The sequence below is a fragment of the Hyperolius riggenbachi genome, chromosome 9, assembly GCF_040937935.1.
Source record: "Hyperolius riggenbachi isolate aHypRig1 chromosome 9, aHypRig1.pri, whole genome shotgun sequence".
In the NCBI taxonomy this organism is placed as follows: Eukaryota; Metazoa; Chordata; class Amphibia; order Anura; family Hyperoliidae; genus Hyperolius; species Hyperolius riggenbachi.
In genome coordinates this window covers 137,598,850-137,887,207 of record NC_090654.1, presented here as the reverse complement: position 1 = coordinate 137,887,207, position 288,358 = coordinate 137,598,850, and the positions used below count along the sequence as shown (strand labels likewise).

General features: G+C 44.6%; 1 protein-coding gene and 1 long non-coding RNA gene across 2 annotated transcripts; both read right to left on the bottom strand.

The window, feature by feature from the left end:
- Positions 1–44,145: 44,145 nt before the first annotated feature.
- On the bottom strand, positions 44,146–57,374 carry LOC137531753 (uncharacterized). The gene is made up of 3 exons (XR_011023730.1): positions 57,033–57,374; positions 55,369–55,399; positions 44,146–46,937 (listed from the first exon to the last, which is right to left on the bottom strand). It is a non-coding gene; the product is annotated as an uncharacterized lncRNA (long non-coding RNA).
- A 55,604-nt stretch (positions 57,375–112,978) lies between these two features.
- Positions 112,979–228,340, bottom strand: RHBG (Rh family B glycoprotein). The gene is made up of 10 exons (XM_068253570.1): positions 228,066–228,340; positions 176,787–176,973; positions 145,494–145,644; positions 141,518–141,665; positions 134,083–134,249; positions 133,540–133,677; positions 126,427–126,560; positions 126,222–126,343; positions 123,631–123,704; positions 112,979–113,601 (listed from the first exon to the last, which is right to left on the bottom strand). Exons 1-10 carry the CDS (start codon positions 228,253–228,255, stop codon positions 113,536–113,538), a joined length of 1,377 nt encoding a protein of 458 aa, XP_068109671.1. The 5' UTR covers positions 228,256–228,340; the 3' UTR covers positions 112,979–113,535.
- Positions 228,341–288,358: the final 60,018 nt, after the last annotated feature.

Genomic DNA, 288,358 nt, shown 5'->3' with positions numbered 1-288,358 from the left:
TTTTTACCAACAAATTCATGTTGCTGAGCTGGCCAATGCAATACAAACTAAATTCTGGCATAGCCTTCTTCTCCGACATCCAACCAACCCCCCCTTAAAAAGAATTAAAAAAATAAAACCAATTAACTCTCTATCTATCTCTCTATCTATCTATCTATCTATCTATCTGTCTATATATATATATATATATATATATATATATATATATATATATATATATATATATATATATATATATAAATCTGATCCTCTACCACCCAAATGCAAGGGGGAAAAAGACAAAAAAACAAACAATCCTAAGAGCTTAAACTCTAACTAACCCTTTTTTTGTAAGGAATAGGGATAAGCCACTGGATTTGGGGGAATTCTAAATTCTGATTTTCGCATTGGAACATTGCACTTTCAAGTTTAAAGTGGGCCTAAACTCTTACACAGGAGACAAGGAAAACACTGAGAAATCCACTCTGTGGCCTAGTGCACACCAGAGCGTTTCTGCTGCGGTTTGCGATCCGCCTGCGGGTGCGGATCCGCTTGGGTAATGTATTTCAATGGGCTGGTGCACACCAGAGCAGGAGGCGTTTTGCAGAAACGCATACTCCCGGGCTGCTGCAGATTTTGGATTGCAGATGCGTTTCTGCCTCAATGTTAAGTATAGGAAAACCGCAAACCGCTCTGAAAAACGGCACTTCAGAGCGGTTTGTCAGGCGTTTTTTGTTACAGTAGCTGTTCAGTAACAGCTTTACTGTAACAATACAGGAAATCTACTACACCAAAACCGCTACACAAAACCGCAAAACGCTAGCTGAAACGCTACAGAAAAAGAAGAAAAAGCGTTTCAAAATCTGCTAGCATTTTGCGGATCTGCTAGCGGTTTTTGGTGTGCACCAGGCCTGTGTGTGTTTCTGTCTAATTCTCCCGTATCAGCAAGTAATCAGCAAATGTAATTTGAGCTGTCTGCCGACTCTGCCAAGTTCTGTGCAAATATATAAACACAGGTTAACCGTTTCTGTGTCCCTAGGAAACCAGGTAGTAACCACTTTGCAGGATCCCTGTAGGAGTTCTATAAGATGTAACAAAGAAATGTTCTCAGAGCAGAGAGGAAGTTCTGAGTTTAGGTCCGCTTTAAATGGAACCTGAGATGAGAGGGATATGGAAGCTGAAATGTTTATTTCCTTTTAAAAAATGCACATTGCCTGGCTGTCCTGCTGATCATCTGCCTCTAATGCTATAAGCCATAAACCCTGACCAAGCATGTAGATCAGATGTCTATGACAAATTTGACAAGATTATCTGCATGCTTGTTTCAGGTATGTAATTTAGTCAATACTGACCAGAAAGATTGGCAGGACTGCCAGGCAACTGGTTTTGTTTAAAAGGTACTAATTTGGCAGCTTCCATAGGTCTGACACCTTGGGTTCCTTTTAAAGTTTGAATCCTGATTTGAAGGAATACTAATGCATAAATTCCATAGGTTGCGCCAAATTGGGTTCGTGGAGCACCACAACATAAGTGCAACTTGTCATACATTTTAATTATAGTTAATGCGAAATACTGTACTTGCAATTAATTAAAATGATTTCATGATTTCTTGAATGCATAAAATGGAATAGAAAGACTTCAGATTCTAGTATACTACTCCCTGTATAAATCACTTCTGAGGAAACATCAGAAGGGATAGTTTTAGGGCACTACACCATAGCAAGGTTATTGAATTTCTAGAACAGGTACAAAGACTGCCCATTAAATTAATTAAAGGGATGGAAGGTCTCACTTACCAAGATAGGTTGAACAAACTGGGCTTATTTATATTGGAGAAAAGGTGACTGAAAGGTGGTATAATTAAAATGTATAAATACATCAGAGGGCAACTCTCTTTTAAGGCCACACCTGGAATATGGAATTCAGTTCTGGGCACCACATTACAGGAAGGCAGGGGTGCAGCTAAGGTTTTGGTGGCCCCAAGCAGCCCATGACTTAAGGCCCCCCTTCCCCAATGCCCGAAGTTAGCTGCGGCAAAAAGATGGTTGTGGCTCCAACACTAAAAAAAGCAGCGCGCTAATCGCTCTGCGCCGAAACATGGGCGTGGCCAAGGTGCGATGTGGGTGATGCCAAATACTAGCAGAATACAGGTATTCCCTCGGTTAACAAATGAGATAGCGTACAGGTGGTGCCATCAATTTAGGTAGTTAGCTATAGGTGCTGCAGTATAGGTAGCCAGGTACAGGTCCTGGGAGATCTGGGGCAGCCCCAGACACCAAGAGGGAAGGAACGTGCGGCGCGCGCAGCGCAGCAAAAATGGGTGTGGTCATGTCACTGGAAAGTGGGCGTGGTCATGGGTGGGGTCAAATGTACATGAACATAGCAGTAGTGTAACTTAAATATATTAAATAGTCAGTATTTCACATAAATAAGCCCCTCACCTGGCTTCTGTCTTGTCTTTGGCTGGCTGGCCTGTGTGCTGTACTCTGGCAGTTATGCTGGGCTTGCGTGCTCCGTGTCCGCCGGTAGCATGCGCCTGTCTGGTTACCGCTGATCTGAGGTCTGAGTGCAGAGGCAGAAGGTACTGGAAGCCGGCACACTGCGGCGGGGGGGGGGGGGGGCAGGGCAGTTTCTAGACTAAATTGCACCCAGGGCGAGGGTTAGATAGGTAGGTGTCTCCAGTATAGGTTAGATAGATAGGTTGCCCCAGTATAGACTAGATATGTAGGTTCCCCCTGTATAGGTTAGATAAGCAGGTGCCTCCAGTGTATGTTAGATAGATAGGTGGCCCCACTGTAGGTTAGATAGATAGGTGGCCCCACTGTAGGTAAGATAGGTTAGGTAGGTGGCCCCAGTGTAGGTTAGATAGATAGGTGGACCCCACTGTAGGTTAGATAGATAGATGGCCCCACTGTAGGTTAGATAGATAGATGGCCCCACTGTAGGTTAGATAGATAGATGGCCCCACTGTAGGTTAGATAGATGGATAGATGGCCCCACTGTAGGTTAGATAGATGGATAGATGGCCCCACTATAGGTTAGATAGATAGGTGGCCCCAGTGTAGATTAGATAGATAGATGGCCCCACTTTAGGTTAGATAGATAGGTGGCCCCAGTGTAGGTAAGATAGGTAAGGTAGGTGGCCCCAGTGTAGGTTAGATAGATAGATGGCCCCAGACTCCAGTGTGTAGGTCGGACTCACCTTCCTCTGATCCCCGCGCCGCACAGCCACACAGCCTCCAGCTTCATCTGCCTACTTCCTCTCCCAGCGTCTCCTGTGATGACATGTGGTTACGTCATCACAGGAGGAGGAAGCGCTGTAACCAGACACCCGGGAGAGGAAGTAGCCCCCTAGCGACGCACCGCCTCAGTACCCGGCTGCTTGTGTGTCATCACTGACACGCAAGCTGAGCCGGACTGCCAGAGGGGAGACGAGCGAGCCAGCGAGGCCCCCCATAAAGTGAGGCCCCAAGCGACCGATTGGCTCGCTTGCATACTTGCGGCGCCCCTGCAGGAAGGATATTGCAGTTTTAGAGCAGGTGCAGAGATGAGCAACAAAATTGATACAAGGGATGGAAGGTCTCACTTACCAAGAAAGGTTAGATAAACTGGGATTATTTAGTCTGGAGAAAAGACGCCTTAGAGGGGATCTAATTAACATGTATAAATACATCAGAGGGCAATATAAAAGCTTGGCAGATGAGCTTTTTGTCCCTAGGCTTTCACAAAGGACTACAGGACATGATCTGTGCATAGAGGAAAAATGTTTTAGACATTTCTGTAGGAAAGGGTTCTTTACAGTAAGAGCGATTAAGATGTGGAATGCATTGCCACAGGAAGTAGTTGTGGCAAATTCTATATCTGCATTTAAAGGGGGCTTAGATGCTTTCCTTGCATTGAAAGACATCCTTGGCTATAATTACTAGGTAATTAAGTGAACAGCTGTAGGTATCCACAATGCACATTGAATATGTAAATTATCTCTTTATGCCCCTGAAACCAGGCCTACATTCAGAACCGCTGGTGTATAGCAAGCCTATAGCTTTATTTTTTACAAAGCCACACCAACCCCACATGCAGACAGCCTGTTTCGAACTTTGGTCCTCCTCGGTGCATGGCAGGGATTGATATGCCGCTACGGGATAGGGTTTGGACCAGTACAACAAAGTAACGATGCAGCTCAGGGACCAGGGTGACCCAAAACCACAAGGAAAGTAAAGGGGACTAAAAGAGACCGGAAAGCCTTACTACTAAACTAGCTTGTTAGGAATACACTGCCAAGAGTTTCCTTCCTGTGCTCCTGCCATTTATTTTTTTTAGCAACATCACTCCAATAGCATTTTGCCTCTGCTTTGAGGCCTGGTGTTTTGTCCTTTATGTATTTATATATTTATAAGTGAGGATCCACCAAATTCAATTTGTATGCACATCACTCCAAGGAAACTTTACCTCTGGTCTGAATCCCAGCCATTTTTTTTAGGAAAACCTATCAATGGGCCTGCTATCTCTGCTGCCTGCTGTCTCTACTCTGAAGTGAATACTTTCTGTTTTTTAGGAAGAGCCCCCAAGAGGCCCTCTACCTCTATTCTAAGGATGCTCTATCCTAAGAATGCTCTATTTTTCTTAAGAAGACCACTTCAAGAGCCTTTCTGCCTTTACTCTAAAGCCTGATTTTTTTAGGTTAGGAAACGCCTTCTTACAATTACTACAAATGCATCTGTTTTGCCCACTGCCATTACTGAAATAATGGGGCTTTTTTGGGTGCGGGGTACAAAGAATTTTATTTTTATATTTTGTATACAGTATTATTACTGTTGGAAGTCCCAAAAATGGTTTGGGACTCCAAAAATTCCAGCAAAACCCCATAGAGCTATAGCTTGAAGATTTTGCCCTCCAAGTCAACTTCCCCTTATTTTTAAATAGCACAATGTTCCTTAGATATTTTGCGATGAATACAGAGGCGTCAAAAGGATAAAATAAGCTAAAATGTTTGAAAATGCTTGGAAGGCAGTGGTGGACTCTGAGACAGAGGCTCCAGATGCATCCCTGACCTATTACTGTTGTATGCTCCTCCGATTATTGCCTGAAGAAGCAGGACTATACCTGGGAAATGCGTTTTGAGCACTTTGTGGAGTATATTTAATACGTTTATGTTTGTTTAAATTGACAGTTCAGTGTCGGCTTTTAGTAGGTAAGTCCACCACTGCCTTTCAAGCATTTTAGCTTATTTTATCCTTTTGGCACCACTGTATTCATTATACATCGCAGAATACTTGCATCCACCCCTGGTGGAGGGGTATAACCCCTTGTTTCCTATCTACAGAGAGCGACTTCTTAATCCTGAGTGAGGACAGGTCTAATCTCCCCTGCTTATACAGTGGTTGCCTTTGTGGTAACCCTGGTTTGTGAGTATAATCTTGTACTCTTTTATAATTCTCCAGTTACCGGTAGAGATGGCCCAAACAGTTCGCCCGCAAACTTATTCGCACGAATTTCGTGGTTCACGTTCGTGAACGAACATGAACTTAATGGTGGTTCGACCCACCCCTATACTACATCATTAGGGTCAACTTTGATCCTATACATCACAGTCAGCAGGCACTAGGTAGCCAATCAGGCTACACTCCCTCCTGGAGCCCCATCCCCTCTTATAAAAAGCAGGCAGTGCCAGCCACTTCACTCACTCATGTGGCTGCAGTAATTAGAGAAGGGAGAGGTGCTGCAGAGACATTAGGGAAATCTTAGTTAGGCTACAGTTAGGCTTGTTAGGTTGCTCTTTCTTGCTGATACTTATTTCTAAAAAGCACTCTTCATCCTCAACAGCTCTTTGAGAGCTAATGTTGTTCTTGCAATCTATTTTTTGTGTGTGTGTCCCAGACACTGCATATACCTACCTGTTGTTTAGTGCACCTACCTACGTGAGCGCATGCAGTGTCACTGTACCTGTTCACAGTACCTGTGTGTCTGTGTGTGACAGTGTGAGAGATCGCGGAAAAGCCGCCGCGAGTGCTACTGAGCAGGCGGCTGATTCCGCGTCCAGTGCGGCGGTTTGCACGCGGAAGCGTGTGTCTGGCGGCATAGCGGGACGCGGAAAAGCGTGCAGCTGGTGTGGCTGAGCCTGTTCACACAGGTTTAGAGCTACGCACGCGTGCGCCAGACGTCAGGACCTTTATGCCAGCAGGAGATGTGTCAGCTGATCAGGATGATCAGCTGATTCCTGCTGGACTCCTGATTGGCTGAGTGGTTTGGGCGGGGCGGCAGAGTCCTGCAACTATATATACTACTTGCTTGTCAGTTGCTGGTTGTCTGCCGTTGCGATCACTACGTGGAATCACTCAGACCCATAGTCAGATCCTACAGTGTGTTAGAACCAGGTGGACCTGGGAATTCACACTTAGCCAGTTTACTAGTACTGTTTATCTGTGTATTTATTCAGACTAGTTCCAGGGTGCAGAGACCAAGGACCTCGCACTCAGACTAGGCATTGTTTGATATCTGTTATGACTTATTGCTTTCCTGACTACTCCTCTGTCTTCTGATGCGGTACCTCGCATATCTGATATACCGTTGCCAGACCCTGCTTGCCTTGGATACCGAATCAGCCTTCTGTCTTTGTACTTTATCTGTCAGTGTGTTACCGACCAGGCGTGCCCGACCTCAAGAGCTATCTCTCCCCTTAAGAGATAGTCTCCAGACCAGATAGTGACATCCACCTTCGGGTGTCACTCACTCCCTGGTCCTTCCTACCTTCAGCCTGACTCCTCCCCTTGGAGAGCCTCAGGCTGCTGAAAGGTTCCTGTACCTTCCCGAGCAGTATTTCAGCACTGCTGGTGCATTGCTCAAAGTATTACTGTTACACCAAACACTTACATACCTATAGGTGTCCAGAGGTTAGCAATATATCTGTATTATCGGTGATACTGCAGGTCATCAATAATCAGGTATATATCTGCATTTTTGGTGATACTGCAGATCACCAATAATCAGATTCACTCTGCGTGCTGACACCAATCGTTACAGACAGCTGCACATTTGTAATACCTATCACTGCATATACCTACCTGTTGCTCAGTGCACCCACCTACCTACGTAAGCCACGCAGTGGGATATTTAATACCACCTGTCAATGTACCTGTTCACGGTACCTGTGAGTGTGTGTGTGACAGCTGCACATTTGTAATACTGAAATGGGGGCAAAACACCACCAGAATTCATAAGAAATTTCAGCAGAGGTTGTTCTTCCTGCCCCAACTGAAGAGATTTGGTATGCCCAGGGAGCTGCTGACCAGCTTCTATACTGCCACCATAGAATCCATCCTCTGCTCCTCAGTCATTGTCTGGTATGCTGGCGCATCGGCCAGCGACAAACACAAACTACAGAGAGTCATAATGGATGTGGAGAAGATCATCGGATCTCCTCTTCCGCCTCTTGATCTCCTCCACTCCGCTAGGATGAGGAAGAGAGCCACCATGATCTCCCGTGACCCCTCTCACCCAGGCAGCCACTACTTCAAGCTCCTACCACTGGGCAGTCACTACAGGGCTATACCATCCAAAACCACCAGGCAGAAGAACACCTTCTTCCCCCAAGCTGTTCGGCTACTGAACTCCAACCTCCCCCTGTCTGGCCCGCACACCACCGTGCTGTAGCTGTGTCGGTCAGCTGGTGCCCGCCGCTGCCTGCCTTGACTGATACCCAAATGGACTCGGGCCATTACCTGCACCTTCATTATTATTTACTGGGCTGTATTTGCTCAGCAGTGTAATGGCCGATACAAATTGACTACTGCATTTCTATTGTACGTGTTGTGCGTCTGTCTCACACTCTGTCTATGCCATGTGTACCACAAATAATTCCATTTACAGCTCTTGCTGAAATAAAAGTGATTCTGACTCTGAGCGTGCCTGCTGTCTTCCTTGGATGTGTGGTGGTAGCCGTTTCTCAGGCTCCCACTCCAGACCGGGATCGAACCCTGACTCCCCGGCCATACGCTTTCTTTAACAATGGTAGAGAAAGAACCATCGACAGTATGAGCAGCGATGGACTACTGGGTGCGCAGGCTTGACCTGTGGTCAGAGCTGTCACAATTTGCCATCCAACTTCTGGCTTGCCCTGCCTCAAGCATCCTAGAAAGGACCTTCAGCACAGCTGGAGGCATTGTCAGTGAGAAGAGAAGTCGCCTAGGTCAAAAAAAATGTTCAGTACCTCACCTTTATTAAAATGAATGAAGCATGGATCCCGGTGGGCTACTGCCTGCCCGAAGACTAAGTCAGTCCCGACTCCACACACACACACACACTGTTGTTCTATCATTGAGCTACCACAGCCCGGCGACCATACGGGCTTGAAAACCGCCATGGCCTGCACTCTCGCCATGGTGCGCACCAGTCCAGCAAGGCCGTCACTACACAAACAGCTGTTTGCGGTGCGTTACACTGTGAGTTTGGTGTGTCAGTGTGAAGCAGTACACTAATTACACTACCTGATTGACTTATACACATGCAAGATGTTTTAAAGCACTTTATGCCTGCAATTTAGCATTGCAATGTGATTTCTGCCCTTAAAACGCTGCTGTGCGTCAAATCCAAATTTTTCCCGGGACTGTTGGCGTGTATCCCACTCATCCATGCAAAAACTCAGATGTTAGATCCCTTGAAACATCTTTTACATCACTTTTCTGGCCAGAATTAATGTTTTGTCAGGCATAGACTCACCCCCACCGCCGACCGCAGTACGAACGCCGCTCTTGCGGCTGACGTCATCGGGACCCCGAACTTCCGGTCTGTTCCGGCAGCTCCAACCACCGCTCAGCGTGTCACTGGCAGCTTGTCCCAGCAGGGCAGGGCGGCGCGCTCACGCACGGAGCGTCACGCCCTTTATGCCCTAAGAAGAAGAAGGCTCTCATGAGCAGCTTGCGGGGATACGGGCCGCCCCTTCCTGACGTCATCTGGGGGGTGGGGATTGCTGGTAGGACAGACTGCATTTAAGCAGCAGTCTGTCAGTACTCTGTGTCCGCTGTAGCGATCACACCTGTGTTAGCTCTCGGATCCACAGTATACATATATATTGGTACTGCCAATATATAAGTACTGGAAGACCATACCATTGTGATTTATCTGTGCCTTTGATCTCTTGCCTGTTTTTTGACCTCGCTATTGCCTAACCCTCTTGTACTTCTGCCTATCTGATCTCCTGTTGCCAACCTTGCTATTTATCTCGTTTCGTCTCTGAGCCTTGTGATACTGTACCTCGATATCTCTGATCTTCTGCTGCCGAACCCCGGCTCGTTCCTAGACTTCGTCCTAGCTTCCTGATCCTGTACCTCGCTATATCTGATATTTTGTTGCCGAATTTTGCCTGTACCACTATCCTCCTCCAGCGGGCCCTTGCCGCTGGGTGGAAGTTGCTGCTGTCAGTGAGCCTCGCCACTGAATAGTGTATATTTACTGTTGCACCAATCACTACATACTTTTGGGTGGACAGAGGTTAGTTTGTATATCGGATTGTCAGTGAGACTGCAGCTCATTTACAATCAGGTATATATCTGTGTTCCGGTGATACTGCAGATCACCGGTAACCAGATACTCTCTGTGCTCCCCGATCGTCACAGAACGTGACAGTTCAGCGGACCATATAAAATGGATGCTCTGGTTCAGCAGGTTAACACTCTGACGACAGCTGTCACTCTTTTAGACCAGACCGTTAAAGATCAGTCCTTAGAACAATATCTTCGATGTTATGTGGCAGATAATCAAACAGAGTGGGTTCAGTACTTACCATATTCCGAATTTGCCCATAATAATCTTCGGAGTGCTTCCTCTGGGTTTTCACCCTTTCAAATTGTCAATGGAAGGTCACCAAGATTTTCACCACTTCCTGTCAGGTCCTCACCTTTCCCTGCCTTGGAGGTCTGGCAAGAGAATCTAAGATCTCTTTGGAAGGAAGTAAATACTAATTTAAAGAAGACAGTTTTGTTCCAGAAACAACAGGCCGACCGAAGGCGTTCACTCGAGTGGGAGTTTGCTCCCGGAGATCTTGTCTGGATCTCTACTCGGCATATCGCCTTACGACAGCCATCAGCAAAGCTTGGACCTAAATTTATAGGTCCATATCCTATAGCCAAAAGGATCAATAGGGTATCTTATCAAGTGACATTACCTCAGTCAATGCGTGGAGTGAGAACATTTCATGTGTCTTTGCTGAAACCCGCAGTACATGTGGACCACGGTCCCCCTCCCATACTTGTTGACGGTGAACCTGAGTATGAGGTCGAGAAAATTCTAGATTCTCGATTTGTTCGGAACTCTCTTCAGTATCTGGTTCATTGGAGAGGATATGGTCCTGAGGAGAGATCCTGGGTACCAGCACATCAATTTCATGCACAGGAACTCATACGGGAATTTCATGATACACATCCTGATAGACCTTCATTGGCGCGTTCGGAGACCACGCCTCAGGGGAGGGGTAATGTCAGGCATAGACTCACCCCCACCGCCGACCGCAGTACGAACGCCGCTCTTGCGGCTGACGTCATCGGGACCCCGAACTTCCGGTCTGTTCCGGCAGCTCCAACCACCGCTCAGCGTGTCACTGGCAGCTTGTCCCAGCAGGGCAGGGCGGCGCGCTCACGCACGGAGCGTCACGCTCTTTATGCCCTAAGAAGAAGAAGGCTCTCATGAGCAGCTTGCGGGGATACGGGCCGCCCCTTCCTGACGTCATCTGGGGGGTGGGGATTGCTGGTAGGACAGACTGCATTTAAGCAGCAGTCTGTCAGTACTCTGTGTCCGCTGTAGCGATCACACCTGTGTTAGCTCTCGGATCCACAGTATACATATATATTGGTACTGCCAATATATAAGTACTGGAAGACCATACCATTGTGATTTATCTGTGCCTTTGATCTCTTGCCTGTTTTTTGACCTCGCTATTGCCTAACCCTCTTGTACTTCTGCCTATCTGATCTCCTGTTGCCAACCTTGCTATTTATCTCGTTTCGTCTCTGAGCCTTGTGATACTGTACCTCGATATCTCTGATCTTCTGCTGCCGAACCCCGGCTCGTTCCTAGACTTCGTCCTAGCTTCCTGATCCTGTACCTCGCTATATCTGATATTTTGTTGCCGAATTTTGCCTGTACCACTATCCTCCTCCAGCGGGCCCTTGCCGCTGGGTGGAAGTTGCTGCTGTCAGTGAGCCTCGCCACTGAATAGTGTATATTTACTGTTGCACCAATCACTACATACTTTTGGGTGGACAGAGGTTAGTTTGTATATCGGATTGTCAGTGAGACTGCAGCTCATTTACAATCAGGTATATATCTGTGTTCCGGTGATACTGCAGATCACCGGTAACCAGATACTCTCTGTGCTCCCCGATCGTCACAGAACGTGACATGTTTCTAGTTTTCAAAGTTCGCCTCCCTATTGAAGTCTATTGTGGTTCACGAAAGTTCGCGCAAACAGAACTTTTGCGGAAGTTCACGTTCGAGGTTCGCAAACCGAAAATCAGAGGTTCGAGCCATCTCTAGTTACCGGTACATACTACACTATGTTGGGCTCTCGGTGTCATTTCTTTTGTATTCCTTAGATATTTGTTCATCTTCCCTTTGCTACTTGGTGCATTTCACTGCTTCAGTTGCTCTCTGGAGACTAGAAGAAACCACCACAATTTTCTCTCCATTTAGATTCAGGCCCTACCAAATCCTGAACATGTAAACCCTTGTAACGATAATTCAAGAGGAGCCCCACAATACCAGCTGTAGATTCCTTCAGGTATCACACTGCAGCTACTCCCTGGATGTATCCTTCTTATCCAAAGTAAATCTTGTCAGAAAAAAAGCAGTGCTCAAGTAATCCACCTCGGGATACTGGCAATCCAATTCTTCCACCTCCAGAGGTCCCATGCATGGTCTTTATATACCTACTTTTTGGAGTATATAAATAAACTGATTTTTGCTTAAAACAGCAATTTTTTGTGTCTGTTTTGGAGGGGTAAGTCCACCGCTACCTACTTCATTTTATCCATTTTAAAGAAATATTGTTTATACCCTGTTGACGCCTCTGTACTACTTTTGCAGTTGTTTCCACCCCTGGTGGAGGGGAATAATTCCTTTTTCCTGATCTACAGAGAGCGACTTCTTAATCCTGAGTGGGGACAGGTCTAATCTCCTCACCTGCCTTTATAGTGGTTACCTGGACGGTAACCCTTGTTTGTGAGTATAAACTACCTATACTTACCTTCCATACCCAATTTACAGTACATACTACACTATACTGGGCTCTCGGCATCTTCCCTTATATTTTTATATACCTAAGGTGCATCTCAGTGCACAATATAAGCAGAAAAGGGAATCTCTCAGTGGAAATATTCCAAAGACAAATTTATTTGAGTAAAAGCGTTTTCACAAGTACAGCAAAGTACACTCACATTCAGAGGGTCCTACTCCAGTAGAGACCTTCCAGGCTAGTACACTTCCCACTCAATGTGGTACTATTCCAAAATACTTGCGATTCATGCAGCTTTGCCCGCTCTCGTCCCAACTAGTTTCGGCCCTCCGCCGTCATCACGGGATACCAGCTCGTGAGTGTACTTGTGAAAACGCTTTTACTCAAATAAATTTGTCTTTGGAATATTTCCACTGAGAGAGTCCCTTTTCTGCTTATATCGTGCACTGAGTTGCACCTTAGGTATATAAAGACCATGCATGGGATCTCTGGAGGTGGAAGAATTGGATTGCCAGTATCCTAAGGTGAATTACTTGAGCGCTGCTTTTTTTCTGACATGTAAACCCTTGTACCTGAGACAAATTTTATCAACACTGGTTGTGAATTGATAACCAATAGATTACAGTTCCAACAGTTGTTGTACCTGCAGTTCAGGCACAGATAGCTGCAAAGGGACTGGGCAGCTTAAAGCCAAGTACACAGAATACAATTTTCTATTGACAGATCGAACCGATAATTTCCGACTGCTCCGATCAGATCCCAATCGATAACACAATCGATTTTAAGTAGTAGTCAATGGAAAATTGTTTGCTTTATCGATTGGGAACAGTTTGGACGTATACACTCAATGCAACTTCTTATCAGATTAACTGTCGATCTGATGAAAAATTGTATCATGTGCACTAGGCTTAATATGCAGCTAGTGAGAGATCATGTGGCACATTATGCACTGCAGGTCTGGAACATATCTGGAACGGTTTTAAGGCAATAGCTTGTGCTCCTTATCATTCATAAAACATAGCTAACATAAACCAATAAGCTTGTAACATCTTGTAACATCTGGAATCACCAATGGAGATTGTACACAATCAAAGGTAAATAATATAGTAATGGTTAGCTTCATCAAGCCCCATTGTGACCTTCCTTTAGTCTTTATCATGCCTTGACCTTTTCTGTAGAAGAAAACAGGGATTATTGATTAAACCTGATACATGTTCAAGTTATCTAATCAATATCTGTTAGTGGTGCCTAGGTTTTACCTGTATGGCTTTCTATTCAAATAATTGACCGATTTATCTTCCCACTGATTGCCCTGTTAGGAAGATGTGTCATTACGTGTCGTTAAGGCTACAGACAGCCTAATTGAGAGAAATTCTGGGGTTAACAAGACACAATCCAGTGTCAAGGAGAGTTTTCACAAAGGGAAAAGTAACACTAGAATTTTTTCATACGATCTCTTGAATCACTAGTGGATTATTTTTGTTATTTCAAATTTGTACAAATTTCCAGTCCTAGGTAGACCTGTTAAGATCAAAATTCTGTACTCTGTTTAATTGCTCATGAAATCATTACCTTTTTTTGTAAGTCTTATTATGATTTTGTGGTTATGGCCCTAATTCACTTTTTCTCCTGAGTTTTCTCCTAGGTGATATTTTCTCCTCTTATCAATACAATGCCCTTTGAGCCAAAAGCAAGTAAAAAATATTCAGAACATCTTTTTTTTCAATTTCAGAGTGCTGAAAAGTTTTTTATTTTATTTTTTTACTTTTAAACAAAGTTAGCTCCTAGTAGAAAAGGCAGGAGAAAGGGGAATTGAATAAGGGCCTATGTGAGCTAAATTGTTTTTCTGTAACTTCCAGTAATGAGCTATAAGACTTTATTCAAAGTATAAAGACATTTCCAACCACTTTAGGTGCAATCAACAAGATGTATAAGGATTACGATGCCACTGCATAAATAAAAGATGATAATGTCGCCAACACTTGCAAGTGTTCTATCCATCCTTACAACTGGTTGACATATTTGACATGTTTCCACCCATTCCATGACTGTGTCCTTTCACTAATCCACAGCTGTGGTCTCTCCTTCTTCTTTTATGCCTTAATGCCTGACTGTCATTTTCCAATGTTCCACACATAAAATAACCAAAGTCACAAGACAGTGGTCTAGTCTGACCATTGTCAGCAAGCTTGTGTGACATTTTCATGTTTATGGCTTCCTATAAATGAGAACTGCTCGGTAATATTGGTGAAAGTAGCAACTGGAATAGTGGGTATATCTTGAACATCTCATAGATATGTTAGATAAGCCAGTACTAGAGGTGATACATCTCTCTTCCCAGTAATGTAGGAAAGTTTTGTGATTCAAGATTGGTGTTGATTTTGAATGTTTGGATGATTACATCTGCATTTGATATACCTCTTTTGTCTATGGCCAGCTATAACTTTCTCCCTCTTATACTTCTCATACTTCCTGAGCCTGCTCTCACAACATTGTATTTTTGCATCCTTCCTCTTGACTTGGACACTTTCTCATGACAACTTTCATAGTTTGGATAGAATGCAAATTACAGCAACTGAATTTAGAAGACACTGGGCTCTTATAGATGAGCGGTACCAAAACACATGTGCCACCAAAACTTCTGCGGGTATGAATGATTTTTTTTATTTGCAGGAAAGGGAATTGAGAGGTGGAAGCTAAGGTGTCTATTTCTTAAATTCATTCGTCCCCTTCACATTCTGTGGACAAGAGCAGAATGTGAAAGCCACAAAAAAAAAAATGATGGGCCCAATGCTTTTAGCAGCAGAGTGAATGCTATAGATATTGCAAAGTAATTGAACTATTGATGAGGCTCTTCTAGCTAAGACTAATACAAGACCAAAGTTTCCTTTTAATGAAAACCTAGACTTATGAAAGCTACCATTGCTCTCCACCCAGGGGCGCCTCTAGCCATTTTGTCACTCTAGGCGACAAAACCTGTGGCATGCCTCACCCCATCCCCATGGCTCCCCACCCCCATTAAAATAATCGTAATGCGGCAGCGTTTCACCAGGAAATAACAGTAATGCGGCAATGTTTCACCAGAGAATAATTGAAATGCGGCAGCGTTTCACCAGAAATTACATTTATTGTGGAAGCGTTTCACAAGAAAATACATGTAAGGAAGAAGGCACACAGGTAGGCATAGGGAGGCACAGGGGGACAAAAGGAGTCACGAGGGTCAGAAGGACTCACAAGGGAGGACAGAAGGAGGCACACAGGGGGACAGAATGGGGCACAATGGGGGACAAAAGGAGGCACAATGGGGGGCAGAATGAGACACAAAGGACAGAAGGAGGTACACAGAGGGGCAGCGGGAGGTACAGGGGTACAGAAAAAGCCATGAGGGCCAGAAGGAGGCACAAAGAGGACAGAAGGAGGCGCAGGGCTGTTGAAGGAGGCACACAGAGGGACAAAATGAGGCACAATGGGGGACAGAAGGCGACACAATGGGGACAGATTGAGGCTTAAAGGGGGACAAAAGGAGGCACAGGAGGAAAGAAGGAGACACAGAGGGACTGAAGAAGGCACACAAGGGACAGAAGGAGGCACAATGGGGAACAGAAAAAAGCTCAAAGGGGGGCAGAAGGAAGCACAGGGAGATAGTAGAAGGCATAAAGGGGGACAGAAGAAGGCACAAAAGGGGGACAGAAGACGTCAGAGGGGGATGTAAGGAGGCACAGGGAGGCAGAAAGAGCCACAGGGAGACAGAAGAAGGCACAAAGGGGCACAGAAGGAGGCACAGGGGCACAGAGGAAGGCGCAGGAGACAGAGGTGGCACACGGGGAGTTGGGGACTGAAGAGGCACATGGAGACAGAATGAGGCACAAAGGGAGACAGGCAGAGGCACTGGAGGACAGAAGGAGGCAGAGTGGGACTGAAGGAGGAACAGGAGGCAGAGATAGCGCAGGCGGGCCGAATTTGTACTCTTTATCGCCCTAGGCCACTGTCACCAGCCACCCCCCTCAGTATGGGAAGCGAAATGACCCCTCCCTCCTTCCCTCCAGTATAGGTAGCTTGATGACCCCCCCAGTATATGTAGCCAGATGACTCCTCACCCTTTCCCTCCAGTATAGGTAGCCAGATGACTCCCTTAATCCCTCCTTTTCCCACCCCAACCTTTCAGTATAGGTAGCCAGCTCACCTTTACACCACAGCAGCCATCGGTGTCACTTCCTTTTCCTTGGTGTCTCTAATGCTGTCTAAGACTATGGCCGCCAGCCACAATATAAATGTGCACAGAGAGCATGGTGGCTGCTGCACAGGTACCATGGTCAGGCGCTCACCTGATCTCCCTGCATTGCAGCATTTGCAAGCTTGCAATTTGCAAGCTTGTGCCTCCTGTGGTGCCCTAGGTCATGGCCTAGATGGCCTTGGCCTAAATCTGGCCTTGAGCACAGGGGAACAAATAAAGGCAAAGAGGACATACGGAACCACAGGGGGACAGAATGAGGCAAACAGGGGCACAGGAGGCAGAGGTGGCATGGGGGGACTGAAGGAGGCACATGGAGACAGAAGAAGGCACAAAGGGAGACAGAAGGACAAACAGGGGGTCAGACATGGGACAAGGGACTGAAGGCGGCACAAGAAAACAGAAGGAGGCACAAAAGAGACAGAAGGAGGCACAAAGGGGGAAAGAAGGATGCACAAGGCACAGAGGTGGCAGCTTCCTGCAACTTATGCTAAGCAGATGCAGCAGAAGCAAGTAATAGAACACCCATGGGGTGGGGCTTGGTCCAGGGTGGTGCTTAATTTGGGGGCGGGCTTAATCCAGCAACATGGCGCCCCCCAGGACCAATGGCACTCCAGGCAATGCCCTGTACTGCCTATGCCTAGAGGCGCCCCTGTCTCCACCTCTTGCCTGAATTTCAAACATTAGTAGTTACTTGGCCTCTTGAAGGATCTGACTGTGGAACAATTTGTACTCCTCTCCTAGACTAAACTAAACTGTTTCTCACTTCCTGTTCTGCAATCAGATCCTTCTTACTTGTCTTGGTGTGAGTCTGTAGCTGGGCAGAGGAAAGGCAGAATATATGATGTGTGTTGGGCCTGGTTCACATTGGCACCAAAAACAGTCCATTTAGCAGAGCTAAAAGGACCGACCCTAATGGAGTTGAACGGATCCAGTGTTAGTCAATAGGATTATTCACATTGCTTTGTTAGAACGGATCCATTCAACACATTCAACACATTCTGCTGAACAATCCGCAAGTTTGGGTAGAATGCGATAATTCTAAAGCGATGGTCACCTCACATTAAACACTATCAAATGCAACAGATTAAAAACTAATGCCCAACAAAAACGGATCTGTTATTTATCCATCCAGTGTGAACCAGGCCTAACTGTTTTACCAAGACCATTGACTCTGTAATTAAGAGAAAAGAAGCATGGTAACCAGTAAACAGCAATATGAAGGGAAAAAGTATTTTTCTGAGTTTCTCAGCTTTGCTTACTTTTGGAGGCATCAGAAAGGAGTAGTGAACACTACTGCCTGGCACACCTGTTCCTGCGAAGGTCCTCCAATGCAGGGATTGTTTTTTAGCACCTTGATTAACCTGTCCTTGACATATATATTATTTTTAAATGACGCAACCATGAGCCCCTTTCACACCACAGGTACAACTCAGACCTTCAGTGCTATAGACTGCAGTTGTCTCAACAGTCTCCCCCAAAACCCTTCCAGACTGAACAGTATAACGCAGTTTGGCTGCTAAAGGTCATGTGACCATTTTCTGTGGAAGTTTTAGTACACCTGACTGTTTTAGTGACCAGACTGTTCATGGAAGTTTGAGTACAAAAGTTGTATTTCTCTTTACTGTGTGTCTCCAATTGCTTTTAATTTACACCCCTTTAAAATGATCAATCTGGTACTCTGAGTACCTCTACTACGCCGTCTTTTGGAGAACATGTATTGCAGTCTTATTGCAGAGAATAGTTGTGTATGAATTTAGTTTCCTAACTAGATTACTAATTCAGATACTTTTTGTTGTTGTCCAGACCATCATGTCTTTCTGAGCCGTGACTCCACTGAACAAAGCGCCAAATAGGCAGCCAACCCCTGTGTCTGAGAAATGGACATGAAGGACAGCAAATGATTGATGACATCTCATGGGATTGCCCTTTTAGTTTTGAAGTGTTGAGAAAATATTTAGGACTATTGAAGTATTGTGAAAATTAATTTGTATTCATGGGAGCTTTGATACTTGCCTGGACATGCCATTTTACCACCTATCACAATTATCCATCAAGAGTGTCAATATAATTTATTAACATGGATAAAAAAAATAAAAAATAAAATACTAGTTATGAAGGATTGCTTGGAAATCACTGATAAACTTTTCGAAAAATAAAGGATCTAAAATATGTGCAAGTTATACTGTATGTACAGTGGTGCTTGAAAGTTTGTGAATCCTTTGTGTTATTATTCATTTATAAAGCGCCAACATATTCCGTGGTGCTGTAGCAAAGTAAAGTAAGAAGCAAACATGGGGTATATAATAATACAGACAATTGTATACAGCAATATGCAAAATACAGCATTGGTACAAAATACAGAATTGGTACAAAATACAGAATTGATCCAAAATACAGAATTGGTAATCACAATAACAAAAGCAACATGATGAATAAAATGTATAACAAAATCCAAGATACTAAAGGGTGAGAGAGCCCTGCCATTGGGAGCATACACTCTAAAGGAATAGGGGGGAAACAGGTGTGGTAGTATACAATAAACATACCTAGAGGCAGTGTGTTTTTAGGATATTTAGTAGGAGGGCAACTTGGCTTTAGGTCAAATGGAGAATGGGCTAAGGTAGTGCTTATGCTTGTTGGAAAAAGTGAGTTTTGAGGAAGAAATTACAAATATCGAAGGTTGGAGAGTGACAGATTTGTTGTGGAAGGAAATTCCAGAGGAGGGGTGAAGCATGTGAGAAATGTTGTATACATGAATGCAAAGAGGTAATTCTAGCGGAGGACAAAAGAAGGTCATGTGCAGATCTGAGATTGCGATTGGGTTGGTATCTGGAAACTAGTGAGGAGATGTACAGGGGAGAGAGTCTGTGGAGAGCTTTGTAGGTTAGGGTTAAGAGTTTGAACTGGATCCTCTAGCTCCTAGGTTCTCAACGTGTGGTACGCGTACCCCAGGGGGTACTTCTGATGGTTACAGGGGGTACTCGGCCTTGATATACTTAACCAAGAATAACAAATGTAGAGTTTTAGAAATCCATAAATCTTAGTTAAACAACACCAAATTAGTATTTTAGCTAATTGAAAGCAATAGTAAATGCTTGGAAATTGTTTAGAACCAATTATTATTTACTACAATTAAATATATATTTGTCAAGGGGTACTTGTGATAATGTTTACTATGCCAGGGGGTACTTGGTGAGTACAGAGTTTTAAAAGGGGTACATACAAATAAAATGTTGAGAAACACTGCTCTAGCTGATTGGTAGCCAATGAAGAGCTTGACAGAGAGGGGCAGCAGAGAAAGAGCAAGAAGAAAGATGAATGAGATGAGCAGCCGAGTTCAGTACAGAGTGGAGCAGTGCCAGTCTGTTAGTTGGTAGTCCATAAAGTAGTAGGTTACATAGTCTAGACAAAATATTATACCTGAGTGAGAAAATGTCATATTTGAGTTGGAGATGACAGGAGCTGGCTAGGGAGTGAATGTGAGGAATAGAAGAGTGAGAGGAGTCCAATAATACTCCTAACTAACACTTAATATTATATCAAACAAAGAGATGAACAGAGACAGTGGAAAAATGATTAGTTCTCTTTTACTCATATTAAGTTTTAAAGGACAACTGTAGTGAGAAGAATATGGAGGCTGCCAATTGTATTTCCTTTTAACCCCTTGAGGACCACAGTCTTTCTACCCCTTAAGGACCAGAGCCTTTTTCTCCATTCAGACCACTGCAGCTTTCACGGTTTATTGCTCGGTCATACAACCTACCATCTAAATGAATTTTCCCTCCTTTTCTTGTCATTAATACAGCTTTCTTTTGGTGCTATTTGATTGCTGCTGTGATTTTTAGTTTTTATTATATTCATCAAAAAATTATATTCATTTTTCAAATAAAGTGAAATGTCTATATACATTTTTGTCCAAATTTATTCTGCTGCATGTCATTGATAAAAAAAATCCAATAAGTGTATATTTATTGCTTTGGGTAAAAGTTATAGCGTTTACAAACTATGGTGTCAAAAGTGAATTTTCCCATTTTGAAGCATCTCTGACTTTTCTGAACACCTGTCAGATTTCATGAGGAGCTAAAATTCCAGGATATTATAAATACCCCCCAAATGACCCAATTTTGGAAAGAAGACATCCCAAAGTATTCACTAAGAGGCATGGTGAGTTCATAGAAGATTTTATTTTTTGTCACAAGTTAGTGGAAAATGACACTTTGAAACAAAAATAAAACAAAACAAAAAGTTTCATTTCTGCTTACTTGTGACAAAAAAAAAATCTGCCACGGACTCACCATGCCCCTCTCTGAATACCTTGGGGTGTCTACTTTCCAAAATGGGGTCATTTGTGGGTGTGTTTACTGTCTTGGCATTTTGGGGGGTGCTAAATTTTAAGCACCCCTGTAAAGCCTAAAGGTGCTCATAGGACGTTGGACCCCTTAGCGCACCTAGGCTGCAAAAAGGGGTCACACATGTGGTATCGCCGTACTCAGGAGAAGTAGTATAATGTGTTTTGGGGTGTATTTTTACACATACCCATGCTGGGTGGGAGAAATATCTCTGTAAATGAGATTTTTTTTTAATTTTTTTTACACACAATTGTCCATTTACAGAGAGATTTCTCCCACCCAGCATGGGCATGTGTAAAAATACACCCCAAAACACGTTATACTACTTCTCTTGAGTACGGCGATACCACATGTGTAACACTTTTTTGTAGCCTAGGTGCGCTAAGGGGCCCAACGTCCTATGAGTATCTTTAGGATTTCACAGGTCATTTTCAGGCATTTGGTTTCTAGACTACTCCTCACGCTTTAGGGCCCCTAAAATGCCAGGGCAGTATAGGAACCCCACAAATCACCACATTTTAGAAAGAAGACACCCCAAGGTATTCTATTAGCAGTATGGTGAGTTCATAGAAGATTTTATTTTTTGTCCAAGTTAGCGGAAATCGATTTTTACTGTTTTTTTTCCCCCAAAGTGTCATTTTCCGCTAACTTGTGACAAAAAATAAACGCTTCTATGAACTCACCATACAACTAACAGAATACCTTGTGATGTCTTCTTTCTAAAATGTGGTCACTTGTGGGGTTCCTATACTGCCCCGGCATTTTAGGGGCCCTAAACCGTAAGGAGTAGTCTAGAAACCAAATGCCTCAAAATGACCTGTGATTAGGACGTTGGGCCCCTTAGCGCACCTAGGCTGCAAAAAAGTGTCACACATGTGGTATCGCAGTACTCAGGAGAAGTAGTATAATGTGTTTTGGGGTGTATTTTTACACATACCCATGCTGGGTGGGAGAAATATCTCTGTAAATGGACAATTGTGTGTAAAAAAAATCAAACAATTGTCATTTACAGAGATATTTCTCCCACCCAGCATGGGTATGTGTAAAAATACACTCCAAAACACATTATACTACTTCTCCTGAGTACAGCGATAACACATGTGTGACACTTTTTTGCAGCTTAGGTGCGCTAAGGGGCCCAACGTCCTATTCACAGGTCATTTTGAGGCATTTGGTTTCTAGACTACTTTTGGTTCAGGGCCCCTAAAATGCTAGGGCAGTATAGGAACCCCACAAGTGACCCCATTTTAGAAAGAAGACACCCCAAGGTATTCCGTTAGGTGTATGGTGAGCTCATAAAAGATTTTATTTTTTGTCACAAGTTAGCGGAATTTGATTTTTATTGTTTTTTTTTCACAACGTGTCATTTTCCACTAACTTGTGACAAAAAAATAAAATCTTCTATGAACTCATCATACACCTAACGGAATACCTTGGGGTGTCTTCTTTCTAAAATGGGGTCACTTGGTGGGGTTCCTATGCTGCCCTGGCATTTTAGGGGCCCAAAACCGTGAGGAGTAGTCTGGAAACCAAATGCCTCAAAATGCCTGTTCAGGGGTATAAGCATCTGCAAATTTTGATGACAGGTGGTCTATGAGGGGCCGAATTTTGTGGAACCGGTCATAAGCAGGGTGGCCTCTTAGATAACAGGTTATATTGGCACTGAAGTGCAGGAAGTGCAGGATGTTCTCAAATCGTGACCTGGACATGGCAGCAGAGAACATGGGCATGTGATGTATTGGGTGCGTAGACCAATAAGACCACAATACATTCTTTTTGACTAGACCCATGTGAAGGAGAAGGCCCCAAAAATGGTTATGTTCGGAAAATTGGAGTGGTTTCCACCGAAAAGGCTGGGCATGGTAGCTTCTTGGATTGGCGGTTGCGTATTGTGTGGCATAACAGTTGGTCTCAGCGACAATTAAGTCGTAGAGACCAGCAGTGATTAGAGAAAATAAATTTCTGTCACTGCGGAGGGGCGGGTGAGGGTTTGGCCGGGTAATCAGAAGTCCGCAGGGGGCAGATTAGGGCCTGATCTGATGGATAGGAGTGCTAGGGGATGACAGGAGGTGACTGATGGGTGTCTCAGGGGGTGATTAGAGGGGAGAATAGATGCAATCAATGCACTGGGGAGGTGATTGGAAGGGGGTCTGAGGGGGATCTGAGGGTTCGGCCAAGTGATCAGGAGCCCACACAGGGCAAATTAGGGCCTGATCTGATGGGTAGGTGTGCTAGGGGGTGACAGGTGGTGACAGGAGGTGATTGATAGGTGTCTCAAGGTGTGTTTAGAGGGGGGAATAGATGCAAGCAATGCACTGTGGAGGTGATCGGGGGGGGGGGGGGGGACTGAGGGCGATCCGAGGGTGTGGGCGGGTGATTGACAGGTGATCAGTGAGTGATTACAGGGAAGAATAGATGTATACAATATACAGGGGGGGGGGGTCTTTGGAGGATCTGAGGGTGTGGGGGGTGATTAGGAGCCCCCAGGGGGCAGTTAGGACCTAACCTAAAAAATAGCATTGACAGATAGTGACAGGGAGTGATTGATGGGTGGTTAGGGGGGTAATTGGGTGCAAACAGGGGTCTGGGGGGTGGGCAGAGGGGGGGGTCTGAGGAGTGCTGTGGGCGATCAGAGGGCAGGGGGGGGGCAGATCAGTGTGATTGGGTGCACACAGGGAGGGCTGCAGCCTGCCCTGGTGGTCCCTCGATCACTTGGACCACCAGGGCAGGAGGCAGCTTGTATAATACGCTTTGTATACAATACTAAGCATATTATACGCTTGTATTGCGGCAGATCGGGGGTTAACAACCCACCGGCGCTTCCTTACGACCGGCGGGTTGACGTGACGTGGGTGGGCGGAGCCTATTGCCAACGGATGCGCGCGCAACGAGTGCGCGATCCCCGGCAGGACAGCGCAGAACGAGCCGCCGCCATTCAGCGTATTGCGGTCGTTCTGTGGGCCACTTTGCCGCCGCCCATCGGCTGTGGGCGGTCGGCAAGTGGTTAAACAATACCAGTTGCCTGGCAGCCCTGCTGATCTCTTTGGCTGCAGTAGTGTCTGAATCACACCTGAATCCAGCATGCAGCTAATCTTGTCAGATCTGACAATAATGTCAGAAACACCTGATCAGCTGCATGCGTGTTCAGGGTCTATGGCAGGACAGCCAGGCAACTGGTATTGCTTAAAATTATATAAATATGGCAGTTTCCATATCTATCTCGCATCAGTTGTCCTTTAAGAAGCTAGAGGTCATGAAAGAGGATATAGCAGACAAGCAGCTAGGAACATGTGTTAGGAGGGAGCTAAGGTCTGGGCTGAGAAGTACAGTTCTTTAAAATGTTCTGTATTTTGTAGGAATGTGACCTAAAATATAATCTGATATTCAAATAAGTCTTGATTTCAAAACCTAGTCAAACAAATAAAAGGTATACGGTAATTATAATATTTGGCCATGTATTTATTAAGGGTGTATTCACACAATGGCCGTTATTCACTTAGGGCAGATCGGTACAATAATTTAGGTCAGCAAAAAATTGCATTCAGTATTTTACAGGTTTTTTTTTTCCAAATTCACTCGGATTTTACGCATGTGGTAGAAGTAAACATGCTTCAATTCACTAAGGGCTCATTCACGCCAGTGCGCTTCTGTCCGCTTTTTTTCAGCAACATGTATCTGTAACATGATGTGCTGAGAAAAAGTGGACAGAAGCGTACAAAGTGTGAATGAGCCCTAAGCTCTGCTCAGTAAGTCTCACCAGCTGTGGAGCAGGTCAGGCAGCAAGCTGTGAGTCTTCCTAGAAGTTGTGTGCATGAATCAGGAATTTTCTGTCCAGTGCATCCCCAGCCAGTGGTGCTCATCCGGATTCCGGATATCCGAACTACCCAGATAATCCGATTTGTTTCCACTATCCGAACTTTGAATAGCAATTCGGATATTTTTTAAAATCCGAAGAGCACTATCCGACAAACTCGGATTTCCCATCTGAAATCCGAAATCCGGGCGGACAGTTAGTTCAGATATTCAGAGCAGAAGCTAAAATCACCTTCAACGGCAAAAATCCCTTTCGAGGGCAGCCAGGCCTAAAGAGAGAGAGAGAGAGAGAGAGAGAGAGAGATATTTTGACCATTTGTAGAGACTTTGGAAGCATTTTAAGTCATTTTCAGGTCACTTCCGGTTTTCTATCCGGATATCCGAATCCGGCCGGATATTGGGTTCGGATATCCGAGTTTACTCGGCTACCAAAAAGTTTGGATTCAGATATCCGATTTGGATCCGGATATCTGGGTATCCAGATCCAGATCAATTCGGATTTTGAAAAGTGGTATCCGAGCCCCCGTGCCCCCAGCATCCCTTTAGATGTGTGTCAGCCACCAGAGGGAGCTCTTCTGAGTATCAATATACAGATATACACATCTAAAGGGATACAGAAAAGCCTTTTAAATTGTCTCCATTCTCTCTCTGCTCTGCGTTTTGAAGTCCCACCCTCCAGAGTATCAGTCCAAATGGGGTGAGAAGCAGGGCTGTATGGCTCTCTCTATTGGCTGTCTGCTATATCTGTCAATGTTGCTGCATGGAGAGTGTGAGCCACCGGATGGTCATTTTTTAACTGCACAAGTCAGTACTTTACTTCACTAGTCTGTAATTTTACTTTTCAGTGTGGTAATAGGATTAGTGAATTGGCATTTGGCAACAGGCACGTGCAGAGGGGGGTGCTCTGGGTGCCCAGGCACCCCCCCTTTTTAAAAACAGCAAAAAAGGCCCCTCTGATCGCGCAAAATAAGCCACGCCCCCTACCGCTGTAAGCCCCGCCCATCCGCGAGAAGCTCCGCCTCCGCCTGGGACACTTTCAGGTGAAGAGGCCTGGATAGGAATTCTAGTGTGGCATACTGACCTCACCCTCCACCTAGGACCCATACTGACCTCTACCTCCCCCTAGCACCCATAGTGACTTCTCCCCCACCCACAGGGACCTCTCCATCCACCTAGCACCCACAGTGACTTCTCCCTCCCCAGCACCCACAGTGACCTCTCCATCCACCTAGCACCCACAGTAACCTCTCCCTCCACCTAGCACCCACAGTGACCTCTCCCTCCTCCCAGCACCCACAGTGACCTCTCCCTCCACCTAGCACCCACAGTGACCTCTCCCTCTCCCAGCACCCACAGTGACCTCTCCCTCCACCTAGCACCCACAGTGACCTCTCCCTCCACCTAGCACCCACAGTGACCTCTCCCTCCCCCATCACCCACAGTGACCTCTGCCTCCCACAGTGACCTCCCCCTCCACCTAGCACCCACAGTGACCTCTCCCTCCACCTAGCACCCACAGTGACCTCTCCCTCCATCTAGCACCCACAGTGACCTCTCCCTCCCCCAGCACCCACAGTGACCTCTCCCTCCCCCAGCACCCACAGTGACCTCTCCTTCCACCTAGCACCCACAGTGACCTCTCCCTCCACCTAGCACCCACAGTGACCTCTCTCTCCCCCAGCACCCACAGTGACCTCTCCCTCCCCCAGCACCCACAGTGACCTCTCCCTCCACCTAGCACCCACAGTGACCTCTCCCTCCACCTAGCACCCACAGTGACCTCTCCCTCCCCCAGCACCCACAGTGACCTCTCCCTCCCACAGTGACCTCTGCCTCCACCTAGCACCCACAGTGACCTCTCCCTCCACCTAGCACCCACAGTGACCTCTCCCTCCACCTAGCACCCACAGTGACCTCTCCCTCCCCCAGCACCCACAGTGACCTCTCCCTCCACCTAGCGCCCACAGTGACCTCTCCCTTACCCAGTACCCACAGTGACCTCTCCCTCCACCTAGCACCCACAGTGACCTCTCCCTCCACCTAGCACCCACAGTGACCTCTCCCTCCCCCAGCACCCACAGTGACCTCTCCCTCCCACAGTGACCTCTCCCTCCACCTAGCACCCACAGTGACCTCTCCCTGCACCTAGCACCCACAGTGACCTCTCCCTCCACCAGCACCCACAGTGACCTCTCCCTCCACCTAGCACCCACAGTGACCTCTCCCTCCACCTAGCACCCACAGTGACCTCTCCCTCCACCTAGCACCCACAGTGACCTCTCCCTCCCCCAGCACCCACAGTAACCTCTCCCTCCCCTAGCACCCACAGTGACCTCTCCCTCCACCTAGCACCCACAGTGACCTCTCCCTCCCCCAGCACCCACAGTGACCTCTCCCTCCCACAGTGACCTCTCCCTCCACCTACCACCCACAGTGACCTCTCCCTCCACCAGCACCCACAGTGACCTCTCCCTCTACCTAGCACCCACAGTGACCTCTCCCTCCACCTAGCACCCACAGTGACCTCTCCCTCCCCCAGCACCCACAGTGACCTCTCCCTCCCCCAGCACCCACAGTGACCTCTCCCTCCCCCAGCACCCACAGTGACCTCTCCCTCCACCTAGCACCCACAGTGACCTCTCCCTCCACCTAGCACCCACAGTGACTTCTCCCTCCCCCAGCACCCACAGTGACCTCTCCCTCCCACAGTGACCTCTGCCTCCACCTAGCACCCACAGTGACCTCTCCCTCCACCTAGCACCCACAGTGACCTCTCCCTCCACCTAGCACCCACAGTGACCTCTCCCTCCCCCAGCACCCACAGTGACCTCTCCCTCCACCTAGCACCCACAGTGACCTCTCCCTTACCCAGTACCCACAGTGACCTCTCCCTCCACCTAGCACCCACAGTGACCTCTCCCTCCACCTAGCACCCACAGTGACCTCTCCCTCCCCCAGCACCCACAGTGACCTCTCCCTCCCACAGTGACCTCTCCCTCCACCTAGCACCCACAGTGACCTCTCCCTGCACCTAGCACCCACAGTGACCTCTCCCTCCACCTAGCACCCACAGTGACCTCTCCCTCCACCTAGCACCCACAGTGACCTCTCCCTCCACCTAGCACCCACAGTGACCTCTCCCTCCCCCAGCACCCACAGTAACCTCTCCCTCCCCTAGCACCCACAGTGACCTCTCCCTCCACCTAGCACCCACAGTGACCTCTCCCTCCCCCAGCACCCACAGTGACCTCTCCCTCCCACAGTGACCTCTCCCTCCACCTACCACCCACAGTGACCTCTCCCTCCACCAGCACCCACAGTGACCTCTCCCTCCACCTAGCACCCACAGTGACATCTCCTTCCCCAGCACCCACAGTGACCTCTCCCACAGTGACCTCTCCCTTCACCTACCACCCACATTCACCTCTCCTTCCCCAAATCTAGCAGTGATCCTGCCTACCCCAGCACCAACACTGACCTATCCTTCCCCCAGCACCCACAGTGATCTTTCCCTCCCCCAGAGGCTACACTCCTGTCCCCTGCAGCACTTACAGGGACCTCCCATCCCAAAAGCAGCGCCCACACTGATCTCTCCCAACACACAGCATCCACAACTACTCCCTCCTCCAATAACTACAATGACCTCTCCCAGCACCCACAGTGACCTCCCCTTCCTCCAGCACTCATACTGACCTCTTCCTTCCACAGAACCCACAGTGACCTACCCTTCCCCCAGCAGCCACACTGACCTCTACCTCCTCTAGCAGCAATTATGCCATTCATAGCAGTACCCACAGTGACCTCCCACTCCCTGCACCCACCGCAATCCCACCAATATTCAGCACCCACATTACACTCAACCAGTAACCCCCACTATAGCAAGCACCCAGTACTTGCACCAAGCACCCTGCACCCAATACTTATATCCAACCTCCATATGGCACTTAGTACTTGCATCATTCACCCTATAGCTGGCTCCCAGTACTCACACCCAAGTTGGCACAGTTCTTGCACATTATCTGAACTCACATAAACCAGTACTAGCACCAAAAGTACCTGCACTCAGAATCCACATGACATACAATGCTCACCCATAGCTAGCACCTAGTGCAGGCAATGCACCAAGTATTTGCACCAATGCACCTGCACCCAACTCCCTCATGTTTCATCTGCAGTACTTCCAGTTGCACTAAGCCTCCACTTGGTGCCCAGCACAAACACCAAACACTCACATATGACATCCAGTACTTGCACCCAGAACTCACAAGGGCTTGAGTACCTGCAATCAACACCTACATGATGCTTGACACCAACCCATACAGCCAGAATGCAGATGACACCCTGTGCCAGCACCCAGAACCCACATGGCACCCAGCATCTGCCTTTAGCACTCATATGACAACAAATACCCCACTAGCCAGCACCCATCACCCATATGTTACCATGTACTCGCTCCCAGTACCCACTTGGCACTCAGTATTTGCACCTAAGACCCACATGACACCCTATAACCCCCATAATCAACACCCACATGGCATAGTACTCACACAGCACAAAGTTCCAAAGCCATTATATGCACCTAGTACCCATCCATGGCCAGCACCCATATAGCACCCAGTACCCATCCTTGGTCCGAACCCATATGAGACTCAGTACTCTCCCATGGCACACATCCAGACCACAAATGGAACTCCCTACTCACTCATGTCCAACACTCACATGGCTCCCTGTACCAATTAGCACTCACATGGCACCCACTATTGTTTATCACCATCTGCTACTCATTCAGCACTCATTACTGCATAGCACCCACTGCAAATAAACACCCAAACACTGGACCTTGGTACCCACAGCAGCTTGACACGGACTGTACTTTGGCTCATCGGCACCCACTGCAACTTAGCACAAACTGGACCTTTGCGTCTTACCACCCACTGCATCTGTGCACCCACTGCACCTTGGCACTTACTGCAGTTTTGCATCTACTAATGCTTAGCAACCACTGCATATTGGCAACCATTGCTTCTTTGCCTGAAAAGAAGCTTGGGTGCTGATCTAGAAGGACAGAGGTCCCAGTAATGAAAGGTGAGTCCATGCCTACATCAGGCTCCACTGTGCCCACTCTAATAGTACGCACCTATGACTGCTGATTTGAGGGTGGTGGCACCAAAGAAGTTGGTTGCAAGAAGACACAAAGTCTGCCTGATACTTCTATAAAGGTGTGTGTGTGTGTATGTGTGGTGGTGGTGGTGTGTGTGTGTGTGTGGGGGGGGGGGGGGGGGTTTAAGACTGCCTAGTGCTTTCTGGAGAATGGGTATTACATACACAATTTAGCACGATTTATCGATTAGGGCCCCTTTTTCAAATTTGAGCACCCCCCCTTGAGAATCCTCTGCACGGCCCTGTTTGGCAAGATGATTGGTAAAATCAGCAGTTTTTTGCATTATCGAATGTGGTAATGCTTAGTAAATTGATGCAAAGTTTTATCACATACAGTATATAACACATTTGTGGTTATGATTCATGGAGACACAAAGGAAGTGTCTGAAGACCTCATAAAAAGATGCCCGTAGAGCTTGATAATGTACACGACGATATTTAAAGAGTTTTGGAGTCCATTAATCAACAGTCAGACAGACACACTGTGTAGAAATTAAGGAAATTCAGAGCTTCAGAGCTTTGACCAACCGTCAAATAACTCCAACTGGAAAGCATATAATAGTCCAAGAGGTTACAAAGGGACCCATGATAACTTTCAAGAAACTGAAAGCCTCTCTCACATTGGGCAAATGTTGAAGTTCAAAAGTCCACCATCAGGAGAACACTGAACAGAAGTGATGCGCATTGCAGGATAGCTAAGAGAAAGCTACTGCTCTCCCCAATATGTTTTAACATCTACAGTTTGCTGAAGGTCATGTGGGCCAAAAGGATATTAGAAGAATGTTTTATGGATAGACAAAGCCAAAACAGAACTTTTTAGCTTAAATGAGGAACATCAGGAGAAAGAGAAACACTGCATTCCAGCATAAGAACCTTATCCCATCTGTGAAACATGGTGGTTGCAGTGTGTCGGCTGGGTCTGTTTTGCTGCATCTGAACCTGAGTGGCTAGCCATGATTGATGGAACAATCAATTCTGATCTATACCAGAAAATTCTAATGGACAATATCAGGACATCTGCCCATGAACCTAATCATGGGAAATAGTGGATCATTCACAAATTGTTCTAACAAATAATAGTAAAATAGAAATTAAGTGTTAAGAGATGTAGTTATAGTGCAGAAGTGTTAAGAGATGTAGTTATAGAATAGTACAGTTGCAGTGGCTGGATAGTGTAATGGTTAAGGGCTCTGCCTCTGACACAGGGGTCCTGGGTTCAAATCTCAGCTCTGCCTGTTCAGTAAGCCAGCACCTATTCAGTAAGGAGTTTCTTGGGCAAGTCTCCTTAACACTGCTACTGCCTACTGAGTGCGCTCTAGTGGCTGCCTCGCAAGCGCTTTGAGTCCGACAGGAGAAAGGCGCTATACAAATACTGCAATTATTATAACCAAGGTCGGCATTGTGACTACTGTGGGGCCAGAAAGAGGCAGTTGTAACTATACATATTTTAAGAAGTAAATATATTTATGTACGTACAAGTGCTGTAAGCACATAGGGATGGCCACATGTTGTCAGGTTTGCTTATATCTGCAGGGAGAAAGTGAAGGAATGATGTCACTAGACCGGTGTCCTGGGGTTGCTCTTCCTGTAAAACAAAGATAGGCACACCAAGAGCCAAATATCAGAATCAGAATCAGAATCAGAATCAATTTATTTTCGCCAAGTAAGTTTGCACCTACAAGGAATTTGTCTTGGCAGTTGCTTAACAAACACAAACAAAAACAATACAAGGACAGACAGTGTGAATATTACAAGTTAAGGACATTATAAGTATAGTGGCAGTAAGCAATGTGAGAATTGTTCATGTTTAGTTCTGTGCTGATTACTTTCAGTCCTAGCAGCTCTAACGTGGTTCAGCATTAAGTATGGCTACCGCTTGAGGAAAAAAACTGTTCCTGTGTCTAGAGGTTTTGGTAGCGATTGACCGGAATCTTACTCCTGTAGTGTAGTATGTACTGGTAATATGGGATGAAGTGGGTAGAGTAAATACAAATATACTCACAAAGCAGACAACCACTGTAATAGCAGGTGGGGAGATTAGACCTGACCCCACTCAGGATTAAGAAGTCTCTCTCTGTAGGTAAGGAAAAAAGGGGATGACACCCCTCCACCAAGGGTTGACTTAGAACAATGTAACAGGCATACTGAGGCACCAGAAGAATACAAATTTAAGAAACAGAGGCACTTGGCCCAGCTACAGACCTGCACTGTACCTACTCCTACCTATTGCCTGATGAAGCGGGGTCGTACCTGCAAAACGCATTGGAATTTCCCCTGGAGTATGTAAATAAATGTGTTCTGCTAAACTTTGTTGGCATATCCTGTCCACTACTGCCTCCACAAATTTTAAACTTTTTAGACATTTTTATTCTTCTGGTGCCTCTGTATCCCTGTTACACTCTTCCATCAAAAATTTGCTAAAGGGACCCATGATATGGTGTTATTCCCTGGAAATATTTAAAACAGTGTGAAAAGGGTTAGCAGTCTCATAGTTGGCTTTATTTACGTTCCTCACTTCTTTTCCCTAGAACCAGCAAATTCATGTTAAAATCGTGGAGGTCCAGCAATCAAAAACAATTATATTACCTCCATATCACTCTTATGACAGGTGTTAAAGGACAACTGACCTTAAAGGGATATGGAAGCTGTTTATTTGCTTTTAAACAATACCAGTTGCCTGGTGTCCTGCTGATCTTATATGCATCAATAGTGTCTAAATCACACACCTGAAACGTATACTATAATAATAACGGGTCTATAATTAAAAGTATTAGAGGCAAAGGATCTTCAGGACAGCCAGGTAATGTGCATTATTAAAAAATAAATAAATATGTCAACCTCCATATTCCACAAAAGAAAAAAAAGTAATCCATGTTGACTCAAACTAATGGCCAAAATAACAGCCAAGTAGCAAATACCTCAGGTTTGAAACTTCTCTTGTGATAGGTTAGACATTTGGTAGGAAATAAGTACCCGATTAGATATCAACATCACTAATATTGAGGTAGACACATTTTTAGGTCATTTAGGTCGTGGACAGCATGGGGAAGTATTTTAAGTACCACTAAAGCCAAAATGAATTTTCCCTTTAATTCCTGTCCTTACCTCGTGAAAGACTGCACCAGTACAGTAAGTGAAGTCAAATTCCTAATTTTATTGATATCACGAGAACAGGAACTGGGGAAAAAAATCCTCCAATGGAGTACACCTGTTTGAGTAACAGCTGTGAATTGTGGGATTCCTTCCTTTTGGAAATATCTCCTCTATTTTTTTGCTGTACATTTGGGATGGAAAGTAAGTAGGGATCTTTCCATCAGGGCCAGTGGCAGCAATAACACCTTAAAGAACCAGAATCTCTCTATGGAAATACCATTAGTGAAAAGGAGTACTGTTTGGGGGCCAGAGTTCCAGCCTACAATCCATCCTACTCCAGGGTCCCGTTGTAAGCTCCTCTTCTCCCTCCCTGTGCTGGAATTGCTGATATCCTATTACTGTATTTTCCTATTAACCTCCCTGTTGGTACACAGTTTAAGTGGCTGCGTCCGCGGGAGGGATTTTTTTAGCTAGCACTAGGGTAGCTAACTATGCTGCCCAAGCCCCCCAGCACCGGTCTGACCTCCCCGATCGCCCCCGGCAACACTCACCCGTCCGCGATCCCGCGAGAGCCGCAGCTTTCCAATCAGCATTACTCGTCACTATGGCGATGATCGGACATGACGTCATGACGTAATCAATGTCATGAGCAGTTCCGATCATCCCCATAGCGAAGCCGGATGCTGATTGGGAGGCTGCGCCATCGTGGGATCTCTGGGGGGTACGTATACCAGCGATGATCAGCGGCGATCAGAGGGGACCATAGGCACTTGGGGGGCATAGTTAGCTAGCAAAGTGCTAGCTGAAGATTATACAACAGGTTTATTTTTAAAAAATCCTCCCAAGGCGATGCGATCCCCTGCGGCAGCTAGCCCGACACTGTGTCGGGCATACCGCCAGGGAGGTTAAGGGAGTGGGCATGCTTTGTAAGATTTGCTGATTACCAAAACTGTAGGTAGTCACACTTTGAGGGGCATGCTGATCACCAAATAGTAGATAGATATGCTGTGGGAACATGCTGATCAAGGAGAAAAAGAGTCAACAATGCCCACCAATGTGTGCCCCTTAAATGTTAGGGCATACAGTGAAAACAATGGTTAGAGTGGGAGGGTGGGTCATTAGGATTAAATAAACTTTACTTTCAATAAATGTTTTATTAATTAAGTGGTATTGCAAATACAACACGAGCAGTACATCAACAAATTTCAAGTACAGTTCCAAAGGCACTTCAAGTTTTTCAAGAACAAGATTAATCTTAGTGTATAACATGGCATTATAAATTCCTCCAGAAGGAGAATAATTCCACAACATTAAGGCAACAAGCCAGGTAGGCGTGAGCTTGACTTCAAAAGGTATCCCACACCAAATGGGGCCATAGTCCACTCGATCCCATCCGGCAAAATTAAGTCAAATGTATTGTAGTAACTAGAGATGTCGCGAACGGTTCGCCTGCGAACGGTTCCATACGAACTTTGGTGGTTTTTACGTTCGCCTGGACCATGCAAACTTTTGCGGAAGTTCGATTCGCCCCATAATGCACTATGAGGGTCAACTTTGACCCTCTGCATCACAGTCAGCAGGCATATTGTAGCCATTCAGGCTACACTCCCTCCTGGAGCCCCACCCCCCCCCCCCCCCCCTTATATAAGGCAGGCTCGCTGGCCATGACACTCACTCGTGTGCCTGCTGCAAATAGACAGACTAGGGAGAGCTGCTGCATATTTTTTCTCCTAGAGAAAGATTAGTTAGGCTCTTGCCTTGCTCCTGGCTGATTGTTATTGCTAAAATAGCACCCCTCAACAGCTCTTTTGAGAGCTCTAATATTTTCCTGATGTGTTTTTTTTTGTGTTGCTCACTGACACTGACATTATGTAGCCCTATCTGTTGCAGCTGGACCTTGGTAATTGTTATTACTGTGCCAGCCGGGCCCTGCCTAACTATCTATACTGGGACACCTACCTATGCCTACCTAACTACTGGGGCACCTACTTACCTATACGGGGACACCTACCTACCTACCTATACTAGGGGACCTACCTATGCTTACCTACCTATACTGGGTCTCCTACCTATGCCTAGCTAACTACTGAGGCACCTACCTACCTATACTGGGTCTCCTACCTATACCTAGGTAACTACTGAGGCACCTACCTACCTATACTGGGACTCCTACCTATGCTTACCTACCTATACTGGCTCTCCTACCTATGCCTAGCTAACTACTGGGACACCTACCTATGCCTACCTACCTATACTGGGTCTCCTACCTATGCCTAGCTAACTACTGAGGCACCTACCTATGCCTACCTACCTATACTGGAACTCCTACCTATGCCTACCTACCTACCTATACTGGGACTCCTACCTATGCCTACTAGAGATGAGCGTAATGACGTAATTACGATTTCGCGAAATTTTGCGTAATTAGTGTGATTACGATTATGGCCGTAAGTACATAATCGTAATGAAGAAGGATTTCGCAAAATTTCGCGTAAGCAAAATTTTCGCGTAATTTTCGCATTACAATGGGTATTTGTTCATGCCGTAATTTCGCATTAAACGCTACCGTAATTTCGCGTTAAACCGTAACGCTCCGTATAATATAAAAAAGCCGCCGACTTTAAGGGTTAATAGCATAGCCCCCTTAAATGCTAAGAGCCTCAAATTTGGAGAATATATTAAGGAGATCAGAAGGAATAAGAGGAATTTTTTTTTTTTAAAAAAGACCTTATAGTTTTTGAGAAAATCGATGTTAAAGTTTCAAAGGAAAAATGTATACATTTAAAAACCCGCCGACTTTAACGGTTAATAGCAAAGCCTGCTTAAAGTTTAGGAACACCAAATTCCTAAGGTATATTAAGGGGATCAGTGGGAATAAGAGGAAAAAAATTTTTTTCAAAAAGACCTTATAGTTTTTGAGAAAATCGATTTTTAAGTTTCAAGGGCAAAAATGTCTTTTAAATGCGGAAAATGTCAGTTTTTTTTGCACAGGTAACAATAGTGTACTATTTTCATAGATTCCCCCAAGTGGGAAGAGTTTTACTTACTTCGTTCTGAGTGTGGGAAATATAAAAAAAAAACGACGTGGGGTCCCCCTCCCAGACCTCTTTAACCCCTTGTCCCCCATGCAGGCTGGGATAGCCAGAATGCGGAGCACCGGCCGCGTGGGGCTCCGCACCCTGACTATACCAGCCTGCATGGTCCATGGATTGGGGGGTCTCGGAAGGGTAGGGGCAGCCAAGCTTTCCCCTCCCCCTCCGAGCCCTTGTCCAATCCAAGGACAAGGGGCTCTTCTCCACCTCCGATGGGCGGTGGAGGTGGAGGCCGCGATTTCCTGGGGGGGGGGGCGGGGTTCATGGTGGAATCTGGGAGTCCCCTTTAAAAAGGGGTCCCCCAGATGCCCACCCCCCCTCCCAGGAGAAATGAGTATAGAGGTACTTGTACCACTTACCCATTCCCTTTAAGAGTTAAAAGTAAATAAACACACAAACACTTAGAAAAAGTATTTTAATTGAACAAAAAACATAACCACGAAAAAAGTCCTTTAATATTCTTAATAAACCATTAATACTTACCTGTCCCTTTAAATAAATGATCCCTCGAAATAACCTCGGAAATGTTCTATCAGTTACAATGTAACAAAGTTATTACAATGTAACAACTTTGTTACATTGTAACTACGCCGCACCCGACGTCACTCGCCGCCGCCGCATACGCGTCTGCACTGCACGGACCCGACAGAGCTCTGAGCTATATAGCTCAGAGCTCTCTAAAGCTTCTTTGTATTTTGGCTCCAAGGAGCCCCAATGGTCCTTAGCAGACCAATGGGGTTCCTTCAAATCAGAAGGAACCCCATTGGTCTGCTAAGGACCAATGGGGCTCCTTGGAGCCCAAATACAAAGATGCTTAGAGAGCTCTGAGCTATATAGCTCAGAGCTCTGTCGGGTCCGTGCAGGACGCTAAGTCCCCGCCGGCTCCCCTGCCCTCCCCGCCTCTCCCACATGTCACCTACATGTCACCCACATGTGGGTGACATGTGGGTGACAGATGTGGGCGGGGTGGACAGCGGGGGCCAGCGGGGACTAAGCGTCCTGCACGGACGCGTATGCGGCGCCTGAGCGGCGAGTGACGTCGGGTGCGGCGTAGTTACAATGTAACAAAGTTGTTACATTGTAATAACTTTGTTACATTGTAACTGATAGAACATTTCCGAGGCTATTTCGAGGGATCATTTATTTAAAGGGACAGGTAAGCATTAATGGTTAATTAAGAATATTAAAGGACTTTTTTCGTGGTTATGTTTTTTGTTCAATTAAAATACTTTTTCTAAGTGTTTGTGTGTTTATTTACTTTTAACTCTTAAAGGAAATGGGTAAGGGGTACAAGTACCTCTATACTCATTTCTCCTGGGAGGGGGGGTGGGCATCTGGGGGACCCCTTTTTAAAGGGGACTCCCAGATTCCACCATGAACCCCCCCCCAGGAAATCGCGGCCTCCACCTCCACCGCCCAGCGGAGGTGGCGAAGAGCCCCTTGTCCTTGGATTGGACAAGGGCTCGGAGGGGGAGGGGAAAGCTTGGCTGCCCCTCCCCTTCCAAGACCCCCCAATCCATGGACCATGCGGGCTGGTATAGTCAGGGTGCGGAGCCCCACGCGGCCGGTGCTCCGCATTCTGGCTATCCCAGCCTGCATGGGGGACAAGGGGTTAAAGAGGTCTGGGAGGGGGGATCCCACGTCGTTTTTTTTTTATATTTCCCACACTCAGAACGAAGTAAGTAAAACTCTTCCCACTTGGGGGAATCTATGAAAATAATACACTATTGTTACCTGTGCAAAAAAAACTGACATTTTCTGCATTTAAAAGACATTTTCGCCCTTGAAACTTAAAAATCGATTTTCTCAAAAACTATAAGGTCTTTTTGAAAAAAAAAATTTTCCTCTTATTCCCACTGATCCCCTTAATATACTCTGGGAATTTGGTGTTCCTAAACTTTAAGCAGGCTTTGCTATTAACCGTTAAAGTCGGCAGGTTTTTAAATGTTTACATTTTTCCTTTGAAACTTTAACATCGATTTTCTCAAAAACTATAAGGTCTTTTTGAAAAAAAAAATTTTCCTCTTATTCCTCCTGATCTCCCTAATATATTCTCTTGAGGCTCTTAGCATTTAAGGGGGCTTTGCTATTAACCCTTAAAGTCGGCGGCTTTTTTATATTATACGGAGCGTTACGGTTTAACGCGAAATTACGGTAGCGTTTAATGCACAAAACGCGAAATTACGCGTTGAAAATTACGCTTACGGTATTTTCAATTACGATTTTAATGACAATTACGCTACTGTAATTTCGCATCGTAATCGCAAATTTCGCATGCGTAATTTTAGTAATGCGAAATTACGAAAATTTCAGCTCAACTCTAATGCCTACCTACATACAAGAAGATAATAAGGTCGTTGCTTCATTGTGGACAGACCAAATTTGATCAGCTTGACAGTCACTGTTGTTCTATCATTGAGCTACCACAGCCCGGCAACCATATGGGCTGGAAAACTGCCACGGCCTGCACTCTGGCCACGTTGCGCACCAGTCCAGCACGGCCGTCACTACGCAAACAGCTGTTTGCGGTGCATTACACAGTGAGTTTGGTGTGTCAGTGTGAAGCAGTACTCTAATTACACTCCCTGATTGATGCATACACATGCAAGATGTTTGAAAGCACTTTAGGCCTGCAATTTAGCATTCAATGTGATTTCTGCCCTTAAAACGCTGCTTTGCGTCAAATCCAGATTTTTCCCCGGGACTTTGGGCATGTATCCCACTCCGCCATGCCCCCCTCCAGGTGTTAGACCCCTTGAAACATCTTTTCCGTTACTTTTGTGGCCAGCATAATTTTTTCTATTTTGCAAAGTTCGCCTCCCCATTGAAGTCTATTGCGGTTCGCGAACTTTTATGCGAACCGAACCTTCCGCGGAAATCAGAGGTTCGCGACATCTCTAATAGTAACACACTCGTATGAGCTTTTGATCCTACACAGACTTCAACTGCACTTTTGAGAAAGGGTACAGTATTACGGGACCATTCCATTAACCACTATAACCAAACAAAACAGAACAGAACAGAAGCAAAAGTAAGGTAAAGAAGGTAAGAAGAAAGGAAAGGAGAAAGAGAGAGGAGAGATGAAGGAAAAGAGAGTTCCCCGGGGAGGAGATGGAGCTGTAAAAAGTGCACCTAGTGAGGGTGGAAGAAGCACATGGTAGTATTGTGTATGTAATGGTCCCCATTGTTTTTCAAAAATGTGCGATCTTATCATTTGTAATCGCATTCAATTTATCATAGAACACTGCTTGACCTAAACGCTGTCATATGAAAGACTATGTGCTTTCCATGCAGCTGCTATAACTTGTTTGGTTGCCAAAAAGATGTGAGATGCCAATTTAAATTGTCTTGTTGTAACTCTAGCAGGTCTGAGTTCCAACAGCGCCACTTCGGGGGATTTAGGGAAAGATTTACCCGCCAAAGAGTATACAATTTGATATACCCTGTGCCACAAACGTCTAGCTTTAGTGCACGTCCAGCATATATGCAGGTAAGACCCTTCTTGAGGGCAGCCAGGATTAAATAAACTTTTAATAAAAATTTTGTTTTCTCTGTGATATATTTGTATATTCTGGCATATAAGATTACTTTTGAACCCAAGAAAATCTTCTCAAAAGATGGGTGTCGTCTTATAGGGTGGGTGCTGAAACTTCCGAGCCGGACTGGAGAATCTACGATTGCCGCATATAGTGGGGGAGCTCAAAAATGTCTGCGGCCACATACCTGCCGTATGCAGCGACTGTATGAAAGCAGCAAGGGCGGTGCTGTACAAGTATGGTAGTAGAAAATCCACTCACCAGGATTTGTGGAAAGAAGTGTCCCGATGGCAAGGTGATGGAGCACCTCACTGGAAAGGTGTAAGTGAACGGTGGAGCAAGCTGCAGGGGACAACTGGGGTATAGAAAAAATACAGTGATGCTGTGCCCAGAAAAACACTCCTCTTTCACACACCTGGCCTGCCCTTGTATTCTATTACCATACCTCCTTCTCTGCTTTTCAGCCCTCACTCCTGATGACTGCAGTGAAGCGGCGCAGGCGCGCATGTGCGAGATCTGAGAGGCAGAGAAGGAGGTAATAGTATACAAGGGCGGGCCAGATGGGTGACAGAGGAGTCTTTGCACTACCTCTCTGATAGTCTTGGAGACAGGTATAGCTGACCAATCCAAGCAGGCTTTGTATACAACAACCAGCCAATTGCTGGTAAGGTACATCGCTTGTCATGATTGGCTGGTTGTTTTATACTGGATACGTCATACAGTACAGCACCAGTATCTGTACCTGTTTATACAGTATTGCACCAGTACACACAGTACAATATACAAATGGCCAACAGTCAAGAGGGGTAGTCTAATATGGTGAGTATATTCCAAAATGTATATTTTAACTGGAAATTACATAGGAAAATACTGTGTATATCTATCTATCTATCTATCTATCTATATATATTGTTATTTTATTTCTTTTTGCTTATCCACAAGTGATTCAAGTTTTATGGTATTCCAATGGCCAGCTTATATGCAGATGGACAACAAGTATAGATAGTAATTTTTATGTTTGTTGGCAAAACAATGCATTCTTATCCTTCCTTCACCTATACTGATGATCAATGCTATTCCAGGTTTGAATGCAAACTGTATGCATCTTGGAACTGAGGCAAACAAATCCAGCAGCAACAGTGTTTCTTTGATATAAAAGATGCATGCCATTTACATTCAAACCTGTAATATATGCATTTTGTTTATCCTCACTATTCACCAATAAATGAGAACTGGTGCTTAGTTCTCTGTGTCATCTGACATTCTGAGAATACATTGCTTAAAACAGACAAGTGTTCCCCAACTCTGTCCTCAAGGCCCACCAACAAATCATGTTTTGCAGGGAACTACAAACATTCACTGGTGGACTAATTAGTGCCTTAGTAGTGTGAATGCACTTCCTCTGTGGATTTCCACAAAGAATGGACTGTTAGTGGGCCTTGAGAACAGAGTTGAGAAATACTGACTTGCAATACATTGCTTCATTGTATTGTCATCAAACACACAGTAGAGTCCCATTTTACAGAGTAGCGAACAGGAAACTGGTCCACTTTACTTCTACAGCTGCCCGTTGCTATGCTACATCTTCTGTGTGGCTCCCAATGTGTCACTTGGCCATGCACAATGGATGCAGCAAAGGATCCAGCAGCTGCAGGTTGTGAAGTGCCCAGAGCTCTGGTGGTGCATTTGCTCTTTGTGCGGGTGGAAGGGGGGGGGGGGGGTAGTGTTATGTTAAGGACCCCAATTGCTTGATCTCTCAAGCAACCAGAAATTCCACATATCTGGCATCAGACAATCCATGTCTGTGTTGGAAAACCAAGACTGCACTGTATCAACACTAAATTGCAATGTGACATTATTTTTCAGTAGTAAAATGGAGTAATGGAACCTCCACCATTTGCCAAGAGGAGGAGGTACCATAGGTACATGTACAGCATCTACTGCCAGGATGAAGACAGCCTAAGTATATTGCTGTCCTCAATATGGGAGAGGTATATGGGGAAGCAATAAACCTTGGCATTTGAAGACCTTACCAGAGGTTATTTTAAGCATAGTTAGGTTTGAGTCCAGATGTTTTGCAGTGCGCTGTGCTGTGACCTGGCAGTACAGAGTAGGACTTTAAGTTTGACCCAGAGATATAATCCATGTGAAATATGTGTTTATGTGTGTATATATATATATATATATATATATATATATATACATACATATACTGTATATTAGCCATGTGCTTACATGCCTGTAGTAGGGAGCAAAAGCAAAGACCAAGAATATATGATAGAATCACAGGTGGGGTTGCACATTTTTGCTTCCTATATAGATTTTTACTTAGGGGAGGAAGGCAGGACAGGTTGAGGAACATGCCCAATTAAATTAAAAAATGGAAACCAGATTGCAAGCTCTGCAGGGGTGTGGACTAATCTGAATTGTTGTTTGTACTTTACAAATATCTATTATACATCTTGATAGCACAGAGACAAAGGATATACATAAATACATATATATAACAAACCATACCCAGTTCATAAACAACTGTATCATTTTTTAAATACCTTATTTTATAAGCTTGTTCATAATCTGTTTGACCGTTCACTTTCAGGTTAAACTGGGTCACATTGGCCTCTTTTATCTAATCCTTGGTTTACATTTCCTGTTTCTGATTAAAGGATTTTTTTTATCTCCCTCTGCTGCCAAATAAATGACTGAATTAGCAAATGAAAGATTAGAATTTTTTAAAATGTTAAAACAAAGTGGACTTGAAATTGATGAGCTATGCTGATTTCAGTCATCTTGCAAAGTAAACTCAATAGCCAGATGTTTTATATATAACGCAATTATTTCTATCTGAAAATAATTGCGATGCAGAATGCGAACATAGGTCTGCCACTCACTGGGGGATTTTTATACATAACCTAGGCAAAATCCTGTACAGAAATCATTACGCTAAAACACAGCTCAGAAACTAAATACGTACATCATCTTAACATGCCTTCTGCATATTCCGATGTCATCACAGGTTATTAAAGTGCTCTACACTAGCCCAATGTAATTAGATGCACAAAACAATGTACTTGCCCATGAAGAACAGTTGGAATCATATCAAATTAAATATGGATTTCTCTTTCATGTTCATTAATCACACATGTATACTGGCTTTCTTAATGTACTACAGCCAATATAATATACTATAAATATATATATTTTGACCTTGTATTCATATTCATAAGTCACTTCAAACTGATAACACAAATGACACAAGTCACTAGTTAGTTGAGTTAAGACTCCATGTTGATTGGCATCAGGACAACAGAGATGGACATCTGGGATGTCCATCTTTTGCAAGAAATTATCTGCAGTGCAGTAAAATCTCTTTCATCTATACACAGGTGGGTGGCTGCAATATACACATAGCGCATTCATGCAATCTGCACTAGAGACGACCCAATGGGCACAATTGTTTTTCACCCAGACATGGCATTACGTTTCCAAATGCATTTCAGTTTGGTGAGGTTCTGCCTGTATCTCATGGCTGATACATGTCATTGAAAGAGTTAAACCTCACATAACTAACATACTGTAAATTCCCACTTATTACCCAAAATCCTTTTTTTGAGTTTGAGAAAAGCTCAAATCTTATGTGTAGATTCACTACAGTCTATTCTGCATATTCAAGTATAATAAAAATGTAGCTTTTATCATTGTACTTGAACATATAAAAAGCATAAGCTAATCATATTGAACTAAATAAATTCCAGCAAAAAGGAGAAAGCCTATAAATATGGGAAAAGGTGACCATTTTTTCATTAAAAAATTAAATGTTGCAGTATTATATAATGCTGAGCATAATAACATATTTCATTAGTGAGACAACTACATCCCATTACTGACAGTGACAGAGCCAAGTAAAACATTATTCACAGTGAGTCCTCATTCCCATCCTTGCAGGGATACCACCTTAGATTATCAAAGTAATTTAATGCACTATATATCAAGTGCAGTCAGAGGTTGAAGCCTCAGCATGAACCATAGTTTTAATTACCTACTATATCACCAACTCATTGGGTGAGACTCTTTGAGGCCTATCAGTGCTTCACTCACAAATGACCATTCGACATATGTAACATTTTTATATCAATATTATATTATTTTTTCTAAATATTCAATTAATGAAAATAAATTATTTTTATTTTTTGTAAAGGGGTATCAGAAATAATTCTAATAAGGCCTCACAGAAAAGCCTTAGAATCACTTTGAGCAAAAATATTATTAAGACTTGTATAATGAGATGTACCATGGATTTATTGAAATAATAGGCACAGTATAGATTTTGAAGAAATATCATCTCATTAGGATTCCACAACATTTAGCTGTTGAGTGGGTTTGGGGTGTACTAAAAATTATTTATAGCATAATGTTTAGACTCAAGTCCTTCAATAATATTACTATAGGCAGTACACAAATGGAGCCTGAAACAAATCAATCTCGTGGTGCTGGTGTGGTAATGAACTTAGTATATATATCTATATCTATATATATATATATATATATATATATGTATATATATATATATATATATATATATATATATATATATATATATTAGAAATCAGTTACATATATCGATCTGCAATGAAAACATATCCATCAAGCTTCTCTGTCGTCTCAAAAAAATATTTATTAATAATCACATGCAGGAAATCAAGCAGACTTGACGCACATTAAAAAACATGATCAACAAAAATACATACAAAAATGCATACAAAAATACAAATACCACATATTCTTTTACCACTAGCTAATGCCATGAAGGAAGAAGTACACACTCACTTTTGCACAACTGATCATCACTTATTATTGAATTGAGCTGCAATAAATAAGTTGTTGTGTTTTTACATTGATTTAGTCTGGCTCCTCATTACATGATGATGAGTATGATGAGAATGAACTAGAGGCTGCCATTTAAAGATTGACAATCAAAGAGGTCAAAAGATTTATGAGAAAGAAAGCAAAACTATCCGAGGCAAATATTGCCGAGTTTCAAATTGTTTAACAGGCCAAAAAATCATTCTAAGCTATCATAATTTTAGAACATAATTTGTACCCTGTCCTTTCCCGTTGTTTATACCATTTTACAAAGCCAACTATAGATCTCTTATGGTATTAGATACACACAAAATATGCACTGTAAAACATATGAATCTTTGGGCAAGTTGGATGGTCAGCTGATGAATTTGAGTTGCTGGTTCCCCCCTAGACATTGAATATGCCTAGTTTGTTTAATAGACATCAGAAACAAAGAAAATACTTATAATGAATATCTTTTCCATTCTTTATGTTATGATAGCTTAGTGCATTCCAGAACAATTCCCATGGTATGTATACTGGCCAGTAGACTTCAACTACTAACTTCTTGTACCCAGAGTATATTAACTTTTTATTATACTATATCTGAGGGCATCCTCACTAAGTTGATTTCATGGTATTAACAAAAATGTATTTAATGAAATTAAATATGTGAAGATGTATTTTTATATAGTATATTGTTGACTACGACAAAGGAAAATCTAATAATACGTCATAATTATTTTACATTATTTACATGTAGATAATTGTGCCAAAAACTAAATTTAAATCCATAGATTATTTAATTGAATACATAAGCCTGTGTGAATCGTGATGGTAGGCCATCTCTTATGCCTAGGCAAACGTTTCGAGAAATGGTCTTCCAAAAAATGGCTGCTTTAGTCAAATACATTATCACATTTTTAGCACAGAGTCACGTTCTTTCTCTTCTTTTTATACCCTTGTGTTAAAAAGCTGCCAAATTGTCTTTCCTCATTAAATCCATAGATTATAATTAGCAAAGACAATGATTTTCTTGAAACTACAACATTGTAAACTCGCTATGACATTGCCTAGTACTGTGAGGCTGCTTTATTGGTATAACATTGCATTATTGCTCATTTATTGCTCTATTGTACGAAATAGTGGTCTGATAGTACCACTTAATGCACCATATCACTAAATTACATGCTTTTCGCGAAAAGCTTCAAGGCACTGATGCAGCAGAAACATTCTAGAAAGACGTACTGCAACTGTTAAACTGTTCTCCTCCAAACAAACTCATTTAATAATGGACTTTAAAATTAAAGAAATTCTGTCAACAGTTTTAATACTATGCATAAAATATATAGAAAAGTTTCTTTATAACTATTTAAGATACATATCTGGTTAGGTCCTTGGTATTTTTAAATCACCCTCTCTAAAGTACAAATTAACCCCATTAGCTGTGAGAATGAAAAGCAATGAAGAGCATTAAATATCTCTTGTATGTGTTTAGGTCCTATTTCAGTAGCCCTTTTATTTTATGGCATTTTCTAACTGCATAATCCCCTTACTTAGGGGGTGGGATTTAAAACCCAATCCCTCTCAGCAGGCAGCGACCTCTGGTCAAATGTCATTTCCACAGGCTGGAATAAAAACTTTTCTTACAAACCCATTCTAGTGGAAAACAAGTTAATTATATGGGCCAAATCAAAGAGGAGCGAAGCAAGACTATTTTAACCTCAGTTTAACTAAACCAACTGTCACAAGCATGCTATGTTACAAAAAAATACATATAAATTTGCAATTTCTAACAAAACATACTGAGGCACTGTTCAGAAGTATGCAAAGTAACATCAAGGCTGCTAAAATCAGGTTGATTTGCAGTTAAAAAAAATGTTCAGACCAGTTAATACAATTGTTATGCTTCTATTTTCAATTTGTTTGTTTTTTTACATATTTCCATAAAATATTTTTCTCTGAAGGAATAAAAAATGCAAGTGAGAAAAACAAAGGCCATATTGCAAAACAAGCTAAATCAACTCCAAACAACTCCATAAAAATGGATTTGAGTAAAAACCGAGATTGATTAATTGGCTATTTTCACCATGTATTCGTATGATGATAAGAATTTCCTGATTTCATCACGCATCCCAATCCAATCTGCAGGTGTTCACTTCCATATTTAGCAAGTCTTTCTTTGAGAGTCTTTATTTATACCTGTTCTACCTCAGCCAGGTCTGGATTTAGGCACAATGGAGTCTTGGGACAGTCCATGACAGAGTAGGCAAGGACATTCATGTTTCATACCTCGTGGAAGGTGGTTGATAAAAGTCCTACCTCCAAATTATATTCCAGGAGCAAATCTACCCACTTTTAAAGCCTCTATCATCTCCATCTTTCTTCAGAAATCTCTGTGTCTCTTGCTTCTGGTGTTTTAGGGCCTCGTTCTGCCAACCACACCACCAAACCACCATAGCTAGGCGCGTAATGGGGTTATTTTTACTTTCGGTTATCTAGCTTTATGAAGAATTGACAACACTCATACAGCTAGATAACCAAAGATAACAATTAACCCCTGTTCATCCCACCTCCGTTATCGTCCGTGAAAAGTCTTCCTGACATTTTCTTTTTCTAATTAGAAAATACACATGTTAAAGGCTTATATATCACATTTTACATAACTGTCATATATCATTTCATAGATAGCTACACTTTTAGATACAAAAAAAGAAAATATAAAATATAAACAGAAGGCACATTTTGTAGCTGAATTGCAGTTCCCACCTTAAAATGAACATTTTCTTCAAAAACTGTAACACCCTTGTTGACCAGCTTCGTAACTTGCAGTTTAACAGCAAATGGCCTCATTAGCCCAATCAAGCAGGGAGCCCATTCTTCGATTACGATACAAAGAAACCTTGCATTATATGATCTAAATCTCCAGTGTGACTTAGTAATTAAAATGTATTAGCTCTCTCTGGAGTCAGACCTGCAAAACACCCAAGACCGTCTTCCGCTTTCAGATTGCCCACACTTTACTCCAAGCACGTATCAATTGTAGCAAGATAAGGACAGTAACACACAATCATAATGAGAAGGCTGCGTTACATTATGTTAGTGCTGCCAGGCTTGGCTGATTTTTTTTTCCCCCTTTCACCATGTCTGGATGAGAAAATTCCCAAGGAATTCTAGCATAAGGTGATTCTAATCTGAAGCATATTATGTTAGTAAGGAAAAAAAAAAAGAACACGCAGATCGCTGCTGAAGAAAGCCTCCGAGAAGCCTGTGCAGAGGGTTAACACGTTTCCTGAGATCCATTTGCCCCGGTGGATTCCTTCCTCGACCCTCGGTAGCTCAGAGGTTGCGTCTGGCAATGTTGCTATGTTGAAACATCTTCTGCTCTAGGGGGTGTTAGGCAAATGCATGCCCATTCATTCTTTTGCACACCCCTCCTTTCCCTGACTGTGATTGGACAGAAGGCTGGGCATGTCAGTAGCCCTGACTTACTGCAAGCCTGTAGAAATTGCAGTTCATGAAAGGGGGTGGTGCAAATTACAGAGAAGGAGAAAAAATATATCACTGGCCTTTAGCAATATCCCTTATGAGCTGACCTGGCTAGGGCCTTCTATTGTCATCATGTACATTTTCCTTTTCTCTCCTACCTTTCCTTGCTGTCTGCCAGCCTTGTTGGATGGCAAGGCCAAAACTCCTATTGCACCTAGTTAGTGTGCAAGAATAATGCTTTACTGCCTGATTGTTTGAAGCTCTTGTTGTGCTTTCCTATTGATTAAAATACCCTAAATACATCCATGGGCTCTTGCATAGAATGATAGTTATTAGTCAGTGAGGATTCCAGTGATTTCTGTCATCCTGTTATTGTTATTAATCATCCCATTCAAAATAAGTATTTTGTTATAAAAAGAAGCTGAGATGCTCCAGACTTTTCATATCTTTAAATGACTTCAGTGAGCCCTCACCCCACTGTGCATCTTCACTGCTCCTGTTAGGTCAGGCATAGTCTCATTCCTCCTGCTGCAGTCTCTATGATCTAGCTCTTGGGAAAATTGAAACAAAGAGACTGATTTCCCCTGCTAGGTTGCACACAAAACATATGCACAGATGTCATTTTACTTAAGTGATACAAGAATCTTGTGGCTCAATCAAACCTGAAGCACCAGTTCTGGATAGGCCAACTCCTTCATTTCTAATGAAAGCTTTCTGGTGGGACTTCTTTATACATCCAAGTACAAAGAGCAACCCATTCTAGTGCTACAGATAATTCAGGTTGTCCAGCAAATTTGCATTGATCCCAAAGGATCCCTACAAGGGATACCTTTATCTTAAGTGATCCAACTAACCTGGACTGGATTAATATAAAAGAGTCCAAATTTTACACCTTCACCTGGGTCATATCAGATAATAGGGAGTGTTGTTAAAATGCATGTAAATGAATGATTGTGTCACCAGACTGAATATTGCTTCACTAAATGCAAGGCAGTCTGGGTTTATATAAAGAAAAATCTAACTGTAAGTATGCAGATACAACCATGATTATGCAACTAATGATTTAGAAATTCCCACTATGCTCCAATGTGACTTGATTGAAGATGTTCCAATGTGACTTGATTGAAAATAACTCTCCCTCTGTTCTATTATGACCCATATTAATCCAGATGACTCTTTTATCAACTAATAACAATGATATCTGCCTTATGAGGTTAGCATGTTCTCCCTTTGTTTGGAATGGATTCCTGCAGGGAATGCAGTTTCCTTTCACATCCTAAAATCACACTAGTCAATTAACTGTTTTCCCCCTAAGTTGTTATTAGGCTAAGAAAGGGACATTAGGCTATGGCTGTGGAAGGGATTAGAATGTGAGCTCCTTAGAAGGATAGTTAGTGACGTAATTATGTACTCCACAATGTTTGCAGAATGCCAGCACCAAATAAATGCAAAATGATATTACTGGATCATACAAGATATCCACACTGGATATGCTTGGTGATCTCTGGATATGACTTAGTAATTTAGGCTTTTTGACGAATACAAAGAAAGGTCAGAATTTTGTTGCATCTAGTCAAAACCTATTTACCACTTGAAAATTAGAATATAAGGTTTTGCTGTGACATTTAGTTCCAAATGACTGCATAGAAACATGCATACATAGAATTTAATTAATCTGGGGTGATTTTAAAGTATAGTTAGACCAGTGACCAAAAACAAGGAGCACGATCAGACTGCTGACCATGTGCAGAGTACTCAGAGAGTCCATAGTGACCCAGAATTAATAGGAGGGTATCAGGAGCTTGAAAAAAATCCTTCTTATGGTGCCCATACATGGTACAATTTTTTTTTTCTATTAGATAATTTTGTTCGATTATTCCTTTACATCAAATATAAAGATTTTTCCAATATGTCCGATCAAATTTTTATTGAAAAAACTGAATAATTGATTCTTTTTTTTTTTGATCGAAAAAAAGATTATTTTAAACTTTAATTCAATTAAATCGTTTTGGTCAAATAAACGTGAAAATGTAGTGTTTTTATTGTACCGTGTATGGTCAACATTATTAAAGTAGCAATGCTAAGTATACATTTTCCTTCTTAAGCACCTGAGCGGTATGGACGAGCTCAGCTCGTCCATACCGACGTAGGGGATCACATGGCCCGGGTGTTTTTTTTTTAAACAAATTGTTTTATATCATGTAGCTAGCACTTGGCTAGCTACATGTGTCCCCCGATCGTCGCCGGCACCCTCTGATCCCCGATCGCATACCTGATACATGCCTCGCCCCGGAACCTGCGATGGCGCAGCCTCACCAATATTCCAGGCGTCGCTATGGGGAGGATCGGGCCTGCGCATGATGTCAGGACGTCGATGACGTCAGACGTCTTGTCCGATCATCACCACAGTGACGACAGATGCTGTTCGGGGAAGTTAGCGGTTCTCGTGGGATCGCGGCTAGGTAAATATAGCCGGCAAGCTCGGATTTACATCACTGGAGCCTATAGGCACAAATGTCTTGGTACCCTAGACTTCCCTTCCTCCATGAACCTACAAACCACTGCCGAAATGCACCGCAAATGTGCTGGCTGGCCCAGCTGTCACTTCTCCCTTACTTCCTTTGCCAGTCATGTGTAGCTACAGGTGACCCTCTGTATTAGGTAGCCAGAGGTACCCTCAGAATTAAGTTGCATAGGGAAGGGGGGAGAAAGGCACTTGAGGAGCAGAGTGAGCTGCCTTTCTATCATCAGGCGCCTGTAGGCACGTGCCTACAGTGCCTTATGCTAAATCCGGCCCTGATAGCCGGCGGCGATCGGGGGGACCAGAGCGGTGCCGGGGGACTTGGGGCACATGTGTAGCTAGCCAAGTGCTAGCTACACTATTCAAAATCAATTTAAAACAAAAATTTCCCTCCCGCGGCTGCGTGGCTGCAACAACTGAATGCCAGGGAGGTTAAACAGAGGGCTTTTAAGTGAGTCAGAAAAATCTCCCATGATGCAACACTGACAAGTATGCAAATCATCTTTCTATGCCTTTAAAAGTCAGACACACATATAGAACCACTTTTGTACAGTGTATACATTTTAAAGAGCAATAGTAATCCAACATGTATATATCCATTATGGAGTTATTGCTCCTCACCTGTACATGGCATGTATTAATATGACTCCATGAGATAGGACTTGAACTGAGTTTTACAGTCTACCCACATAGCTCAAGGTGACCCAGAACCACCAAGAACGTAGCAGGTAATGTAAAGTGATGTAATATAAAGTGTATTTGGGAGTATTTAGCAAAAATAGACTGGCATGGCTTTAAATGCATAGGAGTAACCATTGTTTCTGCTTATGGCAGCTAATCTTGAGGACTGAACATTCTGGATGCTTTGGAGTGATATCCAGGAGATGTTCAATGAAGTCTGAGCACTCATGTCAAACATCCAATGATATGTAGGCTATTTCTTTTGAAAGACTTTCAATTCACAGGATTGGCTGTTTTAACGGAACACACCTGACCTCACTGCATATTTCTCTTAGCAAACTTCCCCCTTTGTGGATTTAAAGGTAGATGCATTGCTGAATCCCAAGTATATATATATATATATATATATATATATATATATATATATATACTCAGCTGCAGCAGAGCAGGAGGTGCAAAGTGAGCAACCCCGGAGTAAACCAATCAGCTTTCAACATTAGTCTCAGATGAAATCTGATTGGGTTAGGAAATAGTTAGGCATGTATTCATGTATTGCATTAACTAATCCCAGCAATTTTACCAGGATCCTACGTCTCATTGGCTCTGTAAAATTGCCTGATATGTGTTGAATTACCTGCCTTAATCTATGAAGTATGTCCATAATTGCATCCAGTTATGATTCAGTGTACATAACAATTTTTTTTTATCCTAACAATAACTTTAAATCTAAGGTTAAAAGAAATAGCATATCCAGCATGTGTGCATAGACAGAAGGTCTGTCGGTCTGGGTTCTGAGCCATTAATAGAAAGACATTTCTTCAGATCCTCTCTCAAAGACAAAAACATCTATCTATCTATCTATCTATCTATCTATCTATCTATCTATCTATCTATCTATCCATCCATCCATCCATTCATCTATCTATTCCTCTCTAACCCCCTATTTACCTCTGTCTGCCTGTCAGTTTCCTTCCCACGTTTGTTTGTTTGACTATGTTTCTGTCTTGTTTCCCTGTATAATTCTCTATCTCACCCTCTGTCATCATCTTCCTGTTGCCCAATTATCTATCTATCTGGACACACATACTAGCATACATTCTACAATGCACAATACATTGCTTCTCAGGTGGTATGGATGTCACATGTGATATATTCTTTGTTATTAATTATTACTAAGATTTTGACCTTGGACCAAACTGCATAATGCATGTGTTATTGTTAATGCATGTATACTGCATGTAGCACTCCAAGAGGCAGGGGACCAGTTAATTAATATGCTTATGGAATGAGCAGCCACACTTCAAAAGGGCTATCTGCATGGAATGACTAGCACTAGAACCAGTGCATTAAAATATTCACATAAATATATGTTCCCCATGTCCGTACAGAGCCTGTAGAAAATGCCATTTTGTTGTAATATGAGGCACATTTGATATTTATTTCTGATGGGGAGTACTGAAAGCTTTCATGATCCCTTGCAATGGAAATGCTTCAATATAATGGCAGCCCAGTATACATAATGGTTTCCACACCACCCTATAAAGTCAGAAATGTGCTTAAACCTGCTGGAATCAAATCAAATATAGCACTAGAATTCTGTTCTAGAAAACCAAAAGAAAACTAGGCTCTGATGGTGCACCATGTTATTAAGCTCCTAAAAGAGTAGGCCTTTTTTTCTCAAGCCTTTTTTTGCAGTCTTCCAATCCAAAGGAGGGAAGAGCCAACCAGCCAATATGGCTGCTTCTGTTTTGTGACAATTCAAATTGTATTTTGTATTCTTTTAAATGTTGAAAGGAGCAACTTGGCTAAGCAAGCAAGGTTTAAAACCTAAAGCAGAACAGTTATCTTTATTTGCATTACAACACCTCTAATAAAATCACATCTATTAGATTGCATGTGATCACTAAACAGATTTGCTAGTAAGCAACATGATATGGAACACATTGCCCTTTTTGGCTTCACATTTCTTGCACAACCTTGATCATGACTAAATTGGGCCATGTGCACTAGACTTACAGTTACTATTCTTGCTGAAATATTTTTGGTTTCTCAAGCAGGGCTAATAGAAATAGACAGTACATCATCACAGCCCGTGCAATGTTGTGAATATTGTCCCCACAAGCACTTGATGAAGCAAAACCTTCAGCTCTTTGCTCCTAAAATGATCTTTGTGAGTGGAATGCAATGTGTAGGCCTTTGCATATATTATACTTTTGTTCTTGTTATGTCACACATATTTCTCTCACAATTTCCATATTTCCTCCTTTCTCACCTCTTCTTCCCCTTTTTCTTTCTTCAGTCCCTTCATATCCTTTTATTTTTTTCATGTATACATTTTCTTCCCTCTGACTCTCTCTTTTTCACCCTCTCTCTTCTGTCTAGGTATCTCTCCCTCCTCTAATTTCTCTGACTCTCTCTCAACACATTCCCTCTCCTCTCTCTCCTTCTCTCCTTTTTGTTACTCTCCTTCTACCATCCTCTCTATTTCAAACTCCCAATCCCTCAACTGACTAAATATAGCCTTACAATTTAAGTAAATTAGTATTCTATTGCAGAAATACATTTAGTCTCAGCCACAAGATAGTTAATTCTAATTGCAGAATATGTCTTACTTTTAAGCATCAGTCTAAAACTAGAAGCAATCCTTACTTTCCTTTATCAGAACCCACACAAATGCAGTATCTATAGTTTAACAATAATGCTGTCTTTTAAAACATGACCCAAAGAGCAAGGGGTGTGCAGTTACACTCAGTAAGCAATCCCAGGCAAGCTTTAGGTAGTTTCTCTGCAATCTGTAAAGGCTGATTGCTGATTTGTCAAACTGAGATGCAAGAGGTTAGATCTTGCACTATTATGAGTGATGGAAAAGGTCATTTCTGACTGGCCCATTAAATGAACATGATAATCAAAAATTGCTAAAATGAAAAAATACATACACATGTTCTAACAGGTTAATATAAAATACTAACATTTAGGGCTAGCTCACAGTGCTCAGTTGCATTGCAGAATAATTCTGCATGTCAACTCACTGACCATGCAATTCTATGGGCTTGTTCACAGTACTGCGTTGTAACTGATCACGTTATTCTAACTCACTGCATGCAGGTTTTGTATTTAAGTCTATGTCCAGTCTCCATTGCAGTTCACACTCATTATATCAAGTGTGTAAAGCAACTGACCACTGTGAACAGTAAAAAATATATAAATATTTTTAACAGTTGAACATAATAATCATAAAATCATAATGGTACTATAGTACATCTTTCAAGGTATTTACATACTAGTCTATCACCAAACAATGCTAGAATTTTTATGGCCTCAATCCTATTGTGTCCCACTGCATAGCTACAGTCCCCCTTTTCATTATGCTGGTGAAATAACCATTTGGAGAAGTTTAAAAATATAATGATAATAACTGCAGTCTAAAAAGGCTTTCTCTTTCCCTATACAGCTCCTATATGTTGTTTTCCTACAACAGTATATGTGGGATTTTAATTCAGCTTCAGTCAATCTTTATTATAACTACAGTTTACACCTGGTTGTGATGTAAATATACAATCTTTGTTAAGCTAATATTGCATGAGAGTAGAAAAAAAATCCACAGTAAATAAGAAATAAAACATTGTAAAGAATCTATGCTTTTGGTCACATACACAATCCTGCCATAACAAAATATACATATAAGATTATGAAGAGTGTTATAAAAAAATGTGATAAGGTAGTGGTACTTTTTACATTCTACAACTTTCTGGCCTAGTATATTAATAGACTTTTAGTGTCAAAGTCAGCTTGTCTTAAACATTTTTAACAGAGATGCAGAATACATATTTTAGTAGTTTTGGGCCAAACTAAAAATAGCACTTTGCACATTTATGAGAATTTAGGTTTCTATAAATACATTGATGAAGAAAACTATATTGCTATGTGGCCCCATGTCTTTGCCAGCATATTGTATTCATGCAGCAAATCCACAAGCTTTTTGGATCAACATACATCATAATTGTATTTAAATAACACATTCTAATTGGAAACGCATTAAAAGTAGAAAAAAACGCTGCAGGCAAACATCTGAGAGAAAGTCTATCATGGCGGACCTATGGTGCAAGAAATAGTGACGTCACCTGATTACACAACATGTAACACCTAAGATGGTGGAATGTTTTTTAACAACATAACATCATTCCAAACTGGTAAAACCACATGGCCAGAGTCAATAATATATATATATTTACAACAAGTACTACATTAAATGTGTTTATTATCTATCCATTTTCAGCTATATAACTGTAATAAATACAGTAATTATATATTAACATGTTTGAATGAATGACATTAGAATAAAAAAAGTTTTCATACCTTGTATGCCTGTGTTTGCACCCATGGGACCCTAAAATAAAAATACAAAAGCTTATATGCTATATCAACCATTTTAAATCTGATGTTATAGTTTACATGACAAAAAAATCTGCCCCATTCACATATTTCTTCTCCAGTTCTACACCATTCATGCTCATCAGTGCTTATTTTGGTGCTTTACATATTAGAATACACATTAGGCTGTATTCTCCCAGCAGAAATCTCCCATATTATCTATATTTTTAAGGCCTTTGAAACCTAAACATCTTCATTTTCATTATTATAAAAAGTTACCCATTTAGAATGTAAAAAAAAAAAAAAAAAAAGATAATTGCTTTAGAGAAGTTAATGAAATAATTTAGCGGACACTATTCTATTTTTTATTGATCCCTTTTTAAAAACAATTGATAAAGGTAGCCTGAACTTCGCATAAGCTAAATTAAACATAGAAAACAAAAAACATGACTTTTGTACTAAGCACATTGAGGTTGCATATGAATAATATCTATAGTATGTTTAACAGAATTACTGTTATGCAGGCAAGGCTGAATTTAAAGAATAATTATCACACACATAGTATAGTGTATGGTGCACAGGCCTAAGCTGAATTAAAAAAAAAAATTCTATGTGCTTTCCAATGTCAATACAGCTGTATTAATCCCTTTGCTGATTTTTCTGTCTGTTGAGGTACCAAAAATGTATGCAGTTCATGACTTTAAGTAACACCTGCCATGGCAAACTAACAAACATAGTATAATGTGTAAGGAGAGTTAGAAAAATACAGCGTACGATACATAGATATGTAGATCAAAACACATCCTAATAAAATCATTGTCATAGAAAGCTTAGAATGGAATAACAGCAAATAATAGATGTATGAATACAAACATCTTTTCAAAGCATTGACATTGATTAGCTGGGCAAACTAAATTGTACCTTAGCCTTTTTACCATACTTTTTTTTTCATGCAAAAGTTCAATGTAACATAAAATGCATTGTACAAATATGTGATGTACAAGCGAATAATTTATTTTATAGCACTACCTATCCTGTTAATAGGCACATATTCTATATTTTATTGACACAGAAACAAAAATGCTTTTGCACATTAATCAGAGATCTTGTCTTTGAATTATTATGCACAATAGTCGGCCACTTCAGTCTGAAATGACATGGTGTTTGGTAGCACACGCAAGGTAAACAAGATGTCATTCCTTGTCTAGGCCTTTTATTTAAACATAATAGGGGGGCATTCTTTACTGCACAATTCTAGTTCCCTCTCCCACCCTCTGTCTCTTTAAATTAGGATGCCAAAAAAAAAGCATAGATGGTTCTAATGATGAATGCTTTTATTAGTAAACTTGGTCTGCTGCTCAATGGCTAAGAGATCTTAAAATACTAAATTATCATTGAATTCAAAAATGAAAACAAAATTCACCTATAACTGAGAAAGGGTAGTACAAATTGAATTATTGTCATTATTTAATGATTCTGACTAATAACTGCCAGCTCACTATGTGATGCTGCAATAAAATGGCATCAGCTCATTAAAAAGAAAGAAAAAAAAAACACTTTCATTACAAAGGTCTGCTATTTCACCTAATGCAATACAAACTATGACAATCAACAGCAACATACTGATATAGAAAAGTAATAATACTCACGTAGCAGTTGTAGCAATATGTCTGATGGATGCATCATGCTTGGAGATGGTGGCAAAATGAGCCTCTTCTCCTACATCCTACCCTCTTGTGGCAGTTGGTTGCATCTCTCAGTGACGTATAAAGGTTCCATCCATTCAGGGTATTTCTCTGCAGCTTTCTGAGTTTTTTCAGAATCCCTGCTTTCTTCTCCTGGTTCTGCTGCACAACCTTATGCACCAAAATGTGAGCCTTTATGTGAATAATAATAAAGCTCCTTTAGCCTTGGCATATATAGAAAATGCCCACACAGTTACATATACTTCATAAGCCTCTGTGCTCAGACCTCACAGAAATGAGTGAGAGACAGTCATGTCATGAGTCTTTTCACCTAAATACTGCTTTAGCTAGTGACTCCTCCTTGCATTCCTTAGAGCCTTAACAGAGGAAAATGTTGATTGGGGCACTACTGAACAAGGGGGAGGGTTTGGAATGGTGAAAGAAGCATGGGAAGTCTTGGAGACACTTAATATGATTCAGTCCCTCCCTCTTTCCTCACTCCTCTACATAATGATTCCCCTCAAGCAATTATTTTCTGGGGAGATTTTTTTTCCCTTTTTTAAAGGAAAATCTGCAGCAAAGTTAAAGAACACTCAGCAAATTTAATGAAAAGAAAAAAAAAAATCAACCACCAGGAACTAAGAGAATTTAGCCTTGCAGGGAGTTTAAATTTGAAATCAATCGCTGGTCAACATTAACATGTAAAAAGGACTGTGAATCTGTTGGCTTGACTGAGCACATTTTTTTCAACTTTTTGGGGGTTTACAGTTTGGCATTCAATTATCTGCAATAATTGCTGTCCATCCTTTCCCTGCTTGGAATATAACATTTGTCTACTACATAGGACTGAATCTGCATTTTTTAATGTCTGGTTTCCAGGGCTAATTTTGAACCTCTCTTTGGAAGCTGGACTAATGGTCCGTAGAAAATGCACAATGAATTCACTTTTCTGTCTTCTTGCATGGGAACTCAGTACGTCCTGAACTTGACAGGCAGTCTACTGAATGTTAATGAGATGTCTCAAGTTCATTGTCAAAAGGCCCTCGCAGACACCCTGTTCTCTCCCATAGACAGCCTTCAATTCCAACGCTTGTTTTGTTCCAATGACTAAACCCTTGTGAGAGTGTGTGTGTGTGTTTTTTAAAGCATCTGAAGTATCCAGACTTCCATACTGGCATAATTAGCCAGGAAAATTTGCATGGTGGGTCCTTCCAGTTAAATAAACAATTCTCATACTTACGCCTTCAAAATAATAGCTCCAGCCAAATGAGTCCACCATACCTTCGCAGCTCTGATTGCAGATGGATGGATGGAAAGAAAGCAGAGAAACATGGTAATATATATTGCATTTTTGTCTAAAAAAATCATCATACTGTTTAAATTTTTTTGTTAAATGTAGGATAAAGCTGCATTGATAAATAAATAAGGACCAGCACGTTTTCATAGCTTATTATAGAAGATTGGCATTTTTGAATACAATTCTTAAGAGCACTATTTTATTGTTACTTTTGTTATTATAGTACGAATGCTTTTCTCTTCTATGCACCATACCCACTTTTCTCTCTCTCTCTCTCTTTCTGTTTCACAAACACACACACACACACACACACACACACACACACACACACACACACACACCGTCACACGCACACAGGCACAAACACACACACACACACACACACACACACACACACACACACACACACACACACACACACACACACACACACACACACACACACACACATACACTGCTAATACCCTTAAATGTTAATATTAGATTACTCATCATTGTATTTCACTTTCACTAGAATATGTCTCATATCGATACGTAACAAAACATTTTAGAGTTGAAACTTATGTACCTTTTGTAAAAGTTTTGCATGTAATCTAATGCCTAAACCTACGCTATGTTTCATTTTTAAATGCAGATGAATATATATTAATATTTTCTCACCAAGTTGGATAAATTGAGCCTCTTGTGTCTCCAGCTTTTGTTCAGACAAATCTTTTCATATTGTTAGCACTCCCTGGGAGCTGATTTAAACACGCCCTCCCTAGACACACGTGATCTCCCCCCTCAACCACCTATTTAAAAAAAATTGCTCATTAGCAGAAGGCTAAGAAGAGGATAATTATAATTAAAAACAGACACCTCTTGCCTGATTTTTTATTTTTTCTAACAAAATGTATTTAAATCTGCAGTTTATAAAATTTACATTCTTAATAATGAATGTATATCTTAAAGTATTTAATGGTAATTGATAGATTAATCCTTATTTTTTTTGATGAGGCATATATATTACATTTTATACAGCAAGACAAAACATCTCTAAGCTAGCAGGGTTTTTATGCCTCTTGAGCCTTATTTTCCTGCAGTTTTGTTTTTTTTTCTCTCCCTTTTGTAGCTGAGACATGAACCTTTTGTATGAATAAAACAGCTTTAAAAACAATATTACAGGCTTACCTATTAAAGACAGATGCACCTTGCCGAGCTTCCCCCTACAATCCCAAAAGATGTCTTTATTCCTTTTGTTCTCCTTTTTTCATTTTTTGAGGGATTTTATGTCAAAAGGTTTCCTTCTCTCCTTATTCTCTAAAAGGGAAACAGTCTTCAAGTATTGAGCATCACTCTGGAGAGGGGACTGAAGCATCCTGCAAAAAAAAAGAGACTGGCATGGCGTAAGGATACATGACTACAAAGGGATACTCCACGTAGCCTATACATAAAGTATACGTATTATATTTAAAAAAGATGATATGCAGATGTTGGAGAGAAAGGCCTTACCCAAAAAATGTATATATGTATTCTTTAAATGGGGGACAGACATTTTTACTCTGTTATGCAGTTATTGTAATTAAGTCTCTGCTGCCATGCATTTCTGCCTGGTAATTATAAGCTCATTAGCATATATGCAAATTGCAAAGCCTGTGCACATTAAGAGAGCACAGGTCTGCATTTTCTCAGCTAAGCTACAGCATATTTACATTTCAACATAGGAAGTGTGTGTGTCTGTGTTTATATATATATATATATATATATATATATATATATATATATATATATATATATATATATATATATATATATATATATATATATATACATATATGTGTGTGTGCGTGTGTGTGTGTTTGTATAGATAATATAAATCATATGTGCTTATATGCATGCATTGACATATATGTTTTTTGCTTAATGCATTAATACTTGTGAGATAAATTACAATTACATGTGAAAAATAGTTTGGAATTAAATGTAACTTGGTAATAATGATTTTACTCTTGTATTTAAAACATTGCTGATGTTAAAGCCAACACAGAGGAAGCTTTTTGGGATACCAATTCAATACAGAAAGCAAACAATGGTTTCCAAAAAGAATAAAGTATACCCTGATATGACATTAAAACAATTATTTTTTATTTGCTAAACGTAACTATTTTTTAAATACTTTGCCGTATTGTGCTTTGAAAAATACAGACCCTTTGAAAACATCAGCACATATTTTAGAATAAAATAATAGCAGTCAAGTGAATACAGTTGTTGCAGGTACTCTTAATGATAGTATCGTGTGGCATAAATGATGTGTTTGAAGAATGAATACTCTGCACATCAGACTGATCCATTGTACAGCATTTCTATGTGTAACAGAAGACCAGCATTGATACAAGGCTAGAAGACAAACACAAATGGTGATATAATTCAGTACTACTATATTCTATATGTGCAATAATTAATTACTGAAATGGTGTTCAACTTGAAAATGATTTCAATCTTATCAAGGTTTAAAATGTTAATGATCTATATCATAATTTACATGCTTTGTGCCCTAATTTTATGCTAGGGATCTCAAGCTAACAATTTAACTAACCACTTTTGAAAAGTACATACACTTTTAACCCTTGTTTCTGGTTTTGGGAAAGACTCCATCATGTTTATGCAGATTTAGTGCAAGGTAACTTTACTTTGAATATCTTACTATGTTCAACTTACCAATTATTACATTTTCCGAAATTCATTTACAATAACAACATTTTTTCACAGATTTACATAATTGTTGTACATTAAACCTGAATATTGAATTCCATATTCCATAAGACTGTTTTACTGAGTATAGATAGATTAAGCTGGTTGTATCTAATTTCTAGAGAATATATGATTTATTTTGTGTTTTCATTATATAATACTCATCATTTTGAGGAATTTCTTCAGCCATGCAGTTGCAACATTATAGTTGGCAAATTTCAAACACCTAGCAGTTTTACACTGTATTTTAAGTATCTTTTTCCTTTAATGCTTATGTGTTAATATTTTGAAACTGGAACTTAGAGGAAAAACCAAACAAAATCCCTAAAATACCTACACTGCCTTCTGATATTTTTTTTCACACACTTTTTATATTTTGATCATTGATACAGTACTTTTGAGATTTATTATAAATGTGTATTACATGGAACACAGTTCTGATACAATTATATGGTGCAGTTTCAAGAATAAACTCATAATAGTACATTCTTTGATAACAATGTCAAATGTCACAATCATTGTTTTAGAAAGGAATTATTAATATTGTTCATATTTTTTTCCTCTGGCATGATAACCTATTGGATGATTTCAAAGATTGCTTAACACATGAACCTATTTTGAAAGCACCACCCATCCTGTAAGAGGAGATTTTTTTTTTATTTCTCTTTGATCTGATTGGTCTAGAACAGTTTTGGTAATCATGTCCTGTATTTTTCTACTTTACTTATCAACCCTGAAACCCACATTGACTTTCAAGAACTAATCTTGTCCTATAGAGGGGAAGAAAATATTCCCTCCTTGAATATGTTGGGTCCTTACTGCAAAAATGTTTTAGAGGAGCTGGTGTGGCATGTAAAATATGTAATTATACCTTAAAATATACAGGATGCGTGCACCATTCAAATATTATACTGCAACTATTATTACTACTACTACTGCTACTACTACTACTACTAATAATAATAATAATAATAATGTGAAAACATCCGTGATCATTTATTTTATATATGATATTGTTGTAAGCACTTAATACACAATCAAATTTTGAACATCTTTTTGTTTGATTTTAAATATAGTGGTATAACCTGCACTTTGGTGTATTTTAAAGATGTAACAAAGTAGTTCTCCCGTGCTGTATGTACATCCATTGGAAGATCTCCTCTGCCCATTGTTAGACAACTGCAACTTTTTAGCAAAAGTCAATGCAATATTTTACGCAATATTTTACCAAATATATATTTTTACCCTAAAATGATCCTTACACAGAGCATTAGTCTTAAGGCATGCGTAAATAAAAACATTCACTGGAAAAATGTCAGTAAACAAATGTAGCAATGTGTATTTTTCACACGTGAACATCTTAATTCTTAAGTATATTACATATTTGTATCCGCACAATATCCTTTGGACAGAAACAAACATTGCATTTATTTTCAAGACCTCACTATTTTTATTAATTGAGTGTGGCCTGTATTTTTATTAGAATGCAATGTTTAATTTACAAAGTCAGTCATCTATTTACATTTAGATATCTGTCTATGTATGTATCTAGATATCCTGTTAGATTTCCAAAACACTAGTAAGAAAGGATTGTTTGGGTGAAACAAATAGACAAGAAAGTACAAATACTTGGCTATTCTGCATAAGCACAGTGTCTCAAATGATTGCATGCACCCAGAACTTCAAACTACAAAGCTTAAACAGACCTCCATAACCTGACAGAGTATTTGGCAGTTATTTATTTAAATAGATGTGCAGTAAAGAACAGTGAAGTTTTGCAGTGTTCATTTTAGGCACCCAATCATGTGGAGGCAAGAAAGAGAGCTGCTCTGCACACGAGTGGATATTTGCTATGAAAACAGTGTAATGTCATTGATTTTACCTGCACATTTCTTTTAGCATAGTGTTTCATGTTTCAGTAGCAATGCCAGTTCAGCTAACATTATTATTTTCGTAGGTTTGTAGTTTTGCTTTTTACTGCATGGCAATCATATAAAAAAAATGGGGGACAAAAATGTAAGAGAAAAAAATCTTCTTATCTGACTGTATGTTTGCAGTGAATCAATTCTCTTTTCAAGCAGTACAAAAAACCTCACTTTTATGAAAAAGGCTTCCCATCTGAAAGCTTAGTCTTATAAGTTAACCAATAAATGGTATCATCCTGATTCAAAACTTCTTGCTTTTACTTATGGCTAACATGGTACAATACTCTACTGCTACTTTTATGATCTTTTAAACTAGAGATTCCATGATCATTAGTTTATTAAACATTATACTGTCTGTTTTTTTAACAAATTATTAGACAAAGACAAGACAAATTACATTTATATTGCGCTTTTCTCCTGGCGGACTCAAAGCGCCAGAGCTGCAGCCACTAGGATGCGCTCTATAGGCAGTAGCAGTGTTAGGGAGACTTGCCTAAGGTCCCCTACTGAATAGGTTCTGGATTACTGAACAGACAGAGCTGAGATTCGAACCCTGGTCTCCTGTGTCAGAGGCATAGCCCTTAACCATTACACCATCCACCACCTTATTACAAATGTGTAATTATTTTTAACACTGATTAGGATTTATTTCCTATGAAGCTTAACAAAATGGTGAGAAATTCACTACTATCAAGAATTTGCAGGGGATTTGTGTTCAAATCAAGATCTTTAATCAATATAGAGTGTTAAAATCAATACTCTGTATATTAAAAATATATCTCTACATCACACACATGGATTAGTGAACAATTTATTTTCTTTCAATCGAAACTTTTTCTTGCAAACTTATTTTTGTAAACATGTTTTCTTGCAAAAGGGACCACTTATCACATAAATCTATGTGATAAGTTCTATTTCTACAAAAATGAATAATCTAAAATCTGGGGTATTCAGATCCTGCCAATACTTAAATAATTTTTAAATAATAAACCCTTCCCATATGCCCACCCACGGCCAGCAAAATTAGTTTTAAATAGCAGTAGCTAGGTACCCAAAAAATGTGTTGAGCTGGTAGCCATGACTGGTAGTAGCCTCAAAGTTATGAGATATCTCAGAGGCCTGTGAAGGAAAAAAGCAGGCCCAGATCCCAGCACAACATTCTTTAATCATTATTTTGTGTTTGTCACTGATTATGCTATATGTTGCTTAGTGTGCTTGGAGCGTAGTGGCGATTGCTTATGGCAGTAAAATATGACTAACGCTATGAGGAGAGAATCAGTTACTTTATAGTAAGAGATAGATAAATGTGAGGGCCTGATTTTATAGTTTACATTTTTTTTTTGATTATGTAACTTGGCTTTCAGTAGTTGACTGTATGTAGGGGAGATAACAAATCTTTCATGCTTATTTATACTTTCATTATTACATGAACAGCAAAAGCACAACATCTTGTAACTGCAACTAGACAGTTCATACACAGAGTTCATACTTTTTAAAAATTGTGCGCAGTTTGCAAAGTCTTTCTGATCTTGTGGAAAACTGCAATTTGCATGAACATTTGCAATGTGCATGAAAATTTGCCTGCATTTTTGAAATTAATTAAATGCGTTTTCATGGAAATTAAGTTTATTGGTCTTCGTGGAAACAGTGCAATGCAAAATTTTGCATACAAATGTATATAAAAATTTCAAGAATGCACACAAAGTTTGTACAAAAAAAAAAATGATACAATAAACGCAAATTCAGCGTTGTGCATGTGGAAAATCATATGCATAAAGTGCTAGGAAAAGTGAAAATGATCCCAATATTAAAACACATACTCGATGTGAAGGTTTATTTACTTGCCTAATAATTAGCCAAAATATGTGCAAATAATGTTGCCAAGGGCTACATCCATAAATGCAAGTCATATCTCTTGATCTATATAGAGCAGGTGAAAAAATTATCCCCACATTTTAGGTGTTAAAATATGGCTCCCGCATCTGAAATCACTAACATACCGACAAAAGGTTTCTTGATTTGTTAAAGTACAAATGATTTCCCACAAGGGATCTTCATATGCTTTATGTGGGTGTTTTTATCTGAGTGATTTATACATATGTCCTCAAATGCCTTTACCAAATGCTTATAAAAATTTTTTTTCACAAATGTATACTCCAAAATTGTATCTGAATAGTACATTTTCTGTGAATTTTCAGTGGAGTTCAGTTTTGTAAACCTTAACTAGCAAAGTTTGTAATGTTTTGAAAACATTTCCAATATTTTTATGGTATAAAATGAAATAAAGTTTTAAAGTGAATTACTTCTCTGTCATATTCCCTTTCTTTGTGAAATGTTGTCAAAATAAACAAATAGTTGAACTCAATAGAATTCTGTCTTTTTCAACCAAACTAAATATGTAACTAAGTAATAATAATACAGCTTTGGAAAATAATTAGCCCAGTGCACTGTAGAATTTGAATTCAACATGTTTTGTTTTGTTTTAAAATACCTGTTAAAAATGCTGCCTTGGCTGAGATTTATTTTACTATTTACTTGACAAAAAAAAAATTGGATGCATTTAGATCTCTCTGTAAAATGTTGTTCTGGAAATGTATGAATTAAAAAATGGCATAACTCAATGTGCCACAAGTATCACAAGTCTAACAAAGATATGGCACTGAGGTATCAATTTCTTGAGCACACAGCCCTATGTCAGTCTAGATTAGGGTTCAGAATCTTTTGTTGTAGCGACTGTGGTTTACTTTTATGGTCGGTGGTAGGATTATGTAGTCAGAAACTGAGTTAAGAATATCATCATCTGTTCATTAAAGACATAGGATAACAAAAAGTGTACTTTTTTATGCCTTAGGCAATATTTGTGATGAAGAAATATTGCTAAGATTCATTGTTTGAAACAAATATTGAACACTGGCAAAACAAAATGTGTAATGATAAATATATTTTACTTGTCTACAATAATAAGATGAGCTGAAATGCTGATACATTATAAACATCTGCAAAATTGGAAACAAATGAAAATAAATAATTAAATATTTTTGGATGTCTTAATAGACCTTAAATAAAATATAGAGGAAGTATTGTATTTATTTGATAGCATATAGTGAGAGATTTAAATAATAATTATGCAGCATTAAGAATTAGGGGGCACTGGTAACACAAGTCTAGTTAAAGTGTTTAACACACTATAGGTAAGTATATTCATGACAAGTGTGTTCAGACGCAGTATTTTAAGGAGCTGTACCATCTACACATACATTTTACACACATTACTCTATAACGAGAGGCGATCTGATATAAGTTACAAATGAAATGCAAATGTGTTAATTTTATGTACTGTATAAGGTGAACAAATGCAATTTTAAAAGATATACGTATTGCATATTTAAATTAATTATCTTCTGTATCCCATTATTAGGTTTATTCACCACATGAAAATCACAGGACACAACAGCCCAAAACATATAACAAAATGTGATATACACCCTACAATCTATAGATTGTACGAATTTGATTTTGTTTTTTTATCAACCAATGAACTACTTGTTTATTTGATGTCTAAAGGACAGTAATACAGTTAACATTTTTTTTTAATTTTTATAAAAGCTTTAAAGGTACCCTGAGTACACAGAATATGAGGGGTGCCATTACAACTTGATTATAAGAAGGTGCTACACCCATCTGCTGATCATTTTATTACTTGGCTGATCATTTAATATTATATAATTCTCCTCAATAAGACTTTGTGGAGAAGCATGACAGATTGATAAGTCTCTGAATAGTTGTTTTAAATCATGTGACCATGCCTCCCATCAATTTCCTGATTCAGACTAAATAAAAAGAAGGCAGAGATAGGGGTGGTTAATGAGCTGTAAATAATTCTGAGCTGATTCAAAGTTTTTCTGAACAGAACCTGATCTTTCAGGGGACATTGCAGGACTGAAGTTGTACACGTGCATCACTAGCTTACCAAGGGGGTTCAGAGGCTGCTGTACACACACTGGATTATCGGCAGAGGTGGTCATTGTCTGCAGCCTTGTCGAGTGTGTACAGCTTTATCTGACAATTTGTGGGAGTTACTTATACCTGCCTATATAATTCCCTCACCTCAGGATTTATATTAAAAATCCACTTCAGCTCCAGTTTTTATTTTGGTTTTGGAAAAGCAGAAAAATGTCATATCCAGCTTCTGGTACGGGTTGCTGTATCCACCAAATTGTCATCCCTTCAGTTCATTCAAATGAAATAAAAGACAATAGTTGTAAAAAAATAATAGAGAGTATTTGTCTTCTTAGCGGCGATCCCCAATGGCGATCTCCTCCTCCTCTACGTTTGTTGTTGCTTTCTGTCCCTTGGCAATCATGTCTCCAAGCGTGTCCCTCTGATTATGCTGTGTGCGCCCCGTGGTATTGTACTATTACCTGCCCTGATGCCTACTTTTTCCCCTGTACTCCTCTCTGCCCCCACAGTCTACCTAAATGCCCCTCCAGCAGGCTCTTCCATATCACCAGAGTTAGGCACTAATGCGCAGGCGCTGGCCAGGCTGCGGCACCCTACAGCACGCGCCCATTTCCGGCAACGCAATGCGCAAGGTATCATATGCATACTGCCTGTGAGGTCCTCCCGATCCACTGCCAATCAGCTGAAATTTTCGCTCAGTGCAATCGGTTGGTCGCAAATTTTTTGCAGTATCGATTTTGTGCAGATTTGATCAAATGACAAAATTGTTCGGATATCGATGAAAGAAATTGATAAGTGTGTGGCCAGTCACCTTAAAGTGGACCTGAACTCAGAATGTGCTCTTTGCTCTAAAAGATACGCAACGGCATAATAAACTTTAAATAAAAAAAATTCTTTGTTACACTTGATACAAATCCTAAAATAAATCTACGCTGTTTCTACTTCCTGATTCATGGAAGCAGACATATTGTTAACCTCCTGTGCTTTCAAATGGCCTTATCTGCCATCACAGCCATAGGCAGTTATGTGACACAGGGGAGAGATCAGATTACAGCTTATGATTAGACATAAATGAGGGGCAATTAAACAGGCTAAACTCTTTAAATACACACAGGTGCATTCCTCTATGTATTTCTTCAATCCTGTGTAAGAGTTCAGGTCCACTTTGGACTAGATTGGATCAGATTGCTCAAAGAATATGATCTTGCAAGCTACCTGCCTGCTTGTGTTTTTAATGGTGGCTTGTGTGCACTAAACATTTTCTTATCTGTAACTTCACAGTCTCAGCTACAGCAAAAGGGACAGGTCCTTTTTGGGTTTTATTTATGTATTTAGTGCCACTGGGAAAACTTTAATTCATTTCCCATCCCTGGTATTACCATAGCTTTAACAAGAGCCTATGTGATCCTAAGAGGAGAGAATACATAGCAGCACAAGCAGAATGTATTTGATCTTTTCCCTGTGAATAATCTTGCAACCATGTCTCACTTCTTAGTGTATAAGAAGGAAAACCAAAATGCAGCATGATCACATTGTCATGACCAGCCAATCAAAGGATTACAAGCCCATTGCCTGAACATACTGATTGGTATAAGCCGACCCGAGTATAAGCCGACTCCCCAACGTTTACCTAAAAAGTATGGAAACAATTATTGACTCGAGTATAAGCCGGGGGTGTAAGGCCCCCATGTGCACAGTACTGTCGGCCCCCGCCTCATGCAGATTTTGTGTGGAGTTTAACTGATTTTGATGGTTGTGTGCAGATATTGGGCAGAATTTGATGGCCATGTGCCACCCACCGAATATCCCAACCCGAGCACCAGAGCAGAATGTAGTTAGTAAGGCCCTCTGCCCACCTCCCCTCCCCCTATTCCCATGTACAGAGTGCACTCTGCTCATATATTTCAGCCAGCAAAGGCACAGATAGTATGCAGCAACTTGGTCAGCACTGAAGCCTAGTAATTCCTTGAATTATGTGGTGCCCCCTGGCAAATGTAGATAGCTGTGTGGTAGATTTACTTACTATTGTCCCCCGGTATAAGCAGAGTGCTCTCTGCAGTGCTAACTGTGCCCTTGGCTTATCTGATTAATGGCAGTTAGATAGCCATGTGCTGCTGCTCACCCCCCTCCCCCGGCAGACCGGAGGTGTATGTAGTAGTTCCCTCTGTGACCCGCCCCACCGAGTGTCAGTGATTAACGGCCGTTAGATGGCAATGTGCCGACACCCTACCTGCCAGTAGTAGAATAGAGTAGTTCCACAGACCCTCTATGTTCCTTCTGTCCCCATCCGAGTCTTCCAAGCAAGCAAAAACAGAGCACTGTATGGTGCTTTTTCTCACTCGCCAGCACCGCAATGTTTTCTCTTTAGCTTGTAAGTCTCTCCCCTTGCAGATGTGCTTGTGTTCACAGGCACCACTAGAGGGCGTCATAACAACCAGAAACAAATTAAAAGCTAAAGAGAAATCATTGCGGTTCTCACTAGCAAGTAAAAGCACCATACAGGGCTTTGCTTTTGCTGGGGAACTCTCGGAGGGGGACCGAAGGAACACAGAGTGTCTGCGGAACTACTCAATACTACTTCTGGCGGGGTCAGCACACAGCCATCTAATGGCCGTTAATCAGGCAAGCCGCGGACACTCAGATGGGGGTGCGGAACACAGAGGAAACTACTGCATACTCCTCCGGTCTGCCGGGGAGACGGGGGCAGCATGCGGCTATCTAACAGCCATTAATCAAGCCAAGGGCGCAGTTAGCAGAAGGCACTCTGCTTGTGCCAGGGGACCCACAGCCATCACTGCCAGCATGGGGAGGTGGTGTCAGAAACTAGTGGCTTGAGTATTAGCCGAGACCCCCACTTTTGGACCTTCTCACCAAATTATTTTCCTTGGTCATCTCTAATGTTGGCTCTTCCAATCTTAATATTCCTTTGAGTAAAATTGCTGATGCTATAAGATGATGACATGGTTTTTGGCTTCAAGAGCATTATGAATGTTTCACATCAGAAGAAGCAGCAGCCAGAACACAGAGACTCCATTGTTTTCTATCACTTACATCCTGGTATACAGAAATTGTCTATTGACACTCAGGGGTGAACCAACAACCAATGGGCCCCAAGCAAAATTATCATGGGGCCCTTCTCATGCCCCCGTGGATACACCTTTCTCTCCAACCACTCCTTCCACCAACCTCGCACTCATGGGCAGTCACAACATCCCCCCATCCTTGCAGAGTAAGCATGGTGAGCGGTGTAATATTCACCTGCTGTGGCGCTGAGTCAGGTATCCTATTTGTCTTGGAAGCCAACTCCTGCTCACTTGACATGCATCTGGAGTCAGAAGATGGCAGCTCAGAGTGTGTGGATGCCGGGAAGAAGAAGAGAATCAATGCAGTGCTGGAGCAGGAAAATATTGCACCGTTGAATAAACATCCTGTCAGGGCGGCAGCACCACCTGCTGGACGTAGATTCAACCTACGTCGGTCCCAAAAAGGTTAAGGCAGACAATGTCACACATCTCTGCACCAAGAGCTGTGTTTAGAGTTTTCTTTATCCACTGCCTGAGCTTATTATATCCATACTAGTAGTCAATAAAAAGATTATATATATATATATATATATATATATATATATATATATATATATATATATATATATATAAACTGCCTCTAGGTCTCTTCAAATCACTGGCACCACTGCATGTCAGTGCGCATGCGCGCGTACCCATCCGCCGCACACATGCGCGTGCACCTGTCCACCACGCACACTCGTGCGTGCAACCATCCACCGCACACACTTGCGCGCGCACCCGTCCACCCGGCCCACTGGCCCCGTCATCCTGTCCCAATGGCTGTCCATCATGCGCATGTGCAGTAGCACAACACATGGACACGGGCAAGATGATAATGAAATATTTGGAAACAGGAGACAGAAATGGTCAGTGAGAAGCAAATAAGTGTAGCCTGTAAGTAAATCATTTTGTCTTCTGCTTACATATCAACTTATGAATTGTAACCCAGCAATGTCCTTGATTATCTCTAGTGTCCCAGCAATCAATTGTTTTTAGTTAAGATTCACCAATCTGCCGAAATCAGATCAACAATTTCATGAGCTGAAGGCCTCTCGTTCTGTATATTTGGTATACAAATCTCCACGTTAAAAGTTGGCATATTACTACTTAACGGTTGAATAAGGTGGAAACTTGTCACTCAAAATTTGCATCATACACATGGATATTCTTTGGAGTTTTCCTCTTCTGCAGGAACAAGAACTTTTTAAAGACTTGGGGCCATAGGTAATTCGAGGTGATAAGAAGCTCACAATGTGCAAGATTCTTAAACCTCATATTGCTCAAGATTCACAGGAAAATTCAATTGTTAGCTTCTCCTGAGTGATGTCCAAAAATAAAGAGCATAACTCCGGTGAATACTAGCTTTTCGTCTGAGTAATGCTCCTGTGTTCCATGTAATGCTGAGCTATGGTGAGCAAGGTTTTTGTGCTGTGGAGCTGTCCTTCAGCACCATGGCACTGATGCCTCACTCACCCCGGGAGAAGTATACTCCACCAATGTCAACCATTAGAAACTCAAAAAAATCTGATCTGTATAATTGTTCCAGGTGAATAAGTTAAAAAATATGATAGCATGAAAATAAATCTGGGTCTCAACCTAGATTTCAGCAATTTGCTATCCTGTAAAGTAGTTGAAACCCAGTTTTCTGTTCATACTTTGGGTTCTGCACTCTTTATGGATGTGGACGCTATCTGGTACCATAAGTTTCAGGTTGAAGTACTGTTGTATCTCGTAAAGGAAACCTGAGATGGAGCAGGAGAAAAAAATTATACACACCTAGAGCTTTCTCCAACCCTCTAGGCTGATCGCCCCCTCGCCATCCTTCTGCGTTACCTGCATCCTCTGCAATTGACCCCAGAAAATCCTCTGGTCGGGGGCATACATCTGCGCACATGTCCCCATCACGCGCCCATCGCCATGAGCATTCTGAAGCTGCACAACACAACTGCAGACACAGTACAGTCCTTTCACAGGCAGTGCAACGTGGAGCTTGTGCAGCCAGACTGCGCCTGCGCTGACTGGTGGACTTTCCGGGGCCAATTGCAGATGATCTAGGCAGTGGAGGAGGATGGCAAGGGAGTGAACAGCCTGGAGGGGGCAGGAGAAAGCCCAGGTATGCATATATTTTTTTCTTTACCATCTTAGGTACATTTCAAATGAACATATATGATAGATGAAAGATAGATAGATAAATAGATTTTGACTGCTTTGAAATTTATTTTGTTACTGAGCTGACATTTTCACATCTAGTTTGTCTCTTGTTTTACAGCTTGTAGAATGATCATTAGAGTTAATCAGCTGTCCTAATAAACTGCAATTATGCACCTACCAACCTCTCCTCATTCAATGTCCTTGTATGTGTACGTTTTAAAGGCTTGTTAATCTCTGTCACCAGGGGGGTAAAGAAAACTCACTTCATACTGTCCCTAGGGGACTATAGAGGGGGTGTTTCCATATTATTTTATCATGTCAGTGAAAGGAGACAACTTCTCCAGGCAGTGGACAATGGACAGCAGGCCATTCATCTTGGTGACCTTCCTCTTAGTTCTCTGACCTTTCAGCTTGTACTGAGGAACAGAGACACCTTTTAAAAGCCACACGGATTTGAATGAAAACAGGACTTCAGATAAAAGGGGACACAGGACTTACACAGCGAGGCATGAATGGCCTTTCTGTCCACCCAGCAAGTAAAGTTTGTTTTAATTCTTTTTACTGTGGCCTGTTAGGCCTCAGCAGGCTAGCAGCCATTTTTCTCGCTAGTTTGTCTCTCTTAGCACAATGCTGTGCAGAAAAAAACTCTGTCTCTAAAACGCTGTTTATTTTTTACTTCTGCACAACAATGACTGCAGATGTCCTTTGATAGGATTACTTCATTAATCCCAATGTCATGCTGAAGAGAAAATGATCTAGTATTTGCATAGTGAAATTTGCTTATGTTTTTTTTAGGATTTCAGTTTCCACCTTTCATTCATGCTGGGAATATTGTCTAGGGCTAGAAAAGAGTCTAAAACTGTCATTCTTTGGGCTATATTTGCTATGATATCAGCAGACCACAAAGAACAAATTGCAGCAGCAAAATACAGCTGTTTGTCATTCTTTTTTTCCTGCCTGGTCGTGGTCGACCCACTTGTAGGTAAATCCACTCCAGCAGTAGAAATGGGGGAGAGGTAACAAGACTGCTTTGATCAAGCATTATAATACTTTTCTTTACTGTGCTGTTCTGTATATTCTGTACTTATGCTGTAGCGTAACCTTTTTAATGCAAATGATAGTGAATTTTTATTAATTAATTGTATAATATCATGGCTCTTGTGTATCTGGCTCTTCCATATATTTCTGGACCTAAGGAAGTGAGTAAAGCACCTGTAAGCTTGACCTTATTTATTCTATTTATTGTATTTATAAAGCGCCAACACGTTACGCAGTGCTGACCTTCAAGAAGTTACTAAAAAAATAAAAAAATCACTTGCAGTACAGTACTCATCTCCAGTGCATTTTTTGACTATGTTTCATTTATTCAATTTGTCCCTGTCATCAGCTAAAGCAATTTGCCATGGCCCACGAATCATACAATTCTGTTTGAACAATATCACAAAATCTCTATAGTGGAAAAATGAGTGAATAAACTTTAAACTAATACATTAGATAGTCCCTAATATTACAAAGAAGTGGTAAAATTGTACAATTAAGATGGTTAGACCATGTCTTAAGCCCCATACACAACGCTCAACAGCGGTCTTTTGAGCAGCACAATTATCAAGCAACTTTTGTTGTGAAGCAAGTTGAACTGATAAGACTGATAAGCCATCAATCCAACAGTTGGCTTGACAGCTTATCAGTCTTATCAGTTATTTGAACAAAAGCATGCAATTTTTTTTTCTGTGACGTCATCGCGAGCGTCTCCATGGCGACGGGGGAAGCATAGCAGGAGATCCCGTTCTGAACGGAATCTCCTGCTTGCGCTGATCGCCGGAGGCGATCGGAGGGGGTGGGGGGATGCCGCTGCACAGCGGCTATCATGTAGCTAACGCTAGGCTAGCTACATGATTTAACAAAAAAATTTTTTTTAAAAAGTGCTGCGCCCCCTCCTGGGCGATGTAATTGTATCGCCCAGGGGGTTAATAACCAGGCTGTTTTGCTTGTTTTATTTTGCTGCCAGAAAGAGTTACTAGGCATAGAAGTGACTATTATCTTGTCAGTAGCTTGTTGGGAATATAGTAAACATCACTGATAAGCAAATTACAGCCATAAACGTTTTCCTGGCAGAATACAACTTCTGAGGGCAAGGAGAGATCAAATACATCAGCTATTAAACTTTTTGTAATTCTGGGACACTTAAAAGGCTGCCCCGATTAGAGACCATAAAACATTCAACCTTCTTTGTAAATGTTTAAAGTGGACCTGAACTCAGAAAGTCCTCTCTGCTCTAAAAGATACACAGCGGCATAATAAACTTTTAAAAAAAAAATATTTCTCTGTTACAGCTGATACAAATCCTAAAATAAATCTGCGCTTTTTCTACTTCCTGACTCCTGAAGCAGACTTATATACAGGGTGCATTTCTCTATGCTTTCCTTCTGTCCTGTGCAAGAGTTCAGGTCCACTTTAAATATAAAAGAAAACGCTAGGATACTTTAAAAAAAAGTCATTTTTAGGAGTAGGAGAATAAATCAGTTTATTTTCACCTCGGGTTCACTTTAAACAAACCTCCCCCAAGAGAGGTTTGTTAATTGTATGGGTTGTTGCTGGTACAGCAGGCATTTATTATATATGGGGGGGCTGCTCAGAACCCCCCTCCCCTTTATTGATGCTTCCATTTTCTATCTCCTCATGCCTCAGAACTGCAGGTTCCCGCAGTTTTATCCTATGTTATGGCAGCCAAAATGCTTGCTGGGTACACAGGATGGATGCTGGGAGATGTAGTTCCAATTGATGTGATTACATCGCTCTACATGTGATTGCATGAACTACATCTACTGGAATTCATTCAGTGTCTCTGGCATACATTGTGGCTGCCAGGAACACAGGAAGTCACCATGGGAATTGCAACCTGTGGCACAGAAGATGGACAGGGGGACTACAGTGCAGCCCCCTGTGGGTAAATAAATGCCTGCTGCCCCCAAAAGTTACACAATTAATAAACCTCCCTTAGGGTTTTTTTCTGTTTTTTTTTAAAGAATTTTCACACTTAGGAGCACCCAGGTGGTGGTGACAGTTGGCCAGTAGAAGCAATTTGTATAGGGAGGAAATGACAGGTACAATTCATAACTCAAACTTGAGTCCCACTTCATAAACATAATAAAGGCAATATCAGAAAAAGCTCACTTACACTGAAGACACACATGGAACAATGATAAAGAGGCAAACTGTGTAACAGTGTCACAGGGATGATCAGGGCCACCATCAGGGCAATATAATATCACTGCTGTATGGGGCCCAGGACAGTCTGTGGTCCCAGTTGTCAATTACTGCCTTATGCTCCTGTGGTGTGGCCCCTTTAAGCCATGGGAGCTGTGAGAGATAATGCCTTTGCTGATGTCCATACCTCTCTTCCTCTGCTGCTTGACTGGAGTCTGGAGGACATGTGGCAATGCAGGGGGGTAGCGGTGGGCTGTAATGGCCAGCAAGCTGCACTGTGGCTCTGCCCTGCTATGCTGTGTCTCTGCGTCATGCATGTGACCCCGACCCCTGCCACCCCCTCCTGAATCTACCATGGAGGTTGGAGGAGGTCAGACTGGCCCTGTTGCACGAAGAGGCCCACCCATGCACATGCAAAATACAGGAACCAGGAAGAGGGGAGGACAGAAGGAAAGGGGCCTACCTGTCTGCACCATGCTGCTTTCCCATTCACTTCCATGAACAGCCAGGGAAAGTAAGAGCTGTAACCCCTTGTTCCTGCAGTCTTATCTCCTGGTCACTTCCTCCTGCTGTTGTAAGCCCTCCCACTGTCTGTCCGTCTCCTTTTCCCACTGTTGATGCACGGCAATCCCATCCTGCTGAAGATGCTGCTTGTCAACCGGAACGGTGTTGTTGCTGGTTGCCCCCCCCTTCCCACTGTTGTGGCTGCACATCACACCTTACTACTGTTGCTGCTGCTTGTCACCCCTTCCTACTGTTGTCGCTGCTTGTCACCTGTTCCCCCTGCCGTTGCTGCTCATCACCCCATCCCACTGTTATCACTCCTTACTACTGTTGTAGCTGCTTGTCACCCCTTCCCCTGTCATGCCTGTTCATCACCCCTTACCCCTGTCATCACTGCTCGTCACCCATTCTCACTGTCATCGCTGCTCCTTACCCCTTCCCTCTGTCATCGCTGCTGGTCACCTCACTAGTGCCTGCTGGAATCTACCTATCACTATTTTTCTACCACTACAATCTAACCTTCATTACCTGCTGGCAACTATAACAATTTCCTGCTACCTATCACTACCTGCCTGCTGCTGAAAACTACCTATCACTACCTGCTGGCCACTACAATCTGTCTATCACTACCTGCCTGCTACTACAATCTGCTCATCACAATCTGATATCTGACAGCTACTACAATCTACTTATCACTACTGCCTGCTAATACAATCTAATTATCAGGTTACATTGTGATTTGTAATTTGGGGGCAGAGAGGAGTGAGGGTGCCCTAATAGATTTGCCTAGTATAGGAACCAAAAAAATTCTGATGGCGGCCTTGGAGTTGATTAACATCAAATGATTTGTACATAGGTTCACTTTAAAGGACAACTGTGGTGAGAAGAACATGGAGGCTGGCATATTTATTTACGTTTAAACAATATCAGTTGCCTGGCAGACCTGCTGATCTATTTGTCTGCAGTAGTGTTTGAACAACGCCAGAAACCAACATGCAGCTAATCTTGTCAGATCTGACAATAATGTCAGAAACACCTGATCTGCTGCATGCTTGTTCAGGGTCTGGGAGTAAAAGTATTAAAGGCAGAGGATCAGCAAGACAGCCAGGCAACTGGTATTGCTTAAATGCAAATAAATATGGCAGCCTCCATATCCCTCTTGTTACAGGTTTCCTTTAAACAGAAACTGCTTTGCGAGATTTCCCTGGGTGCAATGCCTGACAAACATCCACCTTTTTTTTCTTTCTCTGCCTGAAAGAGTTAAATATCAGGTATGTAAGTGGCTGACTCAGTCCAGGAAGTGACTACAGTGTGTCCTTCACTGATAAGAAATTCCAACAATAACACACTTTCCTAGCAGAAAATGGCTTCTGAGAACAAGAAAGAGATAAAAAGGAAGGTGTGTTAGGGTCACACTGTAGTCACTTCCTGTCTGAGTCAGGATGCGTCAGCCATTTACATACCTTAAATTTAACTCTTTCAGGCAGAGAAAGAAAAAAATGGAACACAGCATAGTTGTTTTTGTGCTATGCACTGTACATACACATGTCTATCTCATCATGTCAAATTTCACTTCGGGTATCCTGTTATTAAGCAGGTTTCAAAATAAAGCATCATTATTTGATCTGAGCATAGTTATTTGTGAGCTAGGCACGGTACATACCCATTTCTATCTCATCATGTCACATGTCACTTCAAGTATCCTTTAAACACAGTGGGCCTTATTTTTTAATGAAAATGTAATTTAAAAATATCTGCTACTAGATGGTAGGGGTTTGTAATCCTTTTCTGGTCCATAAAAGGTCTATATAAGGGTTTAGAAAAAAAGATTAAAGCTTGGCATACTCATATAGATTTCCACCCAGTTTTCCAAAACAATCAACATCTTTCAGCAAGGAAACGATTTAGAAGGTATTGATTCCTACCAAACACAGCACATCAATTTTTAATAGATTCCTGCAGAGAATGTATTGAAAATCAATTGAATCACAATGTTGCACTGTTTAATGCAGTGCAACGCTATGGGCTGTCGTTTACCGTTGCTTCTGTCACACCCCCAATTGACCTAGATTTTCTGTCTGGTCAAAGTCCAACAAGAATCGATTGATTAAACATTTAAAAGAATCAATTCCCATTTGATTAGATCAGAGTGATCGAATCTGCAGGGAATCGAATGGGAAAATCGATGTTTATATGGGGGCCTTTAGAGCTGTTTGTCCCCATGCAGTGCCTTTGTTCCCACTCTGTGCCGCTGTCTCCTCTGTGCCTCTCTGTCCCCTTCTGTACCTCTCTCTCCCCCTCTGTGCCTGTTTTGTCCCCCTCTGTGCCTCTCAATCCAACTCTGTCTCTCTGTCCCTTTTCTGTCCCTTTCTGTACCATCTGTACCTCTTTGTTCCCTCTATCCCTTTCTGTCCCCTCTGTGCCTCTGTTCCCTCTGTGCATCTCTGTCCCCTCTGTGCATCCCCCCCCCCCCTTTGTGACTTTTTGTCCCCTCAGTGCCTTTCTGTCCTCCCTGTGCCTCTGTGTCCCCTCTGTGGCTTTCTTCCCCTCTCTGCTCCTTGTAGTGCTCCCCCGGCAGCAGAAACAGTCCATCTGTCTACTTCTCCTCCTGCAGCCTCTAGTGCACATACAAGAAGAAATGCCATGCACAAGAAATTGAGGACAGCTGATCTTCGGATAAGGGAATCACACTTGGTGTATGTACAATATTAGGCTCAGTTCCCACTGCACGAATCAAAGACTGATCCTGCAAAAACTGATACATTTTCAGTTTCAAACTAATCAGTTTGTTTCGCTGGCCATTATTTTTTCAGCTGCGTGTTCTGTTCCGTTCCTACCACAACCGATATACTCGTCAGCATCCGCTTCATTCGGCTGATCTAGATTTATTGCAAATTATCGACTGATACAAATGTATTCTATTGCTTTGTATTGGATCCGTTCATATCCGTTTGGATACGTTACAATTCACATACATTTTTTGGTGCCAATGTGAATCCAACCTTAACCTTCAGGTACCTTGTTTTTTTCAGACATCAGAAATCGTTTGCAATTGTCAATCATTCTATTACATTGCCATGCGATTTTAGATGTGAGGAAATGTGCACGATTTTGGTAAGGGTATTCCCTGCCTTAATGACCTAGTCACCTTCTAAGATGTGTATCATAGGATATACAGAATATTTGTTGAAATAAATATTTGATAATGCTGAGAATCTTATTCACACCCTGTTGAAATATGAGAACATAAATATGGTAAATTCCCACAGTATTTTGAAGATGATCGATTTATAACCCAGCAACGAACTCTTGGCTGCAGTGACACTTATCTTGGCAGAACAAAGGCTCTTAATAGGCTGATATTAATCCCAGCTGTCACTCCGTATCTGCTTATCACGGTAGACTGTTAGCTCCTGCGGGCAAGGGTACCCAACTGCGTGTGCCGCTTTTGTAATTCTCTTATCTCTTCATGTCAGCTGACGGAAGAATCCTTTTATAACCGACTTTCTTTAACGGCATTCATCCTCATCAAACACATCAGGAAAGAGTTTTAAAGAATTTTCATGTCATTGTTTGTCCTCCCAAAGTAGGTGCTGAAATTTAAGAGAACTTTTTTTTCATATTATTTTCTTTTCTGCATACATGTGAATATGTTAATAGTCTTATGAGTTTGTGTTTATGCTATGTAAACCTCGTTAACATTTATAGCTGTACAAATGTATAAGCACATTGGAGGATGCCATGATTGCATGTCTCCTGGTAAATTGTCCTTAGTGCTGTTTTGTGGATAGTCAGTTCACAGTGAAAACTTTGCATTCACTTATTTTATAGTTGGAACTACATACAATGGCCCCTATGAGTGAAAAGTTACAGAGACCAGACTTTCGTCACATGGAATGTATGGGAGAGGTATGTCTGTGTCCCATGTTCCATGCCTGCTGATGCTGCCGATTAATGCTGGAAAGGGTAGCGCTGAAGGGAGAGCCTGACGTTAGGGAGGGGGGAGTGGGCTACTCTTACTGCAGCTCTGTATGGCCATAGCTCTTCCCTCATGTGCTGCGACCCTGAGCCTGGGGCACCTAACTGGCTACCTATACTGGGGGCACCCATGCCTGGCTATACTGTGGGCAACCATGCCTGGCTATACTGTGGGCACCTGTAGCTGGTTATACTGTGGGCATCTGTACCTGGTTATACTGTGGGCACCTGCACCCAGCTATACTGAGGGCATTTATACCTGACTATACTGTGGGCACCCATGCCTGGCTATACTGTGGGCACCTATACCTGGCTATACTGTGGGCACCTATACCTGGCTATACTGTGGGCACCTATACCTAGCTATACAGTAGGCACCTATACCTGGCTATACTTGGGGCGCCTATACCTGGCTATATTGAGGGCACATATACCTCTTTATACTGGGGGCACCTATACCTAGCTATACTATTGGGGGCACCTGGCAGTGAGCTTTGTGTGCCGAAACCACCTGCTTCAGTACCTATACCTGGGGAATGCCCCGTCCAAATTTTTGCAGGGGGGCCCAGTGATTTCTAGTTACGCCCCTGGTCACATAATTATATTTTCCGCATTTGGTTATAGACACTTTGTTCAATCCAAAAATGATGTGAACACTCTGGTGGTATATTTAGATCTATGCCTCAAGATGCACATTAAAGGGAACCTACACTGAACTTGAAGAATACCAGAACCGAAAAATATAGGAGAAATGGGGGGAGCTGACATGTATGGTGAGCTGTCCTGAAGTTCACCACTCCCTCCGTTCTACTTTCTGCCCCTACGATGCTGCATTGTCCTCCAGCACCCTTTTCCGCATCACCGAATTTGAGCATCACTGTGCCTGTGCTGGCCTGGCTACGAGCGTCCCACAGCACGCGACCGTGACCAGAAGTGCTCTGTGCATGATGTGACGATTACATTACATACATGCACAGAGCGCCCCCGGCCACGATCGCGTGCTGTGGAACCTGCGCAGCCCGGGCAGCACAGGCACAGTGATGCCTGACTTCGGGGACCCAGAAGGGGGTGCTGGAGGGCAATTAGCATTATGGTAGGGGCAGAAAGGATAATGGGGGAGCGATGGGCCTTAGGACGGCTCACCATACATGCCCCCCGTTTCTTCTATATTTTTCGGCGCTGGTATCCTTTTAAAAAAAGATTTTAACTTACCTGGGGCTTCTACCAGCCCCTTGCAGCCGCCCTGTGCATGCGCCATCATGGTACCATTCTTCCGGTCACCCTCAGCAGCTGAGTTCTGTTTTCAGCGATTGAGTATGCACTCAGCCAGGGCCATGCAAGCGCAGTGGCCATCCACTTGACTGAGTCCCCAAAAGCGAAACTCAGCCGCTGCGGGGGACGGCTGCAGGGGGCTTGTAGAAGCTCCAGGTAAGTTAAACTTTTTTTTTTAAGTTCAGTTCAGGTTCCCTTTAATGGTGTTTAGAATGGGCACGAAGATTCCAGTCTACCAGACCTGAAAATTAAAGGTTTTATTAACTACTACTGTATATTGCATAAATTACATGAATGGTTCCATGGCTGAAAAATATTACAATCTCAGTAGGTGGCCACAAACAATACAATAAGAAGATCTAATTTTTCCCCCCCCGCTGACTGCACACATGGCCCCCATAGCTGAGAGCTGAGCCTGAGCTGTCTTGTAATAACTTACCTGTCCCGGCGGCTGCTCCGTTTTGAACTCTGTCTTCAGCCACACTGTGTGTATCGTCCTTATCCGGCGCACGTTATGTATAAATAATATGCGACAGACATACAGGAAATGCAGCGTGGCTGAAGACAGAGTTCGGAATAGAGCAGCTGCTGGGACAGATGAGTTGTTACAAGGCAGACCAGGTTCAACTATGGAACATGCAGGGCCAGGGTCGACAGGGGCAGTCAGCAGGAGACCCCCTGGGGGGTCCAGCGGCAAGGGAGCCCCTGGAACAATCGGGGCCCTGGGGCAATTGCCCCCTTTGTCTTAATGGAAAACGCTGGCCCTGGCAGACTCCTTTGAGGGACAGTTAGTAATATTTATTTTTCAGTGTACTCTGTAAAGTGCTGTGGAAAATGTCAACCCTATATAAATGCATATTAATACATTTCTTACTCACAATGAGTGAAGTGGCCAAGTACAATTTTGCCTAAGGGCCCTTTTCCAATGCAGGCGATTGCGATGCTGAATCGCTAGGGTTGCTACATTAACATCGGAATCACAGTATTTTCCACTTCTGCAATTCGATTTTTTTACAAAGCGCAATCGCTTTCTGGAGCGATTTTGAGAGCGATTCTGCAATGCAAATGCACTGCATATGTAAAATTGCAATGGCTTAACTAAATTAATGAAAAATCGCAATCCTTGGCATTTGTGATTAGTAATTGTGATTGCTAGTGGAAAAGGGCCCTTACAAAACAAATTGCCATTTGCAGGCATTCAGCTTCACTTGAGTGAGACCTTACTCCCATAATGCATCACTTCATTCCTTTACGTCTCTAATGATCAGGCCAGGCAGGAGCTTGTGTGACATGTTAAGATTCTTGTCTTAGAGTGACATCTTGTGGCGCAGTTCTTATTTGCAGTTTAACATGCATGCACTGGAAATAACAGGCATTTCTTAAAGGGAACCTTAACTCTAAAAAAAACATGAGTTTCACTTACCTGGGGCATCTACTATCCCCCTGCAGCCATCCTGTGCCCTCGCAGTCACGTTTTCACGTCAGTTTTGTTTTCGATTGCCTGGCAATCCCACTGATCCTCTGCCTCTAATACTTTTACCCATATACCCTGAATAAGCATGCAGCAGATCAGGTGTTTCTGACATTCTTGTGCTCTGACATGCTTGTTTCTTGTGCTATTCAGATACTACTGCAGCCAAATAGATTATTAGGGCTGCCAGCCAACTGGTATTGTTTAGAAGGAAATAAATATGGCAGCCTCCATATTCTTCTCACTTCAGTTGTCCTTTAAAGGGAATGTAAAGTAAGAATATGAAGGCTGCCATCTTTATTAGTTGATAAACAATGCCAGTTGCCTGACTTCTGTATTGATGCTGCCCCAGAATGAGCTTGCAGATTAGATACCGGTACTTTGACTCTAGTCTGACTCCATTGGCATAGTGCTTGTTGCTGATCTGTGACTCAAAAACAACAAAAGCCAAAAGCTCAGCATGACAGCCAGACAACTGACATTGTTTATAAGGGAATGAAGATGGCAGTCACCGTATTTCTCCCTACTGTAGGTTCCCTTTATAGAACAGAGACAGTTTATATTAGGCATGCATGTAAAGGTGCCTATTAAAGGTACAATTGTTTTCATTATATGCAATCTTTCAATTCCCTTTTTACGAACGTAAATAATCATAAGGTAATTCTTGATTGTTGCCATTAACAGTCTATTAGAGCATTTTCTCTCTTCAGATAAACAGAGTAACCAAGCAGCTCACGGTGATCCAAACTACAATGGTAAAATCCAACTTTCAGGTCAACAGAATTTTCATTTCCAATCAACCAAAGAATCGTTTTAAATCGATTTTCCTCAAACACTGTGTTATTTTCTGTACAATTTGATTGTAAATATTGCATCAAACGATTGCATCTGATGAAAAAATTGTACCGTAAATGAGCACCTTAATGGTACCCATACACAATACAATAAAAACGTTTGATTTTCCCGTTTTTTTTTTTTTTTTTACCAAAACAAGCAAATTGAATGAAAGTTGAAAATAATCTTTTTTTTCAATCAAGAAAAACTAACGATTATGCCGTTTTTCTATAAAAATCTCATCAGACATGTTGGAAAAATATTGATATTCAATCTAATTGAACTAAGTTATCTAATAAAAAAAATGTAAAATTGTACCATGTATGGGCACCTTTAGACATATGGTCAAAACAAATCTCACCAATCTCATCATTTTTCCCCTGATGTTGATTTGCCATTGGCCTTTGGTATGATAGTTTTTGCCCAACTTAAAGGGAACCTGAAGCGAGTAAAATTATTTAAAATAAACGCATGATGTACCTGCAAATGCATATTACATAAACCTCACGGTCAGTATCTCTCAGAAGCTCACACTTTCTTCTTCCAGTGATCTCTTCCAGTTCTGACAATATTTTGTCAGAACTGAAATATACCAGTTGCTGTCAGTTATATATCAGCAGCTGTGAGTTACAACTAAATGTGCAAGGTAATGGCCATGTTTCCCTATGGCTCAAGTGGGTGATGTTACAGTTTAACAGTGTGCTGACCATGAAGCTGTTATGGGGTAATGGCCATTTTTAACCACTTGAGGACCACAGTCTTTTTCGCCCCTTAAGGACCAGAGCCTTTTTCTCCATTCAGACCACTGCAGCTTTCACGGTTTATTGCTCGCTCATACAACCTACCACCTAAATGAATTTTACCTCCTTTTCTTGTCACTAATACAGCTTTCTTTTGGTGCTATTTGATTGCTGCTGCGAGTTTTACTTTTTATTATATTCATCAAAAAAGACATGAATTTTGTCAAAAAAATGACTTTTTTAACTTTCTGTGCTGACATTTTTCAAATAAAGTAAAATTTCCTATACATTTGAGGGCGAAAGTTATTCTGCTACATGTCTTTGATTAAAAAAAACCATTCAGTGTATATTTATTGGATTTGGTAAAAGTTATAGCGTTTACAAACTATGGTGCCAAAAGTGAATTTTCCCATTTTCAAGCATCTCTGACTTTTCTGCGCACCTGTCAGGTTTCACGAGGGGCTAAAATTCCAGGATAGTACAAATACCCCCCAAATGACCCCATTTTGGAAAGAAGACATCCCAAAGTATTCAGTAAGAGGCATGGTGAGTTCATAGAAGATTTTATTTTTTGTCACAAGTTAGCGGAAAATGACACTTTGTGACAAAAAAAAAAAAAAGTTTCCATTTATTCTAACTTGCGACAAAAAAAATGAAATCTGCCACGGACTCACTATGCTCCTCTCTGAATACCTTGAAGTGTCTACTTTCCAAAATGGGGTAATTTGTGGGGTGTGTTCACTGCCCTGGCATTTTGGGGGGTGCCTAATTGTAAGCACCCCTGTAAAGCCTAAAGATGCTCATTGGACTTTGGGCCCCTTAGCGCAGTTAGGCTGCAAAAAAGTGCCACACATGTGGTATTGCCGTACTCAGGAGAAGTAGTATAATGTGTTTTGGGGTGTATTTTTTACACATACCCATGCTGGGTGGGAGAAATACCTCTGTAAATGACAATTTTTTATTTTTTTTTTACACACAATTGTCTATTTATAGAGATATTTCTCCCACTCAGCATGGGTATGTGGAAAAATACACCCCAAAACACATTATACTACTTCTCCTGAGTACGGCAATACCACATGTGTGGCACTTTTTTGCACCCTAACTGCGCTAAGGGGCCCAAAGTCCAATAAGTACCTTTAGCATTTCAAAGGTCACTTTGAGAAATTTGGTTTCAAGACTACTCCTCACGGGTTAGGGCCCCTAAAATGCCAGGACAGTATAGGAACCCCACAAATTACCCCATTTTAGAAAGAAGACACCCCAAGGTATTCCGTTAGGAGTATGGTGAGTTCATAGAAGATTTTTTTTTTTTTGTCACAAGTTAGCGGAAATTGATTTTAATTGTTTTTTTTCACAAAGTGTCATTTTCCGCTAACTTGTGACAAAAAATAAAATCTTCTATGAACTCGCCATACTCCTAACGGAATACCTTGGGGTGTCTTCTTTCTAAAATGGGGTCATTTGTGGGGTTCCTATACTGCCCTGGCATTTTAGGGGCCCTAAACCGTGAGGAGTAGTCTTGAAACCAAATGTCTGAAAATGACCTGTGAAATCCTAAAGGTACTCATTGGACTTTGGGCCCCTTAGCGCAGTTAGGGTGCAAAAAAGTGCCACACATGTGGTATCGCCGTACTCAGAAGAAGTAGTATAATGTGTTTTGGGGTGTATTTTTACACATACAGATGCTGGGTGGGAGAAATATCTCTGTAAATGACAATTATTTGATTTTTTTTAAACACAATTGTCCATTTACAGAGAGATTTCTCCCACCCAGCATGGGTATGTATAAAAATACACCCAAAAACACATTATACTACTTCTTCTGAGTACGGCGATACCACATGTGTGACACTTTTTTGCAGCCTAGGTGCGCTAAGGGGCCCAACGTCCTATTCACAGGTCATTTTGAGGCATTTGTTTTCTAGACTACTCCTCACGGTTTAGGGCCCCTAAAATGCCAGGGCAGTATAGGAACCCCACAAGTGACCCCATTTTAGAAAGAAGACACCCCAAGGTATTCTGTTAGGAGTATGGTGAGTTCATAGAAGATTTTTTTTTGTCACAAGTTGGCGGAAAATGACACTTTGTGAAAAAAAAAATACATATCAATTTCTGCTAACTTGTGACAAAAAATAAAATTTTCTATGAACTCATCATACACCTAACAGAATACCTTGGGGTGTCTTCTTTCTAAAATTGGGTCACTTGTGGGGTTCCTATACTGCCCTGGCATTTTAGGGGCCCTAAACCGTGAGGAGTAGTCTTGAACCCAAATGTCTCAAAATGACCTGTGAAATCCTAAAGGTACTCATTGGACTTTGGGCCCCTTAGCACAGTTAGGCTGCAAAAAAGTGTCACACATGTGGTATCGCCGTACTCAGAAGAAGTAGTATAATGTGTTTTGTGGTGTATTTTTACATATAACCATGCTGGGTGGGAGAAATATCTCTGTAAATGACACATTTTTGATTTTTTTTTTACACACAATTGTCCATTTACAGAGAGATTTCTCCCACCCAGCATGGGTATGTGTAAACATACACCACAAAACACATTATACTACTTCTCCTGAGTATGGCGATACCACATGTGTGACACTTTTTTGCAGCCTAGGTGCGCTAAGGGGCCCAACGTCCTATTCACAGGTCATTTTGAGGCATTTGTTTTCAAGACTACTCCTCACGGTTTAGGGCCCCTAAAATGCCAGGGCAGTATAGGAACCCCACAAATGACCCCATTTGAGAAAGAAGACACCCCAAGGTATTCCGTTAGGAGTATGGTGAGTTCATAGAAGTTTTTATTTTTTTGTCACAAGTTAGCAGAAATTGATTTTAATTGTTTTTTTTCACAAAGTGTCATTTTCCGCTAACTTGTGACAAAAAATAAAATCTTCTATGAACTCGACATACTCCTAACGGAATACCTTTGGGTGTCTTCTCTCTAGAATGGGGTCATTTGTGGGGTTCCTATACTGCCCTGGCATTTTAGGGGCCCTAAACCGTGAGGAGTAGTCTTGAAACCAAATGTCGCAAAATGACCTGTGAAATCCTAAAGGTACTCATTGGACTTTGGGCCCCTTAGCATACTTAGGGTGTAAAAAAGTGCCACACATGTGGTACCGCCGTACTCAGGAGAAGTAGTATAATGTGTTTTGGGGTGTATTTTTACACATACCCATGCTGGGTGGGAGAAATATCTCTGTAAATGACAATTGTTTGATTTTTTTTACACACAATTGTCCATTTACAGAGAGATTTCTCCCACCCAGCATGGGTATGTGTAAAAATACACCCCAAAACACATTATACTACTTCTCCTGAGTACGGCGGTACCACATGTGTGACACTTTTTTGCAGCCTAGGTGCGCTAAGGTGCCCAACGTCCTATTCACAGGTCATTTTGAGGCATTTGTTTTCTAGACTACTCCTCGCGGTTTAGGGCCCCTAAAATGCCAGGGCAGTATAGGAACCCCACAAGTGATCCCATTTTAGAAAGAAGACACCCCAAGGTATTCCGTTTGGTGTATGGCGAGTTCATAGAAGATTTTATTTTTTGTCACAAGTTAGTGAAAAATGACACTTTGTGAAAAAAAAACAATAAAAATCAATTTCCGCTAACTTTTGACAAAAAATAAAATCTTCTATGAACTCGTCATACACCTAACAGAATACCTTGGGGTGTCTTTTTTTCTAAAATGGGGTCACTTGTGGGGTTCCTATACCGCCCTAGCATTTTACGGGCCCAAAACCGTGAGTAGTCTGGAAACCAAATGTCTCAAAATGACTGTTCAGGGGTATAAGCATCTGCAAATTTTGATGACAGGTGGTCTATGAGGGGGCGAATTTTGTGGAACCGGTCATAAGCAGGGTGGCCTTTTAGATGACAGGTTGTATTGGGCCTGATTTGATGGACAGGAGTGCTAGGGGGGTGACAGGAGGTGATTGATGGGTGTCTCAGGGGGTGGTTAGAGGGGAAAATAGATGCAATCAATGCACTGGGGAGGTGATCGGAAGGGGGTCTGAGGGGGATCTGAGGGTTTGGCCGAGTGATCAGGAGCCCACACGGGGCAAATTAGGGCCTGATCTGATGGGTAGGTGTGCTAGGGGGTGACAGGAGGTGATTGATGGGTGTCTCAAGGTGTGATTAGAGGGGGGAATAGATGCAAGCAATGCACTGGCGAGGTGATCAGGACTGGGGTCTGAGGGCGTTCTGAGGGTGTGGGCGGGTGATTGAGTGCCCTAGGGGCAGATAGGGGTCTAATCTGATAGGTAGCAGTGACAGGGGGTGATTGATAGGTAATTAGTGGGTGTTTAGGGTGGAGAACAGATGTAAACACTGCACTTGGGAGGTGATCGGACGTCGGATCTGCGGGCGATCTATTGGTGTGGGTGGGTGATCAGATTGCCCGCAAGGGGCAGGTTAGGGGCTGATTGATGGGTGGCAGTGACAGGAGGTGATTGATGGGTGGCAGTGACAGGGGGTGATTGATGGGTGATTGATAGGTGATTGACAGGTGATTGACAGGTAATTAGTGGGTTATTACAGGGGAGAACAGATGTAAATATTGCACTGGCGAATTGATAAGGGGGGCTCTAAGGGCAATCTGAGCATGTAGGCGGGTGATTGGGTGCCCGCAAGAGGCAGATTAGGGTCTGATCTGATGGGTAACAGTGACAGGTGGTGATAGGGGGTGATTGATGGGTAATTAGTGGGTGTTTAGGGTAGACAATAGATGTAAACACTGCACTTGGGAGGTGATCGGACATCGGATCTGCGGGCGATCTATTGGTGTGGGTGGGTGATCAGATTGCCCACAAGGGGCAGGTTAGGGGGTGATTGATGGGTGGCAGTGACAGGGGGTGATTGATGGGTGGCAGTGACAGGGGGTGATTGATGGGTGATTGATAGGTGATTGACAGGTGATTGACAGGTAATTAGTGGGTTATTACAGGCCAGGGGAGAACAGATGTAAATATTGCACTGGCGAATTGATAAGGGGGGCTCTAAGGGCAATCTGAGCATGTAGGCGGGTGATTGGGTGCCCGCAAGAGGCAGATTAGGGTCTGATCTGATGGGTAACAGTGACAGGTGGTGATAGGGGGTGATTGATGGGTAATTAGTGGGTGTTTAGGGTAGTGAATAGATGTAAACACTGCACTTGGGAGGTGATCGGACATCGGATCTGCGGGCGATCTATTGGTGTGGGTGGGTGATCAGATTGCCCGCAAGGGGCAGGTTAGGGGCTGATTGATGGGTGGCAGTGACAGGGGGTGATTGATGGGTGGCAGTGACAGGGGGTGATTGATGGGTGATTGATAGGTGATTGACAGGTGATTGACAGGTAATTAGTGGGTTATTACAGGGGAGAACAGATGTAAATATTGCACTGGCAAATTGATAAGGGGGGGTCTAAGGGCAATCTGAGCGTGTAGGCGGGTGATTGGGTGCCCGCAAGAGGCAGATTAGGGTCTGCTCTGATGGGTAACAGTGACAGGTGGTGATAGGGGGTGATTGATGGGTAATTAGTGGGTGTTTAGGGTAGAGAATAGATGTAAACACTGCACTTGGGAGGTGATCGGACGTCGGATCTGCGGGCGATCTATTGGTGTGGGTGGGTGATCAGATTGCCCGCAAGGGGCAGGTTAGGGGCTGATTGATGGGTGGCAGTGACAGGGGGTGATTGATGGGTGGCAGTGACAGGGGGTGATTGATGGGTGATTGACAGGTGATTGACAGGTGATCAGTGGGTTATTACAGGGAAGAACAGATGTAAGTAATGCCCTGGCAAATTGATAAGGGGGGGGTCTGAGGGCAATCTGAGCGTGTGGGCGGGTGATTGGGTGCCCGCAAGGGGCAGATTAGGGTCTAATCTGATGGGTAACAGTGACAGGTGGTGATAGGCGATGATTGATGGGTGATTGATGGGTAATTAGTGGGTGTTTAGGGTAGAGAATAGATGTAAACACTGCGCTTGGGTGGTGATCTGATGTCGGATCTGCGGGCGATTTATTGGTGTGGGTGGGTGATCAGATTGCCCGCAAGGGGCAGGTTAGGGGCTGATTGATGGGTGGCAGTGACAGGGGGTGATTGATGGGTGATTGATGGGTGATTGACGGGTGATTGACAGGTGATCAGGGGGATAGATGCATACAGTACACAGGGGGGGGGGGGGGGGGGGGCTGGGGGGGGTCTGGGGAGAATCTGAGGGGTGGGGGGGTGATCAGGAGGGGGCAGGCGGGAGGGGGGGGATAAAAAAAAAATAGCGTTGACAGATAGTGGCAGGGAGTGATTGATGGGTGATTAGGGGGGTGATTGGGTGCAAACAGGGGTCTGGGGGGTGGGCAGGGGGGGTCCTGATGGGTGCTGTGGGCGATCTGGGGCGGGGGGGGAAATCAGTGTGCTTGGGTGCAGACTAGGGTGGCTGCAGCCTGCCCTGGTGGTCCCTCGGACACTGGGACCACCAGGGCAGGAGGCAGCCTGTATAATACACTTTGTAAACATTACAAAGTGTATTATACACTTTGTATGCGGCGATCGCGGATTTAACATCCCGCCGGCGCTTCCGTATGGCCGGCAGGATGTTGCGGCAAGTGAGCGGCGCCAGGCGGAGGCGGAGGATCGCGTCACGGATGACGCGATCGCTCCGCCCATGCCCCTACAAGGACCGCCGCCTTTGGGCATGAGCTGGTCCTTGTGGGGTCCACTTCCCGGCCGCCTCTGTGCGTTAGGCGGTCGGGAAGTGGTTAATACCTTATCCACACATGCAGTCATTATAACAGGGGAGAGACCAGACAGATTTTGCCCACAGACCCTCCAGGCAAGCTCTGCATCATGCTGTGTAAATTTACCAACTTGCCTGCCCTCCAGTTGCACTTTTATTAGCTAGCCCAGTGTTTCACATTGCCTTACAACAAACCTGAATACACCACACCGGCCCTAAATCACTAAATGAAAGGAGGCCTGGGGGAGATTTCCCCCCTTCCCCCCTGGCCAGTCTGCCCCTGTGCTGGAGTCACATACAGCACTCCCACCCACTGTTTATTGATTCACTACCTATTTGCAGGTTAACTCTGAGCTAGCTACACCCTACTCTGTCTGACTATACAGAGTGGTGGGGGATCAACAACGACACCCCGTGTTACTCTTGTATTAGTAGTGTGAACCAACACAGCACTTATATATTCATTGTGTCTGAGGAGTTTGATACCTAGTAACTCCTCTGTTTTAATATACTTATATGTTACAATAAAGTAAGTACCTATAGGGCTGCTCCTTTGGGACCTTCAGTGCTTATATATATATATATTATATATAAGCTTAGAAACTTCCCATCTTCCTGCATGAGTAATTAGCTGCATTGAGTAGAATCTTGTTACTCATTTTCCACATCTGGAGTAATCCACTGATTGACAGCAAACTTGTACACTGATTGACAGCAAACTTGTACACTGATTGACAGCAAACTTGTACACGGTTAATAACCATGTTTTATATGCACATGCACATGATTTACATGCTTACATCTTAGCAAACTGAAACAAGGCTTGTGAAAGCATAGTTAAATTGTTCTGTTAAGGTAAGCGTTCATTTTTCTATATATTAAAAGTTAGCTTTGAATTAAAAAAAACATCCACAAATGAAAAACAAATGAAAAAAAAATCCTGAAAGCAAAATCTATTAGAAAAGGAGGCTAGGTTGATCAATGCTAAATCCTTTTGCAAATTGAACATTGATTGCAAAAGGAAGAGCTTGATTTGTTTGCTACATTGAGTGGCAATCTATACTATGAGCACCTGAGACAACTGTTGTGTAATGTATATGGAGGCTGCCATATGTATTTCCATTTAAGCAAAACCAGTTGCCTGGCAGGCCTGCTGACCAGAAACTCTGCACACCAGAAACAAGCACACAGTTAATTGAGTCAGATCTGACAAAAAAAAAAATCAGAAACACCTGCTGCATGCAAAGAGGCAGAGGATTAGCAAGATAGGTAGGTAACCGGTATTGGTTAAAAGAAGATACACAGGGGTGTAGCACCTGGGGTTGCAGGGGTCGCAAGACCAAGCCCGTGGTCTTCAGGGGGCCCGTGCGGGTGACAAATGAGTGGCAGGTGATAAGAAATTAACCAAATCCCACTGGTCCGCAAACGCCCTGCTTCCTAGGTGACTACGGACTCAGCAATACAGAGCGGTCCGCAGCAGCTCACTACACGTCACTGGCGAGTCACATGATAGGAATCACTGGCTGGAGAGAGAAGGGTGCACAGAAGATGATGAAGGTGAGAGGATGAAGTTCTGGTGCTGGAGCCCGATGAGGTAATTGAATCTGTGGTGGAAGGGGGAACAGACACCTATTCTGGAGCTGGGGGAGGGGGGAAATGGCTGCTTAGCCAACCTATACTAGATTGAGGGGGGGGGGGAGGAGGGAGGTGGAAACGGCCACCTAGCTACGTAGACTAGCTACTAGTTATCTATGCATGTAGGGTGAGGGAGAAATGGGGGAAGGTGGAATGTAGCAAACCAGCTCGCAAGTAAAGGGGTTGGGGGGCCTAGGTCAACATTCTGCATCTGGGCCCAGAGGTCTATAGCTGCACCACTGAAAATACATATGGCAGCCTCCATAGATATCCTTCTCACTATAGGTGCGTTTTAAGGCTGTGTTTCCCTTTGCTGGACTGTATCAAATATCACAGGGTCTGTTGCAGGGTTCGCTTTTGCTTCAAAGTTGAGATGTATCATTTATTTTAATACATGGCAATGCAAACTGCTTTGTGGAAAAGTTAGTGTAGTTAAATGTTTCCGCAAGGGACTCAAAAGCAGTGAGTCCATGTGAATTGGCCCACAGGAAATTCTTGTAGTACTGTATTTAACCCATTCATTTTGTGTCTGCTGCTTGGTTCATCAACACACAGGGCTGTGGGCACAGCGTTAACCTAAATATACCATCTAATAGTGTAAAAAGTAGCATTTTTTTCCTTTATTATGTCAAATAATTATTATTTTTTTAGTATTTATATAGAGCCAACATCTTCCACAGCGCTGTACAGAGTATATTGTCTTGTCACTTAAAGAGGAACTCCAGTGAAAATAATGTACTACAAAAAGTGCTTCATTTTTACAATAATTATGTATAAATGATTTAGTCAGTGTTTGCCCATTGTAAAATCTTTTAAATACCTGATTTACATTCTGACATTTATTACATGGGGACATTTTTACTGTTGGCAGGTGATGTAGCTGCTGCATGCTTTTTTGGCAGTTGGAAACAGCTGTAAACAGCTATTTCCCACAATGCAACAAGGTTCACAGACAGGAAACTGCCAGGAGTACCACGGTCCTCAGAGTTTCTTGTGGGAGGGGTTTCACCACAATATCAGTCATACAGCGCCCCCTGATGGTCTGTTTGTGAAAAGGAATATATTTATCATGTAAAAGGGGTATCAGCTACAGATTGGGATAAAGTTCAATTCTTGGTCAGAGTTTCTCTTTAAAGGGAACCTGTACTGAGTAAAAGTATTTAAAATAAACACATGAGGTAACTTCAAATGAACATTACATAGTTACTTTGCCATCAGTTCCTCTCAGAAGCTCATCATTTTCTTCTGACAATGATCTCTTCCAGTTTTGACATCAATTTTGTCAGAACTGAAATATATCAGTTGCTGTCAGTCATTTATCAGTTTCTGTCAGTTATAGCTGAGAGGACAACTGCTGTGCCAAGAAATGTCTATGTTTCCCTATGGCTCATGTGGGCAATGTTACAGTTTATGTGTGCTGACCAGAAAGCTGTTATGGGGTAATGGCCATTTTCAAAATGGAGGACGGAGAATTCCCTTGATCATAGTGGACAAACAGGACGTGGGACAGGAGAAAGAGATTGAGGAGTAGACTACACGGTAAGTAAGTACAGCTTGTGTATGTTTATTTTGACTTTTAATTTTCAGTTCAGGTTTTCATTAACTGTCCCTCAGAGGGGCTCTGTAACGATCGGTGTAACACAGAGAGGGTCTGATTACCGGTGATCTGCAGTATCATCGAGAATACAGATATATACCCGATTATAGATGATCTGAAGTATCACCGATAATCAGATATATCTCTAACCTCTGGACACCTGAGTAATAGCTGAGTGTTTGGTGCAACAGTAATACTTTGAGGAGAGCACCCGTACAGAGGGTGCAAGGCAGTAGGAGGTACCGCCTAAAGAACAGATTCCTTCCAATGGCCTGAGGCTCCCCAAGGGGCGGAGCCAGGCTGAGAGTGGGAAGGACCAGAGTGTGAGTGACACCAGGGGTGAAGTGTCACTGACAGGTCTGTGAACTATCTCCCAACTGGGGAAATAGTTCTCGAGGTCGGACAGGCCAGGTCGGCAATAGACAGACAGATCAGGTACAAAGACAGGAGACAGAATCGAAATCCAAGGACAAGCAGAGTTCGGCAACAGAGTATTAGATATAGCGAAGTACCATTTCAGAGATCAAGAGAGTGGTCAGGAAAGCAGGAAGTCATAACAAATAATAACAATGCCTATTCTTTAGGTGTGAGCTCCGTGATCATCAACACCCGGGAACTGTAACGATCGGTGTAACACAGAGAGAATCTGATTACCGGTGATCTGCAGTATCACCGAGAATGCAGATATGTACCAGATTATTGATGATCTGCAGTATCACCGATAATCAGATATATCTCTAACCTCTGGACACCTGAGTGATAAGAGTGTTTTGGTGCAACAGTAATACTTTGAGGAGCACACCCTAAAGGCAAGTGCAAGAGCAGATAGGAATACTGCTTGGCAACTGGTTCCTTCCATAGACTGAACTGACACTAATGGAGAGATATCACTGACAGATCTGTGAACTATCTCCTAGATAGTTCTCGAGGTCGGACAAGCCAGGTCGTAAACACACGGATAGATCAAGTACAGAGACAGGAGGCAGATGCAGAATCCAGAGACTAGCCGAGTTTGGCAACAGAGAATCAGAGAGACAAGGTACAAAATCAGAGATCAGAAGAATGGTCAGGGAAGCAGAGGGTCACAACAAATAATCAACAATGTCTAAGCTAAGGTGTGAGTTCCTTGGCCGTCAACACCTAGGAAACTGATCTAGAATATAATACAGATAATAACAGAATTCCTAGACTAAGGTGTGAGATCCTTGGCCATCAACACCTTTGGAAACTGGTCTAATAACACAGATACAGACAAGGTCTGAGTGCTACCACGTAGTGATCGCAACGGCAGACAACCAGCAAATGCTGAGCCACCAGTATATATAGTTCAGCGCTCTCCAGCGCCTCCCCCAAGTGCTGGACCAATGAAAAGCGTTTCTGGCGTCAGCTGACCAGCCTGGTCAGCTGATCCCCCACTGACTGGTATAAAGCTCTTCCTCTCAGCGCGCGCGCGCGTGTCCACCTACACCTATGTGGACTACAGCTCCAAGCCACACCAGAACCCTGCTGTGAAATGCCCGCTGTGCTGCACGCGGAATCCGCCGCCATGCCGCCAGCGCATGCGGCGGTTCATCCGCGTTCAGGCACACACAATGCCGAGTGAGCACATACATCAGTAGTCACGCTGGACGCGGAATCCGCCGCCTTGCCAGAAGTGCATGCGGCGGTGCTTCCGCGTTTATTCATAGGAACTAGTCTGATATATAACAGAGTGGTAATACACTTCCCTAGTCTTGGGTGTGAGTTCCTTGATCATCAACACCCTGGAACTAGTCTGAAGTATAACAGAATGATAATACAGTTCCCTAGTCTTGGGTGTGAGTTCCTTGATCATCAACACCCTGGAACTAGTCTGAAGTATAACAGAATGATAATACAGTTCCCTAGTCTTGGGTGTGAGTTCCTTGATCATCAACACCCTGGAACTAGTCTGAAGTATAACAGAGAAATAACAACACAGATTTTAGCAAAAGGTCTGAGTGCTACCACGTAGTGATAGCAACGGCAGACACCAGAGAAATTACCAGCACCTAGTATATATACCCTAGCGCTCTTCAGCGCCTCCCCTAAGTGCTGGACCAATAGGAAGTGGTAAAATTGTCAGCTGACCGGCTTGGTCAGCTGACACCCTTCTGGCTGTCATAAAAGCTCTGCCTCTCAACGCGCACACGCGCGTCCTTCTGAACCTGTGTGGACTATCAGTCCCAGCCACACCAGATCTGTTTTGCAATGTATCCGTTGTGCAGGACGCGGAACCAGCCGCACCGCTATCCGCGCACGCGGCGGTTTCTCCGCGTTCTGCCATGCGGACAGATGTAGGCCTATGCGTGCAAACCGCCGCGTCAGACGTGGAATCCGCCGCCTTGTTAAACGCGGAATCAGCCGCCTTACCTTGAGTACTCGCGGCGGCTTTTCCGCATTTTCTCACAGGCTCACAATCTAATCCCTCTCATAGTCATATGTCTGTGCATGCATCATGTAGTGTGTGTATCGGGCCAATTTAGGGTGAAAGCAATTAACTTATCTGTATGTTTTTGAGATGTGGGAGGAAACCCACACAGTCTCCTGCTAATGAGGGCACTGGCAGCAGTGGAAAAGCTGCTGTGGTGGATACTGTATGATAGCCTCACCTGGCACCTATATTGATGTACTTTGTTGAATAATTGGGGTGAATTTAAAGATGGCAGGGGCATAACAAGGCAGCCATACAGCAGAGCAAGTGACTGCCAGGACTAGGGGGGAGGAGACCCGATGGAACGGGAGCTCTCTGTTTCACATACTCTGCAAGGAGAAAGGGAGTAGGAGCAAACCCCTATAGCTCCAGGCTCCCAGGAGGGTTGGATGCGCAGTGCAGAATGTTGTTGGATAGGTTGGAAAAATCAGTTAGAAAACTGAGTGTTTTCATCGAGAATTTTTCTTTTTTACATTTTGGGAAAAAGCGGTCATAAGTGTATGGTATATTGGTTTAATTTTTCAGATTATTTGATCAAGTGGAAAAAACAGTCTAATTTTTCTGCTTGAAAATACAAAAAAATGAATTGCATGGCCGCTTTTACCTTAATAGAATTGGTAAAACAGAAATCCTTAGGATGAGGAGGTTTCAAAAAAGCCTGCTTATTCCAGAATATACCAAATCACCTACCTAGCTCCTGTGTTAACTGTGGGGTAGCAATAGGGGTTGCAGAGGTTGCAATTTAATTGGGGCCCTTGGGCCAGAGGGGCCCCGGAGGGCCCTCCCTCAACTACAGTATTATCTCTTTATTGGTCCTATGCTGGAAATAATCACTTCTATAGTGTAACGAATGTGGAATCGTATTCGCGGTCAGCGCACCAGACGTGCGCTGACGCGGCGGATTTCCTCCACAAGCGTATATTTGAGGACACCCAGGCTAGGTGCTATGCACCCGTAGAGGGCAATTCCCTCCGGCAGATGGCGCTGTGGAGTGCAGGCGAACACAGTCGCTGCACAGCCACAGATGCCAGACGGGAATTGTACAGATCCAGGACAAGGTACGATCAGGAAGGGCTGGATAGCCCACAAGAAACAGAGCAAAGGGACAGAACCAATGTGTGTCCACCAAACTAGTCGCCACCCAGCGACGGTGAACACACAACGGCGGAAACGAAGTGGGAATGCAATCGCAAGAATGGCGATTGCCGACAGAGACACAAGACTGAGCAAAACAGGGCACGAGGGTAGCAAAGGCACAGCAAATAATACAATAAGGAGATACGGAAAATAACAAACGCTAGCTAACCGCGAACACCGCACTCATTCGCAACAGTGCACGCGGTTATGCGCGGTCTCCACGTGATAAGCACAATAGAGACAAGCACGCCTAACTAACCATTAACAGACAAACAGAGGACGCGAGCGCTTGCTTAACGGTTACCTCACCGAGCCTCCAGCAAGCGTAGCAGACAAGACAGACACACGAAAACAGGGACAAGCGAGAGATAGGATCCACAGCACTAGCGAGAAGCGAGTGCGATCCAGGTACAGAGTAGCAGAACAGAAGGATCCACAGCACTAGCAAAAAGTGGCTAGCGCGATCCCAGAAGACAGAACAGAAGGATCCTCAGCGCTAGCGTAAAGTGGCTAGCGCGATCCCAGGAGACAGAACAGAAGGATCCCCAGCGCTAGCGAAAAGTAGCTAGCGCGATCCCAGGAGACAGAACAGAAAAGATAGCTGATAGCAACCGCTGCACCAGCTATACTCCAAGAACAGAGATCAGAACCATTTCCTGTCGACCACCGTTGGGACAGGACAATGGCAACAGAACATACAAACAGATAATACAACCTGACTGGGCTAGAAGGGGAGCCTAAAGCAACCCCCAGGAATTAACTATACTAGATAGCAACGGCTGACACTCCAGCAGTGTCCATCAGGAACAGACCATGGAAGGGAAATGACCAGCAAAGCCTTCTGGGAAACATAAAGCTCTTATAGTGCCAGTCATCAAAGAAGGCAGGTAGGGGATTTGCATAAATTCCCCAGCAAGAGAACAGACCAGAACTTGCAATGGAAAGACAGGTCTCTGTTCCAGAGTCCTGCAGCATGCAAACCTAAACAATGGTCAAAAGGCTGCCTGCCTGCGCAGGCAGCTGTGCGGATTCTCACATATAGATGATTTGAATAGTAGTTATCATTAACAAACTGTTCCCCATCCCCTTCTTGCACCTCTGATACCGTGGCTGTCCCTGGCAGATTTTGGTGTGCCCTTTCAATTGTTATGTATAAAGTCCTTAAGGGGGCCCCATGTGAAACTCGTTCTGGGTCCCATAGCTCCTTAGCTACGCCACTGTGTGTTAAGATGTGCCAACTAATGTTTCAAAAGTTTATATGGCAAGTTTAAATGTCCTAGGATTGCTTTTCACAACATGACCTGTGAAAAGGTGTTGGGGAGTTTAGCTCTCCCTGATATCTTCAGATACAGTGGGATGCGAAAGTTTGGGCAACCTTGTTAATCGTCATATTTCCAGTATAAATCGTTGGTTGTTACGCTAAAAAATGTAATTTAAATATATCATATAGGAGAAACACAGTGATATTTGAGAAGTGAAATTAAGTTTATTGGATTTACAGAAAGTGTGCAATAATTGTTTAAATAAAATTAAGCAGGTGCATAAATGTGGACACTATTGTCATTTTATTGATTCCAAAACCTTTAGAACTAATTATTGGAACTCAAATTGGCTTGGTAAGCTCAGTGACCCTTGACCTACATACAGAGGTGAATCCAATTATGAGAAAGAATATTTTAGGGGGTCAATTGTAAGTTTCCTTCCTCTTTTAATTTTCTCTGAAGAGTAGCAACATGGGGGTCTCAAAACAACTCTCAAATGACCTGAAGACAGATTGTTCACCATCATGGTTTAGGGGAAGGATACAAAAAGCTGTCTCAGATATTTCAGCTGCCTGTTTCCACAGTTAGGAACATATTGAGGAAATGGAAGACCACAGGCTCAGTTCAAGTTAAGCCTCAAAGTGGCAGACCAAGAAAAATTTCAGATAAACAGAAGCGACGAATGGTGAGAACAGTCAGTCAACCCACAGACCAGCACCAAAGACCTACAACATCATATTGCTGCAGATGGAGTCACTGTGCATTGTTCAACCATTTGGCACACTTTACACAAGGAGAAGCTGTATGCGAGAGTGATGCAGAGGAAGCCTTTTCTCCACCCACAGCACAAACAGAGCTGCTTGAGGTATGCTAAAGCACATTTGGACAAGCCAGCTTCATTTTGGAATAAGGTGCTGTGGACTGATGAAACGAAAATTGAGTTATTTGGGCATAACAAGGGGCGTTATGCATGAAGGAAAAACAACACAGCATTCCAAGAAAAACACCTGCTACCTACAGTAAAATATGGTGGTGGTTCCATCACGCTGTGGGGCTGTGTGGCCAGTGCAGGGACTGGGAATCTTGTCAAAGTTGTGGGATGTATGGATTCCAGTATCAGCAGATTCTGGAGACCATTGTCCAGGAATCAGTGACATTGATTTGAAATAACGACAAAGCTGAAGCTGCACCTGGGCTGGATCTTTCAACAAGACAACGGCCCTAAACAATGCTCAAAATCCACTAAGGCATTCATGCAGAGGAACAAGTGCAACTTTCTGGAATGGCCATCTCAGTCCCCAGACCTGAATATATTTGAAAATCTGTGGTGTGAGTTAATGAGAGCTGTCCATGCTCGGAAGCCATCAAACCTGAATGAACTAGAGATGTTTTGTAAAGAGGAATGGCCCAAAATACCTTCAACCAGAATCCAGACTCTCATTGGAACCTACAGGAAGCGTTTAGAGGCTGTGATTTCTGCAAAAGGAGGATCTACTAAATATTAATTTCATTTCTTTTTTTGTGGTGCCCAAAAGTATGCACCTGCCTAATTTTGTTTAAACAATTATTGCGCACTTTCTGTAAATCCAATAAACTTCATTTCACTTCTCAAATATCACTGTGTGTGTCTCCTATATGATATATTTAACTGACATTTTTTTATCATAACAACCAACGATTTATACAGGAAAATCATGACGATTAACAAGGTTGCCAAAACCCCACTGTATTTTAGAGCAGTTCTCATGGCTATTATGTAATCGAGAATTAGAGATCATTTTAAAGTGTGGGTGGAGATGGAATTATCATTTGTTGATGGTAATCTGATTTTACCTGGAAGCACAATGCCATTAGAAAACTTGCCAAATCTAATACACACCCATTCATTAAACCTACATTTCTTGTTCTAGCTGGACAAATTAATACTAGGCAGACAAGGACAAACTCACGTAATGGCTCTCAGACAGGGATAAGCAACGGATAAAATCGGAATGAGTTTCCTTCGGATTTCATCCAGATAACTAATGCAGCTGAGCGGGTGGGTGAGTGGGGGTTAAACTTACCCAGCAGCCTTCTTCTTTCATCCATCCCACAATGCATCCAACGCTGCATTCCAAGCCACTTCACATGACTACAATCACTTCCTTCTTCAACCCGGAAGGAGGAAGTGTTTGTAGTCACGTGACCACCACTTGGAACGCAGCGTGGCAGGCGCCGTGGGACAGATGAAAGAAGACGGCTGCTGGGTAAGTTTAACCCCCACTCACCCACCCGCTCAGCTGCATTAGTTATTCGGATGAAATTCGAATGAAACTAATTTGGATTTCATCCGGATTTAATCCGTTGCTCATTTTGGGCCACGGCCGCCATAATAAGAAGGCCGGCCCGGTGCATGCAGTTCTCGCTGTTGCTTCAAGCCACCTCAGTTACTTATAGCAGCCTTCTGCTATCGGGTTTTCATGGAAACGGGGGTATGCGGACGCAGTGTCACTGGACGCCATGCGTCCGGACCTCTCAACTAGTGTTGGGCGAACACCTAGATGTTCGGGTTCGCGAACGTTCGCCGAACATCGCCGCGATGTTCGGGTGTTCACGCCGAACTCCGAACATAATGGAAGTCAATGGGGACCCGAACTTTCGTGCTTTGTAAAGCTTCCTTACATGCTACATACCCCAAATTTGCAGGGTATGTGCACCTTGGGAGTGGGTACAAGAGGGAAAAAATATTTGAAAAAGAGCTTATAGTTTTTGAGAAAATTGATTGTAAAGTTCCAAAGGAAAAACTGTCTTTTAAATGTGGAAAATGTCATGTTTCTTTGCACAGGTAACATGCTTTTTGTCGCCATGCAGTCATAAATGTAATACAGAGAAGAGGTTCCAGGAAAAGGGACCGGTAACACTAACCCAGCACCAGCAGCAGCACACGTGATGGAACAGGAGGAGGAGGCGCAGGAGGAGAAGGCCACGCTTTTTGAGACACAACAACCCAGGCCTTGCATGAGGACAAGAAGCGTGCGGATAGCATGCTTTGTACCGCCATGCAGTCATAAATGTAATAAAGATAAGTGGTTCAATAAACAGGGACCACGCGGCAACGCTAACCCAGGGCCAGCAGCAGCAGACGTGATGGAACAGGAGGAGGCGCAGGAGGAGAAGGCCACGCTTTTTGAGACACAACAACCCAGGCCTTGCATGAGGACAAGAAGCGTGCGGATAGCATGCTTTGTACCGCCATGCAGTCATAAATGTAATAAAGATAAGTGGTTCAATAAACAGGGACCACGCGGCAACGCTAACCCAGCAGCAGCAGACGTGATGGAACAGGAGCAGGCGCAGGAGGAGAAGGCCACGCTTTGTGAGACACAACAACCCAGGCCTTGCATGAGGACAAGAAGCGTGCGGATAGCATGCTTTGTACCGCCATGCAGTCATAAATGTAATAAAGATAAGTGGTTTAATAAACAGGGACCACGCGGCAACGCTAACCCAGCAGCAGCACACGTGATGGAACAGGAGGAGGAGGCGCAGGAGGAGAAGGCCACGCTTTTTGAGACACAACAACCCAGGCCTTGCATGAGGACAAGAAGCGTGCGGATAGCATGCTTTGTACCGCCATGCAGTCATAAATGTAATAAAGATAAGTGGTTCAATAAACAGGGACCACGCGGCAACGCTAACCCAGCAGCAGCAGACGTGATGGAACAGGAGGAGGCGCAGGAGGAGAAGGCCACGCTTTGTGAGACACAACAACCCAGGCCTTGCATGAGGACAAGAAGTGTGCGGATAGCATGCTTTGTACCGCCATGCAGTCATAAATGTAATAAAGATAAGTGGTTCAATAAACAGGGACCACGCGGCAACGCTAACCCAGCAGCAGCAGACGTGATGGAACAGGAGCAGGCGCAGGAGGAGAAGGCCACGCTTTTTGAGACACAACAACCCAGGCCTTGCATGAGGACAAAAAGCGTGCGGATATAGCAGCAATGCTTTTTGCCGCCATGCAGTCATAAATGTAATACAGATGAGAGGTTCAATAAACAGGGACCGGAAACGCTAAACCATCCCAGATGTTCATTGGTCATGTTACTTGGTTGGGGTCCTGGAGTGTTGCGTAGTCGTTTCCAATCCAGGATTGATTCTTTTTAATTTGAGTCAGACGGTCTGCATTTTCTGTGGAGAGGCGGATACGCCGATCTGTGACGATGCCTCCGGCAGCACTGAAACAGCGTTCTGACACAACGCTGGCTGCCGGGCAAGCCAGCACCTCTATTGCGTACATTGCCAGTTCGTGCCAGGTGTCTAGCTTCGATACCCAATAGTTGAAGGGTGCAGATGGATTGTTCGACACAGCTACGTCATCTGACATGTAGTCCTTGACCATCTTCTCCAGGCGATTGGTGTTGGAGGTGGATCTGCACGCTTGCTGTTCAGTGGGCTGCTGCTGCATGGGTGTCAGAAAATTTTCCCACTCCAAGGACACTGCCGATACCATTCCCTTTTGGGCACTAGCTGCGGCTTGCGTTGTTTGCTGCCCTCCTGGTCGTCCTGGGTTTGCAGAAGTCAGTCTGTCGGCATACAACTGGCTAGAGGAGGGGGAGGATGTCAATCTCCTCTCTAAAGTCTCCACAAGGGCCTGCTGGTATTCTTCCATTTTGACCTGTCTGACTCTTTCTTCAAGCAGTTTTGGAACATTGTGTTTGTACCGTGGATCCAGAAGGGTATAAACCCAGTAATTGGTGTTGTCCAGAATGCGCACAATGCGTGGGTCGCGTTCAATGCAGTCTAGCATGAATTGAGCCATGTGTGCCAGAGTCCTACCAGAATCCTCATCATCCTCTTGTGAGCGTTGTGATAGTTGTTGTGATGCATCATAGTCGTCACCTTCCTCCTGGTCTGCTTCTGCTGACCATTCGCGCTGAATTGTGGAAGTCCAACGTGCACCGCTCTGTCCCTCGTCAGTGGTGGCATGAAATTCCTGCTCCAACTCCAGCTGTTCCTCCTCCTCTTCTTCGTCATAGCTGCTGTGGCCAGCGTTTCCTGAGGCGGATGGCCTGATGTTGGTACCATCACGCTGATCGTTTTCTCCTTCAGATTCCCCCAGTTGCATCATGACAGCTGTTTCCTTGATTTTCAACATTGACCTCTTCAGTAAACACAGCAGTGGTATGGTAATGCTGACTGAAGAGTTGTCACTGCTCACAAGCAACGTGGATTGCTCAAAATTTTGGAGGACTTGGCAGAGGTCCAACATGTTGGCCCAATCGGATCCACAGAAGCTTGGCAGCTGTCCGGATGCGCCTCGGTACTGCGCCGTCATGTACTGGACCACTGCACTCTTCTGCTCGCAAAAGCGGGCTAGCATGTGCAGCGTAGAATTCCAGTGCGTAGGGACATCACACAGCAAGCGATGGTGGGGGAGATTGAAGTGCTCCTGCATCTTGGCGAGTGCCCCCGAAGCAGTACCGGAATTTCTACAATGTTTGGCCACTCGACGCACCTTCAACAGAAGATCGGTCAAGCCTGGGTATGTCCTCAGGAACCGCTGAACTACTAGGTTCATCACGTGAGCCAGGCAAGGGATGTGTGTCAGCTTAGCCAACCTTAAAGCGCGAATGAGATTACTCCCATTATCACACACAACCATGCCCGGTTTCAGGTCCAGCGGTGCCAGCCACAAATCCGTCTGTTCCTTTATTCCCCTCCAAATTTCCTCCCCTGTGTGCTGCTTATCCCCAAGGCAGATCAGCTTCAGCAACGCTTGCTGACGAATGCCAACAGCTGTGCTGCACTGCTTCCACGATCCTACTGCTGCTGGGTGTTATCCAGTGGGAGGGACGGCGGTGCAGCTGTTTGCGGCGTGGGCAACACCCGCGCCGTAGCAGGTGAGGAATCGCTGCCAGGCTCCACAAGGTTCACCCAGTGCGCGGTAAGGGAGATGTATCGACCCTGGCCGAACGCACTCGTCCAGGTGTCAGTGGTGAGGTGAACCTTGCAGGCAACGGCATTCTTCAAGCTTCGGGTTATTTTGCTGACCACGTGCTCATGCAACTCAGGCACTGCAGAGCGCGCAAAGTGGTAGCGGCTGGGAACCACGTAACGTGGGATGGCCACTGACATCATGCCCTTGAAGCTGTTTGTCTCCACCACTCGATATGGCAGCATTTCGCAGGCCAGAAGCTTGGCTATGCTGGCTGTTACTGCCACGGCCCGGGGGTCATTTGCTGGCAATTTCCTCTTGCGCTCAAACATCTCCGACACAGACAACTGAACCGTAGCGCTGCACACTGAAGGGCTGTTGGTTGTTGTGTTTGATGAACACTGGGAGACCTCAAGAGCACTACTCCGGAAAGTGACAGTGTCAGCGTCGTCTGATGTTTGTGAATGTTGTGAACCACGCAATGGCTGGGCTACTGCTGCTGCTGAGGCGGGTCTGGTGGTGAGTCTGGTGAACCCAAGGGAGGCAGTGTTGCTGGTACCCTGTCCTGCCGCGTTTGCCCAAAGAGTGGGATGTTTGGATAGCATGTGGCGGCTCATGCTGGTGGTGGAGAGGTTGTTAATACTTTTCCCCCTGCTCAGGCGGGTCTTGCACACCTTGCAAATCGCCATGGTAACATCCTCAGTGCAGTCTTCAAAGAAAGCCCAGACTTTGGAGCACCTGCCTTGCTGGCGATTTCTGTTTGCTCCTCTTTTACCTCTCACTTGAACTTCCACGCTTGTGGTGCCTGAAATTGCGCGCCGCCTACCTTGTGGCACAAGGCGAACTCGTGCAGCAGTGGGTTCTTCAACAGACTCATCTGTGCTGCTGCTACGACGGCGATGTTCTCGTTCACAAACAAAATCTGGGTCTCTGTCCACATTGTCCATACCCTCCTCTTCCATCTCCTCAAACTCGTCATATGTCATTGTGGGGGGCCGCCGCCGTGGAGTAGAGCTACCCAGAACAACCTCTGCGCAGCTCACTCCAACGTCGTCTTCCAGAGCTTCTCAGCCGACCTCCTGCAATTGCAACCCCTCCTGCCCAACTTGCTCTGGGATTTGGGTTTCAAAGTACTCGGACTCGCCTTGTATTTCAGTGCCCGGTGCATTTCCCACAGTTAATGGTTGTGAATCCGGGCACAACATTTCTGGCTGTTCCTCCATTGACCTTTCAAAGGTGGAAGTTTGTTGGCCTGGGAATAGCTCCTGCGAATACCCCATTGTGTCCTGAGGTAATTCATCGGACTGGTTATCTGGCAGTTGTGTGCGTGGTGTCGCTGCCGGTTGTGTCAGCTTTGTGCCCACTGGCTCCTTGTAACTGGCTGAGGACTCGGACCTCGTGCGTGATGTGCTGGTGCTGCTTAACCCACTGCTGGACGCTTGAGAGGTCATCCAAGTAATTATCTGGTCCTGTTCTTTTGGATCTGTGAGGGTTGTTGTCCTGGACAACATGGGTGGTATTGAGTGGGTTTTCTTGGGTGCTCCCCTGTGGCCTGTACGTGAACCGTCAGGGGAAACACCTCTTCCCTTGCCCCTCCCTCTTTCACCGGATTTCTTCCTCATTTCACTTATCCTTAAAGTACACGCTGACTGGCAGCAGTACAGTGGCAGTACAGAAATGCTATACAGTGGTGGGTGAGCGGTGTACCACTATTGCCAGCAGCGACACAGAGCACAATGCTATACAGTGGCGGGTGAGCGGTGTACTACTGTTCCCAGCAGACACAGAGTGGCAGTAAACAATGCTATATAGTCTGGCTGAGCGGTGTACACAGAGTGGCAGTACACACAATGCTATTTAGTCTGGCTGAGCGGTGTACACAGAGTGGCAGTACACACAATGCTATATAGTGTGGCTGAGCCGTGTACACAGAGTGGCAGTAAACAATGCTATATAGTGTGGCTGAGCCGTGTACACAGAGTGGCAGTAAACAATGCTATATAGTGTGGCTGAGCCGTGTACACAGAGTGGCAGTAAACAATGCTATATAGTCTGGCTGAGCGGTGTACACAGAGTGGCAGTACACACAATGCTATATAGTCTGGCTGAGCGGTGTACACAGAGTGGCAGTACACACAATGCTATATAGTGTGGCTGAGCCGTCTACACAGAGTGGCAGTAAACAATGCTATATAGTGTGGCTGAGCCGTGTACACAGAGTGGCAGTACACACAATGCTATTTAGTCTGGCTGAGCGGTGTACACAGAGTGGCAGTAAACAATGCTATATAGTCTGGCTGAGCGGTGTACACAGAGTGGCAGTACACACAATGCTATATAGTCTGGCTGAGCGGTGTACACAGAGTGGCAGTACACACAATGCTATATAGTGTGGCTGAGCCGTGTACACAGAGTGGCAGTAAACAATGCTATATAGTGTGGCTGAGCCGTGTACACAGAGTGGCAGTACACACAATGCTATTTAGTCTGGCTGAGCGGTGTACACAGAGTGGCAGTACACACAATGCTATATAGTCTGGCTGAGCGGTGTACACAGAGTGGCAGTACACACAATGCTATATAGTGTGGCTGAGCGGTGTACACAGAGTGGCAGTACACACAATGCTATATAGTCTGGCTGAGCAGTGTACACAGAGTGGCAGACTGGCAGTAAACAATGCTATATAGTGTGGCTGAGCCGTGTACACAGAGTGGCAGTACACATAATGCTATATAGTCTGGCTGAGCGGTGTACACAGAGTGGCAGTACACACAATGCTATATAGTCTGGCTGAGCGGTGTACACAGAGTGGCAGTACACACAATGCTATATAGTCTGGCTGAGCGGTGTACACAGAGTGGCAGTACACACAATGCTATATAGTCTGGATGAGCGGTGTACACAGAGTGGCAGTAAACAATGCTATATAGTCTGGCTGAGCGGTGTACACAGAGTGTCAGTACACACAATGCTATATAGTGTGGCTGAGCCATGGACACAGAGTGGCAGTAAACAATGCTATATAGTGTGGCTGAGCCGTGTACACAGAGTGGCAGTAAACAATGCTATATAGTCTGGCTGAGCGGTGTACACAGAGTGGCAGTACACACAATGCTATATTGTCTGGCTGAGCGGTGTACACAGAGTGGCAGTAAACAATGCTATATAGTCTGGCTGAGCGGTGTACACAGAGTGGCAGTACACACAATGCTATATAGTCTGGCTGAGCCGTGTACACAGAGTGGCAGTAAACAATGCTATATAGTCTGGCTGAGCGGTGTACACAGAGTGGCAATACACACAATGCTATATAGTCTGGCTGAGCGGTGTACACAGAGTGGCAGTAAACAATGCTATATAGTCTGGCTGAGCGAGGTACACAGTGGCAGTACACACAATGCTATATAGTCTGGCTGAGCGGTGTACACAGAGTGGCAGTAAACAATGCTATATAGTCTGGCTGAGCGAGGTACACAGTGGCAGTACACACAATGCTATATAGTCTGGCTGAGCGGTGTACACAGAGTGGCAGTAAACAATGCTATATATAGTGTCGCTGAGCGAGGTACACAATGGCAGTAAACAATGCTATATATAGTGTGGCTGAGCGAGCGGTGTACTACTGTTCCCAGCAGCGACACACAATGACTGGGGGGGACCCTGGCTAGCGTGGCTGGAGAGAGAACTACCCTGCCTGCCTACCCAAAGCTAAACCCACAGAGAAATGGCGGAGATATGACGTGGTTCGGGTATTTATTTACCCGAACCACGTGACCGTTCGGCCAATCAGAGCGCGTTCGGGTCCAAACCACGTGACCCGTTCGGCCAATCACAGCGCTAGCCGAACGTTCGGGGAACGTTCGGCCATGCGCTCTTAGTTCGGCCATGCGGCCGAACGGTTTGGCCGAGCACCATCAGGTGTTCAGCCGAACTCGAACATCACCTGAACAGGGTGATGTTCTGCAGAACCCGAACAGTGGCGAACACTGTTCGCCCAACACTACTCTCAACCCCCGTCACCATGGTAACTCTACACCTCCTTAATGCAGCTAAAACTGTGGAGATGATTATCGACTTCAGGAAGCATGCCCCTTCTCCACCACCAATCCACATTGACGGAACTGAGGTGGTGATAGTTCCCTGCGTCCGCCTCCTGGGCACCACCATCTCAAACGACCTCAGGTGGAAGGCTAACACCAGCTCCACCGTGGCAAAGGCCCAGAAAAGACTCTTCTTTCTCCGTCAGCTGAAAAAGTTTGGCATGCCCCAGCATGTCCTCACAAGATTCTACTCTGCCACCACAGAATCTATCCTCTGCTCTTCCATCCTGGTCTGGCACGCTGGTTCCTCCGCCAGCGACAGACAAAAACTCCAGAGGGTCATTAGATCAGCAGAGAGAATCATCGGGAAACCCCTCCCTCCACTTGATCTACTCTACAACTCGAGACTACACACGAGGGCGCTGAAGATAGCCATTGACCCCTCATATCCTGGCCACTGCTACTTCAGTCGCCTGCGGTCAGGGCGAAGATTCCGGGTCATCCCCTCTAGGACCACGAGGCACAGGAACTCTTTTTTCCCTTCAGCAGTCAATCTCCTGAACTCCACCCACGTCTCACCTCCACCCCATCCTTCATAGACTCACAGACGTGCTTGGAACTTATGGGCCGAGCCCTCATAGCCTGCCTCCACTATCTGTTGTATCTTGTTAAATGCTTATCATGTATGTCTCTTGTTTTAGTTCACTATTATTCATGTACTTGTAGATTTGAGCTCTGTAATGTGCCAAACCCAATTCCAGGTGTGATCCTGTCATGCTTGGCGAAATAAATGATTCTGATTCTGATTCTGAACAGGCTGCTCACAGTCTCAGTGGAGGCTGGATGCAGGGGGGCGGAGTGTGGAGCTAGGTCTTTTATGCAAATTGTAATGCACCCCCCTTGTTACATGTTGCATCCTGCCTTTCACTGGAAGTGTGGGCCAAACTGAATGACTGAGAGATCTCCTCTCTCTGTTCTAGGTGGTGCTGTTACGGCTTTCTGTACAGAGGGAAGCAGCTTCAACATCATTTAAAATCCACTGCCCTCTTGTAAGCAGCCATTGACAGCCAGGACTGCTGATGGGGAGGTCTCGGTATGGTGGAACTGATGGAATCATTACGAGGGAAGGCTCAAATCCTCAACTGCAGCTGCTCCATTGCACCCATAGTAAACTACAATGCAGCTTAAAATTGTTTAAAAATTGTTCTTAACTATGTTTTTTTTTTGTTTTTTTTGTTTTTTTACAATGTTCACTGCCAGATGCTCCCCCCTACCCCAGACAGCATCTAAATGCTACTTCCCACACCAGCCAGCATCTAGGTGCTCCCTCATATCCACCCCAGTTGGCAGATTTACTGGGGGAGCGGGGGCACAAAAACTGTCTAGTTACGCCTCTGCCCGTCCCTCTGCACCCTACTCGCTATATAAGAGGGGTAGTACACAGGAAGGAGGGCCACTACCAGGGAATAAAATTGGTAGTCGTAGGGGGACCACCATCGAGGCCATAAGCGGGAAACAGAAGACCACCAAGGGAGCCATATAGGAATGGGGAGCATGCATTTGGGCTGTAGCTGCTGTAAAAGTTGGATCTGCCGTGGGGCTTGAACTATGCATTTGGGCTGGGGCTGCCTTGAAAGGACCCCTGGGTTGTCTTTTTCCGCAAGGCTAAAAGGTCCCAGTCCTCCCCTGCTTGGTAAAAACTGTTAGTAATAAAGGCATACGTTGTTTAATAATATTGTGAATTACTTTCCTAAAAGATGTTTCATGACTTTTCTCCTGACAAAAAAAGAGAGTGTCCAGCAGACACTAGGTTATTTTTATCTTTGGGTATGCCATAACCTATACAAAGAATAAACCATCACAACCCAACTGACAAAATGTTTATTAGCAATTATATACCTCTATTGACTTCCATCAAAAATGAGTGTTCAGATATGGCTAAAAGATGGTTGTCGTGGTCTGGCCGGATAGCTGCGTTCAAAATGTTTGTCTTGCCAAAAATTCTATATTGCTTCAGAACAGTTAATATACCCCTAAAGAAATCTTACTTATTAGATCTAAAAAGATGTGTATCTCAGTTTATTTGGCAGAAGAAAAAAGTGAGAGTCCCCCACAAAGTAATGACATTGCCAATAAAATGGGGAGGTATGGGCCTCCCTTGTTTGGAATCGTATTATTACACAGCCTCATTAGATATAGTTAAACACTGGTGGGATCCACAGTCCCAGAAACCCTGGGTAGAAATGGAAAACTGTCTTTTACTCAAAGATCTCTGTATGATTCTAATGAGTATGACTTTAGGTGCAAAAGCGCCACCTTCCCAATACCCGTTGATCAGATATACACTCCTTACATGGGAACATTTTCTCAAACATTCCCATGACCCATCACAAACTCACAGCCCCATTTTCCCCCTAACAGTCCTCCACCAATTTATTCCAGATCGTAATCTACAATATTGGTATACAATTAGACAAATGTAATTTAATGACATATTTGAGGGCTCCACAATTAAAACTTTTGCGCAACTTCAAAAGGAATTCAATTTACCCCAATCCCAACTTTTTTCCTATCATAGAATTTTCCACTGGATTAAAAGTCACAACATAAGCATTCCCAAATTGCCAGCTCAAATTTTAACGTTACTAAATTTCAGAGGCCTACATAGGGGAGAAATATCGACATGGTATGAAAATCTTCAAAGAGATACCTGTTCCCCTCACAAAAGATATGCTCTTAGCTGGTCCAATGATCTCAACATTCAGATTCCAGTAGAAAAACTCATCTACGCAACCACTACGATATTAAAACTATCGAAATGTAATTCTCATTGTGAACAATCTCGCAAACTTTTATATCGATGGTACTATACCCCTAGAAGATTAGCAACATTTTCGAAGGATATATCTCCATTATGTTGGCATTGCCTTTCTGATCAAGGTACCCTACTACACATGTCTTGGGAGTTCCCAATAATTTCCCTTTTTTGGAAACAGGTGGAAACTTTAATACGGAAAACCCTTAAATATGATTTTGAAATCTCTCCACAGTTAGCTTTATTATTGGTGGGATTAGAGGAGTTACCTAAATTAATCAGACTTCAAATTGCCCATATAATTTTTGTAGCCCTTTCATTAATCTCAGCCAATTGGAAATCAGCGGACCAAATATCCATTGAACAACTAAAATATACAGTTCAACGAAATTTATTAATGGAACACAAAATTAGAGATAGAATCTCAGGGGGACCGCTAAATTTTAACCTGCCAAACTTATGGACAGGGAAATAATATAATATATATAATGTTAACAACATCTAGAGGACAAGATTACGATTCCAGGTTTTGACCAAAAGAACTAAGTAGAAAATGCTAAATACTCGGACCAATGAAGTATAGGTAGAATTAGGTTATGTTAATGTTTAATGTTAAACGTTGATTTGATTTCCCATAACTAGAGAATTTCCTTTTCATAGGATCACTGACTGAGTCAATTCAAATAAAATAAAACAGTTATTAAGAATACCTAATGCGCGCTATATATATATAAGACACAGCCCAGCGTATTGAGGCCCCAAGGGGCAACTGCTCAATTAGATCATTGTTGTTAGTTCCTAAGGTGGGAGGATATCATTTAGATGTTCTCTAGCACTTTTGGTACAGCAAGTAAAAATGAGTGCATATAGGATATACAAGATATTTAAGACTATTAAGAAACAAGGTTGATATACACATTCTTCCGAAAACTTATTAACACTTGTTGTTTTTTAAGCGACCCTCAGAATAGTCCATACTTTGTAAGTTGTAACATGACTAGATAAGCTAAGAATAAGCGTGTGTTAGCTTATGGTATGTGAATATGAGAATATGGTTTATCTATCCTGTCATGTGATATAAGTCATGTATCTTGTAATTTGAACTCTTTGATTCAATAAAAGTTTGATGAAAAAAAAAAAAAAAAGAATAAGCCATCACAGAAGTATTAACAATGTATCACACAACATAATCCAAATGAATAAAAAATGAGCAATTTAATAAATTCACATTTAAGCTTTGCATATACGCTATTAATTTCATATACAATATACCTTGAGTGATATATTAATAATAAGGCCATAGGATACCCTACAGTGAAGTACTATTTTTCCCCTCTAATAAAAACATTGTGTTTGCAGTCGTTAGTTAAATCTTACGTATACATTTACCATGCATTGTCTTTATAAAAAAAAAAAATATGACAACAAATGAAAAAGACATTTGTCCAATCTTTAAGACAAGATCTCAGGACGAGCTCAACACACCGAATGCAGGGTTAAAACATACAGTTATACAATAATGTTGGTAAAGTTACACCCCAGTCTGGGAGCAGCGCTAGGCTGGCCTGTATTGTTATTTGACATCCTCCATTCAGTGCCCAGGAAGTGGGGTGGCATTCACATTGGAAGCCAAGATCGGCAGCACCAAGCATCCAAGTTCCATCATGGTGGCATCATATAAAACAAGCTGAGTCAGCCTTTGTGGTACAGTCTCTGGATTGGTGAATACAAGTAACCTGGCATTCATGCGGATTTACGCCTGTGTTTGTTGTTCGGGATCCTCAGTGCGGACTGGCATGTGTTCACTTTCCTCAGGCACCTGGGGAAATGAATAAATACATACAAAAGACATATAATTTAATAATGTTGCTATCAAATTCTAGAAGTCCAAAAATATAACAAGCTGCTGCAACCTAGAACCATATACTGCACTCCAAACACACTCATTTTAAGTTTAAGTCCCCACTAATAAGAATTCTTAGTATTTAGTATTTAAACAGCTCTGACATCTTCCACAGTACTTCAGAGTATATACTCGTACAGACAGTGGGGTTGACTCACTAAACCACGCTATGACAAATAGCACGCCTTATCAGAAATAGCATGCCTTATCAGAGACAACACGCCTTATCAAATTTAACATGCCTTATCAGAGTAGTATAGCGAGCACTACGAAACCGCAGGGGCTCAGGGCCGGAACAAGTGCCATTGCCAATTAGCAGGCATAAGTTTGTAACGCTCGCTATGCTAATCTGATAAGGCGTGTTACATCTGATAAGGCATGATCTCTCTGATAAGGCTTGCTATTTGTCATAGCACGATTTAGTGAATCAACCACAGTACCTTACAAACAACTCGAGTTAGAGCGTTTCAGAGATACAAAGTCGTCTTCATGTACAAAATATACAATACTAGTTTTGTATTACATATTTTTGTTATTTACAGTACTGTATACAATGTTAAAAGTAGTTTAAAACACTTTAAAAGCATATTGAAAACAACGACAAAACATAGTTTATACTATATATCGAAATCCGTCCGATGTCCGAAAGTAAATCATTTCAATATGTTTAACACAGGGCACAACTTACAAACAAATTCAACTTATCTCCTGGAACAGAACCTGTTTGTAAGTAAGGAACCACCTGTATAGTCTTGTCACTAACGATCCCTCAGAGAGGCTCACAAGCTAAAATCTATCATAATCGTATCTGTCGTACTCTAGGGCCAATTTAAGGGGGAGCCAATTACCTTTTCTGTATGCTTTTGGGAGGAAACTAGAGAGCTCAAAGGAATCCTACGCAGGCAACATTCAAACTCCATGTAGATAGCACCCTGGCTGGGATTCGAACTGGGGACCCAGTGCTGCAAGGGACTAAGTGCTATACACTATGCCACCATTATGAATGAGCTAATTTTATTCAAAAATACAATAAAAATTAAATTTGCTATGTATCATGGCGTTTTCCTTTTTTTAGTGTAACGATTGTGGAACTATTTCCGTGGTCAGCGCACAGGACGCGCGCCGACACTACGGAAATCCTCCACAAGCGTGTACATTGAGAGAACCCAGCTATGGTGCTATGCACTTGTAGAGGGAGATTCCCACCGGCAGATGGAGCTGTGGAGTGCAGACGAACACAGCCTCTGCACTGCCACAGACGCCAGATGGGAATTGTACGAGTTGAAGCAATGCAGGGCAAGATCGCCCTTAAAGAGAGAGAGAACACAGAGACAGAATGTATGTGTGTCCACCAATCTAGTCGCCACCCAGCGACGGTGAACACACAACAACGGAAACGAAGTGAGAACGCAATCGCCAGAGTGGCGATTGCCAGTAGTGACACAAGACCGAACTAGACAGAGCACAAGTATAAAGAAAGAGCACAGAGACAGAATGAATGTGTGTCCACCAATCTAGTCGCCACCCAGCGATGGTGAACACACATCAGCAGAACCAAAGTATGACTGCAATCGCCAGACTGGCGATTGCCAACAGACACAAGACTCAGCAGGACAGAGCACGAGAGTAGCAAAAGGCACAGCAAACAAGACAATCAGCACATCAAGGAAAATAACAAGCGCTAGCTAAACGCAAACACCGTGCTCATTCGCAACAGCGAACGCGTTTACAACACGATCACCGCGCATTAGGCGCCCAGTGATAAGAATGTGTCACCCTAACTAACCAATGAAACACAAACACAAAATAGAGAACGCGAACGCTTGTTAAACGGATACCTCACCGAGCCTACAGCAAGCGTTCGTACCAGACAAGACAGACAGATGGGGCTACCAGTAGCAACCGCTGCTCTGGCTAGCACCCCTAAGGCAGGATACAGAAGGAACCACCGCTGCTACCGCTAGAGCGGAGGCGATCCAAACAGACAAACAGATGGAGCAGCCAGTAGCAACCGCAGCTCTGGCCTACACTCCCAGACAGACAGAACGATTTCCTTTCGACCGACGCTGGCAACAAGACAGAGAGACAGAACAAGGCAATACAGATAATACAACCTGACTGCACTAGAAGGGATGCCTAGTGCAGTGCCAAGGAATTACTCTGAGATAATCTTTAGCAAACAAGCAAGGTTGATTCTCCAGGAGAGTTTAGCAGGAACAAACCATCATGACCAGCAAAGGACTCTGTGAGAACATGGTATTTATACTGCTAGCCTTCAAAGGAGGCAGCTAGGCAATTTGCACGACAAGTGTATGCAAATTCCTCAGCAGAGCAACTCTGAAACTTGCAAAGCGAAGACAGGTCTCTTTTCCAGAGACCAGCAACATTCAGACCTAAAGAATGGACAAACAGATCCTTACATTTAGACAATGAAACTTAGTACAGTTATAGTGCTACTGCTTAGTTCTATATAAAACTACGACTACTGATGGGATGCTGCTTTTTATTGAGCAAATGTATTACAGGGATCAACACTGCCTGAAAGTCAGAAAGCATGGGAATGTGGTATCTCAAGAAGAGCATCATCTTAATTCTGCAGGCATAAAGATTGGACTATACCTATCATTTGGTAAATAACATGCTGGCTTACTTTCTGTAGGTGAAAATGCCGTTTTAAAACGTTGACTGCAACAAACACAATTGCTAACTCCCAGCTATAGCAATCTCCTGCCTTTATCTGGTCAGCAGACGCCACAAATTTGGGAAGGAGAAGGAAGCCAGAGGTTTATTCTATGTGGCCTCTTAGGACATAACTGCGGTGCGCGCATGAGTACATTAGAGCAGGGAATAGGTCTGCTGAGTGCGGGGCCTTCTTCAGACGCGGGGCATGGGGCGATTGCCCCACTTCCCCCCCCCCCAAAGGCCGGCTCTGGGTGCCGCAGATGCCTAAATTTCAGTGTGGTCGCTATTTACAAATGTACCTATGGTGGCGTCCAAGTTTCAGCTGCTAGCAGGCGCCCACATTTTCTTCCTGCTTTGGCTAATATAGTGATATAAAATTGAGCACTGCAGTAGCGTACACACGAAGTAGAAGAAATCATTTATGCCTGGTATTTTTATTTTACAGGATGACTGAAGTGAGAGGTATATGGAGGCTTCCATATTTATTTCCTTTTAAGCAATACCAGTTGCCTGACAGCCCTGCTCGTCGATTAGGCTACAGTAGTGTCTGAATCACACCAGAAACAAGCATGAAGCTAATTTTGTTAGACTAATGCCAGAAACATCTGATCTGCTGCATGCTTGTTCACAATCTATGGCTAAAAGTATTAGAGGCAGAGGATCAGCAAGACAGCCAGACAACTGTTATTGCTTAAAAGGAAATAAATACAGTATGGCATCCAGTGATTTTTCCGCGTTAATCGTGGGAAAATTAAATGCCGGCAGTAATCACTGGCGTTTTGCGTTTTAGATGTGAACGAACCCTTACGCAGGAAACCTGAATGTTGTAATTCAGGCTGGATCCTCTAGGTGGCAGCAGCGCTGTACAGAAGTACAGCAGATGATCTTTCTCAGACTATGCTGCTGACACTGAATAGGAGAGAGCTGAGCTGGGAGCCTCTTAGGGCCCTTTTCCACCTGCAATCGCTAGCGTTCATGCTGAACGCTAGCGATTGCTGAATCGCAAAACCGGCGATTCCCCCGACGTTTGCGGCCGCGATTTTGCTATGCTATGCACTGCATAGCAAAATCGCGGCAATTATCGCTCCGCCGCGCGTTCGCGTTCCCGACAAAAGCGAATCGCGGTAGTGGAAATGACCTACCGCGATTCCTATGTTAAAAAGCAAACCGTAGCGATTGTAAAATCGCTAGCGGTTTGCGGTTTTGCGATTCAGCCAGCGCAAACGTGCTGGTGGAAAAGGGCCCTTAATGCTTATTAATATTCACTGCAGTCCAAGCTGGCCTGCCTCCTTCACCTGCTTCTGAAATGCCACTGTAAGTTTTTGCTATGCTGATGGTTATTGCCAGTATTAGGGATTGTGTGTATAAGCCTTTGTTTTAGTATTTGTTCTATGTTTCACAACTAAAGCATTTTAATACTTATAAGGTCATGAATGCTCAGAAATGTTATAAAGCATGAATGCTCAGAAAGTTTATACATTTTATAATTTTTTTTTCCCAAACAAACCTTTTTATATTTTTTATAGTTGAATTCTGTAAATGGATGTGCATGTGTGTGTACGTGCGTGCGTGCCCTGTCAGAGGCCCTTGGCAATGCTCTTATGGTAATATGGAAGCTCCAGCCCTACATTTGCAGGTATGTATTAGTACGCTGCCCGGGCGGTCAGTTGGGCACAGGGCAAGCCAAATGATGGCTCATCCTGCTGTCTCATAATCACTGGGTGGCATTAATACTATTCCCTGTCTGAGGCGTAGCAACTTGGGAGAAATAATTTGGGGTCTGGCAATCACCGGAACACAAAATTACCTTCACACAGGGTCTGGACTTATAGCATTGCAGCTATAGCCTCACCGTCATCTGGCACTACGTCTCTCTGTATGTGTGTGCACAGATGACGTGCTTCGCTGTCTTGCTCCACCTGGCTAAACTTTACTGCCACCTGGCTGAAATAAAATTCTGGGCAGAACACTGGTGTAAGACTAGAGTTAGACATATCAGCAGGAAAGTTTAGCAAATTTATCAATAAAAAGTTAGTGTTAGGGCTTGTTCACACTACAAGAACTTTTCTAAGCGCTTTGTGATTTTAAAATCTCTTGCTAATGTTATCCTGTGTGTGTGTTCACACTGGAGTGATGTGATTTTGTAAAAATCCCTTAGGCTAGATTCACAGTGGGACGTTGCGTTTTGATGCCATGTTAAAGTCGCACCGCAAGCTTACAACGCAATGCGCCCAAAAAGTGGCAACGCAGCGTTACCGTTGCATACAGCAGATACAGTAAAAAATACAGGCAATAAAAAGTATGCTTCCAAGTCATTACTGAGCATGTGCAAACAGTCCAACGCAGCTAATAACATGTATAACGCACTGCATGCAGTACTTTTACTTAATGTGCAGCGTTAGACACCAACGCAATGTGTGCACTGTTAACAGGGCATTGATTTTTCATTGCAGTGAGTTATTCTGTGTTAAATGTTGTTTTAACGCGCAACTTTAACGTCCCACTGTGAACTTAGCCTCACAGAAATGCATTAGCAAAAGCTTTCAAAATCACTAGCGCTTAAAAAGTTCTTGTAGTATGAACAAGCCCTTAGGGCCCTTTTCCACTAGTGGCGATTGCGATGCTGAATTGCAAAATTGCAAAGCGCTAGTGACTTTAAAATCGTTGCAGGTTTTTAACATAGGAATCGCAGTAGGTAATTTCCACTAACGATTCGTTTTTTACTCAAGCGCGGATCCATTTTTGCCGTGATTTTGCTATGCAGTGCATTGCACAGCAAAATCGCGATCGCAATCGCGGGAAATGTTGTACTTTGCTGAATTGCAGTCGCTAGCGTTTAGCACGAACGCGATTGGTAGTGGAAAAGAGCCCTCAAGGTGGTCACGCGCTACAATAAAATTAACCAATTTTACAGCAATTTGATAAAAAGGATCAGTTGTAATGAAACATTTACAGCTTTTTCTTTTAATTATTCGAGAAATCCGATCAAATTTCCCCCTTTTTTTTTTTTGTTAAATAAAAGAGATTCAGGAGTGGTGTATTTTCCTGATCAATTTATACAGTGGGTTGCAAAAGTATTCGGCCCCCTTGAAGTTTTCCACATTTTGTCACATTATTGCCACAAACATGCATCAATTTTATTGGAATTCCACTTGAAAGACCAACACAAAGTGGTGTACACGTGCAAAGTGGAACGAAAATCATATGTGATTTCAAACATTTTTTTACAAATAAATAACTGCAAAGTGGTGTGTGCATAATTATTTGGCCCCCTTTGATCTGAGTGCAGTCAGTTGCCTATTGACATTGCCTGATGAGTGCTAGTGACTAAATAGAGTGCACCTGTGTGTAATCTAATGTCAGTACAAATACAGCTGCTCTGTGACGGCCTCAGAGCTTGTCTAAGAGAATATTGGGAGCAACAACATGGTGAAGTCCACAGAACAAACAAGACAGGTCCAACACAGGTCAGGGATCACGTTATTGAGAAATTTAAAGCAGGCTTAACCTACAAAAAGATTTCCAAAGCCTTGAACATCCCAAGGAGCACTGTTCAAGTGATCATTCAGAAATGGAAGGAGTATGGCACAACTGTAAACCTACCAAGACAAGGCCATCCACCTAAACTCACAGTCCGAACAAGGAGAGCGCTGATCAGAAATGCAGTCAAGAGGCCCATAGTGACTCTGGACGAGCTGCAGACATCTACAGCTCAGGTGTGAGACTCTGTCCATAGGACAACTATTAGTCATGCACTGTACAAAGTTGGCCTTTATGGAAGAGTGGCAAGAAGAAAGGCATTGTTAACAGAAAAGCAAAAGAAGTCCCGTTTGCAGTTTGCCACAAGCCATGTGGGGGACACAGCAATCATGTGGAAGAAGGTGCTCTGGTCAGATGAGACCAAAATGGAACTTTTTGGCCAAAATGCAAAACACTATGTGTGTCGGAAAACTAACACTGCACATCACTCTGAACACACCATCCCCACTGTCAAATATGGTGGTGGCAGCATCATGCTCCGGGGGGGCATCTCTTCAGCAGGGACAGGGAAGCTGGTCAGAGTTGGTGGGAAGATGGATGGAGCCAAATACAGGGCAAACTTGGAAGAAAACCTCTTGAAGACTGCAAAAGACTTGAGACTGGGGCGGAGGTTCACCTTCCAGCAGGACATTGACCCTAAACATAAAGCCAGGGCAACAATGGAATGGTTTAAAACAAAACATATCCATGTGTTAGAATGGCCCTGTCAAAGTCTAAATCCAATCGAGAATCTGTGGCAAGATCTGAAAACTGCTGTTCACAAACGCTGTCCATCTAATCTGACTGAGCTGGAGCTGTTTTGCAAAGAAGAATGGGCAAGGACTTCAGTCTCTAGATGTGCAAAGCTGGTAGAGACATACCCTAAAAGACTGGCAGCTGTAATTGCAGCAAAAGGTGGTTCTACAAAGTATTGACTCAGGGGGCCGAATAATTACGCACACTCCACTTTGCAGTTATTGATTTTTAAAAAAATGTTTGGAATCATGTATGATTTTCGTTCCACTTCTCACGTGTACATCACTTTGTATTGGTCTTTCACGTGGAATTCCAATAAAATTGATGCATGTTTGTGGCTGTAATGTGACAAAATGTGGAAAACTTCAAGGGGGCCGAATACTTTTGCAACCCACTGTATGAAAATTGAATGGGGTACGGTAGATTGTCAATATCTTGATTTTTTTTCATAATTTGGGGAAAATTTTGCACATTTGTCTGGTACATTGATCAGACTTTTGAAATGTTAACTTACAATCAATTTGTCAGCAAACATACAAACAGCGTTAGTCACAGCTTACTTCGTTGTAGCATTATGCAGCATAGCTTGATGTGAAAGCAAGCAGCGTGGAGCTAGCTAAAGCAGTGCAGGCTTACTTTACTTGCGTGTCAGAGAAACAAATGGTGATGGCAACAAACAGTGTAGCATTGGTACTTGTGCAGCATAGCCTGGAGGGTGCCATTGTCCACTCTCTTTACAGCTGTGCGGTCGGGTTATATGGCCTAATCAGAGGTGTGGAACAGTGGCATCGTAACGAACTGCACCCAGTTAATTACAGCTAAATGTGTGTTAGCAGTAGAAGTGAAGCATGCTTTTCATTGACCATATGCTTCACTGTACATGACCCAATCCAAGAATTATGTGCAGCACTGTCCATGATCTGTTGCATTCCTGCTGTAACAGGGAACACAACACACTGGCCACTGTGAACGTGGCCTTAGTGTGACAGGATAGGATAGAGTAATAAGGTAATTTTCACGAAAGCCCTGACCATGGATGGTGCTGAGATTCCAATCTGGGACTCACAGTAAGTGGCTCTGCTGCCACTGTATCACAGGAGGGAGCAACAGAAACCAATGCTACTGCAACTTGGAAGCGGAGCAGTACTACATAATGTTGATGTATCGCAAGTATATCACATATAGCCTGCTGACAAGTCATGCATTCAAATGTGTGTCAGATCTATTAATGAGAAGAAGTATTCTTGCAAGCATTAGGCTAGGAGCCCACTAGGAATTGCTGCAGTGCATTAAAAACACCGCAGCGCTGTGTGCAGTGCTTCCTAGGGCGTTTGTGATTGTGATTTTCAGACGCTTGTTCAGTAACCTTACAGCGCTTCCAATTTGGAATTTTTTTTAAAACTTTATTATACTTTATTATACTGGACGATTTGGGCACCGCTATAGACTCTAATGCATTTTTCGGTAATAGAGCCCCCAAAGCAGAACAACGGGCACCCGATAAATATCATTTTCAACTTAAGAACATTAAAGTTTCTGAAATATGTTATCGTTCTAGAAACTTGCAATGTTATAGCTTTTGACGTTATTTCGTTTGTATGTACAGATTTTACGTTATCAAATATGTTATGGTTTATTTGTTTGTAAGAATGTTTTTGAAGGAGGATGGTTAGGGTTAGGCACCACCAGGGGGGTTAAGGGTTAGGCACCACCAGGGGAGGGTTCTGTTTGAGGTTAGGTTAAGCTGTAGTCTTGAATTATGTAACGGTTTTTAAAGTAAATATGTTTACATTTTGATTTCCCATCTGTTTTAAAACCGTACTTATTTCCGTTTTCGGTTTCATTACACGCCCACTTGAAAACAAACTTTTTCATTAATGAGATTTCATTATCCAGCCGCGCCAATTTGTTATCCAGCCGTGCCCTTTTTTGTGCATTAATTTGACCAGTTTTCATGCAAAGTTAGAGTGTATAAGTTAGGGGACTTGATGGTTCCTGGTTTATAAATTGTGTTTCTGAGCAGAAATGATTTTAAAGTGTACCTGAGATGAAGGAAAAAAAGTTTTATACATACCTGGGGCTTCCTCCAGCCCCCTTTTGGCCTTATCGCTCCCTCATCACGTTCCTCCGCCACCTGCAGTGTCCGTAATCTGGCCTGGTAAATCGGCAAGTCGCAGTAGTAGTACGGCGCAGGCCCAGAACTCTCCCGGCTACAGGAGCATGATGGGGGTGCGCGTGGCCGGGCCGCGCATGCGCAGTATACTCCTAAATCCCGTAGTTACCGGGCCGGTGGAGGACGGCGAAGGACTAATCAGTGCAAAGGGGGCTGGAGGAAGCCCCAGGTATGTATAAAACTTTTGTATTCCTTCGTCTCAGGTACACTTTAAACCACCTGTTTGTTGGCTCCCATGTGAGGAGCACAAATGTGTCCATTTTGATGAGCAATAATTGTAATTGTGTTGGACTATACTGAAAAAGGTATGGTATGCCTATTTTTGCTTACTGCTCTCATTTTGGTATTCTAAACAGTTGCACTATTTCAGGTAGCCCCATAATTAGCATATAAGCAGCTGACATATAGCTGTTTACAAAAAATCCTTTAAAATCATTATGAATAATTGAAAAAAAGAAAAGGCGCTTAACAAAATATCTGGGGGTTTTTACTCACAGAAGTCACCACTAGGATCTGAGGCCAAACTGAAAATATCCCTATATTACTAGTTTGTTACTCTGTCAAGTCTGTGCAAGATCATGTTATTACCTTTTAAATGTTTGTATAAAGGTGCCCACTAACTATACAATTGTTTTTGTCCAATCCTCCCATTTCTCTGTAATATGCAAGACTACCTAAAATGTATATTCAATGCATATTCACTCAGTTTACCATTCTACTACATAGATTTGATAAGATTTGACCCATCAGATAGTATCTTTAGTGGACACCATTAGACTTGGGTGATTTTGATTTTTACACCTTAAGCCACTTACCTCCCAATACAGTGAATCGTCAAAACACTCGGCATCAGAGGGAGAGCCAAAAAATGGCAACCTCAGTATGAACCCTAAAAACAGAGGGAAAAAAATCTGTAATACTGAGACTACATTTAGTATATAAACATATGGGCCCATATGCAATTCCAGTTTTCTCCTATGTTTTCTCCTAGGAGATAATTTTTCATCTTCTATTTTAAACAATTTTCCAGCACTTTTCAACTGAAAAAGTACTGAGAAGTAAGTACAAAAGTATTTTCAAAATTATTCTGAGTATTTTCTTGCTTGCTGGTGGCTTAAAAGGCATTTTATTGACAAATTTAAAAATATCACCTAGGAGAAAACTCAGGGGAAAAAGTGAATTGCATATGGCCCATGATGAGATCCCACCAAAAGGTAATATGAAATGTTTTCAAGACCTGACTGCAACAGATAAAATAAAATTCCAACACAGATGTGCAATGTTTGTGCACAGCACTCACTGTACACTGAGTGATTTTCTCTGTTCCTCGGAGTTTGTCTTTAACGCCCCCTGCAGGCTCTGTGTGAGTCACAGACCGAGTTCCTCTCTGCCTATCACAAGCTGGTTAGCAGCCATGTCTTTTGTTTGTAAACACTGCCTAAAACTGGCAATTACAAGCCAGGATCGCAGCAGGGAGTGGCAGAAACAGCACAGAGTGTCACAGGAGAACATAATGAATAGAATGGTATGCTTTTTATTGTAAGAATTTTAGAGTACAGATTCTCTTTAAAGATGGGCCTGATGTGGCAAAATGCGCACAAATAATTGTGGTCCCTGCCTTAATCTTTCTCAGCAGAAGGTGGGAGTGGTCAGGTGATGGCTCTAGGTGAGGAAGCAACTCCCACTCTGCTGGCAGCTTCATTATTCAGTCATATGGCTCACATTTTGAAAGCAAATTTCTCTAGTATTACTGCATGAAATATGAAAATTGTGTGGGCATTTGGCAACCGGATAGTCTCCTGTAAACTCTACAAGCAATGATAAATCTGGGAAGGTGAACTGAGGCTTCAGTTACAGAACATTTTTTGCAACTTAAATAGCTGAGCATCATGTATATACATAAGTGATAACAATTCAGTCTCACATTTACTTGTAAGAGCCACAACAAATTTTCTATCACTCATTCTCCTGAACTTTAACCAGCACACTTTTCTGATTCTGCATAGAAACAGTGGAGTACCCACCGGGGAGGTGGCCATGGAAGCTGAGGGGGCGCAGCAGGCTTCTTCTCCAACACTCTCCCACTAGGCCGCAGCAAGATTGTACAGGGAAGCACTGGCAATACTTTCATATTTACCTCTCATGGCACCCAGCAGTCTTGCCTTCCCATCTGCCTCTCTCACCTCATGTCCACACAACATTTTCTTGCTGATACCAGTGCTGTATGACTGTGTAGATGCAAGGAAAGGGATAATTAGGCAGAGTGAGCAAGAGGACCATCAGAGATAAAAATATCTGATGCAGTGCTTCCCTGTGCATGGCGTGAGGAGGAAGAAATGGGTTTAGTTGGGGCCGAGGGGTCTCTAGTAAAATATTGGTAATATAGTTTAACTATTGGCATCACCCGGTAACCAATCAAAGCTGTGGCTCTATATGTACTTCAGCTGGACACAGGGGATAAGGATCCCCATCAAGATTTCCTGTGGTATAGGACACAATCTGTAGTTACACCCCTGCAAGGGAAAAACTAGGCACTGATATTTAGTGTCCTTTTCACAGATGCACCACTGCAAAGGAGCCCTATTTATGAAATTATGCACCTCAAGGGTTTAGAAAACATGCAACCCAAAATAAAGAGAAAAGGCATCCATAAGAAAACTTCAGATGTGCTCTAGTACTAATAATCATTACTTTTTTCGGAGCACCAAAACGATGAAGATCACCTGCTTCATCTGCAGGGGAGCCAAGAACTGAAAGGGGGCCACACCTACTACTTCACTCCCATCCTTTAGATCAATAGTTTTTGTGGCTAACTTTGTTATAGATGTGAAGATTATGATGGTCACACTTGTTTTATGACCCTTGCAAAATGAGCCGACGGGCTGTGAGGGTCACACGGGGTAGACAAAGGAACAGGTGTGAACACTGTGGGGCCCCAACAAACTTTTGCTTGTGGGCCCATGATTTGTAGTGATGCCTTTTTAATGAAAACATTTAAAAACAGGAGAGATGAATACACTTCCTTGAAACAGTAGTATGTATGCACATAGTAATCACCAATAATTAATCTAAAATCCACAGATTCAACTGTTTAGTATGAGTAAGCCATGCCTGTAACACATACAATCCCTAAGTAACCAGGGATGTAAACAAGAAATCCTGCAACAGAATTATACCCCTAGATTGGTAAGGGATTGGTGGCTCACATAGTCAGGACAGCCAGTCTCCCCGGGGCACCTTTTTTTAAATGTTTTTGTTGTTTTAATGTTCCAAATAAAGTATTGATTATTAGTACTACAGCACATCTCATGTTTTGAATACTTCTTCAGGTATTACCTACCACAAGTGTTATTCTTACTCCATTTCCATGCCCAATCCAAGGAAACCGTTCCCTTAAGCAACTCACCTACAACAATGCCCCCTACCAGGGCAAAACCCAGAGCCACCATCAGAGCAATAGACTGGTATAAGGCTTGAGACTTGGGTGTGCGATCTCCTGAGGCAATTAATGGAAATACGTCATCCATTCTGCAAGAGAGGCAGGGGAGGATTTTAGAGAAAGAAAACTTGACAGTTAAAAAAGGGTCATGTAAGAGTTCAGAAGACCTTACCCTTCTCCATATATGTCTGCTGTTGCTGCCAATGCCACAATGGAACCTATCATTGCACCCAGCATGCCTGGCATTCCATGCAGATTGTGCACCCCACATGTGTCCTGAATCTTAAACTTGGAGTCCAAGATAGGCTATGAACAGAACAGAGGAGCAAACATTCAGTGGAAGTTCTTTCAAGGCAATTGAGCCTAGAGATAACCTTGTAAAGGATAATTCACATGTTTTGTTAGTTGTTGACACTGTGATGAAGTCCTGAAGTCTGTATCCGCATTACAACAAATGACACCAAAATGAAACATACCTGGGAGCCTAACTCTTCCCTACTTAATAAAATGACATGTCACTTCTTGTGGTGTCTGTCCCTGTTGAATAAATTTACGAAACTTCCTATTAAGACAGGAAGGGAAAATCTCAAAGACTATAATAAATCTAGTAAGAAAACAGCAAGAAAAAAGTTATAACTCCCTTTCAAACTATTCAAAAGTAAATTATAATTTTAAGGATCTTTCACAAATGGGTTATCCATGTCTTTTATGTATACTAGAAACTTAGGGCCGAATCCTAATCAAGTTGATAAGCAGCTTGCAGTTGCGAGCTACTTATCACCTTGCCATTGCGCAAGGATTACCAGCAAGTCCTATTGTCGGTTACCTTCGCGCGATGGCCGATCGTTAGAGAGCATTGCTCAGATAAAAGCCTGAGCTATTCTCCCTTTTACCAGGCGACGGTGAGCTTGGTTTTATCTTGCGGTGCTGTCCTTCAGCACCAGGGCCTTGCTCCCCACACATGCGCATGCATGCCGAACACCCGTCGATATCTTCTACCGCTGCATCTGGGGGGGGTCTCCTTTTTTTACTATAATTTTTATTCAAGAGAACTTTTGTGATACATTAGGTCACATACAAAGTATCTGCAGACATAGCATAAAAACAGAGTATCACAGGGGAGAAGAAAACATTATGCACAAAGAATGGCATCAACAAGGAAAATAAGTTATGGTTTAGCATAGTACATGTCTTTAAGGGAAGGCAGAAGGGAAAACATGTGGTTTACATCACACAATAAAAGGTAAATCAGCTTGAAGATGGTTGGCCTAGAGGGAATCTTAACATCCAAGCATCCCATATTTGATCAAAAATGTGCATAGTAGACTTAAGTGTATGCGTAATCTGCTCCATCCGATAGATCCACCAGATTTTATGGAGAAGCCAAGACGAGGGGGTATGTGGCCCTTCCAATGTTTAGCGATGAGACATCTATTGGCCACACAGATTAAAGATATGAGCTTGTTTTGGTGTGGATGGAGACCTGGGAAATCCCTGATAAACAAAGCAGTGCCAGCATTTTTAGAGACCGGGAAACCCAGAGTCAGCGGGATCTGCTGAAAGCAGTCATCCCATGTTTTAAAGATAACAAGACAACTCCACCAACAGTTAACCATATCAGCATTAGTTTCGGTTCAATGAAAGCATTTAGGGGTTGGTATAGCTTTAATTTTGGCCAGCTTCTAAAGGGTAAAATACCAATTATATAGTATTTTATAGGCGTTTTCTTTTAGCACAATATTAGCTGAAGTTCTGGCCATATTATCGAAAATCGATGTCTACTTTTTGGGAGATTCCAAAGCTAGGGCAATACTCCATTTTTCTATAGGGGGGATGAGAAGTGGGAGGGCATCATACCATAATAAAGCGTATAAATGGGAAATTTAATTTTGTCTATCTGCTCCCTGTGTATATTCCCGTTCTATCTGTGTAGGTACATGCGCTACATCTAGTTTTAGAGAAGATGTAATGTAACTTCTGAGCTGTAAGTAACTGAAGAATTCAGAATTTGGGAGGTGAAAGTTGGTTTTCATATCATCCCAGGAAAGCAATTTGCCATCTCGAAAAATGGAGTTGACATTCTTGATGCCCACTCGCTTCCATCTGCCCCAGTAGGAGATGTTAGGGTTGTGATATAAAGGTTCGAAGGGAGCATGCGGATAACAAATATTAGCCTTTTTTCTCCATGAGAGCCAAGAACTTACTGCATAGTGGATAAGGGGGAGAGTGAGAGTTTATCTGGGAGGGGAGATCCACAAGGAAGCCAGAGGATATCCGAGATAGAAAGAGGATGGATAATTTGAGCTTCAAGGGAGACCTATCTAGGTGGGGAGGAAGTGATACCCCAAGCCAAATTTTGAGCTATTTGAGCCGCCTTATAGTAAGATGGGAGATTAGGCAAGCCTGTACCACCTTGTGATTTTGAGCGAGCCAGATAGTTAAATCTAATTCGAGGACATTTCCCCTTCCAGATAAACTTACAAATTTGACTCTAGAAGTTTAGACAAGATCCCCAGGAACTACTGGAATTGGTAGAGCTCTGAAAAAATAAAGGATCTTTGGGAGGACGTTCATCTTGATCGAGTTTATGTGCCAAAAAAGAGAGATATTGGGCCTGATGCAATTGTCAGACTCGCCAGTGTTAAACGCTGGTGAGTCCGATAATCAGGCGACTATAAAGTCGCCTGATCCAATTGCATTTAGCCCTAGGCAGGGTGCTAAAAGAACTCGCTTGGGCGATATTATCGCCCAGCAAGTTCCTTACACCCTATCCTATTACACTTTGCATGCCTCCGGGAAGCGATGCTTCCCAGCAGACATGAGCGTTAGCTTAGACCTACAAAAAGCAGGTCTAAACATGCTAACGCACGACATCGCCGCTGCATCTGGGGGTCTCCTTTAATAAGGAGACCCCCAGAGCTCCCCGCCGGCCGCCGCTCATCTCCGCAACCCCCCACAAAGCTAAATGCTTAAATTCCTTACCGCCGCTTTACACCCGTCGGCCGCCGCATCTCGCCGCAAGTCCCCGCTGTGTAATTACAGTGTACGAGTTACTGTAATTACACTTACTAATAACAGAGTCCCGGCAAAGCATCTTTGATTCAGCCGCCGGGGCTCCCCATTGGTTCACAGGCTGGACCATTTAGCTTTAGCTTTGTGGGGGGTTGCGGAGATGAGCGGCGGCCGGCGGGGAGCTCTGGGGGTCTCCTAATTAAAGGAGACCCCAGATGCAGCGGCGGAAGATGGCAGCGGATGTTCGGCGGATTGTGCGCATGTGTGGGGAGCGAGCCCGTGGCTGATGGACAGCACCACAGGGTAAACCTCGCTCCCCATCGCCCAGGAATAGGGAGCATCGCTTAGGCTTTCGCCTGAGTAATGCTCCCTAACGATCGGCCATCGCACGAGTGAAACCGGCAATAGGATTTGCCGGTAATCCTCTTGCGATGGCAAGGTAATAAGTAGCTCGCATCTGCAAGCTACTTATCACCTTGAATAGCATCAGGCCCATTGTAGTTCTACCATTCCAGGAGAAGAGCCCAGAGCTTCTGAAATAAGGGTGTGTAGTTGATTTTATATAGGTCACCTACATTAGAAGGGAGAGTCACACCAAGATATTTCAGGCCCTTCGGTTTCCAAATAAAACCAAAGGACTGGTGCAGAGCCAACTGTTGAGCGTCGGATAAATAAATAGGGAGTGCTTCTGATTTGGAGGGGTTAACTTTAAATCCGGACATCTGACTAAAAGCACCCATAATTTTTACCAGATTAGGCAGTGACACTTCCGGGTTAGAAAGGGAAAACATTGTGTCGTCCGCAAATAGGGAGACTTTAACCACTTAACAACTAGCCAACGCCGATAGGCAGCGGCTGGTCGCAGTGGTGTTTCCGTGGAAACCTTTCCATTTCAATTCACGGAGGGAGTCTCCGTGAACAGCCTGCGAGCCTCCGATCGTGGCTCGCAGGCGAAATGTAAACACCCGGGGAAGAAATCCCCGGTGTTTACAGCTTACGGCGCTGCTGTCACAGCAGCGCCGTAAAGGAGATCGGCAATCCCCGGCCTCTGGTTGACCGGGGATTACCGCCGTCTGATAGGCTGAAGCCTATCAGAGGTGGTACAGGACGGATCGCCGTCCTGTGCCGCCCACAGTGAGGAGGGGAGGGAGGGAAGGAGAGGGAGGGGGAATAGCGCTGTGGAGGAGGGCTTTGAGGAGCCCCCACCCACTAAACACAGATAGCCGGCGGTGATCAGACCCCCCCCCCAGCAGGACATCCCCCTAGTGGGGAAAAAAGGGGGATAGTCTGACCGCACTGCCTGTCACACGATCTGTGCTGGGGCTGAAGAGCCCACGCAGCACAGATCATAACAAACGCAGCCGGTCCTTAAGTGGTTCTTCTTTGCCCACTGTTATCCCATGAACATCAGGAAAGTCTCTTACTCTTGCAGCCAGTGGTTCCATGCACATGGCAAATAGCAGGGCTGGGGGGTCTCCTTTAATAAGAAGACCCCCAGATCTCCCCATCGAGTTGCCGCAGATAACCAACGTTCTCCATGTAGCTGCATTGTCACCACACAGCCATTTACATACTGGCGCTAAACACCTGTCCCCTCTCACAGCAAGTCCTGCCGGTGAAATTTCAGTGTTTGGGCTTTGCGCGCACAAATGTCCGCGAACGGCACTTCACATGCTAACTGTTTAGCACACCAGTGCTAAACAGTTTGCACGGCTTTGTGAATCAAGCCCTATGAGTCACTGTAATTACTGTGAATTGGAGCCCCAGCAAAGCATCTTTGAAGCTCCCACCAGGGCTTCCCATTGGTCCACTGTCTGAGCCAATAAAAATGGTCCAGACAGACCCCCAGATGCAGCGGTGGCGACATGCGTTTGTGTGCTTAGATCTGCTCTTTGCAGGTCTAAGTTAAAGGATACCCAAAGTGACATGTGACATGATGAGATAGACATGTGTATGTACATTGCCTAGCACACAAATAACTATGTTGTGTTCCTTGTTTTCTTTCTCTGCCTGAAAGAGTTAAATATCAGGTATGTAAGTGGCTGACTCAGTCCTGACTCAGACAGGAAGTGACTACAGTGTGAACATCACTGATAAGAAATTCCAATTATAAAATACTTTCCTGGCAGAAAATGGCTTCTGAGAGCAAGAAAGAGGTAAAAGGGGGAGTCAGAGGAGAAGGGGGAGCACATCGCTCTCATTTGTTGTTTTTCTTACCAGATGTATATATAATGCTTTAGCTTTCTCTTAATGCAGTAGCAACCTTTACACTAAGCCCTTTTTCTCTGACGACGACTCCAATTAGGGAGTCGAAACATGTTGGATTGGTGGGGGGTATTGTCTTATATGTAGCAAGTTAATAGCAAAACCAGTCAGAGTATAGGGTTGGAGCAATGTTATAGAAAATCCTTTTTATAGGTACAGTTGCTCCCTCAAACACTGTTAACCCTACTCTGTTATGTGTATATAATTTGAGAACAAAACAACAAAAAACAATGATAAGTGATTTTATATAAATTAATAAAAGTTATATTTTAATATAAGGATCAATCATGTGTATCACGGAGTCAGGACTGAGTCAGCCACTTACATAACTGATATTTAACTCTTTCAGGCAGAGAAAGAAAAAAAGGAACACAGTGTAACACGGCTGTCCCCCTGAGGCAGAAAAGGGGGGGATCACTAGTGTGCTGTGTTGTGCAGCCCTGCAGCTTGGTCTTAAAGCTGCAGGGGCCAATTAAACAAAAAATAGCCTGGTCTTTAGGGAGTTTAGCACTGTGGTCCTAAAGTGGTTAAAGCTCATGTCTGCCAGTAAGCATCACTCCCAGAGGCATAAAAAGGGTAATTGGATTGAGTGAAAAAAACTCGCTGGGCGATTATATATAGCAAGTTCTTTTATGCCTGGGGGGAGGGGGTGTTAAATTGATTAGGAATAGGCAATGCTCCCCTCACCTAAATTAAGAGTTCAGCAATAGGATATGGGCCTTAGTGTCCGTTGGGCACATGCGTGTCCACAACTAAGCCTTAATAACAATAACAATAATACTTTTATAGCGCTTTTCTCCCTGGGAACTCAAAGCGCTGTGACCTGCATTACACAGTCTCAAAGGCTCGGGAAAAGAGGTGGGTTTTTAGCCTTTTCTTAAAGCTGTCCAGAGAAGGAGCCTCTTGCACTGACTGTGGAAGTGAGTTCCATAGAGTAGGGGCTGCATAGGAAAAGGCCTGAGCAACAAATGTTAAGTGTATCCTGGGAATAACCAGATTCATCTTAATGGCAGAGCAGAGGGCGCGTGGAGGGGCATAAAGTTCCAATAGATCCGCTATGTATTTGGGTCCCATGTGGTGTAGAGCCTTGAATGTCAGCAGGCAGATCTTAAAATGGATTCTCCATTTTACTGGCAACCAGTGAAGAGTTTGCAGTACTGGGGTGATGTGTGAGCTGCGGGGGGCATTGGCTAGGAGTCTGGCTGCAGCTTAATGTTAATATATGTGCAGTGTCGGGCAGGGAGCTGGAAAAGCTGAGGAAAACCACTTGCTGGCCAAGCAGCAGTAATCAGATGTTGCTGCTCACAGTGAAGACTTGCTGAAGGTTTCTATTGGGAGGGATAACACAGGAATACAGCTGCTTGGCCAGCAGGTGCATTTCCTCACTTTTTCCACCTCCCAGTACTGTATATGTGAGTACTGAGATTGTAAGTTACACATTTGAGATGATAAGACCAATTGAACATTAAGAGTGAGGGCACTTAATTATGAAATATATATTTGCAATATATGAATAATGCAAGTTGTATGCACCACGGAGTAACAGCAATGGGGCAGGGGGTGGCACTAGACCACCATGGAGTAACAGGGTTGGGGACAGCACTAAACTACCAAGGAAGGTAAGCCAAATGCAGGGTAATCCATAGAGGGTAGGGGCAGAGGGATGTGGAGTGAGGGAAGGTTGTAAGTGACATGAGGATGTGTGCAAGCAATCTAAATGTTGTTTCTCTTCACTTTCAAGAGGAAGTGTGAATGTAAGTATATTGAAGGGGAACTTTAGTGTGGTGTAAGATTTCACAGACCTGTGTAAGTGCTGTGGTGTGTGTACATTAGTGGCCTCTTCAATAGGGTGGACACTCTGAAGAGTGCGAAACTCCTAAAGGATGTGAACAACAGAGTGCAGAGGATATGAGATCATAAGCAGTCATCCTCTAGACATACTCTCACATTCAATACTTCATGCTTCTTCGGTTTTAACATATGTATAGGGATGACTTTGGGGACTCACTGTTAAATACTTGTATCCAAGAGTGGAAACAATGCCAGCCAAGGACCCAGCAATCATAGCACCAAATGGAGTCAACATCATCTCTGCAGAAGTGCCAACAGCAACACCACCAGCCAATGCGGCATTCTGAATGTGTACCTGTGAAGAAAGAGAAGACACTTAAAGCCCAGCTCCCAGTACAGATCTAAATATAATTTACACCTAATAAACTATACCATGTGATAGCTTCAGAGCACACAGACAGGGTTTGATACGAGAATAATCATTGGCTTCTCATTGAAGCCATAATCCTTGCCTTTCAGGTAAGTTGATTAGCTCAGGGAACACATGTTCCCATTTACTAATCACAGATGTGTCAGTCTCGGCAGGCGCGAGCGTGCATGGTGGCGTGAGATTTGAGCAACACATCCTGTTTGCAGTTAATAGCTGCAAGCAGTACATATTAATGCATTCACATTGCAGAAAGAGGTTAAATAATGCTATCCTAAGTGTTGCTACGCTGCAATGGTCTACTGTCACTTTTTAGGAATTTGCATAGTTTACCATATCAAGCTTTCCTTCGCCATTCAGAAGTGAAGAGAATGCAAAAGTGGCCAATGTGCAGGCAGCCAGAGAGTAGTAGGTGTTCATCACTGTCCTATGCTGGTCGTCACCATGGGCAGTAACTGCAGAATTGAAACTTGGCCAGAACATCCACAGGTAGATAGTTCCTGAAATACAGATGATAAAAAATGTATATTTTTAAAATATATTAAATATATTTATCTATTTATAATGGTTAATCTTTTTATTGCAAAGATGGTAAAGATTAGAAATAAATATTTCACTTTTTTTGAGGGGGAGGGGCTCCACCAGCTGATTTGACTGATGAGCGTTGTAAGTAGATAAATATATCGCTTTCCTGATGTAGTAAACACATTTCCAATATCAGTTGGACTCGCTATGTATCAATATCCCATTGATCCCATCATGTAGGCTTATGAAATTCACAAAAGGAAAACTAGGGTCTCTTGTGCTTAAAACACTGGTTCAGCTAACATTTTTTATTTTGATTAAAGAGCATTTCTAACATTATAAAATTCCCCTTGGGGGTACTCACCTCAGGCTTCCCCCATCATCCTGTGTCTAACAGTGGTCTCGCTGTGCCCCTCAAAACAGCGGGTATGTAAATATTTACCTTCTCGACTCCAGCGCAGGTGCAGTAGCGTCTCTCGGCTCGGCAAGTCTGCTGCCCCTGCACAGTAGAGTGGACCAGACTGGGATCGGCTATTTCCGAGCCGCAACAGCGCCCCCACTGGAACAGGGAAAGGTAAATATTGCACAGTCTGACAAATTGTCAGCTGTACATTCAGTGAGCTGCAGCGAGACCGCCGTGGGACGGAGGAGGACAGGGGAAACCTCGATAGGATCCAGAGGCTCTCCCCCCCCCCCCACAGAGGTGAGTACCCCCCTTTTTTATTACAGAGTCTCTTTAAAGAGAAACTCCAACCAAGAATTGAACTTTATACCAATCAGTAGCTGATACCCCCTTTTACATGAGAAATCTATTCCTTTTCACAAACAGATCATCAGGGGGCGCTGTATGGCTGTTATTGTGGTGAAACCCCTCCCACAAAGAATTCTGAGTATGTACTCTTGGCAGTTTCCTGTCTGTGAACCCTGTTGCATTGTGTGAAATCGCTGTTCACAGCTGTTTCCAACTGCCAAAACAGCAAGCAGCAACTGCCAAAACAGCAAGCAGCAGCTACATCACTTGCCAGCAGTAAAAATGTCACCATGTGATATATGTCAGAATATAGATCAGGGATTTAAAATATTTTACAATGGGCAAACACTGACTAAATCATTTATACATAATTATTGTAAAAATGAAGCATTTTTTTATTACATTATTTTCACTGGAGTACCTCTTTAAAGTGTGAATGTTTTTTACTTTGCACAGCTGTACTTTATGAAAACAATACATTTAAAATACCTTGTGGCTGCCTCCTGTAGTTCTTAATTGCCAGCACGGAGCAGATCGCCTGATCCTACCACTGACATAAATACAATTGTGGGCAGTAATGCAACTGTAGTTCCTCCTTGCTGGGGTTTTAACCGTTCTTTCACTCTCTCCCTGGTAGGTTTATAACAGCCATGTATTTCATTCTGCCCTGTGTGCAATGAGAAGCCATTTCTCACTTCTCTAATGCTGGGGATACACGGTACGTTTCTGTACCATGTATCGACCAGCTGATCCTGCCAGCTGATAAAATTCAGCTGGCCCGATCATGCCGCTCGACCCACGCCCGCTCGATTCCCGCCGGCGGACAATGGCAGGGAATCGAGTGGTGATAAGGAAGCGCCGGCGGGGACGAGCGGCAATCGATCCGCGCGGATGAGCGAGGATGCGCCGGCAAAACGAGCCGTGTATGCACGGCATTAGACACTGGGGATGGTATGGGAAGACTTTTTTTTTTTTACAAACTAAACAGGGAGAGGGAGATAAGACTATGCTTAGATGTAGTGACATAGTTCTAAACACACAGGCCCATTTGCAACTGAGTTTTCTCCTAGGTGATATTTTTACACATTGACAATAAAATGCCTTTTGAACGAACAGAAAGCAAGAAAATACTCTTGATGGTACTCTTGATGGATGGAATAATACTTTTGATGGTACTTTTTCAATTGTAAAGTGTTGACAATTGAATAAGGGCTATAGAGTTACATTGCAAAGTGCTGGTTATTTGAATAAGGGCTACAGAGTTTAAATTCTTGAAAAAGGGAGGGAGGGGGTGTATTAGGTAATTTGTATGCACAGGAAGATATTGGTTGCTACCCCTGCCCAACTCCCCCCTGTCCAACTCCTGAGGGTGCTGATTGCACGGGAGAGAATTTGGGACATCTGTCTCTCCAACAATATTACTTGTCATCTAAACAGGAAATGGAGTTAAGGCATCCAACTACCATTTTAAATATATTTATTACAAAAATGACAAAACATTGTGCATTACTAATTAATGCAGATTTACTGTCACATGCATTAAAATAAAACATTGGAGAATAAACTAAAGAAGAAAAAAAACATTCATTTGCAATATTTCAATGTCATATTTTCCACTTATTGAACATACAGTATGTAGCCCAGCATGATGGCATAGCGGCAGTGATGCAAATATTATTTTCGCCGAAATAAATACAATTTTCGCTTCGACAAGCAAAAATTCGCCTGAATATTTTAGCGTTTATTTTTGCTTAATTTTCGCTGTAAATTGCACAGCCCCCTTACAAGCAAATTAGCAGAGTATGTTAAGGAGAACAGTGGGTATAAGGGGAAAATAATTTTTCAAAAAGACCTTATAGTGTTGGAGAAAATCAATTTTAAAGTTACGATAGGAAAAAAGTATACATTTATGTTATTTTTTTTTGTTAAATGTCTCAATATACATAGTGATTTGAATAAAAAAAATTATTATATGAAGTGCACGTGTCAGTATTATTATAGTGCCAGGAGAGCAGCGGCTCGGTCAGAGTGACCATCACCCCATAAGTCAGGTCCAGGAGAAGCAGGCAATGTACACATCCCATAAAATTACAGTGGTGGGGGGAGCAGCAGCTCGATCAAAGTGTCCATCACCTCCATAAGTCAGGAGAAGCAGGCAGTGTACATATCCCATAAATTGACAGTGTGTGTGTGTGTGTGGGGGGGGGGGGGGGGGGCTCAGCAGCTTGGTCTGTGTGACCATCACCCCCATAAGTCAGGAGAAGCTAGCAGTGTACAAATAAAAAAAAAAAAAATATTGGCTTGGACACAGCAACCATGCTTGAGGCCCCATTCACACTAGAGCGTTTTGCCGCTGCTTTTGAAAGCACTAGTGTATATAAACCCTATAGGCCCGTTCTTACTTGGGCGATTTGCGCTAATCTCAGCAAATCGCCAAAATCGCGACACACAAATGCGTCGCCTGCACCATTCTCAGGCGATTTGCCGGCGATCGTGTTTCAGTGCTATAGAAGCGCAAAATGTGATCACGGAAAAATCGCCGCAGTGTTTAGTGATTTTTCTGCTGAAAAATCACTCACGCAGGTTTTGCGCTTTCAAGTGTGAATGGGGCCTGAAGTACAGCTGTAGTGGTGGAAATGGAGGCTGCCAAATGTAATTTTTTAAAAACAAAACCAGTTGCTTGGCAGCCCTGCTGGTCTGTTTGGCTGCAGTAGTATTTGAATCAAACCAGAAACAAGCATGCAGCTAATCTTGTCAGAAATCTGACACAAATATCAGAACCATCTGATCTGCTGCATGCTTGTTCAGGGTCTATGGCTAAAAGTATTAATGGTAGAGGATCAGCAAGATAGCAAGATAGCTTAAATGGAAACAAACATGGCAGCCTCCATATACCTCTCAATACAGTTGTCCTTAAAAGGACAACTATAGCGAGATGAATATGGAGGCTGTCATATTTATTTCCTTTGAAACAATACCAGATGCCTGGCTATCTTGCTAATCCTGTGCCTCTAATACTTTTAGCCATAGACCCGGAACAAGCATGCAGCAGATCAGGTGTTTCTGACATTATTTTCAGATCTGACAAGATTAGCTGCATGCATGTTTCTGGTGTGATTCAGACACTACTGCAGCCACATTGATCTGCAGGACAGCCAAGCAACTGGTATTGCTTAACCTCCTTGGCGGTATGAAAAATACCGCCAGGAGGGAGCGCAGCAGTTTTTTAAAAAATTTTTTTTTTTTTAATCATGTAGCGAGCCGAGGGCTCGCTACATGATAGCCGCTGCTGAGCGGCATCCCCCCGCCTGCTTCGATCGCCTTCGGCGATCTCCGATCAGGAAATCCCGTTCATAGAACGGGATTTCCTGGAGGGCTTCCCCCGTCGCCATGGCGACGGGGCGGGATGACGTCACCGACGTCACTGACGTCGGGACGTCATTGGGAGTCCCGGGCCACCCCTCGGCGCTGCCTGGCACTGATTGGCCAGGCAGCGCTGGGGTCTGGGGGGGGGGCGCGTGCCGCAGCAGATAGCGGCGATCGGGCGGGGGCCGACGGCGATCAGAGTGCTGGCGCAGCTAGCAAAGTGCTAGCTGCGTCCAGCAAAAAAAAAATTATGAAAATCGGCCCAGCAGGGCCTGAGCGGCACCCTCCGGCGGCTTACCCCGTGTCCAGCACGGGGTTACCGCTAAGGAGGTTAAATGGAAATAAATATGGCAGCCTCCATATACCTCTCACTACAGTTTTCCTTTAAAAAAGACTTTTGTTTTAGAATACAACTACAATCCAGCCTGCTGTAGCTTGTATTTGTGGAGATTTTCAAACCACAAACATACAGTAGACTTCCAATAAATGAGCAGTAGCTAGCCGTTGCATAGCTAAGAAGCTGTGGGCCCCAGTGAAAGTTTTGCATTGGGGCCCCAAGCTCTCTATACATAACAATTGACACGCCACACCAAAACCAATCAAGGACAACCACAGTGTCAGAGGTGCAAGAAAGGGATGGGAAACAGTGTGTTAATGATCACTGCTATTCTAATCATCTATAGAAGTGAATATTATCAGCATAGGACCAATAAAGAGCTAAGGGCCAAGGGCCCCAATGCGGTGGCTACCTCTGCACCCCCCTATTGCTACGCCCCGTAGCTAGCTAAGCTCTCTCTACTCCTATCACATCCACTAACTCTTCCCAACAGAGGCTGGTGTGTCAGAGAGATAGTCTTCTCAGCGGGCTGTCTGTTGTCTGATTGGTTGTCTGATTGGCTGATATGGCTCCTGGGTCAATTCTGCAGCTAAGAATCATGGGAGATATAATATGGGGAGAGAAGACATTACTTCCTATCAATTTTCGAATTTTCATGCTAAGCACTGTCGAATATAGTAGTTATTTTCGAAATTTAGTATTTGGGTGAAAATATGGCACTTTCCCTTAAAATTTAGCTATTGGCCGAAAATTCGAAAATTTAAGCTAATTTTCACGAAAATTAGGCGAAAGCGAAAATGACTTTGCTGAAAATTCGCAAGCAACGCTGCAAAGCGGTACTAAGGTTCCAGCAGTGCCAAGGTCCCTATCCCAAATTTGAATCTTGACCAGGACGTTGTACCATGGCATTTTGCTGTGGTTACATGGGCATCCGCTGGGTACTCATGGTTTTCTACCATATTTTAAAACCTACAGGTTTGTCAGTCCCCAACCCATCCCCCCCCCCCCCCCCGAAAAAAAAAATATGATTACACTGTTAGGACATTAGACAATAAGTATGGCATGAATTAGTTTACAGGGACAGTTAGTGACTATACACTATACAATGGTGAGGGAAATGTCTGCACTGTATTTATACAGATGTAGTGTGTAACAATCATAATGGTTTTCAATGTAATACATTAAACAGAAAAAAAAATTATTTGTTTTACTTATACATTTTTGGAAAAAAAAATAACCACATAAATGAATGGAAATCCTATTATCTTGTAAGAGTATAATGTTGATGAAGAGGCAGTGTGTGGAATTACCAAAAAGGTGTAATAATTACTTATCCACAGAGGGGCACTGTTCAGCTGCATTCTGTAAAGCAGTAGTTCAGAAAACGTCAGTCAGCTTTTGAAGTAGAAAAGGGGAGTTTAATTTCAGAGGTTGGTTTCATGCCTGCTAAGTAGTAAAGTGCTTCTAAATGGGTAGGCAAAAACAATATCGCTCTTCATCAGACATATTTTCAAGTGACATCAGTGCTCTCCTAATGTAATCTATTATTTAAAATAATGAAATTCCTTCTTTTAAAATATAATGTATTATTGTTTACCTAAATGCCTTTAGTCATAAGGTATATTTATTGAGAGTTGCAGCAGACAAATTTTACTTTCATCGTATTTTAAAGCGTTAACACTACACAGAAAGGTTTATTTTTATAATTTTCCTTTTATGTGGAAATATTGTTTCTTTGTGCAAAAGAAGTGGGGTTTTTTTGTTTGTTTTTTTACATGAATTGCGGATCCACCAGAAGTTTGAGACCAATTTCGTGAGACTGCTCATTCTCGCTCATCCCTAGTACAAAGTGCATGATCTATGCATGCAAGAAAGAACATTTCACTACCTGTTTAGAAAGGACTTCTTCACAGTAAAGGTGGACACTAAGGATCTGATCATTAGAGTGATCAGAAAATTCTGATCAGAAGTGAAATATTATAATACATCGTTCACTACATCATCATCGAACTAATCTTTGCTTCCTATCTATCACAACAAACAAGAAAATCCAAATTTTGGTTAGACGAAAATTAAATCCGCCGACTGTTTTTATAATCATTCGTTATCGATTGTGTCCATCAACGGAGATTATTTACAACCAATCCAATCACATCCGATCAGAATTATCTGATCACTCAAATTATTTTTTACTAGAAATTGGACCGTTAGTGGCTATCTTAAGAATGGTTAAAGCTCAGCTATGGTACCCTGCAAAAACTACTCAATTTTCTAATTAAGACGTGTTCTAACAGGTCAGTAATTTACATGATGTAACTCCTATGCTCCTATGCTAACACAGAAAGGTAAAGGTCCTTTTTTTTTAGGGGGGCGGAGCTACGTGCTGAGGCCTGGCTGATGGTGACACAGGAAATGTGATTTGCTGGTCCATTATAACTAGTCTTCATTATAAGATTGAGTAGTTTATAAAGGTTAGAAAACGTGCACTTGAAAACTTGGAATACTTAACTAAGAGAAGATGGAAGAAGAAGAAGATGATGGAAAACTCTGTACTTGCATTTAAAAGTGCTTGAGTGTTTTCCTTACTGTGAAGGGCATCCACAGCTATGATTGCTAGGAGTGGGAAGATGATACCTTGATGCAGTCACAGATACTGTATTTTCCTCCCTCATTGCTGGACTGGACTTTATGGACACGTTTTTATTCCACCTAGATAACTATTTAACTATTTCCAAAAACAGTTACACGGTTACAGATGTTCAATGATGGTTTAATCAACATCTACCTACCAATCATTGCAAAGAGGTCAGAGTGGTACACAGACCCCTCTCTGTGGCGGCTTTTTTCCAGATGTGGTCTGTACAGCACACGCGACACCACAAGGCCAAAGTAAGCCCCAAAGGTATGAATGGTCATAGATCCCCCTGCATCTTTGGCCTGGGAAGAAATATGACAAACAAAATAATGTATATGTTTTAAGGGCTATCTTTGTGAAGGTGCAATTTTCAGTCTCTTCTTACTAAGTTGTGGTTGATAGTGTACCATCCAAGACCTCCATTGAGTGGACATTGATTAACCATTTCAGCCCGCGGGTATTTTTCATCTTATGGACGAGAGGAATTTTCCCCTTTCAGCGCTCCTCCCTTTCATTCCTCAATAACTTTATCACTACTTATCACAAATAAATGATCTATACCTTGTTTTTTCCGCCACTAATTAGGCTTTCTTTGGGTGGTACATTATGTTAAAAATTATTTTATTCTAAATGCATTTTGATAATACAAAAAAAATGAAAAAAAAAATATTATTTCTCAGTTTTCGGCCATTATAGTTAAAAAATGCTACCGTAATTAAAATCCACACATTTTATTTGCCCATTTGTCCCGGTTATTACAACGTTAAAATCATATCCCAAGTATAATGTATGGTGACAATATTTTATTTAGAAATAAAGGTGCATTTTTCTTAGTTTTACATCCATCACTAATTTTTAGCCCATTATTTAATAATAAGATGCTCTCTTGACATAGATATTATTATTTTTTTTTCCCTATAGTCAGTAGGTGTATTTTACTATTTGGCCACAAGATGTCCCCGCTGAGCAAAATTCTTTGTAGCGTACAATTACGCTACATAGGATACAATGTATTGTTACATTGTAAAAAGTGGAAGTGACGTAGGCTTTCATCGGAAGCCTCCAATCACAGCGGCGGCGGGGAGATTATGAATGGAAACATTGTTTCCATTCATAAATTAAACGATCGGGTGGCGGAAATGACGGTGGGAGCTCCATTTACAGAATAAACACTGTGTTTATTACAGAACAAAAACAGTGTTTATTCTCGGCGGACATGCTCGGATTGGCACAGGGGACTTTTGTCCCGCAGGATCACTTGCAGACCCCCCAAACTGCAGGGACGTGACTAGCGCGTCCCTGCGGCTCTAGCACCTGCCGCTGCGGACGTGAAGATCACGTCCACGCGGCTGAAATGGTTAAAGGGACCCTGAACAGAAGAAATAAAGGTATATCACAAGGCCCCTTAGCGTGGTCTGGGTCCCCTCTGTGGTCCTACTGGCAGCTCCGTTAATCGGGCTCAAATCGCTTGAAAGACACATGCTCAGGACACTTACAGTGACGGGCGTGTTATCGCCAGATGCGCGGACTAGCTATGCATATGTGACTTCAGCCAAAGTCTCCAGGTTAACAGAGCCATGGAGGGGGAACCCAGATGCCGAAGGACCTCGCGGGGCTACAGGTCAGCCACCTGAACAGAAGATATAAACGGAATTTGGACTTACCTGGGGCTTCTTCCAGCCGAAGAAGCCCCCCAGGTAAGTCCAAATTCCGTTTATATCTTCTGTTCAGGGGCCTTTTAAGAATAACATTTGTGCTGTATATATTTTTTAAATGTTTTTTCCTTTAAAGTTATCAGTTGCAAATTGATATATTCCACAAGAAAGGTTCTATCCAGTCATGGAAATAACTTCTACACCCTGGGGTATAATAGGTACACAACAATTACACTAATTCACTTAGTGACAAAAATTCATCAATACACTGCAATGTACAATATTTCCTTAAAACAGAAGGCAAAGCAAATGCATTTCTTCTTCATCTCAAGCACCTGGCAGAAAAAAGATGCATAATAGGGATGAGCGCAAAGATTTTGCAGAATTACGAATTTTGCAATTTCCTCATGCGATGTTATATTTCTGCAATGCACAAACGGATTTTACATCAATAATAATTACATAAATAATGTCTTTTGAGCATACTCAAGGGACATGAATGATAAAATTCCATGGAAACATTCAATGCGAAATTGTAACCTATTATGAACCTACTTTAGCAAATTTGCAATAACCATAATTAATTTTATGGTAAGTGATGAGAATATAGATTCACCATAACTTACAAATTTGCAGTTTTGGAAAGCAAACTTGGAATTCGCAAAATTCAGAATTCGTTCGGTATTCTGTATATAATTTTAGAATTTCATGGGGTTCAGAATTTGTCAATTCCTACCATCCCTAATCCATTACACATCACATCCGGATGGTGGAAAAAGCTAAGGAAATCACCCTTTATGGTCTAGTAAGCCAACTGAGAAATGGCAGTTAGTACTTAGTAGCTTTCATTTTAATATAAATTAAATAATAAATTACTTTACTTGTCCTCACATCTATATTGGGCAGATCAGTTTATTTCGGCACGCGGCTCTGAGAGCCGAAGCTGGGCGCCGTCATAGCAGCAATGCTATGATGCGCACCCCGCGTAGCAGTAATTCGGGGCTCTTGCGACTGCCAGACCCCGAATTACATCTCCCTCCGAGTTGCGACAACTCAGAGGGGGAATAGTATTTACCGCCGCCTGTGAATTTAGCGGCAGCAGAGAGAGCCGTCATTCTGCTCTCCCCGCGCCGAACTGAGCAGCGCCAAAGTAATATGTACTCATATTGGGGTATTTAGGCCTTATCAATGCAACTAATAGGCCTTAACATGGAAACATGCCATAATGCAGGGCCAGTCCAGGGGTAAATTTTGTTTTATTATTAGGTTGCAACTTTGGAATACGTGTATTTAAGATCATTTGTGCTTACCCCCGATTTGGAATGATCGTACGGCACCCAAAATGTTTTAACGCATGTTATAGCTGCAGTGCGACCAAGAGAAAAACACACTCTGTATAGGTAGGTAGCCAGATATTGGTGCCCCCTGTATAGGTTAGCTAGGTATAGTTCCCCCATTCTGCCTGATGAACATGTTTCACCTGGCATCATGGGCGGCCTGCACCTGAGCAAGAGGGATACAGAGGCTGCCCTATTTATTTACTTTTAAGCAATACAAGTTGCCTGGCTGTCCTACTGATCTTCTACCTTTAATACTTTTAGCCATTGGCCCTGAACAAGCTTGCAGCAGATCAATTGTTTCTGACATTATTGTTGGATCTGACCAGATTAGCTGCATGCTTGTTTCTGGTGTTATTCAAACACTACTGCAGCCACATAGATCATCAGGGCTGCCAGACAATGGGTATTATTTCAACGGAAAGAAATAAGGCAGCCTCCATATTCTTCTCACTTCAGGAGAAAATGGCAGCGCTTCCAAAAGCAGGCTGCAGTCGAGTTGACTAGCTGCATAGATGTGCAAAGCCCAAAAAACGGGCAGATTACACAACTTGCATTTGAAACAGATGCTGCAAATGGAGGACATTAGCATCCAAAAACAGTTTGCACGCATATTGTTTAGTACTAGACTTTTCCAGGACGATGATGTGCCCTCATGGACGAAACCTAACCACTAACTTACAATTAAAGCATAGTGTAAACTTAGAGCTGCTAGCCACAAATGGTCTACACATTTTCTAAAGAACAGCAAAAAATTGGCACCGCTCCTAATCAGGCTGCAATGTAAGTCTACTTGTGGCTAGCTGCATTCACGTGTATCAGTTTGCATTCAATTTACCTAGATTACGGTTTAGTGCATAGTTTGAATCTGATTTGTATTCAAGGAGTGTAATTAAGTTCCTGGGGGCGCTGCACACCTCTGCTGGTTGCAGCCTGATTAGGAGCGCACTGACATGTTTTTGCTCACTTCAGTTGTTCTTTAATGAATGTTTATATTCTGCTGACTTTAGGCTAAAAGATCAGTATAACATCAAACACCAGTTGTGCACTCTTTCATTTGGGTGATAGTATTCATCAGGGTAGGAGAATTCCATGAGTAACTCCATCTTCGTAGAATCCTCCGTTCTATTCCACTTACCTCAACAAGGCTTAGTATGATATATTCATTGATTCCAAAGAGTGTTACTTCAAATAGTGTCATGACAATCAGCTGGGCAGGACTGGTCTTCCCAAGAACAGCTCCAAAGGATATAAGCACAGCTCCAGTGCAGAAGTCTGCATTGATCATACTGTAATAGAAATATAAGTCCAGGGCAAGAAATAGTCAACAAGGGTGCAACCATTAGTTCATATAAGAAGGTTCTGCATATTAGTCTTAAAGCTCAGTTTAGTAGTTTGACAGTTCCATAGAAATAATTTTCAACAAAAATACTTTTCTCTCATTTCAGTCACTGACTAGAGCACCAGGTATGATTAGTGTTGTAAAGAACTGCAACGTCAGTCAGGGTCGGTTTAAGGGGCCTCAGGGCCCTAAAGCAAGCTTAAAATGTGCCAGACGAACCTTAAAAGTTTTATACATACTTGGGACTTCCTCCAGCCCCATCCACACGGATCGCTCCCACACCGCTGTCCGACTCCTCAGTCTTCTCCGCCTTCGTTAACGGGTTATTATTATTATTTATTGGATTTATATAGCGCCAACATATTACGCAGCGCTGTACAATAAATAGGATTACAGACTGATAACGGGTGACAGCACAATACAGGTAATAGACAATAGATACAACAATACAGGTAATAAGCAATAAGATACACAACACAATGCAGATAGTAGTACAATGCCAGATCATACACTGGAGTGGTAGTGGTAAAAATACAAGTTCCATAATTCTGGGTAAAGTGCACAAAGTCGAGTATGATACACAAGGGGAGACGGCCCTGCCAAGGGCTTACAATCTAGAGGTAGGGGTTGGTGACACAAAAGGAGGGGGTGCAAGAAGAAGTTCTTGGCAGAAAGGATTAGGGCAGTGTTGAGTTGATGTAGGCCTCCTTGAAGAAGTGAGTTTTGAGTGCTTTTTTTTGAAGGTGTTGAAGGTGGGAGCAAGCCTGATGGGCAGTGGAAGAGAGTTCCACAGGATGGGGGCAGCTCTAGTGAAGTCCTGCAGTCGTGCATGGGAGTGGGAGATGCGTGGGGTGGTTAAGAGGAGGTTGTTGGAGGAGCGAAGTGGGCGGCCAGGTGTATATCTGCTGACCAGGTCAGAGATGTAGGTTGGGCAAGACTTGTGTAGGGATTTGTATGCCAAACATAGGACCTTGAAGCCGATTCTGAAGCGAATTGGAAGCCAATGAAGGGATTTGGGTAGGGGAGTCGTGGAGACAGAGAGGTGGGAGGAGTAGATGAGTCTGGCTGCTGCGTTCATGATGGATTGTAGGGGGGCGATGCGTTTTTGAGGAAGGCCTGACAGGAGGGAGTTGCAGTAGTCCAGGCGGGAGATGATCAGGGCATGGACAAGGAGTTTGGCAGTTTTTGGGGTCAGGAAAGGCCGGATCTTGGAGATGTTGCGTAAATGGAAATAGCAGGCCCTAGCTACGGTTTGGATGTGGGGGGTGAAGGAGAGGGCTGAGTCCAGGGTGACACCCAGGCAGCAGGCGTGTGTGGTTGGATGAATGATTGTTCCATTGACAGTGACGTAGAGGTCTGTGGGGGGTGAAACAGCACGGGGCGGGAAGATTAGGAGTTCAGTCTTATCCAGGTTTAATTTTAGGAACCTGGCAGACATCCATGATGAAATAGCCGAGAGGCTAGAGGATACCTTCTCCATGGTGATGGTGGAGAGGTCAGTGGTATGGAGGTAAATCTGGGTGTCATCTGCATATAGGTGATAGTTGAAACCCAGAGAGGAGATTAGTTTTCCGATGGAGGCGGTGTAAATGGAGAACAGCAGGGGACCAAGAACAGAGCCTTGGGGACCCCAACTGAAAGTGGGATGGAGGTTGCGGAGGAGCCATTGAAGGAGGTCTTGAAGGAGCGATTTGAGAGGTAGGAGGAGAACCATGCTAGGGCAAGGTCTTGGATACCCACAGATTACAGGGACTGGAGAAGCAGGGAGTGATCAACGGTGTCGAATGCTGACGAGAGGTCTAGGAGGAGAAGGATAGTGTATTTTCCTTCGGCCTTGGCAAGCGTGAGGTCATTGACGACCTTGATGAGGGCAGTCTCGGTGGAGTGGGCTGGCCGGAAACCTGATTGTGGGGGTTCAAACAAGGAGTTGGAGTCAAGGTAATGGGTCATGCGTTGGTGGACTAGACGCTCCAGGAGTTTAGATGCAAAAGGGAGTAAGGTGATAGGGCGGTAGCTGGATGGAAGTGAGGGGTCTAGTGAGGGTTTTTTAAGTAGGGGAAGTACAGTGGCCTCTTTGAAGTCAGAAGGGAAGGTACCCATGGAGAGGGAGAGGTTAAACAGAGAGGTTAGGACAGGAGCCAGAACAGAGAAGTGAGGGCGGAGGCAGTTGGATGGCACAGGGTCTAGGGGGCTGGAGGTGGCAGGAGAAGAGGCTAGGAGACGGCTGACTTCATCCCCTGTGATAGGAGTAAAGGCTGTGAGTGGTGGGTGGGGGAGAGGTATTGGTGGGAGAGGAAGAAGTGGTGGAATGGAGGCATGAGATTTTCCATCGAATGCGGGCTATTTTGGCGGTAAAGTGGGTGGACAGATCAGTGGCTGAGAGGGTGGAGGTGGGGGGAGGAGTGGTGGGGTTAAGGAGGGAGTTGAAGGTGGCGAAGAGGTGCCGAGGGTTGGAGTCGTGGGATCCGATCAGCGCAGCAAAGTATTTTTGTTTAGCATCAGTTAATGCAGAATAGAACAGCTGCAGGTTGGCCTTGTACTCCAAGAAGTCGGAGTTGAGGCGGGATTTCCCCCATTTGCATTCATAGGCGCGGGTTGATGGGACGGCTGGGGCGGAATGTGGGGGGTGCAGCAATGTCTAGGGCTGCTGAAAGGGCCTGGTTGTATTTGGCCACAGCTTGGTTTGGGCAGGTAAAGTTGGGGAGGGTGGATGTGAGGGAGTGGAGAGGGTTGACTAGTGCAGTTGGGTCTAGGTTAAGCAGATCTCTCTGCCAACGACCTGAGGGTGGTGGGGGGAGCATGATGGGGAGATCGAGAAAGTGAGAAGGTGATGGTCAGAGAGGGGGAAGGGTGTGATGTCCATGTTGGGGAGGGTGGCGGATTTTGAGAGAATCAGGTCGAGAGTGCGGACAGCGTGGTGGGTGGGGGAATTGGTGTGTTGGGTGAGGCCAAGGGAAGTAGTGAGGGAGAGCATTTGAGAGGCTTCGGGGGAGTAAGGACTGTTCAAGGGATGTTGAAGTCCCCAAGTATGATGGTGGGGAGGTCAGAGGACAGGATGTGTGGGAGCCAAGAGGCCAGGTTGTCCAGGAATTGTTTAGTGGAGGTGGATGGGGGGCGGTAAAGGACAGCAATGACTGCCGGAAGGGGATAGTAGAGGCGGATAACATGTGTCTCAAAGGAGGTAAAGTTTAAGGAAGGGGGTGGCATGAGTACACGGAAAGTGCAGAATGGGGAGAGGAGCAGACCCACCCCTCCCCGGACCTGTTTTCTGGTCTGGGGGTGTGACTGAGGTGAAGCTCCCCATAGGAGAGGGCCGCTGCTGCAGCAGAGTCAGAGGGGGTGAACCATGTCTCTGTGAGGGCAAAGAGGGTGAGGGAGTTGGAGAGGAAAAGGTCATGGATTTCAGTGAGTTTATTACGGACTGATCTAGCATTCCAGAGGGCGCAGGAGAGAGGGGTGGTGTGCTTGTGAGAGGTCTGGATGGGAATGAGGGAGGAGAGGGAGTGAATGTGGGTGCGGGAAGGAACTGTGAGGGGGTGGGGATGTGTTTAGAGTGGGGTGTGCAGGGAGTCAGTGATGGAGTAGTATGGGAGTTGCGTGGTAGTGGAGGGCAAAATGGGAGGCTAGAGTTAGATAAGATGACCTTAGTGAGGACTAGGTGGTGAAGGAGCAGGTGGAGGAAGAGCATGTTGTAATATGTAGGTAGTGAAGGAAGAGGAGGAAAGGGCGTGCAGAAAGGAGGAGTCATGGAGTTTGAGAGTAGGGAGGGATTGTCTTAGCAGTGTTTAACCACTTCCCGACCGCCGTATTGACAATTGGCGGCCGGGAAGTGCACCCCGCAAGGACCGCCGTATTGACAATTGGCGGCGGTCCTTGTAGGGGCATGGGCGGAGCGATCGCGCCATCAGTGACGCGATCCTCCGCCTCCGCCTGGCGCCGCTCACCCGCCGCAACATCCCGCCGGCTATACGGAAGCGCCGGCGGGATGTTAACCCCGCGATCGCCGCATACAAAGTGTATAATACACTTTGTAATGTTTACAAAGTGTATTATACAGGCTTTCTCCTGCCCTGGTGGTCCCAGTGTCCGAGGGACCACCAGGGCAGGCTGCAGCCACCCTAGTCTGCACCAAGCACACTGATTTCCCCCCCCCCCCTGCCCCAGATCGCCCACAGCACCCATCAGACCCCCCCCTGCCCACCCCCCAGACCCCTGTTTGCACCCAATCACCCCCCTAATCACCCATCAATCACTCCCTGTCACTATCTGTCAACGCTATTTTTTTTTATCCCCCACCCTGCTCCCTGCCCCCTCCTGATCACCCCCCACCCCTCAGATTCTCCCCAGACCCCCCCCCCCCCCCCAGACCACCCCCCCTGTTTACTGTATGCATCTATCCCCCTGATCACCTGTCAATCACCTGTCAATCACCTGTCAATCACCCATCAATCACCCGTCAATCACCCCCTGTCACTGCCACCCATCAGCCAGCCCCTAACCTGCCCCTTGCGGGCAATCTGATCACCCACCCACACCAATAGATCGCCCGCAGATCCGACATCAGATCACCTCCCAAATCCATTGTTTACATCTATTCTCTCCTCTAAACACCCACTAATTACCCATCAATCACCCCCTATCACCACCTATCACCACCTGTCACTGTTACCCATCAGATCAGACCCTAATCTGCCCCTTGCGGGCACCCAATCGCCCGCCTACACGCTCAGATTGCCCTCAGACCCCCCCCTTATCAATTCGCCAGTGCAATATTTACATCTGTTCTCCCCTGTAATAACCCACTGATTACCTGTCAATCACCTATCAATCACCCCCTGTCACTGCCACCCATCAATCACCCCCTGTCACTGCCACCCATCAATCACCCGCTGTCACTGCCACCCATCAATCAGCCCCTAACCTGCCCCTTGCGGGCAAACTGATCACCCACCCACACCAATAGATCGCCCGCAGATCCGACATCAGATCACCACCCAAGCGCAGTGTTTCCATCTATTCTCTACCCTAAACACCCACTAATTACCCATCAATCACCCCCTGTCACTGCTACCTATCAGATTAGACCCCTATCTGCCCCTAGGGCACTCAATCACCCGCCCACACCCTCAGAATGCCCTCAGACCCCAGCCCTGATCACCTCGCCAGTGCATTGCTTGCATCTATTCCCCCCTCTAATCACACCTTGAGACACCCATCAATCACCTCCTGTCACCCCCTAGCACACCTACCCATCAGATCAGGCCCCAATTTGCCCCGTGTGGGCTCCTGATCACTCGGCCAATCCCTCAGATCCCCCTCAGACCCCCTTCCGATCACCTCCCCAGTGCATTGATTGCATCTATTTTCCCCTCTAACCACCCCCTGAGACACCCATCAATCACCTCCTGTCACCCCCCTAGCACTCCTATCCATCAGATCAGGCCCAATACAACCTGTCATCTAAAAGGCCACCCTGCTTATGACCGGTTCCACAAAATTCGCCCCCTCATAGACCACCTGTCATCAAAATTTGCAGATGCTTATACCCCTGAACAGTCATTTTGAGACATTTGGTTTCCAGACTACTCACGGTTTTGGGCCTGTAAAATGCCAGGGCGGTATAGGAACCCCACAAGTGACCCCATTTTAGAAAAAAAGACACCCCAAGGTATTCTATTAGGTGTATGACGAGTTCATAGAAGATTTTATTTTTTGTCAAAAGTTAGCGGAAATTAATTTTTATTGGGTTTTTTTCACAAAGTGTCATTTTTCACTAACTTGTGACAAAAAATAAAATCTTCTATGAACTCGCCATACACCTAACGGAATACCTTGGGGTGTCTTCTTTCTAAAATGGGGTCACTTGTGGGGTTCCTATACTGCCCTGGCATTTTAGGGGCCCTAAACCGCGAGTAGTAGTCTAGAAAACAAATGCTTCAAAATGACCTGTGAATAGGACGTTGGGCCCCTTAGCGCACCTAGGCTGCAAAAAATTGTCACACATGTGGTACCGCCGTACTCAGGAAAAGTAGTATAATGTGTTTTGGGGTGTATTTTTACACATACCCATGCTGGATGGGAGAAATTTATATGTAAATGGACAATTGTGTGTAAAAAAATCAAACAATTGTCATTTACAGAGATATTTCTCCCACTTAGCATGGGTATGTGTAAAAATACACCCCAAAACGCATTATACTACTTCTCCTGAGTGCGGCGGTACCACATGTGTGGCACTTTTTTACACCCTAAGTACGCTAAGGGGCCCAAAGTCCAATGAGTACCTTTAGGATTTCACAGGTCATTTTGCGACATTTGGTTTCAAGACTACTCCTCACGGTTTAGGGCCCCTAAAATGCCAGGGCAGTATAGGAACCCCACAAATGACCCCATTCTAGAAAGAAGACACCCAAAGGTATTCCGTACGGAGTATGGTGAGTTCATAGAAGATTTTATTTTTTGTCACAAGTTAGCGGAAAATGACACTTTGTGAAAAAAAACTATTAAAATCAATTTCCGCTAACTTGTGACAAAAAAATAAAAACTTCTATGAACTCACCATACTCCTAACGGAATACCTTGGGGTGTCTTCTTTCTAAAATGGGGTCATTTGTGGGGTTCCTATACTGCCCTGGCATTTTAGGGGCCCTAAACCGTGAGGAGTAGTCTTGAAACCAAATGTCGCAAAATGACCTGTGAAATCCTAAAGGTACTCATTGGACTTTGGGCCCCTTAGCGTACTTAGGGTGTAAAAAAGTGCCACACATGTGGTACCGCCGTACTCAGGAGAAGTAGTATAATGCGTTTTGGGGTGTATTTTTACACATACCCATGCTAAGTGGGAGAAATATCTCTGTAAATGACAATTGTTTGATTTTTTTACACACAATTGTCCATTTACATATAAATTTCTCCCATCCAGCATGGGTATGTGTAAAAATACACCCCAAAACACATTATACTACTTTTCCTGAGTACGGCGGTACCACATGTGTGACAATTTTTTGCAGCCTAGGTGCGCTAAGGGGCCCAACGTCCTATTCACAGGTCATTTTGAAGCATTTGTTTTCTAGACTAGTCATTAGTGGGGTTCCTATACTGCCCTGGCATTTTAGGGGCCCTAAACCGTGAGGAGTAGTCTTGAAACAAAAATGACCTGTGAAATCCTAAAGGTACTCATTGGACTTTGGGCCCCTTAGTGCAGTTAGGGTGCAAAAAAGTGCCACACACGTGGTATCGCCGTACTCGGGAGAAGTAGTATAATGTGTTTTGGGGTGTATTTTTACACATACCCATGCTGGGTGGGAGAAATACCTCTGTAAATGACAATCTTTTGATTTTTTTTACACACAATTGTCCATTTACAGAGGTATTTCTCCCACCCAGCATGGGTATGTGTAAAAATACACCCCAAAACACATTGTACTACTTCTCCCGAGTATGGCGATACCACATGCGTGGCACTTTTTTGCACCCTAACTGCGCTAAAGGGCCCAAAGTCCAATGAGTACCTTTAGAATTTCACAGGTCATTTTGAGAAATTTCGTTTCAAGACTACTCCTCACGGTTTAGGGCCCCTAAAATGCCAGGGCAGTATAGGAACCCCACAAATGACCCCATTTTAGAAAGAAGACACCCAAAGGTATTCCGTTAGGAGTATGGTGAGTTCATAGAAGATTTTATTTTTTTGTCAAAAGTTAGCGGAAATTGATTTTAATTGTGTTTTTTCACAAAGTGTCATTTTCCGCTAACTTTTGACAAAAAATAAAATCTTCTATGAACTCACCATACTCCTAACGGAATACCTTGGGGTGTCTTCTTTCTAAAATGGGGTCATTTGTGGGGTTCCTATACTGCCCTGGCATTTTAGGGGCCCTAAACCGTGAGGAGTAGTCTTGAAACGAAATTTCTCAAAATGACCTGTGAAATTCTAAAGGTACTCATTGGACTTTGGGCCCTTTAGCGCAGTTAGGGTGCAAAAAAGTGCCACACATGTGGTATCGCCGTACTCAGGAGAAGTAGTATAATGTGTTTTGTGGTGTATTTTTACACATACCCATGCTGAGTGGGAGAAAGATCTCTGTAAATGGACAATTGTGTGTAAAAAAAATTAACAAATTGTCATTTACAGAGATATTTCTCCCACCCAGCATGGGTATGTGTAAAAATACACCCCAAAACACATTATACTACTTCTCCTGAGTACGGCAATACCACATGTGTGGCACTTTTTTGCAGCCTAACTGCACTTTTGGGTCCAAAGTCCAATGAGCACCTTTAGGCTTTACAGGGGTGCTTACAATTTAGCACCCCCCAAAATGTCAGGACAGTAAACACACCCCACAAATGACCCCATTTTGGAAAGTAGACACTTCAAGGTATTCAGAGAGGGGCATGGTGAGTCCGTGGCAGATTTCATTTTTTTTTTGTCGCAAGTTAGAAGAAATGGAAACTTTTTTTTTTTTTTTTCACAAAGTGTCATTTTCCGCTTACTTGTGACAAAAAATAATATCTTCTATGAACTCACTATGCCTCTTAGTGAATACTTTGGGATGTCTTCTTTCCAAAATGGGGTCATTTGGGGGGTATTTATACTATCCTGGAATTCTAGCCCCTCATGAAACATGACAGGGGGTCAGAAAAGTCAGAGATGCTTGAAAATGGGAAAATTCACTTTTTGCACCATAGTTTGTAAACGCTATAACTTTTACCCAAACCAATAAATATACACTGAATGGGTTTTTTTTTATCAAAAACATGTTTGTCCACATTTTTCGCGCTGCATGTATACAGAAATTTTACTTTATTTGAAAACTGTCAGCACAGAAAGTTAAAAAAATCATTTTTTTGCCAAAATTCATGTCTTTTTTGCTGAATATAATAAAAAGTAAAAATCGCAGGAGCAATCAAATAGCACTAAAAGAAAGCTTTATTAGTGACAAGAAAAGGAGCCAAAATTCATTTAGGTGGTAGGTTGTATGAGCGAGCAATAAACCGTGAAAGCTGCAGTGGTCTGAATGGAAAAAAAGTGGCCGGTCCTTAAGGGGTAGAAAGCCCTAGGTCCTCAAGTGGTTAAAGTTATAAATAATGAAAATACCTCAGTGACTGCTTAATGCTGCTGTATTGCTGGTGAACAGTCGAGGCCAGTCTGAGCAAGTGCAATGCACTCTCTCTGTCTCTCTCCAGCAGAGAATAGTACTCCACCTTTGCAGTACTATTTTCCCCCGGGAGAGACGGAGGGAGCGCACTGCACTTGCGCAGACAGCCCGAACTGGACCCGTTAACAAAGGCAAAGACAGAGCGGCTGGAAGAAGCCCCTGGTATGTATAAAACTTTTAAGTTTCCTCGTCTTTGATTAACTTTAAGCGAGGGGCCCCCCTAACTAGAGATGGCCCGAACCTCCAAATTTCGGTTCGTGAACCTCCCGCGAAAGTTTGGTTCGCACAAACTTTCGTGAACTGCTTCAATGGGGAGGTGAACTTTGAAAACTAGAAAAATTTATGCTGGCCACAAAAGTGATGGAAAAGATATTTCAAGGGGTCTAACACCTGAGTTTTTGCATGGATGAGTGGGATAGACACCAAAAGTCCCGGGGAAAAATTTGGATTGGACACAAAGCAGCGTTTTAAGGGCAGAAATCACACTGAATGCTAAATTGCAGGCCTAAAGTGCTTTAAAACATCTTGTATGTGTATACATCAATCAGGGAGTGTAATTAGAGTACTGCTTCACAATGACACACCAAACTCACTGTGTAATGCACCGCAAACAACTGTTTGCGTAGTGACGGCCATGCTGGACTGGTGCGCACCATGGCCAGAGTGCAGGCCGTGGCGGTTTTTTAAGCCCATATGGTCGCTGGGCTGTGGTAGCTCAATGATAGAACAACAGTGACTGTCCAGCTGATCAAATTTGGTCTGTCCACAATGAAGCAACGACCTTATTATCTTTGGTGTGCCACCCCCCGAGACACTCATATAGCCGGCGGTCATTCCTTCATTGTGATATGCAAGCCCCTTCATTGCGGCAAGGTAATGATCACGAAGGGGAATGGGCACATGTACATGCCTTTTGGTTTGTTGTTGCCGCCGCAGTGCAGCCAGAAAAATTAGGCAGGCATGTACACGCACCAGAAAAATTATTATAGCGGCCAAATTCAGGAATCCGCCTGGAGTCCTGGACCCTGCTGGTGGTAGCGGAGAAGGCAGTCAAGCGGCCTGCGGGCAGAGGTGCTGTGTGGGGAGCGACTTAGTCTTGGGGCAGGCAGCCATTCACACGGCGTGCCGGCAAAGATGCTGTGTGTGGGGACTGACTTAGTCTTCGGGCGGGCAGTAGCCCTCTGGGATCCATGCCTCATTCATTTTGATAAAGGTCAGGTACTAAACACTTTTGTGACTTAGGCGGCTTCTCTTATCAGTGACAATGCTTCCAGCTGCGCTGAAGGTTCTTTCTGACAGGACGCTTAAGGCAGGGCAAGACAGAAGTTGGATGGAAAATTGGGACAGCCTTGGCCACAGGCAGTGGCGTACCTAGGGTATTTGACACCCGGTGCTGGGTCTTAAATTACACCCCCCCCCCCAAAAAAAAAGTAAAGGAGTGTGGCATGCTAAGCACACCATGGCGGGTAATGCCAGGTATAGGTGCCCCCAGTATATGTAGCCTGGAATTGTTGCCCCCAGTATAGGTAGTGTAGTATAGCCACAATAAGCAGTGTCTCCCTACAAAATATATATGATGCAGCAGTGTTTTGCCAAAATATATAATGTGACAGCTATTAGGTAGCCAGATAACCCCCCTTTAGCGCCGGTAGCCAGATGACCTCCACCATTTATTGTATAGGTAGCTAGATAACCCCCCATTTAGGATCGGGAACTAACATTATACCCAATTACAGTATATATAGCCAGATCTCTCTTTAGTATATAGCCATTGTATATAGTCAGACCCCCCTTTAGTATTATAGCCAGCGTATATATTCAGATCCTCCCCTATATATAGCCAATGTATACAGTCAGATCCTCCTGTACATAGCCATTGTATATAGACAGATCCCTCGTATATAATCAGATCTCCAGTGTATACAGTTAGATCTCCCCTGTATATGGCCAATGTAATTCTGACTGAGTGACCCCCAGGTGTACACACACACAGAGAGAGAGACAGAAGGAAGATAGAGCGGAGAGCGTCAGGAGAGAGAGACAGAGCAGAGGACAGGAGGGAGAGAGACCAGAGGGAAAGAGGAGAGAGACAGAGCAGAGAGACAGGAGGGAGAGACAGAGGAGGGAATGAAACAGAGCAAAGAGAGACAGAGCAGAGAGAGATAGGGAGAGAGACAGGCGGGAGAGACAGAGGAGAGAGAGAGACAGGGGAGAGAGAGATGGAAGAGAAAGAGAGACAGGAGAGAGGGAGGGTGAGACAGACAGGAGAGAGGGAGGGAGAGACAGACAGGAGAGAGGGAGGGAGAGACAGACAGGAGAGAGGGAGGGAGAGACAGACAGACAGGAGAGAGGGAGGGAGAGACAGACAGACAGGAGAGAGGGAGGGAGAGACAGACAGGAGAGAGGGAGAGACAGACAGGAGAGAGGGAGAGACAGACAGACAGGAGAGAGGGAGGGAGAGACAGACAGACAGGAGGGAGGGAGGGAGAGACAGACAGGGAGAGAGAGACAGACAGCAGGGATAGAGGGAGGGACAGACAGGAGAGAGGGAGGGACAGACAGGAGAGAGGGAGGGACAGACAGGAGAGAGGGAGGGACAGACAGGAGAGAGGGAGGGAGAGACAGACAGGAGAGAGGGAGGGACAGACAGGAGAGAGGGAGGGAGAGACAGACAGGAGAGAGGGAGGGAGAGACAGACAGGAGAGAGGGAGGGAGAGACAGACAGGAGAGAGGGAGGGAGAGACAGACAGGAGAGAGGGAGGGAGAGACAGACAGGAGAGAGGGAGGGAGAGACAGACAGGAGGGAGGGAGAGACAGACAGGAGGGAGGGAGAGACAGACAGGAGGGAGGGAGAGACAGACAGGGAGAGAGAGAGAGAGACAGCAGGGAGAGAGACAGCAGGGAGAGACAGACAGACAGGAGGGAGGGAGAGACAGACAGGAGGGAAAGAGAGACAGGAGAGAGGAAGGGAGAGACAGACAGGAGAGAGGGAGGGAAAGACAGACAGGAGAGAGGGAGGGAGAGACAGACAGGAGAGAGGGAGGGACAGACAGGAGAAAGGGAGGGAGAGACAGACAGGAGAGAGGGAGGGAGAGACAGACAGGAGAGAGGGAGAGACAGACAGGAGAGAGGGAGAGACAGACAGGAGGGAGGGAGAGACAGACAGGAGGGAGGGAGAGACAGACAGGAGGGAGGGAGAGACAGACAGGAGCGAGGGAGAGACAGACAGGAGGGAGGGAGAGACAGACAGGAGGGAGGGAGGGACAGACAGGAGGGAGGGAGGGACAGACAGGAGAGAGGGAGGGAGAGACAGACAGGAGAGAGGGAGGGAGACAGGAGGGAGGGAGGGACAGACAGGAGGGAGGGAGGGACAGACAGGAGAGAGGGAGGGAGAGACAGACAGGAGAGAGGGAGGGAGAGACAGACAGGAGAGAGGGAGGGACAGACAGGAGAGAGGGAGGGACAGACAGGAGAGAGGGAGGGAGAGACAGACAGGAGGGAGGGACAGACAGGAGGGAGGGAGAGACAGACAGGAGAGAGGGAGGGAGAGACAGACAGGGAGAGAGAGACAGACAGCAGGGATAGAGAGAGAGAGAGAGACAGCAGGGAGAGAGACAGCAGGGAGAGACAGACAGGAGGGAGAGAGAGACAGACAGGAGGGAGAGAGAGACAGGAGAGAGGGAGGGAGAGACAGACAGGAGAGAGGGAGGGAGAGACAAACAGGAGGGAGGGAGAGACAGACAGGAGAGAGGGAGGGAAAGACAGACAGGAGAGAGGGAGGGAGAGACAGACAGGAGAGAGGGAGGGAGAGACAGACAGGAGAGAGGGAGAGACAGACAGGAGAGAGGGAGGGAGAGACAGACAGGGAGAGAGAGACAGACAGCAGGGATAGAGAGAGAGAGACAGCAGGGAGAGAGACAGCAGGGAGAGACAGACAGGAGGGAGAGAGAGACAGACCGGAGGGAGAGAGAGACAGGAGAGAGGGAGGGAGAGACAGACAGGAGAGAGGGAGGGAGAGACAAACAGGAGGGAGGGAGAGACAGACAGGAGAGAGGGAGGGAAAGACAGACAGGAGAGAGGGAGGGAGAGACAGACAGGAGAGAGGGAGGGAGAGACAGACAGGAGAGAGGGAGGGAGAGACAGACAGGAGAGAGGGAGGGAGAGACGGACAGGAGGGAGGGAGAGACAGACAGGAGGGAGGGAGAGACAGACAGGAGGGAGGGAGAGACAGACAGGAGGGAGGGAGAGACAGACAGGAGGGAGGGAGAGACAGACAGGAGGGAGGGAGGGAGAGACAGGAGAAAGGGAGGGAGAGACAGACAGGAGAGAGGGAGGGAGAGACAGACAGGAGAGAGGGAGGGAGAGACAGACAGGAGAGAGGGAGGGAGAGACAGACAGGAGAGAGGGAGAGACAGACAGACAGGAGGGAGGGACAGACAGGAGGGAGAGAGAGACAGACAGGAGGGAGAGACAGACAGGAGAGAGGGAGAGACAGACAGGAGAGAGGGAGAGACAGACAGACAGGAGGGAGGGAGAGACAGACAGACAGGAGGGAGGGAGAGACAGACAGACAGGAGGGAGGGAGAGACAGACAGGGAGAGAGAGACAGACAGCAGGGATAGAGAGAGAGAGAGAGAGAGAGACAGCAGGGAGAGACAGACAGACAGGAGGGAGAGAAAGACAGACAGGAGAGAGGGAGGGAGGGACAGACAGGAGAGAGGGAGGGAGAGACAGACAGGAGAGAGGGAGGGAGAGACAGACAGGAGAGAGGGAGGGAGAGACAGACAGGAGAGAGGGAGGGAGAGACAGACAGGAGAGAGGGAGGGAGAGACAGACAGGAGAGAGGGAGGGAGAGACAGACAGGAGAGAGGGAGGGAGAGACAGACAGGAGGGAGGGAGAGAGACAGGATGGAGGGAGGGAGAGACAGACAGGAGGGAGGGAGGGAGAGACAGACAGACAGGAGGGAGGGAGGGAGAGACAGGAGGGAGGGAGAGACAGACAGGAGGGAGGGAGACAGACAGGAGGGAGGGAGACAGACAGGAGGGAGGGAGACAGACAGGAGGGAGGGAGACAGACAGGAGGGAGGGAGACAGACAGGAGGGAGGGAGACATACAGGAGGGAGGGAGAGACAGAGGAGAGACAGACAGGAGGGAGGGCAGGAGAGAGGGCGAGACAGACAGGAGGGAGGGAGAGACAGACAGGAGGGAGGGAGAGACAGAGGAGAGACAGACAGGAGGGAGGGCAGGAGAGAGGGCGAGACAGACAGGAGGGAGAGACAGACAGGAGGGAGGGAGAGACGGGAGGGAGGGAGACACAGGAGGGAGGGAGAGACAGACAGGAGGGAGGGAGAGACAGACAGGAGGGAGGGAGGGAGAGACAGACAGGAGGGAGGGAGGGAGAGACAGACAGGAGGGAGGGAGGGAGGGAGAGACAGACAGGAGGGAGGGGGGGGGGGAGACAGACAGGAGGGAGGGGGGGGGGGAGACAGACAGGAGAGAGGGAGGGAGAGACAGACAGACAGGAGGGAGGGGGAGATAGGAGGGAGGGGGAGACAGACAGGAGGGAGAGACAGAGGTGTACTGTCCAGCGGAAGTGTCACATTGTAATGTTCACCAAAGGTGTACCTGGGTGGCCCAGCTTGTCGGGAGATGAGCAGCCACAGGGAAGCGGCAGGCAGGCGGCATCTAGTTGTCATGGCTGCAGCGGTGGAGGAGCTGCAGCATGGATGGGCCCGCCTCTGGGTTCCCCGTGAGCCTGGAAGGAGGTGCAGAGCAAGTCTTCCCTTGGAAGCATTTGGCGTCTGGTGATAGTCCCAGGGTGCTGCGGTGACGCGGAGGCGGCAGCAGCAGCAGCCGTGGTGGGGATCATGGCAGACATCCCATGTGCGTCCCACGTGCAGCCCTGAGCGGCTTCCCGCTGAAGGTGGATTTCCGGAGGATGGCTGAACTGACAGCCGAGGTGACGGAGGCGGGGCCAAAAGGGGTTTTAGCCGGCTTCCAATAGAAGGGAGGCGGAGCATGTACTGCTGGCTTAAAATCTGTGATAGGTTGGGCTGGCTTCTTTGACACCCCCATCCCCACCTGTCACCCGGTGCGTGGCGCCCCTGTGCGCCCAATGGACAGAACGCCACTGGCCACAGGTCAAGCCTGCGCACCTAGTAGTCCAAGGGTTCATCGCTGCTCACAGTGTCTACATCCACACTTAAGGCCAGGTAGTCGGCTACCTGCTGGTCCAGGCGTTGGTGGAGGGTGGATCCGGAAGCGTGAGGCGTTGGACTAAAGAATGTCCGTATGTCCGACATCACCATGAGATCGCTGGAGCCTTGCCTGTGTGGACATGGGAGAAGGATTACTGGCAGTGGTACCTTTATTGCGTTGTGCTGTGACATCACCCTTAAACGCATTGTAAAGCATAGTTGCCAGCTTGTTCTGCATGTGCTGCATCCTTTCTGCCTTCTGATGAGTTGGTAACATGTCCGCCACTTTGTGCCTATACCGAGGGTCTAGTAGCGTGGCCACCCAGTACAGCTCATTCCCCTTGAGTTGTTCCTGCCATAACTGTTCCTCTTCACGCTCCTCCACAGCTTGATCCACCACTCTATGCACGGCACGCTCCAGGAAGTAAGCGTACGGGATCAAGTCGCTGAAGGTGCCTTCACTGCGACTCACCAGGTTGGTCACCTCCTCAAACGGCCGCATTTCGCATCAGTGTCCAGTTGTTGGGCCAGAACATCCCCATCTCCCCAGATTATGTCCTTTCACTGAAATTGTAGAGGTACTGGGTGACGGCTTTCTCCTGTTCTAGCAGGTGAGAGAACATGACCAGGGTCGAATTCCAGCGAGTCAGGCTATCACATATCAAGTGTCTCACCGGCAAGTTGTTTCTCTGCTGACTGTCCGCAAAGCGTGCCATGGCCGTGTAAGACCGCCTGAAATGCCCACACAACTTCCTGGCCTGCTTCAGGACGTCCTCTAAGCCAGGATACTTGGACACAAATCTTTGAATGACTAGATTCAGCACATGTGCCATGCAGGGTACATGTGTCAGCTTTCCCAAATTCAAAGCGGAAAGGAGATTGTTGCCGTTGTCACACCACGTTAATGAACTCCAGCTGGAGCAGGGTCAGCCACTGATCCACCTATTTGTTAAGAGCAGCCAGGAGAGCTGGTCCAGTGTGACTCTCCGCTTTGAGGCAAGACATGTCTAAGATGGCGTGACACCGTCGTACCTGGCATGCAGCATAGGCCCTGGGGAGCTGGAGCTGGAGAGGAGATTGCAGCACCCATAGAGTTGAACTGCCACTCAGCCAAGGAGGAGGACGACGACGACAGCAAAAGAGGATGTAGCAGGAGTAGAGGAGGTGGCAGGAGACCTGCCTGCAAGCTGTGAAGGTGTCACAAGTTGATCTGCTGCACAGCCACATACTCCCTGCTTGCCATCGGTCACCAGGTTGACCCAATGGGCTGTGTAAGTAATGTAGCGGCCCTAACCAAGCTTGCAGACCAGGCATCCATGGTCAGGTGGACCCTTGACCCAACGCTGTGTGCCAGAGATGACACCACTTGCCTCTCAACTTCACGGTACAGTTTGGGTATCGCCTTTTTAGAGAAATAATTCCACTGCGGTGTCCCAATGGCCACAAATTTACGGGAGTCCTCAGAGTCCACCATCTTGTATGGTAACAGCTGGCGAGATAACAGTTCTGCCACGCCAGCTGTCAGACGCCGGGCAAGGGGGTGACTGGCAGAAATTGGCACTTCCGCTCAAAGATTTCCTTCACGGACACCTGGCTGCTGTGGGCAGAGGAGCAGGAACCGCTCAAGGGCAGAGCTGGAGTGGAGGAGGGTGGCTGTGAAGGTGCAAGGGAGAAAGCGGCTGAAGATGCTGCACCTGAAGGAGGAAGAGAAGAAGGAGGGTGGCTTTTCTTTTGTGTGCTGTTTTTGCTCAGGTGCTCTTCCCATTGCAGTTTGTGCCTTTTCTCCATGTGCCTTCGTAAGGCACTTGTCCCTACGTGAGTGTTGGCCTTTCCACGGCTCAATTTTTGGAGGCAGAGACAACAGATGGCATTGCTCCAACCTGAGGCAGATACATGAAAATATTTCCAAACCCGCTGAGCCCCCCTGGGGTGATGGCACTATGGTGGCATCAGCAGCTGACGTTGAAGGGCATGTTGACTGGCTGTCCATAGGTGGCGATACATGGCGCCGGACACTGCCACCAGCTGTTTCTGACGATGAGCTCCCCCTGCTTCTTTCAGTAACTCGTCTCCTCCTACTCCTTTCTGACTCCCCCTCTGAACTGTCCCCCTGTTCATCTCCTCTATTGGGAACATACGTGGGATCCGTATCATCGTCATCATCATAATCATCCTGCCCAGCTTTGCTTGCCTCAGACACATCCAAAACTGCATCAACAGCAGGTACTTCATCATCTTCACACGTTACGTCCATAGTGTCGCTGCCTAACTCAGACATATGAGGTGGTGTAATTTGCTTAGCGCCTTCATCTGGTTGTAACAATAATGGCTGTGAATCAGTTAATTCCCCACCAATTAACTCCTGCGAAGTGTCAGATGCAACGGATGTGGTGCTTGTAGTAGCGCTGGTGGCTGCGGAAGATGAGGTGTTCTGTGTTAAATAGTCAACTACGTCCTGACAATCTTGGGGGTTGATGGGACGTGCCTTCTTCTGAGCACTGTACTTTGGTCGAGGGCCGCACAAAATCACATCAACACGACCCGCACAGATCTGCTGGGTCGGAGCAGTGCTTTTCAGCGCTGCTAGATTTGGGAGCAGCCGGCGCCTCATAGACTTCAATAGGAATCACTCCTATTGAAGCACTCAGTGAGTAATGTCGGCTCCTTCAGAAGACGGAGCCGAGGTTGCTTAAAAACATAATAATTCGGCCTCCAGCAATCGCTGGAAGCCGAATTATTTCATTCCCCCACTATCCATGGCGGCCTGGAGGGGGAATAGTAATTAAATCGGCCCGGACTTGTGGAGAAGCAGGATCAGCTATATACCGCTGTATCCTGCGCCCAAGTCTACAGGCGCCGATTTCAAATGTACTCCTGCTGGGTGGCTTGCCTCTGGGTCTGCCTCTACCTCTGCCTGTTTTGTCCGTTGTGTCCATATCAGGGGGGGAAGAAGTGAAAGGTATGCACTGACTTGACTAATACAATGTGCAGTCACACAGGTGCAGTTATCAGGTAGCACGGAGTGGTATACCACACTGCGTGCACTCACGTAGGTAGGTGGGTGCACTGAACACAACAGGTAGGTATATGCAGTGATGAGGTGGGTGCACTAAACACAACAGGTAGGTATATGCAGTGATGGGTATTACAATGTGCACCTGTCACACACAGACAGGTAGTGGACAGGCTCAGTGACACTGCATGCGCTCACATAGGTAGGTGGGTGCACTGTGAACAACAGGTTGGTAGGTATATGCAGTACTGGGTATAACAATGTGCACCTGTCACACACACACAGACAGGTAGCGGACAGACACAGTGTCACTGCGTGCGCTCAACTCACATAGGTAGGTGGGTGCACTGTGAACAACAGGTAGGTAGGTATATGCAGTAATGGGTATTACAATGTGCACGTGTCACACACAGACAGGTAGCGGCCAGGCACAGTGACACTGCGTGCGCTTAACTCACGTAGGTAGGTGGGTGCACTGTGAACAACAGGTAGGTAGGTATATGCAGTACTGGGTATAACAATGTGCACCTGTCACACACAGACAGGTAGCGAACAGGCACAGTGACACTGCGTGCGCTCAGCTCACGTAGGTAGGTATAATATGGCAGTCGTTCCCCGAAAATAGACGTAATCTGGCAGCAGCAGTTCCCCCAAATACACATAATTTGGCAGCGGCTCTCCAAAATATGCGTAATCTGGCAGCGGATCACCGAAAATACATGTAATCTGGCAGCAGTGGTTCCCCCAAAATACACATAATCTGGAATCAGCGGTTCCCCCATTATACACAATCTGGCAGCGGTTCCCCAAAAATACACATAATCTGGCAGCTGTTTCCCAAAATACACTTAATCTTGCAGCAGAAGTTCCCCCAAAATAGGTGCCCCCAGTATAGGTAACCAGGTCAAAAGGTATCCCCAGTGGAAGTAACCAGGTCTATAGGTTTTCCCAGTGCAGGTATCCAGGTCTTTAGGTGTCCCCAGTATAAGTAGCCAGGTCTATAGGTGTCCCCAGAATAGGTAGCCAGGATTATAGGTGTCCCTAGAATAGGTAGCCAGGTCCATGGGTGCCCCCAGTATAGGTAGCCAGGTCTACAGGTGTCTTCAGAATAGGTAGCCAGGTCTATAGGTGTCCCAAGTACAGATAGCCAGGTCTATAGGTGTCTTCTGTGTAGATAGCTAGGTCTATAGGTGTCCCCAGTATATGTAGCCAGGTGGATAGGTGTCCCCAATATATGTAGCCAGGTCTATAGGTGTCCCCAGTATATGTAGCCAGGTGGATAGGTGTCCCCAATATATGTAGCCAGGTCTATAGGTGTCCCCAGTATATGTAGCCAGGTATATAGGTGTCCTCAGTATATGTAGCCAGGTGGATAGGTGTTCCCAGTATATGTAGCTAGGTGTATAGGTGTCCCCAGTATATGTAGCCAGGTGGATAGGTGTCCCCAATATACATAGCCAGGTCTATAGGTGTCCCCAGTATATGTAGCCAGGTCTATAGGTGTCCCCAGTATATGTAGCCAGGTCTATAGGTGTTCCCAGTATATACAGCCAGGTTTGTAGGTGTCCCCAGGAGGGGAGGCAGCCAGTGAAAGGGAACTGTGGGCAGAGCGATGGAGAAGGGGGGAAAGTCTCCCCCCCCTTCCCTCACCCTGGGGCCCCCCTTCCTGGCTCTCCCCTCCGGAATATTGAAGCGTCGGTGCAGCGGCTGACAGCGGGCGGGGACTTACCGTTATTACAGCCACCGGAGGGAGCTTTGATCTGTGCGCCGCTAGACTAGCAGCACACAGATCAAAGCTCCCTCCGGTGGCTGTACAGCGGTAAGTCTCCGCCCGCTGTCAGCCGCTGCACCGACACTTCAATATTCCGGAGGGGAGAGCCAGGAAGGGGGACCCCAAGGTGAGGTCTTCCCCCCTTCCCCGCTGTTCCCACAGCTCCCTTTCACTGGCTGCCTCCCCTCCTGCTCAGGGTTTTCTGGCGCCCCCCCCCCGACCACGGGCCCTAGGTCCGTGCCCGAGTGCCCGAATGGTCAGTCGGTCCCTGGTCTAAACACGTGGCAGACAGTGTGGCTAAGAGTGCACTGGTGGTAAGGTAAATGATTAATGCTGGTACATGTGAGGGGTACAGAAGAGCAGTGGGGGAGACAACAGGGTACGGTGGCTCTGGGGCCCCTGTAGAGTTCAGGGGCCTTGGGGAAATTGCCCCTTTAGCCTTTATGGCAGCGACGGGCCTAAAGCCAGTCACCTCAGTGCTTAAAAATTACCTCAACCAGGACACAGAAATAAAAAGCTTAACATCTAGACTACCCAGAAGGTAAGAGGAGTGTCCTCAGTGAAACATTAAAAAAATCATTGGGCCATATGCAATTAATTTTTTCTCCTATGTTTTCTACTAGGTGATAGTTTTTAACTTGTCAATAAAATGACTTTAAGCCACCAGAAAGCTAGAAAATACTCCAAATAATTATCATTACTTTTTTACCTATGTTTTGGTACTTTTTTAGTTAAAAAGTACAGGAAAACTATTATACATCAAAGATGAAAAATTATCTCCTAGGAGAAAACTCAGGTGAAAAAGTGAATTGCATATGGCCCATACTATCTAACTCTCTCCTTACAGACTCATTTTAGGCGGTCCAATACTGATAAATGTTTCACAGGTAATAACTAGAGTTGGGCCGAACGGTTCGCCTGCGAACGGTTCCATGCGAACTTCAGTGGTTCGCGTACGCGTCCCGCAGGTGAAGTTTTGCGGAAGTTCGGTTCGCCCCATAATGCACCATGAGGGTCAACTTTGACCCTCTACATCACAGTCAGCAGGCCCAGTGTAGCCAATTAGGCTACACTAGCCCTTGGAGCCACTACCCCCCTAATAAAAGGCAGGCAGCGGCGGCCATTACGCTCACTCGTGTGCCTGCGTTAGTGAGAGTAGGGCGAGCTGCTGCAGACTGTCTCTCATAGGGAAAGATTAGTTAGGCTTAGCTTGTTCCTGGCTGCATACCTGTTCTGTGAACCCACCACTGCATACCTGTTCAGTGAACCCACCACTGCATACCTGTTCAGTGAACCCACCACTGTATACCTGTTCAGTGAACCCACCACTGCATACCTGTTCAGTGAACCCACCACTGCATACCTGTTCAGTGAACCTGCCACTGCATACCTGTTCTGTGAACCCACCACTGCATACCTGTTCAGTGAACCCACCACTGCATACCTGTTCAGTGAACCCACCACTGCATACCTGTTCAGTGAACCTGCCACTGCATACCTGTTCTGTGAACCCACCACTGCATACCTGTTCAGTGAACCCACCACTGCATACCTGTTCAGTGAACCCACCACTGCATACCTGTTCAGTGAACCTGCCACTGCATACCTGTACTGTTCAGTGAACCCGCCACTGCATACCTGTTCTGTTCAGTGAACCCGCCACTGTATACCTGTTCTGTTCAGTGAACCTGCCACTGTATACCTGTTCTGTTCAGTGAACCCGCCACTGTATACCTGTTCAGTGAACCTGCCACTGCATACCTGTTCTGTTCAGTAAACCCGCCACTGTATACCTGTTCAGTGAACCTGCCACTGTATACCTGTTCAGTGAACCTGCCACTGCATACCTGTTCTGTTCAGTGAACCCGCCACTGCATACCTGTTCTGTTCAGTGAACCTGCCACTGTATACCCGTTCAGTTAAACTGCCACTGCATACCTGTTGTGTTCAGTGAACCCGCCACTGTATACCTGTTCTGTTCAGTGAACCCGCCACTGCATACCTGTACTGTTCAGTGAACCTGCCACTGTATACCTGTTCTTTTCAGTGAACCCGCGACTGTATACCCGTTCAGTTAAACTGCCACTGCATACCTGTTGTGTTCAGTGAACCCGCCACTGTATACCTGTTCTGTTCAGTGAACCCGCCACTGCATACCTGTACTGTTCAGTGAACCTGCCACTGTATACCTGTTCTTTTCAGTGAACCCGCGACTGTATACCTGTTCAGTTAACCCGCCACTGCATACCTGTTGTGGTCAGTGAACCCACCACTGCATACCTGTTCTGTTCAGTGAACCCGCCACTGCATACCTGTTCTGTTTAGTGAACCCGCCACTGTATACCTGTTCAGTTAACCCGCCACTGCATACCTGTTCTGTTCAGTGAACCCGCCACTGCATACCTGTTCTGTTCAGTGAACCCACCGCATCAGTGCGCATACCTGTGCAGTTAAGTGAACCCACCTACCTACGTGAGTGCACGCAGTGTGATATACCACTCCGTGCATACCCGATATGGACAAAACAGGTAGAGGAAGAGGTAGTGCCAGAGCCAGAGGAAGGCCACCCGGCAGGTCTGTGCGAGGTCGTGTAAATGTAATTTCGTGTGGACCTGGCCCACAGTACAGTGCTCGGAAGAAGGCACGTCCCATCACCTCCCAAGATTGTCAGGACGTGGTTGAGTATTTAGCGACAAAGAACACCTCATCTTGCTCAGCCACCAGCGCTACTACTAGCACCACTTCCGCTGCATTTGACACTTCACAAGAATTATTTAGTGGTGAAATCACTGATGCACAGCCATTGTTGTTACAGCCAGATTAATTTTCACCAGCTCATATGTCTGAGTTACGCAGCAACACTATGGATGTAACGTGTAAGGAGGATGAAGGACCTACTGATGGTGCATGGTTGGATTTTTCTGAGGCAAGCGAAGCTGGGCAGGATGATTACGATGATGACGATGATACGGATCCTCTGTATGTTCCCAATAGAGGAGATGAAGAGAGGGACAGTTCAGAGGGGGAGTCAGAGAGTAGCAGGAGGAGAGAAGTTGCTGAAAGAAGCTGGGGCAGCTCTTCGTCAGAAACAGCTGGTGGAAGTGTCCGGCACCATGTATCGCCACCTATGTACAGCCAGCCAACTTGCCCTTCAGCATCAGCTGCTGAGGCCCCCATAGTGCCCACATCCCAGGGTGGCTCAGCGGTGTGGAAATTTTTTAATGTGTGTGCCTCAGATCGGAGCAAAGCCATCTGTTCTCTCTGCCAACAAAAATTGAGCCGTGGAAAGGCCAACACTCACGTAGGGACAAGTGCCTTACGAAGGCACCTGGAGAAAAGGCACAAACAGCAATGGGATGGCCACCTGAGCAAAAGCAGCAGCAGCACACAAAAGAAAAGTCATCCTCCTTCTCCTCTTCCTCCTTCAGGTGCATCATCTGCTTCTGCCGCTTTCTCCTTTGCACCTTCACAGGCACCCTCCTCCACTCCGCCTCTGCCCTTGAGCGGTTCCTGCTCCTCTGCCCACAGCAGCAGTCAGGTGTCCGTGAAGGAAATGTTTGAGCGGAAGAAGCCAATTTCGGCCAGTCACCCCCTTGCCCGGCGTCTGACAGCTGGCGTGGCGGAACTGTTAGCTCGCCAGCTGTTACCATACCGGCTGGTGGACTCTGAGGCCTTCCGTAAATTTGTGGCCATCGGGACACCGCAGTGGAAGATGCCAGGCCGCACTTATTTTTCTAGAAAGGCCATCCCCCAACTGCACCGTGAAGTTGAGAGGCAAGTGGTGTCATCTCTTGCGAAGAGCGTTGGGTCAAGGGTACACCTGACCACGGATGCCTGGTCTGCCAAGCACGGGCAGGGCCGCTACATTACGTACACAGCCCATTGGGTCAACCTGGTGAACGATGGCAAGCAGGGCGCAGCGGACCAAATTGTGACACCTCCACGGCTTGCAGGCAGGCCTCCTGCCACCTCCTCTCCTCCTGCTACATGCTTTTCGCTGTCCTCCTCCTCCTTGGCTGAGTGGCAGTTCTCCTCTCCAGCTACACAGCCCCAGCTCCGCAGGGCCTATGCTGCATGCCAGGTACGACGGTGTCACGCCATCTTAGACATGTCTTGCCTCAAAGCGGAGAGTCACACTGGAGCAGCTCTCCTGGCTGCTCTTAAGAAACAGGTGGATGAGTGGCTGACCCCGCACCACCTGGAGATAGGCAACGTGGTGTGCGACAACGGCAGCAATCTGCTTGCCGCTTTGCATATGGGGAAGCTGACACACATACCCTGCATGACACATGTCATGAATCTAGTTGTTCAAAGATTTGTGTCAAAGTACCCTGGCTTAGCGGATGTCCTGAAGCAGGCCAGGAAGTTCTGTGGGCATTTGAGGCGGTCTTACACAGCCATGGCACGCTTTGCGGAAATTCAGCGGAAAAACAACTTGCCGGTGAGACGCCTGATTTGCGATAGCCCGACTCGCTGGAATTCGACCCTGCTCATGTTCTCCCGCCTGCTAGAACAGAAGAAAGCCATCACCCAGTACCTCTACAACTACAGTAGAATGAAACAGTCTGGGAAGATGGGGATGTTCTGGCCCGACAACTGGACACTGATGAGAAATGCATGCAGGCTCATGCGGCCGTTTGAGGAGGTGACCAACCTGGTGAGCCGCAGTGAAGGCACCATCAGCGACTTGATTCCCTACGCTTACTTCTTGGAGCGTGCTGTGTGTAGAGTGGCGGATGAAGCTGCGAATGAGCGTGACCAGGAACAGTTACGGCAGGAACAGGCATGGGACCAATTTTCATCAGACCCAGCTGTTTCCTCAACACCTGCGGCAGCACAGAGGGGGGAGGAGGAGGAAGAAGAGAAGTCGTGTGCAGAAGACGAGTCAGACTCAGAGGATGATGAGCAAGGTGTTTCTTTGGGGGAGGAGGAGGAGGGGACGGTGGCAGGAGAACAACCGCAGCAGGCGTCGCAGGGGGCTTGTGCTGCTCAACCTTCCCGTGGTATTGTTCGCGGCTGGGGGGAGGAGGTTGACTTACGTGACGTCACTGAGGAAGAGCAAGAGGAGATGCATGGTACATCTGGATCTGACTTTGTGCAGATGTCGTCTTTTATGCTGTCCTGCCTGTTGAGGGACCACCGTATAAAAAACTTCAAGGGGAATGAGCTGTACTACTAGACCCTCGGTACAGGCACAAAGTGGCGGACCTGTTACCAACTCACCTGAAGGTGGAAAGGATGCAGCACATGCAGAACCAGCTGTCAACTATGCTTTACAATGCCTTTAAGGGTGATGTGACAGCACAACACCAGCAAGGTACCACTGCCACTAATCCTCCTCCCATGTCCACGCAGTCAAAGACAGGACACTCCAGCGATCTCATGGTGATGTCGGACATGCGGACGTTCTTTAGTCCAACGCCTCGCCGTAGCCCTTCCGGATCCACCCTCCACCAACGCCTGGAACGGCAGGTAGCCGACTACCTGGCCTTAAGTGTGGATGTAGACACTGCTGTGAACAGCGATGAGGAACCCTTGAACTACTGGGTGCGCAGGCTTGACCTGTGGCCAGAGCTGTCCCAATTTGCCATCCAGCTTCTCTCCTGCCCTGCCGCAAGTGTCCTGTCAGAAAGGACCTTCAGCGCAGCTGGAGGCATTGTCACTGAGAAGAGAAGTCGCCTAAGTCACAAAAGTGTTAAGTACCTCACCTTTATCAAAATGAATGAGGCATGGATCCCGGAGGGCTGCTGCCCGCCCCAAGACTAAATCAGTCCCCGCACACACAGCATCTCTGCCTGCACGCCGTGTGACTGGCTGCCTGGCCTGCCCCAAGAAGACTAAGTCGCTCCCAGTCCCTCCACACAGCATGTCTGCCTGCAGGCCGCTTGACTACCTTCTCCGCCACCACCAACAGGGTCCGGGTCTCAAGGCGGATTGCTGAATTTTTTAGGCCGCTGCTAGCAGCGGCCGCTGTAATAATTTTTCTGGTGCGTGTACATGACTGTCTAATTTTTCTGGCTGCACTGCGGGCAGCTGCAACAACAAAAGAAAAGGCATGTACATGCGCCCATTCCCCTTCGTGATCATTACCTTGCCGTGGTGAAGGGGCTTGCGTATCACAATGAAGCAATGACCGGTGCCTAGATGAGTGTCTCGGGGGGCACACCCACGATAATGAGGTCGTTGCCTCATTGTGGTCAGACCAAATTTGATCAGCTGGACAGTCACTGTTCTGTCATTCACCTACATCAGCCAGGCGACCATATGGGCTGTAAAGCCACCAAAACCTGCACTCTCGCCATGGTGCGCACCAGTCCAGCACGGCCGTCACTACACAAACAGCTGTTTGCGGTGCGTTACACGGTGAGTTTGGTGTGTCAGTGTAAAGCAGTACCTTAATTACACTACCTGATTGATGTATACACATGCAAGATGTTTTAAAGCACTTTAGGCCTGTCATTTAGCATTCAATGTGATTTCTGCCCTTAAAACGCTGCTTTGCGTCAAATCTGGATTTTTCCCGGGGACTTTTGGCATGTATCCCACTCCACCATGCCCCCCTCCAGGTGTTAGACCCCTTGAAACATCTTTTCCATCACTTTTGTGGCCAGAATAATTTTTTTTTTCAAAGTTCGCATCCCCATTGAAGTCTATTGCGGTTCGCAAACTTTTACGCGAACCGAACCTTCCACGGAAGTTCGCGAACCCGGTTCGCGAAACCGAAAATCGGAGGTTCGGCCCCACTCTAGTAATAACTCTCATAGTATGTACCGATTTCAGGATTTTCCATAGGAAAAAACTCGGTTCAGGCCCTGCTCGGCCAGAAAATACAAGGTGTGACAAGAAGAGCTATTGTTCTATATATTTACTGCAGAAAAGAAGACAATAGCTGCCTCCTGAAGACAGCCCTTCTTGCTACTGTATTGGAACACATTAAGAATAAATTGGGACAGTTTCTCTTCTTTGAAAAAAAATAAAATTTGTCCTTAATGATAAGATGGATGCATTCCAGAAAGTTTGTTCCCCACTGGTAGCAAACTACTATGGGATAGTCGAAGGCTGTAGAGTATTCTTTATGTAATAAGTAAGCTACATATCTTTTACCACTACATACTATTAAAGATGCTCGCATATCTCCCACCTCCCTGGACTTTCTACCTCTTTACTATTCTTCTTTTCTATCTGTTTCTATACAATACAATACAATAACATTTGTAAAGCGCTTTTCTCCCATAGGACTCAAAGCGCATAGCTGTGTCTCAGATTAATACAGGGTTGCAAGCTGGGTTGTGTTACAGAGGAGATTGTCAGATGTTCATGAATGCCAAACTGAAGAGGTAGGTTTTCAGTTTAGACTTAAATGCTTCCAGGGATGGAGCTGTCCTGATTGGGTGTGGCAGGGAGTTCCAAAGTGTAGGGGCAGCATGACAAAAGGCTCTGTCTCCAAAGGTTTTGAGGTGGACTCTGGGGGTGACCAAGGTGTTACGTCCTTTTGATCTAAGATTGTGGGGGGTGTGATACAGTTGCAACAGGTCCTTCAGGTATTCAGGTCCCAGATTGTGCAAGGATTTGAATGTCAGTAAGCCAATCTTAAACAGAATTCTCCATTTTATCGGTAGCCAGTGGAGTGAGCACAGGGTTGGTGTTATGTGGCAATGGCAGGGTTGGCTCGTTAACAGCCTTGCGGCGGCATTCTGTACTAATTGCAGGCGGCGTAAGTCTTTCTTATGCAGGCTTGTGTAGAGGACGTTGCAGTAGTCTAACCTTGATGTGACGAAGGCATGAACTAGGGTTGGAAGATACTCTGAAGGAATTAGGTGTTTAATCCTTGCAATATTCCTTAGGTGAAAAAAGGAATGTTTCACAACAGCTGAGATTTGATTCCTGAAGCTTAATTTCCCATCAATCAGTACTCCCAGGCTGCGCACACAGTCTGAGTTGTTCAGGTCTGAGCTCCCTATCCTTAGCGGTGTTGGTTGAGACTTGGGCTGCTTTGCTGTTGAGCCCTGGCCCTCGATAACAAGAACCTCGGTTTTGTCAGCATTAAGTTTTAGCCAATTATTATTCATCCACTCCTGAAGCTCAGCTAAGCATGCGTTTATTTGTGGAGTAGGGTCTGTGACGTCAGGTTTGAATGACAAATATAGCTGGGTGTCATCAGCATAGCAATGATATGTCAGGCCATGTTTTTGTATGATTTCTCCAAGTGGCAGCATGTATATGGGGAAAAGTAAAGGGGATAATATTGCGCCCTGAGGTACACCGTATTTTAGTGGTACAGGGTTGGAGAGGAAGGGCCCTAAGGCTACTCTTTGTGTTCTGCCAGCCAGGAAGGAGTTGAACCACCGGAGAACAAAGCCATCTATGCCACAGTACTCTTGTAGCCTGTTGAGCAAGATTTCATGATTGACTGTGTCAAAAGCCACTGAGAGGTCGAGCAAAATCAGGATGGAACATTGACCCTTGTCTCTTGCACTGAGCAGATCATTGCAAATCTGGGTGAGGGCTGTTTCACAGCTGTGATATTTCCTGAAGCCAGATTGAAGAGGGTCAAGGATGTTGTTTCTGGAGAGCCTGGCTTCAAGTTGGAGGTAGACAGCCTTTTCAATAACTTTTCCCAGAAAGGGGAGGTTTGAGACAGGTCTGTAGCTGTTTAGAGCATCTGGGTCTAAGGATGGTTTCTTGAGTAGAGGCCTGACGATTGCTTCTTTCAGAGTAGAGGGAAACCACCCTTCTCTCCTTAACTCTCCTTTTCTAAAAAGTGTACAATATGTACAGTATTGCTAAATAGACATTGAAGGAACAGCATTGGTTTAGCACATTGTTCCCCAAAATCCCAAGGTAAATGAATTACAACTTTGGTGTATTGGGATATCACAGTTAAGACTCACCCTAAAACCATATCCGTAGCCTGAGCATGCCTTCCCTGGCAGGAGGAGGGGCCCATATGAGTAATTTGACAACAAGAAACTGGGCCAATAAAATGGGTGGATACAACAATATTAATGTGTGGAAATAGTCTTGTTATTTGTTGTGTTTAAATTAATTATTTAAATAGATAATTGTGTTGAACTGCATTCCAGACACGTTACCATTTCAGACACTTTGTGACACGGTTCCTTATGAACACTGTGTACAATTACAATTAACTAGTTTTCATTACATTTGTTTGAAACTAATTAAAAAACGTTGAAACAGAAAAAAATCTCATACTATCGAAAACAAAAATAAAAGCAACTGTAGTGTAACTTTAAAGTTACACTTGAGTTGATAAACTAGTATTGCAGATAGAGGACATTAGCAAATGTGAGTGATCCACCACACTTGGATCAGACCGTCTCCTTACTTCATTTAGGTGCTGTCTGTTTCCTCTGTTTGTTTACATGTTCTTATCTCCTTTAAGTAATGATTTATCAAGACAAGTGCAAAGAAAATGAAGTCAATGCAGACCAGTTGCTGAAGGCTGCCATACACTGGTAGATTGCCACCAGATCAACCAACCGATAGATCCCTCTCTTATTGAATCTGATCAGAAAGGTATCTATTGGCTGCCCATAAGCATACACTGCACACAGAGTTTTAATCAATTTCATCATGACATCGATTCACAACCAGTGGAACTGTCGCTGCCGCCCTGCCTTGCCGCCCCTGCTTTCCCGGCCTGCTGTAATACATCAGCTATCCGCCGGCGCGAGTCCTCGGGTCCGTGTTGTCCCTTCGTCTAGCATTGTCCTCTGTCTCCTCTTCACTTCCTGTCCTGTGACAAGCGGAAGTTTAAACAGTAGAGCGCTCTCTACTGTTTGAACTCCACCTTCTCACATGACGGGACAAGAAGTGAAGAAAAAGAAAAGACGCTGGAAGAAGTGAGAGACTGCGGGGACCCGCGGACTTGCGCCGGCAGACAGGTGATCTATTGCTGCATAGGTCGTCACTGTATTGAACGCCGCTAACGATGCACTCCCGACCTGCCGGCAATCAAGCACAATTTTCTGCCTGGACAGATCGACTGAATCAATCAATTTTGGGTGGAAATTGGTTGATCGGTCAACATCTGCGTTAAGGTTTTCACAGCAGATTCGATCACAGTGATCAAATCTGCTGTATTTCGACAGGAAATCATTGCAGACAGTATATGGGAACTCTTTATCTTTTAAAAAACAATTCTGCTACCAGAAAGCAAACGTTAGGTCATTTAGGGTCTGCACAAAGAATAGGGGAAAAGATGCTGAAGAGCTGTCCCATGGACAAGAGGGACTTCTGTACATGGAGACAGCACACGGAATGGGGGTGAGGGAGGCACATGTAATGCGGGCTGATTCTACACATGGGGAAACATAGAAGGGGGCTGCTATACATAGGTTGGAAGGGGTACGTATGTGGAGGGGAGTCAGCATTAGACACTAGGCATTTGGGGGGTGGATGGGAGCAAAAAGTAAAAATCCAGCTCTGCAGGTAAATGCTGTCGCACACATTCACGAGTAGGAAGCAGTGGGGACTTTACTTGTAACAGCAGACAGCAGCTTACAGGACTCTTGTATTTATACTGAGAACATGGAAATGATAGGCAAGCAGAGCACTGTTAGATATCGTCAGTGGATGTGGGGAATAAAATCAGTATTGTGTCATATTTCTCTCAAGTGGGCAATTGGGTGTTGATTTACTATACACGTTTGTAAGTGCATTTATCCTGGGATTGAACAAATTCCTGTGAGATATTATCTATGCTATAAAAGGACAACAGTGAACAAAAGCACAATGCTATGGACTTTGATAAAGTCATTTTCTAGCCAAAAGATTGCAATACATTCCCCTTTCTTGTGGACATCAAAGTGGATTTCGGACAAGGTTGCAGCAGAACACAGTAAACAAGCACATGCCTCCACATCTCTGCCAGAGATCAATCTCAGGTGACCATCAGTTGTTCATACTGCTTAATCTCCATCCCTCACCTCTCAATGCCAACATGGATCTTTCCATCATGGAAGCCATGGAAGAAACCCTGAATGAGTGTGGACCATTGCAAGCCAAAGGCAGCAATCAGGAAGTTGAAGGCTACACTGCTGAAGCCGTAGCGCTTGAGGAATGTCATCAGGAAACCAAAGCCAATGAAGATCATGACATGGACATCTTGGAAACCTGAAAAGCAAATGATGACATTCAGTTGATGACATTTAAAATGAGGTCTTCTGATGAGGATCTTATCACACATGGGAATAGTTATCTGAAGTTGCATTTTAAAAGGTTGTGCTGTATTTCAAACACCATTAGGACTCAATAAATAAAAAGAATGCAATTGAATGCATTTTCCTACTGATTTTATTAGATAATAAAGAAATAGGCCTCAATTCACTAAGCTTTATCAAACACTTTATCAAACGTTTGATAATTTACCTCATGAGTAAAATCTAATTTTAAATTCACTATGGTGTTATATATTTATCGAATGTTTTATCGATAAAATGTTAAATAAATCTATAAAACCTTAGTGAATTCAAAATTAGATTTTACCCATGAGATAAATTATCAAACATTCGATAAAGTGATAAAGCTTAGTGAATTGAGACCATAGTGATATATATTTTTGTATCGTATTGCAAAGTAACAGATATTGTTTTATCTTAAAAATATTGTATGTCAAATAAGTTTAGAACTCCACCTGATGTTTTGACTCGCGTACTCTGTAAGAGACTTTACTTTTGAAATGTTAAGCAATTTGTTTAATGTTGCAGTAAAAGGACACTCTTTTCTGCTGACAAAGTAGTAGTAAACTCTGATGTATTAAACCTATGGCTATAGTTAACTCAGTCCCCAGGTCCTGACCATGCGTCTGTATAAATATGCAATGTATGGCCAATCCTAAAATATATACAACTTCTGAAAGTGTAAGCTACTTGACCAGGTCCCTTGAAGTTTACTATAAAGGGATTCTACTGTATCCAATGCATTCGTATTGTACTAAACACAAAAAAGTTAGGAAAACCATTTTTCTGAAAATATTATAAAATAACTGTAAAGGTTAACTCTAAACATCTATATATCATTACTATATGAGTCATTTTTGTAAACTTAAAGCCTAATCTTACCTGCCACCATGTGCAGATGGTAAAACAGTTTATTTTTATTTTTTCTAGAAAACTTGCTAGACACTACAGCAACAGAGTACAGCTTGGCAGGCCATATTTAAGCAGAGGCATTCCAGGTTACTGACTGAAGTGCCATTAATCTGGGTTGAAGGGGGGGAGGGGCAGGGGTTGGGCATGCCCAGAGCGGGGACAAGGTCCTCCAGCACCCAAGGCTGAGACACCCAAGTGCGCCCCCTATCCCTCCCACCCTATCAGCACACACTGATTGCTATTAGACTAGGAGGCGCCCCAGGGCCCCCAACACCTTAATTTCTGGTTACCTGGCTTGCAGTCACTGCCATATATCCCCTTTTCTTATTTCTCTTTGCTTAAAACACAATAGGGGAATGATAGCTGAGTGAGTTGTGCGCCCCCTCCTACACTGCGCCCCGAGGCTGGAGCCTCTTTCGCCTCTGCCTCGGCCCGGCCCTGGGCATGCCCCTGATTAAACCCCACCCTGAAATAAGTCCCTTGAACTAAGCCATGCCTCCTGAACAAAGCCATGCCCCACGGGAGCCTCCTGTCCCCCATGTGCTTTCTTGTGTCCCATCTGTGTCTCCTTCTGTCCCCATGTGCCGTCTTGTGTCCCCTGTTCATCCTTCTGTCCCCCTGTGCCTCCTTCTGTCCCTCTTTTTGCCTCATTCTGTCCCCATTTGTGCATCCTTCTGTCCCCTTTTGAGCCTCCTTCTGTCCCTCTTTTTCCCTCCCCCTGCCCCCCTTTGTGCTTCCTTCAGTACCCCTGTGCCACCTTCTATCTACTTGTGCCTCCTTCTGTCCCCTTGTGCTACCTCCCCCCACGTGCCTCCCTCTGTCCCACTGTGCCTCCCTCTGTCCCTGTTTGTACCTCCTTCTGTTCCTTTGTGCCACTATCTGTTACCGTCCCTTCCTGTGTTCCACCAGCCCAGTGTGTAAAGGCACAGTATAGCGCAGCAGAAGCTGTGCTCTCACATTCACGTTGGACTGCAACACTGTGCCTGTGTGACCATTCTGTCTGTCTCCTGCTCCCCCTAGTGCTAGCACCTCACTCTCCCCATGTCACGTGTAATCACGCTACTTGCGGTAGGTGATGATGGGCACTAGGGTGAGTGATGAACACACAGGTGAAAGCACAGCACTGCACTTCAGCGGAGAAGTGAGAGCACAGCTATACTCTGCATTTACACACTGGGCTGGGTGTGACTTCACCCTCAAATTCCTGTTCCCTTTACCCCAGATTACCATTCAGCCCTTAGACCCTGAGGGAATTCTGAAGGAATTCAGCACTGCAGGCAAAGTAACCTTTTGGATTGGTTGGTGAGTCCACACACAATACAATTTCGATTGTATGTACAAGCGATACAATCTGTGATCTCATATAGAGATTGGGTAAGCCACCAATTCGCATTAGCATGTTAATACGCAATCCTAACTCTAGCTAGTCCTGTTGTAAAACCGGTTATTTCAACAACCTCCATAGGTATATATAGTATATATATAGTATATAGTATATATAGTATATATAGTATATATAAAACCAGCCTACTCATGTTACTTAAAAAAAATCCCTTAATTTATGTCACAATGTGGAATCATATATAGCAGAGTTGAATCACCGGACGATATAGCCCTCGTTTTCCCGTGGACATGACATTGGGAATGTCTCTTTGAATGTCTCTTTGACAGTTATTGGTTTATGACAGTCCTGTTTTCTTGACTTACTATCAATTTCCTTGTGATGTAGGAATCAAAGAATGTGCAGGGCCAGGGAGTCATTATGTGGAGGAAACAGGCCTGTTATGAAGAAGTAATGGTTTTATAGCTTTCCTTTGTGAGGGGAACTTTCAACCCTGTCCATGGAAGTGTAAACACCTTCTATTTCCTACCATACAGTTTTGCTTGATTTACTTTTCTGACACATTAAATCCACAGTTTGAATGGAACCCCAAATCTGTGAGGATGCTGGCATGCATTAGCAGCAGTTGAAAGTAATATCTCCCATCTTAGTAACAGTTGACAACATTGAAGGTAGCATGGTGGCGTAGTGGTTAGCTCTCTCGCCTTGCAGCGCTGGGTCCCTGGTTCGAATCCCAGCCAGGGCACTATCTGCAAAGAGTTTGTATGTTCTCTCCGTGTCTGCGTGGGTTTCCTCCGGGCACTCCGGTTTCCTCCCACACTCCAAAAACATACGGATAAGTTAATTGGCTCCCCCTAAAATTGGCCCTAGACTACAGTACTTACACTACATAATATAGACATATGGCAATGGTAGGGATTAGATTGTGAGCTCCTTTGAGGGACAGTTAGTGACAAGATATATATATATACACTGTACAGCGCTGCGTAATATGTCGACGCTATATAAATACTAAATAATAATAATAATAATAAAAGGTAGCTCCACATGAAGCGGAGGATAGAAACAACATAAAAAGAGATTATTCAATGAGGATTTTTATTAAATTAGGAAAAGTGCAAATATGCATAATATAATTTTTACAAAAAGAGTCCTTTAAATGTGGCCATAAATCTATTGACTTGGCGGTCGATAAACCATCCAATTCAATAATTATTGAATCAGAAAAAAAATCGGTGCAGTTACAAGCATGTCTGATCAGTGGTTTGACTGGTTTCAGGGCCGGGCCGAGGCATAGGCTGGAGAGGCTCCAGCCTCAGGGCGCAGTGTAGGAGGGGGCGCACAATTCATTCAGCTGTCATTCCTAATTTTGTTTGAAGCAGAAAGGAATAAGAAACGGGGATACATAGCAGTGACTGCAAGCCAGATAACTAGATATTAAGGTGTTGGGGAGGTTGTGGACCGTGTAGCCCTCTTAGTCTAATAGCAATCAGTGTGTGACGGCTGGGGTGGGAGGGATGGAGGGGCGCATTTTGGTGTCTCAGCCTTGGGTGCTGGAGGACCTTGTCCCAGATCTGACTGGTTTTATTGATTTCGGGCTAAATAAAACATTTGGGGGATGCAGATGGAAAAGCGGTATCATGAGCCTGTAATCAGCGCTGCGTAATATGTTGGCGCTTTATAAATACAATAAGTAATAATAATAATAATCCATCGAGGATTGGCCTGCAGTGTATGGGCAGCCAAGGCATCTCTTTCTGATCAGATTCGATCAGAGAAAGATCTGTCTATTGGTCGAATCTGCCCATACATCGCTAGACATCCAGTGTCTTATGACATCCAGTGTCTTATGCCTGGTACACAGCATGCAATTTCCCATCAGATTTTGGGTCGAGTCGATAATTTATGATAGGCCCGATGTGATTTCCGAAATGCTTTTCTGATCGATTTTCAGATGATTTCTGTAAAAAAATGATCAGAAATCAGATCGGACCTGTCAGAAATTATCTTTTCGACCCGAAATCTGACGGGAAATTGCATGGTGTGTACCAGGCATCAGAGTGACAAAAAATGTAATGAACAGCTCTACCTCAATGCTTTGCTGTGAAATTTTAACATGGTCGTTTTAGATAATTATATATCACAAAAAAATCTTCAGTAGTACTGGTTTGTCTAATGTTAAACTACAGTAAGCTGTATAAGTACTTATCATTACTACCGGTAATTACTATATCTCCTGTATTTGAATCGAACTCCAATATATGAAAAGTTAACAATTGCTACCAGACTCTGCACCTTAAATCTGATCTGATAGCATAATTTACATCCCAGTGCTGTTTGTGATAGCTCTAGTTATTTTGAATATTAGTCCTTTGTATAATTACATCACATATATGTCTGTGATCCACCCAGCAGAACTGGTAGGACGGGATAGGGAGGAATACATTAGCTAGACCAGATATGCTGATGGCAGCTGTGTCACATAGCTGTAGAAGTCTTGAAGGGTGCAACTAGGAGACATGGAGGGCAGACTAGTAGGCAGTACCCACGGGTATATTTGATGTATGTGTACAACCAGCTGTCTGTCTACAGCCACTGTACAGAACTTTACAATGAACAGTTGTGAGACAGCACATATTGCTTCACTTTAGTAGGTGGACAGACATTTTCCCTGCTTAGCAATAGCAAGAACACCAATGTACCAGCCCTTATAAGGGCTCTTGGGTGTTCAGGACGCTGAACTAGCAGCAAGTAACTCCACTGGGGACACAGAACAGAGGCCTAACTAACAATTTCCCTGTTAGCAGTACAGCTCTCTCCCTACACTACTTCACAGCAGCCACAGACAGAGTGTAAAATGGCTGCCATGCTGGCGTTTTTAGGGGGGGGGGGGGTGTAGTCCAGAAAGGAGGGATAGCTGATTGGCTGCCATGTGCCTGCTGACTCTGAGGTGAGGGGTCGAAGTTTGGCTCCATGATGATGTATAGGGGGCGGGTCGAACACGCCATGTGTTTGCTAGAGTTGGGCCGAACCTCCGATTTTAGGTTCGCGAACCGGGTTCGCGAACTTCCGCGGAAGGTTCGGTTCGCGTTAAAGTTCGCGAACCGCAATAGACTTCAATGGGGATGAGAACTTTGAAAAAAAAAAATAATTATGCTGGCCACAAAAGTGATGGAAAAGATGTTTCAAGAGGTCTAACACCTGGAGGGGGGCATGGCGGAGTGGGATACACGCCAAAAGTCCCCGGGAAAAATCTGGATTTGACGAAAAGCAGCGGTTTAAGGGCAGAAATCACATTGAATGCTAAATGACAGGCCTAAAGTGCTTTAAAACATCTTGCATGTGTATACATCAATCAGGTAGTGTAATTAAGGTACTGCTTCACACTGACACACCAAACTCCACTGAACAGAACAGGTATGCAGTGGCGGGTTCACTAAACAGGTATACAGTGGCGGGTCCACTGAACAGAACAGGTATGCAGTGGCGGGTTCACTGAACAGGTATGCAGTGGTGGGTTCACAGAACAGGTATGCAGTGGCAGCAGGATCACTGAACAGGTATGCAGTGGTGGGTGGGTTCACAGAACAGGTATGCAGTGGTGGGTTCACAGAACAGGTATGCAGTGGCAGGATCACTGAACAGGTATGCAGTGGTGGTGGGTGGGTTCACAGAACAAGTATGCAGTGGCAGGATCACTGAACAGGTATGCAGTGGTGGGTTCACAGAACAGGTATGCAGTGGCAGCAGGATCACTGAACAGGTATGCAGTGGTGGGTGGGTTCACAGAACAGGTATGCAGTGGTGGGTTCACAGAACAGGTATGCAGTGGCAGGATCACTGAACAGGTATGCAGTGGTGGTGGGTGGGTTCACAGAACAAGTATGCAGTGGCAGGATCACTGAACAGGTATGCAGTGGTGGGTGGGTTCACAGAACAGGTATGCAGTGGCAGCAGGATCACTGAACAGGTATGCAGTGGTGGGTGGGTTCACAGAACAGGTATGCAGTGGCAGGATCACTGAACAGGTATGCAGTGGTGGTGGGTGGGTTCACAGAACAGGTATGCAGTGGCAGGATCACTGAACAGGTATGCAGTGGCAGGATCACAGTACAGGTATGCAGTGGGCTGAGGGCTCACTGAACAGAACAGGTATGCAGCCAGGAAGAAGTTAAGCCTAACTAATCTTTCCCTATATGAGAGACTGCAGCAGCTCGCCCTACTCTCACTAATGCAGGCACACGAGTGGCCGTAATGGCCGCCGCTGCCTGCCTTATATAAGGGGGGTGGGGCTCCAGGGGCTAGTGTAGCCTAATTGGCTACACTGGGCCTGCTGACTGTGATGTAGAGGGTCAAAGTTGACCCTCAGGTGCATTATGGGGCGAACCGAACTTCTTCCGCAAAACGTTCGCGTGCGGTACCCGCACGCGAACCACCTAAGTTCGCGCGAACCACGTTCGCCGGCGAACCGTTCGGCCCAACTCTAGTGTTTGCCTGCTGACGCGAAAGCGAACACACGTTCTTCGCTGGGAACTGTCCGCTGGCAAACAGTTTGGGCAATCCTCACATATCCCAGTTGTTCCAGGGGAAGGCAAAAAACTCTTACAAGGCTTGGCCAATTAAGAAAAAAAATATCCTTCCCAACTCCAGATGGCAGTCAACTGCATCAACTTTTCTGGGAATTACCTAGTAATTATAGACATGGATGTCCTTGAATGCAAGGAAAGCATCCAAGCCTCATTTAACCTCCTTGGCGGTAACCCTGAGCTATGGTCGGGGCAGAAAACTGCAGCTCAGAGTGTTAACCCTGACCTGCACTTGGGGTAGCTGTCGGAGGCTCTATGCAGAGCAATGCGCTCAGTGAGTGTTTCAACTCTTTTGCCGGGGGATCTCGACATCAGCCGCCATTCTTCTTCCACTCCTCCAAGGCTCTGCTTCCACCTGTCATGACGACAGACTGCAATTTCACTTTAGGGTTACAGCGCCACCCGGAGGACGGAGGGAAAACTGCAGCTCTGGAGCCCAGGGAGGTGAGTGATTGCTGGGGTTACTGATGTTCCTAGTAGTATGATTTTTTCCAGGTTTTACGTTCTGAAAGCATGCAAAAAAATTGCACAGCTTTTAGACCCTAAAAAACAGAAAGAATAAGAATGCCAAGGGGGTTAAATGCAGATATACAGTTTGCCATAACTACTTCCTGCGGTAGAATATTCCACAATGTAACCACTCATACTGTAGAGAACCCTTCCAAAATAGATGGCAAAAAGGTTTTCCTTGATAAACAGACCCTTGTCCTTTGTACAAGCCTAGGGACAAAAAGCCTATCTGCCAAGCTTATGTATAGCCCCTTGTTGTATTTATCATCTAGTTGCCATATGTATTGAAAGTGACAGTAACCATTTAACCACTTCCCGACCGCCGTATATACAATTGGCGGCCGGGAAGTGGACGCCGCAAGGACCGCCGTATTGACAAAATGCGGCGGTCCTTGTATGGGCATGGGCGGAGCGATCGCGTCATCCTCACCCGCCGCAACATCCCGCCGGCCATACGGAAGCGCCGGCGGGATGTTAACCCGACGATCGCCGCATACAAAGTGTATAATACACTTTGTAATGTTTACAAAGTGTATTATACAGGCTGCCTCCTGCCCTGGTGGTCCCAATGTCCGAGGGTCCCAATGTCCGAGGGCCCCTGATGAGTCACACGCTGTGACGAAACGCGTCGGGTGGAGCTACCTCGGACTGTCAGGACACTACGAGCGCACAACGCGGAAGCGAGGGCTGTATGAACTACGGATTAGCGGCGGAATTGGAGCGGCACCTGCGGGCCTAACCGGGAGGCACGGGGGAGAGCCCGTTCTTAAACTCTATGCGCAGTCTCATGACCCTACGTTTGTGAGTATTTTAAAGGCAATAAATGTTGTTTTAACAAACGGAGCTGTACTATGTGAGGTTCTCATTTATGAGGTACACCTGCACATGACACAACGGTGGTATTAAGGAAGAAGGACAGGCGGAGCAGACTGACCAATCAGGGAGGAATGCAGTGATCGAGCAGGACATCGCTGAGTGCGTTTTTTGACCAGTCTCGCAGTGGTCAATAGGATCTGGTGAGTGTTTCCACTTATACAAGATCAAAGATTTGTGTGGAGCGCTGTCTTTTATACCCTAAGAATTCATGATTAAGGTGAAGCTGACACCAACAAGAAGCGCATACCTATAGGAGGAGTGTGATTTGAACAGACTTTTCACATTTACTTGTGACAACTTATGCAAATGGGACATCTATAAAGTGAACCTCTGCATATTGTATATACACCTGCTTTTTAGCTATTGTTTATACACCTGTTTTTTAGCAAGTGTACTGTGCGGACTTGATTCCACTATTGAACATTTACCTGTTATTTTATTGTTGAACATTTACCTGTTGCGCTTATTTTATACCTTTTTGGGGTTCCTATACTGCCCTGGCATTTTAGGGGCCCTAAACCGTGAGGAGTAGTCTTGAAACAAAAATGACCTGTGAAATCCTAAAGGTACTCATTGGACTTTGGGCCCCTTAGTGCAGTTAGGGTGCAAAAAAGTGCCACACATGTGGTATCGCCGTACTCGGGAGAAGTAGTATAATGTGTTTTGGGGTGTATTTTTACACATACCCATGCTGGGTGGGAGAAATACTTCTGTAAATGACAATCTTTTGATTTTTTTACACACAATTGTCCATTTACAGAGGTATTTCTCCCCCCCAGCATGGGTATGTGCAAAAATAAACCCCAAAACACATTGTACTACTTCTCCCGAGTATGGCGATACCACATGTGTGGCACTTTTTTGCACCCTAACTGCGCTAAAGGGCCCAAAGTCCAATGAGTACCTTTAGGATTTCACAGGTCATTTTGAGAAATTTCGTTTCAAGTCTACTCCTCACGGTTTAGGGCCCCTAAAATGCCAGGGCAGTATAGGAACCCCACAAATGACCCCATTTTAGAAAGAAGACACCCCAAGGTATTCCGTTAGTAGTATGGCGAGTTCATAGAAGATTTTATTTTTTGTCACAAGTTAGCGGAAATTGATTTTAATTGTGTTTTTTCACAAAGTGTCATTTTCCGCTAACTTTTGACAAAAAATAAAATCTTCTATGAACTCACCATACTCCTAACGGAATACCTTGGGGTGTCTTCTTTCTAAAATGGGGTCATTTGTGGGGTTCCTATACTGCCCTGGCATTTTAGGGGCCCTAAACCGTGAGGAGTAGTCTTGAAACGAAATTTCTCAAAATGACCTGTGAAATCCTAAAGGTACTCATTGGACTTTGGGCCCTTTAGCGCAGTTAGGGTGCAAAAAAGTGCCACACATGTGGTATCGCCGTACTCAGGAGAAGTAGTATAATGTGGTTTGTGGTGTATTTTTACACATACCCATGCCGAGTGGGAGAAAGATCTCTGTGTAAAAAAAATTAACAAATTGTCATTTACAGAGATATTTCTCCCACTCAGCATGGGTATGTGTAAAAATACACCCCAAAACACATTATACTACTTCTCCTGAGTACGGCAATACCACATGTGTGGCACTTTTTTGCAGCCTAACTGCGCTAAGGGGTCCAAAGTCCAATGAGCACCTTTAGGCTTTACAGAGGTGCTTACAATTTAGCACCCCCCAAAATGTCAGGACAGTAAACACACCCCACAAATGACCCCATTTTGGAAAGTAGACCCTTCAAGGTATTCAGAGAGGGGCATGGTGAGTCCGTGGCAGATTTCATTTTTTTTTTGTCGCAAGTTAGAAGAAATGGAAACTTTTTTTTTTTTCTCACAAAGTGTCATTTTCCGCTTACTTGTGACAAAAAATAATATCTTCTATGAACTCACTATGCCTCTCAGTGAATACTTTGGGATGTCTTCTTTCCAAAATGGGGTAATTTGGGGGGTATTTATACTATCCTGGAATTCTAGCCCCTCATGAAACATGACAGGGGGTCAGAAAAGTCATAGATGCTTGAAAATGAGAAAATTCACTTTTTGCACCATAGTTTGTAAACGCTATAACGTTTACCCAAACCAATAAATATACACTGAATGGGTTTTTTTTAATCAAAAACATGTTTGTCCACATTTTTCGCGCTGCATGTATACAGAAATTTTACTTTATTTGAAAAATGTCAGCACAGAAAGTTAAAAAAAATCATTTTTTTGCCAAAATTCATGTCTTTTTTGATGAATATAATAAAAAGTAAAAAAGGAGCAATCAAATAGCACCAAACGAAAGCTTTATTAGTGACAAGAAAAGGAGCCAAAATTCATTTAGGTGGTAGGTTGTATGAGCGAGCAATAAACCGTGAAAGCTGCAGTGGTCTGAATGGAAAAAAAGTGGCCGGTCTTTAAAGAGGAGCTGTTAGGTATAGGGTCTCAGAGAAAATAAACACATATATCAGTAGCTAAAGATTGGCTGTACTTACATTACATATGCATTTCACTGTCCACGTTTGGATTTCACAGAATTTTTATATAGTATATGCAGAGATAGATGCTCCTGACAGCTCATGGCAGGCTCCATGTTTGTGAAGCCAAATGTGTCGTCATGTCCTGCCTGCTTCTGATCACAGATAAGCTCGTTCTTGAACAACACGGTGTGCAGTGAATATTAATGAGCCATGTGGCTAGGAACAATAGCTGACTCCTGCAGTGAAACTCTGCCCCGAGATTTATCAGTGTTTCGCGCTGGACTGATTAAAAGCTCCTGTACCGTCTCATTAGCAGCCGAGGGGAGGGCCCCAGAATGCTTTGCAGTTTAGCTGCGGCTTGCGTCTTTATGGGTCTATAACAGACTTTAAGATAAGCACACATCAAAGGTAACTGAGATGTTTATCTTCACTAATGGCTTTTGAGCTTCCTTCTAAACTGTTTAACACAGGAGAATAGAGGTTTAAATTAGCTTCTGCAGCCTGACAGTTACTCTTTAAGGGGTAGAAAGCCCTAGGTCCTCAAGTGGTTAAGGCCCGGTTCACACTGGATGAATCAAAAACTGATCCATGTGAAACAGATTTTATTGGGCATCAGTTTTAGTTCTGGGAACCTCCGGTAAAATTATTCCCTTCCTAAACTTGCGGCCCGTTTGGCGGAAGGTATTAAACGGTCTATTCGAATGAAGCAATGTGAACAGATCCATTGATTCACATCTGTTAGGATCTGTTCCGGTACGGTCCGCTAAACAGACCATTTAAACTGCCAATGTGAACCAGACCTAACAGTTGTCATTTGACATCAGGTAATCAAAAAGCTTGTGCAAAGTTTAAAAACACAAACAAAACTTTGCAAATGAGTATCAACACAGAACTCTGGGAAAGTGTGGCTGGATTTGCCTGATTTGGTCTCTGACAATTAAAGGTGATCTCTGCTTTATGCTTTAATCTGCTTATCTGATCTTACTTCATATGCAGCAAACTCACAGGCGTTTCTTTACTAAACATCACGGCTCCTCAAACAAGAGTGTTTTCCCAGAAAGGACAATGTCAGGCTGTAGGTGGAACACTGACTCATAAAGTCGCTGGAGCATAAAACTGCCAGCACCATGGAAAACTTACATCAGACTGACCCAGTTCTCATCCTTCACCCACATCACGGTCAAACCTGGGTTTTGAAAAGAAAAGATTAAAGAAAACTAAGTTTGCTACTTCAGAAAGAAATAATTGAGGGCCTGATCAGACAGTACTAGGATTTAGGCTACTTTCAAACTGTGCATCTTTGGGAGGGACAGTCCCTCTTTGGGAGCGCTGTCCCTCTGTCCTTCTTTCCTCCTCATTTGTCCCTCTTTCAGGACTGTGTCCCTCTGTCTATGTAAATATGTATATTTCTCTACTAAAAATGTGTTTGACTCTAAACTTTATTCCCATCCTTTAAATTGATATATTACTAATTTTAAAATGTTAATATGAAGGAAAATGAAGCAGGATAGAAAGGACCAGCGTGGTTTGAATTTAAAAACAACATCATTTTCTTATGAAATCTTTATGGTATGCATGACTAGGGGTGTGACGGGGCGTGATCAGGGGTGTGGCAGGGGCATGGCTTAAGTGTCCCTCTTTCTCATCTCAAAAAGTTGGGAGGTATGAAACTGTGCACATTGTGTATAATGCATAAACACAGCAGCACTACCACTGAACACTGTGCTGTTATAATACACGTTATTTCAAAGTCTGGTCAATGTCTATGCAATGTGCACATATTTACACAAGCTATTCCGAAATGCACTGCAGTGTGTTAGGATACTATGATCTATCACAGTGTAGAGATCTGAACAAGCCCAGAGTATTAAATAGCTAGTGAGTTTACATGCAGCATTATTGTACAGCACACATAGTATGAATGCACCCTAAGGGTCAGCTCACAATATGCTGGATCCTGCCAGAGGAGGAAGTGTACCTGATGCATGGTACTTGCTCCACAGGTCCTCGGGAGGTGGACGCACTCTCTGTGATGCTGGTAGAAAATGCATGTTGTGATATTTCCATATCCAGTGCAAATAGACTATATGTACCCAAAGGAAAGCATAGGTGAATTCTGCATGCCTGCTGGTCTGTGGCCTTTCGCTCCAGAAAATGGTCTAGCAGTGGACCTTGTGTGTGTCGTTTCTCAACACAAGGGCTTTAAAAACACTATTATGTTGTAACTAGTGGCCTAGAAATAGGGGGCGCAGAGGTGGCGACCGCACTAAAGCCCTTGGGCCAAAAGGGGCCCTACCTCAACCGCAGTATTAGCTCTTTATTAGTCCTGTGCTGGTAATAATCAGTGATCACTTCTATATATGCTTTGAATTGTAATAATCATTAACAAACTGTTTCCCATCCCCTTCTTGCACCACTGACACTGCACTTGTCCTTGACACTTTTTGGTGCATCATATCAATTGTTATGTTCTGAGTGCTTGGGGGGCCCAATGTAAAACTTGCACTGTGGCCCATAGCTCCTTAGCTATGCCACCGGTTGTAACTTCTTCATAAACTTCTTCATAAATCAACAATATTGTCATTAGCTCTCTTCTTCCTTCGTGTATTCTACATGATCGTGTGCTCCTATCCCATGACTGCCTCGTACTTGTATTACTGGGCCTACTTAAGCAGCCCAAAATTGCATGATCATGTATTTTGTACACTGTTTGCCTTGTATAACTTTGTCCTACGTTGTATAACCTTGTTAAGTTACGTCTGTCATCCTTTGTATCATTGTATGTATTTATTGTCCAACACTGCATCGTAAGTAGTTCACTCAGGAAAGTATAGACTTGTAAGCTCAACATCAGTTGTGTGTAAATAATTGGTAGATGGTTTCCTAAAGGATGCTATACAAAATTATGTAGCACAGAATAATCTTATTTCAGTTTTACAGCATGGATTTACTAAAAAAAATGTCCTGTCTCACAAACATGCTCTGCTTTTATGAAGTGTTCAATGAAAATTTAGATTTGGAGACAGAAATAGATGTAGTATACTTGGACTTTGCAAAGACTTTTGACACTATTTCTCACAATAGCCTGGTGCAGAAGCTGAGGATAAAGGGACTAGGAGAAAATGGGTGTATGTGAATTGAGAACTGGTAAAGGGATAGAAGGCAAAGAGTGGAGGTAAACTAATCAGAGGGATGGAAGATGTCACTGACCAAGAAAGGCTGGACAAACTGGGCTTATTTAGCTTGGAAAAAAAGGTGACTGAGAGATGACCTGATTAAAACGTATAAATACATCGGCAATATACTGTAAAGGACAAAACGCGTATAATGTGTAAAACAATCAATAGCTTTATTGATAATAAATTGGCAGAATTACCACAGCCAGCCATGATCAAGGTTAAGGCCCAGTTCACATTGGCAATTAAGTGGCAAACGGATCCATGAAAACGGATCTGATTACCGGTCGATCAGATCCGTTTTCACTACGTTGCCATTCAGCATCTTCCTTTCCGTTTCCCCATATCCCCTGCCCCCCTCCTTCCCCCAGACACCCATCACCAAAGTGGATTTTGCTGGCTACAAAGATCCGTTTCTTCACTAGTGTGAAGGAATATTCAGTTTTCTCATTGACCCAATGCAGGGCTTCAGCTTCCATTTCCATTTTGCTGAGCTCAGTGGTCTGGAAAAATGTGTGGTCCATTCAGCGGATCGTGTGCAATGGATCTGTTCTAACAGACCGATGTGCATAAATCCATAGGTTAACTTTAGATCCGTTCACATCCGATAGGATTCACAAATGGACTGTTTTTTTCTGCCAGTGTCAATCTGGCCTAAGGATAAATAGAGATTAAACCCCACAAATTTAAAATTATGGAGCAGAAAGCCACAGCACATACGACATACTGGAGCTAAATGTATGCTGCTGCATAGCTTAACGTATAAACACACAGTGGCCACTATGATCACACCAAGCCGTCTTGTATCTCGTCCATCCATACACGCATGCACACAAGCCGGCATAGAGAGGTGGTAGTCCATAGTACTCTTCAACTTATTTATGAATGACGTAGTAGATGTAGTAGAAAGCAATGTTGCTATTTTTGCATTAAAATTGTGCAGAATTATCAACTCTCAGGAAGATAGTGACGTATTGCACAAGGATATGGCTAGAATGGCTATATTGGCACATATTGTAAATGGTAGATGAAATACAATGTTGAAAAGTGTAAAGCCATGCATTTTGGATGTACCAATGATCTAGAACCACACAAACTAAATGGGATACAGATGGGGACATCAAACTAATCGTATTCAATACCAAGCCACTGCAGCAAAAGCAGTTTTGGGATGCATTAAAGGGAAATAAAAACTCGAGATGCTAGCATAATACTACTCCTGTTTAACTCTCTAATAAGGCCACGTCTAGAAAATGGAATTCAGTTCTAGGCACCACATTTCGGGAAGGCTATTGTAGTTTTAGAGCATGTACATAGGAGCAACAAAATTGATTAGAGTGAGGGAGGGTCTCACTAACCAGAAAATGTTAGATAAATTGGGCTTACGTCTGGAGAAAAGATGAAGAGGAGATCTAATTTACATGTATAAATGCATCAGAGAGCAATAGCTTGAATCTTATTGGGTATCGGTATGCTCCCCTAATAGACACAGCCCCAATCCCTACAAGTAGCTATGCTGCACTTTTTTAGTGTCACATAAAAACACCTTCCATTGAAATAAAAAACACAAGTTTTAAAAGTGTACTTTATAAATATTAGTCCAAAGAATATCTGTCCAGTTTGTTCTGGCAAAAAAATGATCAACAGTACTTGAAATTGCAATGATGCATGCAGTCTTCCAGGTTTCCCAACAACTGCATATAACCTCAGAAAAAAAACAATAAGATTGCTCATAGCGCAGGCTGCTTTATTACAATCAAGGGACCTCCACAGGCTTGATTATGCTCAATGTAACCAATGGGGTCGCCCATCCTGTACCCTTGTGCACCCGCCACCAGCAGGATACATGCTCGCCTTGTGTGGTAGCTGCCTTGACCAACAGACAGCACCACTTACTCTTAATCCATTTCTTCTTTTTTAGCTATTGCAAACTGTATTGCCAGCTAGTGAGAAGAACACTGTCAGCTAACATATCCTAGAATTTATTTACTGGCAAATTTACATAGGCTAGAACTGTGTGGTCAGGAAGAGAATTGTGGTCCTCTCAGGGCAGGTTCTAGAATTTTGCTGCTGAAGCAAACTTGTGAAGATGTGTATGCCAAATCACCGGACCTTTCTCATGGGAAACTTTTAATTCTCGCTCACTCATCCCTATTGCACAGCAATGCACAATATAACATAGTTACAGTGGGATGCAAAAGTTTGGGCAACCTTGTTAATCGTCATGATTTTCCTGTATAAATCGCTGGTTGTTATGATAAAAAATGTCAGTTAAATATATCATATAGGAGACACACACAGTGATATTTGAGATATTTGGTTTTACAGAAAGTGCGCAATAATTGTTTAAATAAAATTAGGCAGGTGCATAAATTTGTCATTTTATTGATTCCAAAACCTTTAGAAATAATTATTGCAACTCAAATTGGCTTGGTAAACTCAGTGACCCCTGACCTACATACACAGGTGAATCCAATTATGAGAAAGAGTATTTAAGGGGGTCAGTTGTAAGTTTCCCTCCTCTTTTAATTTTCTCTGAAGAGTAGCAACATGGGGTCTCAAAACAACTCTCACAATGACCTGAAGATAAAGATTGTTCACCATCATGGTTTAGGGAAAGGATACAGAAAGCTGTCTCAGAGAATTCAGCAGTCTGTTTCCACAGTTAGGAACATATTAAGGAAATGGAAGACCACAGGCTCAGTTCAAGTTAAGGCTCGAAGTGGCAGACCAAGGAAAATCTCAGATAGACAGAAGCAACGAATGGTGAAAACAGTCAGAGTCAACCCACAGACCAGCACCAAAGACCTACAACATCATCTTGCTGCTGATGGAGTCCCTGTGCATCATTCAACCATTTGGTGCACTTTACACAAGGAGATGCTGTATGTGGGAGTGATGCAGAAAAGCCTTTTCTTTGCCCACAGCACAAACATTGCCGCTTGAGATATGCTAAAGCACATTTAGACACGCTTGCTTCATTTTGGAATAAGGTGCTGTGGACTGATGAAACTAAAATTGAGTTATTTGGGCATAACAAGGGGTGTTATGCATGGAGGAAAAACAACATAGCATTCCAAGAAAAACACCTGCTACCTGAAGTTAAATATGGTGGTGGTTCCAACATGCTGTGGGGCTGTGTGGCCAGTGCAGGGACTGGGAATCTTGTTAAAGAGAATCTGTACTCTAATATTCTTACAATAAAAAGCATACCATTCTATTCCTTATGTTCCCCTGTGCCCCTCTGTGCTGTTTCTGTCACTCCCTGCTGCAATCCTGGCTTGTAATTAACAGTTTTAGGCAGTGTTTACAAATAAATTACTGGCTTCTAACCAGAGTATCATAGACTGAGAACAGCTTACTGTGTGGATTCATGCAGAGCTTGGAGGGGGTGTGTAAAGCTTCTGCCAATGACAAGCAGTGCTGCACATTCCACACATTCCAGCCTCTTGCCTACAGACACGACAAAGGAAAGAAGATACGATTTATTACAGAGACAGTGCAACTAGAAAAGGTTGCAGTAAGACAGACCACATCAGAAAAGGTATAGGAACTTATAGAATAGAAAAAATAAGGCTCACAATTTTGTTACAGAGTCTCTTTAAAGTTGAGAGATGCATGGATTCTATTCAGTATCAGCAGATTCTGGAGACCAATGTCCAGGAATCAGTGACAAAGCTAAAGCTGCAGCGGGGCTGGATCTTTCAACAAGACAATGACCCTAAACACTGCTAAAAATCCACTAAGGCATTCATGCAGAGGAACAAATACAACGTTCTGGAATGGCCATCTCAGTCCCCAGACCTGAAAATAATTGAAAATCTGTGGTGTGAGTTATAGAGAGCTGCCCATGATCAGAAGCCATCAAACCTGAATGAACTAGGGATGTTTTGTAAAGAGGAATGGTCCAAAATACCTTCAACCAGAATCCAGACTCTCATTGGAACCTACAGGAAGCGTTTAATGGCTGCAAAAGGAGAATCTACTAAATATTGAATTCTATTCTTTTTTGTGGTGCCCAAATTTATGCACCTGTCTAATTTTGCTTAAACAATTATTGCACACTTTCTGTAAATCCAATAAACTTCATTTCACTTCTCAGATATCACTGTGTGTGTCTCCTATATGATATATTTAACTGAAATTTTTATCATAACAACCAACCATTTATACAGGAAAATCATGATGATTAACAAGGTTGCCCAAACTTTTGCATCCCACTATACATACTCTCAGTGAAAAAAGGAAAAAAGTAATCAGCTTCGGCACTAGATGCTGACTTGGCAGCTTGGGAGCTGCAAGTGCAAAAGACAAATGTGCCACCGGTAGATATATGTATCAAAGTAGAATTTCCGGGCACCAGATGAAGGAAGTAGAATTTCCGGGCACCAGATGAATTTGCAAGTCACCTTTAATTAGCTCCCGACACCTTCAAATAATACATGCAATAAATCTTGGCCTTACAGCCGTTTCGCAGGATAAACCTGCTTCTTCAGAGGCAGCAGGCACATACAATTAAAGGTGACTTGCAAATTCATCTGGTGCCCGGAAATTCTACTTCCTTTTTTACTTTTATACATACACTCACCTAAAGGATTATTAGGAACACCTGTTCATTTTCTCATTAGTGCAATTATCTAATCAACCAATCACATGACAGTTGCTTCAAAGCATTTAGGGGTGTGGTCCTGGTCAAGACAATCTCCTGAACTCCAAACTGAAGGTCAGAATGGGAAAGAAAGGTGATTTAAGCAATTTTGAGCGTGGCATGGCTGTTGGTGCCAGATGGGTCGGTCTGAGTATTTCACGTTCTGCTCAGTTACTGGGATTTCCACGCACAACCAATTCTAGGGTTTACAAAGAATAGTGTGAAAAGAGAAAAACATCCAGTATGCGGCAGCCGTTTTGGCGAAAATGCCTTGTTGATGCTAGAGGTCAGAGGAGAATGGGCCGACTGATTCAAGCTGATAGAAGAGCAACATTGACTAAAATAACCACTCCTTACAACAGAGGTATGCAGCAAAGCATTTGTGAAGCCACAACATGCACAACCTTGAGGAGGATGGGCTACAACAGCAGAAGACCCCACCGGGTACCACTCACCTCCACTACAAATAGGAAAAGGAGGCTACAATTTGCACAAGCTCACCAAAATTGGACAGTTGAAGACTGGAAAAATGTTGCCTGGTCTGATGAGACTCGATAGAGTCAGAATTTGGCATAAACAGAATGAGAACATGGATCCATCATGCCTTGTTACCACTGTGCAGGCTGGTGGTGGTGTAATGGTGTGGGGGATGTTTTCTTGGCACACTTTAGGCCCCATAGTGCCAATTGGGCATTGTTTAAATGCCACGGGCTACCTGAGCATTGTTTCTGACCATGTTCATCCCTTCATGACCACCATGTACCCATCCTCTGATGGCTACTTCTAGCAGGATAATGCACCATGTCAGAAAGCTCGAATCATTTCAAATTGGTTTCTTGAACATGACAATGAGTTCACTGTACTAAAATGGCCCCCACAGTCACCAGATGTCAACCAAATAAAGCATCTTCGGGATATGATGGAACAGGAGCTTTGTGCCCTGGATGTGCATCCCACAAATCTCCATCAACTGCAAGATGCTACCCTATCAATATGGGCCGACATTTCTAAAGAATGCTTTCAGCACCTTGTTGAATCAATGCCACGTAGAATTAAGGCAGTTCTGAAGGCCGAAGGGGGTCAAACACCGTATTAGTATGGTGTTCCTAATAATCCTTTAGGTGAGTGTAGGTCCAATGGAAGGCATGGGTCTGCTCTACGTATCTGTTAGTTCACTTGTCTGATCAATCAAAAGACCTAGAGCCCATATGCAATTAACTTTTTTTTCCTAGGTGATATTTTCACATTCTGTTTAAACCAGCAGCAAGCAAGAACATACTTTGTTACTTCCTCAGTTGTAAAGTGCTGAAAAGTTTGAAACAAGTTTAAAAGTTTAAAAAGTGCTGATATATTTTAAAAAGTGTACCTGAAGGGAAAAAGTGTCCCTAGAGGGCACTTACCTCACGAGGAAGAATCCTCTGGATGCTAAAGAGGCTTACCCCATACTCCTTACCAGAGGGAATCCAGCGCTGGCACCCCAAAGAACCACTTGCCATCATTTGTTGGTAGACTATCAGCTTCCCCTGATAGCCAAGACCAATCGGGTCCACTCTACCGCACAGGTGCAAGCTGTCTGCGCCTGCACAGTAGATCAGACCCAATCGTGCTTGGCTACTTTCGCTGGAGCCCAAGCAGGAAGCCGCTAGTGCCAGTTGTAAATATTTTGGTCTGTTTCGCTGTAGGAGAGCTAGCGCAGGAGTGAGCTGGTTGTGGAGGATAGGGGAAGCCTCATTAGGATGCTGAGGCTTGCCCCCTAAGGGCTCATTTCCATATAGTGCACTTTCAGGCATGCTTATGTAAAAGCGAATGCAGGGACATCAGAGAGTGCAAAGACTGCTCTCTCAGATGTTTCCATACATGCGCTGTGATTCACAGCTGAACCGCAGCGCATGGTTGCCTGCATTTCGGGGGAAATTGTGCCTGCGACCCATTCAGTATAATGAATTGGATTGGAAGCGCCCCCCCCATGGGGATTAAGTACAATGCTGAGCTGCACTGAGCACATGCCTCTACGTTGCCTAATGGAAACAAATTTTTTCCCTACAGGTTTACTTTAAACTTGATGTTTTTTTTTTCAAATCTAATGTCTAATCTATTATAAACAGTTATTAGTATAGCCATTTGATATGGGAATTTTTTTTTCTTTTTTATATAGAATTAATAGTCATATAGCAGGTTGGTGATGACAAACTTTACTTACACTACGTACGAATGTAAAGTAATGGTAACCACTACTTAGCATTAGAGATGTCGCGAACCTCCGATTTCCGGTTCGCGAACCCTAACTACAACAGGTAGTTAGATGCAGTGAGCTGGGTTCACTGAACAGTAAAGGTACTTAAGATGCAGCGAGGTGGGCTCTCACTCAACACAACTGGTAGTTAGATGCAGTGAGCTGGGTTCACTCAACACAAAGCTAGGTATATGCAGTGATGAGGTGGGTTAAGTAAACACAACAGGTACTACTACTGGGTACTTAGATGCAATGAGCTGGGTTCACTGAACAGTAAAGGTACTTAAGATGCAGTGAGGTGGGTTCTCACTCAACACAACAGGTAGTTAGATGCAGTGAGCTGGGTTCACTGAACAGTAAAGGTACTTAAGATGCAGTGAGGTGGGTTCTCACTCAACACAACAGGTAGTTAGATGCAGTGAGGTGGCCAGGTGGGTTCACTCAACACAACAGGTAATTAGATGCAGTGAACTGGGTTCACTCAACAAAAAGCTAGGTATATGCAGTGATGAGGTGGGTTAAGTAAACACAACAGGTACTGGGTAGTTAGATGCAGTGAGCTGGGTTCACTGAACAGTAAAGGTACTTAAGATGCAGTGAGGTGGGTTCTCACTCAACACAACAGGTAGTTAGATGCAGTGAGCTGGGTTCACTGAACAGTAAAGGTACTTAAGATGCAGTGAGGTGGGTTCTCACTCAACACAACAGGTAGTAAGATGCAGTGAGCTGGGTTCACTGAACAGTAAAGGTACTTAAGATGCAATGAGGTGGGTTCTCACTCAACACAACAGGTAGTTAGATGCAGTGAGGTGGCCAGGTGGGTTCACTCAACACAACAGGTAGTTAGATGCAGTGAGCTGGGTTCACTCAACACAAAGCTAGGTATATGCAGTGATGAGGTGGGTTAAGTAAACACAACAGGTACTGGGGTATATGCAGTACTGGGTAGTACAATGTGCAGCTCCCTGTCACACACACAGGTAGTCACTGAATGTGCTGGGCTGCTGGCAGTGGCACACACACTATCAATTAGCAAGGCTGTGCATGCAACAAAAGTGTCAGTTTGACACACAGAAAAAAAAATATGTACAGGATGAGCTCTGAAAAGAGCTGTTGCTGTTGATGGGTGCTTTAAAAGCAATAATAATCAGTCAGGAGCAAGCAAAGCAGCCTAGAACCTAACTAATCTGTCCCTAGGAGAAAAAGTCTGCAGCAGCTGTCCCTTTCCTCTCTCTAGCAGGCACACGAGTGAGTGTAATGGCCAGTGGACCCTGCCTTATATAAGGGGGGGGGGGGGCTCCAGGGCTTAGTGTAGCCTGAATGGCTACAATGTGCCTGCTGACTGTGATGCAGAGGGTCAAAGTTGACCCTCATAGTGCACTATGGGGCGAATCGAACTTCCGCAAAAGTTCGCCTGGTGCAGGCGAACGCGAACCCCCTAAGTTCGCCTGGAACTGTTCGCCGACGAACCGTTCGCTACATCTCTACTTAGCATGGTGGAAGCAGTTCTCATTGCAGTACAATACTGCCCCGGACAGGTGTTTTTGCCGCTGAATGATTGGCATTAAAAGGAGTTTTAAAGGGAATCTGTAGCGAGAGTTATATGGAGGCTGCCATATTTATTTCCTTTTAAGCTATACCAGTTACCTGCCAGTCCTGCTGATCCTCTGCCGTTAATACTTTTAGCCATAGACCCCGAACCAGCATGCAGCAGATCTGGTGTCTCTGACATTTTTGCAAAATCCGACAAGATTGGCTGCAAGCTTGTTTCTGGTGTGATTCAGACTATTGCAACCAAATAGACCAGCAGATCTGCCAGGCAACTGGTATTGTTTAAAAGGAAATACATATTATAGCCTTCATACATTTCTCCTTCTAGGTTCCATTTAATCAATAAATCACATTATGTAGCAGGTAAGAGCTGCTAAGTGGGTATGGTTACTGTGGGTTGAAACATTGGAAATGAGCTAGTTGCCAGGCTTTTAAGGTTAGTTGTAACCACATTTAAAGGGTAAAATCTTAAGTGGCAGAGGTCTCGACCGCACCGGGGCCCTTGGGCTAGAGGGGCCCCGTAGGGCCCTCCCTCAACCACATTATTAGCTCTCTATTGGTCATGTGCTGTTAACCATTTCAGCTCTCAGTCGGTTTTCACCTTATGCATCCAAGCAATTTTCACCTCCCATTCATTCGCCAATAACTTTATCACTAATTATCACAATGAATTGATCATTATCTTGTTTTTTCCACCACTAATTAGACTTTCTTCGGGTGGAACATTTTGCTAAGCATAATTTTTTTCTAAATGCATTTTAACAGGAACATTAAAAAAAAAATGGAAAAAATGCATTATTTCTCAGTTTTTGGCCATTATAGCTTTAAAATAATATATGCTATCATTATTTTAAAAAATATTAGTAATACACCCTCTTCACATGCATATGAAAAAAGTTCAACCCCTTAGGTAACTATTTACGTCTTTCTTTCTTTTTTATCGTAATTTTTTTTTCATGAAAAATGTTATTTAGGTCATTTTTGGTGTGGGAGGAAAATAGTTAATTTTAAATGTAATAATATGTGTTTATTTAATAAAAACAAAAGTTTGCTTTCTTATTTAATAAAAAAATGTATGTGGATGTAGTTTTACTATTTGGTCACAAGATGGCCACAGTCAAAAACATTTTTTATAGTCCTGGAAGCAAACGCTCTCGCTTCCAGGAAGCATAGGGAGGACGGGAAACTTTTTTTTTGTTCTTCAGACAGATTGCGACTTCTCAAGGAAGCCATCTGTCTTTCTGCCAGGGACTTAGATCAATGAATGGGAACTATGCAGCAGCAGCAGCCGAATGGACCTGACAGTCACGTCCATTCGGCTAAAATGGTTAATAATCACTTCTATAGATGGTTTGAATGGTTATCATTAACAAGCTGTTCCCCATCCTCTTCTTGCACCTCTAACACTATGGTTGTCCAGGTTGTGATGTGCCATATCAATTGTTATGTATAGAGTGCTTGGGGAGGCCCAATGCAAAACTTGCACCAGGGCCCATAACTCCTTAGCTACGCCACTGTACAGTATATATTATTAACTTAAGAATAATTAATTAGGTGAGCAAGCTTACTGCGTTTTCCTACCTGAAAGGTAAAGCTGCTTTGTATTCAAGCTTTTGTAATTATAAATGCACCTGAGAGAAGGATTACAAAGGAAAAATAATCTCAAAAGCATAAACTAGTATGGACATATTGTTCTGGGTGGAAGGACCCTTTAAGCATTCGGCAAATATTTTTCAGAGCCGTCCAGCAGCATCTGTCTTCACTGCATACTTTCTTTGCACCAAATGAACTGGTTTTTCAAGTTCTGTCCTAAACAAGCAGCCTTGCCAATGTCTGTGAGACTTCACAGATGTTACTGTGGCTGCATATGCTGCTGATTGATTGACACAAATACTGTATTCCTTTCATTGCTGCTGGAAGATCCTACTAGTCTCTACTGACTGAGTAGTGGGTTACGTTTACGCACAAGGCGCTCAGGGGAATGTGAGTCTAAGGCGTATGCTTAAGCCACGTATACACACCATATGTTTTAATACATTGGACATTATATTTAACAAAAACACTGAATCTGAAAATATCTATTAAAAACGAGGGCATTTGTGTAGCAACCCACCAGCCCCAACCTTCTAAGCACTCTGCACTACAGAATGTTTATTAACTGCATTTGAACAGCTCTGCACCCATGATCCCCTGAGAAAGGGTACTATTTCATGGCTGTATGGGATCTTTAATTAGCCCCTGCCCGATTAGCGATTACAGACCACCACATATGAACTAATGGGAAGGAGACCTAAATGCCCAATTATCTGATGCCCAGTGGTCCCAGTGCTCTGTCACCTTGACTAAGGGAAGTGCTATGGAGGTTTCAACCAGGCTACTACACAGGACCTACAGAGTCCCTGCGGTTAATCATAGAATGTATACACAAATTGCTGAACAGTGCTTTAGTGGATGCCTATCCGTGGGAGATATGCTGCACACACGGTGAAGGTGTCCAAAGGTCTCTCATGTATGGCAGAAAACCGCCAAATGTCTTTTTCTAATTTTTCAGACGACTATATACAAAGACCTAAAGGTTTTCCAAAGAAATGAAAAAAGAAACCAAAGAAATGGAAATATGCAACACATAAATGAATACAACATATTGTAGCATCTGTAAAACAACATATTGTGTTCAGGTGAAAGCAGTCTGGGTTATCTTTCATCCAAATCCTGGCAAATATTTACCAAAAAATGATCTGTGAAAAAATAAATGCCTGTCTTCTAGACACAGAACACCACTTTATTAAAACATGGCAAACATATCTGGACATTGCTGAAGATGCCGGTATGTGTTCAGATATAGAGCTATAACCCTCTGAATGATGGCAGTATTTCCAGCAATGTAGGTTTCACCAAGGGGCCCTATTATACTTATGGTATTATACTTTACCTATCCTATGCTCTTTCCTGAGTTAATCCTAGAAATCTGATTGCTTCTTCGGGTTGACTTATATATATAACTCTCAAACCTGACTGGTTGATGTTCTTGTTCTGTTGTTTAATCACTGTTATATTTAGGAACACATAATGTACTAGTAATTACTTTGTTTCCCATTAGGGATATTTGTATTACTTTTCACCCACCTTGATATTGTCTATGTTTTAATAAAGCTCTTTTGAAACTAAAAACTAGGGCATTTGTGATTAGTATTTGATCAACGTATCAACTGAGCATTGATTGGTACTGCCTGGTCTTTAATAACTGATGTTGGCAGTGGAAGTGGTGCAGGATGAAGGAGTATTTTAGGAACAGCTTCATAGCTTTGCACTGGGCATTACAAACCTAGTAGCAGTGGTGCAATCAATATTAGACAAAATTACTGCTAAATTATTGTCTTATATTTCATGGTGAAAAGTGGTAGAGTTAGTAAAAGATCAGGAAGATAATGATTTTTTTTACCTAATGATATACACATTGTAAAATAGAGCTAGGTTTGAAAATGCCAGCATCTAATAATATAATTGCACTCTGTGCTGCTAATTGACACTTCCTTCTCTTAAAGGACCACTGTCACAAAAAAAAATAAGAATATATATGTGTCCACATACTTATACGTCTCCTAAAGTAAAATGCACTATAAATTACTTTTCTTTTCTCATGTGTTCCTGTTGCTTACAGTAGGCAGTAAAATCTGGACTAGTCCATCCCTCCATGGGAGATTCTCAGTATTTCCTTTAATTTTTATAAAAGCACTCCCTAGCAAGAATCTATACAAATATGCCAGCCTGCTTTCCTACTCACCTGCACACTATTCAGGAAGTGCTTTTGAGAATAAAGAAACCCCTGAGAATCAGCTTATTACAACTTATTGTAAGTGACAATGAGTGACAAGAGAAAAAAGAATTTTACAAACAAATGTAGATTATGTACATATGCATTTTAAATTTTACCGTTTTTCTCAACAGTGTTCCTTTAACTCTCATCCTCCTGAAATATTCTGTGCTAATGAAAACTTTAGCTTTTTCTATCGTCTCTCTTCTCACCAGTTCGTCTCAGTGGTGGTAAAGGGCTGAGCTTTTTCCTCTTGCTAGAGTAGGAGTCTTGTGACAACACAGAATATTTCAGGACAGCAGAGCCTAATTCATAGCCAAGAACAGCTGAAGGCAAAATAGGTTATTAAGAAAACTTATCATTTCTGGCACCCTCTACTTGCAGCTTGGATTTTTTGGTAAATTAATGTACATAAGGGGGTCAAAGGCTTTTAACAGACTAGTCCCACCATTGCAATTGTTGTATACAGCAGCACTCACTCCCCAGTTCCTCCATTAATCCTATACTTCTGAGCACTCTGGAGAAACGCATTTAAAGAGGAACTCCAGTGAAAATAATGTAATAAAAAAGTGCTTCATTTTTACAATAATTAGGTATAAATAATTTAGTCAGTGTTTTCCCATTGTAAAGTATTTTAAATCCCTGATTTATATTCTGACATTTATTACATGGTGACATTTTTACTGCTGGCAAGTGATGTAGCTGCTGCATGCTGTTTTGGCAGTTGGAAACAGCTGTAAACAGCTATTTCCCACAATGTAACAGGGTTCACAGACAGGAAACTGCCAGAAGTACCTCGGAACTCAGAGCTTTTTGTGGGAGGGGTTTCACCACAATATCAGTCATACAGCGCCCCCTGATGGTCTGTTTGTGAAAATGAAAAGGAATAGATTTCTCATGTAAAAGGGGGTATCAGCTACTGATTGGGATAAAGTTCAATTCTTGGTCAGAGTTTCTCTTTAAGGAGACCATACATAGAACACACATACATAGAACACAGAGAAACATACATAGTATAGCTTGTTTGTTCCTCTATTTAACACCCTTTTGTGACCATCATCCTCTTTCACCAGCGATCAAGGCGTGCACTTATTGGGGGTTAATCCACCACCACTCAGGCCTCCCCCCATATGCCCCTGCTCACTAACAACAGCTTTCCAAAACCAGTCAGCATCCGTCATTAGGGCTTGTAATAGTACATCTCTGCAGGTAACTCAGAAAAACACTATCATATGTAAAACTGCTAGTTTAAAGTGGTCTGAAACTCTATATTTAAGTAAACGAATACTAGTTGCGCTGGGTCTCACTAATGTCCTATATCATTCATCCGATATGATATACGTTCAAACTTTTGTTCAGTAAAACATCTGAAAATTTATTCAAACTTTTGTTCAATAAAACATCTGAGAATTTATTGATACAATAAAGTGCGTTATATTACATTTACATTACATGCGGGTCAACCATTAATAATGAATACCTGACTCATTCAGACTGACAATCATCCACAGACCCTCCAATGTGTATAGATTTGTCAAAAAGTAGAAAAAATGTAAATACAAATGGATCCTAAAAATAAGCAATAGAAAAAATAAAAAAGAGGATGTATAGGTAAAAAATGTATATATATATCATACAGATGCCTCGAATGGTTTATCAAGGTATATAGTGTGGACTCCCTTTGAGGGAAAAAAGTGCTGATATATCACAATATGAATCACAGTGAGGTCTCGTCATGAAGGCTCCCCTGGACTCAATGTGGGATCAATCCTCCGATATAGGTTTATATTTGTAGATATCAGGCGTCAAAGCTGTAATTAGCATATAGGTTGCATATAGTTCGTGTAGTTCATGAATGGACTCACCTCCTTCCTCGGACGAGTGATAGGGTTTTCACGTCGTGCTAGTAACAATTGTACTCACGTCCTAGGGTAAAGGCTGCTGAGAGGTTTGCGGAGGGTCCAATTAGTGTGTCCGAGTTCCGGCCGGCAGCTCAATGACACTATACAACTCCGTACTGTATTCGTAATCATCCGCAATGATCGGGTGTAGTAGTTCCGGGTGGTGGCTGGTCTACTTCCGGTGACGTCACCTGCTCCTCGCGTCCTCTATTGCTAAGTTACCGCTGGATTGCGGTTTAGCGAGGGGTGATAGACAGTTTGAGTCTAGCGGTGCTGGTTGCAAAGATCTTCGCTAAACAATATAGGAGGGTGCGAGGTGAAGATTAGGACTAACGCGTTTTGGCAGTCTGCGGCTGCCTTTATCAAAGTCAATTGTGAAGTGAACAGCCACCTTCAGGTTGATATATACTACTGTCCCCTCCCATCTCTCAGACGTGTTGTCTCCTGGGTCCTAACGTGTCCGTTCATCATAAATAACAATGCGCACATTTATTGCATATATTTCATGTCTCCTTGCTTTAAATATAAAACATACATATATATATGAAAAATAACACATATATATGTGATAAATGTATACATATACGGCTGTACCTAAGTTTATAAGGCACAACAGTGTTGAACCTGTTTAAAGCAAAAAGGGACTTGTCAGAAAAGAATGTATATATAGTTCAAACTCCCCTACAGGCTGTGCGGCATAGGGGCACTAGAACGAAGAGCTACCACCTGAAAAGCAAGTAGGTGTGTACCCCTACGTAGCCAAAATAAAGGGAGACGAGCAAAACTATACACATATGGGTGATCTGCCACATTGGATAGGTCTGCTGCAATCGCATACATTCATAAAGACCCCAAATATCTCAGTTCTATATTAAGTGGGTCTGCTGTGGTCATATTCATTCATAAAAATCCAAATATCTCAAATTCTGCATTCAGGCCCCTAGGGGACATGGTATCTAGATTGAAAATCCAGAAGCTTTCCCTACTGGACATTTTGGCTATATAGTCACCTCCCCTGATATCTCTATACACTATCTCCAGGCCCATAAATTTGGTCTCATAGATTCTACAGTTATGTTTTTCTTTATAGTGTCTAGATAAGGGATGTCCATCCCATCCTTTCTTCATATTTTTAAAGTGTTCCCCTATCCTTTCTTTAAGTAGACGTTTAGTTCTACCTATATAGTATTTATCGCATGGGCAGTTGGGCACTTAATGCAGTAAATTACGCCTCTTGTGTCACATGTGATTAATTGCTTGATTTTCATGGAACCATGCTGTGTGGTGACCTCCATAGTTTTATTATAGCCTTATATTATTTTGTGTGAGGCGAGTGGGTCCCCACACTTTCTAGTTAGCAGCAGGCAGTACAGTTAAACCTACCCACCTAAGCGCCCTCCATTTTCTTAGAGTGGTCTGAAACTCTGACATAACATTCAATAAAAATGTGTTTTCCTGCTTTGTATTACTCATACAGTTATCATATTTGCTTTTGTGCATAAGTAATATTGTTTACAAATTACAAGTTTCCAAAGTGTAGTTTATCGTGCCCTAAAAGCTGTCATTGCATTTTATTCAAACAGCTTTTTTTATTATATATTAACATCTTCTAATGAGCCATTCTGAACTGTGTGTGTGTGAAGCACAAAGAGCTCATTTTCACCTGTTACACTGTGTTTACACACATTGTAACAACATTGGAATGTAAACAAAGATACTGTTATCTACAGTTTGGATGTGGATTTGAAGCTGAATAGCAGGACAAAGTGTTTTGTTTAACCATTTCAGTGATGTTCTGCTAAAAAAAATTTCTTGGATAGTAGCTTTCAAGCTGTGAGGAATCTTCTAGAGCAAAGTAGAAATGCTGGCTTTCAGACCACTTTAATAACCAATGTTAAAGGGGAACTGAAGTGAGAGGTATATGAAGGCTGCCATGTTTATTTTCTTTTAAGCAATACCAGTTGCCTGGCAGCCCTGCTGATCCTCTGCCTTTAATCCTATTAGCCATAGCCCCTGAACAAGCATGCAGCAGATCAGGTGTTTTAGACTTTAAAGTCAGATCTGACAAGACTAGCTGCATGCTTGTTTCTGGTGTTATTCAGATACTACTGCAGAGAAATAAACCAGCAGGGCTGCCAGGCAACTGGTATTGATTAAAAGAAAATAAATATGGCAGCCTCCGTATACCTCTTACTTCAGTTCCCCTTTAAAATCAGTAATGCCCGTACCTTAAAAGACACTTATAACAGCATTGAAAATCACCATCTGTTTACTGGGTGGATTAACAGCATCTTGTGGGTCCTCCTCGCTTGCTGGCTCAGCGTGTGTATCCCTGGCTCCGCCTTACTGGTTTTATCATCGGTATGATTCATCAGGGGCACCCATGGCAACACCAATTCTTTGCTCACTCCACTGGTCACCCATAAAATGGATAATCCTTTTTTAAGACTGGCCTACTAACATTCAAATCATTGTACAATTAAGGCCTTGAGTATCTAAAAGATTTGTTACAACTTCAACACACTTGCCACATGCTCTGATCAACAGGATCTAATAGCTTAGTCATCCTCAGAATCCACTTCAAAACCTTTAGAACAAAACCCTTCTGTCATGCTTCCTGCAACCTTTGGAACTTCTTACCACACTCAGAGGAGCTCCATGCCTGCAGGTGTTTAAATAAAACACTATCCAAAATAAAAATAACTCAATACATGTCCAAATAGAGGACTAAACCCTCTTGATTTTAAAACATAGCTTTTATTTACTATTTAAATATGAACAAGGGCGCTCTGTACCTGTGGGGAAGGGGAGATCAGGAACTACTGACGCCTCCATTTTCAAGTCAGAAGGAGGTGTGAGGCAGCTACAATGAGTGGAGGTCCATTCAATCCTGTTTAGGCGAGCAGCAAGGATGGACATTCAGCTCTGGCTGGAGCTGTTATTGCAACTGTTTATTTGCGTGACTACTGGTGATAGATGTGTATTGTGGGTGGGGGATGCACTACCATAAATTGTATATACACCCTGAGCAAGGCTTGGGGCGAAACATGTTGGTTTAGGCAGAATGTATGCCCTGTATAGCACCTTGCACAGAAATGTAGTTCATTACTATAGGGTGGCAGTTTAGAGCTGCAAATATACTCAGTGTTACACACCCGCTGATCATTTAACCTCTGCAAGAGTCCAAGAGGGACATTTAACTTCTGTATGCCTGCAGCTCTGAGTGCACCAGGTAGTTACTTTTTGACAGTTTTATGTTTCTCCAACATAAAAGATTGATCAAGAATGGTGTAGGTGCTACCCGACTGATAGAGCATGTGAATGAGGCCCATTCGGGCAATGCTGATTGTCTCTCCTTTGCTGGCTTGGAGGTCGTACAAAGCGACAGCAGAGGTGGGTTGAGAGATGATAAACTTTCTAAAAGGGAAGCTTGGATGATATCGCGTACTGAGGCTCTGGGGAATCTGGGTTTTAATGAGAGGGACGAGGCTAATGCCTTTTTTAAGTAAGTCCAAAGTAGGAATTCATTTAGTATATACTACACTGCCACCTATACTCCTGATCTAGTATTGACCCCCCCTCGCCCTCCCCTGTGAGAGAGAAGATGGGTGAGGGGAGGGGTTACCTGTTTATAGGTGGGGTAGGAAGTAAGCGCTGTCAGGCCCCACGTGTCCTGAAGAGGCGTGAAACAGCTGTAGACAGTAGGGGCTTTCTGCTGTACCTGTCTCTTTGTGGCTTCAATAAAAGAAGAGTTCTTGCGGAGTGCCGGAGTCCGTGCTTTCTTTTCAGACAAAACTTTTTGACAGTATAGCTGATCAGTTATCTGCCGCAGTATACAGTACACCTGTATATCAGTGACTGTATAGTTACCTATAGCTATAGGGACTCCTTTTTATATTGTTTATATATTTTTTTAATGTCAATAGGGCTTAGTCCACTTGTTTAACACGTATCAAGAGAGGTGTTTAAAACTGAAAGACGTGTTTGGTGTGGCATTTATGGACATATAGCTTTTTCCTTTGGGATATAATCTACCCTGCCACTGACTACTGAACTAAGACACACCATGCACTTTGAGTGCCCCATGGGAGAAAAGCACCTTACAAATGTTGTTGTTATCAGGGCTGTGAAGGATTCATAAGCAAAAGTTGTTTTTCGTGCTTACAGAAATGCATGGAATGTTCGCAAAAGCATACTAGAAAAAACATGTTGCCCTTTAAAACAAGCAATGCAATAATTTACAGAGGTTGCACATAAAGTCTAAATATTTGTGATATGATTTTTCTGAAATACCGTGTGCTGCTGAAGGACACTGTTCCTTTCACTACTCCTGAAATACTCTGTGCTGCTGAATGACACTGCTCCTTTCACTACTCCTGATATACTCTGTGCTGCTGGACGACTCTCCCATCTGTAATGCTAGTTATATAATATTACACTCTGTGCTGTTTGGAGAACTCTACTCCCTCCTAAACTTCTGATATACTCTGAGCTGCTGGAGGACTCTGCCCCTTCCATTACTCCTGATATACACTATGCTGCTGAAGGAAGAGAAGGAGGACTTCTTTCACTACTCCTGCTATCACTAATCGACCCCCTTTCTTGTACAATTCTTCATATAATTTATGCTGATGTTCTTGCCGGTGCTACTAACATGACTACTAAATTAAAACAACAAGAATTCCAAGGTTTCTCAGCAGGCTAATTATTGACTTACATTCATGAAAATTAATGTTCTGTGAAACATATGTCTAATCCAAAATAATTAACATGGCTTATAACTCTATTACTTTATGTTATATGGTTTCAGAACTGTAGTGTAATTGTGCTCTCTGAGTCATGCTGACTTGCATTGATAGACTTGCATTGATAGAGGGGACCAGCAAAGCACAAGTAATTTTGCAGCCCTATGAAACAGACAACAGTTTAGCAATGATTATTGTACAGACACGCTTCCTCTTAGCCTGCTGGTTCTTAGATTGGTGTCCTTTGAGCTGGAAAATATGAATTGCTGATCTCCAATCACATCCTTATCTCATACCTTGTCACAATTCTACCACAACTGCATCACATCCTTACCACACACCCAGTCAGTCCACCTCCACAACTCTAGTTACACCCCTACTACACACCCTGTCTCACTGCCACCACAACTGCAGTCACACCCCCAACACACACCTCATCACACTTCTGCCACAACTGCATTACATCCTTACCACACACCCAGTAAGTCCACCTACACAGCTGTAGTTACACCCCTACCACACACCCTGGCACACTGCCACCACAACTGCAGTCACATCCCCACCTGCATGGTGGAGATGTGACTGCAGTTGTGGTGGCAGTGTGGCACAGTAATTCCACCGCCAGATCTGTAGTGACACACCCACCACACTTTTAGTCACCCATACCATGAAAACGTAATTTTATTTTTGATCACACTGCTTTTTCACTAGTTCTCCTTTATATTATGTACAATTTGAAATGATTGATAATAAAAATAATTAGAAACTCTACATAAGGGTGGCCACTAATGATCCAATATTTTTCATCCAATCTTACCAAATCTATGTAGTAGAAGAGTAAACTGAGTGAATATATTGAATGAATACTATAGGCTTGTCCCTTATATTACATAGAAATGGTAAGATCGGATGAAAAAGATTGGATCATTAGTGGCCACCTTAAAGGTTACCGAGTCAACAATTACTTGATAAATACAGTACGTGTGTGATGTACTCTAGATATACACATCTGACAGTATGACTACTAGAAGAGGATGGGGCCATTTGGTTCCAAAAGAGGGGCATTTGGGAGCTTTAATGTGTGTAAAGATAAGAGTGGAAGAATAAAGGAGGGAGAGTGTGACCACATTAAATTGGGTTTGGGGTCCAGAATGTGGTCCCCAGGCTATCTGTTGGACACACATGATATAGATCTAGGAGGTAATCATGAGCAAGATCAAATACAAAACGCAAGAGCCGCTGATGGTGTAGGAGGTACTAGTAAGAACCTTCATTTATAGAGAAAGTAAAATACTCCCAAAACCAGTCAGTCTGAGAAACAAATCACAGATGTGGAATATAATCCTGTCCACACTCAGGCAAGTGAAGCTGAATACTACCCTTGTGACGGAAGCTAGATGGATCCAGCAACATCTCCCTGACAACGAGTGCTCGCCGATCCATCTTCCGGCTGGCAGGTATGCATGGCGGCCCATGACGGACGTGAATAAGACTTCAAACAATCACGGGGCTTTGCGCAGGAGTCGTCAGGGATCTTAAAGATCCAATCGGCTATGACGGTAATTATTGCCGCGCAACGCTAAGCAACGTTTGCATGATTGTGTGCCTGTACCCATGTTGCGAGAGCGCAGAAACAACCGCTGGATGCTCAAAAAAATCCCCGGCCAGTGGGAAAACATTGGAAATATCGAGAGGTGAGTCTTTAGTTGTCAAGGTGTGGCAACAATTGGGTAGGACAAATATAAAACCCAACCTATTACCAGGGTTGTTTTGATTTGATGTGCACTGCTTTACTTATATTGCCAGGGGACACTGTTCAGCAGTATTGACCTCCACGAAATGCATTGTCTTTAATGTCTAAAAAACATTACTTTTTGCCTCAATGTGGTGTTTTCATTGAGTGGAGGTTAGTTACCATCCTGCCTCCCCTTTTAAATTGTTTTTAGCTATTTTATGTTGGTTGGCACCTCCCAGTTATATCCTATTATAAGCTAGAGATCTAGTAAATGCAGTGGCGGCACCAGGGGGGTGCTTGGGGGTGCTCAAGTACCCCCTAAATTTGTCCAAGCACCCCCAAAGCACCCCCTGGCGTGAACTGACTTCAGGCGTCTAAGAGACGCAGAGTCAGTTCACAGCGGCAGCCCGAAGCAGCAGAGCAGAGCTACGGTAAGACTTGGAGTCTGCAGTGCAGGGCTTCGGGCGGCCATTTTCCCGTAGCCTTGCTCGCCGGGTAATGCAGGCTGCAGGCAGGAAGTCACATGAAGGAAGAGGATCGTGGGAGCTGCGCGCCACAAGGAGGTCGGGAGATGAGGAGGTCGGGACAGGAGGTCTTCTGACTAGACAAAGACAAGACAAATAACATTTATATTGCGCTTTTCTCCTGGCGGACTCAAAGCGCCAGAGCAGCAGCCACTAGGGCGCGCTCTATAGGCAGTAGCAGTGTTAGGGAGACTTGCCAATGGTCTCCTACTGAATAGGTGGTGGCTTACTGAATAGGCAGAGCCGAGATTCGAACCCTGGTCTCCCATGTCAGAGCCCTTAACCATTACACCATCCAGCCACTAGGTGAGTAAATGGGTTTTTCTTTTCTTTTTCAGATGGTGCTGCTGATTGTGGTCAGAACTACCTTAGCATTGTGCATATTGGGGTCAGATCTGCTGAGCATTGTGCATATTGGGGTAAGAACTGCTGAGCATTGTTGTGCATATTGGGGTCAGAACTGCTTAGCATTGTGCATATTGGGGTCAGAACTGCTGAGCATTGTGCATATTGGGGTCAGAACTGCTGAGCATTGTGCATATTGGGGTCAGATCTGCTGTGCATTGTGCATATTGTGGTCAGATCTGCTGAGGATTGTACATATCTGATATCGATTGTGCATATTGGAGTCACATCTGATAACGATTGTGCATATTGGAGTCATATCTGATAACGATTGTGCATATTGGGGTCATATCTGATAACGGTTGTGCATATTGGGGTCATATCTGATAACGATTGTTCATATTGGGGTCATATCTGAAAACGGTTGTGCATATTGGGGTTATTGAACGTGTTTTTTTGTTCAAATCTGCTCACATTACGTGTATTTCTTGAGAAAACCTGCACAATTATGTGAATTTTCTGGGGAAAAAGTCACCAAAACTAGGGCTCTCTATCTTTGCGTTGCACTTTTAAAGGGAACCCGAGATGAGAATAATATTGAGGCTGCCATATTTATCTCCTTTTAAGCAATACCAGCTGCCTGGCTGCTGTGTTGGTCCTCTGCCTCTAATTCTTTCAACCATAGACCCTGAACAAGCATGCAGCAGGTCAGGGGTTTCTGACAATATTGTCAGAACAGACAAGATTAGCTGCATGCTTGTTTCTGGTGTAATTCAGTTCACTACTGCAGCCAAATAGATCAGCAGGGCTGCCAGGCAACTAGAATTGTTTAAAAGGGAATAAATATGGCAGCCACCGTAGCACTCTCACCCTGGGTTCACTTTAAATTACAGTTAGCCCCGCCCTCACTCGGTCATGACCACGCCCATTTTTTGCCACGGTTGTCCGCTCCCCCGGAAATTGGTCCAGCACCTGCATAGCACCCCCTAAAAAAAATTCCTGGAGCCGCCACTGAGTAAATCATAGTGTACGTGTACCCCGAGGCATTCTTTTTATGGGATCAGTGGGTACTTCTCATTGTCAAAGTCAATTCATCATAACAAGTTTTAAGTTATAGAAAATAATAAATCTTACCTAATAATTTGCAAGTGTCCCTGCGTCCTATCCTTGTGTCAGTGCTTTTGCGCTACTGCGCATGTCAAGCACTGACAGCGGTTGGGACAGGATGCAGCAGGGCGGGCCGGACGGGCGAGTGGGCGGGCATGTGTGCGCGTGCGGCAGGCATAAGCGCGTGTGCGACGGGTGGGTGGACACACGCAGCACGCACGGTGGTGACAGATCTAGAGCCCGTTTTCAAACGGGCTTAGGTCACTAGTCATATAGAAACTAAACCGAATAAGGATAGTAAGTTATTCCAATGTATAAGGGAATGTTTGGAGAACATTTGTACAGTTCGAGTCGAAGCAGGCAATGTTAACCACTTGACAACCGCAGTGTTAAACCCCCCTAAAGACCAAGCTCATTTTTGCAGCACTGGGCTGTGCAGGCTTTGCAGCCTCCTGCACGGCCCAGCTAAGAAGCATGGCGATCGGACTCACCTCCTATTTTTGTCCCTAAGGGGACATGCTGCCGGAGGTGTCCGATCGCTACTGTCACTTTTTTTTTCTTCTGCCTCATAGAGGCTCTCTCTCGCTCCGTCCCACTCCCTCTCCTTCCTCCCTCCCCTCCGCCTACAGAATTGAACAGGACAGCGATCCGTCCTGTTCTCTGCCTCTCATAGGCATCAGCCTATGAGAGGATGGCGATCCCCGGCCAGTCAGAGGCCAGGGATCGCCGATCTCGTACCGCTCTGCCGGAGACCGCAGCGCTGTACTGATGTAAGCAAAGGGGATTTCTTTCCCCTTTCGTTTACAAGCAGCCTGCTAGCTGCGATCGGCAGCTAGCAGGCTAATCACGGAGCTCCGCACCAAGAACAGGCAGGGAACGATCGTGCACAGCCCTTCCCTGGGAAACTGCAGCTCCAGGACTTGATGCCAATCGGCGTTAGGCAGTCCGGGGTTTTTCTGTTCGATTATTTTCTGTAGAGACTGGGCATTATCTCTGGTGCATAGCAAGGAAATGAACAGCGCTACTTAAAAACAGACAAGCGCCTACCTGCAAAAGAGTGCAAGCCCCACTTGTGGGATATAATACACACCGAGCATACACATGACCTGTCTACCACTGGAGGATGTTGGTTTCCTGTAACAGCTTGCATGCAACCTATTAAGTACTCGTCCCTCCCACTGCGAAGAAGTCAATGCTCCATGGGAGGGGCCTAACACTAACTAAATCCTAACCTATGTATATGCATAGCCTGGTTGCGGCTAATCAAGTAAAATCGAAAATTGAAAATTGCGCAAAAGGTGGATCAGCGCAACACCAGGCCGCCTCCAAATGGCCTCCAATCAGAGGTGCGCTGAGCCCCCCAGGAACTATAAACGCACCTTGAACCCAAACAGGAGCTCTGCATATACACCAAAAGCATGGCTGTAAAGTGGGAGCAGCTGACCAAAAACGAATTAAATTAGTACATAGCAAGGAAATGAACAGCGCTACTTAAAAACAGACAAGTGCCTACCTGCAAAAGAGTGCAAGCCCCACTTGTGGGATATAATACACACCGAGCATACACATGACCTGTCTACCACTGGAGGATGTTGGTTTCCTGTAACAGCTTGCATGCAACCTATTAAGTACTCGTCCCTCCAACTGCGAAGAAGTCAATCCTCCATGGAAGGGGCCTAACACTAACTAAATCCTAACCTATGTATATGCATAGCCTGGGTGCGGCTAATCAAGTAAAATCGAAAATTGAAAATTGCGCAAAAGGTGGATCAGCGCAACACCAGGCCGCCTCCGAAGCATAGCAAGGAAATGAACAGCGCTACTTAAAAAACAGACATTATCTCTGGTGCATTGTCTTCTGGTTATCTCCTGCTGCGTAGAACAATGCCTAATTGCTTAGATTTAGATAGATAGTTTCCAATAAGTTGGAAATTATCTATCTGGCAGGTAAATCTAACAGAAAATCTAACAGAAAATTGTATGGTGTGTACCTAGCATTATGCTGGGCATACATGGTAAGTTTCTTGTTATCAATCGAGCCGCTGATGGCTCTATTGATAATATCCGACGTGTCCGATCACCGCGGCGGATCGATTCTGTGCTTGATCCCTGCGGGCGGACAATAGAAAAAAACGAGCGGCTGATAAGAAGTGTCCGCGGGGACGAGCGGGAATCGATCCGTGCGCACGCATGGACGAGCGGTGACGCGCCGGCATTGAGCCAGCGGTTCGATTCCGGCGCAAAAACTTACCATGTATGCCCAGCATTAGACACAGAGATGAACTGATTAGCTTCTAGCCAAGCAGCAGTAGCCTTGCCTCCAAGTTAATAATTTCAGCTGGGCTGCTTCAGACCATTTGGATTTTCTCCTAGGAGATAATTTTTAAACTTTTTTTAAAATAACTTTTCAGTGATTGAAAAAGTACCAAAAAGTACGTGAAAAAGTATTGCAGTGCAACAATTAGTATTTTCTTGCTTGCTGGTGGCTTAAAAGGCATTTTTATTGATAAGTGTGAAATTATCACCTAGGAGAAAACTTAGAAGAAAAAGTGAACTGCATATGGACCAGGATGTTTATATACCTGCCCGCCCCTCCGGTCCTCCAATGATCTCTGCCTGACCTTACGCATTTCTCACTCCCATGCTCGCCTATAAAACTTCTCAAAAGCTGCCCCCACCCTATTGAACTCCCTTCCACCCTCCTCAGACTCGCTCCTTCCTTCAACACCTTCAAGCAAGCCCTAAAAACACATTTAAAATGGCCTACCCTCCATATACCACACTGTACCTCTCTCAGTCAAGCACCTTTTCCTCAGCCCGACCATATGTCCATATGTGTCCCTCCCCCATTGTAAGCCTTTGGCAGGGTTCCCACAACCCCCCCCCCCCCCCCCCCAGTGTGTCCTTCTTAATCTTGCAACCCCAGCAATGACACCCTTCTCATGGGCTAACTAGGACTTGATTTGCTGGGTCACAGTAAAATCATATGATCATGCATCGTATACCCCGTTTTCTTGTATATCCTTATGCTTGTTGTATAACCATTTGCTACCTCTCTGTCTTTCACTCTTGTTTCCATTGTAAGTATCCCTATTTATTGTCCAGTTCTGTGTAATATATTGGCGCTTTATAAATACAATAAATAATAATAATGATCTGCTAGTGATAAGGTGCATACCGAGTTGCCCGCAAAGATCGGGACTTGCTCCTTTTGGCGTAAACTCAAGGCAGAGTGCTGCACAGATGCACCACTAGCCTAGGTGCCAGCAACATGTACTGTTGCTACAGAGCAAGGAGGAGAGACAATTTAAATGTGACTCTGGTCCAGCCACTTTCTTTACTAGCTATGACCCAACCTGTATGGATCTTGCCCAGTGGCGAATTCCATTAAAAACATGTTAAACATTTATGTGATTTATATTTTATTTAGGTGATTTTTGTTCTACCTTAGGTCAGTTACAAAGTTATACTTATCTTCCCAGTAGCTGCAAGCTACAGAATAACTCTGTACTGTACATTTTCTGTTTTTCCTGATTTTGACTTGAATGCAGATTATTCAGTGTACACAAATAAAGGTGGGGTTCTGTGAATTGGTGAGAACACAACATGTGTGTACTGCAAACATTCAGCCACATTCAAGGTAAATGTACATGTTACAGTAACCTCTGCGTCCAGCTGCCTATTATACTGAGATGAGATATTTTGTTTATACCTTTTTATTTTTTGTGCAAAACTTTTGTACTTCTAAAATCTCACAGAACTGTACTCCTGTGGTTACCATGCTGCTGGAACACCCAGGTTAGTGGCCTATGCTCACAGTAGCTGTCACAGGGAGTGCAATGCAACTTATGAGGACAGCTGCACCACATGTTATGCTTGTTTTGCATTGAGTACAATGAAGCATACAGTCAATAAAAAGTATGCTTCACCTTTACTGTCAGTACGCACGCTTAGTGGTATTCTATGCATGCTGTGCATTACGATGCTGCAACCCGTTATACTGCAATACACCCACCACACTGTGGGGGAGATTTATCAACGCATTACCGACAGAGAACAGTTCCGCATGATAATAAGTACCTTCTTAAATCCTAGGTAATAGTATTTCTAGAGCTGGTAATGAATTTCTAGAGCTGCACTACAGTTAAGAAAAGTGCAAATCCATCCCTAAAATGGCGCCGATTAAGAAGTGCTTGATAGCAGTTCTACAGATGTATAAATGCAGGCTAAACATGATTGCAGAGTGCAGGCTAGACATGATTTGTGATGTGCTCCTGCCCCCTGCTGAATTCCTTCTCAGAGCCTGCTGCTATCAATACAGCAGGTGTGTTGGTTACCTCAGCAACAGCAATTTCCTTCACACACTGCACTGTCTGAGAGACCTTCCTAGCTCCTCCTATTTTACAACAGTTTTAGAAGGAATCTGCCCTATCTAATGATTTCTTAAGATGCACGGATTTCTAAAAACCTACCAATGTTTTGTCTCAGACACTCTTGATAAATCTGGTCCTGTGAATTTTGCATAGGCTAAATGCATTGCAGTGCATTTAACCATGTTACAAAGCTGCCACTACACTGTGCCATAATTAACCACTGTGAAGGTGGCCTTTAAACCTACATGCATATTTCAAAAGCACTGCTGTGAAACTTGGGTGGGGGTCCTGATTACTTAAGCTAAAGGATCACTATGAGGGATGCAATTGCAATGGAGCAGTGAAATGCAGATAACTTTAGATTACAGACACTTTCTGTACAACTTGAGCCATGGCCAATACAGAACTGGCCATTCAAGTTGAGCCAGAGATCAAGGGCCATGTACACCTTATCCTATGCCAACCAACATGGAATTTAATATTGTAGAATTACCTTGCAAAGGGGTGCAGAAAAACCTCTGGCCTCTCATTTGAAAATACCTACCGGTATGTCTTAGGAGCTTTTCCCTATGTCTGTGTGCTCAATAAGGCGATGGGGGTAAAATAATGGGAAGAAGTAAAAAAGGGCACATATGGCTAATGGACAAAAAGGGCAAAATATTGGCTATTGGGCACCAGAGAGGAAATTAGGGCGCCCGAGAAATGAGTCCATCTGAAAATGCCTAACCCTAACCACCCCCCTGGTGGTGCCTAACCCTAACCACCACCCCTGGTGGTGCCTAACCCTAACCACCCCCCCCTGGTGGTGCCTAACCCTAACCACCCCCTGGTGGTGCCTAACCCTAACCACCCCCCCTGGTGGTGCCTAACCACCCCCTGGTGGTGCCTAACCCTAAGCACCCCCCTGGTGGTGCCTAACCCTAAGCACCCCCCTGGTGGTGCCTAACCCTAAGACCTCTCTGGTGGTGCCTAACCCTAAATCTCTCCTGGTGGTGCCTAACCCTAACCTTGACAGTGTTGCATTAAATCCATTCACTGTTTTGCAGTTAAATAACTTCTGCAGTTTACTTATGTAGGGTGCTATTGATAAATAACGTTACTGTGCACAATAACGTCTGCTGTTTGGCATATGAACGGCACTATTGATAAATAACGTTACTGTGTGCCGTTTTTCTTCTTTTTTTCCCTGTGCGCCATTATTATGCAGTACTAACGATAAATAGCGATAAGCATATCTTTTTAATGCGGCGCCATTAGTATGCATAGGCGCTGTGCGTCATTATTCACTGATCCGCCGAGAAATAGTGGTTGCAGGGATCGTGTTGACAAAAGTTTTCGTTTACAGAATAAGGTTTATTACAAATATCGTTAACAAATTCATTTTGACTTTCGGTTTCACTTATCTTAATGTTTTAAATTTCGCTTTCAGGAGTGTAACAAATAAATTTTTGTTTACACTTATTTTATAGTTTTAAAATTCATTTTCATACGTATAATGCTTAAATATCGTTTTGAAGCTTATTGTATTACAAATACATCGCTTTTGGTATTAACCTTGTTTTCAGAATTATAATGCATCGATTATAGTTTTCAGATGTATTATCTTACTAATATATCGCTTTTAATATTACCGTTATTTTAAGATTTTAATGCATATGTGATTGTAAGGCTATTTATTCTATTATAAATATATAACTTTTTCTATTTATAATATTTTTAATGTGTGCGTGATTTTAAGGCTATTTACTCTATTAAAAATATATAATTTATTCTATTCATGTTATTTGTAGTGAAGTATTTTATGGTATCAAATATATTATTGTTTATATGTGTGTAAGAGTGTTTGTGCAGTGGGGATAGTTAGGGTTAGGCACCACCAGGGGGTGGTTAGGGTTAGGCACCACCAGGGGATGGTTAGTTTTAGGCACCACCAGGTGGGTGGATAGTGTTAGGCACCACCAGGGGGGTGGTTAGGGTTAGGCACCACCAGGGGAAGTTTAGGGTTAGGCACCACCAGGGGGAGTTTATTTTAGGGTTAGGCACCACCAGGGGGGTTTTAAGGTTAGGCACCACCAGGGGAGTTTTAGGGTTAGGCACCACCAGTGGGGTCTACGGGTTAGGGATTGGTACAGGGAGGGTTCTGTGTGAGAGTAGGGTTAGGTATAGTTACAATACAATATATGTAATATATACAATGTATTAAATTATGCATATATCCACAGTGGGGGGTGTAAGGGTTAGGGATAGGAATTGGGAGAGATCTGTGTGAGAGTACAGATAGGTATAGTTGCAGTAAAATACATGTAATATCTACAACTGAATTATTATGGTTAATACAATTGTAAATATTGTTTTTTGTTATAGACGGCATTTTGCTGTTTCATTTCCATTAACCACTTCACCACTGAGGAGTTTTACCCCCTGAGCACCAGAGCAATTTTCACCTTTCAGCGCTCCTTCCATTCATTCGTCTATAACTTTATTATTACTTATCGCAATGAAATGAACTATATCTTGTTTTTTTCGCCACCAATTAGGCTTTCTTTAGGTGGGACATTATGCCAAGAATTATTTTTTTCTAAATGTGTTTTAATGGGAAAATAGGAAAAATGTGGGGAAAAAAATAATTATTTTTCAGTTTTCGGCCATTATAGTTTTTAAATAATGCATGCTACTGTAATTAAAACCCATGAAACGTATTTGCCCTTTTGTCCCGGTTATAAAACCATTTAAATTATGTCCCTATCACAATGTTTGGCGCCAATATTTTATTTGGAAATAAAGGTGCATTTTTTTCAGTTTTGCGTCCATCCCTAATTACAAGCCCATAGTTTATAAAGTAACAGTGTTATACCCTCTTGACATAAATATTTAAAAAGTTCAGTCCCTAAGGTAACTATTTATGTATTTTTTTTAATTGTAAATTTTTTAATTTTTTTTTAATTACAAAAAAAAAAAAATGGGGAGTGTGGGAGGTAATGAGTTAATTTTATGTGTAAAAGTCATTTATTTGTATGTGAAAAATGTGTAGGGTGTAGTTTACTATTTGGCCACAAGATGGCCACAGTAACTTTTTGTTTTAATGCGACCTCCAAGCTTCCTTCCGGAAGCTTGGAGGAAGAATAAGGAGGCTGGACACGTGAGTTTTTTCTCACAATGATCGCGCTGCCCATAGGAGAGCAGCTGATCATTGCGGGGCTTAGATCAACGAACGGGAATGGATTTTCCCGTTCATTGATCTCTGGGCGAGCGGGCGGCGGCGGTTTTACTAGCGGCGGGCGGCGTGTTTACGAGCGGGAGCGCGGGCAGCGTCGGGAACGCGGAAAGTACGTGTTTCTCCGTCCCTGGTTTTTAAAGGATGGAAAAAGGGGCGGAGAAATACGTACGCGCGGGGGTAAAGTGGTTAATTCAACATATTTAGCACTTGATTTTCGTTTATAATCTATAACCCAAAAATATTGTTTGAGATAAACTTATAATTTCCGGCGCCCTTTTTTTCAGACGCCCTTTTTGCATGTACGCAAATAATGAGGGCCTTATTACCCCTTAATAGTGAGGAAACAAAATAGCCACACCCATTCCCATAATTAGGTAAAGGGAGTCTTTTGCAGACCCCTTACTTACTTACCATAAAGCATTAAACTGGAGTTATTGAACCAGACACATTTTGAAATATTTTATTTCGTATGAATATTGATGGATGTTTCTGGGGTTCTTTTCTAGGTCCCAAATTGTGATTCACTGCTTCTTCATGTTGCTACAAGTCATCTATGTGACTTTAAAGAGGAACTCCAGTGAAAATAATGTAGTAAAACAAGTGCTTCATTTTTACCATAATTATGTATAAATGATTTAGTCAGTGTTTGCTCATTGTAAAATCTTTCTTCTCCACCAATTTACATTCTGAGATTTATTGCATGGAGACATGTTTACTGTGGGCAGGTTATGTAGCTGCTCCTAGCTGTTTTGGCTGTTAGAGACAGCTGTAAACAGCTAATTCCTGTCTGTGAACCTTGTTACATTGTAACAAACTGCCAAAAGTACCGCGGTCCCAGAGCTTCTTGTGGGAGGGGTTTCAGCACAAAATCAGGCATACAGCGCCCCCTGATGGTCTGTTTGTGAAAAGCATTATATTTCTCATGTAAAAGGGGGTATCAGCTACTGATTGGCATAAAGTTCAATTCTAGGTTGGAGTTTCTCTTTAAGCCAGCTTCCAGTACAAGCGAATGACAGCCGTTTTCTGCACAAGATTTCACATAGAGAAACACAGCACATTGAAATTAATAGGCCGCATCTGAAATGCGTGCGGGGAAAAAATGATGCATACCACAGATTTTCACAGAATGCATCTGGATCCCCATATACCGTAGTGATTTGGATGCAAATTCCCATCAGCACGGGTGCCGCATACATTTCAGAAAGTGACGCAGCACCCTAGTGGAAACGTAGCCTAAAGTTGTCCACTAAATGATACAATGAACAATCTTGCCACTTCTATATAATACCTAAAGTAATCCAATCAAAGTATATTCATTACGTTTACCCTTCTACTACATGCATTTGGTCAGCTTGGACAAACAAGATTGTATAATTAGTGGCACGGCCGTTTCTACAGCCGTGCGGCCCGTGCCGTTGCCCTGGGCGCAGAGGAAGGGGGGGCGCTGTGATAATCGGGGAAGCCGGAGCCGCGGGGAGGGCAGCCCGACCTCTTCCTCCCTCTCCTCTCCCGGCCGCCCTCCGTGCTTCCCCCTCGGACTGCAGCAGAGTTAGCGCGCAGGGAAGCGCTGCTATACACATTTACTCACCTCCCTGGATCCGATCGCCGCTCATGCCCTGCTGGTCTCCTCTCTGCAATGTAGCCTGATACACACGTCATGCTGCTTCCTATGTAAACAGGAAGCAGCGTGTGTATCAGGCTACATTGCAGAGAGGAGACCAGCAGGGCGTGAGCGGCGATCGGATCCAGGGAGGTGAGTAACTGTGTATAGCAGTGCTTCCCTGCGCGCTAACTCTGCTGCAGTCCGAGGGGGGAGCACGGAGGGCGGCCGGGAGAAGAGAGGGAGGAAGAGGTCGGGCTGCCCTCCCCGCGGCTCTGGCTCCCCCCGCCATTAAGGGGGCACCTATCTACTTAACCTATACTAGGCAAGCTACCTATCTATCCTATACTGGGGGGCACCTACCTAATCTAACCTGTACTCGGGGGCAGCTACCTATCTATCCTATACTGGGGGGCTCCTACCTAATCTAACCTGTACTGGGGGCAGCTACCTATCTAACCTATACTGGGGGCAGCTACCTATCTAACCTATACTGGGGGGCAGCTACCTGTCTAACCTATGCTGGGGGGCAGCTACCTGTCTAACCTATGCTGGGGAGCAGCTACCTATCTAATCTATACTGGGGGCACATACCTAATCTAACCTATATTGGGGGCACCTACCTATCTAACCTATACTGAGGGGCAGCTACCTAATCTAACCTATACTGGGGGGCAGCTACCTATCTAACCTATACTGGGGGCACTTATCTAACCTGTATTGGGGGCACCTACCTACCTAGCTAGCCTATACAGGTGGCAACTATACTGGCTACCTATACTGGGGGCACCTACCTAACTAACCTACACTGGGGGTACATACCTATCTAACCTATGCTGGGGGCAACTATACTGGCTACCTATATTGGAGGCACCTACCTACCTAACCTGTACTGGGGGCACCTACTTATCTAACTTATACCGGGGGGGGGGGGAGGGGTGCCTGCCTATCTAACATATACTGGGGGCAACTATACTGGCTACCTATACTGGAGGCAACTACCTGGCTAACCTATACGGGGGGCAACTTTACTGGCTCACCTATGCCTGGCCACCTATACTCGGGGGGGACCTATAGCTGGCTACCTATACGGGGGGGGGGGGCAGTTTTTACACCCTCGCCCTGGGTGCATTTTAGCCTAGAAACTGCACTGATTAGTGGGTTCCCTGGATTACCTCAGTGGGCACTCAAATTAGCATTGAGGTCTTCCTAGCTAATACTAACCTACAGAGTGGGTAAAGGAGTTAGCATGGCTTGGTGTGTAAAACGCTGATGCATTTGCTTTTTATTATTAACAAAAATGTAAATGTTAATATTAAAATAATTTAAGCTTTTTTGAAACATTTCTTCTGACATTTTTGTAAATGGAAAAAGCATCTTCTAGCACGGGCTACATGCTAATGGCGTGTTTTGCTGCTCTGTCTCCATACAACTGTGTTTTTCATACATGCTGAAATGCTGAAATATGCTTCTTCTTTGTAATCAAAGTGGCAGTCCATAGAGTGTGCAAATGCAAATTCTTCATGTCGGTGTACTCACAACTGCAGCAAATTCATTGTGCTGAATGTGTGCTAACAGCTTGTGTGCAGACACACACAATTCAGTGTAATGCTGGGAATACACGGGTCATTTTTTCCACTTGATTCTCCGCTCGATCGATTTTTCCACTTGATTCTCCACTCGATTATTTTATCTTCCGCACGTTTTTCTTATCTTTTTCCATTCACTTCTATCAGGAATCGAGCGGCAAAATGATCGAACAGGAGATCAGACATGTCGGAAATGTCTATCTGCCAGGGCTGGGCCGAGGCAGAGGCCAGAGAGGGTCCAGCCTCAGGGTGCAGTGTAGGAGGGGGCACACAACTCACTCAGCTATCATTCCTCTATTGTGTTTTTAGCAAAGAGAAATATGAAAAGGGGATACATGGCAGTGACTGCAAGCCAGATAACGTTGGGGCCCTGAGGCACCTCTTAGTCTAATAACAATCAGCATGCTAGAATGAGGGTGATGGAGTGGCGCACTTTGGTGTCTCAGCCTTGGGTGCTGGAGGACCTTGTCCCGGCTCTGCTATCTGCAGCCCCACCCCTAGCAAAAGAGATCTCAGGGGCTTCTCTGATTGGAGTAGGAGAAGCACCTATGACCTCCTCTGCTCATGAACGGGGCTATGTTCAGAAGCTGGACATTGGAACACCCGGTAAGTATAATTAACTTTTTTTTGCACAGGAAAACAAAACAAAATGCAATTTGGAAGGGCTGTACAGTTTACTGTACAGAGCTTCTAAATGCCCACAAATCAGGAATCACACTGGGAATTGCTGCACAAAGCCCTTTCAAAGTTTCAAAGCACGGCAACGATTCCTAGTGGATCCCAGGCGTCAGTAGAGCTGAGGAATATTGGAGGGAGGGGAAAGGGAAGGTAAGCAATGTCTAGAATGTCTGCTGACATCTCTGCAATGCTTATATTTATCCTGAAAGAAATTAGCAGAGCTACACATAAAGTCACTCTCAATAACTGCTGTCTGTCATGATAAAATCACAGAGTCATTCATAGACATCCGCTTAGAAATTCTTTGCACTTGCTGTTGTCTGCTGCATGTTATGCAGAAGTCACTACGCTTTATATTACCTGATTAGTTATGGCTTTATAATTGATCCCAGCACAAGTGTCACAAGAGACATTCCTAACCCATTGATGGCACTAAGTGGCAGAAATGTTATTATCTATATATGTAATCTAATGTCATACTGCTCCAAAAGCCACTTCTTGCAGCTCAGACTTCCAAAACTTCAGGCTGTGTTCTCCTCGGACAGCTTTATCTGTGCCATACCCTGTACAGCCTGTACATATTGCTGTTGCTTAGCCAAGCAGCAGACCCACCCAAAGAGCTTGAGGACAACTACTTCAGCTAGGCTGCTACAGTTCCCATGACCAATATTTTATCTACAGACACCTGGTATACCTATAAAAATAATAAACATATGGGCTCTCCTCTTACTAAGCTATTGATCCATTTTTTGAGTTGGGATTTAAATACTGTATAGGTTATATACTTTTCTTTTTTTAATCTAAAGGACCTCTGTCGCAAAAATCTTAAAATGTAAAATATATGTAAACATATACAATTAAGAAGTACGTTTCTTCCAGAGTAAAATGAGCCATAAATTACTTTACTCCTATGTTGCTGTAACTTACAGTAGGTAGTAGAAATCTGACAGAACCAACAGGTTTTGGACTAACCCATCTCCTCACAGGGACTTCTTTATTTTCAAAATGCACTTAGTTGCTCTGTCCAACTGCCACAAAGGGGTTCTCTGAACAGGGAGGCTGGTCAGCATCTTTGTATAAATCTTTTCCAGGGAATGTCTTTATAAAGAATAAAGGCCATGATGAGAATCCCCTATGGAGAGATGGACTAGCATAAAACTTGTCTGTAATGTCAGATTTCTACTACTTACTATACATGCTAGCAACATAGGAGATAAGTAATTTATGGCTCATTTTACTCAGGAAGAAACGTACTTCTTATTTGTATGTGTCTTAAATTTTAAGATTTTTGCAACAGTGTTATTTTTGGATGCTTAAAATGTACCAGAGCTGAAAAGTAATGGTTAATAAGGAGCTAAGGAAGACCCAGGATATAGACTTAAAATAACAGTATTATTTGAAAAAAAAAAATATTCAGAGGAATCAAACTTTCAAAACCAATCCTCTGTAAGGAAAACAAAAAAAAACTCTATTGTTTGTTTCCTGGTGTTTTGATTCCAGTTTTTTTGCCCAATTTTTTTTTTCTATCATGTAGCTAGCCTAGCGCTAGCTACATGATTCCCCCCTCCCTGCTCCTTCCCTCCCACCCTTCCGATTGCCGCCAGCGTGAAGACCCATCCGGAAATCCTGTTCTGAACGAGATTTCCTTTAGGGTTCCCCCTGTCGCCATGGTGACGAACGGAGTGACGTCATCGACGTCGTGACGTCACAGGGAGTCCCGATCCACCCCATAGCACAGCCTGGAGGCGATTGGCCAGGCTGCACAAGGGGTCTGCGGGGGGAGGCCACTTTTGCGGCGGGTAGCGGCGCATCGGCGGTGAGCGGCGGTGATCAGGTAAGACATGCAGCTATCAAATCGGCCCACCAGGGCCGATCAATCCACCGCGGCGTTACTGGACGAGCTGAGCTCATCTGTAACGCCCAGATGGTTAAGAAAACCTTTGTATGGAATGATTTTATTCTCACTAACTCTGAGGCCCCATGCACACTTGCAGACTGTGTCACACTGCGGTACGCTTCGCCGCCACTAGGCCCATGCAAGTCTATGGAGACTTGCACAGTTCACGCGATGCAACATAGTCCACTAGAAGTGTAAAAATCACTGCAATCCTGACGAAAAGTCCGCAGCGCAATACCACATGATCCATACCTGCCACACAGATTATGCAGCAATGCAAGTCAATGAGAAACGCAGTAAGTGTGCATGATGGGAGCATGGTGCAACGCAATGCACATGTGTGGACCGACGGGAATCCCAGTGATGTAATTCCTGCCCAGCAGGAAGTACGTCAGTAGCCAGGGGGCAGGCCTATGCATATGACCCAGTGGCTACACCTTGGTGGAGGGTCATATGAAGCCTAATTTCTGTGGTGTGATGCGGGGTCCGTGCCGCATTGCAAACTCCAAGTGTAAAAGCAGCCTGAATTAAACCCATATGCTATACCACCAATTAGGTCCATGAGCAGGGGACAGTGACTGCAATAAGCATGATCACAAATAGTTTTATGAACAATATCTAAATAACATTGCCATGGTAGAAGATAGGACTGTAAACACTGTTATTGCTGTGACTGCGGAGTTGCTTTCTTTGACTTTGTTGTAGTCTGAATGGGAATCTGATTTGAGTCAGAAGGGAGAACTTGCAAACCTGCTATATTTTTTCCTGAAGGTAAGGGATTTAAAACAGGTAGTATGATAAGTGTGATTCACAGAGAAAACATTATTTTCTTGGGGAAAAAAAATGTACCCCAAAAACCTGCACTTACAGTTTTAACATGCAGACTCAATAAAAAAACAAAAAAAAACAAAAACAGGATATTGCTTTGGGTTTCACTGGTTGCAATCATTTTGCTAACACCTGTTGAAATAAGCAAATACCTCTGTGTGCCAGCAAAGTCTTGATAGTACTACAATACAGATTTGTATTCGCTTATTCTTTTGACAGATGCTAATAAGGTGATAATCCTGCAGGTAATTACAAATCATAACTGAAGTGTCTATTTCATTCATTATCAAAACATCTTAAACCTGTAATTGTTACTAAATACTTAGTCAAAAGAAAACAGTTAAGTGACACATTTGTTAGTACTTACTTGGGTAACGGTAGTAAAAGTCATTGTCGCTGTTACTCTTGCTGTGGTTTTTTAGCTCACTGTGCCAGGCGCTGGCATCAGTTTCTGTGTCATAGCGTACAAAGATGGCAAAGAGGATAATGGTGATGGCTTCTAGAACCAGGCATAATACAGGCAGCTTGACCCTCATGTTAGTGGAGTGGCTGCCCATAGCTGCTGTGGAGGAGAGAAGCAGAGAGTGCAGGGACCAGGTAAGCAGAGAGATAGGAAGTCACTATGAACTGACTCTTGTTGAGACATTTAATCCTATTGCATAGAAAAGCACGCCCAGCAAGTAACAAGGACTTCCCTGTGTCCCTGGCTGCTCACTCCCTCTCTCCCAGCGAGCAAGTCCTAGCACATAGCAAGATCCAAAGGTCTCCCAACACACGGATGTAGTAATCAAACTTTCTTTTTCATGCCTGCCACATAAAGCAATATATAACTACTTCTGTCACAGACAAGATAATAGTATCATTTTCCTAAAACAGCAGCACACTCTGGGAAGAATCTGAATTCAATGGGAATGTGATATAACTATGAAAGATTGCCACAGAAGTTTGCAATCAAATGTATTATATTACATAGTATTTGCCTCTTTCACACTGCGACGTTAAAGTCGCACGTTAGAAAATGTTCCAACGCAGACTAATGCACAGCAATGCAAAGTCTGTGAGACATTCACAGTGCACATGTTGCGTTGTGTGTAACATGTAGCATATTTAGAAAGTGCTGCATGCTGTGCATTTAGCAATACATTTGCTGCATGCTGTGCGTTTAGCAATAAATCTGCTGCGTTGTGTGCGTTGCACATGCTCAGTAATGTGTTTTTTTTTTAATGTAACGCATGCGCTGTTTTCGTTCCATCAGTATGCGACAAAAACGGCGCACCAAGAGACACATAACGTAGTACAAAATAACGTCCAATTTTATAACCTACATGTGCTGCGTTAGGGACAGGTTGTGCGACTGTAACGTTGCATCAAACGCACCGTCCTACTGTGAAAGAGGCCTTTATAGTTAAAGATTTATAAAGGGCTGTCCATTAGCAGCACTTACAATATAATCGGGTGAGTACAACATTACTTGGGATTATTATGTGAGATGATAGAAAGCCGTGAGACATCTCCAGGTTTATTCAGTGCATTACAGTATAGGTTTTTACATAGTGCTTATGGCAATAGTTACTGACATATTTTCATACGTATACTAAGCCCATATGTCCCTCACAGTAAGGGCTCTTTTCCACTATGAAATGTGATGCAATCGCGTTTCAGACTAATTTCCACTAATGTGATTGAGCTCCTGTACTCAGCATAGCAGAACTCAATCGAATCCAAACCGTGGCAAGACGATGATTGTGCTCAGGACAAAATTGCGACGCAACCGGATCCCACCAATGGAAATGGCTCCTGCCATTTCCATTAGTTTCACTGTACCCTGCGTTTTGTGATCCGTTAGCAATCAGAATCAGATCCCCAAATGCAGGGTGGTGGAAAAGGGACTTAACACTCATGAGAGAAGATATACAAAAGGTTTTTTTGCATTTGCACTGTCAGTTTTAAAATGCAGTATGAGGCTTTTTTTAAACTGCATATTGCAATTCCAATTTCCAATTACACTTTGCGATTCTGATTCGTGATTTTTAATGGATGCTAGCAACACAAGAAGAAAAACGCTGACAAAAACACAGCAAGCAGAACTTTTCTAAAGGTGAACACACCATACAATTTTTTAAATATCTGTTCAATTTAAGAATTGCAACCAATTTTTTTCTGGCTGATTGTAACATTTCAAAAATCTGACCAATGTACCACACACGTATGTACAATTTTTCCCCAATTATGATAAAACTGATTGGAATCTCTGAGAAAATTGCCAGGGTGTGTATATTAATAAATTGAGAACCTAACACACACCATACAATCTTTAAAAAAATTGAAGAGAAATATCTGGCATTCCGGATTGATATAAATAAAAAAAAACGGGAAATGCGATCGGATGAAAAAAAAAGCTTTACATTTTTTCGGAAGATACGATCGTTTTTATCGAATTGCTGTAAAATCGGATCATTAGACTACGCACCAGAGCACTGAAGATTGCAAACGATCCCTCCCACCCTGGCCACCAGTTTTTCAGTCAACTCCCCGTGGGGCGGAGGTATCGGAGATATCGGTCCATCGCTACAAAGACCACGAGACACAAAAACAGCTTCTTCCCCTCAGCGGTAAATCTGCTGAACGCGATTAACTCTGCTCATGCTCTCCCCCCTTAGGCTGCCCTGCTCCTCCATGCGGACTTTAGGCATGTAACTCACCCGGTTAGGGAAAACAGTGGTTTATGGTTATGTTAGGTGATGAAGTGAGGGAAATTGTGGTTGATGGTTATGTTTATGTGGCTATGGTTATGTTTGTGCAATGAAATGTTGTCTATTATGTTCTATGCCCTGATGTTTTTTATGTTTCTATGTATACGCTCTGCATCTGTCGTGCCAAGCCCAATTCCGGGCACGACCCAGTCGTGCTTGGCGAAATAAAAGCGATTCTGATTCTGATTCTGATTATTGTATCGTGTGTGGCCACCTTTAATCGCATCAAAATCGTAAATCGGAATTGCATGTAGGGTAAAAGGGCCTTTAGGCTGATTCAGTATTTCAGCTGTTGGCAATTGGCATGAGATTTCTCACAAAAGCTTTTAAGTGAAATGTCACTAGAACATGGGGACAAGATTCACGCTGGAGTATGCCAAGTGACAGCTTGTTCATGGCCCACTGGGAGAAGTCAGTGCTATGGGTTGAATAGGGCCCCAGCGATGTAGACATTTTAAATATATTTTGCAATATGCTCACTAACAAATCCATAATAAATAGTAAAAAAAAGTAATCCTGAAACTCAATGTTAAGTGCCGTTGTTGGATTTTGGATGAGATCCATGTCAGGTTGTAGAGCAGATTAGAGGACTAATACTTTTAATCCTCTTTATGATTCCCAGTGTAATCCGAGGAGTAAATTTACTTGATTTGTGGGGAAACTCCTGCAGTGTATAATAACATTATCAGAGCCAATCACAACAGCTTCAGTGAGAACTGCTGCCAAGTGCATGACAACTGGTAGGCTGCAGGACACATCTGAAGAAAGGGCAAGTGCTTTCCTGATGAGAGCTCTGCAACAAACCAATCATTGGTAACAGATGGGAAATAACTAAAAAAGCTCTCATCTTTATTCTGTTTAAAAAATAATAACCTTGGTTGCCTGGCTGTCTTGATGATCCTTTGGCAATAATAGATTTGGAGGCACTTTTCTGCAGCCAGTGGAATCAGAACACCTGATCTACAAACTCAGTTTGGGTTACAGGTTCAAAAGGCATTAGAAGCAGATGGCTAGAGAAGCAGCAATACAAAAATGTCTGTAATGGCACTTTCACTTTAGCACAAATATCTGTATTAGGGCTGGGACATACTAGATGCACCCTGGCGACGCTTGACGATCGGCAAAGAGTTTTGCCAGTGGATCCCGATGGGAGAGGTCCCACAAGCAGCCTTGTGATTTTAGAGCGATTGCAAAACGCTTCTTGCAGCAGTTTATTAGCGATCCCAGAGCGATTGCATCAGAGGCTACAGTAGCCAAATCACGATTGTTTGGGGAAATCGTGGAACTTCCATGATTTAGAAAAGCATGGGCACTTTGCGATTATGCAAAGTACCTGTAGTTGGGTACTAAGCCTAACATCAACTCAAAAGACAGTCACTATTAAGAAAATTGCTGGAAACAGAAAACGGGCATAACTACAAATCAGGAGGCCTCCAGCCAGGGCCATTTCTTGGGCATTGCAGGCTGGGCGACCACCCTGGGTACACACCGGCAAGTAGAAGAGGGGGGTTGCAGGCAGAAGGACATAACCGCTAGGCGGTAGGGAGTTGGTGACGCGCGGTGCAGCTCTATTTGGCTCTGTGTGTTCTCCCGGTCCCTGTTTCCTCCTGGATGAGCGCCTGGTCGCTAGTAAGTAGGCAGATTTACTTGTGACCTGTGGCTGTGTGATTGTCCCTAAAGAGTAAAGAGTTGGGTTTGCAATTGCACGGGGGGGGAGGAGGGGCACAATTTTTACACCCTCACCCTGGTTGCAATTTAGCCTAGAAACTGTCCTGCCCCCAGCAAAACTTTGTTGGGTTCCCCCAATGTTCACACCTCTTCTCTAAGTTACCCTCAAAACCTGGGTACCCATGATATAAGCACGATGAAACCAGTGTCACATCCTTAACAAGTGTAGTCACAAAAACACTCAATCTAGAGGATGGACCCCTGTATTGGAGGGAGGGAAGGTTAGTAGTTCAGCATAAACACAAACATAAGCCTTCATCTTTTTGTAAAGAAAATGATATTTTTTTAATTGTCAAGCCACATAGAAGGAAATGAAGTGGGCAAGGATGTGTATTAATAATTACAAGCTTGAAATTACAAATTTAGCTTGAAGATCCCACTAAACCTGTCCTAATGTTTCTTTGTATACTCGACCAGTTTTTGCATTTTGTCGCTTCTGCACAGCCAACACTCAGTTCCTCTGCAATTTTAAGTAAAACAAAATAAAAATCCTTTTTTTGTTATGTTAATTAGTTTTTTTTTGTACAGTACATATGAACCTTCTTGCAAAACTGTTTTGTTACTAACAGCAAATTCGCAATACATCAGTTCAGCATTTTGGCACGTTTAGTATATGTAAATTTTTTCCCAAGACATAACAAAAGTTGAAGCAGTAAAGTGTTGTACAGTGTTAGCCATGAGTAAAAGCAAGAAGTTTTGAATCAGGATGATACCATTTATTGGCTAACTTAGAGATGGATAAACAGTGAGCTTGCGACTTATAAAAAGCCTTCGTCGGACTGGTTCCTGACCAAAACTGAAAAACACAGGTTATATACACTGACATACAGAGGAGAAACATTCTTTAGCAAACATACATGTAATTAGATGCCTCAACTGTTACTGAGGAGGCTTTCCCAGGCATCCTATCTAAATTGATAAGATCAATAGAATCCTCAACATGACATAAAGCAGACTCTGGTGATGAGGAGACATCGTAAATTCCAAATTCAAATGGTAACTGGCCTGGTTACATGCACCATTCATTCTAAGCTTAAAGTGGCCTGTCGCCAGCACACGTGAGAGTGTGTGCGACAGGCCGGCGACAGCTCCTCGCCAGGTCCCTCCGCGTACACACGCGGAATAGGGAACAGCGGCGCGACGGAAGCTGTCACCGACGTTCCTCCTCCCCCCGCTGGAAGTTCCGCATACCTCAATGGAGGCTGCTGTCGCTAGTCCGCGTACTCACGCGGACTAACGACAGTTGCGGCGGAGCTGCGGCGGCGATTGCCGCCAGGCGATTGACCGCGCCAATCGCCTGGCGACATCAGCGACGGGCGACAGTTCGGGGTGCGCGCCCGTGCGACGGCGCATACTCACGGGTGACCTGTCGCCGCAACACGTGCGCGCCGCGTGGTGCGGCGACAATTGTAGCCCGTGAGTATGGGCCATAAGAGAATTGTGGCATTTAAAGCCAGCACCTGAAAGCAAATAAAATGAATAGTGACAGTTTGCTAAAGAATGTTTCTCCTCTGTATGTCAGTGTATATAAGCTGTGTTTTTCAGTTTTGGTCAGGAACCAGTCCGACGAAGGCTTTTTATAAGTCGAAAGCTCACTGTTTATCCATCTCTAAGTTAGCCAATAAATGGTATCATCCTGATTCATAACAAAAGTTGGTGATACTTTTAATGACTGGTATAACTGTATAAGATTCCTTTGCAACCTTTCAAAACTTTAAGTTTCTTCTTCAGGCATGTTACAGAACTGGATCAGAACCATAAAAAGTAATGTCACATACCTAAGCTTATATATAGTTTACTAGGGTATACAGCAGTGATGGCGAACCTTTTGGGGACCGGGTGTCCAAACTGCGGCCCAAAAGTCGCTTGTCTATCGCAAAGTGCGACCTCCCTCCCCCGACAGTTAATGACATATTGTGCGACAGATTGGGGTGGGTGACTGCTGTGGGGGGCTCAATGGGCTACTGTATTTACATGCTCTGATGTGGGGAGAGTGGCTACATGGTCTGCTGTGGGGTGGGCGGGTAACTCCAAGGGGCTGTTGTGCTAGGGTAACTCCAAGGGGCTGCTGTGGGGTGAGGGGGAATAATAACTCCAAGTTGCTGCTGTTGGGTGGGTGGGAGGAATGGTAACTTCAAGGGGCTGCTGTGGGGTGGGTGGGGAACGGTAACTCCAAGTGCTGCTGCGGGGTGGGGGGGAATGGTAACTCCAAGGGGCTGCTGTGGGGTGGGAGGTTAACTCCAAGGGGCTGCTGCGTATGGTTAACTCCAAGGGGCTGCTGTGGGGTGGGTGGGTGAGAGGGTAACTCCAAGGGGCGGCTGTGCGGTGGGAAACTTCAAACGGCTGCTGTGGGATGGGTGGGTAACTTCAAGGTGCTGCTGTGGTGTGGGAGGGTAACTCCAAAGGGCTACTGTGGGTTGGGAGAGTAACTACAAGGGGCTGCTGCCAATGTGAGGTGGGTGGGAGGGTAACTTCAAGGGGCTGCTGTGGGTAACTTCAAGGGGCTGCTGTGGGATGGGTGGGTAACTTCAAGGGGCTGCCATTCATTCAACTGTGTGAAACTCTCGATGGCACTTTCTCAGTACCATGGTGACAGTGCAGTTTCTAGGCTAAAATTCACCCAGGGCGAGGGTGTAAAAATTGCGCCCCCCCGAGCAAAGTATGGGTGCCCGCAGTATAGGTTAGCCAGGTCTAGTTGCACTTAGTATAGGTCCCCCCAGTATAGGTAGCCAAGAATAGGTACCCCAGTATAGGTAGCCAGGCATAGGTTAGCCAGTATAGTTGCCCCCGCTATAGGTTAGCCAGGTAGGTGCCTCCAGTATAGGTAGCCAGTAAAGTTGCCCCCAGTATAGGTTAGACAGGCAGGCGCCCCTGGTATAAATTAGATAGGTAGGTGCCCCAGTACAGGTTAGCTAGGTGGGTGCCTCTAATATAGGTAGCCAGAATAGTTGCCCCCAGCACAGGTTAGATAGGTAGGTGCCCCCAGTATAGGTTGTTTAGGTAGGTGCCTACAATATAGGTAGCCAGTATAGTTGCCACCTATATAGGCTAGTTAGGTAGGTAGGTGCCCCCAATACAGGTTAGATAAGTGCCCCCAGTATAGGTTAGATAGGTAGCTGCCCCCCCAGTATAGGTTAGATAGGTAGCTGCCCCCCAGTATAGGTTAGATAAGTAGGTGCCCCTTAGTATAGGTTAGATAGGTAGGTGCCCCCCAGTATAGGTTAGATTAGGTAGCTGCCCCCCAGTATAGGCTAGATTAGACAGGTGCCCCCCAGTATAGGTTAGATTAGGTAGCTGCCCTCCCCAGTATAGGTTAGATAGGTAGGTGCCCCCCAGTATAGGTTAGATTAGGTAGCTGCCCCCCAGTATAGGTTAGGTAGGTGCCCCCCAGTATAGGTTAGGTAGGTGCCCCCCAGTATAGGTTACATTAGGTAGCTGCCCCCCAGTATAGGTTAGATTAGGTAGCTGCCCCCCAGTATAGGTTAGATAGGTAGCTGCCCCCCAGTGTATGTTAGATTAGGTAGGTGCCCCCCAGTATAGGTTAGATAGGTAGCTGCCCCCCACAGTGGCGTAGCTAAGGAGCTGTGGGCCCCGATGCAAGTTTTACAATGGGGCCCCCCCAAGCACTCTATACGTAACAATTGATACAGTGCACCAAAACCTGCCAAGGGCAACTACAGTGTCAGAGGTGCAAGAAAAGGATGGGAAACAGTTTGTTAAGGATTACCACTATTCAAAGTATCTACTGAAGTTATTATTATGAGCACAGGACCAATAGAGAGCTAATACTGTAGTTGAGGGAGGGCCTTTCGGGGCCCCTCTGGCCAAAGGGCCCCGATGCGGTCGCTACCTCTGCAACCCCTATTGCTACGCCCCTGGCCCCCCAGTGTAGGTTAGATTAGGTAGCTGCCCCCCAGTGTAGGTTAGATTAGGTAGGTGCCCCCCAGTATAGGTTAGATAGGTAGCTGCCCCCCAGTGTAGGTTACATAGGTAGCTGCCCCCCAGTGTAGGTTAGATTAGGTAGCTGTCCCCCAGTGTAGGTTAGATTAGGTAGGTGCCCCCCAGTATAGGTTAGATAGGTAGCTGTCCCCTATAATGGAGGGGGGAGCCGGGGCCACGGGGAGGGCAGCCCGACCTCTCCCTCCCTCTCCCGGGCCGCCCTCCGTGCTCCCCCTCAGATGCAGAGCGAGCAGCCAGGAAGCGCTGTTTACAACTCACCTCCCTGGCTCCAGGCGCCGATCTCTCGCCGCCGGTCTTCTCCTATCTGCCTACACGCTGATACACACGCTGCTTCCGGCTAAACAGGAAGCAGCGTGTGTATCAGCATGTATACAGAGAGGAGACAGGCGGCGAGAGAGCAGCGCTTGGAGCCAGGGAGGTGAGTTGTAAACAGCGCTTCCTGCCTGCTCGCTCTGCACGCCCCGCACGGCCCTAGAAACGGGCCTGCATGGTGACCACGGGTAATGGCCGGGGAATCCTGGTTCGATTCTGGTCCGGAGTGGGAGAAACGGCTACCACCACCACATATCCAAGTAAGGCAGCAAGCATGCTGTGGGCAAAGGAGCAGGAACGGCTACCACACATCCAAGGAAGGCAGCAGGCATGGCGTGCACGTCCCGAGGTAGTGACCAAAAATAACAATACAGGAGGACTTTCAAGGCCCTGCTGTATATGAGATGAATTAACTTTAAATCCTTTAACAAAAATCTGTTATGGAGGGCAAGTCTGCCATCCATTCAAGTGAAAGGTATGCACTGACTGCAAGGTAAAATACAATGTGCAGTCAAAGATGCAGTGAAAGGTATACAGTGACTGCATACAGCTGTTTGTCTAGTGATGGCCGTGCTGGACCGAGAGTGCAGGTGATGGCGGCTTTCCAGCCCATATGGTCGCTGGGCTGAGGTAGCTGAATGACAGAACAGTGATTGTCCAGCTGATCAAATTTGGTCTGTCCACAATGAAGCAACAACCTTATTATCGTGGGTGTGCCCCCCCCCCCGACACACTCATATAGCTGTCGATCATTGCCTCATTGTGATACGCAAGCCCCTTCACTGCGGCAAGGTAATGATCACAAAGGGGAATTGGCACATGTGCATGCTTTTTGTTTTGTTGTTGCAGCTGCAGTGCAGCCAGAAAAATTAGGTAGGCATGTACACGCACCAGAAAAATTATTATAGCGGCCGCTGCAATTCAGGAATCCACCTGGAGTCCTGGACCCTGTTGGTGGTGGTGGAGAAGGCAGTCAACTGGCCTACGGGCAGAGATGCTATGTGGGGAGCGACTTAGTCTTGGGGCAGGCAGTCACACGACGTGCAGGCAGAGATGCTGTGTGTGGGGACTGACTTAGTCTTCGGGCAGGCCTGAGCGTGCTTTGCAGACCAGGCATCCGTGGTCAGATGGACCCTTGACCCAACGCTGTGTGCCAGAGATGTCACCACTTGCCTTTCAACATCACGGTACAGTTTAGGTATCGCCTTTTTTTTTTTTTTTGAAAAAATTGCGGCCTGGTATCTTCCACTGCGGTGTGTGGCTTTGCTTTTGTGTGCTGCTTTTCCTCAGGTGGTCATCCCATTGCAGTTTGTGCTTTGTAATCATGTGCCTTCGTAAGGTAGTTGTCCCTACGCGGGTCTTGGTCTTTCCACGGCTCAATTTCCGCTGGCAGAGAGTACAGATGGCATTGCTCTCATCTGAGCACAAAAAAATTTCCACACCGCAGAGCCCTGGGGTGATGCCACTTTGTGGTGGCGGCTGACTGAGTGTTAAGTGGGGTGCCAGAATCAGAGCAGGAGGAGGAAGATATGTCACGCTTCCTTGCGGAAGCTGAGAAAGATGAGGTGTTCTGTTTTAAATAGTCAACTACGTCCTGACAATATTGGGGGTTGATGGCACGTGCCTTCTTCTGAATACTGTACTTTGGTCGAGGGCCGCACGAAATCACGACAGTGCGACTCTGAACAGACCTGCCAGGTGGCCTGCCTCTGCCTTTTGTTTTGTCCATATTGGGTAGGATGAAGTGAAAGGTATGCACTGACTTGACTAATACAATGTGCAGTCACACAGGTGCAGTTAACAGGTATGCACGGAGTGGTATATCACACTGCGTGCACTCACGTAGGTAGGTGGGTGCACTGAACACAACAGGTAGGTATATGCAGTGATGGGTATTACAAATGTGCACCTGTCACACATACAAACCGTGAAGCGGTACAGTGACTGGTGGTATTAAGCGCTCACGTAGGTAGGTGGGTGCATTGTGAACAACAGGTAGGTATATGCAGTGATGGGTATTATAATGTGCACCTGTCACACACAGACAGGTACCGGACAGGCACAGTGACACTGCGTGCGCTCACGTAGGTAGGTGGGTACACTGAAGTGAACAACAGAAAGGTAGATGCAGTGATGGGTATTACAATGTGCACCTGTCACACACAGACAGGTACCGGACAGGCACAGTGACATTGTGTGCGCTCACATAGGTAGGTGGGTGCACTGTGAACAACAGGTAGGTATATGCAGTGATGGGTATTACAATGTGCACCTGTCACACACACAGGTAGTCACTGAATGTGCTGGGCCTGGCAGTGGCACACAGAGAAGGAATTACCAAGGCTGTCTATGCAACACAAGTGTCTGTGGGACACACACACACACACACACACACACACACACACACACACACAAAAAGATCACAAGAACAAGATTAGCTTTCAAAAGAGCTGTTAAGGGGTGCATTTAAGAATCAGCAAGGAGCAAGCTAAGAAGCCTACAAGGGCTTAACTAAGCTTTCCCTATAGGTCTCTACACAGCAGCTCTCCCTTCTCTAATTACTGCAGGCACACGAGTGAGTCCAATGCCTGATGCTGACTGCCTTTTATAGGGGGGGGGGCTCCAGGAGGGAGTGTAGCCTGATTGGCTACAATGTGCCTGTTTACTGTGATGTAGAGGGTCAAAGTTGACCCTAATGATGCACTATGGGGGCGGATCGAACTTCCGGAAAAGTTTGCGGTTCTCTGCGTACGTGAACCACCAAAGTTCGCGGCGAACCGTTCGGGCATCTCTAGTGGTTAACAAGCAGCAGAGAGTGGCATATGTCAGTGGGTGAGAAGTGGTATGGAGTGATCGGCTGCTGATGTCTTGATGAACTGAAGTAATTAAGTCTTGATGTCAGAATACACCTTCAGAGGTCTTGGGGAGTTCATGTTTTGATGGATGAGAGCTTCTTTGGTGGTGCATGAACAATAAAGGGAGGTCGTTTTAATGTTTTGATCAGTGCATTTGTGACTTGCAGACAACATTTTTCACCTGATTGTGAATAAAAAAAAAAAAATCATGTAATCATGTTCTGAATGAGTTTTTAGCTAAAATTAAAGTTATTTTTATTTGTAAGCAGAATTACTCATTGACTTTTATTGTATTCCAGAATGTAAAATGAAGAAACGTAAGAATTCCAGCAGTAAATCAGTCTTTTGTTATCTTCTGAGACTGCACTCCATCACTAGCCCTCTGAAAATAAATGTAGGATGAACTCCAGACTAGCTAAAGGTGGCCATACATTAATCGATTTGCCATCAGATTCGACCAACAGATAGATCCCTCACTGATCGAATCTAATCAGAGAGGGATCATATGGCTGCCTTTACTGCAAACAGATTGTGAATCGATTTCAGCATGAAACCGATCACAATCTGTGGTGGTGCTGCCGCTGCCCCTGGCCCCCCCCCCGCATACATTACCTGCTCCGGCCGGCGCGAGCCACCTCTGTCTTCTCCGCTGGGTTCCGGACCGGCTGGCTTCACTTATTTCTGTCCGGGGATGTTTAAACCGTAGAGGGCGCTCTATTGTTTAAACTTCCTGCCGGGACAGGAAGAAGTGAAGCCTGCCGGACTCGGAGCCCAGCGCGGAGATGGAGCAGCGGTGACCAGGGGACTCGCGCCGGCCGGAACAGGTAATGTATTGCCGCTGTATTGCGTCGGTCGTCGGACATTGGAACACCGCTATCGACGCACTCCCGACCCGCCGGTGATCGAGCAAAATCTTCCGCACGGATGGCTCGACGGGAATCAACAGGAACGATTGATTTGAGACGGAAATCAATCGTTTGCATTTGCGTTTGCGCAACGTTTACATAGCAGATTCAATCACAGTGATCGAATCTGCTGTATATCGGCGGGAAAATTGTTAGGTGTATGGGCCCCTTAACAATAGCTTCAGATTGCGTCACTGTCCCAGATGTCACCAAGAAGTGAAAGAAAAACTTCTCATTAGGACATTGCAATAAATTGACCAACATTATTGGTTGGGGTTCCACTTTATCCCATACAGCTCCTTCTGGAGTCTATTGTTAAAGGGAAGGTCCAAGCAAAAAAAAAAAAATGAGTTTTACTTACCTGGGGCTTCTACCAGCCCCATGTAGCCATCCTGTGCCCTTGTAGTCACTCACTGCTGCTCCAGTCCCCCGCTGGCAGCTTTCTGACCTCAGAGGTCAGGGCCACATTGCATACATTTTTACGCATTCCAGCTAGTGCAGGAACAAAAATTTACGCGTTGCACCACTAACGCGTAAAAATGTATGCGTTAATGTTCCTGCACTAGCGGGAATGTGTAAAAATGTACGCAATTCGGCCCTGACCTCCGAGGTCAGAAAGCTGCCAGCAGGGGACTGGAGCAGCAGTGAGTGACTACGAGGGCACAGGATGGCTGCATGGAGCTGGTAGAAGCCCCAGGTAAGTGAAACTCATTTTTTTTTTTTTGCTTGAACCTTCCCTTTAATGTAATCAAGACTGTTATCAGAGTGTTCTACTATTGTGATTGATGTATAACAATCAAGAATGAATGGTTTATTATGACAGCTGTGTTTGATCCTAACAGGGGCATATGGGAAGCCAAAAGTCAGAGAGGAATGATGGGAATGTATTCCCCTGACACACTGGGAAATGATTAAATGCAAATAATTAGCTGGAGCTGCACACCATCCATGTAACACATGGGGACTCCTCCAACCACACTCCTCCAGTCTGCCTACCACAGTACATAGTTGGGGTGTGAGCAGAAAGGCGTCTAGTGAAAAATGGCGCCGGCCAAAAAATGGCGCCACCTTCTGCCCGATATATGTTTAAAACGATATTTATCGTTTCAAAGGTTAAAATAGTGCAGAACGAAATTTATCGTTTTAAAACTGTTTTTTTTTTTTTTTTTTTTTGTCCTGCCTGAACGGTATTTATCGTTTTAACCCCTGCTTTGCTGCCGTTTTGAAAATATCTGCCCGCCGGCTTTAATGTTTAATAGCAAAGCCCCCTTAAAAGCTAAAAACACCAAATTTGCAGGGAATGTTAAGAAGAAAATTGTGAACAAGAGGAAAAATTTTTTTTTCAAAAAGACCTTATAGTTTTTGAGAAAATCGATGTTAAAGTTTCAAAGGAAAAATGTAAACATTTAAAAACCCGCCGACTTTAACGGTTAATAGCAAAGCCTGCTTAAAGTTTAGGAACACCAAATTCCCAGGGTATATTAAGGGGATCAGTGGGAATAAGAGAAAAAAATTTTTTTTCAAAAAGACCTTATAGTTTTTGAGAAAATCGATTTTTAAGTTTCAAGGGCGAAAATGTCTTTTAAATGCGGAAAATGTCAGTTTTTTTTGCACAGGTAACAATAGTGTATTATTTTCATAGATTCCCCCAAGTGGGAAGAGTTTTACTTACTTCGTTCTGAGTGTGGGAAATATAAAAAAAAAACGACGTGGGGTCCCCCCTCCCAGACCTCTTTAACCCCTTGTCCCCCATGCAGGCTGGGATAGCCAGAATGCGGAGCACCGGCCGCGTGGGGCTCCGCACCCTGACTATACCAGCCCGCATGGTCCATGGATTGGGGGGTCTCGGAAGGGGAGGGGCAGCCAAGCTTTCCCCTCCCCCTCCGAGCCCTTGTCCAATCCAAGGACAAGGGGCTCTTCTCCACCTCCGATGGGCGGTGGAGGTGGAGGCCGCGATTTCCTGGGGGGGGAGGTTCATGGTGGAATCTGGGAGTCCCCTTTAAAAAGGGGTCCCCCAGATGCCCACCCCCCCTCCCAGGAGAAATGAGTATAGAGGTACTTGTACCCCTTACCCATTTCCTTTAAGAGTTAAAAGTAAATAAACACACAGACACTTTGAAAAAGTATTTTAATTGAACAAAAAACATAACCACGAAAAAAGTCCTTTAATATTCTTAATTAACCATTAATACTTACCTGTCCCTTTAAATAAATGATCCCTCGCAATATCCTCGGAAATGTTCTATCAGTTACAATGTAACAAAGTTATTACAATGTAACAACTTTGTTACATTGTAACTACGCCGCACCCGACGTCACTCGCCGCCACCGCCGCGTCTGCGCTGACCCGACAGAGCTCTGAGCTATATAGCTCAGAGCTCTCTAAGCATCTTTGTATTTGGGCTCCAAGGAGCCCCATTGGTCCTTAGCAGACCAATGGGGTTCCTTTAAATCAGAAGGAACCCCATTGGTCTGCTAAGGACCAATGGGGCTCCTTGGAGCCCAAATACAAAGATGCTTACAGAGCTCTGAGCTATATAGCTCAGAGCTCTGTCGGGTCCGTGCGGGACGCTAAGTCCCCGCCCTCTCCCGCTGTCCACCCCGCCCACATCTGTCACCCACATGTCACCCACATGTGGGCGACATGTGGGTGACATGTGGAAGAGGCGGGGAGGACAGCGGGAGGCGGTGGGGACTTAGCGTCCCGCACGCACCCGACAGAGCTCTGAGCTATATAGCTCAGAGCTCTGTAAGCATCTTTGTATTTGGGCTCCAAGGAGCCCCATTGGTCCTTAGCAGACCAATGGGGTTCCTTCTGATTTAAAGGAACCCCATTGGTCTGCTAAGGACCAATGGGGCTCCTTGGAGCCCAAATACAAAGATGCTTAGAGAGCTCTGAGCTATATAGCTCAGAGCTCTGTCGGGTCAGCGCAGACGCGGCGGTGGCGGCGAGTGACGTCTGGTGCGGCGTAGTTACAATGTAACAAAGTTGTTACATTGTAATAACTTTGTTACATTGTAACTGATAGAACATTTCCGAGGATATTGCGAGGGATCATTTATTTAAAGGGACAGGTAAGTATTAATGGTTAATTAAGAATATTAAAGGACTTTTTTCGTGGTTATGTTTTTTGTTCAATTAAAATACTTTTTCAAAGTGTCTGTGTGTTTATTTACTTTTAACTCTTAAAGGAAATGGGTAAGGGGTACAAGTACCTCTATACTCATTTCTCCTGGGAGGGGGGGTGGGCATCTGGGGGACCCCTTTTTAAAGGGGACTCCCAGATTCCACCATGAACCTCCCCCCCCAGGAAATCGCGGCCTCCACCTCCACCGCCCATCGGAGGTGGAGAAGAGCCCCTTGTCCTTGGATTGGACAAGGGCTCGGAGGGGGAGGGGAAAGCTTGGCTGCCCCTCCCCTTCCGAGACCCCCCAATCCATGGACCATGCGGGCTGGTATAGTCAGGGTGCGGAGCCCCACGCGGCCGGTGCTCCGCATTCTGGCTATCCCAGCCTGCATGGGAGACAAGGGGTTACAGAGGCTCGGGAGGGGGGACCCCACGTCGTTTTTTTTTTAAATTTATTTCCCACACTCAGAAGATTTAAAAAAAAAATTGATAGCAAATTTAAAAAAAAAAATGAGGTGGGGTCCCCCCTCCCGAGCCTCTGTAACCCCTTGTCCCCCATGCAGGCTGGGATAGCCAGAATGCGGAGCCCCGGCCGACTGGGGCTTCGCACCCTGAGCTATACCAGCCCGCATGGTCCATGGTATGGGGGGGCTCCGGGGGGGAGGGGCGGCCAAGCCTCCCCCTCCCCCCCGGAGCCCCTTGTCCAATCCATGGACAAGGGGCTCTTCCCCGCCTCCCTTGCCCCAGGTGGAGGCGGGGGCGACGACTCCCTGGGGGGGGGGGGGTTCATGGTGGCATCTGGGAGTCCCCTTTAAGAAGGGGACCCCCAGATGCCCACCCCCCTCCCAGGAGAAATGAGTATAGGGGTACAAAGCACCCCTTACCCATTTCCACAAAGGGTTAAATGAAATAAAAACGCAACAACGAAAAAAGTCCTTTAATGTTCTAAATTAACCACAAATACTTACCTGTACCTTTAAGAAAAAATCCCACGCCAATCAGGTCCCACGACAGTATCCTCTATCTTGCGATCTTCTGATACATCTTGATTGAAGATCTCCGCCGCCCCGACGCCACACACGCCGCCTCCGCCGCACTGCTCTCAGCTATACTAAGTATAGCTGAGAGTTGCGTCTATGCGTCTATACAGACGCATTAGCGCTGGCTGCAGCTGCCCTCCCTGCCTCCCCCCACCTGTCACCCTCACCCATGCTGGCACCCATGGGTGCATTGGGTGCCAGCATGGGTGAGGGTGACAGGTGGGGGGAGGCAGGGAGGGCAGCTGCAGCCAGCGCTAATGCGTCTATATAGATGCATAGACGCAACTCTCAGCTATACTAAGTATAGCTGAGAACAAGAAGCATCTTTAAATTTTGGCTCCAAGGCTCCCCATTGGTTCCTTATCGACCAATGGGGATCCTCCTGATCCCCATTGGTCTGTTAAGGAACCAATGGGGACCATTGGAGCTAAAATTTAAAGATGCTTTTTGCTCTTAGCTATACTTAGTATAGCTGAGAGCAGTTCGGCGGAGGCGGCGTGTGTGGCGTCGGGGCGGCGGAAATCTTCAATCAAGATGTAACTGAAGGTCGCAAGATGGAGGATACTGTCGTGGGACCTAATTGACGTGGGATTTTTTTCTTAAAGGTACAGGTAAGTATTTCTGGTTAATTTAGAACATTAAAGGACTTTTCTCGTTGTTGTGTTTTTATTTCATTTAACCCTTTATGGAAATGGGTAAGGGGTACTCCTGCACCCCTATACTCATTTCTCCTGGGAGGGGGGCAGGAATCTGGGTTCCCCTTCTTAAAGGGGACTCCCAGATGCCACCATGAACCCCCCCCCAGGGAGTCGTCGCCCCCGCCTCCACCTGGGGCAAGGGAGGCGGGGAAGAGCCCCTTGTCCATGGATTGGACAAGGGGCTCCGGGGGGGAGGGGGAGGCTTGGCCGCCCCTCCCCCCCGGAGCCCCCCCATACCATGGACCATGCGGGCTGGTATAGCTCAGGGTGCGAAGCCCCAGTCGGCCGGGGCTCCGCATTCTGGCTATCCCAGCCTGCATGGGGGACAAGGGGTTACAGAGGCTCGGGAGGGGGGACCCCACGTCATTTTTTTCAAAACTTTTCCCACACTCTGAACATAACCCAAAAAATTTAATTTAAAAAAAAAATAAATACAATTTTTCAAATTTTTTTTTAAAATATTGTTTCCCAGTATCTTTTTAACATATCCTGCAAATTTGGTGTTGCTAGGATTTAAGGGGACTTTGCTATTAACTGCTAAAGTCGGCGGAAAAAGTTTCCACGGAAAAATGTCAGTACGCGATTTAAATAGATACATTCCCTTTGAAGATTTAAACTCGATTTTCTCAAAAACTATAAGGTCTTTTTGAACAATTTTTTTTTCTTCGTGTTCCCACTATTTTTCTTAACATTCCCTACACATTTGGTGTTTCTGGCATTTAAAGGGGCTTTGCTATTAACCGCTAAAGTCGGCGGGCGTTTAATTTTCCCACGGTCAGAAGAAGAATATTCAAAATCGATTTTCTCAAAAACTATAAGGTCTTTTTGAAAAAAAATTTTTTCCTCTTGTTCACAATTTTCTTCTTAACATTCCCTGCAAATTTGGTGTTTTTAGCTTTTAAGGGGGCTTCGCTATTAAACATTAAAGCCGGCGGGCAGATATTTTCCAAACGGCAGCAAAGCAGGGGTTAAAACGATAAATATCGTTCAGGCAGGACAAAAAAAAAAAGTTTTAAAACGATAAATTTCGTTTTTAAAGCCGGCGCCATTTTTTAGCTGTCAAAAAACGAAAAATAACTAGTGATAATGGTTCTCTATGGGGCGCCGTTTTTTAACTACGATAACTGGCGCCATTTTTAACGGACCCCAGCAGAAAGATAGGACATTGTAAAGAGCTGCTAGCTAGGATAGAGCAGAGAGAAAGAAAAAATGTAATGATAGAATTCACATTAATAAAGTAGGCACCACATGGGTCTGTTGCCGCTTCTCATGTGGTAGTTTCAATTTTCCCTCTGTGAGGTAAGGTAGTTGCTGACTTGCTGCTGCTGTTCCAGCTATTTCCAAGGTGTAAAATAATGTTTTTTGAGTCAGCTAGTTGGGAAACAGCTGGTTGGTTTAGACAGGTAGGTAAGGTGTTGGCAGGTAGTTCCTGTACAGAGTATAACGTTGCACCAACAAATATTCAAACTATAAAAATGGGTCTGTTTGGCAGCTTAGCTGTCAGTTCCAGAAGTGGCCAAGGACAAGTTCCCTGCCGTAATACTGAGCTTGTGATACTTGGGAGTTCACCTTGCCACCATGGAGCTAATACAACAGCTGGCTGCAAAAGCTGAAAAGCCTGGCAAGATTGTGGTACTGATGAGGTGTCTGCAGCTGGCTGTAGAAGAAGGACTGATAAAGAGAAGGTGTCAGTGGAAGAAGTGAGACGGAGGAGCAGCCGGTGTAGAGGAAAGTGAGTCATGCCTACTCACTGGGGGAGCCGAGTGGGTCATCTATGCAGTGGCCCCCCTACCCCCATAGAAGATGTGTTGATCCAGAAGCGGTTGACCCACTGTTTGGGATCGCTAGAGCTTCTAGAAGTGTGGAGGAGTCGGCTTCTGTGGCCAGTATGGAAGAAGAGGGAGTTGGCACGGCGTGTGGAAGAGCGTTCAATGGGAGAGCTGAAAAACGCCGTCTAATAAGACTGTACAGCGCTGTGATCTAGGGCAGCGCTGTACTGGGGACAGCCGTGTGACATGGCTATCTCCCTAGGAGGCTCAGGGGTGATCCGCTGTCATAGGCTGAAGCCTATGACAGCCGATCACAGTGATTGGCTGGCGGGGGAGGGGCTGGGGGGGGGGAGAGAATAATAAAAAAAAACACATTTATTTAAAATTAAATAAAATAAATATTTATAAAAAAAAAATATATATCCCGAGAATGATCATTGCTCACCAACAGAGAGCTCTGTTGGTGGGCATAAAAGGACCATTATACCACCAACACAACACACTACAATGCTACATGCTGAAGCCATCCTAGCATGTACCATTATGATATATCCAAGAGAAAAATTAGCTTGCTTAGGGATTTGTAGGATGTCAAAAGCCAACTCACATACATTGGCCAGGAATCGAACCCAGGCCTACCTGCTAGGCTGGCTTCAGCATGTAGCATTGTAGTGTGTTGGGTTGGTGGTATAATGGTTAGGATAGCAGCCTACCGAGCGGTAGGCCTGGGTTTGATTCCTGGCCAATGTATGTGAGTTGGCTTTTGACATCCTCCGGAGGAAAATGGACTAAGGGAACAGTCAATAGGTTCTATGGGCTACCATTTAGCATGAACAAAGTTCCATTTGCGATTAATTTAATTTTTCCGCTGGAATCCAGAATTTCGCAGAATTTTGCAAAAATCCGATGGATTTTCATAGCGACGGAATTAAGGTCTGGCGGAATCCGCGAATTCCGGCGGAACGGAATTTGCTCTTTCCGATCATCCCTATCTGCAATAATTCAGCTATAAGTGAACATTTGTGGTTACCCACAATGCAATACTACTAAATATGCAAATTATCCCTTTTCACCCTTGGTAAGCCAAGCAAGCATCCAGAACCGCTGGTGTGTTTTAAAGAATTGTAGCCTGTAGCTTTAAATTTTACACAGCCTGTTTCTGACTTTTGGTCCTCATCAGTACATGGCAGGGATTAATAAGGCTGTATGAGATAGGGCTTGGATACGTACAACAGATTACAGCAAATTATCCCTTTTTGTAAAATTTAAAGCTATAGGCTTGCTATACACCAGCGGTTCTGGATGCTTGCTTGGCTTACCAAGGGCGAAAAGGGATAATTTGCATATTCAGTAGTAGTGCATTGTGGGTAACCACAAATGTTCACTTATAGCTGAATTATTGCAGATTTCCTTCTGTTTTAAGAAGGCAAATACACCAAGCTTTGCTTTTTTTAGTAGGAGGGCTTTTTGGTCCCTTTTATCCCCCTATACATTCCTAGTAGTTTGGGTCACCCTGAGCTGCTTAGCCCAATGATTTTGTATAGAGGGTGGATTGAACACGCTATGTATTCGCCCGAGGGGGCGAGCTCGAATACACCAGCTTCACTTCGAAGTATTAGAGCAAATACTTCGCCCCATCTCTACTGGCTGGAAAGTGTAATGGTTAAGGGCTCTGCCTCTGATTTAGGAGTCCTGGGTTCAAATCCTGGCTCTTCCTACTCAGTAAGCCAGCACCTGTTCAGTAAGGAGTTCATTGGGCAAGACTCCCTAACACTGCTACTGCCTACTGAGTGCGCTCTTGTGGCTGCCTCGCAAGCGCTTTGAGTCCGACAGGAGAAAGGCGCTATACAAAAAAAGGAATTATTATTACTAAAAAGGAACCAGGTACTTACAGATCGATACATCATTTGTCATACCCAGAAGGTCAGTCATTAACTACTTTGGCCTCCTGGACGTACTAGCTACGCCCAGGAGGCCATATGCGCGTCCGTGCGCTCCCGCGGCAGATCGCGCGCGTGCATCGTTAACCCAAGAATCAGTGAATCGGGCTATGGTGCCCGATTACTGATTCCTCTCCCCCGCAGAAAAAGCGACAGCTTCTCTCAGAAGCTCCGATTTTTCTGGCTGTTGCTTCCTCCATGCGTCCCTCTAAGCGTATGTTACGCTTAGAGTGACGTCATGTAAACAAACTCATGGCCGCCATCTTGTGGCCAAAAAATAAAACTACAACTAAAAGTAAAAAAAATAAAACTTAACACACATTTACATTATAAAAGTAATGTTTACATCCCACCTTCCCAAAAAATACCCAAATAAAATGTTTAATATAAAAAAAAACCATGTAAATAATAAAAAAAACATGTAAATATTTACCTAAGGGTCTAAACTTTTTAAATATCAATGTAAAGATGAAATATTTCTATATATTTTTTTATTCTAAACTTGTAAATAGTGATAGATGCAAAACGGAAAAAAATGCACCTTTATTTCCAAATAAAATATTGTCGGCATACATTGTTATAGGGACATAATTTTAACGGTGTAATAACCGGGACAGATGGGCAAACACAATACGTGAGTTTTAATTATGGAGGCATGTATTATTTTTAAACTATAATGGCTGAAAACTGAGAAATAATAATTTTTTTCAGTTTTTTCCTTATTCTGCCTGTTAAAATGCATTTACAGTAAAGTGGCTCTTAGCAAAATGTACCCCCCCCCCCAAAGAAAGCCTAATTGGTGGCGGAAAAAACAAGATATACAGTAGATCAGTTCATTGTGATAAGTAGTGATAAAGTTATAGGCTAATGAATGGGAGGTGAACATTGCTCGGATGCATAAAGTGAAAACGACTGAAGGCTGAAGTGGTTAAATGATTAAATTTCAGATTAATTGTCATTAATTTCCTACAACTCCTTTGATAAAGCACTAGAAGTTTTGCGGCCATTTGAAAAACAGGTGTTGCTGTCAAAAGCTAATATTACGGTAATATTTTTGCTTACTGCTAATCCATCCATCTTCATTCAGCTTGCTAGAATTTCATTTCGAAGGGTTTTATTATTTCTATAATTGTCTGCCTATGGACTGTGCACTATAATGTAATTATTTTGAAAGCTTTTCCACTTTTTAGAATGATAGATTTCATTCAGAAATCTTTAATCTATTATCTAGATGATTTTTTGTTTTTAGGCTCAGCGGGATCTGATGATTATTATCAATTGATGGTAACTTTCTCAGTGATTTGCTAATACTTCAGTATCCCTCCAACAAAAGAAAAACAGTGTACCCTTGTAAAAATGAAGTTTCAACTTATTTTTTGCTTTTTTTAAGGTGCAAAAAAGTTTTGTCATCAGTGATGATTTACATGTTTTCACTGATGCTTCCGGCAGCGTGGGTTGTGGGGCATAATGGAATGGTAAGTGGTTTCGTGCAGAATGGCTGGCGGATTGGCATCAGCGAAGGGAGATAGGAAACATAGTTTTACTTGTGTGGCAGTAGTGGAAGCATTATATACTTGCATTATATACTTGTGGTTGGTCTTTTGAAGGTGAACACATTTTAGTACTAACCGATAGTAGTGAGATTATTGAGAGTTTTAGTCCTGGGAAGAAAAATAATATCGCAGACTCTGACCCGATTACAGATGGACAGATTCAGAGAATTGGTCACTGCAGTTCAGACCATAGGAGAGGAGGTGCCGTCTTTCCTCTGGGAACTGATATGGAACTAATTAGTATGAGAATCAAGCAATCGGTGTCCATGGTTACTTGATTCTGTTGCATGGGTGGGGTGGCTTTTGCACAAGGTTTGAATATTAAAGAATGGGAAGTGTCAGGAGGAACAGTATTGCAATTCATAGCTGCTAACATAAGAAAAGTTGTTTTCACATTCTCATATAGCAAAGGCTGGTATTTCTTTCTTTGTAAAGCTGAATCATTTCCCAGCATGCAAAATTTTTCGTACCAACAATTGCTGAAAGGGTATAAACGTGATACTAGTATGACACAACAGGCAACCGGTGACATTTAATATTTTGAATTTATTATGAGATGCTGTGGAATGGGTGGGCATATCAGAATTTGAAACATTACTTTTTCAGTGTGTTTTTTGTCTTATGTTTTTCACAGCACTTTGGGGTTTGGAGCCAGTGTAGAACCAAGAATAAAGGCTTGCAGAATGGCATACGTTGGGGCGCTGGGAAAAAAGGGCGCGGGGTTTTAAACGATAAGCATGGATAACGTTTAAAAATGTATTGTACTGTATTTCGTTTAAAATTAATTTTTTATAAAGTTATAAATCATTAAATAATGTGCATTAAATCGGCAATTGTAAAAACGTTAATCTTCCGTTTAAATAGTGAAACGTATAATAACGTTTAAAAAAAAATTACTAAGTAACCCTCCCTGTACCTACCCCTAACCCCTAGACCCCCCTGTTGATGCCTAAACCTAAGACCCCCCTGTTGGTGCCTAAGTAACCCTCCCTGTACCTACCCCTAACCCCTAGACCCCCCTGTTAGTGCCTAAACCTAAGACCCCCCTGTTGGTGCCTAAACCTAAGACCCCCCTGTTGGTGCCTAAACCTAAGACCCCCTGTTGGTGCCTAAACCTAAGACCCCCCTGTTGGTGCCTAAACCTAAGACCCCCTGTTGGTGCCTAAACCTAAGACCCCCCTGTTGGTGCCTAAACCTAAGACCCCCCTGTTGGTGCCTAAACCTAAAGACCCCCCTGTTGGTGCCTAAACCTAAGACCCCCCTGTTGGTGCCTAAACCTAAGACCCCCCTGTTGGTGCCTAAACCTAAGACCACCCTGTTGGTGCCTAAACCTAAGACCCTCCTTAGTGCTCACTGTATTGTGTGTAGAATAATGTTTTAAAAACAGTAAGGGATAAAATATATTACAATTTACATTACGTACTGATCGCTTTGTTTTGTGAATAATAATGTTTTACAAACAGTAAGGGATAACATTTAAAATAATGTTTTATTGAAATAAAAAAAGTAAATCATCACAAGCAGTTATAAAACATGAAAAATCTTCAGGCGCCGTTGGAAAACGTTATTATTCTCGAGCGCCCTTTTTTCCTGTTCGGCGCCCATTAAACGATAATTATTATAGGAGTGAATGGCGGCGCCCGATTTGTCCACTAGCCTCCTGCGCCCTTTTTTACTGTTACCTGCAGAATGAGGGTGTGTTCAGATATGTATCAAAATTGAGTATTGTTTTTAAAAATGTAAAAACTGACCAGTTGGATAAAGAAATATTGGTAGAATTGACAAGAAGATTTAAATCAGGGTGAAACCATTTATAAGCTAACTTAAAAGAATAAGAGTAAGGGCTTGTTCACATTAGGGGCAATTTCTTTTTTTTAAGCGCTGGCGATTTAAAAAATCGCTGTAAAAGCGCTAGTGCAATGTTAGCTGTTGTGAGTGTTCCCACATAAGCAATGAGCTTTCTATCAAATCACAAACGCGGCTCCTTTACCATTTTCGGAGCGATGCAATAGAAAGGGTCGGATAATGAAAAGCGATTTCCCTAGTGCTTTGAATGAATAAATACATTGTATTTATTCATTTCTGGGGACAAAATATTTCACTTCTTGACTGACATCAGGAAGTAAAAAAAACTTTGCTACATAAAATCGCTTAGAAAACCGGTTCTCTAAGCGCAAATGGCTCTAAAACCGCTTAGAAAACCGATTTCAAAATCGCTAAATAAATCACTCAGGGCTTCTGATAGCACAGGCGATTTATAATTAGAGGTGGTAGCGAACTGCTCGCCGGCGAACATTTATGAGCAGCCTTGCCTTGTACTACTTCCGGGTCGCAATGTCCCGCAGTAGTACGCATGCCCTGGCCCTAACATGTTCATCAGTGTACATATGATTAGAGCATGAAGTCATGGAGCGTGCTCGGCCACTGGCACACAATCAAGGCTGCGCACCGCCGGGCCAGGGCATGCGTACTAATGAACGCATAGGGCCCAGGGCATGCATACTACTGCGGGACATTGCGACCCGGAAGTAGTACAGGGCCAGGCTGCCCATAGCTTCCCGGCGAGCAGTTCGCCTGCACAGGCGAACTGCTCGCATACATCACATTACATCACTATTTATAATGAGAACAAAGCCTAAGCTTTCAGCTATTTTCCACCTTCAATCCGCAACCGGACCATTTTTATTGGCAGTGTGAACCGGGCCTAATATAAAGGTAAGGTTTCACTTGGGGTACCATAACATATCTCTAAAATCATTCCTACTTTCATGCGTATTGAAATAAATTACCATAATAATTACCATAATGATGATATAATTGTCTCGAAAAAGCATATACGATCTCGTACATAATACAATTGTTTTCAAAATTATTCAACCCCCACTGAAATTTAGTATTTTGGCCAGTTTGACATTGATTTTGATCATTTCAGTCATCTTGTTTACAATTAAATCAAAGAGGCACTTGTAAGTCAGATAAATATGACATAACATTTATAATGAAATAACCACAAATGTCTTTTCTGTGCTCACATCACTGTCAGTTTTATTCAACCCCCAAGTGACATTCATTCCTAGTACTTAGTACAACATCCTTTTCCAGTTATAACAGCTTTTAAATGTAAAGCATAGCTTGACACAGTGTCTTGCAGCGATGTACAGGTATCTTAGCCCATTCTTCATGGGCAAAAGCCTCCAGTTCAGTCACATTCTTAGGCTTGCGCGCTGCAACTGCATTCTTTAAGTCCCACCAGAGGTTCTCAATCGGATTTAAAGGGAAGGTTCAGGGAAACCTTTAAAAAAATAAAAATCCATATCCACTTACCTGGGGCTTCCTCCAGCCCGTGGCAGGCAGGAGGTGCCCTCGCCGCCGCTGCGCAGTACAGCCCGGAGGACGTCCGATGACGTCAGCGTGCCCGCGTGGGACGCAGAAGAGCCCGTCCTTGGAGCGCAGAAGAGCCCGACCTGGCAGCCGGCCTGGCCAGGTCGGGTCGGCCACCGAAGACGACCGGAAGCCTCTGGAGCGGCGGCAAGGGCACCTCCTGTCTGCCACGGGCTGGAGGAAGCCCCAGGTAAGTGGATATGGATTTTTATTTTTTTAAAGGTTTCCCTGAACCTTCCCTTTAAGTCTGGTGACTGCGATGGCCACTCCAAAATGTTCCAGCCTTTAATCTGCAACTATGCTCTGGTGCACTTGGAGGTATGCTTGGGATCATTGTCCTGTTGAAAGGTCCAACGTCTCCCAAGCCTCAGGTTTGTGATGGACTGCATCCAGGGGCGGACTGACCATTAGGGCACTCGGGCACGGACCGAGGGCCCGTGGTCAGGGGGGGGGGCGCCAGAGAGCCCTGAGCACGAGGGGAGACAGCCAGCGAAGGAGGGCGATTTGCATAGCAGCGGAGAAGGGGGGAAGTTCCCCCCCCTTCTCTCACCTTGGGGCCCCCCTTCCTGGCTCTCCCCTCCAGAATTTGTAAAGTGTTGGCGAAGCGGCTGACAGCGGGCGGAGACTTACCGCTGTTCAGCCACCGGAGGGAGCACTGATCTGTGAGCCACTAGTCTGGGCTTCTCAAGCCCAGACTAGTGGCACACAGATCAGCGCTCCCTCCGGTGGCTGAACAGCGGTAAGTCTCCGCCCGCTGTCAGCCGCTACCCGCTGCGCTGACACTTTACTAGATTCTGGAGGGGAGAGCCAGGAAGGTGGGCCCCAAGGTGAGAGAAGGGGGGGGGGAATTCCCCCCTTCTCCGCTGCTATGCAAATCGCCCTCCTTCACTGGCTGTCTCCCCTCCTGGAGACACCTACAAGCCTGGCTGCATATACTGGGGGCACTTACAGACCTAGCTACATATACTGAGGGCACCTATAGACCTGGCTATACTGGGGAGACCTATACACCTGGCTGCATATACTGGGGAGACCTATACACTTGGCTGCATATACTGGGGGACACTTATACACCTGACTACATATACTGGGGGCACTTATAGACCTAGCTACATATACTGGGGGCACCTATAGACCTGACTATACTGGGGACACCTATACACCTGGCTGCATATACTGGGGAGACCTATACACCTGGCTGCATATACTGGGGGCACTTATACACCTGACTACATATACTGGAGGCACTTATAGACCTAGCTACAAATACTGGGGGCACCTATAGACCTGACTGTATATACTGGGGGCACCTATAGACCTGGCTATGCTGGGGACACCTATACACCTGGCTACATATACTGGGGATACCTAAAGACCTGGCTATCTATACAGGAGACACCTATAGACCTGGCTATCTATACATGAGACACCTATAGACCTGGCTATCTGTACTGGGGACACCTATAGGCCTGGCTACTTATACTGGGGACACCTATAGACCTGGCTATCTTAACTGGGGACATCTATAGACCTGGCTATCTTAAATGGGGACATCTATAGACCTGGTTGTCTATTCTGGGGACACCTGTAGACTAGGCTACTTATACTGGGGACACTCTATAGACCTGGATACCTGCACTGGGAAAACCTATAGACCTGGTTACTTCCACTGGGGATACCTTTTGACCTGGTTACCTATACTGGGGGCACCTATTTTGGGGGAACTACTGCCAGATTAACTATTTTTGGGGAACTGCTGCTGCCAGATTAAGTGTATTTTGAGAAACAGCTGCCAGATTATGTGTATTTTTGGGGAACCGCTGCCAGATTGTGTATAATGGGGGAACTGCTGCTTCCAGATTCTGTGTATTTTGGGGGAACCACTGCTGCTACATGTATTTTCGGTGATCCGCTGCCAGATTATGCATATTTTGGGGAGACGCTGCCAAATTATGTGTATTTGGGGGAACCGCTGCTGCCAGATAACGTCTATTTTGGGGGAATGACTGCCATATTATCTGTATTTTGAAGGAACCTCTGCCAAATTGCATGGATTTTTGGTGAAATGCTGTCAGATTACATGTATTTTGGGGCGAAACACTATGGCAGAGTTCAAACTTCCCCGACAGACCTTTTACACCACTGCTAAGGTCATGCATATTTTGCCCCACCCATATTCTGTTGCGTGACCACACCCATTTTTCGAGTTTTTATCAGTATGAAATTTCACAATATAACATATTTACTGTTGTCAGTAAATTATTATATCTTAGTCTGTAAAAATATAACGTGAAAGGTGGGAAACACTGGTATGGGGGCCCCATAATCTCCTATTGCCCGGGGGACCCATGAGTTGTCAGTCCGCCCCTGACTGCATTACATTTTCATCCAATATCTCCTGGTACTGAAGAGAATTCACGGTACCTTGCACACGCTGAAGCTTCCCTGTACCTGCAGAAGCAAAACAGCCCCAAAGCATGATTGAACCCCCGCCATGCTTCACAGTAGGCAAGGTGTTCTTTTCTTCATAGGCCTTGTTCTTCCTCCTCCAAACATAGCGTTGATCCATGGGCCCAAACAGTACTAATTTTGTTTCATCAGTCCACAGAACACTACCACAAAACTTTTGTCACAGTCACCAGACTTAAATCCGATTGAGAACTTCTGGTGGGACTTAAGCCAGTGGGTACCACTTTAAAAATCAAAAAGTCAGATACTCACCTAAGGAGAGGGAAGGCTCGGTCCTAATGAGCCTTCCCTCTCCTCTCCCGGTGTCCTCGCTGCTGCGCTGGCTCCCCCGTTTGTGTCCGTCGCCGCAGGGACTTCGGAGGTCTTCGGGAGCACTCGGGCTTCCGAAGACGGGCCGCTCCATACTATGCATGCGCGAGTGCATCATAGAGGACGCTTGCGCATGCGTACTATGGAGCGGCCCGTCCTCGGGAGCCCGAGTGCTCCCGAAGGCTTCTGAAACCTCCCTTCGGCTGCGGAAGTGGCAGTATTTGACCGAACTGTTCGAATACTGCCACGGGGGATCCTGCACGGGACCGGGCACCGGGAGAGGAGAGGGAAGGCTCATTAGGACCGAGCCTTCCCTCTCCTTAGGTGAGCATCTGACTTTTTGATTTTTAAAATGGTAAACATTCACTTTAAAGAAAGCAGTTGCAGCGCGCAAGCCTAAGAATGTGACTGAACTGGAGGCTTTTGCCCATGAAGAATCGGCTAAGATACTTGTAGATCGCTGCAAGACACTTGTGTCAGGCTATGCTTCACGTTTAAAAGCTGTTGTAACTGGAAAAGGATGTTGTACTAAGTACTAATATAGTACATGTAGAAAGTAGGTCTGCACATGCAAAGCGATCAGCATAAAAATAGCTTTATTAATCCGGCTAGTGCAAAAAGCAGAAAGCAGAAGCAGTCAGCAATAGGCAGTCAGCAATAGGTACAATTGCACAGATATTCCTACCCGATATTGGTTGGCTGTGGGGTGAGGTGGGAGCGATGGGGGCCGCCTTACAACCGCTTCGCTCTCCTGAGCGTCTTCAGAGGCATTGCCTCATATAAACAAAAAGAAAAGATGTGCAATATAATATACCAAGTGCAGGAATTTGCAAAATTTTGCAACCAGAATGAACTGATTTGCAAAATAAATAGCAAAGTGCCAAGTGCAGATGTGCAGTATAAATAGTAAACAGTAAGTGCAAGGATTTGCAAAAGTTGCAATACGTTTGCATGATATGCTGCAAACAAAACCATGTGTTACAAGCTGCAGCAATTGGCTGAAACAGTGGCTGGATCGGATCAATGAATAATGACGCACAGCGCCTATGCATAAAAATGGCACCGCATTGAAAAGATACGCTTATCGCTATTTATCGTTAGTACTGCATAATAATGGCGCACAGGGAAAAAAGAAGAAAAACGGCACACACTAACGTTATTTATCAATAGTGGCACACATTAACGTTATTTATCAATAGTGCCCTACATAAGCCAGACTGCAGACGTTATTTAACTGCAAAACGGTGAATGGATTTAATGTAACACTGTCAATGTTAGGGTTAGGCACCAATGGAGGGGGGGTCTTAGGGTTAGGCACCACCAGGGGGTCTCTTAGGGTTAGGCACCACCAGGGGGGTCTTAGGGTTAGGCACCACCATGGGGGGTCTTAGGGTTAGGCACCACCAGAGGGGGTTTAGGGTTAGGTACAGAGAGGGTTCTGTGTGTTAATGGCAAATAACAATAAGGCTTTAACGTTAAATAACAATAAGGCTTTAACGTTAAATAGCGATAAGCGGCAAACAGATTAGCAGCAACACCATGCGCCATTATTCGCAGGCGCCATTTTCAGTTGGATCTGGCTGGATAGTGTTAGTGAACCTGAGGTGAGAGTGATATGGAGGCTGCCATATTTATTTCCTTTTAAACAATACCAGTTGCCTGGCAGCCCTGCTGATCTATTTGGCTGCAGTAGTGTCTGAATTACGCCACAAATAAGCATGCAGGTAATCAAGTCAGATCTGACAATAAAGTCAAAAACACCTGAGCTGCATATGCTTGTTCAGGGTCTAAGGCTGAATTAAAATGTTAGAGGCAAAGGATCAGGAGGACAGCCTGGCAACTGGTATTGCTTAAAAAGAAATACATATGGAAGCCTACATTTTTTTTAAATCCCCCTTAGCATTAAATTAGTAAGAGAGTTTCAAATCAGAAGCGCTTAAAAAAGCGCTGCTAGTGGGTTCCAGGCCTATTGAGCACGCCCTAGTGACTGCAGCTAAAGAGTTTTCAGTCCGCCAGGAGAAAAGCGCAATATAAATGTTATTTGTCTTGTCTTTTATGAAATAGCTGCTGTGTTTTCATGTAAACTTAAGTCAGAGTGTGAGGTTTATTTAGCGTACAGTTGAGATACATGCCTGTTGAAAACTATTGAGTGAAGCAGAGCAGAACATTATAGAAGGAGATAAGAAGATAAGAACAATGTAGAAGAATGTTGCCTCTTACAAGGGAGGACAACTACTAGGGGCACAGGGCCTTAACAGTGCCTCTTACCAATAGCAAGATTTATGAGAAATGAGAGGTTTAAAAAAAAGCATGCAAGAGTTTCAGACAGGGGGAGCAGAAAAGCAGGTGGTGATACTTCTTCCAATACACATCTGGCTTTTACTTCATTAGACCTCACAGCAAAAACCATGAAAATGTGATATTCTGCCTGCAGCAGATGCTTATGTAGGGCACTTCTATATACAGCAAAGCAGGGGAGGACTGGCCCAGGGGGACGGGGGGCAATTGCCCCCCGGGCTGCCCGAATCTTAAGTAATTAGGGCCGGCCGCTGCTATACGCAGCGGCCGCAGACACACCACAGGTGACAGGTTCGCAGTGGGGATCGCAACCTCGCGCGATATTTCCCGGCAAGTTGAAGTATCCAATCAGAGAAGGGGCTGAGGCTGCTGGCCGTGGTGTGCCCTTGTGCGTGGCCGCGCCTGCGGTGGATGTGAGCGGCACAAGGACACAAATAGCTTAGGTTCTCTTCGGCCCGGTGGGTTGACCCTGTTTGACTCAGCCCCGCGCCTGGAGCCATTGCCGCCCGCAACGTGCTGCTGTGCCTGCGGTGTCATCGGAGTGAGCTGTCTCACTCTTCAGCTTTCTGTGCTGAGGGGGCTGGGGGCCTGGAGCTGCGGCTACAAGTGGCTGGCTGGCTGTCCTGGCTGGAGGAGTCGGACACTCTGGGGGCTGGGAGTCGGAGATGCCACCTATAGCTGCTTGCTGCTGTGGAGGAGGAGGAGGTGTAGGACTGAGGAGACAGGAGGATAGAGGAGGTCGGGTCCAGGTTGCCAGAGGAGAAGGTGGTTTTTATAAAGTTTGTTTCTGTACTTCTTCTCCCTTCTTGTCACTGACTTACACACACTTTGCTGCCTGCCTGCTACTGCTGTCAAATTCAATTCTCTGCCCAGGCCAGTGCCCTCTGAGTTTTTTTTTGTGTGATAATCATCCCCATTCCGATCCTGGCCTGAGGGGAAACGTTTTTTCTTCTTGTGGTGTGATTGGTGGCAGGGGAGGGGGGGGGGGGGCAGGCAGTTAGGCACTGTCAAACAGGTAGTTGGAGGGGGGGGGGGGTAGGTGTCAGACAAGTAGTTTGTATGGTGGGTGGGCAGGAGTGGGGTTAGGCATCACCAGGTAGGTAGGTTTGTGTGTGTGTGTGTGTGGGGGGGGGGGGGGGTTGTTTAAAGGAGTTATCAGGCATTTTTAATGGAATAAGTGCTACTTACCCGGGGCCTACTCCAGCCCCACGCTCCCAGCATGTCCCTCGCCGCAGCTCTGCAGTCATTCGCTGCCGCTGCCTCCCAGTCCCCGGCGATGGCACCAGTCCGACCTGGATGTTGGCCACTACTGCGCCTGTGCGAGTAGCACTGTCAATCACCGCCACGTGGACCGGAGTGTACTGCACAGGCACAGTAGTTCTGCGTCTGCACAGTACGCTCTGGTCCATGTGGCGGTGATTGACAGCGCCGCTCGCACAGGCGCAGTCGGCCTGACGTCATCGCCGGGGGCTGGGAGGCAGCGGCAGCGAACAGCTGACTGCAGAGCTGCGGCAAGGGACATGCTGAGAGCTTGGGGCTGGACGAGCCCTGGGTAAGTAGCACTTATTTTCATAAAAAAAAAAAAAAAGCCAGATAACTCCTTTAAGGTTAGGCATCAGACACAGACAGGTAGATTGTGCGGAGAAATGGGGTTAGGCATCAGGTACATAGTGTGTGTGTGTGTGTGTGTGTGTGTGTGTGTGGCTGGGGCTGTTAGTCATCACAATTTGAAGATTTGCACACAAGAAAGATATGGCTTTGGGCTGGGGATGCCGTGAAACGGGCCTCTAGTTTGTGTTGTCCCCCCAGGCCAAAAGGTCCCAGTCCTCCCCTGCAGCAAAGTGACATAAATCAGCCACGGCAAAATGCATGCAATTCCCCAAATGCGATTCCTGCTTGATTGTTGGCAATCTGAACTGCATGCGGTGTGCAACAAAAGTAACAAACCGTTTTTGTTCCCGAACGTGGAAAAACAGATATTTTAACTCATGACAGTAAATGTCTATAGGAAAGCATTATTAGCGTTTGCAAATGCAATTTCACATCACAGCAAAGTGTGTGCTATTCGTGCAAGTGTGATCCCTTCCTGAATATTTAATACATGGGACACACAATGTATACATTTATTAGCAATTCCGTGTAGCATGTGGGCCGACAGATTAAATACTATGAACAGATTGTGTAGGTAAGCTTTCATACTACATGGAAGTGGTAAAGATGGCCAATCAAGATTGAATGTGTGTATGCAGCTTTAGTGTTCAATTGGTCATACAATCTCATATGTGTAACTTACAATCTCATTGCTCACATATATTCTTAATAAAGCTGGAGCTTGGTACACACTTTTAATTATGATTGGCCAATCACTAACCAATTTTACCACCTGCATGGTGCTATCATGTTGATAGGGACCAAAAATGTCTGAAGAATGCCATGACGAATTAAGGAAGTTCTGGCAAAAAATGTCATAGGGCTGGTGCACACCAAGAGCGCTTCTGAATGCTTTTAATAACGCTAGCACTTTAAAAAAACACTTGGCTAATGTATTCGAATGGGATGGATCACACCAGAGCGATATGATTTTTTTGCAAATGGGGGTCCTGCAGCATTTCTGCTGATTTCTGAGGCGATTTAGCCTGAATGTTAAGTATGGGAATGTGGAAAATCGCTCTGAAAAGCACTAGAGCGATTTTCCAAGCGTTTTTGTGAGAAAACCAGTATACTAGCCGCTGTACTGTATATTAAAAAAATGCTACACAAAAACGCTCCAAAAATCGTTAGGTATGAATAGAAAATCACTGGGCACATGCCTAGAATTGCCTTGAAAAAGCACTTCAAAATGCGCTGGGCGTTTGTGATTACACTAGCGCTTTTTGGTGTGCCCATACTCAGCACTAGGCTTGCTCATACCGAGTAGCTACTAGTACATAGCTACTCGAAATTGAAATTGGCCAGTGCTGACCGCGGGAGGGTGGTGTTAACCTACCCATGCCACCGTTTGCGTTCCACATTGCGTTTCGCATCACTCCCACGCTTCCTCCTTCTGTGTTGAAGGGCCTGTATGTGTATTTTGTTCTACTTTCCTCCTCCCCCTGTGGCTGGGATTCACTGCAAGGGGGGGGGGGGGTTGTCCCCCTGTACCCTACGCTTCTGCATCAAGCTATTGTGGGGAACAGTGTCAAAATCCTTTGCAAAGTCCAAGTACACTACATCTATAGCTTCCCAAGATCTAAATTTTCATTCACCACTTTATAAAAGCTGAGCATGTTGGTGAGACAGGACATGTCTTCAGTAAAACCATGCTGTTGAACTGAAATAAGATTATTCTGTGCTACATAATTTGGTATAGCATCCGTAAGGATATATTCTATAATAATTCTGCATAATAATAATAATAATAATAATAATAATAATAATAATAATAATAATAATAATATGGTAGTAAAAAACAAAGGACTATGAAAAATGCTCATCTACTAGACATGAAAATCGGGTCTGCAAACATAAAAAAAGCTGACTGTTACTTTGCAGCACAACAGCAATCATGATTAGGTTTTAATTGTTTCCAGCCCTTGCTAGTTGACACTCGCAATTGCTCTTTATGGGTATTTGGTATGATAATATTGCAGCCGATCTGGGAGGGAGGAGGAGGTCAAGAATTTAAGAGAAACAATGTGAATAATTAACTTTTTCATTACTTGTATTGCAAAAATATTTTCATTCTCTGTACTATGTCTCTTAACGCTAGTTTTGTTTTATTGACCTTGAAGACAACTAGGTGTACAATCACAACTTTGATTAAAGTTTCACCTTGATTGGTTTGTTTATACTTTGAATGAGACTTACATTTTTGTGGAAAAAAAAAATCCATTATTCCGAGGTCGAATACAGTATTCTGATGCATATTGCTTAAAGGGACTCCGAGCAGTGCAGAAACTATGGAAAGATGCATATCATTTTAAAGCTCTCTTTCTCATCTTTCCAATGATATATAAACCACCACCCTACGTCTTTTAGTTTTCGCTATTTTCGCGATTGAAATTGCCGCGACCGCGATTTTGATCGCGAAAATAGAGAAAACTAAAAGGTGTAGGGCAACGATTTAGGTGTCGTTAGAAAGAGGAGAAAGAGAGCTTTAAAATGATATCCATCAAGCCATAGTTATATTGTATTACACAGGACGACACTTTCCCCAGTGTCAGCAGCTCCATTCTGCTGAATGCAGCTGCTGACTTTGACAAAAAGTCGCCCTGTGTAATACAATATAACTATGGCTTGATGGATATCATTTTAAAGCTCTCTTTCTCCTCTTTCTGACGACACCTACATCGTTGCCCTACGCCTTTTAGTTTTCTCTATTTTCGCGATCGAAATCGCGGCCGCGGCAATTTCAATCGCGAAAATAGCGAAAACTAAAAGGCCTAGGGTGGCGGTTTATATATCATTGGAAAGAGGAGAAAGAGAGCTTTAAAATGATGTGCATATTTCCATAGTTTCTGCACTGCTCGGAGTCCCTTTAAAGTCAAGAAAAAAGTACATCTCCCTTCTGTGAAAAAACAAAGTTATCCTTGATTAAATAGCTTGTAGCACTACCTTTCAATAGCAAAAATGTTGTATTACGCAGTATGCCTGTGATGAATGTGAGGTGTACAATACAGGAAAGGTATGCTTCACTGCAACTTTTAATACACACGTCATGTGGTAACGCGCAGCATATGTTTTTCTAACTAATTCCATTGCACTGCACTGCCAATGCACCAATGTGAATGTACCATAACAATGTAATCAGTGGCGTAGCTACAAACCTCTGGGCCCCGATGCGGAATCTGGATGTAGGCCCCCCCGGCAACAACCCCCCCCCCTCACAACACCCAACGCACACACGTATCCGAATCCCTATAGCTGTGCATGGCATTGCTATATCAATTCAGCTTTGCAGCAGCATGGGTGCCACGTTCAATTTGCAGACATACGCAGCACCCAGAGTAAATAGGGCAATTAGTAGCAAGATGCCTTTAATTAGATAGATTACTTTCAGTATAGGCATATAATAAAGATGCATACACACATTCAATTTTGATTGGTCAATCACTGACCAATTTTACCACTGCATGTAGTATGAGGGCCAAGAGACTTTTGAATACTGTGAACAGAGCTGGGCTCTCATAATACCTAGAAGTAGTAAAATTGGCTATTCAAAATTGTATGTGTGTACAGGCTTTACAGCTAATACTGTACATACAATACAGCTGGTTTACAATCAGTACAGGCACAGAGCAAAACCTTATACTGTACATACTGAAGGTAACAGATCAGCACACACTGCAGCTAGTTTCCAATCAGTACAGGCACAGAGCAACACCTTATACTGTACATACTGGAGGTAGCAGGGATCAGCACACACTGCAGCTAGTTTACTGTCAGTACAGGCACAGAGCAACACCTTATACTGTATATACAGGAGGTAACAGATCAGCAAACACTGCAGCTAGTTTACTATCAGTAGAGGCACAGAGTAACAGCTTATACTGTACATGCTGGAGGCAGCAGAGATCACCACACGCTGCAGTTAGTTTACCATCAGTACAGGCACAGAGTAACAGCTTATACTGTACATACTGGAGGTAGAAGAGATCAGTACACACTGCAGCTAGCTTACTATCAGTACAGGCACAGAGTGACAGCTTATACTGTACATGCTGGAGGCAGCAGAGATCAGCACATTGCAGCTAGTTTACTATCAGTACAGGCACAGAGTAATAGCTTATACTGTACATACTGGAGGTAGCAGGGATCAGCACACGCTGCAGCTAGTTTACTATCAGTACAGGCACAGAGTAACAGCTTATACTGTACATACTGGAGGTAGCAGGGATCAGCACACGCTGCAGCTAGTTTACTATCAGTACATACACAGAGTAACAGCTTATACTGTACATACTAGAGGTAGCAGGGATCAGCACATGCTGCAGCTAGTTTACTATCAGTACAGGCACAGAGTAACAGCTTATACTGTACATACTGGAGGTAGAAGAGATCAGTACACACTGCAGCTAGTTTACTATCAGTACAGGCACAGAGTAACAGCTTATGCTGTACACGCTGGAGGTAGCAGAGACCAGCACACACTGCCGCTAGTTTACTAGCAGTACAGGAACAGAACAACAGCTTAAACTGTACACGCTGGGGGTAGCAGAGATCAGCACACACTGCTGCTAGTTTACTAGCAGTACAGGAACAGAATAACAGCTTATACTGTACACATTGAAAGTAGCAGAGATTCTGAGCTGATAAGATGGCTCGATAGATAATTTCTGACACGTCTGATCGTTTTGCCGCTCGATTCTGCATTGGGGACAATGGAAAAAGATAAGAAAAACAAGCGGAAAATAAGAGAATCGCCCACAGATTTGAGTGGCAAAAACGATTGGGCGTAGAATCGAGCCCCATAATCAACCCGTGTATTCCCAGCATAAGACCTGGCTCACATTTACGTTTAAAAACTTAGCTGCCTAGCTGCCTAATTATACTTCACACTTAAATAGGATAATAATACAAGTGCTTAACCACTCCAGGATACTAAAAACACTGCAATAAAATGTTACATTATAAAGCATAAATTCCCTGGACAGATTATAGGACCAACACAACAAACATACCCAGGCAATCATACATTCACAAGTGCCAGGCTAACTGATCAACTGTTGGAGGGCCCCATGACGTTCACTACAGAAGTATTCAATACAGGAGTCCAACCAAAGGCAAATAAAAGACAGAGCTGCACAGTTCATAGGAGAGACACAGGCAATTAGGGGTTAATCCCACCACTCCAGCAGCAGCCCAGGATGAAAGCATTCTAGATAACAATCTCCACTCAGCTATTCATGTTACAGCTTCAGTGTGTTCTTTCATCCACACTGCTAGTAGTCAAACATCGCGCGGGCATATCACGTGGTGGGAAGTCAGCCCCACGCAGAGATACACTATCCTCCTTCTCCTCCTGCAAGCATGCACGGATCAATCTTCTATCCACTTAGCTGTCTGTTTACAGAGACCTGCAGCTTTCATCCTCCAAGTGCCTGGCCCGGCTGTCAGGGCCGGCCCTAGACTTTTTGCCGCCTGAGGCAAATTTTAAAAAAATTGCCACCGCCGCCCCTTCCCCCCCCCCCCCCCCCCCCGAGAGTGTCCTCCCCGCCCGTGCCTCTTACACTTCGGCTGCGTCTATTTAGGCTGGAAGGGAGCGGAGGACGGGGACCCAGGCGAGGGAGGGGGGGGGGTCCGACCCCCCTCCCCGCCGCTGGCCCAATACCCCCGTCCTGCCAGCTACCCCTCCAGCTCGGCGGGCCGGCTCCCCGCACCCACGGACGGGCGGGTGCCGCACTGCCGCCCCTGGAAATTTGCCGCCTGAGGCAAAAGTTTCACCCCGCCTCATGAGCGGGCCGGCCCTGCCGGCTGTCCATAGCCACTCAGGATGTAGAAATGATGCAGGGCGGCCGCTAACTCGTACAAAACGGCCACTGCCAGCGCCAAGTATATATATCCGGGCAGGGGTGAGCCAGCCTGAGTTGCCTGGCACCTGGGTGCAAGATTTTCTCTGGCGCCTATGGGAGTGGTTAAATTAACCACACCCAACCACATAACCACACCCATGTCCTGCCTAATCACACCCACACCTTCCACCTCTTTACGCATGCATGTGATACCTCATTCCTACCCCTCTTCCATGGGCTTGCTCCTGGCTGGCTTTGGCTGCCTGCGAGTCTGCTAGTCTCTGGACTGACTCAGGCTGAGAGGCCCTGCGAGTGCAATGCAGTCAAACACTGCGTATTTATGGCTGCCTGCGGCAACCCTACTCTCGCTCGCTGTCGTCGTCTCCTCCCCCCGCCAAGCCCAAGCGTGAGGTGTGCTGCTTGTATCTTTCCCGTTGCGCTGCACAGCCTGCCAGTGTTGCCAACCTTTCATGTTATTTTTTTACTGACAAATACCTAAAAATTTACTGACAAAGATTATTTTTACTGACAAAATTTCCCCACTAAATGCACATAAGAGACACCGTTTCACCAGTAAATGCACGTAATGACAGACAGCTTTTCACCAGTAAATGCACATAATAGGAGACCGCTTTTCACCAGTAAATGCACATAATAAGAAACCGCTTTTCACCAGCAAATGCACATAATAAGAGACAGCTTTTCCCCAGTAAATGCACATAATAAGAGACAGATTTTCCCCAGTAAATGCACATAATGAGAGACAGCTTTTCACCAGTAAATGCACATAATGAGAGACAGCTTTTCAGCAGTAAATGCACATCATGAGAGACATTTTTTCACCAGTAAATGCACATAATAAGAGACAGCTTTTCACCAGTAAATGCACATAATAAGAGACAGCTTTTCACCAGTAAATGCACATAATAAGAGACAGCTTTTCACCAGTAAATGCACATAAGCCCTTTAGGCAGTGAGTGACAGGGACCCCCTTTAGGCAGTGAGTGACAGGGAGCCCCTTTAGCTAGTGAGTCACAGGGAGCCCCTTTAGGCAGTGAGTGACAGGGAGCCCCTTTAGCTAGTGAGTGACAGGGAGCCCCTTTAGCCAGTGAGTGACAGGGACCCCCTTTAGGCAGTAAGTGACAGGGATCCACTTTAGGCAGTGAGTGACAGGGAGCCCCTTTAGGCAGTGAGTGACAGGGAGCCCCTTTAGGCAGTGAGTGACAGGGACCCCCTTTAGGCAGTGAGTGACAGGGAGCCTCTTTAGGCAGTGAGTGACAGGGAGCCCCTTTAGGCAGTGAGTGACAGGGAGCCCCTTTAGGCAGTGAGTGACAGGGAGCCCCTTTAGGCAGTGAGTGACAGGGAGACCCTTTAGTTAGTGAGTGACAGGGAGCCCCTTTAGCTAGTGAATGACAGGGAGCCCCTTTAGCTAGTGATTGACAGGGAGCCCCTTTAGTTAGTGAGTGACAGGGACCTCCTTTAGGCAGTAAGTGACAGGGATCCCCTTTAGGCAGTGAGTGACAGGGAGCCCCTTTAGGCAGTGAGTGACAGGGAGCCCCTTTAGGCAGTAAGTGACAGGGACCCCCTTTAGGCAGTGAGTGACAGGGAGCCTCTTTAGGCAGTGAGTGACAGGGAGCCCCTTTAGGCAGTGAGTGACAGGGAGCCCCTTTAGGCAGTGAGCGACAGGGGGCCCCTTTAGGCAGTGAGTGACAGGGAGACCCTTTAGCTAGTGAGTGACAAGGAGCCCCTTTAGCTAGTGAATGACAAGGAGCCCCTTTAGCTAGTGAGTGACAGGGAGCCCCTTTAGCTAGTGAGTGACAGGGAGCCCCTTTAGCTAGTGAGTGACAGGGACCCCCTTTAGGCAGTGAGTGACAGGGAGCCCCTTTAGCTAGTGAGTGACAGGGAGCCCCTTTAGGCAGTGAGTGACAGGGAGCCCCTTTAGCTAGTGAGTGACAGGGAGCCCCTTTAGCTAGTGAGTAACAGGGAGCCCCTTTAGCTAGTGAGTCACAGGGAGCCCCTTTAGGCAGTGAGTGACAGGGAGCCCCTTTAGCTAGTGAGTGACAGGGAGCCCCTTTAGCTAGTGAGTGACAGGGAGCCCCTTTAGCTAGTGAGTGACAGGGAGCCCCTTTAGGCAGTGAGTGACAGGGAGCCCCGTTTAGCCAGTGAGTGACAGGGAGCCCCTTTAGCTAGGGAATGACAGGGAGCCCCTTTAGCTAGTGAGTCACAGGGAGCCCCTTTAGCTAGTGAGTGACAGGGAGCCCCTTTAGGCAGTGACAGACAGGGACCCCCTTTAGGCAGTGAGTGAGAGGGAGCCCCTTTAGCTAGTGAGTGACAGGGACCCCCCCCCCCCACCCCAGCTGCCGCTTCCCCCTTACCTTGCAGCGTGTCAGACCTCGATCAGCGGGCGACCCAACCAGTAAGAGCGGGCGCCGGACGCACCCGCTCTATATGAGGAAGTGATGTCACTTGTGCATATCAGTGCGGGCGCTGAGTCCTAGCGCCCACACTATTGGTCGCCGCTGCGCCGTCCTGATCGAGGTCTGACGGCTAGAGGGAGGGAGGGAGCGGCGACTAGAGCGGGGGAGCGGCGGCCGGGCGGCGCCTGTCAGAGCCCAGGCGCGGCACTGTATCCGGGGCCCTAGTCTTCCAACACACAGCTCCCGGGCCCCTCCCCTGCCTCTTCTGGAGGCGGGCCCAGTCGCCACAGCGACCCCTGCGACCGCGAGCCCTATGCCAGTGAATGTAATGCATTGAGGGAGGAGGATCCAGCACAGTTAATGGCTGCACTTGGGGACCACAAGCTGTTAATGGCTGCAATTCATGGCTGGGAGGGGTTAATGCCTGTACATGGGGACATGGAGGGGTTATTGGCTGCACTAGGGGAACAATAGTGGTTAAAAACGGCAATATTTTATGCAGTGCAGTGTTAACACCTACTGGTCCCCCAGTGTAGCCATTAACCCCTTCTGGTCTCCAAGTGCAGCCATTTACCTTTATGGGCCAATTTATATTTAAGTTAGTCTGGCCTAAGCGGGTAAATATTGTGGTTGATATATAGTACTACGGACCAGTGATTATTTTTATTACGTCATAATGTGAAAAAAATCTTAGAAGTAAAAGAGGATGTGTTTTCTTTTTCTTCTGGCTGTATGTCTTGCGAATTGAAAATAAGCCACTGCGGTGGATGGAAGAGACCATACGTAAAGAGATTCTAAAGCCACTATAAAAATCAGTTTTTACCTTTTATTTCTTTTAAGGATCATTGCCAGACATAAACCTCTGCATCCCCGTTGAAAAACGAGGGGTTTATACCCCCCAAATCCCCTGTGCAAAATCCATGACTTTCCTGGTCGTGGATTTTTCTGCCCAGGGAGGCAGAGCTTAATGCTGAAGCTCTGCCTCCATTTGCGTCAATCCACGGCAGATCTCCGTCTCTCCCTCGCCCCTCTCAGTGAAAGAAGACTGAGAGGGGTGGGGAGAGGCCGCGATAAGCATGGATTGATGCGACGTGAGGCAGGGCTACAGTGGAAAGCTCTGCCTCAATCAGGAAGCGCTCCCCCAACACTGCCCCAGGGATTTGGGGGTGATAGAACCCTCGTTTTGCCGCAGGGATGTGGTGGTTTGTCTGGCAATGATCCTTAAAGGACTTACGAGGCCAAGTCCATGAAAAAAAATTAAAAAAAGTTAGCTACCTTGCTCAGCTTGTAAGGCACGGAGGACGCCGTCCGCGCCCTCCGTGCCGTTCCGCCTGGTCCCCGCCGCTGCACAGCCCCCCGAACGGTCCCCGACCGCGCGGCCCGGGTCGGGCTCCCCAGCCTGTACCAAGATGGCCGGCGGAGCTGGCCGCGGCTGCGCAGTCCGCATAGCCGCGAGTGTGGCTGCGCAGCTCTAAGGCCAACCCCCCCCCCCCACCCCAGCTGCCGCTTCCCCCTTACCTTGCAGCGTGTCAGACCTCGATCAGCGGGCGACCCAACCAGTAAGAGCGGGCGCCGGACGCACCCGCTCTATGTGAGGAAGTGATGTCACTTGTGCATATCAGTGCGGGCGCTGAGTCCTAGCGCCCACACTATTGGTCGCCGCTGCGCCGCCTGATCGAGGTCTGACGGCTAGAGGGAGGGAGGGAGCGGCGACTAGAGCGGGGGAGCGGCGGCCGGGCGGCGCCTGTCAGAGCCCAGGCGCGGCACTGTATCCGGGGCCCTAGTCTTCCAACACACAGCTCCCGGGCCCCTCCCCTGCCTCTTCTGGAGGCGGGCCCAGTCGCCACAGCGACCCCTGCGACCGCGAGCCCTATGCCAGTGAATGTAATGCATTGAGGGAGGAGGATCCAGCACAGTTAATGGCTGCACTTGGGGACCACAAGCTGTTAATGGCTGCAATTCATGGCTGGGAGGGGTTAATGCCTGTACATGGGGACATGGAGGGGTTATTGGCTGCACTAGGGGAACAATAGTGGTTAAAAACGGCAATATTTTATGCAGTGCAGTGTTAACACCTACTGGTCCCCCAGTGTAGCCATTAACCCCTTCTGGTCTCCAAGTGCAGCCATTTACCTTTATGGGCCAATTTATATTTAAGTTAGTCTGGCCTAAGCGGGTAAATATTGTGGTTGATATATAGTACTACGGACCAGTGATTATTTTTATTACGTCATAATGTGAAAAAAATCTTAGAAGTAAAAGAGGATGTGTTTTCTTTTTCTTCTGGCTGTATGTCTTGCGAATTGAAAATAAGCCACTGCGGTGGATGGAAGAGACCATACGTAAAGAGATTCTAAAGCCACTATAAAAATCAGTTTTTACCTTTTATTTCTTTTAAGGATCATTGCCAGACATAAACCTCTGCATCCCCGTTGAAAAACGAGGGGTTTATACCCCCCAAATCCCCTGTGCAAAATCCATGACTTTCCTGGTCGTGGATTTTTCTGCCCAGGGAGGCAGAGCTTAATGCTGAAGCTCTGCCTCCATTTGCGTCAATCCACGGCAGATCTCCGTCTCTCCCTCGCCCCTCTCAGTGAAAGAAGACTGAGAGGGGTGGGGAGAGGCCGCGATAAGCATGGATTGATGCGACGTGAGGCAGGGCTACAGCGGAAAGCTCTGCCTCAATCAGGAAGCGCTCCCCCAACACTGCCCCAGGGATTTGGGGGTGATAGAACCCTCGTTTTGCCGCAGGGATGTGGTGGTTTGTCTGGCAATGATCCTTAAAGGACTTACGAGGCCAAGTCCATGAAAAAAAATAAAAAAAAGTTAGCTACCTTGCTCAGCTTGTAAGGCACGGAGGACGCCGTCCGCGCCCTCCGTGCCGTTCCGCCTGGTCCCCGCCGCTGCACAGCCCCCCGAACGGTCCCCGACCGCGCGGCCCGGGTCGGGCTCCCCAGCCTGTACCAAGATGGCCGGCGGAGCTTTACAGGCCATTCCTCTTTTGCCTCTTGCTCAATCCCTGGTGTGTGTGCACTCCCGTGCTTTATTAACCACTTGCCGACGGCTACACGCCGATGGGCGTGGCCGCGGCGGCAGCCCCAGGACCGCCTAATGCCGATTGGCGTAAAGTCCTGGGGCTTGCATTTGCAGGAGATCGCGCGCACGCTGCACGCGCATCTCCTACTTGGTGGGCGGAGCGGAGCGATTGCCGCTTGGGAGACTGTAACGGCGAAACCGCCGCTTAATTGCTTTGTACAGCGCTGCGATCGGCAGCAGCGCTATACTGGGGACAGCCGTGTGACACGGCTGTCCCCCTGGAGGGCAAGAGAGCGATCAGCTCTCATAGGCTGAAGCCTATGACAGCCAATCGCCGTTATTGGCTGCCTGGGGGGTGGGAGGGATGGAGGGAATAAGACACATAAAAAAATACAGAAATTTAATAAAAAAAAATAACATAAATATTTATATAAAAAAAACCAAACACTGCAGGGGCGATCAGACCCCACCAATAGAGAGCTCTATTGGTGGGGACAAAAGGGGGGGGGGGATCATTTGTGTGCTGTGTTGTGCGGTCCTGCAGCTTGGCCTTAAAGCTGCAGTGGCAATTTTTGAACAAAATTGCCTGGTCACTAGGGGGGTTTAAGCCCACGGTCCTCAAGAGGTTAAGGTCTGTGCCAGCTGTATTTGCTGCTGTATGGGTAACGCTCTCATACACAAATGCAGGCAATACAGGTTTCAATAAAGCCAGAGAGGACACACACAGCAGGGATAGAGCAGGAGGCACACGGGTATAAGCTAGCCAGGGTTTATCTGTATACTCATATTCGTGACAGGCAGCAGTCATGCTTTATGAGGGGCAGGTATCATCTAAGGTGCAGGCAGGCAATGGCGTAACCATAGTCCCCCACTACTCCTGTGACTGCAAAGGGAACTGGGCACTAAGGGAGCCCACCTCTCTCCCACCGTATAGCAGAGCAGCAGAGCATAAATACCAACCCCGGGTTCTCTTGTCTCTTCTTCACTGCCACCATTTAGGGCGCAGCAGCATTTCTTCAGGGGTCCTGAAATCATGTCGCATGACATCAGGAGCCTCTGTAGGAACATTGCCGCATTCTGAATGTCTACAGTGAAGAGGAGATCAGAGTACCAAAACTTCAAGCAGATGTTTGTGCTCCACTGCTCTGCTATTCAGATAGGTAAAGAGAGAAATTGGACCAGTCCAATGCCATTGCAGCTGATTGATTGGGTTCACTTCCAATCTGCAGACTTGCTGCAACTAAATTTGAATCAACTTACTAACCATTTATTCTGCCTACCACCACCTTCCTATCACTAGAATCTACTAATCACTATAATCTACTTATTATTACCTGCCTGTGAGTAGAACCTATCACAATTTTTTGGTAATATCTGCATCACCTTGTGTGTTTTTTTCTTAATAATGGGGGTGTGCCTTGGTGGGGTGTGCCCTGTGCTGAGGGGCAGAGTTTAGGGCACCAGAACTTCTGTGCCTATAGGCTCCTGTGCTGTAAATTGGGCCCGAGAATAATCATAGTAGCCATCTACATCAGGGATCCCCAACTACGGGCTGCAAACCAGTGTCAGGCCAAAGGCTTTGCTGAGCTGGCTGCAACTGTCTACATAGTGCCAGGAGTGTCGGTCTGTATGCAGTACACTTATGTAAGTTAGTGACAACAGCTCAGCTAAATGTTCAGTGGGCATCCGGCCTGCTTTCACTCAAAATTGCCCCCTCCTGCATAGGCAAGCATGAGGAAGAGCATGGAGGCATAATGAGAGCTTGCAGGATCATGAAATAACAATAATAATGTAAAAATGAGATGTCTCGCTGCGGCGCTGGGGCTGATGGATGGAAAGTTAGAGACCCCAGGCCACAGGAACATTGGGGGATTAACAGTAATATAGTATTAAATGTATAAACGAGTGCAGTATTAACAGACTAATTTTCAATCAGATATCTGTCTATTTAAGATAGCGTGAACAAGGTGGTTGGTGGCATTGGTAACTACTTCCCAGCTGATCATTTGCTAAATTAGGTGGTTATTGCCCTGTGTTTGTTTAGCTTTATTTATTAAATTAGTTTTAAAATCGAGACACAGTATCACGTTTGTAACAAGTTCTCTTGAAAACTCATTTCCATTAATATTTTTTTCTTCTCTCCACCTTCCCTTTACAGCACAAAAAAGCCCCACCCAGCCATCCAAACTGCCATCATATTCAAGGATCATCAACCCCCTCCTTCACATGTCCAATGAGCCATTCTCCTCCTTCCAGGGTCAACCTGGAGGTTCATGGATTCCCATTACAAAATATGCATAAAGCGTGAATCATGTTCATGTGTTGCTGCCACACATACCACAGTACTTGTAAAAACAAAACAGAGGACACCAAGAGCCCAATAGTGCAATATTGTCTGGTAAGCTCAATATATAATGTAATGTCAAAGGTTCTTATACTCACAAAGGTGGGTTACCATCAGGTAACCACTTGACAGGCAGGTGGGGAGTATTAGTACCTGACCCCACTCAGGTATAAAAGTCGCTCTCTGTAGATAGGAAAATGGGGAAAGAACCCCTCCACCAGGGGTGGACTTAATCGTGCTGTAATATATACGAACAGAGGCGCCAAGCAGAGTAAAACAATGTTCTAAAAATGATAAAAAGAGGGAAGTCGAGGTGGACTTACCTCCCTCTGGTAGTGGACATATACTCAAATGCAGAGTAAAAAATATACAATTTATTCACAGCTCCATAAAATCGCAACGCGTTTTGCGGTCAACAATCCAGCTTCATCAGGCAGTACAGGAGCATATAAAACTGGTTCAGGTCCATAAAGCGTGTGAGCGATTTTATGGAGCTGTGAATAAATTGTATATTTTTTACTCTGCATTTGAGTATATGTCCACTACCAGAGGGAGGTAAGTCCACCTCGACTTCCCTTTTTTTATCATTTTTAGAACATTGTTTTACTCTGCTTGGCGCCTCTGTTCGTACATATTACAGTACACATACCACAGAATATTTTAACAATCTCTAAAGCAGTAAAGCATCAGAAGGTCTGCTTCATGGGATCCGTTGAAAAGGACTCCTGAGCTGCCTGTATGAAAAGGGCGCCTCCATAGACATTAATGTTATTTCTGCAAATATCGGCTACAAGGTGGTGAAAAGGGCACCCGAGTTTTGATATAGGCTACAAGTGGGCGCCCCTTGGTAGCCCATATTTTATTTGGCTACGTTCGGCTACAGTAGGGCACCCCTTTGTAGCCCATATTTTTTATTCGGCTATAAGGTTTTTGGTTACAAGGTTTTTGATTCTGCTACAAAAGGGCACCCTTTTATAACCACGATTTGTGATTGGGGGGGATGGGGAGGTTAGGATTAGGCATCACAAGCGGGGGGGGGGGGGTGAGGGTCTTAGGGTTAGGCACCACTAGGGTAGTTTAGGGTTAGGCACCACTAGGGGGGTCTTAGGGTTAGGCACCACCTGGGGGGTCTTAGGGTTAGGCACCACCTGGGGGCCTTAAGGTTAGGCACTGCCTGGGGGTCTTAGGGTTAGGCACCACCTAGGGGGTCTTAGGGTTAGGCACCACCAGGGGAGTCTTAGGGATAGGCACCACCTGGGGGTCTTAGGGTTAGGCACCACCAGGAGGGTGGTTAGGGTTAGGCACCACCTGGGGGGTCTTAGGGTTAGGTACCACCAGGGGAGTCTTAGGCTTAGGCACCACCAGGGGAGTCTTAGGGTTAGGAACCACCTGGGGGGTCTTAGGGTTAGGCACCTCCAGGGTGGGTTAAGGTTAGGGGAGGTTTCTGTGTGAGAGTAGGGAGAAGTAAGGTCATAGTAATCACCAGGGGCTGACTTATGGTTAGGCACCACCAGGGAGGGGTTAGGTTTAGGCACCACAAGGGGGGTTAGGGTTAGGCACCATCAGGGGAGGGTTCTGTGTTAGAGTAGGGAGAAGTTAGGTCATAGTAATCACTTTTCTCGGCTATATCGAGAGCCCTTTTATAGCCCAACAAATTTTGCCTATAACAGAATCCTTTTTATAAACTAAAACTAGCTTTTTCGGCTATACCAGGAGCTGAATTTGGCATACAGGTCCTTCTCAACCTTCAAATAATTATGTTAAGTTATGCACTCAATACTTGGTCGGGAATCCTTTTGCAGAAATTTCTGCTTCAATGCGGCGTGGCATGGAGGCAATCAGCCTGTGGCACTGCTCAGGTGTTATGGAGGCCCAGGATGCTTCGATAGCGGCCTTAAGCTCATCCAGAGTGTTGGGTCTTGCGTCTCTCAACTTTCTCTTCACAATATCCCACAGATTCTCGATGGGGTACAGGTCAGGAGTAGTGGTACTCAAATACCCCTTTTCAAAATTCGAGTTAGGTCGAATTCGAATAGTAAATTATTCGAGATCAGTCGAATATTCGAGTCGAATAATTTTTACTATTCGATTCGACCTCGGAATTCGAGCTCACTATTCAAGTCGGTATTCGAGCTCATTATTCGAGCTGACTATTCGAAATGGCCTTAAATAGCTTCCAACACTTGTTTTGAGGGTGAATGATGCAAGAAACCTCTTTTTTTCCAAGTAACAACAGCAAGTGATTATGTGGGGATGTTCCTTTAAAAAAAAAAGTTGAAAAGAGAAGTTGTGTCCAGAAATTTGTTCAGTACTGTATATACTTCTTCTTCTTCTTCTTTATCTTCTATATCTTCTTCTTCTTCTTCTATATCTTCTTCTTCTATATCTTCTTCTTCTATATCTTCTTCTATATCTTCTTCTTTCATATTGTCTTCTTCTTCTTCTTCTTCATCTTCTTCATCATCATCTTCTTCTTCTTCATCTTCTTTTTCTTCATCTTCTTCTTCATCTTCTTCATCTTCTTCTTCATCTTCTTCATCTTCTTCATCTTCTTCTTCTTCTTCTACATCTACTTCATCTTCGACTTCTTCATCTTCTTCTTCTTCTTCATCTTCTTCATCATCTTCATCTTCTTCATCTTCTTCATCTTCTTCATCTTCTTCTTCTTCATCATCTTCATCTTCTTCTTCATCTTCTTCTTCTTCATCATCTTCATCTTCTTCTTCTTCATCTTCTTCATCTTCTTCATCTTCATCTTCTTCATCTTCTTCTTCATCTTCTTCATCTTCTTCTTCATCTTCTTCTTCTTCTTCATCATCTTCTTCTTCTTCATCTTCTTCATCTTCATCTTCTTCATCTTCTTCATCTTCTTCTTCATCTTCTTCTTCTTCATCATCTTCTTCTTCTTCATCTTCTTCTTCTTCATCATCTTCATCTTCTTCTTCTTCATCTTCTTCATCTTCTTCTATATCGTCTTCTTCTTCACTTATTTCTCTTTTCAATTTTTTTTTTTAAAGAAATGCAGCTATTTTTGAGCGTAACAAATAGCTGGTGGCGCACGCATGTTGGAAGCGCCATTGTATGTGCTCCCTGGCAGTGGAAACACACAGACAGCAGGAGGTAAATTCAGCAGCAGGAGGAGGAGGATGAGTGTGTGGCAGCAGGCAGTCAATGAGGCAGGCAGCATGACATAATAGCCCTGGTACCTAGCGGTGATACCAGGGCTGTAAATAAACACAGCAGGCAGGAGGTCCCAGACAGCGGTCGTGCAGCCCACATTGTGTCCAATACACAACGGGGACAACACAGTTTTCAACCCGGGCACCTCAGAAAAACTAAACCTTTTTTTTTTTTTTTTTATGGTTTTGTAGTTTTGGTTTTACAACCAATTACACAGATATAGCTATTTTTTGACGTAATAGCTGGTGGCAGAGTGGCAGCAGAAGGTAAATCTGTGTACCCTGGCGTTGGGAAACACAGACAGACAGCAGCATCAGCAGGAGGAATGGAGGAGTAGTGTGAGTGTGGCAGCAGGCAGGCAGCGTGGCATGGAGGCAATCAGCCTGTGGCACTGCTCAGGTGTTATGGAGGCCCAGGATGCTTCGATAGCGGCCTTAAGCTCATCCAGAGTGTTGGGTCTTGCGTCTCTCAACTTTCTCTTCACAATATCCCACAGATTCTCGATGGGGTACAGGTCAGGAGTAGTGGTACTCAAATACCCCTTTTCAAAATTCGAGTTAGGTCGAATTCGAATAGTAAATTATTCGAGATCAGTCGAATATTCAAGTCGAATAATTTTTACTATTCGATTCGACCTCGGAATTCGAGCTCACTATTCAAGTCGGTATTCGAGCTCATTATTCGAGCTGACTATTCGAAATGGCCTTAAATAGCTTCCAACACTTGTTTTGAGGGTGAATGATGCAAGAAACCTCTTTTTTTCCAAGTAACAACAGCAAGTGATTATGTGGGGATGTTCCTTTAAAAAAAAAAAGTTGAAAAGAGAAGTTGTGTCCAGAAATTTGTTCAGTACTGTATATACTTCTTCTTCTTCTTCTTTATCTTCTATATCTTCTTCTTCTTCTTCTTCTATATCTTCTTCTTCTATATCTTCTTCTTCTATATCTTCTTCTTTTATATTGTCTTCTTCTTCTTCTTCTTCATCTTCTTCATCATCATCTTCTTCTTCTTCATCTTCTTTTTCTTCATCTTCTTCATCTTCTTCTTCATCTTCTTCATCTTCTTCTTCATCTTCTTCATCTTCTTCATCTTCTTCTTCTTCTTCTTCTTCTACATCTACTTCATCTTCAACTTCTTCATCTTCTTCTTCTTCTTCATCTTCTTCATCATCTTCATCTTCTTCATCTTCTTCATCTTCTTCTTCTTCTTCATCTTCATCTTCTTCTTCATCTTCTTCTTCTTCATCATCTTCATCTTCTTCTTCTTCATCTTCTTCATCTTCTTCATCTTCTTCTTCTTCTTCTTCTTCATCATCTTCTTCATCTTCTTCTTCATCTTCTTCTTCTTCTTCATCATCTTCTTCTTCTTCATCTTCTTCGTCTTCATCTTCTTCATCTTCTTCATCTTCTTCATCATCTTCATCTTCATCTTCTTCTTCTTCATCATCTTCATCTTCTTCTTCTTCATCTTCTTCTTCTTCATCATCTTCATCTTCTTCTTCTTCATCTTCTTCATCTTCTTCTATATCGTCTTCTTCTTCACTTATTTCTCTTTTCAAAATTTTATTTTTTAAAGAAATGCAGCTATTTTTGAGCGTAACAAATAGCTGGTGGCGCACGCATGTTGGAAGCGCCATTGTATGTGCTCCCTGGCAGTGGAAACACACAGACAGCAGGAGGTAAATTCAGCAGCAGGAGGAGGAGGATGAGTGTGTGGCAGCAGGCAGTCAATGAGGCAGGCAGCGTGACATAATAGCCCTGGTACCTAGCGGTGATACCAGGGCTGTAAATAAACACAGCAGGCAGGAGGTCCCAGACAGCGGTCGTGCAGCCCACATTGTGTCCAATACACAACGGGGACAACACAGTTTTCAACCCGGGCACCTCAGAAAAACTAAACCTTTTTTTTTTTTTATGGTTTTGTAGTTTTGGTTTTACAACCAATTACACAGATATAGCTATTTTTTGACATAATAGCTGGTGGCAGAGTGGCAGCAGAAGGTAAATCTGTGTACCCTGGCGTTGGGAAACACAGACAGACAGCAGCATCAGCAGGAGGAATGGAGGAGTAGTGTGAGTGTGGCAGCAGGCAGGCAGCGTGACATAATAGCCCTGGTACCTAGCGGTGATACCAGGGCTGTAAATAAACACAGCAGGCAGGAGGTCCCAGACAGCGGTCGTGTAGCCCACATTGTGTCCAATACACAACTGGGACAACACAGTTTTCAACCCGGGCACCTCAGAAAAATTAAACCTTTTTTTTTTTTTATGGTTTTGTAGTTTTGGTTTTACAACCAATTACACAGATATAGCTATTTTTTGACGTAATAGCTGGTGGCAGAGTGGCAGCAGAAGGTAAATCTGTGTACCCTGGCGTTGGGAAACACAGACAGACAGCAGCATCAGCAGGAGGAATGGAGGAGTAGTGTGAGTGTGGCAGCAGGCAGGCAGCGTGACATAATAGCCCTGGTACCTAGCGGTGATACCAGGCCGTAAATGAACACAACAGGAGGTCCCAGACAGCGGTCGTGCAGCCCACATCGTGGCCAATACACAACTGGGACAACACAGTTTTCAACCCGCACTGGGACAACACAGTTTTCAACCCGGGCACCTCAGAAAAACTAAACCTTTTTTTTTTTTTAATGGTTTTGTAGTTTTGGTTTTACAACCAATTACACAGATATAGCTATTTTTTGACGTAATAGCTGGTGGCAGAGTGGCAGCAGAAGGTAAATCTGTGTACCCTGGCGTTGGGAAACACAGACAGACAGACAGCAGCAGCAGCAGCAGGAGGAATGGAGGAGTAATGTGAGCAGCTATTGTTTGACGTAATAGCTGGTGGCAGAGTGGCAGCAGAAGGTAAATCTGTGTACCCTGGCGTTGGGAAACACAGACAGACAGCAGCATCAGCAGGAGGAATGGAGGAGTAGTGTGAGTGTGGCAGCACGCAGGCAGCGTGACATAATAGCCCTGGTACCTAGCGGTGATACCAGGGCTGTAAATAAACACAGCAGGCAGGAGGTCCCAGACAGCGGTCGTGTAGCCCACATTGTGTCCAATACACAACTGAGACAACACAGTTTTCAACCCGGGCACCTCAGAAAAATTAAACCTTTTTTTTTTTTATGGTTTTGTAGTTTTGGTTTTACAACCAATTACACAGATATAGCTATTTTTTGACGTAATAGCTGGTGGCAGAGTGGCAGCAGAAGGTAAATCTGTGTACCCTGGCAGTGGGAAACACAGACAGACAGCAGAAGGGCAGTACACAGCAGCCCACTGTAGGTGTAAAATGTGTGGCTGCAGGCGACGTAATAGTCAAAGTGAACCAGGCTGGCTTAGTGAGCAGGAGCCAGGAGGTGGTAAAGGGTGGTAAGGCACATTAACGATGGTTCTTAGCCAATTCATGTCCACCTCTCAGCCGACAACAGGGGCCAGGAACTCGCCTTCCACCCACGCCTGGTTCATCTTGAGAAACGTCAGTCTGTCCACAGACTTGTGAGACAGACGTGAGCGTTTCTCGGTGACCACACCACCAGCTGCACTGAAGCAGCGCTCGGACAGCACGCTGGAAGGGGGGCAGGACAGCACTTCCAGGGCGTACTGCGCCAGCTCGCTCCAGATCTCCAGGCGCTTGACCCAATACTCCATGGGATCAACAGGGGCATCGCTGTCAAGCCCGCTGTAGGACCCCATGTAGTCAGCCACCATGCGGGTCAGGCGCTGGCTGTGACCGGTGGAGGATGCTGCTGCATGCACCTCCTCTCTAGTCACTGCTGCCGGAGCCTCTACAGTCCTGTAGAGCTCGTGGCTGAGAGACAGCAGGTCTGTGGGGCGCTTGCTGCTGGATGCAGGCACCTGCTGCTGCCTCTGTGCTGGCTGCTGGACAGTGGGGGTGGAAGGCTGGGGGAAGGCTTCCTCCAAGCGCTCAACAAGGGCCTGCTGCAAGCTCCTTATTTGTTGCGCTGGGTCTCCTCCTGCAGGCGGCAGGAACTGGCTCAACTTCCCCTTGAGGCGTGGGTCCAACATCATGCTGATCCAGATGTCCTCCCTCTGCTTCATCTGGATCACCCTGGGGTCTCTGCGCAGGCACGTCAGCATGTGCGCTGCCATTGGGAAGAGGCGGGTCACGTCTGCTGGCACATCGACGGCAGTGCTGCTGTCCTCATCCTCCTCCTCTGCCTCGTCAGCCTCATCCTCTCTCCACCCCCGCACCAACTCAGCTGCACTGTGCTGCTCCCCCTCATCAGCAGCAAGGTCAGGGACCTCCACCAAGTCCTCCTCCTCCTCCCCCTCAGAGGTGGACTGTGCAGCTGCTTGCCGCTCCTGCTGGTCCAAGGCTGCCGCTCCCTGTTCCAGCAAAGCATCGAGGGCCCTGTTCAGCAGACAAACCAGGGGCACCCACTCGCAGACCATAGCATGGTCCCTGCTCACCATGTTAGTGGCCTGCAGAAAGGGAGCCAGCACTAAGCACACCTGCTGCATGTGCCTCCAGTCATCATCGGGGACGATGGACGGGATGTTGCTGGTCTTGTCCCTTCTCTGAGCGGCGGAAACAGTGGCCAGGGCAAGGTACTGTTTGACAGCGCGCTTCTGTTCAACCAGACGCTCCAACATCGCCAGGGTGGAGTTCCAGCGAGTCGGAACGTCAAGGATCAGCCGATGGCGTGGCAGATCCAGCTCCTTTTGCACGTCTTCCAGGCTCGCACAGGCTGCAGCCGAGCGCCGGAAGTGACGCACAACGTTCCTTGCCGTTTCCAGCAGTTCGCCCATCCCCTGGTAGGTGCGCAAGAACTTCTGCACCACCAGGTTCAGCACGTGGGCAAGACAGGGGATGTGGGTCAGGTTTCCCCTGTCTATTGCGGCAACCAGATTGGCCCCATTGTCGGCCACCACCTCTCCGACTCTGAGGCCTCTGGGGGTCAGCCAAATCCTCTCCTGCTCCTGGAGTTTGGCCAACACATGGGTTGCCGTCAGCTTGGTCTTCCCAAGGCTGACCAAGTGCAGCAGCGCTTGGCAGTGGCGGGCCTTCACGCTGCTGCTGAGGCGGGGGGTTTGGCCAGGTGTGCCGGAGGATGGCAGAGGATCGGAGGAACCTGCTGCAGTTCCCCTGACCCTGCGGGGTGGCACCACCCACTGTGTTGCTGCTGCTGCTGTGCCCGCTGCTGCTCTCCCATCCTCACCCCCTTCCACCAAGCTGACCCAGTGGACAGTGAAGGACAGGTAGCGGCCTGTCCCGAAGCGGCTGCTCCAGGAGTCCATGGTGACGTGGACCCTTTCACCAACCGCGTGCTCCAGCCCTCGCTCCACATTGGCCATCACAAAGCGGTGCAGTGCAGGAATGGCCTTGCGGGAGAAAAAGTGTCTGCTGGGGAGCTGCCAGTCTGGGGCTGCGCAAGCAAGCAGCGCACGAATGTCGCTCCCCTCCTGCACGAGCGTGTACGGCAGGAGTTGGGAGCACATGGCCCGTGCCAGCAAGCCGTTCAGCTGCCGCACGCGACGGCTGCTGGGAGGCAGAGCCCTAACCACCCCCTGGAAGGACTCGCTCAAAAGGCTCTGGCGTGGCCTTTTGCTGGCACGGGAATCAGCAGACACAGCGGAGGAGGCCACTGAGGACTGGCTGCCAGAACAGGCCTCAGTGTCGGCAGCAGGAGTTGCAGAGGGGGGAGGAGCAGTGCGTTTCCGCACTCCTGCTGGTGCTGCTGGAGGAGCAGGAGGGCGGGTGGCTGCTGTTGCTGCTGCTGCTGAAGGCTGTGCAGTGATGGGTGTGGTGCCACTGCCAGCACCAGATGCCTTCAGCCTCTGGAACTCCTGATGCTGGTGGAAATGTTTCGCAGCAAGGTGGTTGATGAGCGAGCTGGTGCAGAACTTTAAGGGGTCTGCACCTCTGCTCAACTTCCGCTGACAGTGGTTGCAAGTGGCGTACTTGCTGTACACTGTGGGCATGGTGAAAAAGCGCCAGATTGGTGACAGAAACATCCCCCTACGGCATGGAAGCACTGCTGCCTGTCTCCCTGTGGTGGTTTGGGGGGGGGCTTGGGGGGCTTGGGTGCGGCTGGTGGTGGTACTGGCAGATGCTGCTGCTGCTGCTGCTGAGCCTGAGACACCAGCAGGCTGTGGGACCTGCCTACTGCTGCTGCCAATGCTTGCAATGATGCGCCTCCTTGCAAGGCCCACAAGAGCATCCTCCTCCTCAGAGCTGCTGAGGACGACATCCCCTGGAGGTGGTGGCACCCAGTCTCTGTCTGTCACCGGGTCATCAACATCCTCCCCCTCCTGAAACATGTCCTGCTGGGATGAGGACCCCCCAAACTCCTCTCCTGATGCATGGATGGGCTGCTTGACTGTCGCCACAGTCTTGCTGTCCAATCCTTCATCCCCCAAAGTGCCCATCAGCATCTCCTCCTCAAGATCGCCAACAACAGCAGACAATTTACTCATGATGCCTGGGGTCAAAAGACTGCTGAATGACAGGTCGGCGAGTGACGGTGAACTGGCCTCCTCCCCAGACCCTGCTGGGCGGCTGCTGCGAACAGGGGTGGTGGTGGTGGTGGTGAGGGTGGAGGCCTCAGATGCAGAGCTGATGGCGGGCTGCTCATCCTCCGTCATGAGTTGCACCACAGTGTCTGCATGCTTTTCCTCAATGGGACGTTTCCGACCCGGCTGGAGGAAAATCGGAGCAGGTGCTACACGCTGCTGCTGCTGTGTCTCTGCAGCGTGAGTTGCAGATGCTCCTGCTGGGCGGCGCCCAAGGCGTCCACGGCCAGTGGCTATGGGAGGAATGTTAGCCACTGACGCTGCTGCGGAACTGTGCATGGTGGCGCGCCCGCGGCTTGCCACAATGCTGCTCCCTCTCCTCCTGATTCCCTTGCTGCCCTTCCCCTTGCCCAAACCGCGCTGGCTGCCACTTCCAGACATCTTCGATGTTTTGGGCGTATAGACAAAAGTTTTTTATAAGGGCGGGTGAAAAGTGGGGTACTTTAATGGAGTGGGTTGGTGGGTGAGGTGACTGAGTGAGTGTCCCTAGTACAGTAAGTAAGTAGTAACAGTCAGGAAGTACAACTACCAGTTACAACTTACAATAATCAGTAGTAATCACAAGTAAATTTAGTGTGTGTACACTACAGACAGTGAGTGCACGCACGCGCAAACACGCGCAGGAGCTAGCCTATGAACAGTGACTGAGTGAGTGTCCCTAGTACAGTAAGTAAGTAAGTAGTAACAGTCAGTAAGTACAACTAACTAATTACAATAATCAATCAGTTATCAGAAGGAAATAGAGTGTGTGTAGTGTGTACACAGACAGTGAGTGCACACACGCAGGAGCTAGTAGCCTATGAACAGTGACTGAGTGTCCTAGACTCCTAGTACAGTAAGTAGTAACAGTAAGTACAACTAACTAATTACAATAATCAATCAGTTATCAGAAGGAAATAGAGTGTGTGTAGTGTGTACACAGACAGTGAGTGCACACACGCAGGAGCTAGTAGCCTATGAACAGTGACTGAGTGTCCTAGACTCCTAGTACAGTAAGTAGTAACAGTAAGTACAACTAACTAATTACAATAATCAATCAGTTATCAGAAGGAAATAGAGTGTGTGTAGTGTGTACACAGACAGTGAGTGCACACACGCAGGAGCTAGTAGCCTATGAACAGTGACTGAGTGTCCGAGACTCCTAGTACAGTAGGTAGTAACAGTAAGTACAACTAACTAATTACAATAATCAATCAGTTATCAGAAGGAAATAGAGTGTGTGTAGTGTGTACACAGACAGTGAGTGCACACACGCAGGAGCTAGTAGCCTATGAACAGTGACTGAGTGTCCTAGACTCCTAGTACAGTAAGTAGTAACAGTAAGTACAACTAACTAATTACAATAATCAATCAGTTATCAGAAGGAAATAGAGTGTGTGTAGTGTGTACACAGACAGTGAGTGCACACACGCAGGAGCTAGTAGCCTATGAACAGTGACTGAGTGTCCGAGACTCCTAGTACAGTAAGTAGTAACAGTGAGTACAACTAACTAATTACAATATTCAATTACAATAATCAATCAGTTATCAGAACTTGGAAATAGAGTGTGTGTAGTGTGTACACAGACAGTGAGTGCACACACGCAGGAGCTAGTAGCCTATGAACAGTGACTGAGTGTCCTAGACTCCTAGTACAGTAAGTAGTAACAGTAAGTACAACTAACTAATTACAATAATCAATCAGTTATCAGAAGGAAATAGAGTGTGTGTAGTGTGTACACAGACAGTGAGTGCACACACGCAGGAGCTAGTAGCCTATGAACAGTGACTGAGTGTCCGAGACTCCTAGTACAGTAAGTAGTAACAGTAAGTACAACTAACTAATTACAATAATCAATCAGTTATCAGAAGGAAATAGAGTGTGTGTAGTGTGTACACAGACAGTGAGTGCACACACGCAGGAGCTAGTAGCCTATGAACAGTGACTGAGTGTCCTAGACTCCTAGTACAGTAAGTAGTAACAGTAAGTACAACTAACTAATTACAATAATCAATCAGTTATCAGAAGGAAATAGAGTGTGTGTAGTGTGTACACAGACAGTGAGTGCACACACGCAGGAGCTAGTAGCCTATGAACAGTGACTGAGTGTCCTAGACTCCTAGTACAGTAAGTAGTAACAGTAAGTACAACTAACTAATTACAATAATCAATCAGTTATCAGAAGGAAATAGAGTGTGTGTAGTGTGTACACAGACAGTGAGTGCACACACGCAGGAGCTAGTAGCCTATGAACAGTGACTGAGTGTCCGAGACTCCTAGTACAGTAAGTAGTAACAGTGAGTACAACTAACTAATTACAATATTCAATTACAATAATCAATCAGTTATCAGAACTTGGAAATAGAGTGTGTGTAGTGTGTACACAGACAGTGAGTGCACACACGCAGGAGCAGCTAGTAGCCTATGAACAGTGACAGTGAGTGTCCTAGTACAGTTACAGTATATAACTACAATACTAATACAATCAGTAGTAAAGGACAGCAGAAATACTGGTATAGATGAGAGAAATAAACAGAGGACAGGAGGACAGCTGCCCACACAGGCAGGCCCTGAGGCCTAAAGCTGTAAGCCTGCAGCAGCTGGCCTGTCTCTATGTAACACAAAAGCTACTAACTAAAATACAATGTCTAACTAACTAACAACAATATAGGTGTGTATAGGAGGTGTATGTGAGCAAAAACGCTAGGTAAATGACCACAATAAAGCTCTTGCTAAGCCAAAGCACAAAGGAGCAACTCTCTCTCTATGCAAGTCTCAGGCAAGGACGGAGAAACGTAACATGGCGGCTGCTATTTATAGGGTAGGGGCTGGCCAGGGTCCCCCTCTGTGATTGGCTGCCGTCAGAGGGCCTGGGAGCCCTCTGATTGGCTCTAAGGACATCAATCTGGGCTATGACGCTATTCGAGCTCGGTACCGAGCTCGAATAGCGCCGTTTGCTCGAATAGCTCGAATAGTGAATGGGCTATTCGAGTGTACGCGAATAGCCCATTCGAATAGCTACAGCTATTCGGAGCTCGAATACCGAGCTCGAATAGCTGGAAAAGAGCTCGAATATTCGAGCTACTCGAATATTCGAGCTCTGCTGAGCACCACTGGTCAGGAGAGTTGGCAGGCCAATTGAGCACAGTAATACCATGGTCAGTAAACCATTTACCAGTGGTCTTGGCACTGTGAGCAGGTGCCAGGTCATGCTAAAAAATGAAATCTTCATTTCCATAAAGCTTTTCAGCAGATGGAAGCATGAAGTGCGCCAAAATCTCCTGATAGCTAGCTGCATTGACCCTGCCCTTGATAAAACACAGTGGACCAACACCAGCAGCTGACATGGCACCCCAGACCATCACTGACTGTGGGTACTTGCCACTGGACTTAAGGCATTTTGGCATTTCCCTCTCCCCAGTCTTCCTCCAGACTCTGGCACCTTGATTTCCGAATGACATGCGAAAGTTGCTTTCATCTGAAAAAAGTACTTTGGACCACTGAGCAACAGTCCAGTGCTGCTTCTCTGTTGCCCAGGTCAGGCACTTCTGCCGCTGTTTCTGGTTCAAAAGTGGCTAGACCTGGGGAATGCGGCACCTGTAGCCCATTTCCTGCATACGCCTGTACACGGTGGCTCTGGATGTTTCTGTAACGATCGGTGTCAGCACACAGAGAGAATCTGATTATTGGTGATCTGCAGTATCACCAAGAATACAGATATATACCTGATTATTGATGCAGAATCACCAATAATCCAAGTATAACTAACCTCTGGACATAGTGTGAGTGTTTGGTGCAACAGTAATGACTTTGAGTGGGACCACCCGAGGAGCAGGTGGTCCTTGGCAGTATGGGAAATACCTCCCTCTGGGAAGTGCAAAAACCTTCCAGCAGCCTGAGACATCCAAAGGGGTGGACCCCCAGGTTGGATAGCAGGAAGGACCTGTGGCTGAGTGACACCTGGAAGGTGGGTGTCACCAGCAGGTCTGGAGACTAATCTCTCAATGGAGAGGGATAGCTCTCAAGGTCGGGCAAGCCAGGTCGGCAACACACGGGCAGATAATGTACTGAGACAGGCAGGGTTGGCAACAGGTAATCAGATATGCGTAGGTACCGAATCAGGAAGCAGAGGGATAGTCAGGAATGCAATAGGTCATAACAGATATCAAACAATGCCTAGTCTGGGGTGTGAGGTCCGTGGTCTCAACACCCTGGAACTAGTCTGAAGTATAATATGATGGTACACAGTATCCCTAGTCTGGGGTGTGAGGTCCGTGGTCTCGACACCCTGGAACTAGTCTGAAGTATAACACAATGATAACACAGAATCCCTAGTCTTGGGTGTGAGGTCCGTGGTCTCGACACCCTGGAACTAGTCTGAAGTATAACACAATGATAACACAGAATCCCTAGTCTTGGGTGTGAGGTCCGTGGTCTCGACACCCTGGAACTAGTCTGAAGTATAATACAATGATAACACAGAAGTAATCTGGCTCAGTGTGAATTCCCAGGTCCTCCTGGTTCTAACACACTGTGGGATCTGACTATGGTCTGAGTGCTTTCACGTAAGTGTTCG

Excerpts from the sequence above, each read along its gene's own strand:
- RHBG (XM_068253570.1), bottom strand. The coding sequence starts at position 228,255 with ATGGGCAGCCACTCCACTAACATGAGGGTCAAGCTGCCTGTATTATGC. Across the intron at positions 141,666-145,493 it reads TCATACTAAGCCTTGTTGAG|GCCAAAGATGCAGGGGGATC; the intron begins GTAAGTGGAATA and ends ATTTCTTCCCAG. Across the intron at positions 134,250-141,517 it reads TGACCTCTTTGCAATGATTG|GAACTATCTACCTGTGGATG; the intron begins GTAGGTAGATGT and ends TCTGTATTTCAG.